The sequence below is a fragment of the Sturnus vulgaris genome, chromosome 27 (genome assembly GCF_052056855.1).
Source record: "Sturnus vulgaris isolate bStuVul1 chromosome 27, bStuVul1.hap1, whole genome shotgun sequence".
Lineage (NCBI taxonomy): Eukaryota > Metazoa > Chordata > Aves > Passeriformes > Sturnidae > Sturnus > Sturnus vulgaris.
Window position 1 is genome coordinate 3524312 of NC_142269.1, and position 226933 is coordinate 3751244.

Sequence of the window (226933 nt, forward strand, 5' to 3'; positions counted from 1 at the left end):
GTTTTTCCCCTCCTCCTCTTTCCCCTCCCCTTTTCCACCTTTTCATCCCTTCCTTCCTTTCCCCTTTTCTGATTTTTCTCTTCTTCTTTTCCCTTTTTTCCCATTTTTCCCCTTTCTCCTGTTTTTTCTCCCCTTTCTGCTTTTCCTCCCCTCCTCCTTTTTTTTCTCCCCTTTTTTCTTCTTTCCCCCCTTTTTTTTCTGCATTTTTCCCCCTCCTCCTTCTTTTTTCCCCCCCTTTTCTCATTTCCCCCCTCTCTTCTTTCCCCCTAATTTTAATTTTAATTTTAATTTTATTTTTAATTTTATATTTATTTTCATTTTCATTTTTATATTTATTTTAATATTTATATTTATATTTATTTTTATTTTTATTTTTATTTTTATGTTAATTTTAATTTTTATTTTTATTTTTATTTTCATTTCTATTTTCATTTTTATATTTATTTTAATTTTTAAAAATTTATTTTAATTTTAATTTTTTATTTTTATATTTATATTTATATTTATATTTATTTTTATTTTCATTTTCATTTTCATTTCTATTTTTATTTTAATTTTCATTTTCATTTTCATTTTCATTTTCATTTTCATTTTCACTATAATTTTTACTATAATTTTAATTCTAATCTTTCTTTTGAATTCTTAATTTCATTTTTAACTTTAATTTTATTTCCCGCCCACACCACTCCAACCGCGTGGCTGCTGCCCCGAGCTCTTCGGGGCTGGAATTCCAGGATTTTCATCCACCCCGATGATTTTTCCTCGATTTATTTGCGCTGCTCCCCTGAACGCGCCGTGACCTCCCCGAGCCGGGAGATTTTTCCCAGGGAATTTTTCCCTCCCCCACTGCCCAATTTCAGCTCGGGAAATTCCTGCGGCTGCAAACTCGGCTTTCCTGGCCGGGCCCGCCCTCCCTCCTTTATCCCTCCTTTATCCCTCCTTTATCCCTCCTTTATCCCTCCTTTATCCCTCCTTTATTCCTCCTTTATTCCTCTTTTATTCCTCCTTTATTCCTCTTTTATCCCTCCTTTATCCCTCCTTTATCCCTTCTTTATTCCTCTTTTTTCCCTCCTTTATTCCTCTTTTATTCCTCTTTTATTCCTCCTTTATCCCTCCTTTATTCCTCCTTTATCCCTCCTTTATCCCTCCTTTATCCCTCCTTTATTCCTCCTTTATTCCTCTTTTATCCCTCCTTTATTCCTCTTTTATTCCTCTTTTATTCCTCTTTTATTCCTCTTTTTTCCCTCCTTTATTCCTCCTTTTTTCCTTTTTTTCCTCCTTTTTCGCCTCTTTTTCCCTCTTTTTCTCCTCTTTTATTCCTCTTTTTTCCTCTTTCTTCCCTCCTTTATTCCTCTTTTTTCCCTCTTTTTTTCCCCTCTTTTTTCCTCTTTTTCCCTCTTTTATTCCTCTTTTTTTTCCTTTTTTTCCTCTTTTTTCCCCTCTTTTTTTCTCATCTTTTTTCCTCTTTATTCCTCTTTTTTCCCCTTTTTTCCCTCCTTTTTTCCTCTTTTTCTCCTCCTTTCCCCCCTTTCTCCCCTTTTTTCTCTTTTTTTCCTTCCCCTCCTTTCCCCCATTTCCCCCTTTCCCCTTTTTTCCCCTTTTTTTCCTTTTCCCTTTCCCCCCATTTTTTAATAACGCACCAAACCGAAATCCCCATTTACCGCCCCCTCCCCAAACTTCCCTCAACACCCAAAAAAAAAAAAAATTAAAAAAACCCCCAAAATTCCCATTTACATCCTTTGACTCCTCCCCAACCTCGGGGTGAATTTGGGAGTAAAATTTCCTTTCCGAGCTGCCCGAGCTCATTTTATTTTTTATTTTTTTTCCTCCTCTCCTAACGTGAAATAAATGAGATTTGGAAGGAGGTTGATAACTTAACCCGTGTTCTGTTACCCTAAATAGCTTTAAAAAAAAAAAATTATTTTGACAGCCGGCGTTGAAAGAAAATCTTGTTGATTTTTTTTTTTTTTATTTATTTTTTTCCTCTTTTTTCTCTGCCTCTTTTTTGATTTATCTCTTTTTAACGCCTCGCCCGATATAAACACGCGCACGTAGAAATATCTATAAAAATAGAAATCTCTCTCTCTCTCGGGCTATATTTATATATTTATACACCCTTCAAATCCAAACAAATCGCAGCGCTGGGATTTGGCCGCCGGCTTTTGTTGATGGAGGAGATTTGGAGAAGGCTCAAAGGGCTAAAAAAAAAAAAAAAAGCGATTTTTTTTTCCCTCTCTTTTTTAATTTCTCCTCTCTTTTTTTTTTTCTTTTTTTTTTTTGTGGGTTTTTTTTGTGGGTTTTTTTTGGATTTTTTTTTGGATTTTTTTTTGGATTTTTTTTTGGATTTTTTTTTGGATTTTTTTTTGTTTTTTTGGGGGAGGGGGGATCCCAGCGAGCCCCGGGCTCGGGGGTTTGGCGACTTGGCTGTAACATCCCCGAGCAGCCAGCAGAGCTCGCCTCGCACCAAGGTCACGGCCAGCACCGACCCCGGAAAAAAAAAACCCAAAACTTGAGGGTGTTGGTGCTGAAACCTTCAAAATTCGGATCCAAAACTCTAAATCCTGCTAAAAAACCCCAAAACCTTGAGGGTGTTGGTGCTGAAACCTTCAAAATTCGGATCCAAAACTCTAAATCCTGCTAAAAAAACCCAAAATCTTGAGGGTGTTGGTGCTGAAACCTTCAAAATCCGGATCCAAAACTCTAAATCCTGCTAAAAAACCCCCAAACCTTGAGGGTGCTGGTGCTGAAACCTTCAAAATCCGGATCCAAAATTTTAATTCCTCTAAAAAACCCCCAAACCTTGAGGGTGCTGGTGCTGAAACCTTAAAAAATCAGATCAGAACCTTAAAAATCCGGATCCAAAATTTTAATTCCTCTAAAAAACCCAAAATCTTGAGGGTGCTGGTGCTGAAACCTTCAAAAATCACCCCCAAAACTCTAAATCCTGCTAAAAAACCCCAAAACCTTGAGGGTGTTGGTGCTGAAACCTTCAAAATTTGGATCCGAACCTTAAAAATCCAGATCCAAAACTCTAAATCCTCCTAAAAAAACCCCCCCCAAAAACCCCAAAACCTTGCGGGTGTTGGCGCTGAAACCTTCAAAATTCAGATCTAAAACTTTGAATTCCCCTAAAAAAACCCAAACGTTGCGGGTGTTGGTGCTGAACCTTTCAAAATCCAACTCCGAACCTTCAAAATTCAGATCCAAATCTTTTTACCCCCTAAAAAAACTCCGGGATCTTAAAAATCCAGCCCCAAACTTCCAAATCCAGATCCAAAACTCCAAATCCCCTAAAAAAAACCCCCAAAACTCCGCTTTATTTATCCTGAACCCCCAAATTCAGCCCCAAAAAACCAAACCGAGCCCCAAAAATCCAAACCCAGCCCCAAAAACCCAAACCCAGCCCCAAAACTCCAAATTCAGCCCCAAAAACCCAAACCCAGCCCCCAAAAACCCAAACCCAGCCCCCAAAACTCCAAATTCAGCCCCAAAATCCCAAACCCAGCTCTAAAATCCAGCTCCCCAAACCCCAAAAAATCCCAAAACCCAAAAATCCAGCCCAAAAATTTTCATCCCCTAAAAAAAAAACCAAACCCAAAACTCTTCATTATTCATCCCGAACCTCCAAATTCAGCCCCAAACCCCAAAATCCCCTAAAAAAACCCCAAAACTCCAAATCCAACCCCAAAAACTCCAAATCCAGCCCCAAAATCCCCAAATCCAGCCCCAAAATCCTCAAATCCAACCCCAAAACCCCAAATCCAGCCCCAAAATCCCCAAATCCAACCCCAAAAACTCCAAATCCAGCCCCAAAATCCCCAAATTCAACCCCAAAATCCCCAAATCCAACCCCAAAAACTCCAAATCCAGCCCCAAAACCCCAAATCCAGCCCCAAAATCCCAAATTCAGCCCCAAAATCCCCAAATCCAGCCCCCAAATCCCCAAATCCAACCCCCAAAACCCCAAATCCAGCCCCAAAAACCCCAAATCCAACCCCAAAACCCCAAATCCAACCCCAAAATTCTTCATTCCCCCTAAAAAAATCCCCCTTGAAAACATCAGCGCGAGGCGAATTCCCGCCAAAGAAAAGGAAATAACGCTTTTAAATGTTAAGGGAATTATTTTATTTTATTTTTTTTTTTGGTTCCTTTTCTTGATATTTCAGATAAAAAAGCTGGAAGGAATTAAAAAAAAAAAAAGCGAAGATCTAAAACAGCGATTTGGAGATAAAACTGATTTATTTTTGTGGTGAAAAAATTGAAAAAACTTGGAGAAATGAAAGTTATTTTCCCTTTTTTTAAATTTTAATTTTAATTTTAATTTTTTGCTTTATTTTTAAACTTTTTTAAAAATTTTTTTTAACTTTTTTTTTAATTTTTTTTTTTTTAATTTTTTGAATTCTTTTTTGAAATCTTTTTTTTTTTTTTTTTAATTCTTTTTATTTTCCCAGACGGTGTGGGCGGTCTTGGGGGGCTTGTTAGGGCAGCATTTATGGCTCGAGGGGTCAAAAAGTTGAGGGTCAAAAGTTTACGGCCGAGAGTGACTCAGCCGGGTGAGCAACCCGGAGAGCGGAAAAAAAATGAGAGAGAGGAAAAAAATGAGAGGGGAAAAAAAAATAAGGGGGAAAAAAAGGAGAGAGGGAGGGAAAAAATGAGAGAGGAAAAAAAATGAGAGAGAGGAAAAAAATGAGAGAGAGGGAAAAAATGAGAGAGAGGAAAAAAATGAGAGAGAGGAAAAAAAAAATAAGGGGGAAAAAAATGAGAGAGGAAAAAAAAATGAGAGAGAGGAAAAAAAATGAGAGCGGAAAAAAATGAGAGAGAAGAAAAAAAATGAGAGGGAAAAAAAAATAAGGGGGAAAAAAAGGAGAGAGAGAAGAAAAAAAATGAGAGAGAGGAAAAAAAAATGAGAGAGAGAGGAAAAAAATGAGAGAGAAGAAAAAGAATGAGAGGGAAAAAAAATAAGGGGAAAAAAAGGAGAGAGAGAAGAAAAAAAATGAGAGAGAGGAAAAAAATGAGAGAGAGGGAAAAAAATGAGAGAGAAAAAAAAAATAAGGGGGAAAAAAAGGAGAGAGAGAGGGAAAAAATGAGAGAAAAAAAATAAGGGGAAAAATGAGAGAGAGAGGAAAAAAAAGGGAAAAAATGAGAGAGAGGAAAAAAATGAGAGAAGAAAAAAAATAAGGGGGAAAAAAGGAGAGAGAGAAGAAAAAAATGAGAGAGGAAAAAAAATGAGAGAGGAAAAAAAATAAGGGGAAAAAAGGAGAGAGAAAAAAAATGAGAGAGAGAAAAAAATAAGGGAAAAAAATGAGAGAGAGAGGAAAAAAAAGGAGAGAAAAAAAAAAGGGGAAAAAAAAGGGGAGAGAGGAAAAAAATTGAGAGAGAGAGGAAAAAAAATAAGGGGGAAAAAATGAGAGGGAGGAAAAAAAGGGGAAAAAATGAGAGAGAAAAAAAAAGTAAGGGGAAAAAATGAGAGAAAAAAATAAGAAAAAAAATGAGAGAGAGAGAGGGAAAAAAAGGGAAAAAATGAGAGAGAAAAAAAATTAAGGAGGAAAAAAAATGAGAGAAAAAAATAAGGGGGAAAAAATGAGAGAGAGAAAAAAAAGGGGAAAAAATGAGAGAGGGGGAAAAAAACAGGAAAAAAAAGAGAGAGAAAAAAAAAAAGGGGGAAAAAAATGAGAGAGAGAGAGAAAAAAATGAGAGAGAGGAAAAAATTAAGGGGAAAAAAGGAGAGAGGGGAAAAAAAAGGGGAAAATGAGAGAGAAAAAAAGGAGAAAAAAAAATGAGAGAAAAAAAATAAGGGGGAAAAAATGAGAAAAAAAGGGGAAAAAATGAGAGGGAAAAAAAATTAAGGAGAAAAAAAATGAGAGAAAAAAAAATAAGGGGGAAAAAATGAGAGAGAGGAAAAAAAACGGGAAAAAATGAGAGGAAACAAAACGGGGAAAAAATGAGAGAGAGAGGAAAAAAAAAGGGGGAAAAAATGAGAGAGAAAAGAAAATAAGGGAAAAAAAGGAGAGAGGAAAAATAAAATGAGAGAGGAAAAAAACGGGGAAAAAATGAGAAAAAAAGGGAAAAAAAGGGGGAGAAAAAGGGGAAAAAAGGGGGGAAAAAGGGGGGAAACAAAGGGGAAAAAAGGAGAGAAGAAAAAAGAGGAGAGAGGAAAAAAAGGGAAAAAAGGAGAAAAAAGGAGAGAGAAAAAACTGGGAAAAAGGAGAAAAAAACGGGAGAAAAGGGGGAAAAGGGAAAAAACAAAAAGGGAAAAAAAGGAGAAAAAAAGGAGAGAAAAAGGAAAAAAAGGAGAGAAAAAGGAAAAAAAGGAGAGAGGATAAAATGGAGAAAAAAGGGAAAAAAAAAGATAAAAAGGGAAAAAAATGGGATTAAAAAGGAAAAAAATGGGATTAAAAAGGAGAAAAAAAAGGAAACTAAAAGGAAAATTAAAAGGGATGTAAAAAAAAAGAAATTAAAAAGAAGAAAAGGAAATTAAAAAGGAAAAAAGGGATTAAAAATAATAAAGAAAAGGAATTAAAAAGGAAAAAAAGGAATAAAAGGGGAAAAAAGGGAATTGCAAAGACAAAAAAAAGGAAATTAGAAAGGGAAAAAATGGGATTGAAAAGGAAAAAAAAAAAAGGAATTACAAGGAAAAAAAAGGAATTAAAAAGAATGGAAAATAAAATTAAAATAAAATTAAAATCCGAATAAAATCCGAATAAAATTCGAATTAAATCCGTATAAAATTCGAATAAAATCCGAATAAAATCCGAATAAAATCCCAATAAAATCCATTTTTTCTCGGGGTATTAAAACCGGCTGGTACCTTTTGGCGGCAATAAAAATGATTTTTCTGTTTTTTTTTTTCCCTGTTATTGTGGGGTTTTTTTGGATTTTTTAAATGTTTTTATTTTATTTTTTTTAATCTCGATTTTCTCCTCCCTTTTCCTCTTTTTTTTTTTTTTTTTTGGTCCTGGTGGCAAAACCCCGGAGCTGAAAAGGAAAATTCCCGCCCGGGAGCCCCAAAAATCCAAAATATTCCTTTTTTTAAAAATTAATTTTTAATTTTTTAATTTCATTTTTAGGTTATGACGGATTTAAATCGGATTTTTTTTTTTTCCCCTCTTTTTGCAAAGCCAAAAGTTCGGTTATGAAAATCAAATGGAAGAAACTCCTCAGTTAAAAATTAAAAATTAAAAATTAAAAATTAGAAAATAAAAATTTAAAATTCAAAATTCAAAATTGGAAATTCAAAAATAAAAAAAATTAAAAATAAAAAAATAAAAAATAAAAAAATAAAAAATAAAAAATAAAAAATAAAAAATAAAAAATAAAAAATAAAAAATAAAAAATAAAAAATAAAAAAAAATAAAAATAAAAAATATCCCACGCAGCAAACTTGGAATTTTGGGATTTTTTTTCCAAATTTTTTTTGTCCTTTTTTATTTTTTTTTTTCCTTTGTTTTATGGGAGGTGTAATAATAATAATAATTAATAATAATAATAATTATAATTGTAATAATAATAAAATTTCTGAATTGAGATTTTGAGATGTTGAGAAGAGGGGGAAGAAAAAAGAATAAAATTTAAAAAATAGATGAAAAATAAATTAAAAAAGGGAAAAAATAAAGGAAAAAAAATGAAAAAAGTGAAGGAAAAAATGAATGAAAAAAATGAATGAAAAAAATGAATGAAAAAATAATAAATGAATGAAAAAATGAATGAAAAATAACAAATAAAAAATTAAAAAAAAAAGAAAAAATAATAAATGAAAAATAAATGAAAAAATAAATTAAAACATACATGAAAAAATAATAAATTTTAAAAATAAAGGAAAAAATAAGAAATGAAAAAATAAATGAAAAATGGAATAAATTAATAATAGATAAAAAATGAAAAACTAATAAATGAAAAAATAAAGGAAAAACAAAAAATATTTTAAAATAGATGGAAAAATAATAAATGAAAAAATAATAAATGAAAAAATAATAAATGAAAAAATAAATAAAAAATGAAAATTGAATGAGAAAATAAATGAAAAATAGAAATGAAAAAATAAGAAATAAAAAATGAACAAATAAAAATTAAATGAAAAAATAAACGAAAAACAGAAATGAAAAAAATAAGAAATAAAAAAAATCAGAAATGAAAAAATAAATTCAAAAATGGAAAAATCATTTAAAAATACGTGAGAAGACAATAAATAAAAAATGAAAAAAAAATTGAATAAAAAATAATTTTTAAAAATTATAAAAAAAAATAGAAATTAAAAAAAAAATAAATTAAAAAAATAGAAATTAAACAAAATTAAATTAAAAAAAATAGAAATTAAAAAAAATAGAAATAAAAAAAATTAAATTAAAAAAAATAGAAATTAAAATAAAATTAAATTAAAAAAATAGAAATTAAAATAAAATTAAATTAAAAAAATAGAAATTAAAAAAAAAATTAAATTTAAAAAAAAAAAAATCAATCTCCATCCTCAAATCCGAGCCAGGAATTAAAAAACTCCTCGGGGCCGTGAAAAAAAAAACCAAAAAAACCCCAAAAAACCCCAAAAACAAAACAAAAAAAACCCCAAAAAACAAAAAAAAAAAAAAAAAAAATTGGGGTTGAGCGTCGGGTCAGAGCCCGGCCACGCCTCGAGCTCCAACAAAGAAACCACCAAAAAAAATCAAAAAAAAACCCCAAAAAAAACCAAAAAACCCAAAAACAAAACAAAAAAACCCAAAAACGGCTCCGATCCAAGGGCGGGATCGTCCTCGGGAAAGGCCGAGAAAATTCCCCCAGAATGGGAGGGAAAAAATGGAAATTATGGCGGATTCATTAAAAAAAATCAATTAAAAAAAATAAATGAGGAGAAAGGGAGGAAAGAGAGGATTGAGGGGTTTGGGTTTTTTTTTTTTTTTAATTAGAAAAAAAATCGGGATTGATCGCGATGGAAAATGGAGCGGGGAGATGTGGAAATTTGATTTTTTTTTATTTTTATTTTTTAAATTTTTAATTTTTTTTAATTTTTTGGTGGATTTTTTTTTAATTTTTTGGTGTTTTTTTTAATTTTTTGGTGGATTTTTAAAAATTTTTTGGTGTTTTTTAAAAAATTTTTCGGTGTTTTTAAAATTTTTTTGGTGTTTTTTTTTCAATTTTTCGGTGTTTTTTTTTAATTTTTTGGTGTTTTTTTTAAATTTTTTAATTTTTTTTAAATTTTTTGGCTTTTTTTTAATGAGTTTTTTTTTTTAGGATTCCGCCTCCCAAATTTTTTTTTTTTTTTTTTATTCAAACCCTCCCTGAGGAGAAGGAGCCGCGTTCGGCCAAGGTAGGAACAGCTCCGAGAATTTTTAATTTTTAATTTTAATTTTTTTTTTTTTATTTCTTTTTTTTTTTTTTTAGAGGGGGGTGGGTGGGGATCGGGTTTTTAAAAAAAAAAATTTTAAAAAAATTAAAAATTTGGATTTTATCGGGAATTAAAGGAAGGGTTTGGGGTGAGGTGAAGGTGCGTGGAATTATAATTAAAAATAAAAGAAAATGAAATGAAAATAAAATAAAATAAAATAAAATAAAATAAAATAAAATAAAATACAAAACAGTGCAATACAATACAATGAAATAAAATGAAATGAAAATAAAATTAAAATAAAATAAAATTAAATACAATGAAAGTAAAATAAAATAAAATAAAATAAAATAAAAAATAAAATAAAATAAATAAAATAAAATAAAATAAAGTAAAATAAAGTAAAATAAAATGAAAATAAAATGAAATAAAATAAAATAAAAATAAAAAAAATAAAATAAAATGAAAATAAAATAAAATAAAATAAAATAAAATAAAATAAAATAAAATGAAAATAAAATAAAATAAAATAAAGTAAAATAAAATGAAAATAAAATAAAATAAAATAAAATAAAATAAAATAAAAATAAAATTTCTGGTGGACTCTAAGGGTTGCTGGTTGGCAAAGATTTTTTTTTTAATTTTAAATTTTAATTTTATTTTTATTTCTTTATTTTTAATTTTTTTTTTAAAAGGATTGTGTGTTTAAAAATAAAAAATAAAATTTTTCCTAACGAGAGAGGGGAGGGGGAAAAAAAAAATCGGAATTTTAGAGAATAAAAGAAATCGGTGAGAAAGGGAAAATCTCGGGAAGGAGAAATAAAATTTAAATTAAAAAAAAAAAAAAGAGAAAAAAGGGGAATAAAAAAATAAAAAATAAACGAATGAAAGGAGCCGGAATGGGAGCGGTTTTTACCCATTTTTATTTTTATTTTTATTTTGATGATTTTTAGAGGAAAAATCGAATTTAGAGCCCGGCTGGGGGTGGGGAAATGAAAAAAAAAAAAAAAATAAAAATATTTTCTGCTGTTTGTGCTGGAAATTTAGAATTTTTTTTTTTTTTAATTTAAAATGGTTTTTAAATGCGCCTAAAAAAAAATAAAAATAAAAAAAATAAAGCGATTTTTTCACCTCAAAACACCTGAAAATAAAAAAAAAAAAAAAGAAAAATCCGTGCGGGGAATGGGAAAACTCGGAGATTTTTTTTTATTTTTATTTTTATTTTTATTTTTATTTTTATTTTATTTCATTTCATTTTGCTTTATTTTATTTTATTTTATTTTGCTTTATTTTATTTTATTTTATTTTGCTTTATTTTATTTTATTTTACTTCATTATTTTATTTTTATTTTCATTTTGTTTAATTTTATTATTTTATTTGAATGTGATTTTATTATTTTATTTCATTTCATTTCATTTTATGTTATTTTATTTCATTTTAATTTCATTTTATTTTACGTTCTTTTATTCTTTTCTTTTCTTTTCTTTTCTTTTCTTTTCTTTTCTTTTCTTTTCTTTTCATTTTATTTTATTTTATTTTATTTTATTTTATTTTATTTTATTTTATTTTATTATTTTATTTCACTTCACTTCACTTTATTTTACATTTTATTTTATTTTTATTTTTTTTTTTAAATTCATTTAAAACCGGAATTTGCTGCCAACAATTCGGAATTTCCCTTTTAACCGCGATGAATTCGGGGCTCGATTTTCCGCCCTTTGAAATACAAAAAAAAAAGAGAAAAAAAAAAAAAGAAAAAAAGGAGAAAAAAATAAAAGAAAAGAAAAAAAAAAAAGGAAAAAGGGAGGGGGCGGCTCCGCTTTTAAATTTAATTTTAAAGGGAATCAAGGCATGAATATTTTATTGCTTTATATCCCTGCTGAAATTGCCTTTTCTCTTTTTTCTTTTTTCTTTTTTCTTTTCTTTTTTCTTTTTTTTATTGTGGGAAATGAAACGCCTTTGATCTTTTTCTCGGGTTGTAAAAAGGAATTGCCTGCAATTAAAAAAAAAAAAAAAAACAAAACTCAAATAAACCCAAATAAACCCAAATAAACCCAAATTAAACTCAAATAAACCCCAAATAAACCCAAATTAAACCCAAATAAACCCAAATAAACCCCAAATAAACCCAAATAAACCCCAAATAAACCCAAATAAACCCAAATAAACCCAAATAAACCCAAATAAACCCCAATAAACCCAAATAAACCCCAAATAAACCCAAATAAACCCCAATAAACCCCAATAAACCCAAATAAACCCCAATAAACCCAAATAAACCCCAAATAAACCCAAATAAACCCAAATAAACCCCAAATAAACCCAAATAAACCCAAATAAACCCAAATAAACCCAAATAAACCCCAAATAAACCCAAATAAACCCAAATAAACCCAAATAAACCCAAATAAACCCAAATAAACCCCAATAAACCCAAATAAACCCCAAATAAACCCAAATAAACCCAAATAAACCCCAATAAACCCCAAATAAACCCAAATAAACCCCAAATAAACCCAAATAAACCCAAATAAACCCCAAATAAACCCAAATAAACCCAAATAAACCCAAATAAACCCAAATAAACCCCAATAAACCCAAATAAACCCAAATAAACCCCAAATAAACCCAAATAAACCCAAATAAACCCAAATAAACCCAAATAAACCCAAATAAACCCCAAATAAACCCAAATAAACCCAAATAAACCCCAAATAAACCCAAATAAACCCAAATAAACCCAAATAAACCCAAATAAACCCCAAATAAACCCAAATAAACCCAAATAAACCCAAATAAACCCAAATAAACCCAAATAAACCCAAATAAACCCCAAATAAACCCAAATAAACCCCAAATAAACCCCAAATAAACCCAAATAAACCCAAATAAACCCAAATAAACCCAAATAAACCCAAATAAACCCAAATAAATCTGTGGTCCCATCTGCCTCGACATTCCGCGTTTCTTTTCATCTCTTACTTTTAATTTTAATTTTTATTTTACTTTTATTTTATTTTATTTTATTGTATTTTATTGTATTTTATTTTATTGTATTTTATTGTATTTTATTGTATTTTTTTATTGTATTTTATTGTATTTTATTTTTATTTTATTGTATTTTTATTTTATTTTATTTTATTTTATTTTATTTTATCTTATTTTACTTTACTTTTATTTCATTTCTATTCTATTCCATTTTATTCTATTCTATTTTACTTTATTTTACCTTATTTTATTTTTATTTTACTTTATTTTATTTTTATTCGACTTTATTTGATTTTTATTATATTCTCTTCCATTTTATTCTATTCTATTTTATTTTACCTTATTTTATTTCTGTTCAATTCCATTTTATTCTATTCAATTCTATTTTATTTTACTTTATTTTAATTTTATTTTACTTTATTTTATTTTTATTTTACTTTATTTTCTTTTCTTTCTATTCTATTCAGTTTTATTCCATTTTATTCCGTTTTATTCCATTCTATTCTATTTTATTCTATTTTATTCTATTTAAAAAAAAAAAAAAAATCCCATTTTTGGCCTCGCCCTCCCCATCCCCTTCACCCCAAAAAATCCGATTTTTTTTTTTTTTTTTGGTTGATTTTCATTTTTCCCATTCCAAATCAACACCCGAACCCCTCGCACCAAATCGAAAAAAAAAATAAGAAAAATAAAAAAAAATAAAAATCTCGATTTTCCTCTTTTCCTCTCCTTCCCTTTAATTCACATTTCCAACGGGTGAAGACCAAAATTCCCCAAAATAAAAAAAAAATTAAAAAAAAAAAATTAAAAAAAATTTAAAAAAAAATTTAAAAAATCCGATTTTCCTCTTTTCCTCTCCTTCCCTTTAATTCACATTTTCCAAAGGGTGAAGACCAAAATTCCCTAAAAAAAAAAAAATTAAAAAAAAAATTAAAAAAAAAATTTAAAAAAAATTTAAAAAAATCCGATTTTCCTCTTTTCCTCTCCTTCCCCTTTAATTCACATTTTCCAACGGGCGAAGACCAAAATTCCCTAAAAAAAAAAAATAAAAAACAAACAAAAAAAAGAATAAAAAATCCGATTTTCCTCTTTTCCTCTCCTCCCCTTTAATTCACATTTTCCAACGGGCGAAGACCAAAATTCCCTAAAAAAAAAAAAAAAAAAAAAAAAAAAAAAAAAAAAAAAAAAAATTAAAAAAAACCCAAAATAAAATAAAATCTATAAAAAAAATCCAAATTTTTGGAAGAGAAGAAGCGAGAGCGAGCGGAGGACGCGCCTGTCTTCTATATGTACCCTGTAGATCCGAATTTGTGTAAAGGATTCGGGGTCACAAATTCGTCTCTAGGGGAATATGTAGTTGACACAAACACTACAAACGCAGGAGTCGTTAAAAAAAAAATCCCCAAAAAATTCAAAAAACAGAAAAAAATTCAAAAAAATGAAGGTTTAAGGAGAAAATCGCGTGAAGGGAGCCAAGGGGGGTTCGGGATTTGATGTCGGCTGAAATTTGAGGGTGAAAATTCAAATATTTGGGGAGGGGGGAATTTCGGAGCTGGCGGGGGGAAAATTCCCGTTCTTATCCGTGGGCGGCTCGGTTATAAAGAGATTAATTGGGAATTTATTATTATTATTATTATTATTATTATTATTATTATTATTATTATTATTATTATTATTATTATTATTATTTTCATTTTCATTTTCATTTTCATTTTCATTTTCATTTTCATTATTTTTATTATTTTCATTATTATTATTTTTATTATCATTATTATTATTACTATTATTATTATTGTTATTATTACTATTATTATTACCATCATTATCATTATTATTATTATTTCTATTCTTCTTATTATTATCATTATTACTATTATTATTATTGTTATTATTACCATTATTAGATTTATTATTACTATTATTATTATCGTTACTATTATTGTTATTATTGCTATTATTATTACCATTATTATCATTATTATCATTATTATTACTATTATTATTGTTATTATTATTATTACCATCAATATAATTATTATTATTATTTCTATTCTTCTTCTTATTATTATTATTATCATCATTATAATTATTATTATTATTATTACTATTATTATTGTTATTATTATTGTTCTATTATTATTCTATTATTATTCTATTATTATTCTATTATTATTATTATTATTATTATTATTATTATTATTATTATTATTATTATTATTATTATTACTATTATTATTATTTTTTCCGGGCGCCTCTCCTTGGCTTTTAAATCGATTTTTAATTCCTTAGGACTGGGTTTAATTCGCTTTTTTTGTTTTTTTTTTTAATTTTTGGATAATTTTCCGTTAATCCTGCGCTGGGAACTCGGAGCCGAGGGGATTTAGGAGCTCGAATTTTTTTGGGATTTGACGAAATTCCGGAAAAATCAACCCCAAAACCATCTGGGGAATTTTGGATTTTTGATTTCCCGATAAAAAATCGGATTTTTGATGGGGTTTTAACGGTTTTGTTGATTTTTATTTTGGGTTTTTTTGGGGTGAGTTTTTCTGGTTTTTTTTTGGTGGCCCCGGGGGGGTCACGGCTCGCCAGGGGCAGGGGGAGGTGGCCGGAAATGATCAAAAATGACCAAAAATGATCAAAAATGATCAGAAATTATCAGAAATGATCAGAAATGACCAGAAACCATCGGAAATTATTTTAAAAAAAATATAGAAAATGATCAGAAATGATCAAAAATGATCAAAAAGGACCAGAAATGATCAGAAAGGACCAGAAATTATTTTAAAAAAATGATAAAGAATGACCAGAAATGATCGGAAATGATAAAAAAATTATCGAAAATGATCAGAAATGTTCGGAAATTATAAAAAAATTATAAAAAACGATCGGAAATTATCAGAAATGATCAAAAAACGACGAGAAATGACCAGAAATTATCAAACGGGATTAGAAATGATCTAAAATTTCCACAAGTGACCCGGAATGATCAGAAATGATTAAAAATGACCCGAAATCATCAGAAATTATCAAAAATGATTTTTAAAATTGACCAGAAGTGACCACAAGTGACCAGAAACGATCAAAAAATGATCAAGAATTGACCACAAATGACCAGAAATGACCAAAAATTTAAAAAAATGATCCAAAAAATTTGACCAGAAACGATCAAAAAATCGACCAGAAACGATCAAAAAACGATCCAAAAATGGACCAGAAATGATCGAAAATGATCCAAATTTGACCGGAAATGACCAGAAACGATTAAAAATTGATCAGAAACGATCAAAAATTGACCAGAAATGACCAGAAATAACCAGAAATGATCAGAAAATGATCCAAAAATTTGACCAGAAATGACCAGAAATGATCAGAAATGATAAAAAAAATTTGACCACAAATGACGACAAATGACCAGAAACGATTAAAAAATGACCCAAAATTGACCAGAAACGATCAAAAATTGACCAGAAATGATTAAAAAATGCCCACAAATGACCACAAGTGACCAGAGACGATTAAAAATTAACCAGAAACGATTAAAAATTAACCAGAAACGATTAAAAATTGACCAGAAACGATCAAAAATTGCTCAGAAATGATAAAAAAATGCCCACAAATGCCCACAAGTGACCAGAAACGACCAAAAATTACCCAGAAATGACCACAAGTGACCAGAAACTGTTAAAAATTGACCAGAAACGATTAAAAATTGACCTGAAACGATCAAAAATTGCCCACAAATGACCACAAGTGACCAGAAACGATTCAAAATTAACCAGAAACGATTAAAAATTGCCCAGAAACGATCAAAAATTGACCTGAAACGATTAAAAATTGCCCAGAAATGACCACAAGTGACCAGAAACGATTAAAAATTAACCAGAAACGATTAAAAATTGACCAGAAACGATCCAAAATTGCCCAGAAACGATCCAAAAACGATGAAAAAACGGACCAGAAACGCCCCGAGGGGAGGGAATTTCTGCCCCGGGGGGTCCCGGGGGGTCCCGGGGGGTCCCGGGGGGTCCCGGGGGGTCCCGGGCTGGGTCGGGGCTCGCGGTCCGGGGCTCGCCCGTGGCCCTCGCCATTGGCCCCGCGCTGTCACATGGACACAACGGCGGTCACCGGGCACGGAGTGGGAGGGGTCGGGCGAGCAGGAAAAGCAGGGAAAAAAAAAAAAAAAGAAAAAAAAAAAAAAAAGAGAAAAAAAGGAAAGGGAAGGGAAGGGAAGGGAAGGGAAGGGAAGGGAAGGGAAGGGAAGGGAGGCGGCGAAAGGAGGGGAGGGGGGTGGGCAGGGGGGGGAGAGGAATAAATTTTTAAGCAGAGAAAGAGAGAGAGAAGCGGAGAGACGCCGAGAGTTACCTTTATTTATATATCTATATATTTATATTTTCATTTATTTATTTTTATTCTGCGCCCGCGCGTGTGCGCGCCGGCGCGCACTCACCCCAAACCTCCTTAAATTAAATTAATTTTTTTTTTTTTAAACCCCAATTAACACCTCAATTAATGGCCATGAGCTCGTTTTTGATCAACTCCAACTACGTGGATCCCAAATTCCCACCGTGCGAGGAATATTCCCAGGGCGATTACTTGCCCCAGCACTCGCCACCGGGATTTTATGGCGAGCAGCAGCAGCAGCGGAGGCCACCGGGGGAGCAGGGCAGTTGTTGCCAGCACGGAGATTTGTTCCCGGACAGGATTTTCCCCGAGGGTCCCCGGGTTGGGCCACCAGACGGCCCCGGTGGCCACCAAAGCGGCAAAGGAGGCTCGGAGCCCGTGGTTTACCCCTGGATGAAAAAAATGCATGTGAGCAGCGGTAAGTGCGGGAGGGAGAGGAGGAAAGAGAGAGAGAGAGAGAAAAAAACACACAGAGAGAAAAAAAAAATTAGAGAGAGAGGAAAAAATACAGAGAGAGAGGAAAAAATACAGAGAGAGAGAGGAAAAAACCACAAAAACACAGAGAGAGAGAGAGAGGAAAAAAAACTCAGATAGAGAGAGGAAAAAAAACAGAGAGAGAGAAAAAAACACAAAACACACAGAGAGAGAAAAAAAAATTAGAGAGAGAGAGAGGAAAAAATACAGAGAGAGAGAGGAAAAAAAGAGGGAGAGAGAGAAAAAAACAAAAACACAGAGAGAGAGAGAGGAAAAAAAACCAGAGAGAGAGAGAAAACCAAAAACACAGAGAGAAAAAAAATTAGGGAGAGAGAGGAAAAAACCCAGATAGAGAGAGGAAAAAGAGAGAGAAAGGAAAAACAAAAAAATACAGAGAGAGAGGAATAATAAGAAACAGAGAGAGAGAGAAAAACTACAGAGAGAGAGAGGGAAAAAAAAACCCCAGAGAGAGAGAGAAAAAACAGAGAAAGAGGAAAAACCAAAAACACAGAGAGAGAGAGAGAGAGAAAATACAGAGAGAGAGAGGAAAAAAATACAGAAAGAGGAAAAAAAACAGAGAGAGAGAGAAAAAAAACCCCAAAAACACAGAGAGAGAGAGAGAGAAATTACAGAGAGAAAAAAAAAAAGAGAGAGGGGGAAAAAAAAACCACATAGAGAGAGGAAAAAATAAAGAGAGAGAGAAAAAAACAAAAACACAGAGAGAGAGAGAAAAAATAATTATAGAAAGAGAGAGAGAGGAAAAAAAAAACAACCCAGATAGAGAGAGGGAAAAAAACAGAGAGAGAGGAAAAAAACCGAAAACACAGAGAGAGAGAGAGAGAAAAACTACAGAGAGAGAGAAAAAAAAAACAGAGAGAGAGGAAAAACAAAAAAAAAAAGAGAGAGAGGAATAAAAAGGAACAGAGAGCGAGAGGAAAAAAAAAACAGAGAGAGAGAAAAAAAACCCAGAGAGAGGGAGAGGAAAAACAAGAAACCACAGAGAGAGAGGAAAAAAAAAGAAACAGAAAGAGAGAGAGAAAAAGAAAACACAGAGAGAGAGGAAAAAAACAAAACACAGAGAGAGAGAAAAAAACCAAAACACAGAGAGAGAGGAAAAAAAAAAACACAGAGAAGAAGGGGGAAAAAAAAGAAAACCACACAGAGAGAGAGAAAAAAGAAAAAAAAACACAGAGAGAGAGAAAAAAACCGAACAAAAAGACACAGAGAGAGAGAAAAAAACCCTAAAACACACAGAGAGCAAAGGGAAAAAAAAAAAAAACAGAGAGAGAGAAAAAAAAGAAAAAATCACAGAGAGAGAGGAAAAAAACAACAAAACACAGAGAGAGGAACGGAAAAAAAGAAACCGAGAGAGAGAAAAAAAACAGAGAGACAGAGAGAGAAAAAAACCCAAGAAAACAACACAGAGAGAGAGAAAAAACCCCCAAAAACACCGAGAGGAAAAAGGAAAAAGAGAAACAGAGAGAGAGAGAAAAAAAAAGAAAAAATCAAAGAGAGGGAGAGAGAGGAAAAAAAAAAAAGCCACAGAGAGGGAAAAAAAAACCCCAAAAACATGGAGAGAAAAAAGGAAAAAGAGAAACAGAGAGAGAGGAAAAAAACCACACAGAGAAAAGGGAAAAAAATTAAAAATCACAGAGAGAGAGAGAAAAAAAGAAAAAAACAAAAACCACAAGAGAGAGAAAAAAAAAGAAAAAAAATCACAGACAGAGAAAAAAAAAAAAACACAGAGAGAGGAAAAAAAAACCCAAAAACACCGAGATAGAAAAGCGGAAAAAAAATTTAAAAAATGACTAAAAAAACGAAAATAAAAATATCTGTGCTCTCCGGGCGCAGGAATCGCGGGGCTGGAGCAGCTCCGGGGGAGATTTAAAAAAAAAAATTTAATTATTTATTTTAATTTATTTTAATTTTTTTTATTTTGCTCCTCTCGGGCCACGCTCCTTTGAAATCTCCGTTCCCATCTCCTGCCGTCCCTTCCAGGCCTCTTTTCTTCTTTTTAAATTTTATTTTATTTCATTTTAATTTTATTTTATGATTGTTTTATGGCTGTTGAATCGCCGTTAAGTGAAGTTTTATGTTTGGGTTAATTTGTATTTAAGTGGAGGGTTGAGTAAACTTTTACTGTTTTCTCCTCCCCTGACCCTCTTTCTTTTTTTTTTTTTTTTTCTTTTTTTTCCCCCCTCTTTTTATTTTTCCTCTCTTTTTTCCTCTTTTTTTTTTCCTCTTTTTTTCTTTTTTCTCTCTTTTTTTTTGCCTCTTCTGTTCTCGTCTTCCTCTTTTCTCCCCTCTTTTTTTTTTTCCTTTCCCACCTCTTTTTTCTCCTTTTTTCCTCTTTTTTTTTCCTCCTTTTTTTCTCTTTTTTCTTCTTCTTTTCCTCTTCTTTTCCTCTTTTTTCCCTTTTCCCCCTCTTTTTTCTCCTCTTTTCTCCCTTTCCCCTCTTTTTTCCCCTTTTCCTCTTTTTTCCTTTTCCCCTCTTTTTTTTCCTCATTTTTCTCTCTTTCTTTTCCTCTTCTTTTTCTCCTTTTTTCTTCTTTTTTTCTCCCTCTTTTTTCCCTTTTCCCCTCTTTATTTTTCCTCCTTTTTTTCTCTTTTTCCCCTCTTCTTTTCCTCTTTTTTTTCCTCTTTCCCCCCTCTTTTTTCCCCTTTTTTCCCCTTTTTCCCCCTTCCCCCCTCTATTTTCCCACCTTTATTTATTTTATTATTATTTTATTTTATTTTATTTTATTTTATTTTATTTTATTTTATTTTATGTTTTAATTGGAAGGAGACATTTCCCAAACGGGAGCTCTCCCGTTCCCAGGCGTGCAGGGAAGAACTTTTGGGGATAATTCCGAATTTCCCAATATTCCCACCCAGAGGGCCCCGAAATCCTTTAGTCAGGAATCCCTGGGTGTAATTTTATCAATTTGGCCTCTTATTTTTAATTATTATTATTTTTTTTTTAATCAAATCCCTCTTTACAAAGAATGTGTGAAGCTTTATTTTTATTTTTTTTTTTTTTTTAAGTGGGGGGGAAGAACCCATTAAAGGAACAGCTCGATAATTCTGTTTTTTCCTTTTTTTTTTTTTTAATTCCTCTTTTTAAAATTTGTTTTCCCTTTCCTTTTTCCTTTTTCTCTGTGTTTCCCCTTCCCCCCCATTTCCGCCCCTTTTTTTTTGTGTTTTCCCCTCATTTTCCCCAATTTTTTTTTTATTTTTTTCCCCTCATTTCCCCCCATTTTTTTAATTTTTTTTTTTTCATTTTCACCTGTTCCCCCCCCTTATTTTTTTTCTGTCTTCACATCATTTTTCCCCTTTTTTTGGGCGTTTTCACGTTCTTTTTTTCCTTTTTTTTTCTTTTTTGGGGGTTGTGTTTTCACATCTTCCCCCCCTTTTCTTTGCCTTTTCACCTCTCCTCCTCCCCCTTTTTTTGGGGGGTTTTCACTTTTTTTTTTTTTTAATTTTTGATGTTTTCACGTTCTTTTTTCCCCTCCCTTTTTTTTTTTTTTTTTGGTGTGTTTTCACATCTTTCCCCCCCTTTTGTTTTTCATGTCCTTCCCTCCCCCTCTTTTTTTTTTTTTCATTTTCTTCTCTCCTCCCGCCTTTTTTTTTTGTCTTTTCACATCTTTTCACCCTTTATTTTTCTGTCTTTCCAAATCCTTCCCCCCCTTTTTTTCCCATTTCCACTTTTTCCATTTCCACTTCCCCCAACTTTTTCCCATTTTTACTTTTGTTTTTCCATCTTCACTTTCCCCCCCATTTTTTTTCCATTTCCACTTTCCCCCTCATTTTTTTCCACTTCCCCCCATTTTTCCCATTTCCACTTTTTCCCATTTCCACTTTTTCCCATTTCCACTTTTTTCCATTTCCACTTCCCTCCATTTTTTCCATTTCCACTTTTTTCCATTTCCACTTCCCTCCATTTTTTCCATTTCCACTTTTTTCCATTTCCACTTTCTCCCATTTCCCCCATTTCCACTTTTCCCCTTTCCACTTTTTTCCATTTCCACTTTCCACCATTTTTTCCCATTTCCACTTTTTCCCATTTCCACTTTTTCCCATTTCCATTTTTCCCATTTCCACTTTTTCCCATTTCCACTTCCCTCCATTATTTTCCACTTTGACTTTTTTCCATTTCCACTTTTTTCCATTTCCACTTCCCTCCATTTTTTCCATTTCCACTTTTTCCCATTTCCACTTTTTCCATTTCCACTTTTTTCCATTTCCACTTCCCCCCATTTTTTTCCATTTCCACTTCCCCCCATTTTTTCCATTTCCACTTCCCCCCTCCATTTTTTTCCCATTTTCACTTCCTCCCATTTCCCCCCTTTTCACTTTTCCCCATTTCTCCCCACTTCCACTTTTCCCATTTCCACTTTGCCCCCCATTTCTCCCCACTTCCACTTTTCCCATTTCCACTCCCCCCAACTTTTCCCCCTTTCCCCATTTTCCCATCTTCACTTCGCCCCCATTTTCCCCCCATTTCCCCACCCCATTTTCCCCTTTTTTTTTTTTTTTTTTTTTTCCCCATTTTCTTTTCTATTTTTTCCCTTTTCCCCGCCCTCCCAGTGAGCCCCGGTTTTCCCGGCTCGGAGCCCAAGCGTTCCCGCACGGCGTACACGCGGCACCAGGTGCTGGAATTGGAGAAGGAATTTCATTTCAATCGGTACCTGACGAGGAGGAGGAGGATCGAGATCGCGCACGGGCTCGGCCTCAGCGAGCGCCAGATCAAAATCTGGTTCCAGAACCGCCGCATGAAATGGAAAAAGGATCACAAATTACCCAACACCAAGGTCAGGGCCGCCTCCTCCTCCTCGTCCTCTTCCTCCTCTTCTTCGTCCTCCTCTGGCGCCCTGCAGGGCCCGACAGGAGGATCCCAAATCCAGAGCCCGCAGGAGACGGGACCCCAAATCCAGACCCTACAAGGGACAGGATCCCAAATCCAGACCCTACAAGGGACAGGATCCCAAATCCAGACCGTACAAGGGACAGGATCCCAAATCCAGAACCTACACGGGACGGGATCCCAAACCCAGAACCTACAAGGGACAGGATCCCAAATCCAGACCCTACACGGGACGGGATCCCAAACCCAGAACCTACAAGGGACAGGATCCCAAATCCAGACCCTACACGGGACGGGATCCCAAACCCAGAACCTACAAGGAGGAGCCCAAATCCAGATCCCAGCAGGAGGATCCCAAATCCAGAACCCACAAGGAACGGGATCCCGAATTCAGACTCTACAAGGATCATCCCAAATCCAGATCCCACAGGGGACAGGATCCCAAATCCAGATCCCACAAGGAGGATCCCAAACCCAGAACCTACAAGGCACAGGATCCCAAATCCAGATCCCAGCAGGACGATCCCAAACCCATAACCCACAAGGAGCAGGATCCCAAAGCCAGAACCTACAAGGACGGGTCCAAAGCCAGATCCCAGCAGGAGGATCCCAAATCCAGACCCTACAAGGGACAGGATCCCAAACCCAGAACCCACAAGGAGGAGGACCCCAAATTCAGACCCTACAAGGACGGACCCAAATCCAGATCCCACAAGGGACAGGATCCCAAAGCCAGACCCTACAAGGAGGATCCCAAATCCAGATCCCAGCAGGAGGATCCCAAACCCAGATCCCAACAGGAGGATCCCAGAGGCAAATGGTACAAGGAGGAAGATCCCAAATTCAGGTCCCGCAAGGAGGATCCCAAACCCAGATCCTACAAGGAGCAGGATCCCAAATTCAGATCCCAGCAGGAGGATCCCAAATCCAGACCCTACAGGGCTCATCCCAAATCCAGATCCCATCGGGATCATCCCAAATCCAGATCCCATCGGGATCATCCCAAATCTAGACCACACAAGGAGGATCCCAATCCAGAACCGACCAGGAGGATCCCAAATAATCCAGACCCTACAAGGATCATCCCAAATAATCCAAATCCCATCGGGATCATCCCAAATAATCCAGATCCCATCGGGCTCATCCCAAATAATCCAAATCCCATCGGGATCATCCCAAATAATCCAGACCCGACAAGGATCATCCCAAATAATCCAGATCCCATCGGGATCATCCCAAATAATCCAGACCCGACAAGGATCATCCCAAATAATCCAGACCCGACAAGGATCATCCCAAATAATCCAGACCCTACAAGGATCATCCCAAATAATCCAGATCCCATCGGGATCATCCCAAATAATCCAGATCCCATCAGGATCATCCCAAATCCAGTCCCTAAAAGGAGGATCCCAAATCCAGACCCCACCGGGATCATCCCAAATAATCCAGAAAGCACAAGGATCACAAGGATTAAAAAAAAAAAAAAATTAATAATTGTGGTGGTGCTGGGCCCTTTTTTTAGATTTTTAAAATTTTAAAAATATTTTTTTAATTTTTAAATTTTTTTAATTTTTGATTTTATTTTATTTTAGGGGGAGTTTTTTAATTTTTTTAAAATTTTCTAATTTTTGCGGTTTTTAAAAAATATTTTCTTTTATTTTATTTTGGGGGAAGTTTTTAAATTTTTTAAATTTTATTTTTTTGGTAATTTTTGGATATTTGGGGGTTTTTAATTTTTTTTTATTTTGGGGGGGATTTTTTTTTTATTTTTTGGGTTTTTTAGGATTTTTTAATTTTATTTTTGGGGGGGGATTTTTTGGAAATTTTTTGGCTTTTGGGGGGATTTTTTTTTTTTTTTTGATTTTTTAAAAAATTTATTTAAAATTATTTTTTAATTTTTTATGTTTTTTAAACCCAGCAGGTTGTTTGTGGGAGGAGGGGAACTGGGATGAACTGGGATGAACTGGGATGAACTGGGATGAACTGGGAGCTCCCCCAGCCCGGATTTGGGGATAAAAATGTGAATTTCGCCTCCTTTTTGTGCTTCGGGATGTCCCGGATTTATCTGTAAAAATATTTAAAAAAAAAAAAAAAAAGAAAATTCCACAAATCTCAAATAAATTTTTCATCCTCGAGCTGCCCCGTGTGGTTTTTTTTTAATTTAATTTTATTTTTTTTGGAGGGGGGATTTATTTTTATTTATTTAAAAAAAAATGGGAAAAATTAAATATTTTTTAAAAAAATGATGAATGAAAGAATTCCAAATAAATGTGTTATACGCAAAGATATATTTTATATAAATAAATATATATATTTATATAAAGAAATAAATATATTTATAGAAATAAATATATTTATAGAAAGAAATATATTTATTTAAAGCTGGGAGTGAAGCAGTTCCATATAAATAAATTTATTTAAAATAGTGAATGATACAATTCCAAACAAAGATATTTCTATTAAATAAATAGAATTATTTAGATTTGTGAGTTCCATATAAATATATTTATTTATTATTTATATAAATCTATTTATGAAACAATTCCAAATAAAGATATTCATTTCCATTTATGAATAGCCGATTGAAAAAATAAATATATTTATTTAAAATAGTGAATGAAACAATTCCAAAAAAAAGGATTTTTATATTAAATTGCGAGTGAAAGAATTCCAAAGAAATACATTTATTTAAATTTGTGAGTTCCATATAAATATATTTATTTATTATTTATATAAATCTATTTATCGAAAATCGTGAATGAAACAATTCCAAATAAATAGATTTCCATTAAATTGAGAGGGAAATAATTCCAAATAAATAGATTTATTTCACATTGTGAATAGCAGAGTTAAAAAATAAACCTATTTATTTAAAATCGTGAATGAAACGATTCCAAATAAATTATTTACTTCAAATCATGAGTGAAATAATTCCAAATAAATTATTTAAAGGCATGAGTGGAATAGCTCCAAATAAATCTATTTATATAAAATAGTGAATGGAACAATTCCAAATAAATCTATTTATTTTAAATCATGACTGAAACACCTCTAAATAAAAATATTTATTCTAAATTATGAAGGAAAACAATTCCAAATAAATCTATTTATTTTAACTGATGAGTGAAATAGTTCCAAATAAATCAATTTATTTCAACCCACGGGTGCAGCAGCTCCAAATAAATAAATTTATTTTATTCCAGCGAATTGAACCATTTATTTCGATTTTTTAAATTGTTTTTTTTTTCTGTCAGAATTGAATCATTTATTTCGTTTTCAGGTGTTAGTTTATTTTTTGTTATTATTTGTTGTTAAAAAATGAGAATAAAAATGAAATTTATCGTTAAAGATGAGAATAAAAATTAAAAAATGAAGATAAAAAGAAATAAAAATTTAAAAATAAAAATAACTATAAAAATAAAAATAAAGATAAAAAGATAAATATAAAAAATAAAGATAAAGATAAAGATAAAGATAAAAATAAAAATAAAAATAAAAAATAAAATTTATTATTGAAAAAATAATAAAAATAAAAATAAAAATAAAAATAAATGTAAATACAAATATAAAAAAAGGAAGAAAGAATAAAAGGGGGGGAGAGAAAAAGGGGGAAAAGAAAAAAAGGGAAAAAAGGGGAAAAAAGGGAAAAATGAGGGGAAAAAAGGGGGAAAAAGGAAAAAAAGGAAAGTGGGGGGAAAAAAGGAAAAAAAAGGGAAAAATGAGGGAAAAAAGGGGAAAAAAAAGAAAAAAGGGAGAGACAAAAAATGGGGGGGAGGGGAAAAAAGGGGGGAAGGAAAAAAATGGGAAAAAGGGAAAAATGGGAAAAAAGGAAAAAAGGGAAAGAGGGCGGAAAAAAGAAAAAAAGGGAAAAATGAGGAGAAAAAAGAGAAAAAAAAAAGAGAAAAAAAAGAAAAAATGGGGAGACAAAAAAGAGGGGGGAAGGGAAATAGAGGAAAAAAGGGGAAAAGGGAAAAAAATTAAAAATGGAGAAAAATGAGGGGAAAAAGAGGGAAAAAAAGAAAAAAAATGGGAGACAAAAAAGAGGGGGAAGGGAAATAAAGGAAAAAAAAGGGTAAAAAAGGGAGGGGAAAAAAGTGGAAAAAAAAAGAGCCAAAAAGGGAGGGGGAAAAGGGGCAAAAAAAGTGAAAAAAAGTGAAAAAAAAAAGTGAAAAAAAGGAACATATGCTGGCAGGAATGCGGGATCTATAGAGGAGAAAAAAAAAATCAAAGTGTGAATGGGATGGAAAGGGGAGAAAAGAAGATTTTTTTTTTTTTTTTTTTTTTTTTTTTTTTTTCTTCTAAAGGACCCAAAAGTTCAGAGCCGTTAGGAGAGGACAGGAGGCAAGAAAAATGCGAGAATTATCCCGAGTTAAAAAAAAAAAAAAAAAAAAAATCATTAATCACTTCTTTTCTTTAAATACTTTCTTTTTTTTTTTCTTTTTTTTTGCCTTTTGTTATTCAACAGCGAAAAGTCCGGAGGTAAAAAAGCTCCCGCAGCTCCTGCGAGAAAATAATCGGAATTTGAAATAAAAATATCGAGATTTCTCGATTCAAAAAAAAAAAAAAAAAAGGGAAAAAATTTAATTTTTTTGGGTTTTTTTTTTTTGGAGGGGGAAAAAAAAGTAAAAAATTCGATGTAATTCCTCCCCACCCCAAGAGTTGCCGGAGTTTGGAAGAAATCGGCTCGAGGATGAGGGAGCTGGAAAATGGATTTGGGAGGAACGCAGGTAACGGGGCACGGATTTGGGGGAAATTTGGGGGAAAATTGGGGGAAAATCGAGGAAAAACGAGGAAAATTTGTGTGAAATTTGTGTGAAAATTGGGTGAAAAATTGGGTGAAAATTGGGTGAAAATTGGGTGAAAAATGGGTGAAATTTAGATGAAAATTGGGGGAAATTTGTGTGAAATTTGTGGAAAATTTGGGTGAAAATTGGGTGAAAATTGGGTGAAAAACGAAGAAAAAATGATTCTTATTTTTTAAAAATCAGAGGTTGAAAGTGAAAAAAAAATTCCTTATTTTGCTTTTTTTTTTTCTTTTTTTTTCTTTTTCGGAGCGGGCACGGAAAGTTTGTGGGTCGGAATTTTGGGGATTTTATTTGGAATTTCTCCTGGATTTCGGGCTGGGTGCGTTTTTTTTTGGGGGGGGGGTCCGGGTGGAGATTTGGGGATTTTTAGGGTTAAAATCAGGGTTTTTTTTTTCTCAGTTTTGATTTTTTTAATTTTTTTTCCTGGGTTAAATCTCGCATTGGTTTGCGGAGGGGTTGGTGGAGGGGCCGGAAAATGGGAATATTCGGGATTAAAATTGACCTGGAAAATGGGAATATTCGGGATTAAAATTGACCCAGGAAATGGGAATATTCGGGATTAAAATTGACCTGGAAAATGGGAATATTCGGGATTAAAACAGACCCGGGAAATGCAAATATTTGGGATTAAAATTGACCCGGAAATGAGAATATTCGGGATTAAAACAGACCCGGGAAATTGGGATATTCGGGATAAAAAATTACCCGGAAAATGGGAATATTCGGAATTAAAACTGTCCTGGGAAATGCGAATATTCCCGATTTAGGCTGTCCCAGGAAAGTCAAACATTCCCAGTTTAAACCAGTCCCAGGAACTGGGAACATTCCCGGTTTAGGCTGTGCCAGGAAATTCCAGAATTCCCAGTTTAAGGCCGGCCCAAGCACTGAGAACATTCCCAGTTTAAACCAGTCCCAGGAAATCCGAATATTCCCAGTTTAAACCAGTCCCAGGAAATCCGAATATTCCCAGTTTAAACCAGTCCCGGGAACCTTCCCAGCATTCCCAGTTTAAACCAGTCCCAGGGACACTCCCGGTTTAGGCCTGTCCCAAGACACTCGAGCATTCCCAGTTTAAACTCATCCCAGGAAATGTGAACATTCCTGGCTTAAAACTATCCCAGCAAAATCGAACATTCCCAGTTTAAACCAGTCCCAGTTTAAGCCTGTCCCAAGAACATTCCCAGTTTAAAACTATCCCATGAAACTTGAACATTCCCAGTTTAAGGCTGTCCCAGTTTAAACCTGCCCCAGTTTAAGGCTCTCCCAGTTTATGCCTGTCCCAGCTTAAACCTGTCCCAGGAAATTCGAACATTCCCACTTTAAGCTGTCCCAGTTAAACCTGTCCCAGTTTAAGCTGTCCCAGTTTAAGCTGTCCCAGTTTAAGGCTGTCCCAGTTTAAGCTGTCCCAGTTTAAGCTGTCCCAGTTTAAGGCTGTCCCAGTTTAAGTCAGTCCCAGTTTAAGCTGTCCCAGTTTAAGCTGTCCCAGTTTAAGCCAGTCCCAGTTTAAGCTGTCCCAGTTTAAGCCAGTCCCAGTTAAACCTATCCCAGTTTAAGCTGTCCCAGTTAAAGCTGTCCCAGTTAAACCTATCCCAGTTTAAGCCAGTCCCAGTTTAAGCTGTCCCAGTTTAAACCTGTCCCAGTTTAAGCTGTCCCAGTTGAAGCCAGTCCCAGTTAAACCTATCCCAGTTTAAGCTGTCCCAGTTAAAGCTGTCCCAGTTAAACCTATCCCAGTTTAAGCTGTCCCAGTTAAACCTGTCCCAGTTTAAGCCAGTCCCAGTTTAAGCCAGTCCCAGTTAAACCTATCCCAGTTTAAGCCAGTCCCAGTTTAAGCTGTCCCAGTTTAAGCCAGCCCCAGTTTAAGCCAGTCCCAGTTAAACCTATCCCAGTTTAAGCCAGTCCCAGTTTAAGCTGTCCCAGTTTAAGCCAGCCCCAGTTAAACCAGTCCCAGTTTAAGCTGTCCCAGTTTAAGCCAGTCCCAGTTGAAGCCAGTCCCAGTTAAACCAGTCCCAGTTTAAGCTGTCCCAGTTGAAGCCCCGAGCGTTCCCGGGGCTGGTTTTAGTCCCGGGATTTTTCTCTCCGCAGCCATTCCGGGAATTTCTCTGGGAAAATCTCGGGAGACAAACGGGGCTGGGCCCGGCTCGGAGTTCACGCAGGGGCCGCATTTTCTGGCCCATTAAGCCGCGGTTTAGAGCCAGGACTGACCCCTCAAACCCCTTGACCTCCCCTAGGCTGGACCCCCAGCCCAGCTAAACCCAGCCTGTCCAACCCTGGAAAAATGGGAATCAACACCGGGACAGGAGGGGGAAAATAGAGGGAAAAAAAGTTTATTTTATTTATTTTATTTATTTTATTTTATTTTATTTTATTTTATTTTATTTTATTTTATTTTATTTTATTTTATTTTATTTTATTATTTTTTTATTTATTTTTATTTTATTGGATTGGATTTTATTTTATTGGATTGGATTGGATTGGATTGGATTTTTTATTCTACTTTTATTTTATTTTACATCATTTTACTTTATTTTACTTTCATTTTATTTTACGTCGTTTTATTTCATTTTACTTCATTTTATTTTATTTTATTTCATTTTATTTTACCTCATTTTATTTTGTTTTACATTATTTTCTATTTCACTTCAGTTTACTTCATTTTATTCCATTTCATTTCGTTTCATTTCATTTCATTTCATTTCATTTCATTTCAATTTTCATTTAATTTCTCTCACAGTTTAATCCGAGTCTAAAAGAATTTCAATTCTCGTTATAAAAAATCTGAATTTTTTTTTATTTTTCACCCGCCTTTCCTTTAGGAGAGGGAATTGGGCTCGGGTTTGGCTCTTCACAAAAATAATCCGGATTTTTTGGGGTAAAAACTCGAGCCCAAGGCCGAGCCTAGGCCTGGTCTTGTCCCCGGGGCTGTTTTCAGAAATTCCTTCGTTTGCTCCCCCCGCTCCTTCTGTGCTCCCGCGGAGCTCTGGGGGCTGCTCCGAGATCCCAAAATTGGGAAAAAAGTCCCAAAATTGGGGAAAAAAAACCCCAACAAAATATCCCTAAAATTGGGGGAAAAAAAACCCCAAAGATCCCCAAAATTGGAAAAAAACCCCCAAAACTGAACAAAATATCCCCAAAATTGGGAAAAAAAACCCCCAAAGATTCCCAAAACTGGGGAAAAAAAAAACCCCAAAGATCCCCAAAATTGGGGGGAAAAAAACCCCAAAGATTCCCAAAATTGGGGAAAAAACCACAACAAAATATCCCCAAAATTTGGTAAAAAAAACACCCCAAAGATCCCCAAAATTGGGTGAAAAAACACAAAAGATGTCCCCAAAATTGGGTAAAAAATACCCTCAAAGATTCCCAAATTGGGGGAAAAAAAACCCCAAAATATTCCCAAATTGGGTAACAAAAACCAAACGCAAAAATTCCCCAAAATTGGATAAAAAAAACCTCTAAAGACTCAAAAATTGGAGCAAAAATTCCCCCCAAAATCCCCAAAATTGGACCAAAGAATCCCCCAAAACTGAACCAAAGATCCCAAAACTGGATACAAAAAATCACCCCAAGATTGCAAAATTGGACCCAAAAGAAACCCAAAAATTCCCAAATTGGATCAAAAATTACCAAAAAATCTCCAAAATTGGACCAAAAAAAACCCCCAAATTCCCAAAACTGGTCCAAAAATCCCCCAAAATCCCAAAATTGGACCCAAAAATCTTCAAAAAATCCCAAAATTGGACCCAAAATCCTCAAAATATCCCAAAAATTGGACCCAAAAAACCCCAAAAAGACCCCAAAATTGGACCAAAAAACCCCAAAATTCAATATATTCTCCATTCTGCCCGGCGATATCGCGATAGAAAAATCCCCCAAAGATCCCAAAATGGAACCAAAACAATTCCCCCAAAAATCCCCAAAATTGGACCAAAAATCCCCCAAAGATCCCAAAATTTGACCCAAAAAATCCCCCAAAAAAATCCCAAGAATTGGACCCAAAAATCCCCCAAAGAGCCCAAAATGGAACAAAAACAATCCGCCCCAAAATCCCCAAAATTCGGGCAAAAAAATGTCCAAAAAATCCCAAAATTAGACCCAAAAATCCCCCAAAATTCTATATATTCTTTTTTCTGCCCGGCGATATCGCAATAGAAGAATCCCCCAAAGATCCCAAAATGGAACCAAAAAAAATCCCCCCAAAATCCCCAAAATTTGAGCAAAAAAATCCCCCAAAAATCCCAAAATTGGACTAAAAATATCCCCCCAAAATCCCCAAAATTGGACCAAAAAACCCCCAAAAATCCCAAAATTAGACCCCAAAATCGCCCAAAATTCGCTTTATTCCCATTTGTTCCCGGCGATCTCGCGATAGAAAAATCCCCCAAAGATCCCAAAATGGAACCCAAAAAAATCCCCCAAAAATCCCCGCAATTGGAGCAAAAATCCCCCAAAAATCCCAAAATGAGACCCAAAAATCCCCCAAAAATCCTCAAAATTGGACCAAAAAAACCCCCAAAATCCCAAAATTAGACCCCAAATCCCCCAAAATTGGACCAAAAAATCCCCCAAAAATCCCCAAAATTGGACCAAAAAAACCCCCAAAAATCCCCAAATTAGACCCCAAAATCGCCCAAAATTCGCTTTATTCCCATTTGTTCCTGGCGATCTCACGATAGAAAAATCCCCCAAAGATCCCAAAATGAGACCCAAAAATCCCCCAAAAATCCTCAAAATTGGCCAAAAAAACCCCCAAAAATCCCAAAATTAGACCCCAAATCCCCCAAAACTGGACCAAAAAATCCCCCAAAAATCCCCAAAATTTGACCAAAAAATCCCCCCAAAATCCCAAAATTAGACCTCAAAATCCCCAAAACTGGACCAAAAAATCCCCCAAAATCCCCAAAATTGGACCAAAAAAACCCCCAAAAATCCCAAAATTAGACCCCAAAATCCCCCAAAAATCCTCAAAATTGGACCAAAAAAACCCCCAAAAATCCCAAAATTACACCCCAAAATTGGAGCAAAAAATCCCCCAAAAATCCCCAAAATTGGACCAAAAAATCCCCCCAAAATCCCCAAAATTGGACCAAAAAATCCCCCAAAAATCCCAAAATTAGACCACAAAATCCCCCAAAATCGGACCAAAAAAACCCCCCAAAATCCCAAAATTAGACCCCAAATCCCCCAAAACTGGACCAAAAAATCCCCCAAAAATCCCCAAAATTTGAGCAAAAAATCCCCCCCAAAATCCCAAAATTAGACCTCAAAATCCCCAAAACTGGACCAAAAAATCCCCAAAAAATCCCCAAAATTTGAGCAAAAAAATCCCCCAAAAATCCCAAAATTAGACCCCAAAATCGCCCAAAATTCGCTTTATTCCCATTTGTTCCCGGCGATCTCGCGATAGAAAAATCCCCCAAAGATCCCAAAATGAGACCCAAAAATCCCCCAAAAATCCTCAAAATTGGACCAAAAAAAACCCCAAAAATCCCAAAATTAGACCCCAAATCCCCCAAAATTGGACCAAAAAATCCCCAAAAAATCCCCAAAATTGGAGCAAAAAATCCCCCCCCAAATCCCAAAATTAGACCTCAAAATCCCCAAAACTGGACCAAAAAATCCCCCAAAATCCCCAAAATTGGACCAAAAAAACCCCCAAAATCCCAAAATTTGACCCCAAATCCCCCAAAATTCGCTTTATTCCCATTTGTTCCCGGCGATCTCGCGATAGAAAAGTCCCCCAAGGATCCCAAAATGGAACCAAAAAAAATCCCCCCAAAATCCCCAAAATTGGACCAAAAAATCCCCCAAAAATCCCAAAATTAGACCCAAAAATCCCCCAAAACTGGACCCAAAAATCCCCCAAAAATCCCAAAATTAGACCCAAAAATCGCCCAAAATTCGCTTTATTCCCATTTGTTCCCGGCGATCTCGCGATAGCCGCGCTCTGTCGGGGCTTTGGGGTCCTTTTTTCCCTTTTTTTCCCTTTTTTCCCTTTTTTTGGGTTTTTTGGGGATTTTTCTCCTCCCCCCTGGCAGATTTACGATCCCCAATCCTCTCCATCCATTCTCATTTTCTCGCCTTTGATGGCGCCACCCCCGACGGGGCCTTTGAAAATTCATTGAGTTTTATTTTGATTTATTTTTTTAACCTCGAAAACGTTAAAAAAAAAAAATTTAAAAAACGAAAATTTGGGGGTTTTTTGGCGTGAAATTAACCCCAAAAATGCCAGCGAGGGGGAAGGTTGAGTTCTCCTCTCTTTTTATTCCATTTTATTTTATTTTATTTTATTTTATTTTATTTTATTTTATTTTATTTTACTTCATTTTCTTTTATTTTACTTCATTTCATTCTATTTTATTTCATTTCATTCTATTTCATTTCAAAAATACCAAATAACTGTAAAATGAATTTTAAAAAACTCTACAATAAATGTCCAGCAAATGTCAAATAAATCTAAAAAAAATATTAAAAAATCTAAAATAAATGTCAAATAAACGTAAAATAAACGCCAAATATATGTAAAATAAATGTAAAATAAATCCAAAAAATATATTTAAAAAATCTCAGATAAATATAAAATAAATGTAAAATAAATGTAAAATAAATCCAAAAAATATATTCAAAAATCTCAGATAAATATAAAATAAATGTAAAATAAATGTAAAATAAATCCAAAAAATATATTTAAAAATCTCAGATAAATATAAAATAAATGTAAAATAAATGTAAAATAAATCCAAAAAATATATTAAAAAATCTCAGATAAATATAAAATAAATGTAAAATAAATCTAAAAGAAATGTAAAAATAAATCTAAAATAAGCCTATAATAAATGTAAAATAAATGTAAAATAAATGTCAAATAAATGTAAAATAAATATAAAATAAATATAAAATGAGGGGAAACTCGAGACTTTCTTTGTCTCCAACAAAACCAACTTCTAGGAAAGGTCCGAGCGTGTGGAAATAAACCCAAAATCGCGGTTTTTGAGCAGAAAAATGTGGATTTTTATTTTTTTAAATAAATAAAAAAAAAAAAAAAAAGAATTGGTTGTTCCGGTGGAAGGTCCGAGCCCGAGGGACCCCATCCCCCCCCCCCGCGGTCACGTGACTCATTAAATAATTAATGCGGAGCTCGCGGGATGGATTTGGGCTCGTCAGGAAAATCGCGGGCACCAACTCCGAGCTCCTGACGTGAAACCCCGAGCCAGAAATTTATATATTTATTTATATTTAAAAAAAAAAAAAAAATTATAGAAGTTAGGGAAAAAAATTGGGAAAAAATTGGGAAAAAATGGGGAAAAATTTGGGAAAAAATTGGAATTAAGTAGAGAGAGGAGAGGGAGAGAGGAGGGAAAAAGAAGAGTGGAAAGGGGGAAAATAAAGGGGAAAAATAAGAGAGAAAGGGGAAAAAAGAGAGAAAGGGGGAAAAGAGGGAAATAAAAAGAGAGAAAAGGGAAAAAAAGGGAAAAATAAGAGAGAAAGGGGGGAAAAAAGGGGAAAAAAAGAAAGGGAAAAAAGGGGAGAAAAGAGAGAAAGGGGGAAAAAATAAAGAAAAAAAAGAGAGAAAGGGGAAAAAATAAAGAAAAAAAGAGAGAAAGCGAAAAAAGGGGAAAAATAAGAGAGAAAGGGGAAAAAGGGAAAAAAGAGAGAAAAGGGAAAAAATAAAGAAAAAAAGAGAGAAAGAGAAAAAAAAGAATAAAAAGAGAGAAAGGGAAAAAAATAAAGGGAAAAAAGGAGAGAAAGGGAGGGAAAAAAGGAATAAAAAAGGGGGAAAAAGCAAAAAAAAAAAAAAAAATTCAAATAAAAAGAGGAAGAGGAGGAGAAAGGATCGGCAAGAAAAGAAATTCCCGAGCACGGAAGGAGCGCCCGAATTTTGGTCTCGTGAGTAGCGGAAGTTCCCGATTGGGAACTGGAATTTATTATTTGTTATTAATGTTATTGTCGGGGAAATAAATAAAAAAAAAAAAAAAAATTAAAAAAAACCCCGCAGTGACAAATCGGCCTCTCCCCGCTCCGGGTGTTTAATTCTGGGGTGTTTTTTTTTAATTTATTTTTAAAGTTGTTCTCGCTCGCTTTTCAATCTTTTATTTATTTATTTTTAATTTTTTTTTTTCTCTCTCTCTCTCTTTTCGTGATTTATTGCGGCATCGGGGCCGCCGTCGAGAGCGTGTTTTGGTGTTTTATTGTATTTTATTTTATTTTATTTTATTTTATTTTATTTTATTTTATTGTATTGTATTTTATTGTATTGTATTGTATTTTATTGTATTTTATTTTATTTTACTCTATTCTATTCTATTCTAGTCTATTCTATTCTATTTTCTTCTATTTCCTTTTATTTCCTTTTATTTTATTTCCTTTTATTTCCATTTCTTTCATTTTATTATTTTATTTTAATTTCGTTTTATTTCCATTTATTTCATTACATTTCATTTTATTTCATTTTATTCTATTTTATTTTACTTTATTTTATTCTATTTAATTCATTTAATTTTATTTCATTTTATTTCATTTTATTCTATTTTATTTTATTTCCTTTTATTATTTTATTTCCTTGTATTTCCTTTTATTATTTTCTTTTATTTTATCCTATTTTATTTTATCCTATTTTATTTTACTTTATTTTATTTTATTCTATTCTATTTTATTCCATTTTATTTCATTCCACGTCATTTCCTTTTATTTCCTTTTATTTTATTTCACCACCGCGTTGTTTATAATCCGAGCTAAATCATTTCTAGGGCTGAAAAAATAAAAATAAATTTATATTTTCCGAGCGCGTTTGGGCGCTGCCGGAGCCGATAATTCCGGGAGCGATAAATCAGCCGCTAATGTGGAATTTTTGTAGCTGGGGTTTTAATTAGGGCTGTAATTAACAATTAAGGCGAGATTTGGATAAATTTTGGGGACCTTCAAATCGAAATTACGGCGGCTCCGCATCCTTTCATCCTTTTTATTTTATTTTTATTTTTATTTTTATTTTTTTCCCCAGATCTCTTGGGCGATTTTATCTCGAAATCCGGAGTTTAAAATGAAAATTAAATTAAAAAATAAATAACTCAAAGAGGGGGTTCCGCTCTTGTCGAGCTCAGAATCCGGATTTTAAAAGTTTAAATTAATTTATTTTTTTTTAAATCAAAGAGGGGGCTCCGCTTTTGTGGCGCTCAGAATTCGGATTTTAAAAATTAAAATTATTAATTTTTTTTTAAACCAAAGAGGGGGCTCCGCTTTTGCCGAGCTCAGAATTCGGATTTTAAAAATTAAAAATAAATTAAAATTTAAAATAATCAAAGAGGGGGCTCTGCCTCAGCCCAGGCTCTGCTTTGCCATGCTCAGAATTAAAAATTAAAAATAAATTAAAATTTAAAATAATCAAAGGGAGGGCTCTGCTCTTGTCGCGCTCGGAATCCGGATTTTAAAAGTTTAAATTAATTTAAAAAAAAAAAATTAAAGAGGAGGCTCTGCTTTTGTGGAGCTCAGAATCAGGATTTTAAAAATTAAGATTAAATTTAAAAAAAAATCAAAGAGGGGGGGTTCTGCTTTGCCGGATTTTAAAAGTTTAAATTAATTTTTTAAAAAAAAATCAAAGAGGGGGCTTTGCTTTGCCACGCTCAGAATCCGGATTCTAAAAAACGAAAATTAAATTAAGAAATCAAATATTTTGGATTTCTTTTTTGTTTTGTTTGTTTTGTTTGCCCCTCCCAGAACAAAGGGTGACCCCGAAATGTCCCCGGGGTCGATTCGCTCCCTCTGAAAAATTCCCGCAGCTTTTCCAGGGATTTTATTCGGGATTTTTAATTTTTTTTTTTTTTTTTTTAATTTCCAGGGATTTTTTTAGGCTGGGGTGGAGGTTGAGGATGTGCAGGGTGGAATTTTTGGGGTTTTCTGTTCTGGGGTTCAGCTCCGGGAAAAAAAAAAAAAAGAACAAAAGAAAAGGAAAAAAAACCAAAAAAAGTCAACAAAGCAAATAAAAAAACTCCAAAAATACAAACAAAAAAACCCCTAAAAAACTCCCCAAAACAGAACTAAACAAAGGAAACAAAAACTCCAAAAAACAAACAATAAAAAAAACAAAAAAACCCTAAAAAAAAACCAAAACAGAACAAAACAAAGCAAAACAACAAAAAAACGCCAGAAAAACAAACAAAAAACCAAAAAAAACCCTAAAGAAACCCAAAACAAAGGAAACAAAAAAACCCAAAAAACCCAAAAAACCCCCAAAAAAACCTTTTAAAAAACCCAAAACAGATCAAAACAAAGCAAACAAAAAAACCAAAAAAAATCCGAAAAACCCTGAAAAACCCCCAAAACAGAACAAAACAAAGCAAACAAAAAAACTCACAAAAACCCACAAAACACCCCCAAAAAACCCTAAAAAAACCCAAAACAGATCAAAACAAAGCAAACAAAAAATCCAAAAAACAAACAAAAAACCCCCCCAAAAAACTAAAAAAAACCCCAAAACAGAACAAAAGAAAGCAAACAAAAAACCCAAAAAACAAACAAACAAAAAAACCTAAAAAACCCCCAAAACAGAACAAAAGAAAGCAAACAAAAAACCCAAAAAACAAAAAAAAAAAACAAAAAAAACCCTAAAAAAACCCCAAAACAGAACAAAACAAAGCAAACAAAAAAAGTCAACCAAGCAAACAAAAAAAAATCCAAAAAACCCAAAAAACCCACAAAAAACCCCAACAAAAACCCCTAAAAAACCCCAAATAAAACAGAACAAAACAAAGCAAACAAACAAAAAAAACCCAAGAATCCGAAAAAGCCCAAGAAACAAACAAACAAAAAAAAACCCACAAAAAAAAAAAAAAAAACAGAATTCCGAGGAGAAACTGTGCGGAAAATGGGTTTAAAAGAAGCAAAATTAGTTTAAAACAAACAAACAAAAAAGGGTTTAAAAGCAGAAAAATGAATTTAAAAGCAGAAAAATGGGTTTAAAACGAAAAAAATATGGGTTTAAATGCAGAAAAATGAGTTTAAAAGAAGCAAAACGGGTTTAAAAGTAGAAAAATGGGGTGAAAATCGGGAAAATTAGTTTAAAACAAAACAAAACAAAAAAGGGGGTTTAAAAGCAGGAAAATGCATTGAAAACGAAAATAAAATGGGTTTTAAAAGCAGAAAAATGAGTTTAAAAGCAGCGAAACTGGGAGGTTTGGGGTTGGGATCTGTGGGATCTGTGGGATTTCTGGGATCTGGGACCTTTGTGAGGTTTCTGGCATTTCTGGGATCTGTGGAATTTGTGGGATTTGTGGGATTTGTGGGATCTGTGGGATTTGTGGGGATTTCTGGGATTTCTGGGATCTGTGGAATTTGTGGGATCTGTGGAATTTGTGGGATTTCTGGGATTTCTGGCATTTGTGGGGATTTGTGGGATTTGTGGGATCTGGGACCTTTGTGAGGTTTCCGGGATTTCTGGGATTTCCGAGGTTTCTGTCCCGCACTGGGTCAGGGCGCACAGATGGGGGGTCAGGAGGCAGCGCTGCCCCCCCGAACCGAACCCGAACCGAGCCCGAACCCAACCCGAACCCAACCCGAACCGAACCTAAACTCAACCCGAACCGAGCCGGAAATGAACCCGAACCGAACCCTAACCAAACTCGAACCGAACCCGAACCCATCCCGATCCAAACCCGAACCAAACCCGAACCGAACCCGATCAAAACCCGAACCAAACCCGAACAGAGCCCGAAATGAACCCGAACCGAGCCCGAACCCAACCCGAACCGAGCCCGAACCCAACCCAAACCGAACCCAAACTCAACCCGAACCGAACCCGAACAAAACCGGAACCCAACCCGAGCCCGACTCGGTTCCGAATTCTGAGCGGGGAGCGTTGAAAAGAACAGGAGGAAATGGGAATTCCCTTTTTTTTTTCCTTTATTTTTTTTTCCTTCATTTCTTTTTTTTTACCTTTTTTTTTCCCTTTTATTACTAATTTTATTTTTTTTTTTAAGATATTTCCCAAGCCCCGACGGGCGGGCGCTCAGGGCAGGTGGCAGCAGGAGCCAGGATTAAACGTTCCAGGATGGGAATTCTCCGTTTTCCTCCTCCCCTCGCTGGGTTTGGCTGCCAGAGCAGAGAATTCCCAGGAAAAATTTCCAGAAATCCAGGGATGGGGGCTGAGCCAGAACCCCTCCCCGTTATTTTATTTTATTTTATTTTATTTTATTTTATTTTATTTTATTTTATTTTATTTTATTTTATTTATTTATTTTATTTTATTTTGCTTTATTTTATTTTATTTTGTTTCGATTTTTTATTTTTATTTTCTGAATGTTATGTCATTTTATGCTACTTTGTTATGTTGGATTGCTTTATGTTATTTTATTTTTTATGTTCTGTTATGTTAACCCCAAAATGTCCCCAAATGACCCCAAAATGACAAAAAAAATGACAAAAAAAGACCCAAAATTGACCCCAAAATGACAAAAAGATGACCCCAAATGACCCAAAATTGACCCAAAACGTCCCCAAATGACCCAAAAACGTCCCCAAAATGACCCCAAATTGACCCAAAATGTCCCCAAATTGCCACAAAATTACCTCAAATTACCCAAAATGGCCCAAAATGGCCCAAAATTGACCCAAAACGTCCCCAAATTACCACAAAATTACCTCAAATTACCCAAAATGGCCCAAATTGACCCAAATTGACCCAAAATGTCCCCAAATGACCCAAAATGGCCCAAATTGCCACTGCCGGCCCCTGGGCTGGCAACTCGGAGCTGGAAGTTGGGAGAGAATCCCGGAATTCCGGCAGGAATTCCGGATTTCCGGTGGGAATACCGGATTTCCGGCGAGAATTCCTGGTTTCCTGCCGGCGGGAATACCGGATTTCCGGCAGGAATTCCGGGTTTCCATTGGGAATATCACATTTCCGGGGTGAATACCGGATTTCCGGCAGGAATTCCTGATTTCCAGCGAGAATTCCGGGTTTCCGGTGGGAATACCGGAGTTCCTGCAGGAATTTCGGGTTTCCAGTGGGAAGATCGGATTTCCCGGGGTGAATGCCGGGTTTCCGGCAGGAATTCCGGGTTTCCGGTGGGAATTCCGGATTTCCAGCGAGAATTCCGAGTTTCCTGCCGGAATGTCACATTTCCGGGAGGAATCCCGGATTTCCGGCGGGATTTCCGGGTTTCCGGCGGGAATACCGGGTTTCCAGTGGGAAGATCGGATTTCCGGGGTGAATGCCGGATTTCCGGCAGGAATTCCGGGTTTCCAGCGAGAATTCCGAGTTTCCGGGGGGAATACCGGATTTCCGGTGGGAATTCCGGGTTTTCAGTGGGATTTCCGGGTTTCCGTCGGGATTTCCGGGTTTCCTGCCGGAATGTCACATTTCCGGCGGGATTTCCGGGTTTCCGACGGGATTTCCGGGTTTCCGGCGGGATTTCCGGGTTTCCAGCGGGAATTCCGGGTTTCCGGCGGGAATTTCACATTTCCAAACGGGAAGCAGGGCCGGGAGGGGACCCCAGAGTGAGGAAAGACCCCAAAAGTCGGGGGAAAAAAAAAATAAAATTGCCAGGAAAAGTCTGGAATCGTGGAGAGACCCCAGACCCAAAACGGCACCCGGAACTGGGACCCCAAACCGAGAACGGGACCCGGAACTGGGAGGGGACCCCAGACCCAAAACTGACCCAGAACTGGGACCCCAAACCCAGAACGGGACCCAGATCTGGGACCCCAGACCCAGAATGGGACCCAAATCTGGGACCCGAGACCCAGAACCAGGGACCCCAGACCCAGAATGGCTTCCAGAACGGGGAGGGGACCCCAGACCCAAAAGGAACTCAGAACAGAGAGGCGACCCCAGACTCAGAATGGGATCCAGAGGCAGGACCCCAGACCCTAAACGGGACCCAGATCCGGGACCCCAGACCCAGAACAGGACCCAGAACCGGGAGGGGACCCCAGACCCAGAACGGGGCCAAGACCAGAGACCCCAGACCTAAAACGGGACCCAAAACCAGGGATCCCAAACCCAGAATGGGTTCCAGAACCGGGAGGAGACCCCAGACCCAACACAGGACCCAGAACCGAGACCCCAGACCCAAAACGGGACCCAAATCTGGGACCCCAGACCCAGAACAGGACCCAGAACCGAGAGGAGACCCCAGACCCAGACTCAGAACCCCCCGGTCCCGCTCCCTCAATCCAGGAATGGCTGGGACGGCCCCAAACCTCCCCACAAGAATTTTATTTTTTCTTTTATTTTCAATTTTTGGGACACTCCGACCTTCAGGGCTCCTAAATCCCAAATTCCCCCCGACAGGGACAGGACTTGGGGATTTATTTGGGGTCAGGGAATTCCGGACAAAAAATCCTCCAAAAACCACCTCCAGGATTAAATTTATTTCTTTTTAATTTAATTTTTTTTTTTTTTCTTTTTGATGAACTCCCCACAATCGAGTTTTTCCCGCGGGCAGCGGATGAAGCTGGGGAGGGGGAGGGGTCGAGGGGAGGATAATTGGATTTTTCGAGCGATTTTTCATCGATTTCTGCCTTTTCTTGTCACCTCCTGCTTCCCTCCCGGCTTTTCCCTTTTTATTTAAAATTTATTTTATTTTTTATTTTTTTTGGTGGTGTTTTTTTTTCCCGGAGAGGAAGCGATTAACGCCGTAAACGCGAGTCAACAGCGCCTTAATTGGGGATTTATTGCGGGCGGCAGGGGAGAGATATTTCACATCAAAGGCTGGCGGAGCCGCGGGGAGAGGAGGAAAAAAAAATAAAAATAATAAAATAAAAAGAGGGTAACGAGGAAATCTGAGGTTTAGGCGCTGTTCCTCACACTTTTCTTTATTTATTTTTTTTAATTTATTTTATTTTTTTATTTTAAATTTTATTTTTATTTTAAATTTTATTTTAAATTTTATTTTTATTTTTGTTTTATTTCTATTTTTATTTTTATTTTTATTTTTATTTTTATTTTTATTTTTATTTTTATTTTTATTTTTATTTTTATTTTTATTATATTTTAATTTTGTTTTTCTTTTATTTTCATTTTCATTTTTATTTTAGTCTTAATTTTTATTTTTATTTTCATTTTTATTGTATTTTTTATTGTCATTTCTATTTTCATTTTCATTGTCATTTTCATTGTCATTTTTATGGTTATTTTTATTTTTATTTTTATTTTTATTTCCATTTTCGTTTCCATTTCCATTTTTATTTATTTTCATTTCCATTTCCATTTCCATTTCTTTTAATTTTCATTTTCGTTGCTTTTTCTGCCTTTCGAGGCTCTCACAGAGGCGCGACCACCCCGGGAAATAAAAAATTTTCATTTTTATCCCAACACGAGCGGGGACAAAAGGGAAAAATTTCGAATTTCGCGGCCAAACGGGGAAACCTCGCGAGCCGCGGCTGCTTCGCTTTGAAGTTTTCTCTTTTTTTTTTTTTTTTTAATTTTATTTTATTTTTTTTGGAGCGGGGAGGAGGGAGAGGAGGGGACACGAAAGAAATAAAAAAAAAAAAACAAAACCAAAACACAAAAGGCCCCGAGCCGTGAAAAACGAGGCAATAAATCAAATAATCAAATAAATAAATCAAATAAATCAAATAAATCAAATAAATCAAATAAACCAGAGCCAGGGTGGCCCTTCGAGGCTTTATTTTCTTTTATTTTTCTCCTTTTTCTTCTCCCTTTCCATTTTTATTTTTATTTTTATTTTTATTTTTATTTTTATTTTTATTTTTATTTTTATTTTTATTTTTATTTTTATTTTTATTTTTATTTTTATTTTTTTATTTTTATTTTTAATTTTTTTTTTTATGTGAAATCCATCCGAGCTTTTTTTTTTTTCTTCTCCTTTTCCTTCTTTATTTTGTATTTTCTTTTTTTTTTTAATAGGCATGAGGGGAAATCCCCGCTGATTTCTCTGCCGTCTCTTCTTTTTCTTTTTTTTTTTTCTTTTTCTATTATTTCTTTTTCTTTTATTTTTAATTTTTTATTAATTTTTGGGGAGGGAGGGGACGAGAACTCCATCAAGGATTTTTTTTTTTTAATTGGCAGCTCCAGCCTGAGAAAAAAACTGGAATTTTTTAGACCCTCCCCCCCGCCAAATCAAATTTCTGGGATTTTTTTTGAATTTTGTTTTTTTTTTTTTTTTTTTTAGGATTTCGGGCAAATTCCGGGCGGGTTTTGGGGAGCAGATCCCAAATCCCTCCCCAGGCTAAAAAAAAAAACCCCGGGTTCTTCTCTGCGCCTCCCTACTCCAAAAATCACAAAAAATCCAAAAAAATTCCCAAAAAATTCCCCCAAAAAATCCCCAAAAAACCAAAAAAATTCCCCAAAATCCCAAAACATCCCCCCAAAAAATCCCCCAAAAATCTCAAAAAATTCCCCCAAAATCCCCCCAAAAATCCCAAAAATCCCCCAAAAAATCCCCCCAAAATCACAAAAAATAAAAAAAAATCCCCCCAAAATCCCCCCAAAATCCCAAAAAATCTCAAAAAAGTCCAAAAAAATTCCCAAAAAAATCCCCCCAAAATCCCCCCAAAATCGGGATTTTAATTTTATTTTTGGGGGATTTTTTGGGATTTTTTTTGAGGATTTTTGGGGGGATTTTTTTATTTTTTTTTTCATTTTTTGGGATTTTTGGGGGGGATTTTTTTCCCCGATTTTTGTGTTTTTTTCCCTCTCCATCATCTCACCCCTCTCACTTCTTGCCACGCTTTGATTTTTTTTTAATTTTTTAATTAATTTCTAATTTTTTCCACCCTCCAGCCCGTTCTGTTTGAACCGATCCAGTAAAAAAACACCAAAAAACCCTAAAAAAAAATTAAAAATTCAAATCATCTTCCAGAAAAAAAATAAAATAAATCCCGAAATTCCCGATCAGGGTTGAAATAAAATTAATTTATTTTTAATTTTTTTAATTTTTCCCGCTCCAGTGGAGAATCCTCAGAGCCCCGATCCCGATTTTCCTTCTTGGAGTCCTGGAATCTCGCAGGTAAGAAATTAAAAAAAAAAAAAATTAAATTAAAAATGAAATAAAATAAATAAAAAAGAAATAAATAAATGAAGCGAGTTGTAATTAATTAATTGCTCCGAAATCTTTGACGAGGATGAAGAATGATGAGTGAAAAGGAGCAAAATAAAATAAAATAAAATAAAAATACATGAAATGAATGAAATAAAAAGGAAAGGAAAGGAAAGAAAAGAAAAGAAAAGAAAAGAAAAGAAAAGAAAAGAAAAGAAAAGAAAAGAAAAAAGAAAAGAAAAGAAAAGGAAAGAAAAGAAAGAAAAAGAAAAGAAATAGAATAAAATAAATAAAGTAAAATAAGATAAAATAAAACAAAATAATAAAATGAAATAAAATGAAATGAATGAAATAAAATAAAAAGAAAAGAAAAGAAATAAAATAAAATAAAATAACAAAATAAAATAAAAATTTTAAAAATGAAATAAAAAGAAATAAAAGAAAAATTTAAAAAAGAAGAATAAATAACAATAAAACGCAATAAAAATAAAAAATATAATAAAATAAAGTAAAATAAAATAAATGAAATTAAAATACAACAAAATAACATAAAAGAAAAAGAAATAAAATAAAATGAAAAGAAATAAAATAAAATAAAATAAAATAAAAAGAAATAAAATAAAATAAAAAGAAATAAAATAAAATAAAATAAAAGCCACATAATATAAAATAAAAATTAAAAAATAAAATGAAAATAAGATTTAAAAAATAACATGAAATAAAAAAATAATATAAAATAAAATAAAATAAAAATAAAAATAAAATAAAATAAAAATAAAATAAAATAAAATAAAATAAAATAAAATAAAATAAAATAAAATAAAATAAAAAATAAATTATCCAAACGCGCTTTTCCCCCCTCCCCTTTTCTGGCCAAAAGTTTCCTCACATTTGTTCTCCATTTCTCCCCTTCTGTGCCGTTTGAAACAGAAACCATCAAAGCCAAAAAATAACAAAAAAAAAAACCCCGAAAAACACCAAAAAAAAAAAAAAAAGGAAAATAAAAGAGCAGAATGTGATTTATGGCCCCGCGGAGTTTTTTGTTTACTCGGAGCAAACCCTAATTACAAAAAAAAAAAAAAAAAAAGGGAGAAAAAGGAAAAAAAAGGATTTAAAAAAAAAAAAAAATTCGCCAGATGTGCGCGAACATCTGGATGCGGGAGGGGCGAGGAGCCTCAAAATTCGGGAATTTCCGCTCGGAAAAAAAAAAAAAAATCAAAATTTGGGGGAAAACGGTCGGGGTTGGGATTTTTTGGGGGGAATTTCGGCTTAAAAATGTCAAATTTTGGGAAATGTTTGGATTTTGGGGTTTTTTTGGGGAATCCTGGTTTAAAAAAGGTCAAGATTTGGGAAAAAAATTGGAGTTTTGGGGACTTTTTTGGAGGAATTTCGGGTTTAAAAAGGTCAGACTTGGAGAAATGTTTGAATTTTGGGGTTTTTTTTTGGGGAATCCTGGTTTTTAAAAGGTCAGGATTTGGGAAAAAATTGTCGGGTTTGGGGTTTTTTGGGGGAATTTTGGCTTTAAAAAGATTTGGGTTTGGGAAATGTTTGAATTTTGGTTTTTTTGGGGATCCTGGTTTAAAAAAGTGAAGATTTGGGAAAAAATTGTCGGGTTTGGGGATTTTTTGGGGGGGAATTTTGGCTTAAAAATGTCAAATTTTGGGAAATGTTTGGATTTTGGAGATTTGGGGGGAATTCTGGTTTAAAAAGGTCAAGATTTGGGAGAAATATTTGAATTTTGAGGGGTTTTTTTGGGGAGAAAATCCTGGCTTTAAAAAGATCAGATTTTGGGAAATGTTTGGGTTTTGGGGAATTGGGGAAATTCTGGTCAAAAAAGGCCAAACTTTGGAGAAATTATTTGGATTTTGGGATTTTTTGGGAGGAATCCTGGTTTTAAAATGATCAGGGGTTGGGAAATATTTGAATTTTGGGATTTTTGGGGGGGATCCTGGCTTTAAAAAAAATCAGAGTTTGGAAAAATTTTTGGTTTTGGGGCTTTTTTGGGGGAGAATCCTGGTTTTTAAAAGGTCAAGATTTGGGAAAAATTGTCGGGTTTGGGATTTTTTTGAGGGAATTTCGGTTTTAAATGATCAGGGTTTGGGAAATGTTTGAATTTTGGGTTTTTTTTTTTTGGTCGGGGAATTCGGGTTTTAAAAAATGTGAAGATTTGGGAGAAATATTTGAATTTTGAGGGTTTTTTTTGGAGGGGATTCTGGCTTAAAAAATGGTCAAGATTTGGGGAAAATTGTCGGGTTTGGGATTTTTTTGAGGGAATTTCCGTTTTAAATGATCAGGGTTTGGGAAATATTTGAATTTTGGGTTTTTTTGGGGGGGGAATCCTGGTTTAAAAAATATCGGATTTGGGGAAATGTTTGAATTTTGGGGTTTTTTGGGGAATCCCGGTTTTAAAAAGGTCAAGATTTGGGAAAAAAATGATCGGGTTTTGGGTTTTTTGGGGAGAATTTTGGCTTTAAAAAGCTCAGATTTTGGGCAGAAATGTCAGAATTTTGGGATTTTGGGGGGGAATTTTGGCTTTAAAAGGTCGGGGTTTGGGAAATCTTTGGATTTTGGGGCTTTTTTGGGAATCTCGGTTTTAAAAGGTCAAGATTTGGGGAAAAATGTTCGGTTTGGGGAATTTTGGGGGAATTTCGGCTTAAAAAAAACCAGGGTTTGAAAAAATATTTGGGGTTTTTTTTGAAATCTTGGGTTTAAAAAGCTCCGACTTTGGAGAAATTTTGGGATTTTTTGGGGTTTTTTGGGGGTTGGGGGAGGGGATGTTAAAAATTCCTGATTTCGGGATTGGGAATTTTCGGATTTTTTACATTTTGGGGTTTTTGTGCGAAAAATTTTCTATTTCGGGGGGGAAAAAAAAAAATTCTCCTTTCCCTCCTCGAATATTTTATTTTATTAATTTTTTCATTTTTTAGTTTTTATTTATTTATTATTATTTTATTTTTCATTTTTAAACTTAATTATATTTTATTTCTATTTATTTCTATTTTATTCATTAATATTTTATTTCTTCATTTGACATTTTGAGTTTTAGTTGTTTTTTTTTTTTTAACATTTATTTCATTTACCTGTTGATTTTTTTTTTTAAATTAAATTTTTTAAAAATTAAATGATTTCATTTTATATTTTGAATTTTGGGTTGCTTTTTTTTTTTTATATGTGTGGGTTTTATTTTTATTTCTTTTTTGGAGACGACTCCAAAGCGCTGCCGCTGATTGATCATTAACCCCGGGAGTTAATTAATCATTAACCCCGGGAGTTAATTAATCATTAACCCGGGGAGTTAATTAATCATTAACCCGCTGAGTTATTGCTGCTCCCGGCAAAGGTCAGGGGGAGAAAAAAGCCAAAAAAAGTTTTAAAAAGTAAAAAAAAAAATTTAAAAAGTTTAAAAAAAGGAAAAAAAAAAAGTTTAAAAAAATCCGATCTTCAAGGCAAACCCTGCGCTCACTTCATTTTGATTTTTGATTTTTTAATTTTTATTTTTATTTTTTATTTTTGGGGGTTTTTTTAATTTTTATTTTTATTTTTAATTTTTTTCTATTTTTTATTTTTACTTTTTAGAATTTTTAAATTTTTTTGGTTTTTTATTTTTACTTTTGATTTTTTAATTTGGATTTTTGATTTATTTCTTTTTTCATTCTTCATTTTTACTTTTGATTTTTTAATTTGGATTTTTGATTTATTTCTTTTTTAATTTTTAATTTTTAATTTTTATTTTTTATTTTTTATTTTGATTTTTTAAAATATTTGATTTTTTTATTTTTATTTGGATTTTTGATTTTTTTATTCCTTATTTTGATTCGTGTTTTTTATTTTTGATTTTTATTTTTGATTTTTAAATTTTGATTTTTTTTTTAATATTCGATTCATTTTTGATTTCTCATTTTGATCTTGATTTTTTGATTTTTTATTTCTTATTTTGATTTTTATCCTGTCCCCAATTTCCCCCTCCTCCTCCTTGTCAGGATGGAAAAAAAATCCAAATTATTCTTTTTTAATAAAATAAATAATTTTAAAAATAGACAAAAATTAATAATAATTTAATTTAATAATAATTAATTTAATTGTAATTTAACAATAATTTAAAAAACCCAACAAAATATTAAAAAAAAAGAAAACAAGGCGGGGAATGGGCGGGGAAATTAATTCCTGAATTAATTAATTCCTGAAATAATTAATTCCTGAATTAATTAATTCCTGAAATAATTTGTTCCTGAAATAATCCCTGAAATAATTCCTGAATTAATTAATTCCTGAATTAATTAATTCTTGAATTAATTACTTCCCGAAACAACCACGCCCAGCAGCTCCGCACCGAATTTTTAATTTTTTTTTTTTTTTTTGAGGTTTAAATGAGAATTTTTTTGCTCTTCAGAGGAAACTCTCGCAGCATCCCAGGAGCTTCTGGCTGTCCAAAAATTCCAATAAAAATGAAAATAAAATAAAAATAATTTTAAAAAGAAAATAAAAATAAAAATAAATTAAAAAAAATTAAAATAAAAATTAAAATTAAAATTAAAATGAAATTGAAAATAAAAATAAATATAAAAATTAAAATTAAAATAAAAATTAAAATTAAAATGAAATTGAAAATAAAAATAAAAATAAAAATAAATATTAAAATAAAAATAAAAATTAAAATTAAAATTAAAATAAGAATAAGAATAAAATAAAAGTAAAGAAAAAATTTAAATAAAAATAAAAAATAAAGACAAAACTAAAAGTAAAAATAAAAATAAAGATAGATAAAGATAAAGATAACAATAAAAATAAAAATTAAAATTAAAATATAAATTAAAATATAAATTAAAAAATAAAAATAAAGATAAAAATAAAGACAAAAATAAAAATGAAAATAAAAATAAAAATAAAAATTAAAATTAAAATTAAAAATGAAAATAATACTAAAGACAAAAATAAAAATAAAAATAAAAATAAAAATGATAATAAAAATAAAAATAAAAATAAAAATTGAAATTAAAAATAAAAATAAAAATAAAGACAAAAATAAAAATGAAAATAAAAATAAAAATTAAAATTAAAATTAAAATTAAAATTAAAATTAAAATTAAAATTAAAATTAAAATTAAAATTATAATAAAGACAAAAATAAAAATAAACATAAAAATAAAAATAAAAATAAAAATTGAAATTAAAAATAAAAATAAAGACAAAAATAAAAATGAAAATAAAAATAAAAATTAAAATTAAAATTAAAAATTAAATGAGTGGAGATGCAGAACTGCGTAGAGAAATTTTGGGATTCTCCGCCGTTGTTTTCCTTCTTTTTTTCTTTTTTTTTCCTCATTTATTTTAAATTTTTTTTTATTTTATTTTATTTTTTTTTTTTTGTCCCTTGGGAATTCCCGGCCGCGTTTCCCAGGCCGGCGCTGTCTCGGAGATTTATGGCGGAGCCGTTCAGAAAAAACTCACAGGAGACAGAGGTGAAAAAAAAAACCCAAAAAAACCCCAAAAAAACCAAAATAAAACCCCGGTAATAAAATCTTATTTATGACCCTCGTGATGGCTTGACCTGAATTAACCGGGGAAACAAATGAAATAAAATTTCAATTAAAAAAAATAAAATAAATCAATAAAAAATAAATTAAAGGCGAACAATGACGATCCCCGCTCCCATCCGCGAGCTCAACAAAAACTGAGAACTCCAAAAAAAAAAAAAAAAAAAAAAAAAATTTCCTCCATCCTACCCAAAAATCCAAATATTTTAATTTTTTAATTTTTGTTTTTTTTAAATTTGCCTCCTACATTTATCAGCCCGAAGTGCAGAAATTAAAGAAATAAGTAATAATAATTAAAAAAAAAAAATTAAATAATTTTGTGGCGCCTCTTTTCCCCTTTTTTTTCCTTTTTTTTTCCTTTTTTTCCCCTTTTTTTTTCCTTTTCCCCTCTTTTTTCCCTTTCTTCCCCTTTTGAAACTTTTCTTCCCTTTTTTCCCTTTTTTCCTCTTTTTTCCTTTTTTTCCCCTTTTTAAACTTTTTCCCGCCTTTTTTTCCCCTTTTTTCCCCCTTTTTTTCCTTTTTTAAACTTTTTTCCCCTTTTTTTTCTTTTTTCCCCCTTTTTTCCCTTCCCCCCCTTTTTTCCCCTTTTTTCCCCTTTTTTTCCTTTTTTCCCCTTTTTATTCCCTTCCCCCCTTTTTCCCTTTTTTCCCTATTTTTCCCCTTTTTTAAACTTTTTTCCCTTTTTTCCCCTTTATTTCCTTTATTTCCCCCCTTTTTCCCCCTTTTTCCCCCTTTTTCCCCCCCTTTTTTTCCCCTTTTTCCCCCCTTTTTTCCTCCTTTTTTCCTCCTTTTTTCCTCCTTTTTTTCCCCCTTTTTTCCCTTTTTTTTCCCCTTTTTTCCCCCCTTTTATTCCCTTTTTTTTCCTCCCGCTCCGTCAGCGCTTTGGGCCGGGCAGGGAGGGGCGAAAATCGCGATGGGAAACAAAAAAAGAAGAAAAAAAAACAAAACAAACAAAAAAAAAAACACAAAAAAAAGAAAAAAAAAGAAGAAAAAAAAAATAAAAGAAGAAGAAAAAATAAAAGCGCAGACACCAAAATTCCTCGCCCCGCCTTCCTCCCACTCGCCAGCTCCTCCTCCTCACAGTTTGAATTTTATTTTATTTTTTTTTAATCCTAAAATCGCTTTTTTTGCCCATTTTTGCCGATTTTTGCCGATTATTTTTAATTTTTTTGGCCGCTGGGAGAGGCGTGAACCGTAAATCCCGCGGCGGTGACAGCGTGGATTATTAATAACAGCGCTAATAATATTAATATTATTATTAATCATCATTAATAATGAGGATTTTTCTCGCCCCACACCCCCCCCCCCCCCGAGGGGAGATCAAAGTTACTCCGAGGTGGAAAAAAAATCCCCAACCCCCTCCAAAAAAAAAGAAAAAAAAAGAAATTTGAATTTTTTTGGTTTTTTTTTTGGGGGGGGATTGAATGAGAAGGAAAATTTGGGGGAGCCCCCAACCCCCTCCAAAAAAAGAAAAAAAAATTTGGATTTTTTTGGGTTTTTTGGGGGGGGGAAATTTGGATTTTTTGGGGGTTTTTTGGGGGAAAAATTTGGATTTTTTCTGTTTTTTTTTATGAAGGGAATTGAGATGAGAAGAAAAATTTGGGGAGACCCTCAAGCCCCTCCAAAAAAAAAAAAAAGAAAGAAATTGAGATTTTTTTGGGGGGTTTTTTTTGTTTTTTTTTGATATTGAGATGAGAAGGAAAATTTGGGGGGACCCCCAAGCCCCTCCAAAAAAAAAAAAAAAAGAAAGAAAGAAATTTGGATTTTTTTTTTTTGTTTTTTTTTGTTTTTTTGATATTGAGATGAGAAGGAAAATTTGTGGGGACCCCCAACACCCCCCCAAAAAAAAGAAAAAAAAATTTGATTTTTTGGGGTGGAAATTTGGATTTTTTTGGTTTTTTGGGGGGTTGAGATGAGAAGGAAAATTTGGGGGGACCCCCAACACCCCCCCAAAAAAAAGAAAAAAAAAATTTGATTTTTTGGGGGGGTTTTTGGGGTGGAAATTTGCTTTTTTTGGGGTTTTTTTTGATATTGAGATGAGAAAGAAAATTTGTGGGGAGCATCCCCAGCTCGGGGAGGGTGCGGGGGATGTGTGGGGGAAGCTCATTTGCATAAATTAGCGGTTAATTATTAATCAAGGCCATCAAAGGGCTCCGTCCCCATCTCCCAGGGCCGCGTCCCCAAATCCCCTTTTTTTTTTTTTTTTTTAATTTATTCTTTATTTTTTTATTTCTTTATTTTTATTTTTTTAATTTTTTTTTTTCCTCCACTCGCGGCGCTGCTCGGGATCCTCCGACCCAACCGAATCTGGATTTTTTTTTTTTTTTTTCATTTTTAATTTTTTTAAAAAATTATTTTGATGAGGGAAAACACCCCCAGCTCTTCATCCCCTCCTCCTCCTCCTCCTCCTCCTCCTCCTCCTCCTCCTCCCCATCACCTCCCAATCCCCCTCCGGCAACCAGGCCCGCCGCTTTTAATTCATTTTAATTCATTTTATTTCATTTTATTTCATTTCATTTCAATTTATTCCTCTTCCAAGCGCGCTTTTCTCTCTTTCCACCTTTCCCCCGCCGAGATTTTTTGTTGTTTTTTTTTTCTCTTTGGGATTTTTTTGTTGTTTGTTTCCTTTCTCTCTCTCTTTTTTTTTTTTTTTTTTTTTTTCCTCCTCTCCCTCCCTTTTCCTTTCCCTTTTTTTTCCCTTTGCCGGGGCCATTGTTTAGCAGAGGCCGAGTGCGAATCTCATCCCAACCCTTCCCTCCTCCTTTTCCTCCTCTCATCCCCTCCCTCCCGATATTTTTTATTTTCATTTCGTTCATTCCCTTTTTTTTTTTACAAATCCCATTTTTTTTAAAATCATCGTTTCAACCGAGCGACGCAACCCCACCCCCTCTTTTTTTTTTTTTTTAATAACATTCTTAATTTTTCCCTTTATTCCCTATCAACCCGCCCACACCTTCAAACCCCTAAACACCCGATTATTTTTCATTTTCATTTCATTTTTTTTTTTTTTTTTAACCCTTCAACTCCCGAAAGGAAAAGCCCTACAGAGACGGGAAAAAAAAAAAAAAAAAAAAAAAAAAAAAACCAAAAAAACCCCCCAAAATCCTGGGGAAAAGGCAGGCAGGGTCTCGGGGAGGGGAAGATCCGCGGATGGCGGAGGAGGGAAGGCAGCGATGCGGCGGCGCTGGGTGAGGTAAGCGCGGCCCCGGGCCCGGCCGGGCTGGCGATGATTTATGAGCGATCCCCGCTCGGTTCACTCAGAGTTCACCCCGCGCTCCGCGGGAACCGCCACGGCCTCGGCGCGCCCGCCCCGCTCCTTCTGTTCTATTTCATTTCATTTTATTTTATTTTATTTTATTTCATTTCACTTCATTTCATTTCTATTTTATTTTATTTCATTTCTATTTTATTTTATTTTATTTCTATTTTATTTTATTTCTATTTTATTTTATTTTTTTTCTATTTTATTTTCTTTCTATTTCTATTTTTAGTTCTATTTCTATTTTTATTTTATTTTCTTTCTATTTATATTTTTAATTCTATTTCTATTTTTAGTTCTATTTCTATTTTTATTTTATTTTCTTCCTACTTTTATTTTTATTTCTATTCCTATTTTTAGTTCCATTTTTATTTTATTTTTATTTTTATTTCTATTTCTACTTCTATTTCTATTTTTATTGCTATTTCCATTTCCATTTCTATTTTTAGTTCTGTTTATTTTTACTTTTATTTTTACTTTTATTTCTATTTTTATTTCTATTTCTATTTCTATTTCTATTTCTATTTCTCTTTCTCTTTCTATTTCTATTTCTATTTCTCTTTCCATTTCTATTTTTACTTCTATTTATTTTTATTTTTAGTCCTATTTTTATTTTTATTTTTATTTTTTTTATTTCTATTTCTATTTTTATTGCTATTTCTATTTCCATTTCTATTTTTAGTTCTATTTATTTTTATTTTTAGTCCTATTTTTATTTTTATTTGTATTTTTATTTCTACTTTTATTCTTATTTTTATTTTTATTTCTATTTCTATTTTTATTACTATTTCTATTTCCATTTCTATTTTTATCTTTATATTTAGTTCTATATTTATTTTTAGTTCTATTTTTATTTCTATTTCTATTTCCATATCCATTTCCATTTCTATTTCTAGTTTTATTTCATTTTCTTTTTATTTTTATTTTTATTTCTGTTTCTATTTTTATTTTTACTTTTATTTCTACTTCTATTTCTATTTCTATTTCCATTTCTATTTTATTTTATTTTTATCTCCATTTTTATTTTTATTTTTAGCAGTATTTTAGCATTATTTTAGCTTTCATTACTATCATTATTATTATTACCATTATCACTATTTTAATTTTTATTATTATCATTATTTTAATTTTCATTTCTATTTCTATTTCTATTTCTATTTTATTTTTATTTTTATAATTGTTATCATTATTATTATCAATATCATTATTACATATTATATTACTGTATTATTCTATTATCTATTATTATTCTATTATTTTTTATTATAATCCTCTTATTATATTATTTTTATTATTTTTACATTATATTAGTATTTATTTTATTATTCCATTCTTATTATTTTTAGTTTTATTATTTATTTATTATTACATTATTTTTATTATTCCATTATATTATTTTAATGATATTATTTTATTTTAATGATATTATTTTATTATTTTATTCTTTTATTATTTTATTATTTTATTATAATATTATATCACTATATTTTTAATTTACCGTCATGATTATTTTTATTTTTCATTTTTTTCCGCCTCTCCCTGCGCTGTTTTTTATTTTTCCGCGGCCGCGGTTGCTCAGGGGGAATCTCTGAGTTATTTCTTTTAAATTTTTCATTTTTAATTTATTTTTCTCGTTGCGTTCGGGATATTTTATTGCGGCGGGGCTGTTTCGGATTAATAATAATCGGAATTTAGCGCGGCTTTGGCTCGGGGAGATGGAGAGGAGGGGAGGGGGAAAAAAACCAAAATAAACAAAAAAAAAATTCAAAAAAAACCCCAAAAAAAACCCCAAAAAACCCCAAAAAAAACCAAAAAAAAAGGGAATTTTCCGGTCGGGAATTCGGCATTTCCAGCGGGATCCTCCTGAATCCTCCTTTGATCTTTTCTTTCCCCCATCCCGATTCCGGAATTTTTTATTTTAAATTTTATTTGGATTTTTTTTTTTTTTTTCCTCGGAGCATCCTCACCTTTCCCCCCATCCCCCCTCCTGCGCCACCAATCCCGATTTTAATTTTTTAATTTTTTAATTTTAATTTTTATTTTTATTTTTTTTTTTTTAATTAAACGGCCCCAAATCCTCACCCTCCAAACTTTCGGGCAAAGAATTTGTGGAGGGGGGTGAAAAAATTAAAAAAAAAAAAAAAAAAAAAAGTGAAACTCGGAGAGGCGCCGGCCTTTAATTGGAATCATTTATTTTATTTTTAATATTTATTTATTTTTTTATTTTTTACATTTTGTATATATTTGAATTTTTCTATTTTTTCTATTTTGTATATTTTTTAAAATTTTTATATTTTTCTCTATTTTTCTATTTCTATTTTTCCTGTTTTTCTATTTTTATATGTTTTCTATTTTTCTATTTTTTATATATTTTAATTCCACATTTTTATATTTTATATATATTTTTAAATTTTTCTATTTTTTCTATTTTCTATTTCTATTTTTTAAATTTTTCTCTATTTTCTATTTTTTCTATTTTTAATCTTTCTCTTTTCATTATCTTTAATATTTTTCTACTTTTAATTTTTCTATTTTTATTATTTTTAATATCTTAATACTTTAAATATTTTTAATATTCCGAACATATTTTTATTTTTATACATATATCATTTAAAATTTTTTTTTTCTTTTTTTTCCCTCTTTATTTTATTTTTTTTTCCTCCTTTTCCTAAGCAATTCCTTGGAGTAAATAATTCGAATTTCTGCCGTCCCGAAGATAAATGAGCGGAATTCGCGAGGTTCAAAAGCGGGGGCAGCTCTGGGGAAAAAGGGAGGTTGTAAATTTATTTTATGGACCTTTAAAAACGACCAAAAAAACCCAAAAAAAAGGAAAAAAAATCGTTATTTTGCCGTTTTTATTTTTATTATTTTGATTTTTGAAAGAAATCTTTACCAGGCTTTGGAGAAATTCTCACCAGGCGGATTTTTATTTTTATTTTTATTTTTATTTTTATTTTTGTTCTTATTTTTGTTTTTATTTTTGTTTTTATTTTTATTTTTATTTTAATTTTTATTTTTGTTTTTATTTTTATTTTTATTTTTGTTTTTGTTTTAATTTTTATTGTTATTTTTATTTTTATTTTTATTTTTATTTTTGTTTTTATTTTTTATTTTTATTTTTGTTTTTATTTTTTATTTTTATTTTTATTTTTTATTTTTTATTTTTATTTTTATTTTTTATTTTTGTTTTTGTTTTTGTTTTTATTTTTTATTTTTATTTTTATTTTTATTTTTATTTTTATTTTTATTTTTATTTTTATTTTTATTTTTATTTTTATTTTTATTCATTCTTATTTTTTATTTTTATTTTTATTTTTATTTTTATTTTTATTTTTATTTTTATTTTTATTCATAATCGAGGCGCCGCTGTTTTGTTAATTAATTAATTCAAGGGGAATTTTTAATGAGAGAAATTTATCATGGCCAGGGAGGAGGAGGAGGAGGAGGAAGAAGAAAAAAAATAAAATCGCTCTCGGAGCACAAAATAAACGAATCCGATGCGGGTTTGGGAATTTAATCAGGATTAAAATAAAAAAAAAAATTTAAAATTGAAAAAAATTTGAAAAAATAAAAAAAATGAAAAAATATTGAAAAATATTGGAAAAAATTGAAAAAATTTTGAAAAAATATTGGAAAAAATGGAAAAAATTGAAAAAAAAGAAAAAATATTGAAAAAATATTGAAAAAATATTGAAAAACAATTGAAAAATATTGAAAAAATATTGAAAAACTATTGAAAAAATACTGAAAAAAAACTGAAAAAAAATGAAAAAAATTGAAAAATTATTGGAAAAATATTTGAAAAAATTTTTAAAAAAAAGGAAAAAAAGGAAAAAAATTAAAAAAAAATTTTAAAAATTTTAAAATTATTTTAAAAAATTAAAACCTAAAATTAAACAATCCCTTCGCGGACCCTCCGAGGTGAAGCCAACGGAATTTTGGCGTGAAATAAAAACAGAGGGGGGGAAAAAAAAAGAAAAAAAAAGGAAAAAAATTAAAAAGTGATTTATCACCGAGCCGCGGCTTCTGTTAAACCCCTTCCAAATCCGGGTTTTATCTGAGCCGGGTTTGGTTTGTTTTGTTTTGTTTTGTTTTCCCGGGATAAAAGGGGCCCGGATAAATTGGAATATCCAGGAGATAAAATTCAAAATACAACGGAGACAATCCCCAAATAAAACTCCAGCCCCGGGCTGCTCGGAGGAGCCGCTGATTTATTTTATTTTATTTAATTTTATTTAATTTTATTTTATTTTATTTTATTTTATTTTATTTTATTTTATTTTATTTTATTTTATTTTATTTTATTTTATTTTTTATATAAATTCTTTCTTCTGGTTATTTCCAAGCTGTTTTATCTTTTTATTTTTAATTTTTTTTGGATGTTTCTGCGCTGTGTTTTGTGCTGGGGGGGAAAGCAAAAAAAAGGGAAAAAAAAAAAAAAGAAAATAAAAATCTGAGAGGGAGAGAGCGGGGAAAAAATTCATTTTTGGGGTTTTTTTGTTGTTTTTTTTAATTTTTTTAAGACTTTTTGAGCTTGGATTGAGGGAGGGAGGAAAATGGAAAAGTGGAAAGTGAGGAGCAAACGGTGAAATGTTTGTTTTCCTAGAGAGTGAGATTAAAAAATTAATAATAATAATAATAATAATATTAATAATATTATTAATAATAACAGCGAATAAAATCCTGCGGGTTTTTGGAACCGGCAGCTTCCCAGTGGAAATTTGGGGTGAGAAATATTTTTTAAAAAAAATGGGATTTATTTTTGGAATTCAACCTGTGCTGGTGGAGACTCAGAGCAGGCCCGGGGGTGGGAAAAAACAAATTTTGGAATCCGTGCTGGAAATCTTCACCCGGAATTCCAGAGGAGCTTTGTGTAAACAACAACAACAACAACAACAAAAACCCCAAAATAAATTGAAATGAAATGAAATGAAATGAAATGAAATAATGAAATAAAATAAAATACTAAAATAGAATAGAATAGAATAAAATACTAAAATAAAATAAAATAAAATACCAAAATAAAATAGAATAGAATAAAATAAAATAATAAAATAGAATAGAATAGAATAGAATAGAATAGAATAAAATAAAATAAAATAAAATAAAATAAAATAAAATAAAATAAAATAAAATAAAATAAAATAAAATAAAATAAAATAATAAAAGGGAGCCAAGTGTGCCAGGACAGCGGTACCTGGAGAAAAAAAAACCCCACAAATCTTCAAATTTTGCAGCTGAAAACCAAAGAGAGCCGGGCCAGGCCTGGAGATAAACCCGGGATTTGTGCCGGGGCCGCTCCGGGGTGGGGAAATGGAAATCCCGAGCCGGGGCCGGGGCCGGGCCGGGGGCGGTTCCGGGCCGGGGGTCTCGGGTTTGGGGTAATTCGGGGTTTGGGGTAAAGGGGGGAGGAGCGGGTTTGTGCTTGGGGGTAAATACAGGAGTCGCAAAAATAATAGAAATCAAAATAGAAATGATAATAGAAATAAAAATTGAAGTGATAATAGAAATCAAAATAGAAATGATAATATTAATAATAATAATATTAAAAATAGAGGTGATAATAATAATGGCAACAATGATAATGATAATACTAATAAGAAGAAGATTAAGAGATTAGGAATAATGATAAGAGTAAGAATAATTATAAGGATAAGACTAAGACTAAGAATAAGAATAAGAGTAAGATTAAGAATAAGATTATTAATAAGAATAAGGAATTAGAATAATAAGAATAATGATAAGAATAAGAATAATTATAAGATTAAGATTAAGAATAATGATAAGATTAAGAATAAGAATGATGACAAGAAAAAGAATAATGATAAGAATAATAAGATTAAAAATAAGGGCAATAATAATAGTAACCAAAACTAATAAATATGTAGCCGCAATCCCACGCAACGGAGCAAAAACCAAGGGGAGAGGGAGGAGAAAAAAAAAAAAAAACAAAAAAACCCGACAAAACCACCCCAAAACTCCCCCAAACCCGAATGTCTGGAGCCTGCAGAGGGTGAAACGCTGCGGCAGCATCTGCTCCCCCCGCGTTCGGCGGGACCCTATTCATGTCACGCCGCTTTTCAGGCCCCAAGATGGATCCCCGCGCCCGCCGCTATTATTTGTGTTTTCTTTCCTAACCTTTCAGGTCAGCTCGCACCCTGCAGCTGCCGAGGGGCCATCCCGTGGCCTCGGGGTGCCAATGTGCTGCCAGAGGGGTGTCAAGACCCCGGTAGCCAAAAAAGAAGATGCAGAAGGCGTCGTACTACGACGGCTCGGCGCTCTTCGGGGCTTACTCCTACGGCAACGGATTCGCCTACGAGGGAGCCCAGCCGCCCTTCCAGGCCGCTCCCCACGAGGATGGCGACTTCCAGAGATCCTCCTGCTCCCTGCAGTCTCTGGGCAACAATTCCAAAAATAAGGAGCTCAACGGGAGCTGCGCCAGGCCCCGTTTGGCGCCGGAGCCGCCGGGATCGCCCGACGACGGCGACGACGACGAGGGGAACGGCGGAGGGGGGAAAAGCGCGGCCGGCAAAGGGAATTTGGGGATTTCCAAGCAGATCTTCCCCTGGATGAAGGAGTCGAGGCAGAATTCCAAGCAGAAGAACGGCTCGCCCGGGGCAGGTAGCTGGACAGGGCTGCGAAACCTCCAAAAAAACCCAAAAAACCAAAAATCGAACAAACAAACAAACAAAAAAATATCAGTGAAAGAGAATTGCCAAGGGTTGGAGGGGTCGGTTTTTAGGGATGGTCCAAATTCTGGGTTTTTGGTGGTTTTTGTTTTTTTTTTTTCACTCGGGAATTCCTAAGAGAGGTCTAAGAAGCGCCCAAGGGTTGGAGGAATGGGTTTAGGGTAGGCTTGAATTCCGCTTTTCCTGCCCAAAATTCCAAAGAATCGCAACAGGTTGGAGAAATCGGTTTAGAGAGGGCCCAAATTCTGCTTTTCCTGCCCAGAATTCCAAAGAGAGGTCTAAGAATCGCAAAGGACTGGGGGGATCAGTTTAGGGAAGGACAAAATTCCACTTTTCCTGCCCAGAATTCCAAAAAGGAGATCTAAAAACTGCAAAGGATTACAGAAATCTGATTAAGGAACACCCAAATTTCGTTTTTCCCTCCTAGAATTCCAGACAATCACAAAAGTTGGAGGAATGGGTTTAGAGAAGGTCCAAATTCCATTTTTCCCGCCCAGAATTCCAAAGAGAGGTCTAAAAAGCGCCAAGGGTTGGAGGAATTGGTTTAGAGAAGGCTCAAATTTCAAATTTTCCCTCCTGGAATTCCAGAGAATCGCGAAGGGTTGGCGGGATCAGTTTAGGGAAGGTCCAAATTCCGGATTTAACCCACAAAATTCCAAAGAAAGGTCTAAAAAGCGCCAAGGGTTTGAGGAATGGGTTTAGGGAAGGTCCGAATTCCACTTTTCCTGCCCAGAATTCCAAAGAATCACCAAGGGTTGGGGAAATTGGTTTAGGGAAGGTCCGAATTCCACTTTTTCCTGCCCAGAATTCAAAGGGGCAAATTCTGAGTTTCCAGGTGGGAACATTTCCCTTCTTCCTGTGCTGAAAGGAAGTCTCAGGAGCGGGGGAGTCCCGGGATTTATTTGAGGGTTTGGGGGATGAGGAGAGGATCTCGTGAAATTCCTGACGGGATCCCGGCACTGGGCACCTTTATTTCCAAGCCAAATTGGGGAAAATGCGTCCCCAGCTGCTCCTAAAATCCTGATTGGTCCCTTCCCACCTCTCAGAGGGAGCAGGTGCAGCACCACCTGTGTCTTCTCCTCAAATCCCAGACAAAAATCCCAAAAATCCCAAAAATCCCAAAATCCCCAAATCCCCAAAATCCCAAAATCCCCAAATCCCAAAACCCCAAAAATCCCAAAATCCCCAAAATCCCCAAAATCCCAAAAATCCCGTTCAGATTTGGGGCGATTTTGGCGTAATTTTTGGCGTTGACCTCTCCAAAAAAAGTGGGTGCACAGGTAAATATTGGAGATGAACCTGCATGCAAAACCCAACCCTGCATTAATCTGCCCCGCATTAATTAACTGGCCCCGCATTAATTAATTGGCCGGGCGTTAATCGGCCGGGCAGCGTCGGCCGCCTCTCCACCCCCCACATCCCTGCCAAACGTTATTTTCTGTGAAATTATGGTCGGGAAATAACGGGCTCCTCAATAAAGGGCCCTACATGACATGATCCAATTTTCATAAAGCGGGGGCAGCTTCGGAGAGCAGAGCTCTTAATAAACGCCACCGTTACGGAGCGCAGGCCGAGGGGAGGAGGAGGAGGAGGAGGAGGAGGAGGATTTATTAAAATCCCAGCCCAGCTCCATTTCTCCCTGTAAGTAATTCCCTTTTTATTTCCATCCCGGCTCTGGGTCACGACAGAAACGTGCGGCGAGAAAAGCCCGCCGGGCTCGTCGGCCTCCAAGAGGGCGCGCACGGCTTACACCAGCGCGCAGCTGGTGGAGCTGGAGAAGGAATTCCACTTCAACCGCTACCTGTGCCGGCCTCGCCGGGTGGAGATGGCCAACCTGCTGAACCTCAGCGAGCGCCAGATCAAGATCTGGTTCCAGAACCGGAGGATGAAATACAAAAAGGATCAGAAATCCAAAGGCGTCGCTTCTTCCTCGGCGGGGCCTTCTCCGGCCGGTAGCCCCCCGCAGGCCGCGCAGGCCTCGGCCGCTTTCCTCAACGCTTTGCACCCCGTGAGCGGCGCCTACGAGGCGCCGTCGCCGCCTTCCTTCGGCAAACCCCACCCCAACGCCTACGCCGTGGCCGCCGGCGGCTACCGGGCCCCGCTCAAAGGTTGCCCGCAAAAATACGGAGGCGCCGCCGACGCCGGCGACTACGAGGCCCAGCACGTCCTGCAGGCCAACGGCGCCGGCTACGACGCCCAGGGCAGCCCCGCTTACGTTGGGGGCAACTTTGTGGATTCTCTGGCGACCTCGGGCCCGGCTCTTTACGGCCTCAACCATTTGGACTACGGAGGGGTCGCGTCGGGCCAGCCCCACGGACCCTGCGACGGCCACGGCGCCTACGGCGAGCTCGCCGCGCAGCACGCGGCTCCTCAGGGCAGGATCCAAGAGGCGCCCAAGCTCACCCATCTGTGAGAGGAGGGGAAAAACAAAAAAAAAAACGATGAAAAAATGACAAAAAACGACAAAAAAACGACAAAAAACGACAAAAAAACGAGTTTTGGGGGTTTTTTTGGCGTTTTGGGGGTGTCGGGGTTGAGTTTTTTGGCGGTTTTTGGGGTGTTAAGCACAAAATCTGAGCGTGTTTTTTTTGGTGGTTTTGGCATTAATTTGTTTCTGGAGTTTGTTTGGGGTGGGTCGGAATGCGTCGTTGCCGAGTCACATCTGGATTGTCACCCGTGGTTTTCCAGATGTTGGGAAGGAGGAGGATCCGCCAGCCGAGGTTTGGGGTTTTTTGGCACCCACAAAACCCCAAAAAGATCCAGCAGGAAATTCCTCCCTGCTCCAGACCCACCCGAATCCTTCCCAGCCTTCAGGGCACGGATTTGTCCTTTTCCCGAAAGGATAAATCCGATTTTTTTCAGGAAAAAGAATAAATAAATAAATAAAAGGATAAATCCGCTTTTCCACTGGGTAATTTCCCACCCAAACCCTCCCCCCCAAAAAAATTCCAAATATCCCAAATATCCAAACCTGCCAAGGCCCAGGAGCCAAAATCGTCCCTGCAGGCCCCGCTCCCCCTCTCCAAAACAACAACACAGGAAAAATAAAATTAAACAAAAAAAAGTTTAAACATCGAGATTAAAGAGGTCTAAGCAAAGGGTGGAGGAAAATTTCGGGAAATCTAAAATTTCCTTTTTTTTTTCCCCCCCACCCAAAATTCCGAAGAGAGGAAGAAAGGGTTGACAGGTCTGAATATTTCCCTTTTAATTTCTCCTTTTGGGGTGGGGTTTTTTTGGTTTTTGGTTTTTGGTTTTTGGGGTTTTTTTGGGGTTTGGTTGATTTGTTTGGGGTTTTTTTTTTTTGGTTGGTTTTTTGGAGGTTTTTTTAATTTGTTTTTTGGGGGGGTTTTGGGGGGTTTTTTTGTTTGTTTTTTGGGATTTTTTTTTCCTCTTAGGGTTCACGAGCAGAAAAAGAAAAAAAAAACAAACAAAAAAAGCAATCCTGAGCTCCTTTCGTCCTCTCCTCTTGATCTTTGGTGAAAACAGGGTATTTTTTGAGCAGAGGGAATGTCCTCCCACCAGAGCAGGAAAACAAAACAAATCCCTGGGATTTGCTGATGATTTCCTGCCAGGACATCTTTTGTTGCACTTAGAGTTTACATATAATTAATAATAATAATAATAATAATAATTAAAAAAAACAAAAAAAAAGCAAAAAAAAAGCGATTTTTGAAGGTCGAGGCGCCCTTCAGTTAGGTGTGTGTTCTGGTGAACATTCAGATATATTTATTGGTTATAGCCAGTTGAAAATATTTTTTTTTTGGTTGTTTTGTTGTTTTTATTTTTTTTTTTGTAATATTTATCCCCCCTCCCCGAGACGATGTATTTATACGAGGGAAAAGCAAGCAAAAAAAAAAAAAAAAAAAAAAAAGAATTTTTTAGCGTTTTCTTCCCAAAAAAAACAACAAAAAAAAATTTAAAAAAAAAGGCAGAAAAAATTTAAAAAATTAATAAAAAAAAATTGTGTTCCCCCATGTCATTGTACCACGAGAGCTTCTTTGAGTTATTGTAATTTAGGGAGAAGCCGTAGTTTTATGTTGCCTTGGTAATTATGATTAATGTAATTAGTTCTACTGGAGGCATGAGAGCAGAACCAGAACTGTAATTGTTTAGTCCTGAATTAGAAGAATTTAATCGCGGATCCCTCCCCTCCCTCCTCCTCCTCCTCCCTTTGTTCTTCCAGGAGTTCTTTTCTTCCAGGGTTGTGAACAATTCCCCAATAAACTTTTCTGTTCTCGCTTTTTTTATTTTTATTTTTTTATTATTATTATTATTATTATTTTTTTAATATGATCTCGTGATATCCTGGTCGGATTTCGAGGTGGAAAATAAAAAATTTAAATTTTTTTCTTTTTTTTTTTTTTTTTTTTTTTTGGAGGGGAAATATTAAAAAAAAAATGGAAAAGGGAAGAGAGGAGAGGGGGTTGAGAGCGGCGTCCCCGTTTTGGGGTGAAATCCTGGGAATTGGGGAATCCACAAAGAGGGATCACGTGGAGGCGAGGCAGGGATGCCATTGGAGAGGGAATGAAAACAAAGGGAAAGGGATTAATCACGGGAGAAAATAATAAAAAAAAATAAAAATTAAAAAATAAATAAATACAAGGAGGGTTTAAAAAAAAAAAAAAAAAAAAAAAAAAAGAAGAAAATGTAAAATTGGAGTTTCCAGCCGGGGCTTTCCTTGCGAAGTGAGGAGGAAGGAAATGGTTTATTTTATTTATTCTAGGCAATAATTTTTTTAAAAAGATTTTATTCTGTTCAAAATCAAACGATTGAATTGAGGCTGAAATAATTGAGTTGTGGCTAAAATCACGGGATGGCTCCAAAAACACTCCCCGGACACCCCAAATTTTAATTAAAAAAAAAATAAAATAAAATAAAACAAAACCAGAAAATCCAAATCGAAAAAAGGGAGAACAACCCCGGGCCAGCAGCGAGAGCGGGGGGGAGAACGCCGTGAAAAATTCGATTTTTATGCTCTAAAACCCTAAAAAAAAATAAATAATAAACTTTTATTACAGCAGCAATAAAAGTTTTATGGGGCTGGGAAGGGATGGGGAGGAGGAGGAGGAGGAGGAGGAGGAGGAGGAAGACGAGGGGAGATTTTTGGATTTTCACTGCGGTGGAGAGAAAAGGGTGGAAAAGCTGAAAAGGTACCCAAAAAAAAAAAAATTTAAAAAATAAATAAAAATTAAAAAGGGGGCGGGTGCTGTAGGAACAGCGGGGTTTTGTGTTTTGTACTTTCTATATTTTCTAATTTTGTATCTATTTTATATTTGATATTTTATAGCCCATATCCGATACTTTATTGAGCATATTTGATATTTTAGAGGTTCTCTTTTATAGCCCATATCCTCTATTTTCTAGAATACATTTTTAAATTATTTTTTTATATTTTATACCCTCTATCCTCTATTTTCTATAATTTTTTATTTTATATCCCATATTCTCTATCCGATATCCCATATCCTACATTTCCTGGAATATATTTTCATATTTTATATCCTTTATCCCATATTTCCTCTATTTTTATATTTTATATTCTATATTTTCAATAGTACGTTATATATATTTTTTTAAAAAATATATTTTAGCTGCCCTACATTTTAAATATTTTACATTTTATTTACTTCACCTGTGTGCACAGCCAGGATAAACCCTGGAGGGATTAAAAAAAACCCCTAAAATTAAAAACTAAAAAAAAAAAAAAAAACTTAAAAAAAAAAGTTTGGAAAAGAAACCCCTCATGAGAAAGGAGCTCTGATAAAGGAAATTCCAGGTTAATAAATTAAATATTCAAATAATTAAAATTGGAGCGCTAATAAATAACGGGAACCATTTCTCGTTGTGAAAAATTCGGATTTTAAACCCTGGCAGGTCCGGACTCAGCTCCCACAAAAATTGCAGCGATTTTTTTTTTTTTCCTCTCCCATTCCCAGATTTTTTTTTCCTCTCCCATTCCCAGATTTTTTTTTTCTTTTTATTTTTTTTATTTTCCTCCGGCGCCATGTTGTGCCAGGGATTCCCAGGAAATGGTTAAAAATCTGGGAAAACAGGGGGAAAAAAAGAGAAAAAAAAAAAAAATCCAATTCCGGGAGTGACGCGTCCTCCGCTTCCTCCCAGCCCCGCTCCGGGCTGGGCCCTCCAAGATTTTGGATTTTTTTTTTAATTTTTTTCTCCTTTTTTTGGAGTTGGAAATTTCCCCCCCCCCCCCCCTTGTGTCTCTGTGCGATGAATGGGGGAAAAAAAAAAATCACAATTATCTCCCAGAGGGTTTTTTCCCTTTTTTCTTTTTCTTCTCTTTATTTTCCCCCCTTATTTTCATTTTTCCATCTTTTTATTTTCCTGCTTTTCCGTTCCCTTCGTTCTCATTCCTCTTTATTTTCATTTTCCCGCCTTTTAATTTTCTCCTCTTTTCATTTCCCCCCTTTTAATTCCCTTTTTAATTTCCCCCCTTTTCATTTTCCCCCCTTTCCATTTCTCCCTCTTTTCATTTCCCCCTCCTTTTTTATTCCCTCTTCTTTTAATTTTCCCCCTTTCCTTTTCCCCCTCTTTTCATTTTTTCCCCTTTTCATTTCCCCCTTCTCGTTTTTCCATCTTTTCATTCCCTTTCTTCTCATTTTTCCCTCTTTTAATTTCCCCTCTTTTAATTTCCCCTCTTTTCATTCCCTCACTTTCCATTTTTTCCCCTTTTCATTTTTCCCCTTTTTATTTCCCCCTCTTCTCATTTCTCCCTTTTCCTTTTTCCCTTTTCATTCCCCCTTTTTAATTTTTCCCACTTTTCATTTTCCCCCCTTTCCTTTTCCCCACTTTCCATTTCCCCCTTTTTCATTTTTTCTTTCCCCTTTTCATTTTTCCCCTTTCCTTTTCCCCCCTTCTCATTTTTCCCTTTTCATTTTTCCCTTTTTTTATTCCCCCTTTTTTCATTTCCCCACTTTTCATTTTTTCTTTCCCCTTTTCATTTCCCCCTTTCCTTTCCCCCACTCTTCATTTTTCCCTTTCAATTCCCCCTTTTTTTATTTTTCCCCCTTTCCATTTCCCCCAACTTTTCATTTTTCCCCTTTTTATTTCCCCCCTCTTCTCATTTCTCCCTTTTCATTTTTCCCTTTTTTCATTCCCTTTTTTTCATTTTTCCCACTTTCCATTTTCCCCTTTTTATTCTTCCCCCTCTCTTCTCATTCCCCCCACTTTTAATTCCTCCCTCTTTTTATTTTTCTTCTCCCCTTCCAACCCCAACCGTGACCAAAAAGCTGAGACAACTCCTGAGGGCTCCTGGGGAAAATTTACATCCCAAATTTTTCCTCTCCATCCCTCAAAAAAAAAATTAAAAAATTAAAAAAAATAATTGGCAACCCTAGACAAAGCAACGCCAATGACCAAACCCCAAATTATTTTATTTTTAATCATTAACCTGACGAGATTAAACCGATTTCCTCCGCGGTTTTCATTGGCACAATTGAATTTTTTTTTTTTTTAATTATTATAATTCTTTTTCTCACCCCCCCCCGGCTAAATGAGCTTTAGATTTATTCCAAACCCTCCCCACCCACGCGGATTCTTGGAGTGACAAAAGTTTCCAGGCTTCTCCCTGCGGGAACGGAGCCTCCCAGTCCCTCCCAAGCTGCGAAATGGGAGAACTGGAACACCAGAAAAAAAAAAAAAAAACCAACCCCAAAAACCCCAAAAATCTCCTTTCCCCAACCCCTCCCTCGCCCATTATTTAATATTTCTATTTTTTTAGAGTTTCTAATTTTTTATTTCGAGTTTCTAGGTGGATTAAAGTTTATAAATCTTCCCAAGGGTTTAAAAAAAAAAAAAAAAAAAAACAAAACTCGGTGGCAAAAGCCAAATTTCTTTGCTGGGCGAGCCAGGGCGAGCTGTCAAAAGTCTTTGGAGGAAAAGATTGATGAATTCTCTCTTCTTTTGGGGTTGTGGGGACCCGGGGCGCTTTAAAGAGACCAAAGAAAGACCCGGAAAAAAAAACCCCAAAAAACAAAACAAAACAAAACAAAAAAAATCCGGGGAAATGACATTTTATTTATTTATTTTGTAAACTCTGGAAGTGAAGGGGGAAAACAAAAAAAAAAAAAAAAAAAAAGAGAAGAAACGCGATTTGGGAATTAAAAACGAGTCGGGCCTTTGAGGAAAGCGCGAGGGTTTCGTTAAGCCGGGCTTGGGAAGGAGAAGGATTAGGTTGAGCTTTAAATTTAATTTAAGCCGGAGAATCGGGCGGGTTTAACTAAATTTGACTTAAAATTTGATTTCCTAAGCGCTGCCAGCCCGGCTCAAAGGCGAGCTCCGGGAAAAGTTGGAAAAGAGGGAAATGTGGGAACAGGAGCCCAGACACAACTGGGAATGGCCGGGAGGGAGAAAATCCCGGAAATTCCGGAAAAATCCCGGAAATTCCGGAAAATCCCGGAAATCCCGGAAAATCCCGAGAATCCCGGAAATTCCGGAGATCCCGGAAATCCCGGAAAATCCCGAGAATCCCGGAAATTCCGGAAAATCCCGGAAATCCCGGAAAATCCCGAGAATCCCGGAAATTCCGGAAAATCCCGGAAATCCCGGAAAATCCCGAGAATCCCGGAAATTCCGGAGATCCCGGAAATCCCGGAAATTCCGAAAACCCCCGGAAATCCCGAAAATCCCGGAAATTCCGAAAATCCCGGAAATTCCGAAAACCCCCGGAAATTCCGGAAATTCCGGAAATCCCGAAAATCCCGGAAATTCCGAAAACCCCCGGAAATTCCGGAAATTCCAAAAACCCCCGGAAATTCCGGAAATTCCGGAAATCCCGAAAATCCCGGAAATTCCGAAAACCCCCGGAAATTCCGAAAATTCCGAAAATTTCGAACATTCCAGAAATTCTGAAAATTCCGGGAATTCCCTTTTCTCGCGGCGGGGCCTGAGCATGGAAGAGCTGGAAATCGGCTGGAGGAGCCTGGAGAGGGCTGGGAACTGGGAATGGGACTGGGAGAACTGGGATGGACTGGGATTGACTGGGAGAACTGGGAATGGGACTGGGATTGACTGGGAGAATTGGGATGGGACTGGGAGAACTGGGAATGGGACTGGGAGAACTGGGATGGACTGGGATGGGACTGGGAGAATTGGGATGGCACTGGGAACACTGGGAAGGGATTGGGAGAATTTGGAATAGACTGGGAGCACTGGGATGGGACTGGGAACACTGGGATGGGACTGGGAGAACTTGGAAGGGACTGGGAGCACTGGGAAGGACTGGGAGAACGGGAATGGACTGGGAGGATTGGGAAAGACTGGGAGAATTGGGATGGGACTGGGAACAATGGGAAGGGACTGGGAGAATTGGGATGGACTGGGAGAACTGGGAATGGGACTGGGATGGACTGGAATGGGACTGGGAGCATCGGGACGGGACAGGGAGCACTGGGATGGACTGGGAGGATTGGGAAGGGACTGGGAACACTGGGAAGGGACTGGGAGAATTGGGATGGACTGGGAGAACTGGGAATGGGACTGGGAACACTGGGAAGGGACTGGGAGGATTGGGAAGGGACTGGGAACACTGGGAAGGGACTGGGAGGATTGGGATGGACTGGGAGCACTGGGAAGGGACAGACAGGACAGGCAGCATCTCCCAGCCCACATCCCCCAGCCAAGGAAGGATTTTCATTTTTCATTTTTCATTTTTGATTTTTAATTTTTAATTGTTGATTGCCGATTCCTGGGCGCTGCCGGGTGATTGCTGGCATTGCTGGGGCTCCTCTCTCTTTCTCTCCTTTTTTTTTTAATTTTCTTTTTTTTTAATCAATTAAACAAAATAACTCTTTCCGTTCGCCGCTAGGCCCCGCCTGCCATTGGCTGGGGCCACTCACGTGACGAGAATTGGCCACAATTTCTGCCCCCGAGCCTCGAATTTACCCGAATTTACCCGAATTTACCCGAATTTATCCCCTCCGCCCGAATCCTCAGCAAAAATAAAAGTTATTAAAAAAAAAAACAACCCGAGCACCGTCACCATCAAAAAAAAGCCTGGTCCGCATTTTTCTCTCTCCCTCCTCCTCCTCTTCTTCCTCCTCCTCCCTCTCCCTCTCCCCCGCCTCCCTCCCTCTTTCCAAACCCTCTGGAAAAAGCCATGAATTTGGAATTTGAGAGGGAGATGGGGTTTATAAACAGCCAGCCTTCTCTCGCCGAGTGCCTGACGCGTCTCCCCGCTGTCCTGGAGACGTTTCAAACTCCATCAATCACGGCCCCGACATTCATTCCTCCTCCTTTCGAGCTTCTCCAAAGCCTCCGTCCTTCTTCCGGCAGCCGGGAGAGAGCCGGGAGCCAAAAAAGAGAATTTCGGGGTCCGGCACCGCAGCCCGGCCCCGGGGCGGCCGAATTTCCTTGGATGAAGGAGAAGAAATCGTCCCGGAGAAGCGGCCAGGCTCCGTTTTCTTCATCTTCATCATCATCATCTTCATCATCTTCATCCTCCTCGCTGCTCGCCGCGGGATTTCCCGCAGGTTGGTATCGCTCCCGGGGGGGTTTTGGTTGGATATTCCTCAAAAAAAAAAAATTTAAAAAAAAATTTTAAAAAATCTCCTTTTCTCGCACCGAAATATTCCTTGAATTTATCCCCTCCTCCTATCCAGAGAGGAGCCCCCCCCCCGAAATTGGGAAATTAGTGGAGTGATTTTTTCCCGAAAAAATCCCCAAATTCTCCTCTTATCGCCTCAAAATATTCCCCGAATCCACCCCCCCCTTTCAGGAGTTCCCCCCAAAATCGTGAAATTCCCGGCGCGATTTTCCCCAAAAAATCCCCCAAATTCTCCTCGACCCCATCCCCCATACCCAGAGAAGCTCTTCCCGAAATTCCGAAATTCCCGGCGCGATTTTCCCAAAAAAAACCCCAAATTTTCCTCATCTCACCCCCAAATATTCCCCGAACTCATCTCCCCTCTACCCAGAGAAGCTCTTCCCGAAATTCCGAAATTCCCGGAGCGATTTCCCCCCCAAAAAAATCCCAAATTCTCCTCGACCCCATCCCCCATACCCAGAGAAGCTCTTCCCGAAATTCCGAAATTCCCGGCGCGATTTTCCCACCGCGCTTCTGCCCCTTCCCCCCGAAAATAAAAAGAACAAACGAACAAATAATTAACAAATTAATTAACAAATTGCCGCAATTTCTGCCGAACCGAGAGCGAGCAGGGGCCGGGGCCGGGGATTTTTGTGGCTCCGTTTGTCGCGATTTCTCTGCGGGTTTTTACAGCCCACGGCCAAAAGGAGGAGGAGAAAAAAAAGGGGAAAAAAGGGAAAAAAAGGGAAAAAAAAGGAAAAAAAAAACAAAGATCAAAAGCTCCGAGAAGCGCGGAGGGAGGGAGGGGAATGGGTGGGGAATGAGGGGGCTGCTGCCTGCAGGGTGGGGAAAATCCCGCCGGGAATTTCGGAATTTTGGGGGGAATTCTTTCTGGGTATGGGGGATGGGATCGAGGAGAATTTGGGGTTTTTTTGGGGGGGAAAATCGCGCCGGGAATTTCGGAATTTTGGGGGAAACATCTCTGGAAAGGGGGGGATGGGGTCGAGGAGAATTTGGGATTCTTTGGAAAATTCGCTCCGGGAATTTCACAATTTCGGGAGATCCTTTCTGGGTAGAAGGGGATGGGTTCGGGGGATGTTTTGGAGCGAGGAGAGGAAAATTTCGGGGTTTTTTTTGGGAAAATCGCGGCGGGAATTTCGGAATTTTGGGGGGAACCTCTCTGGGTATGGGGGGATGGGGGTGGAGGAGAATTTGGGGTTTTTTTGGGAAAATCGCGCCGGGAATTTCGGAGTTTTGGGGGGAACCTCTCTGGAAAGGGGGGATGGGTTAGAGGAGAATTTGGGGTTTTTTTGGGAAAATCGCTCCGGGAATTTCGGAATTTTGGGGGGATCCTTCCCGGGTAGAGGGGGATGGGCTCGAGAATAATTTGTGATTCTTTGGAAAAATCGCTCCAGGAATGTCACGATTTTGGGGGAATTCTTTCTGGAAAGGGGGGGGATGGCTTCGAAGAGAATTTGGGTTTTTTGGGGGGGGGATTCCGGGAATTTCACAATTTCGGGGGGAGCCTCTCTGGATATGGGGGGATGAGCTCGAGGATAATTTGGGGTTTGTTTTTTTGGGAATTTCATAATTTTGGGTTGGACCTCTCTGGGTATGGGGGATGGGTTAGAGGAGAATTTGAGGAAAAATGGTTCCGGGAATTTCGGAATTTTGGGGGGAACTTCTCCGGGTATGGGGGATGGGTTCGAGGAGAATTTGGGATTTTTTTGGGAAAATCGCTCCGGGAATTTCACAATTTCTGGGGATCCTTCCTGGGTGGAGGGGGATGGGTTCGGGGGATATTTTGGGGATTTTTTGGGGAAAATCGCTCCGGGAATTTCGGAATTTCGGGGGGAGCCTCTCTGGGTATGGGGGATGGGTTCGAAAATAATTCGGGAAAAATCGCGCCGGGAATTTCACGATTTTGGGGGAATCCTCTCTGGAAAGGGGGGACGGGGTCGAGGAGAATTTGGGGATTTTTTGGGAAAATCGCTCCGGGAATTTCCCAATTTCGGGGGGAGCCTCTCTGTGTATGGGGGATGGGTTCGTGCAGAATTTGGGATTTTTTTTTGGGAAATCTCTCCGGGAATTTCCCAATTTCGGGGAAGCCCCTCTGGATAGGAGGGGGATGGGTTCGAGGAGCGAGGGTTGATCCCAGAAAATGAAATTATTCCAGCCCCAAAAACCGCCCGGAAAAAGGAGCAGCGCCTGTGCCGGGCGCTTCCCCTCGGGATGAGAGGTCGGAGGAACAATTCCAGGATTTCCATGGAATTTTTTTTCCCCCATGGAATTTTTCCACGGCTCAGGTAAAACCGGGCAGGGCCAGGGCGGACACCGGAGCTCGTTGGACCCCGGGGGAAAAACTGGAATAATGAAATCAAAGAACGGGGGAAGGGTAAAAAAAATAAAATAAAAATAATAAAAAAAAAATAAAATAAAATAAAATAAAATAAAATAAAATAAAATAAAATAAAATAAAATAAAATAAAATAAAATAAAATAAAAATAAAACAAAACAAAATAAAACAAAACAAAACAAAACAAAATAAAACAAAATAAAATAAAACTAAAACTAAATAAAACAAAATAAAATAAAATAAAATAAAATAAAATAAAATAAAATAAAATAAAATAAAATAAAATAAAATAAAATAAAAGGAATGGTTTGGATGGCGGAGAGGGAAAGGATTTAAATGGAGCGAAATCCCAGAGAGGGGAAAATCCTCTCGAGGAGAAAGAATTCTTCATTCCCAATCATCTTCCAGAGAGGGAAAAGTTGAATTAAAGTGAAATTTGGATCGGTTGGACTCCTCCAGCCCCTGGGTCCGGTGCCAATATTCCAATTTTCCCCCTCTCCGTGCGTTCCAGAGGTGAATTAAACAATTTTTCCTCGAAATTTGGATTGCTTGCACTCCTCCAACCCTTCAGTTCGGTGCCAAATTTCCAAATTCCTCCCCCTCAACGCGTTCCAGAGTTGAATTAAACAATTTTCCTCGAGATTTGGACTGGTTACACTCCTCCAATCCCGAGTCCCGGGCCAATTTTCCAATTTTTTTTTTCCCCTGCCGTGTTCCAGAGTTGAATTAAACAATTTTTTTTGCATTCGAGTGATTTTTTTTTTTCCCATTTTCCCTACACACCGTGGGTTCCAGAGTCAAATTAAACATTTTTCCTCGAAATTTGGACTGGTTGGACTTTTCCAACTTCTGAGTCCGGTGCCAAATTTCCAAATTCTTTCCCCCCAATGTGTTCCAGAGTTGAATTAAACAATTTTTTGCATTCCAGTGAAATTTTTTTCCACTTTTTCCACCCCACCGTGTGTTCCAGAGTTGAATTAAACAATTTTCCACAAAACTTGGACTTCGTGGACTCCTCCAACCCTTCAGTCCGGTTCCAATTTTCCAATTTTTTCTCCTCTCCATGTTTTCCAGAGTCGAATTAAACAATTTTTTCGCAAAATTTGCGCTGCTTGCACTCCTCCAACCCCTGAATCCTCTACCAATATTCCGATTTTTTTTCCTTGCCATGTTCCAGAGTCGAATTAAACATTTTTCCTCGAAATTCGCACTGGTTGCACTCCTCCAACCTTTGAGTCCTGTTCCAATTTTCCAATTTTTTTTCCTCTCCGTGTTTTCCAGAGTCGAATTAAACAATTTTCCTCGAAATTCGCGCTGCTTGCACTCCTCCAACCCCTGAATCCTGTACCAATATTCCGAATTTTTTTCCCTGCCATGTTCCAGAGTCAAATTAAACAATTTTCCTCGAAATTTGCGCTGCTTGCTCTCCACCAACCCCTGAATCCGATACCAATACTCCAAATTTTTTTCCCTGCCGTGTTCCAGAATTGAATTAACCGATTTTTCCCTTTTTTTTTTGTTTTTTTTTTTTTTTTTTTTTGTTTTTTTTTTTTTTTGTTTTGGTTTGGTTTGGTTTTTTTTTTGTTTTTTCCCGGTTTTCCAGACCCGAACAGCACCAACAACTCCCGGAGACTCCGCACCTCCTACACCAACACTCAGCTGCTGGAGCTGGAGAAGGAATTCCACTTCAACCAATACCTGTGCCGGCCTCGCCGGGTGGAGATCGCGGCTTTGTTAGACCTGAGCGAGCGCCAGGTCAAGGTTTGGTTCCAGAACCGCCGCATGAAGCGCAAAAAACAAACCCGGCACGCGGTGCTGGATGAGAACGGCGAACCCGAGCGTTTGGCGACCAAACAGAGCCCCGTGGCCAGCGTGGAGAGGCCCGTGGTGGCCACCGGGGAGGGGCGCGGGTCAGGGGAGAGGCCGCGGGGGTTTGGGATCCTCGCCGAGGAGGAGCTGGAATTGTTGGGGAGCGCGATCTGGAGCGCGGAGCTGCGGCTGGAATGGGAAGAGCGGCAGGAGAGAGAGGAAAAGGAGGTTTGGGGGTGCTGGTAGAGCCCCAAAATCTGACCTGGAAAAAAAAAAAAAAGGGGAACCACCCCAAAATCTGAGCTGGAAGAGGGGGAACCACCTCAAAATCTGACCTGGAAAAAAAAAAAAGGGAAACCACCTCAAAATCTGACCTGGAAGAGGGGGAACCACCCCAAAATCTGACCTGGAAAAAAAAAAAAGGGAAACCACCTCAAAATCTGACCTGGAAGAGGGGGAACCACCCCAAAATCTGACTCGGAAAAAGGGGAACCACCCCAAAATCTGAGCTGGAAAAAAGGGGAAGCACCCCAAAATCTGACCTGAAAAAAAGGGGATCCACCCCAAAATCTGACCCGGAAAAAGGGGAACCACCTCAAAATCTGACCTGGAAGAGTGGGAACCACCCCAAAATCTGACCCGGAAAAAAGGGGAACCACCCCAAAATCTGACCTGGAAGAGGGGGACCCCCAAAATCTGCCCTGAAGGAAAGGGAACCCCCAAAATCTGCCCTGAAAGAAGGGGAACCCCCAAAACCTGCCCTGGAAGAAGGTAGAATCCCAAAAATCTGCCCTAAAGAAACGGGGACCACCCCAAAATCTGCCCTGAAAAAAAGGAAAGCGCCCCAAAATCTGCCCTAAAGGAAAGGGAACCCCCCCAAAATCTGCCCTGGAAGAAAAGGGACCCCCAAAATTTGTCCTAAAGGAACGGGGACCACCCCAAAATCTGCCCTGAAGGAAGGGGCTCACCCCAAATCTGCCCTGGAAGAAAAGGGACCCCCAAAATCTGCCCTAAAGGAAAGGGGAACCCCCACTTCCAACCCAGTCAGAGATTTGGGGCTTCCAGGCACTGCCAGCACCCCAAAATCTGCCCTAAAAAATAGAGACTCACTCCAAGATCTGCCCTGAAATAAGGTGAAGCCCCCCAAAATCAGTGCTTTAAAAATGAAATCCACCCCCAAAAATCCGCCCCGAAATGGGAACCCCCAAAATCTACCCAAAAATAAGGTGAACCCCCAAAAATCTGCCCTAAAGAAAGTGGGACTCACCCCAAAATCTGCCCTAAAAGAATGGGAAAACCCCAAAAATCTGCCCTAAAGAAAGTGGGACTCACCCCAAAATCTGCCCTAAAAGAATGGGAAAACCCCAAAATCTGCCCTGAAAAGTGAAACTCACCCCAAAATCTGCCCTAAAATAAGGGAAAAACCCCAAAATCTGCCCTGAGAAAAGTGGGACTCACCCCAAAATCTGCCCTAAAATAAGGGAGAAACCCCAAAATCAACCCTAAAAAAAAATGGAATTCCCCAAAATCTGCCCTAAAATAAGGGAGAAACCCCAAAATCAACCCTAAAAAAAAATGGAATTCCCCAAAATCTGCCCTAAAATAAGGGAGAAACCCCAAAATCAGCCCTAAAATAAAGTGAACCCCTAAAATCTGCCCTAAAAAATGAAACCAACCCCCCAAAAAATCTTCCCCGAAACGGGACCCCCCCGGCCGATTCCCACCCCATCCTCTCCTCCCCAAAATCCAAATTTTCCCGATTTCTCCTCCCTCCCAGAGTTGATTTTTTAATTTTTTTTTTTCACCAGGAGGTGAAAGAGCGGCCGCGGTTTTGTTGAAATTCAGGTATTTAATGATAATTTAATTTATTTTAATTCCCCCCTTAATTTATTTTATTTTATTTTATTTTTGGTAAGAGATGTCAGCCCTTGGGAGAGAGAGAGAAAAATAAAATAAAATAAAATAAAAATAAAATAAAATAATAAAAATTTGTAAATCCTCCCCAGAGATTTTCTCAGGAATCAGAAGGAGACTTTTAGGTTTCGTAATAAAATTAAATTATTAAAATTAAAATTAAAAAAAAAAAAAATCAGAGGAGTTTTCCTTCCTCTCTTTGCGTTTTAGATGTAGATTATTTATTCCAATCCTTTCCTAGCAAAGGGGAAAATTATTTAAATTATTTATTGTATCTTTATTTTCATAGAGTAAATAAAAGAATTTATAAAACCGACAAACGCGTGATTGCTCTGGATTTCACTCCAAAAAATCAAAATTTTTTTTTTTTGTTTTGGTTGTTTTCCTCCATTAATCATCTTTTTTTTTTTTTTTTTTCCTTTGTAATGAGGTTTAAAAATCCAAAGAAATCCCCAAAAAATTCCAGAATCTTCGGGAAATGTTTCCGTGGTTCGGGTCTGGGTTAATTTTTTTTTTATCCAGCTTGGAGTTTGTTTATTTATATATTTTGTTTGTTGGATTAAATCAAAAAGGAGATTTTTTTATTTTTTAATTTGAATGTTTGTGGTGTTTTGGTGATGGGGAAAATCGTTTTCTTAAAGGAAAAAAAAAAGAACAAAAAAATCGAGAACGCAAAATAAAACTGCAAGGACAAAAGAAGAAAAGCATCAAAAAACAACAAAAAAAACGAACAAGAAAACAAAAAAAAAAATAAATCCCAACAATTAAACCATAGAAAAACCCCAAGCAAAAATAATAATTTAAACAAAACAAAAACAAAAAACAAAAACAAAAAAACCACACACACACACAAAAAAAAAAAAAAAGCGGAAAAAACAGAATAAATCAGAAAAAAAATCAGAATTTGGAGTGAAAAAAAAAAAAAAAAAAATTAAAAAGAATCTCCATGAGTTCGGGTGGAAAAGAACGGGGAAAGAAAAAGGGAATTTTATTTTTAATTTTAATTTTTTTAGATTTTTTTTTTTAATTTATTCCTCTTTTTTTTTCCCAGCTGTAAAAAAAAAAAAAACAAAACAAAAATCCCTCCTTGGATTCGCCACCTCCTTCCAAGATTTCTGCTGGAAAAAAATCTGATTTTAATCCCAAAATTCATCCCGGGGGAGTTTTGGGGTCAACCCTAAAAAAAGAAAAAAAAAAAAATCCCCCCAAATCAATCCCAAAAGTTTGTCTTTTGTAATTTTTTGAGATTTTTTTATTTTTAGAGTTTGCGTATTTGCAATTCGTTATTTCCGAGTTTATTTATTTATTTTTTAATTTTATTTTATTTTATTTATGTATTTATTTAAGTTTATTTCTTTATTTGCCATTCATTATTTCGGAGTTTTTATTTGCGATTCATTATTTCCGAATTTATTTTCGAGCCGTTATTTCCGAGTTTTTTTATTTTATTTTATTTTATTTTATTTTATTTTATTTTATTTTATTTTATTTTATTTTATTTTATTTTATTTTATTTTATTTTATTTTATTTCATTCATTTATTATTTTAATTATTTATTTATTTCCATTCTTACACACCCTTCAACTTAAAAACGAGGAAATAAAAAATCCCCAAACAGGAGGATTTTCACATTTACAGACCCTTTAGCCCAAAAATGAGAGAAAATATCCCAAAACGGGCGGATTTCCATTCTCACACATCCTTTAGGCTAAAAATGAAGAAAAAAAAGTCCCAAAAAAGGGGAATTTCAGCATTTCCGGACCCTTTTCCCGTGGGCAAAGGGAGGGGAAAGAATTCCCAAATTTCCCCCAAATTCAACCCTGAGTTCTCGTGGATACAAATCCCTGAGGAGGGAGGGAAAGGGATCCTAAAACCCCAAATCAATTCCCTATCACTGATCGATACAAATCCCAAAATCCCAAATCAATTCCCGATCCCTGATCGATACAAATCCCAAACTCCTCCAATCAATTCCCGATCCCTGATCAATACAAATCCCAAAACCCCAAATCAATTCCCGATCCCTGATCAATACAAATCCCAAACCCCAAATCAATTCCCGATCCCTGATCGATACAAATCCCAAAACCCCAAATCAATTCCCGATCCCTGATCAATACAAATCCCAAAACCCCAAATCAATTCCCGATCCCTGATCGATACAAATCCCAAATCCCCCCAATCCATTCCCGATCCCTGATCGATACAAATCCCAAATCCCCCCAATCAATTCCCGATCCCTGATCGATACAAATCCCAAAATCCCAAATCAATCCCTGATCCCTGATTGATACAAATCCCAAACTCCTCCAATCAATCAATCAATCCCCAATTTCTCATCGATACAAATCCCTGACAAGGGATGGAAATGGAATCCCAAACCCCCCTAATCAATCCCCGATCCCTGATCGATACAATTCCCAACCCCCCCCAATCAATCCCCGATCCCTGATCGATACAAATCCCAAATCCCCCCAATCAATTCCCGATGTCTGATCAATACAAATCCCAAACGAGGTTCCTGTAATGATCCCAAACCCCCCAATCAATCCCTGATCCCTGATCGATAAAAATCCCAAATCCCCCCAATCCATCCCAAATCCCTGATCGATACAAATCCCAAACCCCCCCAATCTATTTTATTTTATTTTATTTTATTTTATTTTATTTTATTTTATTTTATTTTATTTTATTTTATTTTATTTTATTTTATTTTATTTTATTTTATTTTATTTTATTTTATTTTATTTTATTTTATTTTGTTTTGTTTTATTTCATTTCATTTCATTTCATTTCATTTTCATTTCATTTCATTTCATTTTCTTTCATTTAATTTCATTTCATTTCATTAATTTTTATTGTCTTTTATCCCATAAAAATGGGAATTTCGGGATTCCGCCATCCTTTAAACCCCTCCCCAAAAAAATCAAATAAACATCGAAAATGAATTTTCTGCCCCTTCTGTTTCCAGCGCCCCCAGGGCATTAATTAACGCAATTAACGGAATTAAGAGAGCTCAGGCCTCATTAAATCGCCAATATGCAAATGAGCGGGAGGAGGGGCTGGCGGTGATGGCGAGAAAATTTTTATTTATTTTATTTTATTTTATTTTATTTTTGGCGGGCGGATGAAAAAAAATTAAATTTCATCTGATTAATTAATTAATGAATTAATTAAACAAGCAAGCAAACAAAGAAATGTCATAAGTTAAACAACGAACGATAAATAAAGAAATAAAATGAGCTAATAAATGAATACCATAGAAACAACATAACGAAGAAATTAATAAATGAATGAACAAATAAACAAATAAATAAATAAAATTAATTAATAAATCCCAGGGATTTGGGATCTGAGGGAATCCCAAGGGATTTGGGATCTGAAGGATTTGGGATCTGAATGAATCCCAAGGGATTTGGGATCTGAATGAATTCCGGAGGATTTGGGATGGGAATCTCGGGGGATTTGGGATCTGAGGGATTTGGGATCTGAAGGATTTGGGATGGGAATCCCAAGGGATTTAGGAATCTTGAGGGATTTGGGATCTGAGGAAATCCCAAGAGATTTGAGATCTGAGGGATTTGGGATCTGAATGAATCCCAAGGGATTTGGGATCTGAGGGAATTCCCCGGGAATTTGGGATCCAAAAGATTTGGGATGGGAATCCGGGGGGATTTGGGATCTGAGGGATTTGGGATGGGAATCCCCAGGGATCTGGGATCTGAGGGATTTGGGATCTGAGGGATTTGGGAATCCCGAGGGATTTGGGATTTGGGATTTGGAATCTGAGGGATTTGGGATCTCAGGGAATCCCAGGGGATTTGGGATCTGAGGGATTTGGGATCTGAGGGAATTCCCAGGGATTTGGGATCTGAGGGATTTGGGATCTCAGGGAATTCGGGATCCCCAAATCCCGGCCCGAGGGATTTTCTCCATCCCCCTCCCCCGCCCTGGCCCAGTAATTAATATGCAAATGAACCCAATTAATGAATTTTAATTTTTTTTTTTTGCATTTTTTTGTCCCTATTTTATCTAAATTTTCCGGGAATTTTTTTCCAGCTTTTTTTCCTGTTTTATATTAATTTTCTGTGGGATTTTTTCCCGATTTGTTTGGTTTGGGTTTTTGAGTTTTTTTTCCCCTGTTTTATTTGGATTTTTTCCCTGCGGATAATTCGATTTTTGCAACTCATTAAATCCTTCCCGCCCCACCCGACCTTTCCATCCACAAAAAAAAAAAAATTAAATAAATAAAAATAAAAATAAAAATAAAAATAAAAATAAAAATAAAAATAAAAATAAAAATAAAAATAAAAATAAAAATAAAAATAAAAATAAAAATAAAAATAAAAATTTCGCCTCAGTTTTCATTTAAGCTTTGCTGGGAGGGAAAATTTAAAATTAAAATTTAATTTTAAATTTTAAATTTTAAAAATTTTAAATTTTAAATTTTAAATTTCTAATTTTAAATTTTAAATTTTAAATTTTAAATTTTAAATTTTAAATTTTAAATTTTAAATTTTAAATTTTAAATTTTAAATTTTAATTTTAAATTTTCCCTCCCACACCTAAAAATCAGCGATTTCACCCCAATTTTATCGAGCTCCTAAATGCGAGAAAACCAACGCTGGATTCCCGAACTTTTCTCTCTTTTTTTTTTTTTTTTTCCTTTTTTTCTCATTTTTCACCCATAAATCATCCCCGGGACGCTCGGAAATTAAAAAAATTTTAAAAATAAAAGAAAAAAAGGAATTAAAAATCGATTTCTCTTGAGGGAAACGGCGAAGTTTTTATTATTTTTATTGACGCGTGTGAGCTAGAAATATCTAAAAAAATTCAAATTTTAGGATTAAAAGGAGTGGAAAAAAATTGATGGAAGAGCTGGAGGGGTTTTTTTTTATTTTTAATTTTTTACCAAATACTCCCGCAGCCTAAAGGACGATTTTTGATTCTTTTTATCGACAGACATGAGCCAGAAATTTCTAAAAAAATTCAAATTTTAGGATTGAAAAGGAGGGGAAATAAATTGCTGGCAGAGCTGGAGGGGGTCAAAATTTTTAACCAAATATTCCCGTAGCGTAAAGGACGATTTTTGATTCTTTTTATCGACACACATGAGCCAGAAATTTCTAAAAAAATTCAAATTTTAGGATTGAAAAGGAGAGGAAATAAATTGCTGGCAGAGCTGGAGGGGGTCAAAATTTTTAACCAAATATTCCCGTAGCGTAAAGGACGATTTTTGATTCTTTTTATCGACACACATGAGCCAGAAATTTCTAAAAAAATTCAAATTTTAGGTTTAAAAGGAGAGGAAATAAATTGCTGGCAGAGCTGGAGGGGGTCAAAATTTTTTTTAAAATATTCCCGTAGCGTAAAGGACAATTTTTGATTCTTTTTATCGACAGACATGAGCCAGAAATTTCTAAAAAAATTCAAATTTTAGGTTTAAAAGGAGTGGAAATAAATTGCTGGCAGAGCTGGAGGGGGTTAAAATTTTTAACCAAATATTCCCGTAGCGTAAAGGACAATTTTTGATTCTTTTTATCGACACACATGAGCCAGAAATATTAAAAAAAATTCAAATTTCACGCTTAAAAAACGGAATAAAAAAAACAAAAAAAAATGACGATGGGGTTTAACTTCGGGACTGAACTTTTGCCCTGGAGAAAAAAAAAAAAAAAGAAAAAAAAAGAAAAAAAAAGGAAACTAAGAAGGAGCGTGCGGTGCAGACGCGGTGAGAGCGGACGAGTGGCCGTGGGCGGCGGGCGCTGTTGTCGCCCCGCTCCCGACAAGGAAATCGATGTCGGCCACCCCCGCTCCCCTCCTCCGCCCCGCCTGGGCTCGGCCCAGGGCGGTAAAGCCGGGCTTAGAGCCGAGGGGTTGGTCTGGGGGGGGTAGGAAAAAAAAAAAAAAACCAACCCCGAGTTTAGAGCCCACGGAATTGGTTTGGGGGCTGTTAAGTCGAGTTTAGAGCTCCGGAATTGTTTTGGGGGGCTCGTTAAACCGAGTTCAGAGCTCCGGAATTGTTTTGGAACTCGTTAAACTGAGTTTAGAGCTCCGGAATTGTTTTGGAACTCTTTAAATCGAGTTTAGAGCTCCGGAATTGTTTTGGGGGGCTCGTTAAACCGAGTTTAGAGCCCCGGAATTGGTTTGGAACTCTTTAAACCGAGTTCAGAGCTCCGGAATTGTTTTGGGGGGTCGAGAAAAGCGAGTTTAGCCCCCCAGAATTGCTTTGGTACTCGTTAAACCGAGTTTAGAGCTCCGGAATTGTTTTGGGGGGCTCGTTAAACTGAGTTTAGAGCCCCGGAATTGTTTTGGGACTCGTTAAGCTGAGTTCAATGCCCCAGAATTGCTTTGGGGCTCCCTAAGTCGAGTTTAGCTCCCCGGAATTGTTTTGGGTGGTCGTTAAACCGAGTTTAGCTCCCAGGATTTGCTTTGGAACTCTTTAAACCGAGTTCAGAGCTCCGGAATTGTTTTGGGGGGGTCGTTAAGATGAGTTTAGAGCTCCGGAATTGGTTTGGGGGGTCGAGAAAAGCGAGTTTAGCCCCCCAGAATTGCTTTGGTACTCGTTAAACCGAGTTTAGAGCCACGGAATTGGTTTGGGGGTCGAAAAACTGAGTTTAGAGCCCCGGAATTGTTTTGGGACTCGTTAAGCTGAGTTCAATGCCCCAGAATTGTTTTGGGGCTCCCTAAGTCGAGTTTAGCTCCCCGGAATTGTTTAGGGGGCTGCTAAGTCGAGTTCAGAGCCCCGGAATTGTTTTGGGTGGTCGTTAAGCTGAGTTTAGAGCTCCGGAATTGGTTTGGGGGTCGAAAAACTGAGTTTAGAGCCCCAGAATTGGTTTGGAACTCGTTGAACTGAGTTTAGAGCCTCAGGGTTAGTTTGGAACTCGCTAAACTGAGTTTAGAGCCCCAGAATTGCTTTGGGGGCTGGAGAAACTGAGTTTAGCGGCCCCGGAATTGTTTTGGGGCTCGCTAAATCGAGTTTGGACCCCCAGAATTGTTTTGGAACTCGCTAAACTGCGTTTAATTCCCCAGAATTGTTTCAGAGCCCTCTGAAGCCGAGTTTAGAGCCCCAGAATTATTTTGGAACTCGCTAAACTGAGTTTAGAGCCCCAGAACTCTTTCAGAGCCCACTAAAGCCGAATTTAGCGGCCCAGAATTGTTTTGGAAATCCCTAAACTGAGTTTAGCACCCCAGAATTCTTTTGGAACTCACTAAACTGAGTTTAGCGCCCCAAAACTCCTTCAGAGCCCTCTAAAGCCGAGTTTAGCGAGTTTAGAATTGTTTTGGAAATCCCTAAACTGAGTTTAGCTACCCAGAACTGCTTCAGAGCCCGCTAAAGTCGAGTTTTTCACCCCAGAATTGTTTTGGAAATCCCTAAACTGAGTTTTTGGCCCCAGAATTTCCCCCGAGCCTAAGCCCGGTTTTAGCGCGGATGCGCGGCCGGAGCCCAGGTGGGCGCAGGGAGCGGCTCCAGCCCCAGGCCGGGATTAACAAAACCTGCTCAGTCCCTCCTAACTTCATTTGCCTCATTAGAATATTGATCTAATCACGGCGGCTTGACAAAGCGGGTTTTAATTGAATTGAATTTTTATTTTATTTTATTTCATTTCATTTCATTTCATTTTTGTCTCCTGCTCCACATCCCGAAAAAAAAAAAACCAAAAAAAAACCAAAAAAACCCAAACCGCGATTTCGAAACACTTTGTCCCAAAAAAAAAAAAAACCAAAATAAAACAAATAAAACTTTCTAAACGAATTAAAAAATAAAAGAAAAAAAAATTAAAAAAAGAAAAAATCCTTTTATGTCCCCGCGGTCACACCTCCCCATCTCCTCGTCCTCTTTTTATTTTTCCTTTTTCTTTTTTCTCACCTCGAGAAGGAAGGGGGGGAAAGAAAAAAGAAAAAAAAAAAGAATAAATAAATAAATAAATTTTAAAAAAACCCTTTGAAAGTCACAAATTCTGGGCCGGGTTTGGTTCTCTCGCCTCACTCGGGGCCCTTTTTAGCACTTTAAAAGCCTTTGAGGAAAAGGTTTTTGATTTTTATTCTCCTTTTTTTTTTTTTTAGAGCCTTTGAGGAAAAGGTTTTTTGATTTTTATTCTCCTTTTTTTTTTTTAGAGCCTTTGAGGAAAAAGGTTTTGGGTTTTTTTAAAGCTTTTGAGGAAAAGCTTTTTACGTTTTGATTTATTTTTTTTAAGCCTTTGAGGAAAAGGTTTTCGATTTTTTCTTTTTTTTTTTTAAGCCTTTGAGGAAAAGTTTTTTTTAAGGCCTCTGAGGAAAAGCTTTTCAATTTTTAAATCTTTTTCATTTAAAGCCTTTGAGGAAAAGGTTTTTTTAAGGTCTCTGAGGAAAAGCTTTTAGAATTTTTCTTTTTTTTTTAAAGCCTTTGAGGAAAACCTTTTTAGTTTTTTTTTATTTAAAGCCTTTGAGGAAAAGGTTTTCAATTTTTTTTATTCCCTTTTTTATTATTATTTAAACCCTTTGAGGAAAACCTTTTTTTTTAAAGTCCCTGAGGAAAAGCTTTTCGATTTTTTTTCTCTCTTTTTTTTTTTTTTTAATTTAAACCCTTTGAGGAAAACCTTTTTAGTTGGTTTTTTTTTTTTTACTTAAAACCTTTGAGGAAAAAGTTTTGTATTTTTTTTTTTTAAAAGTTTTTTTTCTTTTTTTTTTTTTTTTTTGGGGTTTTGACGCTCCCGTGCGGCGATCAGATTGATGGGCCGGCTTGGACCGAGGCTCCTTTGTCACGCCGATGTCACAGCCCGGTGATGGATGAGCCCCCGGGCAAACTTTGGTCGCCCCTCGCTCATTGGGCTGGCCCCGCTCCTCCCGACCTTCCCCGGCTCTTCCTGGTGGCCCCACGGGGGATTTTACTCGCCTAAAGGGCGAGGCGAGCATCACCCCTTAAAAAAAAAAAAATCCCACCCCAAAAAAAAAAACAAAACCCTCGGTGGCCACTTCTCACCCTTCGGTGGCCACTTCTCACCCCTCGGTGGCCACTTCTCACCCCTCGGTGGCCACCAGCAGGACAATCCCGCCATGAACTTCTTGGAGTTGGCGATTTGGCCCCTGGGCTCCTCTGGTGGCCACCGGCCGGAGCTCAACTCGCCAACTTTCCCCCAGTGCTCGACCAACCCCGACAGGGTCACTCCGAGCTCCGGTGGCGACCATTTCAACTCGGGGGCTACCAACGGCGAGCAAAGCTTCCAGCAGCACGGAGCCTTCAACTCTTCGGGCTACCCAGCTCAGCATTGTGGCTACCAACAGCTCTGCGTGGGCCAGCAGGACGAGGAGGGTTTTTATTTGCAGGGTTTCCCGTCGGGTTCGCTGGCCCATGGCTACTGCGAGCCCTCGGGCCACTTTCTTCCTCCTCCTCCTCCTCCTCCTCCTCCTCCTCTTCCTGAGCAGCCTGGCTACCAACCCGGCCTTTTTGGCGACCAGCCGGGTCCCGGGGCCACTTTCGAGTGGATGAGGGTGAAGAGGAACCCCCCAAAAACTGGTGAGTGTGGGGGAGGGGAAAATTCCTCCCCCCCCCCAAAAAAAAAAAATTAATTAAAAAAAAAAAAAAAAATCACAAAGAATTCCCAAAGATTTGGGATCTTCCCCCCCCCCAATAAATTTGGGGTTGTTTGGGGTTTTTTGGGGTTTGGTTTTTAATGAGTTTTTGTTGGGTTTTGGGGGGGTTTAATCTGGGTTTGGGGGTTTTTTTGGGGTTTTGATTTTGGGTTTTGGGGTTTTGGGGTTTTTTTGTAGGTTTGTTTGGGTTTGGGGGTTTCTATTTCGGTGGGTTTTGATTTTGGGGTTTTTTTTTGTAAGTTTGGTTGGGTTTGGGGTTTTTTTGTGGGTTTGTTTGGGTTTTTGGGGTTTTGTTTGGGGTTTGGGGTTTCTATTCCGGTGGGTTTTGATTTTGGGTTTTTTTGGGTAAGTTTGGTTGGGTTTGGGGGTTTTTTGTTGCTTTTTATGAGTTTTTGTTGGGTTTTGGGGGGGTTTAGTTTGGGTTTGGGGGTTTCTTGGGGTTTTGATTTTGGGTTTTGGGGTTTTGGGGGTTTTTTGTGGGTTTGGGGTTTTTTTGTAGGTTTGTTTGGGTTTTGGGGGGTTTTTGGGAGGTTTCGTTGGGTTTGGGAGTTTTTTATGCGTTTGGTTGGGTTTTGGGGGGTTTAGTTTGGGTTTTCGGGTTTTTTGGGGGGGTTTAATTTTGTTTTTTTGGGTTTTGGGGGTTTTTTGTAGGTTTGTTTGGGTTTTGGGGTTTTTTTGTGCGTTTGGTTGGGTTTTGGGGGTTTAGTTTGGGTTTTGGGGTTTTTTGGGGGGTTTTAATTTTGGTTGTTGGGGTTTTGGGGTTTTTTGTGCGTTTGGGTTGAGTTTTTGGAGTTTGGTTTGGGTCCTGGGGGGGTTTTTGGTGGGTTTTGATTTTTGTGGGATTTTTTGTGGGTTTGTTTGGGTTTTTGGGGTTTTGTTTGGGGTTTGGGGTTTCTATTCCGGTGGGTTTTGATTTTGGGGTTTTTTTTGAGGTTTCGTTGGGTTTGGGGTTTTTTTTGTAGGTTTGTTTGGGTTTTGGGGTTTCTATTTCGGTGGGTTTTGATTTTGGGGGTTTTTTTTAGTAAGTTTGGTTGGGTTTGGGGGGTTTTTGTGGGTTTGGTTGGGTTTTGGGGTTTAGTTTGGGTTTGGGGTTTTTCATTTTGGTGGGTTTTGATTTTGGGGTGGTTTGGTTGGGTTTTGGGGGTTTTTTTAATGAGTTTTTGTTGGGTTTTTAGGGTTTAGTTTGGGTTTTGGGGGGTTTTTCTGGTGGGTTTGGATTTGGGGTTTTTTATTTTGGTGGGTTTTGATTTTGGGGTGGTTTTTTAGGCAGGTTTGGTTGGTTTTTTTTTTTCTAATGAGTTTTTGTTGGGTTTTTCGGGGCTTAGTTTGAATTTTGGGGTTTTTATTTGGTGGGTTTTGATTTTGGGGGTTTTTTTATAGGTTTAGTTGGGTTTGGGGGTTTTTTTTGGTTTTTTTTATGAGTTTTTGTTGGGTTTTGGGGGTTTAGTTTGGGTTTGGGGTTTTTTTTTTTTGGTGGGTTTGGATTTTGGGTTTTTTATTTTGGTGGGTTTTGATTTTGGGGTTTTTTTGGTGGGTTTGGTTGGGTTTTGGGGGCTTTTTTTAGGGAGGATTTCGTTGGGTTTTGGGGGGGTTGGGTATTTTTGTGGGTTTGTCTGGATTTTGGGGTTTTTTGTGGGTTTGGTTGGATTTTGGGGGATTTTGGGGGGTTTGGTTGGGGTTTGGGGGAGTTTTGGTGGGTTTGGGGTTGGTTTTTTTTTTGCTTATTTGGGTTTAGGGTTGTTTTATTTTACTTTTTATTTTTCTGTGTTTTGGGGTCTATTCTTGGGTTTGGGATGGGTTTGTTTGCATTTTGGGGTTTATTTTGGGGTTTTTTGGGTTTTGGGGTCTTTTTCTGGGTCTGAGTTTGATTAGTTTGGATTTTGGGATCTTTTTGGGGGATCTGGCTTGGGTTTGTTTGGGTTTGGGGTTTTTGGGGGGGGAGTTTGGGTTTTGGGGTCTTTTCTTGGGTTTGGGATGGGTTTGTTTTGGTTTGGGGGTTTTTTGGGGTTTTTTGGGGTTGGTTTTTTGGGGGGTTTTGGAGTCTTTTGGAAAGTTTGAGTTGGGTTTCTTTGGGTTTTAGGGTATTTTTCTTTGGGGTAGGTTTTAGGGTATTTTTTAGGGTTGGGTTTTGGGGTTTTTAATTTAAACCCCACTCCGAGATTTCCCATCCCATGGAGCATCCCTGAGCTCGGTTTCCCCCAGGCCCAGTTCTGATTTAAGCCCAGCTCTGATTTAAACCCAGCTCTGATTTAAGCCCAGCTCAGATCTGGAAACACTCGGCGCTTCCTCCTCCTTCTCCAGGCGGGGTTTCCATCCCCTCCTCCATTGTTCCACTTCCTTCCTCCTCCTCCTCCTCCTCCTCCTCCTCCTCCTCCTCATCATCATCATCATCATCCTCATCATCATCATCATCCTCATCATCACCGATCCCTCCCCTTCCAGCCATTCCTGAACAGCCCGGGGATGGATCCTGGGGGGAAAAATGGAACCAAGAGGATCCCGGGAATGGATCCCAGAGGAAAAGCGGATCCTGGAGGATCCCACAGGATCCCGGGAATTGTTTCCAAGGGAAAAGTGGATCCTGGAGGATCCCTGGGATGGATCCCGGGAATGATTCCCAGGGGAAATGAGGGGTCAGGAGGATCCTGGGAATTGTTTCCCAGGGAAAAGAGGATCCTGGAGTATCCCGGGAATGGATCCCGGGGAAAAGAGGATTTGGGAGAATCCTGGGGATTGTTCAGAGGGGGAAAAGAGGATCCTGGAGGATCCCACAGGATCCCGGGAATTGTTTCCAAGGGAAAAGAGGAGTCAGGAGGATCCCGGGAATGGATCCCAGGGGAAAAGTGGAGCCAGGAGGATCCCTGGGATGGATCCCGGGAATGATTCCCAGGGGAAAAACTGAGCCAGGAGGATCCTGGGAATTGTTTCCCAGGGAAAAGAGGATCCTGGAGGATCCCGGGAATGGATCCCAGAGGGAAAGAGGAGCCGGGAGAATCCTGGGAATTGTTCAGAGGGGGAAAAGCGGATCCTGGAGGATCCCACAGGATCCCGGGAATTGTTTCCAGGGGAAAAGAGGATCCTGGAAGATCCCGGGAATGGATCCCAGGGGAAAAGCAGAGCCTGGAGGATCCGGGAATTGTTCCCAGGGGACAAGAGGATCCCGGGAAGGATCCCAGATGAAAAGAGGATCCTGGAGGATCCCTGGGATGGATCCCAGGGGGAAAGCGGAGCCTGGAGGATCAAGGGGATGGATCCTGGGAGTTGTTCCCAGGGAAAAGCAGATCCTGGAGGAGACGGGAATGATTCCCAGGGGAAAAGCGGATTCTGGAGGATTCTGGGAATTGTTCCCAGAGGAAAAGCGATCCTAGAGGATCCCGGGAATGATTCCCAAGGGGGAAAGTAGAGCCAGGAGGGTCCCGGGAATGATTCCGAGTGGAAAAGCGGATCCCAGAGGATCCCGGGAATAATTCCCAGGGGGAAAAGCGGATCCCAGAGGATCCCGGGAATGGCTCCCAGGGGAAAAACGGAGCCAGGAGGATCCTGGGAATTGTTCCCAAGGGAAAAGCGGATTCTGGAGAATCCCAGGAATGGCTCCCAGGGCAAAGCGGAGCGGTGCGAGCCGGGCCTGAGGCCGGGAGGGGCCGGGAGGGGGCGGGAGGAGACCCCGCATTGCCCCGGACCCCTCGGGCCGCTCCTGCCCTGGCGGGTTTTCTTCTTTTTTGTTTGTTTTTGTTTTTGTTTTTTTTTTTCCCTCAGGCAAAACGCCCGAGCTGGGGCTCCTGGGGCAGCCCAGCGCCATCCGCACCAACTTCAGCACCAAGCAGCTGACGGAGCTGGAGAAGGAATTCCACTTCAACAAATACCTGAGCCGGGCCCGCAGGGTGGAGATCGCGGCCACGCTGGAGCTCAACGAGACGCAGGTGAAGATTTGGTTCCAGAACCGGAGGATGAAGCAGAAGAAGAGGGAGAGGGAAGGGCTCGCCCCCGCCACGGCGGCCAAAGCAGCGGCTGAAGCCTCGGATCAATCCTCGCCGGAGGCTTCGCCCAGATCCAGCTCCTCCTGAAACCTCCGGGAACCCCCGGGATGTTCCCCAGGGGAGCCGGGAGCAGCCCCAGATCCCTGCGAGCATCCCAAGGGTCCCCCTGAACCCTCCGGGATGTCCCTGAGGAAATCCAGGAGCATCCCCAGATCCCTGCGAGCATCCCCAGCTCCTCCTAAAACCTCTGGGATGTCCCTGAGGAAATCCAGGATCATCCCCAGATCCCTGCGAGCATCCCCAGCTCCTCCTGGACTCTCCGGGATGTCCCTGAGGAAATCCAGGAGCATCCCCAGCTCCTCCAGGAACCACCGGGATGTCCCCGAGGGGTTCCAGGATCATCCCCAGCTCCCCCCGAGCATCTCCAGCTCCTCCTAAAACCTCTGGGATGTCCCTGAGGAAATCCAGGAGCATCCCCAGATCCCTGCGAGCATCTCCAGCTCCTCCTGAAATCTCCGGGAACCACCGGGATGTTCCTGAGGGGAGCCGGGAGCATCCCCAGATCCCTGCGAACATCTCCAGCTCATCCTGAACTCTCCAAGATATTCCTGAGGGGATCCTGGAGCATCCCCGGCTCCATCCGAGCATCCCCAGCTCCTCCTGAAACCTCCGGGATGTCCCTGAGGAAATCCAGGATCATCTCCAGATCCCTGCGAGCATCTCCAGCTCCTCCTGAAACCTCCGAGAACCTCTGGGATGCCCCTGAGGAAAATCCAGGAGCATCCCCAGATCCCTCTGAACATCCCCAGCTCCTCCTAAAACCTGTGGGATGTCCCCAAGGGTCTCAGGATCATCCCCAGATCCCCCCGAGCATCTCCAGCTCCTCCTGAACTCTCCAAGATGTTCCTGAGGGGATCCTGGAGCATCCCCAGATCCCTGCGAGCATCCCAAGGGTTCTCCTAAAACCTGTGGGATGTCCCCGAGGGGTTCCAGGATCATCCCCAGCTTCCCCAGCTCCTCCTGAACTCTCCAAGATGTTCCTGAGGCGATTCTGGAACATCTCCAGATCCCTCTGAACATCCCCAGCTCCTCCTAAAACCTCTGGGATGTCCGTGAGGAAATCCAGGAGCATCCCCAGATCCCTTTGAGCATCTCCAGCTCCTCCTGAAACCTCCGGGAACCCCCGGGATCTCCCCGAGGAGCTCCAGGATCACCCCCAGATCCCCCCGAGCATCCCCAGATCCCCCCGAGCATCCCCAGCTCCTCCAGAAACCACCGGGATGGTCCCCGAGGGTCTCCAGGTTGTCCCCGAGGGTCTCCGGGATGTCCCCGAGGGTCTCCGGGATGTCCCCGAGGGTCTCCAGGATGTCCCCAAGGGTCTCTGGGATGTCCCCGAGGGTCTCCGGGATGTCCCCGAGGGTCTCCAGGATGTCCCCAAGGGTCTCTGGGATGTCCCCGAGGGTCTCTGGGATGTCCCCGAGGGTCTCCAGGATGGTCCCCGAGGGTCTCCAGGATGTCCCCGAGGGTCTCCGGGATGTCCCCGAGGGACTCCGGGATGTCCCCGAGGGTCTCCAGGATGTCCCCGAGGGTCTCCGGGATGTCCCCGAGGGTCTCCGGGATGGTCCCCGAGGGTCTCCGGGTTGTCCCCGAGGGTCTCCAGGATGGTCCCCGAGGGTCTCCGGGATGGTCCCCGAGGGTCTCCAGGATGGTCCCCAAGGGTCTCCGGGATGTCCCCGAGGGTCTCTGGGATCTTCCCGAGGGTCTCAAGGATGTCCCCGAGGGTCTCCAGGTTGTCCCCGAGGGTCTCCGGGATGTCCCCGAGGGTCTCCGGGATGGTCCCCGAGGGTCTCCAGGATGTCCCCGAGGGTCTCCGGGATGTCCCCGAGGGTCTCCGGGATGTCCCCGAGGGTCTCTGGGATGTCCCCGAGGGTCTCCGGGTTGTCCCCGAGGGTCTCCAGGATGGTCCCCGAGGGTCTCCGGGATCACCCCCGATCCCCCCGGGCCGTCCCCTGCCGTCCCCACGCGCGTGGCACCGCTCTCCTCTCTTCCCTTTTCCCTTTTTCCCATTAATTTATGACCCCAGGACTCCCAAGGAGCGGCCGTGCCCGAGTCTCAGGGACCCTCCCGCGTTTCCCCCTCCCCTTTAGGAACTGCACTTTCAACCCCAGAAAGAAAAAAAAGAAAAAAAAAAAAAAAAAGAAAAAAAAAAAAAAGAAAAAAGAAAAGCCAAAACAACCAAAAAAACCCCCAAGACCTCAACTTTTAAAACTGATTTAGTTCGCTCCCCTTTGGAAATAACGAGAGCAATGATTTTTTTATTATTATTATTATTTTTCCCCATCTTGCCCGATGCGGTTTTCCTTCTGGTGAGATTGTAAGGAAAAAAAAAAAAAAAAAAAAAAAAGGAGGAAAAAATAGAAATTTCGGGCATTTTTGTCCCATTTTTTTCCCTCCTGTTTGTGGATCTTGGAGCGAGACCCGAGAAGCCCAAGAGGCAAAGAGCCAAACCCCGAGAAGAATAAAAAAAGGAAAAACAAAGGAAAAAAAAGGAAAAAAAAAAGAAAAAAAAAGGGAAAAAAAAAGAAAAGAAAAGAAAAAAAGAAGAAAAAAGGGAAAAAAAGAAAAGAAAAGAAAAAAAGAAGAAAAAGAGAAAAGAGAAAAGAGAAGAAAAGAGAAGAAAAGAAAAGAAAAGAAAAGAAAAGAAAAGAAAAGAAAAGAAAAGAAAAGAAAAGAAAAGAAAAGAAAAGAAAAGAAAAGAAAAGAAAAGAAAAGAAAAGAAAAGAAAAGAAAAAAAGAAAAGAAAAGAAAAAGCGATTTTCTGCTCCCATTTTGCACTATTTCTGCTTTACAGGGTTCGGTTTATTTTTTATTTTTAATTTTTTATTTTTTTTTTTGGTGATTTGTGTAATCACGGGAGGTTTGAGGGCGGACGGAGACGGGGCCGCGATTTTTTTTTAATTATTTTTATTTTTGGGAGCTGCCGGCAGCCTCAAAGCCGCACCCCGCAGCCACTCGGGCCGATCTGAGCCCGATAAACTCGCGATTTAAGCTCGGCCTAAACGCCCTCCCTCGGCTGCTCTTTAAAATGGAATTATCCAGAAAATCCGGGCGGAATCTCCTTTTCCTCCCTCCTCCACACGGAACTACCTCAGCTCAATAAAGTTGATTTTTTTTTTTCTCCGTAACTCCGGTCTTTTCAGCCCAACGGGAATCTCTGGGAATTGCGGGATTGGGAGGGAGGAGAAAATAAAATTTTCGGCTGATTTTAACGTTAAAAAAAAAAAAAAAAAAAGGGATTTCCCGGGATTTTCCCTTTTCCTGAAGGCGCATCCCCAGTCCCGCCTTGGAATCGGGCTCAGCTTCCCAAAATCTCTTCCCTCTTGGAATTCTCCATCATTTCCCCGGGAAAAAAAAAAAAAAATCATCCCCCACCCAGTGTGAAAATCCCTGGAGCTGCCTCGGGAACCGGGAAGGGGGGTGCGAATTCCACAGAAGGAATTCCCGATTCATTCAGGAATTGATATAATTTAGAAATCCAGAAATTCCATCATTTACCCCCTCAAGAAAAAAAAACCCCAAAAAACCCTACACAACAAAAAACAAAATAAAACCCCAAACACCAAAAAAAACCCCAAAACAAACAAACAAAAAACCACACACACACAGAAAAAAAAAAAAAGAAGAAATTCCAAATGCGTTTCATCTCCTCCATCTCCCTTAAAAAAAAAGGGGAAATTTTCCACAGAATAAATCGAATTTTTTCCATTTTTTTTTCCCTATTCGCGGAGGGGAGGCAGGAAGAGCCGGGGCCGGTGCGAGCTGTGACCTTTTTACCTCGGAACGCCTCCGGGATTTCTAAACAAGCCAAGAGAGGAGCAGCCAGGAGCATCCATTGTTCGGGCCGGGGCAAATTTGCAAATCTGGACGCGGGATGAGGGATGGAGGATGAAGGATGAAATACCTGCTGAGGTTCCTGCGGGAGGCCCCCGCAGATAAAATCTTTTCCCTCCCCTCTCTCTCTCTCTCTAACGAGCTCCTTTTTCTCCGAAAAACAAAAAAAAAAAAAAAAAAAAGGGTTTTGGAGAGTTCAGTTAGTGATGAGATAAGAGGAGGAAAAAATAGAGGGGAAAAGGTGAAAAGGGGATTTTCTTACGGGCGAGATTGGTGAAAGGTCACGGGGAGAACGCCAAAACAAACCCTAAAAAAAAAAAATTTAAAAAGTTCAGAAATCTCAGAGATTTGGGCTCCTGGCATCCCATGGGGATAAAACCGGGATTTGCTGCCAATAAAAGATTTTAGAGAGTCTAATTAGTGATAAGAGGAGGGAAAAAATAGAGGGGGAAAAGGTGAAAATGGGATTTTCTTACGGGCGAGATTGGTGAAAGGTCACGGGGAAAACGCCAAAAACGAACCCAAAAACCGCGCCCGGGCCCCGCCGTGCAGGGAGCGGGATTTAGGCCCGGGTTTAGGCCGGGGGTCAGGCCCGGTCCCAAGTGAGAAACTGCGAAGGCTCCGGGAGCTGGTTTGAAAATCAAAGGGACCCTCGGGACCGCCCGGAACCGCCCGGGACCACCGGGACCACCGGGACCATCCCCGAACCGCCCGGGACCACCGGGACCACCGGGACCATCCCCGAACCGCCCGGGACCAACGGGACCACCCGGGACCATCCCCGAACCGCCCGGGACCATCCGGGACCACCGGGACCACCGGGACCGCCCGGGAACCACCCGGGACAACCCGGGACCACCCGGGACCATCCCCGGAACTGCCGGGTCCTTCCTGCACCGGAACCACCCGGGACCACCGGGACTGCTCGGGATCAACCCCGGAACCGCCCGGGACCACCCGGGACCATCCCCCGAACCACCCAGGAACATTCCCGGAACCGCCGGGTCCTTCCCGCACCGGAACCGCCCGGAATCACCCGGGACCATCCCCGGAATCACCCGGGACCATCCCCGGGACCATCCCCAGAACCGCCCGGGACCATCCCCAGAACCGCCCGGGATCATCCCCGGCCCGGTCCCGCTGTCCCCGGTGCCACCCCCGGCCCGGTCCCGATCCCCCGGGGCTCCCGGTCCCGCGTGGTTCCCCCAGAGCGCTCCCGGCTCATCCCTGTTTAAATCCCGAGTTTGTCTCCTAAACCCGGGTCGTCCCTTTTCCCCCCATCCTGGGATTTCGGGTTCTGGGATTTCGAGATCCGGGATTTTGGGATCTGGGATTTCGGGATTCGAGCTTTCAGGATCCAGGATTTTGGGATCCAGGCCTTCAGGACCCGGGATTTCGGGATTCAGAGTTTTGGCATCCAGGATTTTGGGATCTGGGATTTTGGGATCCAGGGTTTCGGGGTCCGGGGTTTTGGGATCTGGGGTTTCAGGATCCGGGATTTCGGGATTCAGAGTTTTGGGATACGGGATTTGAAGATCCAGGATCTGGGAATTCAGGGTTTCGGGATCCAGGATTTGGGGCTTCAGGATTTGGGGATTCAGCGTTTTGGGATCTGGGATTTGGGGATTCAGGATTTGGGATTCAGGATTTGGGGATTCAGAGTTTTGGGATCCAGGATTTGGGGATTCAGGGTTTGGGATCCGGGATTTCGGGATTCAGGATTTTGGGATCCAGGATTTCGGGATTCAGGGTTTTGGGATCCAGGATTTAGGATCCAGGATTTGGGGATTCAGAATTTTGGGATCCGGGATTTGGGGATCCGGGATTTCGGGATTCAGGGTTTGGGGATTCAAAGTTTTGGGATCCGGGATTTCGGGATTCAGGGTTTGGGGATCCGGGATTTGGGGATTCAAGGTTTGGGGATCCGGGATTTCGGGATTCAGGGTTTTGGGATTCAGGATTTTGGGATCCGGGATTTCGGGATCAGGTGCATCCGTGTGGGACAGGAACGGTGGGAAATTCGTGGAGAAACTTCAATCATATAATTGAAATATTCCGAATATTCCATGTATATCCGCGTATTCCATATATTCCCTATATCCCATATATGTATAATAAAATACAATTAAAAAAATGAAAAATAATGGAAAAAAACCTAAACAAAAATAAATAAATTTTAAAATAATGTAAAAACCTGGATTCTCCCGGTTTTCCCTCTGGAGTTTAACCAAGGAAATTTAGGAAATTTTACCTCAGGAAAACCTCACCTCACTCTGCCTTTATTTCTTTAATTTCTTTAATTTCTTTAATTTCTTTAATTTCTTTTATTATTTTTTTTAATTTATTTTCTCTCTTTTTTTTCACTACTTCCACCCAAAAAAATCCGATTTCCCAGCCGCTGCTTGGAACCCCCCCAGGAGGTTTTTTGGTCCGAATTTCCCAAATTTTTTTTGGAAAAGCGGGAAGGCAGCGAGGAGCGGCTTTTCCAGGGGGAAACATCCAGGATTTATCCCAAATCCAAAGGGAAAAAAACCAAAAAAAGCTGCAAAAATCCTTCCCTGCCTTCGCCACTTTTATTACAAAATTCACAATTCCCATTTCTTGCCGGGCTGGAAAATCAAAACCGTTCAAAAAAATCCTTTCCTAAAAAATTCCCGTATTCCAGGCAGGGAAAATCCTCCAAAAAATTAAAAATAAATGCATTTAAACCTCGAATTTATTCCCATCCGCCTCGGAAAATGAAGAAAAAAGTTAATTTTAGCAATTTTAGCTATTTTATTTCCGTTATTTCCCCGAATCCCACGTGTCACACCTGAAAATTTTGGAATTCCCGGGGGAAATTTTCCCGGTTTTCCCCCTTTTTTGCCCCAATTCGGGAGTGAAGTCTCCACCTCGTTAATTGCGAAAATCCCATTTTTTTATGAGTTTTTAATTGAGTTTCCCGCGGAAAATTCACATTTAAACCCCGCCTAAGGCAGGGCGGGAAATAAAACTCGCTCCAGGTCCTGGGGGGGTTTTGAAAATCTCCAAATTCCAGGGAAATTTGGGATTTTTTTTGAGGGATGAATAATCCCAAAATGTTTTTGGGGCGGTGCTGATGGAGATGGGGCAGCCCGGAACCCTCATCCAGGTCTGAAAAAATGGGAAAAAATGGGAAAAAATGGGGAAAATAGGGGGAAAATGAGAAAAATGGGGGGGAAATTGGAAAAATGGGAAAAATGGGGGAGGGAATGGGGAAAAATGGGAAAAATGGGAAAAATATGGGGAAATGGGAAAAATGGGAAAAATGGGGAAAATGGGGGGGAATGGAGGGAAAATGGGGGGAAATGGGAAAAAATGGGAAAAAATGGGAAAAAATGGGAAAAATGGGGGAAAATGGGAAAAATAGGGGGAAAAATGGGAAAAATAGGGGGAAAAATTGGAAAAATGGGAAAAATAGGGGGAAAAATTGGAAAAAATGGGGGAAAAATGGGAAATAATGGGAAAAATGGGGGGAAATGGGAAAAAATGGGAAAAATGGGGGAAAATGGGAAAAAATGGGAAAAATGGGAAAAAATGGGAAAAAATGGGAAAAATGGGGGAAATGCCTTAAATTACAACAAACAAAGGAAAAAAAAAAGTTTTAAAACCATCCTTGTGTCCCTAAAAACCTTTTAAATTCGGTTTATACCTCCCTTCACGCAGAGGACACGTGCGTGTGACTTTTTTTAATAAACTTTTTCTTCTTTAAAAGTGCTTAAAAAAAATTTAAAAATTAATAATAACCCTCCACACACCACCAAAATTTTGTCTAATTTCTGTGTGTGTGTGGGCGGGGTTTAAGCTGGGCTTTGCAGCACTCGTTGGTTTGGTTTTAGTTCGGTTCGTTTTCCCTCAGAGCCAGGATTAATTAAACGCGGTCCAGGCGATCCCGGTGCTGGGGTTGGATGTTCATTGTGTCTGATCAGGAATTACAGAGAGTGTGACAGCACCTCCAGATCCTCAAAGCACCCCAAAGATTGGATGGGAATCCACCCCAATCCCCCAAAGATTGGATGGGAATCCACCCCAATCCCCCAAAGATTGGATGGGAATCCACCCCAATCCCAAAGATTGGATGGGAATCCACCCCAATCCCAAAGATTGGATGGGAATCCTCCCCAATCCCAAAGATTGGATGGGAATCCACCCCAATATCCCAAAGATTGGATGGGAATCCACCCCAATCCCAAAGATTGGATGGGAATCCACCCCAATATCCCAAAGATTGGGTGGGAATCCACCCCAATACCAAAGATTGGATGGGAATCCACCCCAATCCCCCAAAGATTGGGTGGGAATCCACCCCCAAACCCCAAAGATTGGATGGGAATCCACCCCAATCCCCCAAAGATTGGGTGGGAATCCACCCCAATCCCAAAGATTGGATGGGAATCCACTCCAATCCCCCAAAGATTGGATGGGAATCCACCCCAATCCCCCAAAGATTGGATGGAAATGCACCCATTCTATTTCTAATTTCTATTTCTATTTCTATTTCTATTTCTATTTCTATTTCTATTTCATTTCTATTTCTATTTCATTTCTATTTCTATTTCTATTTCTATTTCTATTTCTATTTCTATTTCTATTTCTATTTCTATTTCTATTTCTATTTCTATTTCTATTTCTATTTCATTTCATTTCCATTTCTATTTCATTTCTATTTCTATTTCATTTGTATTTGTATTTGTACTTTATATTTATAGTTACAAATTTATATTTACATGTTCATATTTCCCGCTCCCGAGCAGTGTTTTCCAGGGGAGGATTTTTTCCCGGGAGCCCAGAAATCTCCAAAATTCTGGATTTCTGGGCTCCAGGAGCCGAGAGCCGGGCCTGGAGCAGCCCCGGGCGGAGCAGGGGATGTTTACAGGATGTTTACAGGAGCTCGACATCCCCGGATCGGGGTCAAGTGGTTCTTGAGCTGCAGCCCCAGCCCCAGATAACGAACGGGGCGGGATTTGCTCTTTTCCCCCTTTTTTTCCTCTTTTTTTCCCCTTTTTTTCCTCTTTTTTCCCCTTTTTTTCCTCTTTTTTTCCCTTTTTTTTCGCTTTTCTTTCCCCCTTTTTCCTCCCTTTCCCCGCTTTTTTTTCTTTTTTTCTTTTCTTTTCTTTTCTTTTCTTTTCTTTTCTTTTCTTTTCTTTTCTTTTCTTTTCTTTTCTTTTCTTTTCTTTTCTTTTCTTTTCTTTTCTTTTCTTTTCTTTTCTTTTCTTTTCTTTCCCCCCTTCCACCCCTTTTTTTCCCTTTTCCCTTTATTCCCTTCCTCCCTTTTCCCCTTTCCTCCCTTTTTTCTCATTTTCTCTCCCTTTCCCCCCTTTTTTCCCCTTTTCCTCTCTTCTTTTCACCTTTTTCCCCCTTTTCCCCCTTTCCTCCATATTTTCCCCCTTTTCCTCCTGTATTTTCCCCCCTTTCTCCCACTTTTCCTCCTTTTCCCCCTTTTTCCCCTTTCCTTTCCCCTTTTTTCCCCCTTCCCCCCCAATTTTTTCCCTTTTTCCCTTTTTTTCCTCTTTTATTTCCCCTTTTATTTCCCTTCTTTCCCCTCCCATTTTTTTTCTTTATCCTTTATTCCTTTTTTTCTTTTCCTTTTCCCCATTTTTTTGTTTTTTCCTGGCACACCTGACGCTGCAGACACGAGGCTGATAAACGGCAGGAATTTGGGTTTTGAACACCTGAAACCTGCAGACTCTTCTCCATTTCTCTGTTCCCATATTCTTATATTTTTATATTCCTTTATTTCTCCATCTCTGTATTCCTTTATTCCTCCATTTCTGTTATTCAGGAGTTCAGGAATTCAGGAATTATTCAGGAATTATTCAGGAATTGTTCAGGAATTCAGGAGTTCAGGATTTCAGGAATTGTTCAGGAATTCAGGAATTATTCAGGAATTATTCAGGAATTGTTCAGGAATTATTCAGGAATTATTCAGGAATTATTCAGGAATTACTCAGGAAATTCAGGAATTATTCAGGAGTTCAGGAATTCAGGAATTATTCAGGAATTCAGGAATTACTCAGGAATTATTCAGGAATTCAGGAGTTCAGGAATTATTCAGGAATTGTTCAGGAATTGTTCAGGAATTGTTCAGGAATTGTTCAGGAATTGTTCAGGAATTATTCAGGAATTCAGGAGTTCAGGATTTCAGGAATTGTTCAGGAATTCAGGAATTATTCAGGAATTATTCAGGAATTATTCAGGAATTCAGGAATTATTCAGGAATTATTCAGGAATTGTTCAGGAATTCAGGAATTCAGGAATTATTCAGGAATTCCATTGGATGGTTTCCATTATTCCCCCAAAATTCCCTTTTCTCTGATCCCGGCCCTGCTCTGGCAGTTGTTGCATTAATTACTTTTTTTTTTCTTTTTTTTTTTCCTGAGATCAAAGCTCCTGATTTTCCGTCCCCTGTGATATTCGGATTTTACACCTCCCGTGATATCCTGATTTTGATTTTCCATCTCCCGTGATATTTTGATTTCCCATCTTCTGCAATATTTTATTTTTCATTTTCCACCTCCTATGATATTTTGATTTTGGATTTCCATCTCCTGTCATATTTTGATTTTCCATCTCCCGTGATATTTATTTTCATTTTCCATCTCCTGTGATATTTTGATTTTCCATTCCCTGTGATATTTATTTTCATTTTCCATCTCCCGTGATATTTATTTTGATTTTCCACCTCCTATGATATTTTGATTTTCCATCTCCTGCAATATTTTGATTCTGATTTTCCATCTCCTGTGATATTTATTTTTTGATTTTCATTTTCCATCTCCCACAATATTTTATTTTTCATTTTCCACCTCCCATGATATTAATTTTGATTTTCCATCCCTATGATATTAATTTTGATTTTCCATCCCCTATGATATTTATTCTGATTTTCCACCTCCTATGATATTTTGATTTTCCACTTCCCATCATATTAATTTTGATTTTCCACCCCTATGATATTAATTTTGATTTTCCATCCCCTGTGATATTTATTCTGATTTTCCCCCTCCCTCCCGGGGCCCCCTGGGCGTTTCCTGTGCTTTGAGGCCTCAGCATCCGCTGCAAACTCTGCATTTTAGTCCTAAAACCGAGCTCTTGCTGCAGCTTGAGCCGAGCCTAAACGAGGCTGAAAGGGGGAGGGGAATAAAAAAAAATTTTAAAAAAATTAAGCTGAGTTTAAAATGTGAGAAAGCGAGGTCTGAGACGGGGCGGGCAAGGCTGGGTGTGAAACTCCCGGGTTTGGAAATGACGAGGCAGCCGCAGCCCCGAGGATTCTGCTCCCAAATTTGGAAAATCCTCTGGTGCTCAAACACGAATCCTAAAAATCCCCCAAAAAATCACAAAAATCATAAAAATCACAAAAATCATAAAAATCACGAAAATCGCCCAAATCCCCAAAATCCCCAAAAATCCCAAAAATCCCCAAATCCCCAAAAAGCCCAAAAATCCCCAAAATCCCCCAAATCCCAAAAAATCTCAAAAATCTCCAAAATCCCAAAAATCCCAAAAAATCCCCAAAATCCCAAAAATCCCCATTTCCATGTGGAAATTTCAATATTTCCAGGAATATTTCCAGGTGGAAATTTCAATATTTACAGGAATATTTCCATGTGGACATTTCCACATTTCCAGGAATATTTCCATGTGGAAATCTCAATATTTACAGGAATATTTTCATGTGGACATTTCCACATTTCCAGGAATATTCCCCACATTTCCACGGGAAATCCCAATATTTCTAGGAATATTTCCATGTGGAAATCTCAATATTTCCAGGAGCATTTCCATGTCAAAATTTCCATATTTCCAGGAATATTCCCCATATTTCCATCTAGAAATCTCCATATTTCCAGGAATTTTCCCACCTTTTCCCCATCCCAGGCGTGAGACACCCCAGGGCTTTTTTTATTTTTATTTTTATTTTTATTTTTACAACCCAACCCCTCTTCCCTGCAGAAAACGGGAAAAGAGGAAATTTCGCTCCACAACATCCAAGCGCCCCCTTTTCCCTTCTCCCCATCAGGAATTTTGGGGTGAAAAACCTGGAAAAAAAAAAAAAATAAATCCCAATCCCAGGTGCATTTGGGAGGGCAGGAACAACCCCGGGAAGCTCCAGGTGAGGAAATTCCTGCCGGGAAAGCTCCAGGTGCAACTCCTTGCTCTGAGCTCAGCTTTTCCCACTTGGAATTTTGGGAATTTTTTTTTTTTTTTTTTGGAGGAGGGGGACAGCTGGGGATGATTCTGCTGGGATTTAAAAGGAGGAGGAACCCAAACCCCAAAAGTTTCTCCTCCTCTTTTTTTTTTTTCTTTTTTTTTGGGGGGGTGTCCCCGCCCCTCTTCTGCTTCCTTCTCGGTGCCCCACGGCGATCGCGGCAGCCCCGGCTGCGCTGGGCAGGAATCCCATGGATCCCCAAATCCCAGAGGAGATCCGGAGGGTCCTGGAAGGTACCGAGCCCCACTGGGGTCACCCTGCTGTGGGGCTGGGGTGGGGTGGATTTGGGGTCTTGGCTTTTTCTGGGCGCCCGAGGGCTGGCAGAGAGTTTGGGGAGGGAGATGTGAGATCGCCCTGACCCCAAAGAGAATTTGGGGGGGCTGTGGGATCGCCCTGACCCCAAAGAGAATTTGGGGGGGCTGTGGGATCGCCCTGACCCCAAAGAGAATTTGGGGGGGCTGTGGGATCGCCCTGACCCCAAAGAGAATTTGGGGGTGGCTGTGGGATCGCCCTGATCCCGAAGAGAATTTGGGGGTGGCTGTGGGATCGGGGTGACCCCGAAGAGAGTTTGGGGGGGGGATGTGGGATAATCCTGACCCCAAACCGACTTTGGGGGCCCTGTGGGATCACCCTGACCCTCAAAGAGAGTTTGGGGGGCCCTGTGGGATCACCCTGACCCCAAACCGAGTTTGGGGGCCCTGTGGGATCACCCTGACCCCAAACCGAGTTTGGGGGCCCTGTGGGATCACCCTGACCCCAAACCGAGTTTGGGGGCCCTGTGGGATCACCCTGACCCCAAAGAGAGTTCGGGGGTGACCCCCAGGAGAGTTTGGGGGCTGTGGGACCACCCTGACCCCAAAGAGAGTTTGTGGGGGGCTGTGGGATCGGGATGACCCCAAAGAGAGTTCGGGGGGGGATGTGGGATAATCCTGACCCCAAACCGAGTTTGAGGGTGATCCCTGGGAGAATTTGGGGGCTGTGGGATCGGGATGACCCCAAAGAGCGTTTGGGGGTGATCCCCAGGAAAATTTGGGGGCTGTGGGACGGCCCTGACCCCAAACCGAGTTTGGGGGGGCTGTGGGACGGCCCCGACCCCAAAGAGAATTTGGGGGGGGCTGTGGGATCGGGATGACCCCAAAGAGAGTTTGAGGGTGACCCTCAGGAGAATTTGGGGGCTATGGGACCACCCTGACCCCAAAGAGAGTCTGGGGGGCTGTTGGACCTCCCTCACCTTGAGGAGAACTTGGGGTTGACCCTGAGGACAATTTAGGGGGCTGTGGGACTTCCCTGTCCCTGACCCCAAAGAGAATTTTGGGGCTGTTTTTGATATTTTGGGCCTCAAAACTCTGAATTTTGTGGGTTTTTTGGGTTTTTTTGCTGCTTGACATGGGGAGAGACGTTTTGTGGTGCCCACCTGCCCATAAATCCAGAAATCCAATCCCAGCAGGAATCTCAGGCTGGAGCAGGAATTCAATCCATCCCTGCCTGTGGAACCTCTATGTTTTTATGTTTTTAGGGCGGAGTTTTCAGCTTTTTGAGCCTTTGATCCTCCAAAATCCTCATTTTTTTGTGGGGATTTTCTGCTGTGGCGTGGGGAGAGAAGCTCGGTTATTCCCAAAAATCCAGAAATCCAACCCCGGGTGGGATTCAATCCATCCCTGCCGTGGAACCCCCGCATCTGGCGGATGTGAGGAAGCACCTGGGGCTCCTTTTGGTGGTTTTGGGCTATCAGCTCTCATTTCCTGCCACAGCAGCACCGAGCTCGTCCCTCCCCCTCCAAAACCCCACAAAACTCCACCCCTGCGCCTCAAGACCCAACCCAGCCGAGCATTTCCAAAATTCCCGCCGCTTTTTCCCCCGGGTTCGCCGGCATCTGATCCCAAATAACCCGGCGTTTTCCCCGCCGCGGGTTCCGGATCCCGGCGTTTTCCCCGCCGCGGGTTCCGGATCCCGGCGTTTTCCCCGCCGCGGGTTCCGGATCCCGGCGTTTTCCCCGCCGCGGGTTCCGGATCCCGGCGTTTTCCCCGCCGCGGGTTCCGGATCCCGGCGTTTTCCCCGCCGCGGGTTCCGGATCCCGGCGTTTTCCCCCGCCGCGGGTTCCGGATCCCGGCGTTTTCCCCGCCGCGGGTTCCGGATCCCGGCGTTTTCCCCGCCGCGGGTTCCGGATCCCGGCGTTTTCCCCGCCGCGGGTTCCGGATCCCGGCGTTTTCCCCGCCGCGGGTTCCGGATCCCGGCGTTTTCCCCCGCCGCGGGTTCCGGATCCCGGCGTTTTCCCCCGCCGCGGGTTCCGGATCCCGGCGTTTTCCCCGCCGCGGGTTCCGGATCCCGGCGTTTTTCCCCTCCCGGCGTTTTGATCCCGGCGTTTTTCCCGCCGCGGGTTCCCGATCTTGGCGTTCGTTCGGGTCCCGGCGGCGCCGTTCGGGTCCCGGCGGCGCCGTTCGGGTCCCGGCGGCGCCGTTCGGGTCCCGGCGGCGCCGTTCGGGTCCCGGCGGCGCCGTTCGGGTCCCGGCGGCGCCGTTCGGGTCCCGGCGGCGCCGTTCGGGTCCCGGCGGCGCCGTTCGGGTCCCGGCGGCGCCGTTCGGGTCCCGGCGGCGCCGTTCGGGTCCCGGCGGCGCCGTTCGGGTCCCGGCGTTTTCCCCCTGCGGCTCCCGACGCCGCCATTTTGATCCCAGGTTTCCCGGCGTTCTGATCCCGGTTTTTTGATCCCGGATTCCCCCGCGGGCGTTCGTTCCCAGACCGAGTCGGGATTCTCCCCCCTGCTCATCCCCGCTGTTCGTTTCTGACTCTGCCATTTCTGCCGGGGCTCTTTTCCATGCGTTGTTTCCTCGTTATCTCCCGATTTTTAATTGACGGTTTCAGATCTCGTCCCCATTCCCGGGATTTGCCGGCTGACAGGCGGGCAATGGAGATTAATTGTGTGTCACAAAGCTCGGGATCAAACTTAGGCGGGCCTTGTCAATCCCGGGGCTGTGGAGGCTCCAGGCTGGGAATCGAGGAGTTTAAATTGATTTTTTGTTTTTTTAAAATTATTTATTTTATGAGGTTTTTTGGGGTGACCTTGTCCCTGAAAGAACTGACAAAAAAAACGCAGAGAGGGATTTGGGATTAAATTTTGACAATCCCGAGGCCTTCCCGGGGCTCTGGAGGCTCCAGGCTGGGGATGGAGGAGTTTAAATCTTATGTTTTATTATTTATTTTATATTATATTATATTATATAAGGTTTTGGGGTCACCTGGTTGCTGTCCCTAAAGGAGCTGGCAAAAATCATGGAGAGATTTGGGATCAAACTCTGACAATCCTTTGACCCCCCTTTTCCCGGATTTCCCGGGGGTCCCCTCCCCACCCTTTTCCCGGATTTCCCGGATCCAGATTTTCTAAACCCATTCCCATATCCGGGGTTCTTCACCCTTCCCATGCCCACATTTCCTGACCCTTCCCAGGTTTTTATCCCATCCCTGATTTCCTAAACCCTTCCCTGGATCCACGTTTCTTAAACCCCTTCCCAAATTTCCCAAACCCTTTCCCAGTTCCTGATTTCCCTACCCCTTGCCCGAGTCTGGATTTCCCGAACCCCTTCCCGGGTTTCTCCAACCCATGTCCCGATTTCTTGACCCTTCCCAGGTTTCCTGAACCCCTTCCCAGATCCAGATTTCATGATCTTTGCCCAGACCCAGATTTCCCAAATCCCTTTCCCAGATTTCCTGAACCCCTTCCCAGGGTTCTTAAACTTCTTTCCATGTCCAGATTTCCCAACCCTTTCCCACATCCAGATTTCCTGATCCATGTCCAGATTTCCCGAACCCCTTCCCAGATCCAGGTTTCCTGATCCTTCCCAAATTTCCTGAACCTTTTCCCACATCTGTATTTCCTCACCCTTTCCCACAGCCACTTTTCCTGATTTTTCCCGGCCATTCCCTGTTTTCCAGAGGCTGAGGATTTCCTGGGCCAGGCTTTGCAGGAGGAGCTGCTGGGCGCCCGGGCCCGCGAGCAGCGGGACTCGATTCTCTGCCACCTCCAGCGCCTCAAAGCCAGGTCGGTTTTCCTCAATTTCCTGATCCAAATCCTCCGGAATTCTCTTGGATTTGGAGGATTCCTCCCTCTGGTGGGATTCCCCCACGGTTTGGGATTTTAGGGATATTCCCGGCTCGGGATAATGGGGGAATTCTGGGAAATTGGCGCTGTTTTGTTTGGGGTTTTTGTTGTGTTTCGGGATGGGGATTTCTTCCTCTTTTTATTAAAGGAAGGAATTCTGGGATATTCCTGATTTATTCCCTAATTTTAGGATGGGAATCCCCCTCCTCCTTTTATTTTTGATTCCTGATATTCTTGATTTATTCTTCAATCTCAAGATGGCATTCCCAACCCTCTTTTTTTTTTATTTTTTAATTTTTGAGGAATGAATTTATTCCCTAATTTTAGGATGGGGGTTTTCCCCCGCTCCCTTCCCTTTATTTTTGAGGAAGGAATTCTGGGATATTCCTGATTTATTCCCTAATTTTAAGATGGGGATTTTCCCCCCCCCTTTTTATTTTCTTAGGGAAGGAATTCTTGGATATCCCTGATTTATTCTGCAATTTCAGGATGGGATTTTTGCCTCCCTTTATTTTTCTGAGGGAGGAACTCTGGGATATTCCTGATTTATTCCAACGGGGATTTTTTTTTTTTTTTTTTCCCTCTTTCACTTTTTTCTTTTAAGGAAAGAATTTCCCACATTAATCCAAATTAAATTAATCCCATTTTCACCTCCTTTTATCCCTGAGCTGACTCCCACCACTAATTCTGTTTGGAGCTTTCTGGGTCGTTCCTTTCTGGAATTTTCCAGCCTTTCCCAGCCTGGCTGATGGAATTATCCCACTTTTCCCATCCATTTCCTCCCGGATCCATCATTAACCTGAAACCTGAGATCTTCAACCGAGCCGAGAAATTAATTTAAATCCTTTTTTCCCTAATGGAGACTTCCCAATCCCATTTTCCTGGCTCCCAATTTCTTTTTTTTTTTTTCCCCTTGTTGGAAATCTCATCCAGCATCGATTATTATTATTTATTTTAATATTTATTTCCCCACACATTCAAATCCTGGCTCCAAAGATCCCATCCCTTGGGAATATCAGCTCTTAATTAATGAGGAAAAACCAGGAATTTGATTGGAAGCTGCCCGGATTTTATGGATCCGGCTCAGAGCATTTGGATTTTGGGATTTTCCCAGCTGCTCAAATCCCTTTAAACCCAAGTTTGCTCAAATTTTTGCATTTTTTTGGGTGTTGCAGGCCCAAAAAAAACCACCCAAGAACATCCTGGAAAATTGGGAAAATAGGATTTGGGATGAAGTTTTCTGCAGGAATGGCTGAGGGAAACACCAGGTTTAGGGGAAATATTGGGAAAAGAGCAAAATTCCATGGGGGAACTTCCTGGGAATCCGAGCATTCCCAAAATCTGGGATTTGTGGGATTTATCCAGGGTTTCTGCTGGCAGAGGCAGGAAGGAACTCCTGGCTCTTCCACATTCCCTAAAAACTTCTCCTCCCGCCATTCCCAATTCCATTTCATCCCAACTTTTCCTTCCTGGAATAAAAATGATCCAATTAATGGAATTAAAACCAAATTAAATTTAAGAACTAAAATGGAATTAAACCCACATCCTTGACCTGAAATCAGATTTTTTTTTTTTTCCCGATTTTCTTTTTATCCCAAACAATGAAAAAACGCAGGAAAATCCAAGATATTTTTAGCCTTTTTCCTCTGCTTTCCCGGAGCTGCTCCGGGAGGGAAGGGAACTCAATTTTCCCATTTTTTTTTTTAGGCCATTTCCTGGAATTAAAAATGACAGAGGTCGGGAACAAAGCCCCGGCGCTTTCATGGAGCGGGAATTGCGAGTGACAGAAAATCATTCAGGAAATGTTGGCGCTAAAACGTGGCCGGGAAAAGCTCCCGAGGCAAAAATTCCCGGGAAAAAAACAAAAAAAAACAAACAAAAAACATTAAAAAGGGATTTTTTTGCTGCTCTTCTTTGCCCGGGAGGGAAAAATATCCCGGATTTTTTTGGAATGCTGGATTTTTTGGGATTAGGGGAATGCAGGCATCTCTCAGAGCTGATGTTTTCCCGCTTAAATGTTGAATAATTGGAGTTTTCACGTGGAAATGTTGGGATTTAAGGATAAAAAAATATGGGAAATAAATCAGGATTTTTTCGATTTGGGTTTTGTTGGGAACATTTTGCATTTGGGTTTTTGTTTTTTTTTTTTTTGTTTGTTTGTTTGTTTGGTTTTTTTTGTTTCCCATTCTCTGGAATCCCGGATTCTCCCATCCATCCCTAATTTCTTAATTTGGAATAATCCTTGGGGAAAATCCGGGATTTTATGACTCTTTTTTCCTCTTGGTTTTTCAGGTACCACCTGGAATTCCCATCCCGAGGTGAGTCCAGCTGGGAAGGGTTGGACTGGGAGACATTCCCAGAAAAAAAAAATAATTTTTATGGATTTGTGGGGCTGTTCTTGGGGTGGGAAAACTCCACAGCGGGAATCTCATCCCAGAGAGCAAATCCCAAAACTTCTGTGCCTCTGGAATCGATTCCTGGGCTGAGAAGTTTTCCAGAAACTCCAGAAATGTGGAAAAGTTTGGGAAGCTTGGAAAAGGCAGCGCATTCCCACAGAAAATTGATTTGGGAGTGGAAATTCCGGGGTGTCCCTTGGTTTTCCTGAGCTTGGAATGGGAGCAGAGTCCAGGATCAGGATGGGAATTTTCTGGGAATTCCTTGTTAGAAATTCGTGAAATTTCAGCTTTGCTCCTCGTTTCCTCCATCCTGGGAGTGAGGATTTGAAATTCCTGGGATTGCTGAGGGTCTCCAGGAGGGAATTCCGGGTGTCTGGGACAATCTGTGGATGTGGGATCGCTCGGAGCGGGGCTGGAGCTCCTCTGGCTCCGTGGGATCAAGGGATGGAATTCCTGATTTGGAGCCTCGGGAGCGGCACCAGGGATTGGTGGATTTGTCCTTTTTCCTGGAAAAAAAAAAAAAAAAAAAAAAAAAAGGTTGGGATCCATGGGAATCTCCTGGAGTTCCACTGAAGTGGGAGCAACTGGAATAAAATCCCTTCCCAGAATTCCAATTTCTCCAAACCTGCTTTTCCTCCAGAAATTAAACCCTTTCCCAAAATTCCAAGTCTTCCAATATTTTATTCCAGGAATAAAATCCCTTCCCAAAATTCCAGCTCCTCCACTCCTTTATTCCAGGAATAAATCCCTTCCCAGTATTCCAACTGCTCCAAATCTTCCTTTCCTTTGGGAATAAATCCCCTTCCCATAATTCCAACTCTTCCAATTCTTTACTCCAGAACTAAACCCATTCCCAGCATTCCAATTTCTCCAATCCTTTATTCCAGGAATAAATCCCTTCTCGGTATTCCATTTTATCCAATCCTTTTTTCCAGGAATAAATCCCTTCCCGACATTCCAACTCCTCCAATCCTTTTTTTTTCCAGGAATAAATCCCTTCCCGACATTCCAGCTCCTCCAATTTTTCCTTTTTCCCCAGGAACAAATTCCAGCGCGTTCCCTCCTGGCTCAGGGCTCGCTTCCAGCCCGTCCTGGCAATGCCAGGAGCGCGGCAGCTTCGCAATTCCCACCGGGAATTCCCGGCAATTCTCCCGTTTTAAATCGGAGCCTCGGAGCTCGGATTGCTTCCCAAGCTTTGTTTTCCCGATGAATCCAACATCTGGCACCATTTGGAAAAGTCCAGCCGACAGCTGGGCGGAAAATTAAAACAAAAAATGGGAAGGAGGGGAAGATCCGAGCTCCTGGAAAGCTCCAAATGAGGTTCATAAATCGGGAAAAGTTCATGGAATTTCAAGCGTGGAGGAGGAGGAGGAGGGAGGCTTTTGTTCCTTGGAATATTCTTTTTATGGAGTTGGAAGGAAAAAAATTGGAAAACTGGGATGTGGAAACGGGCTGGGATTTGGAAAGGAGCGCCTGGCTCGCTTTGAATTCCAACTGGGAATTCCCGGGCTTTGGGGTCGTTCCCTACTGGGAATTCCCGGGCTTTGGGGTCGTTCCCTACTGGGAATTCCCGGGCTTTTGGGGCGGTTGTTCCCGCCGGGAATTCCCGGGCTTTTGGGGCGGTTGTTCCTACCGGGAATTCCCGGGCTTTTGGGGCGGTTGTTCCCGCCAGGAATTCCCGGGCTTTGGGGCGGTTGTTCCCGCCGGGAATTCCTTGGTCTTCTCCAAATCCCTTGGGAATTAATATTGTAGGGACAAAACATTCCAAGGAAACGGGCGAATTGGAGGCAGAAAAAATTGGATTTTGATGTACAGAGAGGCTCAGCGGGATCCCGGTGGAGAAAGGAGAGGCGGGAATGGGAATTTGGGTGTCCTGGATGGAAAAGAGGCAGGGAATTGTGGAGTTGGGGTTGAATTTATTTTTTTTTTAGGGATAAAATTAAATCCGTGCCTGAACATCTGGATTAGGGGGCTGGGAAATCCTGGGATAAATGAGGATGGATTTAGGGAACAGGTCGGAGTGGCAAAGGAAGAGATTCCTTCCAGGATTTTCCTTGGAATATTCAGGGAATATTTTCTGAAGGATTTAAGCACAGCTTGAGCTGGATCTGATCAGGGCAGAGCTCTCTGGAGAGAGAAATCCCAGGAATTCCAATTATCCCAAGTTATCCCAACCTGTGGCTTCCCAGGATTGGCTGGAATGAAAATCCTCCAAATCAGGAATTTAGGATTTCCTCTGTTTCAGATGGGAATTTTTTTTTCCATCTCCTCTTTTTTTCCTTTTAATTTTTTTTTTTATTTTTTTAATTTAATTTTTTTTTTTTTTTTTTTTTGAGGAAGGAATTCTTGGCTATTCCTGATTTATTCCCTAATTTCAAGATGGGATTTTTTTTTTTTTTTCCCCCCCACCCCACTTTTGAGGAAAATTTGGGATTTAAGGATCCGGAGCAGGAATTGCTGTTCCCAAATCCCTGGCACCAAAGGCTGGAGCTCCGATTTTATTTTTACCTCATTCCATAGGTGCTCTTGGAACAGAGCCCCAGCAGGAGCCGAATTCCCCTTTGGAATTGCCGGGGTGAAGTATTTTAATTCCGTGTGTTTTAATTCCCGATAATCACCTTGGAAAAAGCGAGAGGGAATTTGGGAAGGAAAATCGGGAACCGGAGCCCTTCCCCCACGCTGCTGAGCGCTGTTTTCCAGGGAAAATATTCAATAAAAATCGGGATTTGGGAGGAAGGGAAGGAAGGAACGGTCTGAGGGAGCAGCCAGAGGCCGGTCCGGGAACTGCAGGGGAATTTTTGAGGGAATTTTTAGGGAAAGGGATGGGAATTTGGGGAGAGAAGGGAGAAGGGATAAAGAGGGAAAATGTCTCGGGGGGGGGTGGTGCGGAAATGGGAGCTGCGGGAATTCCGGCATTTCTGGAGTGGGAATTTAGGAGGGGAAAAGGAGAGCTGGAATGTCATTTGGGGAGTGGGAATTTTGAGGGAAAATGGGCATTTCTGGAGTGGGAATTTTGAGGGAAACACGCATTGCTGGAATGGGAATTTTGAGGGGATGAAGGATCCCTGGAATGGGGATGGTGAGGGGAAAAAAGGATCCCTGGAATGGGAATTTTGAGGGGGAAAAAGGATCCCTGGAATGGGAATTTTGAGGGGGAAAAAGGATCCCTGGAATGGGAATTTTGAGGGGATGAAGGATCCCTGGAATGGGAATTTTGAGGGGATGAAGGATCCCTGGAATGGGAATTTTGAAGGAAAAAGATCCCTGGAATGGGAATTTTGAGGGGGAAAAAAGGATCCCTGGAATGGGAATTTTCACTGATGTGACCCCAAACCCGACCCCAAAGGATGTTCAGGTGTAAAAATCCCCTCTGGGGCAGAACTCATCCCAATCCCTCGATGGATTTGGGTTCATTTTCATTCCCTGAAATCTCTCCAGGATTTTTTTCCGTGTCCCAGGCCACGTTTGGGACTTGGAGCACCCCGGGATTTTTTTTTTTTTTTTTTTTTTTTTAATGCTCCTTCCAACTCATTCCGTGATTCCCTGATTTTTTTTTTTTTTTGGCACTCAGGAGCTCGGGTGATTCCCCTTGAAGACCCTCGGAGATGGAAAATTTGGAATTATCCATCCCAAATTCCCACAGGATACCAGGGAATTCCCTGAGCACTCCAAGGATTTATTCCCACTAAAATTCCCGGTGGATGCAGTGGGAAGTGATGAATTTTTTTCCCTTTGTTTTGTAGAAAACGACCCCAAGTCGATGAATAAACCCAGATTTATCTGCACGGAGCTGCTGACAACACTTTTTTTTTTTTTTTTTTTTTTTTTCTTCCCATCCAAAATTCATCCCAAATGGTTTTCCCTGAACTGCTGAGCAGCAGAATTCCTTAAAATATTCATAAATGCTCAAAACATTCAGGAGGAGAGAGGCTGGCTCGTGACTTTTGATGAAAATTTGGAAAAAAAAATTGAGGCTCCAAAAAGGCGCCCCAGGGGGTTGGGTGTGCAATTCCTGCTTGTCCCAGCTCCGTGCCTTAACCCCAGAAAATTCCAAATTCCTGGAGTCAGGATCCCAAAATAAACCAGCAGGAAGGTGGGGAAGGGAGGGATCAATTACGGTTTAAAATCTGGGAGCGTCGTTAATTAAAAGGATTCATTAACGAAGAGAAAAGTCAGAGTAGGCCCTTAGGCCTCACTAGGCCTCACTTCCTGTTTGGGGGATGTTGGGCTCCTTTTTAATGGGGCTCCTTTTTAATGGGGCTCCTTTTTAATGGGGCTCCTTTTTAATGGGGCTCCTTTTTAATGGGGCTCCTTTTTAATCGGGCTCCTTTTTAATGGGGCTCCTTTTTAATGGGGCTCCTTTTTAATGGGGCTCCTTTTTAATGGGGCTCCTTTTTAATGGGGCTCCTTTTTAATGGGGCTCCTTTTTAATGGGGCTCCTTTTTAATGGGGCTCCTTTTTAATGGGGCTCCTTTTTAATGGGGCTCCTTTTTAATGGGGCTCCTTTTTAATGGGGCTCCTTTTTAATCGGGCTCCTTTTTAATCGGGCTCCTTTTTAATCGGGCTCCTTTTTAATCGGGCTCCTTTTTAATCGGGCTCCTTTTTAATCGGGCTCCTTTTTAATCGGGCTCCTTTTTAATCGGGCTCCTTTTTAATCGGGCTCCTTTTTAATCGGGCTCCTTTTTAATCGGGCTCCTTTTTAATCGGGCTCCTTTTTAATCGGGATCCTTTTTAATCGGGATCCTTTTTAATCGGGATCCTTTTTAATCGGGATCCTTTTTAATCGGGATCCTTTTTAATCGGGATCCTTTTTAGGCTTAACTTATTTTTTGGGCTCCTTCATTTTTTTGGGTTCCTTCATTTTTGGGCTCCTTCATTTTTGGGCTCCTTCATTTTTTTTAGGCTCCTTCATTCTTTTTGAACCTTTTTTTCTCCCTTTCCTCCATTTTTCCCTGATCCCTTTTTCCCCTCGAACTCAGAATAAAACTTGGAGTTTTATTTTATTTTATTTTTATTTCCCGGGATCCTTTTGGAGCCCCTGTCCTGTCCATCCTCATCCTCTCCCTTCAGGAACAACACCCCCCAAAAAAACCCTTCAAAACCAGATTTTTGGAACCTTTTTTCCCCTCTAAAACCCCAAATCCAGGCAGCTGGAGCTGGGAGGGAGCCGGAACCTCACAATTCCCCGCTCCTGCATTTTTTGCTCCGTGTAGTTATGACAAGTAGCAAATCATTAAAACGGAAAAAAAAAAAAATTAAAAAAAAAACAACTCCAAAAAAAAATCTCTTTTTGCTGCAAAGATTCCCTTTGAAGCCGAGCTGGAGTGTCCAGGAATTAATGGAGTGCTGGGTGATTTTAGGAAGTTTTATTTATAAAAAAAAAAAAATTCCTTTTTTGGCTCGCGCCGGCTTTGCCCAGCAGAGTTCAGGCGCACGAACCCGGCTGGGATTTATGAAGTGTTTGAAAAATAGCAGGGGAAATAAAAAAAATATTTAAAAAAAAATTAAAAAAAAAAATAAATTTAGGGTTGACAAGATTTGGGAGCCGTTGTTGGAATCTCCGAATTCCCCGTGGCTGCAAACACCAAAACACAAAAAGTAAAAACAAAATAATTTTTTATTCAGAGGCCTCGTTTGGGCGCTGGGAGGAGCAGCAATTAATTAATGAATCCAATTAATGAATGCAATTAATTAGTTCAAAAAAAGCGCCAAGTTTTAACAATTTTATCAGCTCCGAGGTTTTGCTTCCTGCTGCTCCAAACTGGGTGGATTTTGCTTTTTTTTGTGGATTAAATCTTGGAATAAATCCCTCAGGAATTTTTTTTTTTATTTGGAGTTTTGCACGGAGCAGCTGCAAACACAAAACACAGTTTTGGGGTTGTTTTTTGTTTTTTTTTTTCCAATTTATTAATTGTTAATCAGGGGTTTTATCAATAATTCCCAGATTTTGGGGGTGGAAATTCGGGAGGGAAGGAATGATTCCAGGAGAGGACAGAACATTTCTGGTTTGGGGAAAAATCTCCGAGGTTGGAAGGAATTGCCTGGGAAGGGCTGGATTGGGAAAATTGTGAATTTTTACTTCCAAACACACCGAGAAAAATCAACCAAAAAAAATGAATTTTTGGGGATTTCTGCAAGTGTTCGAAAAATCGAACCCCTGCTTATCAGGAACCTCTGAAATCCTTTAAAAAAAAAAAAAAATCTGGGAATTGAGGCAGGAAAAATGGAATATTGGGGTGTGCTGCCATGCAGGGAGCACCAGGAATTCCGGGAATTTTTTTTCTCCATGGAAATTCCTGCTGCTGGGTCAGGATGAATCCCAAAAAGCTTTTCTGCATTTCTGGAAATTTCTGGATTTTTTTCCCCCCCCTTCGTTCTGAGAGGATTCCTTGCACAAACCGAGAGCAAGGGGAAGGGAAAATCCTCCAGGAATATTTATTTTATTTGTTTTAAAGATTTTATGGAATTATTAATGATTTAAATATTTTATTAAATATCTTATCCTGTTCTGTTTCTATTTTGTTCTATTTCTATTTTGTTCTGGTTTTTTCTATTCTGTTTTATTGTGGGTTTTTTATTCTGTTTTTTTAATTAGTTTTTTTCTGGTTTTTTTCTGTTATTTTCTGGTTTTTCTGTTTTTTTCTGGTTTTTTTCTGGGTTTTTTTTCTGTTTTTTTCTGGGTTTTCTGGGTTTTTTTCTGTTCTGTTTTATTCTTTTTTTTCCTGTTCTGTTCTATTCTGTTTTTTTTCTATTTCTATTCTAATTTATTTCATTCTCTTTTATTCTATTCCATTCTATTTGAAATCCAGTCACTAGATTTCAAATAAAAATCATCTCCACCACGATCAATCTTCCCTGAGAGTCAAAAACTTTGGAATTTTTTGAACAGGATCTAAACCCCAGGTAACAGCAAATCCCAATTTATCCCACAACAAAAACCCAAAATTCCCTTTCTGGAAGAGAATTTGGGAGATGAGGAAAAGTTTGGAACTTTTTTTATTTTATTTTTTAAACCAAACTGGAAAGGAAAATTCCCTGCCTTGGATTCCTGGGAGATCTCGGCCTCGTTAATCAAATTTTTTTTTTTTTTTCGGTTCCAGTGAAATCCCATCCCAGGTTGTAACTCCTGGGATCGGTTTTTTTGCCCTTTTTTTGCCCTTTTTGGCCACTTTTGGTCACTTTTGGCACCTTCCCTTGCCCCCCTCCCCGGGGGAGGTCAGAGCTCAGCAGAGCCTCGGGAATTCCAGCCCGGAGGAGGAGGAGGAGGAGGGAAAAACCTCGGGAAAAAAAACCAAAAAATCTCGGGGAAAAAAAAAATCAGGGAAAAAAAAAACTCGAGGAAAAAAACTTCTGGAAAAAAAAACTCGAGGAAAAAAAAACTCGGAAAAAAAAAAAACTCGAGAAAAAAAAAAACTCGGAAAAAAAAAAAGGAATTTTCAGCTCCAGGGGGTTAAATATTAACAATTCCTGCTGGTCTGGCTGTGGGCAGTTAATTAAATATTGTAATTATTAGATGGGTTTAATTGCCAGGGGTGGAAGTGGGAAAATCCTGCAGGGAATTTTTTTTTTTTTTTTTAGGGAAAACCCTCAGGGATTGTTGGGAAATGTTCCAAAAATTCCCCTCCTGGGGCTGGAACAGGGGATGGGTCCCCTCACCTGAGATTATTCCCAACGGGAACAGCAATTCCTGACTCCTAAAAAAACGGGAAAAATGGGAAAATCCTCAGTTTTGGATGCTGGAATTTGGAGTTGGAGGGAAATGGGGGGATGTGCTTCCTGAGAGTCTGGAAAAATTTTGGAATTTGGAGCTCCAGGGGGGTTAAATATTAACAATTCCTGCTGCTCTGGCACTCCAGGTGGAGAATTCCAAGCGGAAAGCTCAAAGTTGGGAATTCCAAGCAGAGAATTCCAAGCTGAGAATTCCGTTGGGAATTCCGAGTTGGGAGTTCCAGGTTGAGAATTCCGAGTGGAGAATTCCAAGCAGAGAATTCCAGGTTGAGAACTCTGAGTGTAGAACTCTGAGTTGAGAATTCCAAGCTGGGAATTCCAAGCTGGGAACTCCAGGATGAGATTTCCAAGTGAGGAACTCCAAGTGGAGAACTCCAAGTGGAGAATTCCAAATGGAGAATTCTGAGTTGGGAATTCCAAATGGAGAACTCCAGCTTGAGAATTCCAAGTGGTGAGCTCAAAGTTGGGAATTCCAGGTGGAGAATTCCAAGAGGAGAATTCTAAGTGGAGAGCTCCAATTTCAGAATTCCAAGCAGAGAATTCCAAGTTGGGAACTCCAGATGGGGAACTCCAAGCGGAGAATTCCAGTGGAGAGCTCAATTTGGAATTCCAAGGTGGAGAATTCCAGGTTGGGAATTCCAGGTGGAGAACTCAATTTGTAATTCCAAGTTGGGAATTCCAGGTGGAGAATTCCAGGTGAAGTATTCCAGGTTGAGAACTCCATTTGAAATTCCAAGCTGGGAATTCCAAGTTGGAACTCCAGTGAAGAATTCCAGATTGAGAACTCCGACTGGAGAATTCCAAGTGGAGAACTCCATTTGGAATTCCAAGTTAGGAATTCCAAGTGGAGGATTCCAAGTGGAGAACGAGTTGGAATTCCAAGCAAAGAGCTCCAGTGAAGAATTCCAGATTGAGAAGTCCGACTGGAGAATTCCAAGTTGGGAATTCCAAGTTGGGAATTCCAAGTTGGGAATTCCAAGTTGGGAATTCCAAGTTGGGAATTCCAGATTGGGAATTCCAGATTGGGAATTCCAGATTAGGAATTCCAAGTTGGGAATTCCAGTAAAGATTTCCGGATTGAGAGCTCCGAGTGGAGAATTCCAAGTGGAGAATTCCAAGCTGGGATCTCCGGGAGTGTCCGAGTTTGGGATTTCTCCTGCTGGGAATTTTCCCCCCCGATTAAAAACCGCCCCGCGCTCACCCGCGGAAGGGAAAACACCGGAATATTTGCACCTCAAATTCGGGATTTTAGGATTAATCAATTCCAAACTCTTCCCTGTTTTTCGTATCCAGGAATTTCCTGGAATAATTTAACCCCTGAGCTGCCGAATTCCCGTAGCCGTTATCCCCAAAATCCCCCAAAATTTCGCTTTTTCCTCTTTTTTCCACCCTAAACTCAAACCCAACGCAGGAATATCGGAATATTTCAAATTATTCCCTCCCCAAACAAAAAAAAAAATATTTTAAAATATTAAATAATACGAAATTAATAATACTTACTTATTAATAATTATAAATAATACTAAATATTGAATATTTTTATCCCTCCCCTCATCCTTTCCCGGGATTCCTCGCTGGGTTTGGATATTCCCAAGAAATTCCATGGATTTTTTTTTTTTTTTTTTTTTTTTCCCCATGCCTGGGGGAGGGGATGGCAGCGAAATTCCAGCTGCCTTGCAGCCCGACCTGCTGGGCGCTGGGAATCACTGCAAGCTCCATCCCGAAGATTTTTATTTTTTTTCCCCCCTTTTTCCCGGCGTTTTAAATTGGATTTATCACGAGGAATTATTAAAAAAAAATAATTAAAAAAAAAAAGATCCGGGAATGAGGGGAGAAAATGAAGCTTGGATAAAAAATGTGGAGATTCTGTATGGGATTTTTTTTTTTTATTTTGGGGAGAGGGGTGGATGGAATAGAAAAACGGGATTTGAAGGCAAAAAGTTTTAAGATTTTAAGGCAGAAAATTAGGACGTAAAAGCAAAAAGTTGTAAGATTTTAAGGTAAAAAAAATTTCAGGATCTGCAGGCAAAACATTGAGATTTTTAAGGTGAAAAATTAGGATTTGAAGGAAAAAAAATTAGGATTTGAAAGCAAAAAGTTGTAAGATTTTCAGGTAAAAAAAAAATCAGGATTTGAAGGTAAAAAATTAGGATTTAAAAGCAAAAAGTTCTACGATTTTCAGGTAATAAATCAGGATTTGAAGGCAAAAAAATTAAGATTTTTCAGGTGAAAAATTAGGATTTGAAGGCAAATTTTTCAGGCACTGGCAGTCTGAGGAAGTCAATAAGCTGAAAAAGTTGGGATTTTAGGGAAATATAAAATTATCCAGACCCTGGAATTCCAGGGAATTCAGTAAATAAAAAATGTGGGATTTTAGGGAAATACAGAATTATCCAGGCCCTGGAATTCCAAGGAAGTCAGTAAATAAAAAATGTGGGATTTTAGGGAAATAATAAATAAAAAATGTGGGATTTTAGGGAAATACAGAATTATCTGGAACTCCAAGGAATTCAGCAATCCCTGTGGAAAAACCAAACCCTCGGCCCTTCCCAGCTTCATCCCAAAAAAATCCAAATTTTGGAGCCTTGAAGGCTCTGGAAAAAAATGGGAATTTCCTCAATTTCCCAACCCGTCCTTGCATTAAAAAAAAAAAAATAATCCTGAATTTATAAAAGCAGCGCTGGCAGAGTTTGGAGCTCCAATCTCCCCCATTCCCACTTTTTTTCTTTTTTTTTTTCTTTTTTTTTCTTTTTTTTTTCTTTTTTTTTTCCTTTTTTTTTCTTTTTTTTTTTTTTTTTTTCCCCGTTTCCATGGAATTTTTCCAATTATCGGGATATTAAACCACGATATCGCCGATCCTTCCCCAGCTTCCTCAGGGATTTGAGGAGAAATTTTGATTTTTTTTTTTTTTTTTTTTCCCAGGATTCGAAAGGGAATTGGGAATTTCACATCCTCTCCTCATAAAATCCCCACCGGAGCTCGCCTGGTATTGATTTTTTTTTTTCCCGGGATTTAAGAGATGTTTAATGAAGCTCTGGGTACCTGAGAAAGCCAAGGAAATTTAATTGCAATTCCCATAAAAAGCTGAGGGAAATTAAGGTTTTTTTCCTGTCATCCATGGAAATTGGTTTTCTTGTTCCCCTGGCTTTGCTGGGATTCATTAATTCCCTTTTTTTTTTTTTTTTTTTTTTTTTTTTTTTCTCTCCCCTCCATGGGAAGCGGCTGCAGCTGAAAGAAAAAATAAAAAAATTCTGTTAAAAGAGGATTTTGGTTTGGGGGATTTATTTGAGGTTTTAAGGAGAGGTTTGGGTTGGAAAAGAGGGGGAATTTTCCCTCTCCTGCTTCTTTTTCTTCCCCAAATCTCGATTTTATTTTCCCCCAAATCCAGATTTCTCCTTCTCTAACTCGGGATCTTTTCCTTTTTCACCTTCGGATCTTTTCCTCCTCCAAATCTGGATTTTTTTCCTCCTCCAAATCCAGATTTTTCCTTCTCCACCTCAGGATCTTTCCCTTCCCTAAATCTGAATCTTTCCCTTCTCCAAATCCAGGGTTTTTTTCTGTTTCTAAATCTGGATTTTTTCCTCCTCCAAATCCAGATCTTTCCCTTCCCCAAATCCAGATTTTCCCCTTCCCCAAATCCGGATTTTTCCCTTCTCCAAATCTGAATCTTTCCCTTCTCCAAATACAGATTTTCCCCTTCCCCAAATCTGGATTTTTTTCCTTCTCCAAATCCAGGTTTTTTTCTGTCTCCAAATCCAGATTCTTCCCTTCCCCAAATCTGGATTTTTTCCCCTTCCCCAAATCTGGATTTTTCCCCTTCCCCAAATCTGGATTTTTTTCCCTTCCCCAAATCTGGATTTTTTCCCTTCTCCAAATCCAGATTTTTCCTTCTCCACCTCAGGATCTTTTCCTCCTCCAAATTCTCCCAGCTTTTAATCAGGGATTAAAATTATCCCGGATTTGTCTTGATGTTTGCCAGGAGAAAATTGGGAATTGGGGCTGGGAAAAGATGAGGGAGCAGCTGGAAATTCCCGTTTGGAGCTGTCTGGTGGATTTTCAGGATTTTCAGGAGAATTTTCAAGATTTTGGATCTTGGAATATCAGCAGTGTTTGGGATTTGGAGCTGATCCGGGGGAGGAAAACCTTTTGGACATTTTATTTTTTATTTTATTCCAGGCTGTTCCTTTGGATGAGAACCTGGAAATTTCCTGGGGAAACATGAGCTGGGATGTGGGAAATTATGGATATGGGGAAATCTGTTTTTTTGGGATAAAGGGAAAATTTGGGCCTTTCCTTGATTAAAACCGAGACTCTCCCGACTTTTAATCAGGGATTAAAATTATCCCGAATTTGTCTTGATGTTTGCCGGGAAAAAATTGGGAATTAGGGCTGGGAAAAGATGAAGGAGCAGCTGGAAATTCCCGTTTGGAAGGCGCTGAGTGAGGAGCAGCTGCTCCGCTCCCCTTATCGGGCCTGGCTTTTATTCCGGATAAATAAATAAACTCCAAATCTTTTATCGCCCCCAAACATTAAATCCCAAATCTTTTATCGCCCCCAAATATTAAATCCCAAATCTTTTATCGCCCCCAAACATTAAATCCCAAATCTTTTATCGCTCCCAAATATTAAATCCCAAATCTTTTATCGCCCCCAAATATTAAATCCCAAATCTTTTATCGCCGCTGGATTTCTCCCTTCCGAGCCGACCTCCACACCTGGCTCCCGGAGGCCTCTCCAGAAAATCCGAGAGGGGAGGGAAAATTTCCCTGGAAAATTCGATGGGAGCTCCGTTGGAGGAGAGGAAAATCTCCTTCCCACGGCCCGGCCTGGGGAATTGTTCGTAGGGAAATCCGGGGGTTTATTCTTTATTCCTGTAAAATTCGTGCAGGGAATTCCGCGTTTTTATCTCAATCCCTGTTAATTTGTGCAGGAAAATCCATGGTTTCATTCCTTATCCCATTAAATTCGTGCAGGGAATTCCATGTTTTTATTCCTTATCCCTGCAAATTTCTGTAGGGAATTCCACGTTTTTATTCCTTATCCCAATAAATTTGTGCAGGAAAATCCATGTCTTTATTCCTTATCCCTGTAAATTTCTGTAAGGAATTCCATGGTTTTATCCCAATCCCTGCAAATTTCTGTAGGGAATTCCATGTTTTCATTCCTTATCCCATTAAATTCGTGCAGGAAAATCCATGTTTTCATTCCTTATCCCATTAAATTCGTGCAGGGAATTCCATGTTTTTATTCCTTATCCCTGCAAATTTCTGTAGGGAATTCCACGTTTTTATTCCTTATCCCTGTTAATTTCTGTAAGGAATTCCATGTTTTTATTCCAATCCTTCTTGATTTCTGTAGGGAATTCCATGTTTTTATTCCTTATCCCAATAAATTTGTGCAGGGAATTCCATGGTTTTATTCCTTATCCCATTAAATTCGTGCAGGGAATCCACGTTTTTATTCCTTATCCCTGTTAATTTGTGCAGGAAAATCCACGTTTTTATTCCTTATCCCAGTAAATTTCTGTAAGGAATTCCATGTTTTTATTCCTGTTAATTTCTGTAGGTAATTCATGTTTTTATCCCAATTCCTGTTAATTCACAATTTATGAAAGGTTTTTATTCCTTGTCCCTGTTAATTTCTGTAAGGAATTCCATGTTTTTATCCCAATCCCTGTAAATTTCTGTAGAGAATCCATGTTTTTATTCCTTATCCCTGTTAATTTATAATTTACGAAAGGTTTTTATTCCTTGTCCCTGTAAATTCGTGCAGGGAATTCCACGGTTTTAATCCCAATCCCTGTTATTTTATGCAGGAATTCCATTTTTTTTTAATCCCAATCCCTGTTAATTTATGATTTATGAAAGGTTTTTATTCCTTGTCCCTGTTAATTTCTGTAGGGAATTCCAAGTTTTTATCCCAATCCCCGTTAATTTATGCAGGAATTCCACGTTTTTATCCTTTTCCCTCTCTCCTGGAGAATTTCCAAACTTTTATTCCCTAAAATCCAGATAAATTTTCCATTTTAGCACAATTCTTTATTTTACCCCTGGATTTATGGACTGAGGGGAGGGACAAGAATTTGGATTTTCCTTTGGAATTTTGACCCTCAGGGATTGACATTCCCAGATTTTTCCGGAAGTTTTTTTTTTTTACCAGGAATTCCCAGAGTGATTTGCCTTAAAACCCCTTAAATCCCACCAAAAAAAAATAAATAAATAAAAATCAAATTTTCCTTGTCTTTCCCACCCAGGGGAGGAAGAGCACGAGGAAAATTCCGATGAAATTCCCGGCTGGAATTTCGGCCCTTCCCGGATTTCTGAGGCCTCGTTCCCAGCAGAATTCCAGCACGAGGGTGAGTCCCTGATTTTTTTTTAATTTTAATTTTTATTGTTTTTATTTTTGGAATTATTTTTTTTTTGAAATTTTATTTTTTGAAAATTTATTTTTGGGGAAATTTTTTTTGGAAAATCTTTTTCGGGGGGAAATTTTTTTCCTTGGAATCCTGGAATGTTTCTGCACTGTCGCTGGTGTTCCTTGGAATTCTTGGAATTTTATCTTCCGGAGAAGGAAAAAAAAAAAAAAATCCAAGATGAACCTGGAATCCTTTGGTTTTTCCATCCATCCCATAATTCAAGAGGGGGTTTTGGATTATTTTAAGTTATTTTTTGGGGTCTATTTGAATTATTTTGGTGTTTTTAGGGTTTATTTGGATTATTTTGGTGTTTTTAGGGTTTGTTTGGATTATTTTGGTGTTTTTAGAGTTTATTTGGAGCTTATTCTGGTGTTTTTAGGGTTTATTTGGATTATTTTTGTATTTTTAGGGTTTGTTTGGATTATTTTAGTATTTTTAGGGTTTATTTGGGGTTATTTTGGTCCCATAATTCAGGAATGGATTTTGGGGTTTTTTTTTTAGTGCCTCTAAACGTGAAAATCGTGGATAATATTCCTGAAATTCCATGGATTTCTTGGTTATCTTGGTGATGCTTTCTTTGGGATGGCTTTTCCCATTTTCCTGAATTCCCAGCTTTATTCAATCCCGTTTTCCTTAGGAACAAATTGGATTTAGGATTAATTATGATGGCTTTTCCCACTTTTCTGAATTCCAAACTTTATTAAATCCCAATTTTCTTGGGAGCAGGTTGGATTTGGGATTGAATTGTGATGGCTTTTCCCATTTTCTTGAATTCCCAGCTTTATTCAATCCAGTTTTTTCTTAGGAACAAATTGGATTTGGGATGAATTGTGATGGCTTTTCCCACTTTTCTGAATTCCAGCCTTTATTAAATCCCAATTTTCTTGGGAGCAGATTGGATTTGGAATGATTGTGATGACTTTTCCCACTTTCCTGAATTCCAAATTTTATTAAACCACACTTTTCTTAGGAACAAATTGTATTTGGGATTGAATTGTGATGTCTTTTCCCATTTTCTGAATTCCAGGCTTTATTCAATCCCACTTTTCTTGGGAACAAATTTGATTTAGGATTGATTGTGATGACTTTTCCCGTTTTCCTGAATTCCCAACTTTATTCAATCCCAGTTCTTTTAGGGACAGATTGCATTTAGGATTAATTATGATGGCTTTTCCCACTTTTCTGAATTCCAAACTTTATTAAATCCCAATTTTCTTGGGAGCAGATTGGATTTGGGATTGAATTGTGATGGCTTTTCCCATTTTCCTGAATTCCAGGCTTTATTCAATCCCACTTTTCTTGGGAGCAGATTGGATTTAGGATTGATTGTGATGACTTTTCCCGTTTTCCTGAATTCCCAGCTTTATTAAATCCTGTTTTTCTTGGAGTAGATTGGATTTGGAATGATTGTGATGGCTTTTCCCACTTTCCTGAATTCCAACCTTTATTAAATCCAGTTTTTTCTTAGGAACAAATTGGATTTGGGATGAATTGTGATGGCATTTCCCACTTTTCTGAATTCCAAACTTTATTAAATCCCAATTTTCATGGGAACAGATTGGATTTGGGATTGAATTGTGATGGCATTTCCCACTTTTCTGAATTCCAAACTTTATTCAATCCCGCTTTTCTTTGGAATAAATTAGATTTGTGACAATACTCACAAAAAAAAAAAAAAAAAAAAAAAAAAAAAAAAGTCGGGGGAGGAATTTTGGAGGTGGATGAGTTTGGATTGGGGAAAATCCACTGGGACAAGTTTTTATCCTGGCTCTGATTCCTCCCGGGAATCCGGGAACATTCTGGAAGGATGGAGAGGGTCGGGAATGACTTTACTCAATGAGCCGTGAGCTCGGCAGGATTTTCCCTACGGAGCCATTCCGGAGGAAATGTTTGCGCAGAGCCGGAGCCTGGGAAGGGCCAGGAAAATCCTGAGGGAATCTTGGAATGCTCAGAATTCCTTGGGACACAATTCCCGAGGGTCCCGAGCTCTGGGTGATTTCTCCGAAATGGTTTTTGGGGTTAAAAATCGGGAGATTCCTGAATTTTGGTGTTCGGCCGTTAGGTTTTAGGGAAGGAGTGAAAGGTTTGGAGGTGGAGATGGAAGTTGGGATTTGGGGAGGGAATTTGGGATTTGGGGGGTGAAAATTGGGATTTTGAGATGGAATTTGGGATTTGGGGGTGAAAATTGGGATTTGGGGATGAAATTTGGGGTCTAAGGGATGGAATTTGGGATTTTGAGGATGGAATTTGGGATTTTTCAGGGCTGGAATTTGGGATTTTGGGATGGAATCCCAAGGGCTGCCCCAGATCCCGGGTTGGAGCAGCGTGGGATAACGGGAATGGGATGGGATTTGGGGTCCCTTCCCAACCCAGACCGTTCCAGGGCTTTATAAATTATAAATTTATAATTTATAAATTTATTTGTGGATTTGGCAGCGCCAGGCATGGCTGTATCCCTTGGGATATCGAATTATCCCTTTGGACATTTATTTATTCCCTTTGGATATTTATTTATTCCCTTTGGATATTGCCCAATCCCTTTGGATATCGATTTATCCATTTGGATATTGGGTTATTTTGGTGGTTTTAGGATCTATTTGGGTTATTTTGGTGTTTTTAGGATCTCTTTGGGTTATTTTGATGTTGTTTGTGTCTCTTTGGATTATTTTTGGTGTTTTTAGGATCTATTTGGGTTATTTTGGTGGGTTTTGTGTCTATTTGGGTTATTTTGATGGTTTTTAGGATCTATTTGGGTTATTTTGGTGTTTTTAGGATCTATTTGAGTTATTTTGGTGTTTTTAGGGTATCTTTGGGTTATTTTTGATGTTTTTAGGATCTATTTGGGTGATTTTGGTTTTTTTAGGGTCTCTTTGGATTATTTTTGGTGTTTTTAGGATCTATTTGGGTTATTTTGGTGTTGTTTGTGTCTCTTTGGATTATTTTTGGTGTCTTTAGGATCTATTTGGGTTATTTTGGTGGGTTTTGTGTCTATTTGGGTTATTTTGATGGTTTTGGGGTCTCTTTGGGTTATTTTTGATGTTTTTAGGATCTATTTGGGTTATTTTGGTGTTTTTAGGATCTATTTGGGTTATTTTGGTGTTTTTAGGGTCTCTTTGGGTTATTTTGATGGTTTTTAGGATCTATTTGGGTGATTTTTGTGGGTTTTGTGTCTCTTTGGGTTATTTTGGTGTTTTCAGGGTCTCTTTGGGTTATTTTGGTATTTTTTGTTTCTCTTTGAATTATTTTTTGTGCTTTCAGGGTCTCTTTGGGTTATTTTTGGTGTTTTCAGGGTCTCTTTGGGTTATTTTTGGTGTTTTTAGGGTCTCGGGGGGGGGTTGGGGTCTCTCGGTCCCTGCGGGATCGGCGGCGGCTCCGGAATTCTGCAGCGCCCCCGTGTGGGGCCGGCCGGGAGCGCGCCCGGGAACGGGGCAGGGAACGCGCGTTGTAATCAGGATTTGGGATCGGGATTTGGGATCGGGATTTGGGATCGGGATTTGGGAATGGGGCCGGGAACGGGGCAAGGAAAGCGCGTTGGGATCGGGATTTGGGATCGGGATTTGGGAATGGGGCCGGGAACGCGCATTGGGGTCAGGATTGATTTGGGGTCAGGATTGACTTGGGCTCGGGATTGATGATTTGGGCTCGGGATTGATGATTTGGGGTCAGGATTGATTTGGGTTTGGGATTTGATGATTTGGGCTCAGAACTGATTTGGGATTGATGATTTGGGGTCGGGATTGATGATTTGGGGTCGGGATAGATGATTTAGGGTCAGGATTGATGATTTGGGGTCGGGATTGATGATCTGGGGTCGGGATTGATGATTTGGGCTCAGAACTGATTTGGGATTAATGATTTGGGGTCAGGATTGATGATTTGGGCTCGGGATTGATTTGGGTTTGGGATTTGATGATTTGGGTTTGGGATTGATGATTTAGGCTCAGAACTGATTTGGGATTGATGATTTGGGGTCGGGATTGATGATTTGGGCTCAGAACTGATTTGGGATTGATGATTTGGGCTCGGGATTGATGATTTGGGCTCGGGATTGATGATTTGGGGTCAGGTTTTCCCCCTCACTGTGGCGCTTTCTCAGCCAGGAAACCGCTGGGTTTGGGCAGAATTTTTGGGGATTTTCCCTCATTTTCCTGGCCTGGATAATCCCAAAGAACTCCTGGCAGGTCCAAGGGGTGCAGGAGGGAAGGACTGACCTGGATTTAAGGAATTTTATCCCTTGGATCCAAGGGATCCTTTGGATGCTGCCGTGGGGACTCCAGGGGTGCAAAAAACCCTAAAAAATCCCCCAATTCCAACCCCGTGCCATGAACAGACCATCCCAAACCCCCCAAACCCCTCCTGGCCAATCATTAATTCAGTTAATTAATCTGGTTAAGGGAGGTGTTCCGCAGAGGATCAAAGCCACTTAAAAAAAAAAAAAAAAAAAATCCTGGAATTTGGGGGAGAAACGGGAAGTTTATTTTAACTGGGAACTGATGGGTTTTGGGATTTTTCCAGCCCCGATTTCAGGGCCAGGAGAGGCACCGGAAATCAGGGAGGACCAAAATGAAGGGAGGGAAGCTCCCGGTGCTCTCTGAACTCCTTCCAAAAAAAAAAAAAAAAAAAAAAAAATCGGGAGGAGCTCCGGAATTCCCGATAAACACCTGATGCATGAGGTGTGGGGGAAAGATGGGATGAGGGAAGGGTTGGAGCAGCCACGGGGGCGGTGTCGTCCTTTAAACCCTTCGAAATCCTTTTAAAAAACCCTTTAAAGTCCTTTAAAATACTTTAAAAATAGTTCAAAACTCTTTAAAATACGTTAAAATAGTTCCAGACTCTTCAAAACCCTTTAAAAGCCTTGAAAATATTTTAAAATAGTTCCAGACTCTTCAAAACCCTTTAAAGCCCTTTAAAATCCTTAAAAATACTTAAAAATAGTTCAAAACCCTTCAAAACTCTTTCAAATCCCTGTAAAATCATTTTAAATCGTTCCAGACTCTCTAAAATCCTTCAAAATCCTTTAAAATAGTTCAGAATCCTTCAAAATAATTCAAAACCCTTTAAAACCCTTTAAAACCTTTTAAAACAGCTCTAAACTCTCTAAAACCCTTCAATACCCTTTAAAATACTTTAAAATATTTTTAAATCCTTTAAAATCCTTCAAAACCTTTCAAAATTCTTTGAAATACTTTAAAATTTTTAAAAAACTTTCAAAAACCCTTTAAAATCCCTTAAAATCATTCCAAACTCTCTAAAATCCTTCAAAACCCTTTCAAACCCTTCAAAATCCTTCAGAAGGCTTTAAAATATTTTAAATCTTTAAAAAATCCTTTAAAATGGTTCAAAACTCTCTAAAATCCCTCAAAATCCTTCAGAACCCTTTAAAATGTTTTAAAATCCTTCAAAAATCCCTTTAAAATCCTTCAAAACCCTTCAAAACCCATTAAAATATTTTCATTTATTTTAAAATCCTTCCAAAACCCCTTTTCGGTTCTTTCCAAACCCTTTCGAATCCAAGTGGGGTTGAACTTCCCATCCCTAAAAGTTGAATCCCTGCTTTTCCCACCTTGAATTCCCCAAAAAAAAAAAAATCCCCAAAGCTCTGAATCCCAAACCCCCAAAGTTCTCCCAAAATCCCAAATCTCCCCCTGACCCCACAGGGAAACTTTTCCCACCCCATTCCTGCCCTGGGGATGCTCCAGGATTTGGGGCCGGGAAATAAAATAAATCCCATTTCTTTTTCCCCTCCCCAATAAAATAAATCCCATTTTTCCCCCTCCGCAGATTAAAAAAAAAATCTGTTTTCCCCCTCCCATATAAAAAAATCCCATTTTTTTCCATCTCATATAAAACAAATCCCATTTTTTCCATCCCATATAAAATAAATCCCATTTTTCCATCCCATATAAAAAATCCCATATAAAACAAATCCCAGGGGTTTTTTCATCCCATATAAAACAAATCCCATCTCCCCCCTTCCACATAAAACAAATCCCATTTTTTTTCCATCCTATATAAAAGAAATCCCGTTTTTTCCATCCCATATAAAAAAAATCCCTTTTTTTCCATCCCATATTAAAAAAATCCCATTTTTTTCCATCCCATATAAAAAAAAACATTTTTCCCATCCCATATTTAAAAATCCCATTTCCCCTCTCCCATATAAAACAAATCCCAGATTTTTCCCATCCCATATAAAAAAAATCCCTTTTTTTCCATCCCATATTAAAAAAAATCCCTTTTTTTCCATCCCATATAAAACAAATCCCATTTTTTTTCCATCCCGTATTTTAAAATCCCATTTCCCCCATCCCATATATAACAAATCCCATTTTTTTTTCCATCCCGGATAAAACAAATCCCATTTTCCCCCCCCTCCTTTCCACCTTTTTTTTTTTTTTTTTTTTTTTAACCTCCCGGTGTCCCCTGCCATTATTTCCTCCCGATATTTGCATTCCCACCTAATTTAGTCTCTGCCGGCTCCCGGGATTAATGGGCTGTTTACCCGGCTTAGATAAAACCGGGACTAAACCCCGGCCTAACCCCAAAGCGGTGACAAACCCCATTTATCACCCTGGCTTTGTCTGGGGCCACTTTGCGGCTCCTCCGAGGGGGGAAATTCATTGGAATTTTTATCCCTGCTCAGGAAAATCCCGGGATATTCCCCGGAGTAGCCAGGGGATGAAAAATAAAATTAAATTTTATTTAATTTTTGATTTTTAAATATTTTTTTTTAAGCTGGGTTTCGTTATTTTTGAATTTTTTTATTTCGCCGATTCCGATTTCGTTCTCTTTGATTTTCGCCCCTCCCCGAGTTTCTTCTCCAGGAAAATCGAGGATTTGGTCAAATTTAGGAATTTCCTGATCGTAATTCTCATAAAATTCCATTTGATTGGTGGAAAATGAATTCCCTGTCCCTCGTCCCACACAAATTGGGAAAAATCTTGGGGAAAAAACCCCACGGCAGGTGGAAAACTTTTTAATTTCGGGATTCGAGTTGGGATAAATGGATCAAAACCGCTTCAGTTTGATTTTTTTGGAGACGGATTTATTTGGGATAAATGGATCAAAACTGCTTCGGTTTGATCGGTTTTTTAAAATTAATTTTTAAAATTTTTTAAAATTGGATTTTCCATGGATCCCAAGTCCTCCCAATCCCCAAATCCATGGATTTTCCAAGGAGGGTTTGTCCCCATTCCAGCTGCCCCCAAATCCCAAAATCCACCCAGACCCCAAATCCCAAAATCCACCCGAATTCCAAAATCCACCAGACCCCGAATCCCAAAATCCACCAGACTCCAACCCCAAAATCCACCAAGACCCCAAATCCCAAAATCCAACTAAACCCCAAATCCCAAATTCCACCCAGACCCCAAATTCCCAAATCCAACTAAACCCCAACCCCAAAATCCACCCAAATCCCAAAATCCACCAAGACTCCAAATCCCCAAATCCAACTAAACCCTAAATCCCAAAATCCACCAGACCCCAAATCCCAAAATTCACCAGACCCCAAATCCCAAAATTCACCTAAACCCCAAAATCCACCCAAATCCCAAAATCCACCAGACCCCAAATCCCAAAATCCACCCAAATCCCAAAATCCACCCAGACCCCAAATCCCAAATTCCACCCAAATCCCAGAATCCACCAGACCCCAAATCCCAAAATCCACCCAAACCCCAAAATCCACCCAGACCCCAAATCCCAAAATCCACCCAGAGCCCAAATCTTTGTGCCCTCGCTCAGGGATTTCAGGGAACAGAATTCCCGTTCCCCGGCAGATTTGAATTCCCAAACTTTCCCTGGGTGTTGGGAATTGGGATTTGGGGGATCCCTGAACTCCCACGGGAGAAAATTCCATTTTATGGAGCTGAATCTCCTCATTCCCAACGGGAATAAAAGCCCAAATGGAAAATAAACCTTAAATGGAAAGTAAAGGCTCAAATGGAAAATAAATCCCAATGGAAAATAAATTCCAAATGGAAAATAAACCCCAAATTGGAAATGAATCCCAAATGGAAAATAAAATCTCCATGGGAAATGAACCTCAATGGAAAATAAAATAAACCCCAAATGGGAAATAAATCCCTAATGGAAAAAAATAATCCCAATGGAAACTAAATCCCTAATGGAAAATAAACCTCAAATGGAAAATAAAATCCCAATGGAAAATAAATCCCAAGTGGAAAATTGAACCCCAATAGGAAATGAACCCTAAATGGAAAATAAAACCCCAATGGAAAATAAATCCCAATGGAAAATGAACCCTAAATGGCAAATAAATGGGAAATAAACCCTAAATGGAAAATAAAATCACATTGGGATAAAAAACCTAACCAAAACAAATGGAAAATAAAATAAATCCCAATGGAAAATGAACCCTAAATGGGAAATAAACCCTAAATGGGAAATAAAACCCCAGTGGGAAAAAACTCAACCAAAACAAATGGAAAATAAAATAAATCCCAATGGAAAATGAACCATAAATGGGAAATAAATGGGAAACAAACCCTAAATGGGAAATATACCCTAAATGGCAAATAGACCCTAAATGGAAGATAAAATCCCAATAGGAAAAAAAAACTAACCAAAACAAATGGAAAATAAAATAAATTCCAAATGGAAAATAAATCCCAAATGGAAGATAGACCCCAAATGGAAATCAGACCCCAATAAAAAACCCAGTAGGAAATAAACCCTAAATGGGAAATAAACCTCAATGGAAAAGAAAATAAATCCTAATGGAAAATGAACCCTAAATGGGAAATAAATGGGAAATAAACCCTAAATGGGAAAGAAAATAAATCCCAGTGGGAAATAAACCCTAAATGGGAAATAAAACCCCAATGGGGGAAAAAACCAACCAAAACAAATGGAAAATAAAATAAATCCCAAATGGAAAATAAATCCCAAATGGAAAATAGACCCCAATAAAAAAAAAACCAATAGGAAAATGAACCCAAAATGGGAAATAAATGGGAAATAAACCCTAAACGGGAAATATACCCTAAATAAAAATAAAATCCCAATGGGAATAAAACCCAACCAAAACAAATGGAAAATAAATCCCAAATGGAAGATAGACCCCAAATGGAAATTAGACCCCAATAAAAAAACCCAATAGGAAAATGAACCCTAAATGGAAAATAAAATCCCAATGGGAAAGAAAATAAATCCCAATGGAAAATGGACCCTAAATGGGAAATAAACCCTAAATGGGAAATAAACCCTAAACAGAAAATAAAATCCCAATGGGAAAAAAAACCCAACCAAAACGAATGGAAAATAAAACAAATCCCAAATGCAAAATAAATCCCAAACGCAAAATAAATCCCAAATGGAAAACAGACCCCAAACAGAAACCAAACCCCAAATCCCTGTCGGGTTTTTTTTTTTTTTTTTTCCCCCCCCCGGGCTGGATTTTCCATCCTCATCTCCGAGCCGGAACGGGGAAGGGGAGGAGGGAGCCCAGGAAGATGGAAAAGCTCGTTTGGGATAATTGGGATAAAATTGGGATGCGGGGTCAGCTCCTGTTCACGCCAATCCCTCTGCACCCCGCGCTGCCCGGCCCGCTCCAGGTAATTAGGTCAAATCCATGATTATCCATCTCGATCCGAGGGGAAGGGACGGTAATTGGGATGAAATTTGTTTGGAAGGGAAAAAAAAAAAAAAAAGAAAAAGGGAAAAAAAAAAAAAGAATTAAAAAAAAAAAAAAAAAAGGGAGGGAGCAGGGAATTGGCTGCGAAGGTAACGAGTTCAAAGGGGAAATGAAGTTCAAGGTTCAGTTCCTGTTCACTCCTCGCAACGGCACCACCACCACCAAAAAAAAAAAAAAAATTAAAAAAAAAACCACAAAAAGCAGCCCATAATTCCATCAGCTCCTTTTGGAGACGGGAATGGCAGCGGATTCCCTGCAGGAAAAACGGGAATTAAGGCGTTGACAGCTCCTTAATGGGATTTTTTTTTTTTTTTAGGGTTTTTTGTTGTTCTTGTTGGCGAAAGGGTAAAACCTCTTGTAATGTGATTTTTTTTTTATTTGAGGTTTTGTTGTTTTTTTTTTCCCCACTTTGTTCTTCCCTCTGGAGCTGTCACCTTGTATGGAAATCAGGGAGCCTGGGAGATGCAAATTCCTGCTTTTTTATTTTTTTTTTTTTTTCACCCCAGGAATTTTGTGAGGGAAAAAGCATCTGGATAATGGGGAATAGGGGAAAATCCTCCATTTTTTTGGGATTTAATAGGATTTTGTTATCCTGGGAGATGGGAGATGAAAATTCCCCCCTTTTTCCCCCCCTCCCCAGGAATTCTGTGAGGGAAAAGGGAAAAAGTGGCTGGGTTATGGGGAATGGGGGAAAAATCCTAATTTTGGGGGGATTTAATAGGATTTTGTTGCCCTGGGAATGTTTTGGGGAAAAGAAATCAGGGAGATGCAAATTCCCACTTTTTTTTTTTCCCCAGGAGTTTTGTGAGGGAAAAGGGAAAAAGCGGCTGGGTTGTGTGGAGTGGGGGAAAATCCCAACGTGACCCCGATCCCAATCCTGATCCCAATCCCAGCCCTGACCCCAATCCTGACCCTGATCCTGGTCCTGATCCCAATCCCAGCCCTGATCCCAATTCCAGCCCTGACCCCAATCCTGACCCTGATCCTGGTCCTGATCCCAGTCCCAGTCCCAACCCGGATCCCGTCCCTGACCCAAACCTGATCCCAATCCTGACCCTGATCCCAATTCCAGCCCTGAACTCAATCCTGGCCCTGATCCCAATCCCAGCCTTGACCTTAATCTCAGCCCTATCCCTCATCTCAGCCCTGATCCGGATCCCAGCCCTGATCCCAATCCCGATCCCAGCCCTGATCCCAATCCCAGCCCCGATCCCAATCCTGATCCCAGCCCTGATCTGGATCCCAGTCCCAATCCTGATCCCAGCCCTGATCCCAATCCCAATCCCAGTCCCAATTCCAATCCCAGCCCTGATCCCAATCCCGATCCCAGCCCCGATCCCAATCCCAGCCCTGATCCCAATCCCGATTCTAGCCCCGATCCCGATCCCAGCCCTTCCCCTGGTCCTGGCAAGGAGCAGCCGAGGCCACTTCGGAGCCCTCCAGCCCATCCTGCTCTGCCCACAGCTGGATCCCAGCTCCCATTTTTAGGAATTTTGCCTTCCCCAAGGCCAGGAACAGCCCCCAGTGCTTTACACCCAAAATCCCAACGAGGGAATCGGGAACGTTCCCGTTTCAGTCCCAAGGAATCGGCTCCAAAGGATCATTCCTGGAGGGATGACGGGAAACTGAGGCACGAGGGAGAGCAGGGATCCAGATCCAGGACTGGGAGAATTTTCCTTCCCCATCCCTCTTTTCCCATCCCCATCCCTCTTTTCCCTTCCTTTTTTTTCCCTTCCCAATCCCTTTTTTCCCAATCCCTCATTTCCCTTTCCCCATCCCTATTTTCCTTCCTCATCCTTCTTTTCCCAATCCCTCTTTTCCCATCCCTCCTTTCCTTCCCCATCCCTCTTTTCCTTCCCAATCCCATTTTCCTCCCCAATCCCATTTTCCTCCCCAATCCCATTTTTCCATCCCCATCCCTCTTTTCCCAATCCCATTTTCCTCCCCAATCTCATTTTTCCATCCCCATCCCTCTTTTCCCAATCCCATTTTCCTTGCAATCCCATTTTCCATCCCCATCCCTCTTTTCCCACCCCTCTTTTCCTTCCCAATCCCATTTTCCTCCCCAATCCCATTTTCCTCCCCAATCCCATTTTTCCATCCCCATCCCTCTTTTCCCAATCCCATTTTCCTCCCCAATCCCATTTTTCCTTCCCCATCCCTCTTTCCCTCGCGCTTCCATTCCCATTTCCGAACCCAGCCGCGATTTTTCCCTCAAAAAAAAAACCACAACAAAAAAACCCCAAAAACCCGGAAAAATCCATCAGGAACTCCCCCTGCAATTTCCCATTTCGATTTATTCCTTCCCGAATTTCCTTCCCCATTGATTCCACCCCAAATTCCCAATTTTTTCCACTCTTTTTCTCCCGCCAAACATGAATTTTCTAATTTTGAAAACCGGAGGAAAATTAAAAAAAAAAAAAGAGAATTTGCTGCTGGAGGTGCAGGATCCAAAATAAATCTTGGGATTTAAATTGTGACCGTTCCTTAGACCCGAGATCCCAACAGCTGGAATTTGTCACCCTCAGGAAAAAAACGGGAGCAGGTTCTCGATGAGGAGCCTGGAATTTGATGGGATTTGATGAGATTTTATGGGATTTCATGACATTTTATGGGATTTTATGAGATTTTATGGGATTTTATGGGATTTTATGGGATTTTTATGGAATTTTATGAGATTTGATGGGATTTGATGACATTTTATGACATTTTATAAGATTTGATGGGATTTGATGGGATTTGATGGGTTTTCATGGGATTTTATGGGATTTTAATGAGAATTTATGGAATTTTTATGGGATTTTTCCCCACTTTTCCATTCTTCTCCCCCTGCAAATCAGCGCCGTTGGCGATTCCCAGCTTTCTGATGATTCCTTGGATTTCTCCTTCCATTTGATTCCCCAAATTCCAGCTGGGGGCGATTCCGTGGTTTTGCTCTTCCAGGGATACTGGGAATGGCTGGAAAAAAGTCCAAATCCAGTGCAAAAAAAAAAAAAAAATTCCATAAATCCCCATTTTCTTGGGAGAGGAAGAGGGGATTAAGAGAAAAAAAATTTAATTTTATTTATCCATGATTTTATTTTTGGAATGTCCCCATTTATCCAAGCAGAGCCCTGAAAAGCAGGAACTGGAAAAAATTGGGAATCTCCCTATCCTGGCTTTTTTATTTTTTTTTTATTTTTTTTTTTAGGATTTATCATTTCCTTTGGTGGGAAAAAAATAATTAAAAAAAAAATTGAAAAGCGACCCCAAAAAATGGGAATCGAGGATGGAATTTTGGATTTTTAGCCCTTTAGGCAGCTGAAATCATGGAATGGGCGGGATTGGAGCCGGGATTTTTTTGGGATGAATTTGTGGGAATTTGTGACAGAAATGAAATTCCTGGAATGGTTTTATTCCCTTTTTTTTTTTTTTTTTTTTTACTCCTTGGGAAGTGAGGAACTCGTGAATCTTTGGGAATATCGGGATCATCCCAACCCCGAGGATCAATAATCCCCATTAATATCCCCCAATAAATTCAATAATTGACTTTTATCCCAAAAATTTTCCTTTTCACGTTCCCGGTTTTTATGAAATCATCATTTCAACATTCCCTGGGGGGGGAAAAAAAAAAATTTAAAAAAAATTTAAAAATTTAATTGGATTTATGTCCTGACCCACGGAATTTCACCCGGGTCCCTCCAGCTCCAGTTTAGGGCGTTCATTTGGGAATTAAATTTGGGAATTTGGGAAAGAATTTTAATTTTTTTTTTTTTTTTTTTTTTTTTTTTGCCCCCCACTTTTTCCCGGAAGAAGGAAAGCCGAGGGCGATGATTGGAAAATTATTCATCCAACCATGGGAATTTTGGCTGCGGAAAGAGGCTCCAAAACAGCCAAAAAAAAAAAAAAAAAAAAAAAAGGGAAAAAAATCAAATTAATTCCAATTTTATTCCTTGATGTTTTATTTTTTCTTTTGGAAAACCAGAAAATCTGGGAATTTGGAGGGGTTTTCTGCTTTTCCCTTCTATCATCCCTTTTTCCGGGGAATTTTGGGCATTGTGTTGTTTTTATTGTTTTTTAAATAATATCCCAGATTTTCTGCTTTTCCCTTCTATAATCCCCTTTTCCAGGGAATTTTGGACACCAAAATTATTTATTTACTTATTTATAATTTATTTATATATATGTATAATTTTTTAAAAAATATTTTAATATAATATTCCAGGTTTTTCTGCTTTTCCCCTTCATCATTCCTTAAAAACAACCACAAAAATCCCATTTTCCAGGGAATTCTGGGCTTTTTAATTTTTTTTTGGTAAATATTTTTAATGTACTATCCCAGATTTTCTGCTTTTCCTCTCCTTCATCACTTTTCCCAGGGAATTTTGGCTCCCAGGTTTTTTAAAATATTTTAAAATAATATCCCAGATTTTCTGCTTTTCCCTCCCCTCATCCTTTAAAAAGCAGCCAGAAAAAAAAAAAAAAAAAAAACATTTTCCAGGGAATTTGGGGCACTTTTATTTTTTTTTTTTAATTCTCTAAATAATATCCTGGATTTTCTGCTTTTCCCTTCCATCATCCTTGATCTTCCAAAGAAATTTTGGCTCCCAGGCTTTTAAAAATATTTTTAAATATTAAAAAAATATTTTTAAATATTTAAATAAATATTTAAAATGTTATTTAAATTTTTATTTAAAAAAAAATTATTATTAAAACCAACATCCCAGATTTTCTGCTTTTCCCTTCCATCATCCTTTATTTTCCAAAGAAATTTTGGCTCCTGGATTTTTTTAATATTTTAAAATAATATCCCAGATTTTCTGCTTTTCCCTTCCATCCTCCTTTATCTTCCAAAGAAATTTTGGCTCCCAGGCTTTTAAAAATATTTTTAAATATAAGAAAAATATTTTTAAATATTAAAAAATAATTTAAATGCTATTTAAATTTTTATTTTAAAATTTTATTATTAAAAACAACATCCCAGATTTTCTGCTTTTCCCTTCCATCATCCTTTATTTTCCAAAGAAATTTTGGCTCCCAGGTCCCAGGCTTTTAAAAATAGTTTTAAATATTAAAAAAATATTTTAAATGTTATTTAAATTTTTATTTAAAAATTTTATTTTTAAAAACAACATCCCAGGTTTTCTCCTTTTCCCTTCCATCATCCTTTATCTTCCAAAGAATTTTTGGCTCCCAGGCTTTTTAAAACGTTTTAAAATATTTTTTTTTAAATTTACATTTTATGTAAATTTTTATTTTAAATTTCTTTTTATTAAAAACAACCTCCCAGATTTTCTGCTTTTCCCCACGGGGAAAAAAAAAAAAAAAAAAAAGATAAATTTAAAAAAGGAGAAATTTTGGTTGTAAATCACGGATCCAGCTGGGCAATTCCCGTTATCCCTTCGGAACATTCCGGACTTTCCTGCTCCGGCTCAAGGAGTCCAGGAGCCACCTCGTGGCCACCTCGTGGCAACGTGGGACCCTCAAGGAGAAACGAGGGGGGGAAGTTAAAAAAAAAAAAAAAAATTAAAAAAAAAAAAAAAAAAATCCTGGGATATAAATCGGATCCATCCGTCAGCCGGAATCCGGGGAAAAGCATTCGGGAAATAAATCGGGGGCGCTAACGGCGCTGACAAGCGGGGCCGCGGCCGTAAATACTCATTATCTCCCCTAATTTGACACCAGATTGGAAAAGAATAAAAAAAAAAAAAAAAAAAAAGAAAAAACCCCCAAAAAATAAAAAAAAAATCCAGAGGGAGGGCGAGGAATTAAAAGCGAGTTGTGAATGAAAAGCGAGGGGTTTTTAAAAACAACAAAAGGGAAATTTTATTTAATTTTTCTTTTTTTTTTCCCCGCCGCGTACGGCGGGATTGATATAAATTATTAACAAATATCAAACCCTTCTCCCGCCCCCGTCGTTCCCTGCGGACATCTGCTTGCATCCATCGGGTGTCGGATCCCGAATGGGATTTATCTGGATTTTCTATGCATGGCTTGCTGGGAATGGAAATAAATCGGGAAGCGGCTCCGGCGGGGCCGTGTTGGTTTTTCCGGGGCTGCCTGAACTTTTCACCCCGGGGGTCGCGGCGGTCGCGCGTTGACCCCGCTGGCCCCGGCTGGTGCGGCCGTGGCTCCCAGGGGTCACCTCGCAGCCATGGCAACGCCCATGGATCCATCCCTGGAGCATCCCGGCCTGCGCTTCCCGCTTTGCCGACCGCGGGGTTTCGGGTTTTCAATGGATGGAGTTGGGGTTTTTTGGGGTTTTTTGGGGTTTTTTGGGGGTGTTGGCGGTTGTTCCGAGGGAAGTTTTGGGGTTTGGAGGGGGTTGTTCCGAGGGTTGGGAGGGATGGGGTGAAAAAGTTTGGGGAAGGAAAAGAGGGATTGGGAAAAGAGGGAAGGAAAAGAGGGATTGGGAAAAGAGGGATGGGGAAGGAAAAGAGGGATTGGGAAAAGAGGGATGGGGAAGGAAAAGAGGGATTGGGAAAAGAGGGATGGGGAAAGAGGGATTGGAAAAAGAAGGATGGGGAAGGAAAAGAGGGATTGGGAAAAAAGGGAAGGAAAAGAGGGATTGGGGAAGGAAAAGAGGGATGGGGAAAAAAAGAGGGAAGGGAAAGGAAAATAGGGATGGGAAAAGGAAATAAGGGATGGGAAAAAAGTGTGGGGAAGGAAAAGAAGAATTGGGCAAAGAGGGATGGGAAAAGGGAGATGGGGAAGGAAAAGAGGGATAGCAAAGGAAAATCGGGATGGGAAAAGGAACTGAGGGATGGGAAAAGAGGGATGGGGAAGGAAAATTCTCCCAGTCCTGGATCTGGATCCCTGCTCTCCCTCGTGCCTCAGTTTCCCGTCATCCCTCCAGGAATGATCCTTTGGAGCCGATTCCTTGGGACTGAAACGGGAACGTTCCCGATTCCCTCGTTGGGATTTGGGGTGTAAAGCACCGGGGGCTGTTCCTGGCCTTGGGGAAGGCAAAATTCCTAAAAATGGGAGCTGGGATCCAGCTGTGGGCAGAGCAGGATGGGCTGGAGGGCTCCGAAGTGGGAGATTTGGGGGTTGGGAATTCCGGATTCCGGGGAATTTCAGAGCCTGGCATCCAACTGCAGGGATCCATTCCCATCCCGAGATTCCTTATGGGAATCTGGAGGTTTGGGATGAATTTGGGTGAGGAATCTCTGCCTCAGAAGCACCAGGAGAGGTCTGGGAAAGGCCAATTCCCGGCGGGAATTGGGATTTCTGTCATCCTTGGGCTGGAGCTGGTTTTGCTATGAAAATCCAAGGAAAATCATGGAATTATGGGATGGTTTGGGTGGGAAGGACCTTAAATCCCATCCAGCTCCATCCAGGGACACCTCCCACTGTCCCAGCGCGCTCCAAACTGTCCTGGGATACTTTCAGGGATCTCTGGGAATTCCATCCCAGCCTCTCCCCACCCTCCCAGGGAGGAATTTCGGGATGTGCTCCTGAAATGTGTTCCTTTCCCTTTTCCCTTTCTGCTTTCCCTTTTCCATTCTCTCTTTCCCTTTTCCCTTTCCCTTTCCCTTTTCCATTTCCTTTTCCCTTTTCAATTTCCCTTTTCCCTCTCCTTTTCCTTCTTCCTTTCCCTTTTCCCTTTTCCATTTCCTTTTCCCTCTCCCTTTCCTTCTTCCTTTCCCTTTTCCCTTTCCCTTTTTCCCTTTTCCCTCTCCCTTTCTGGTGTCCCACAGCTCTCCCTGTATCCCAGTGCTGGCCTCAATCCACGGTTTTGAACTTGGGAAATTCCCAGGATTGCTGCTGCAGTTATTTTGGGAAGGACGCCGCGCCCTGCCCCGCTCCAAAGGGATTTCCCCTCAGTCCCACACCTGCTTCATTGTTTTCCCAAACTTTTTTGGAGTCCAAAGGACCTGGATGGAAATTCCAGCGGCCTCGGAGCAGCTGTGGAAGTGCTCAGCTCGATCCGAACAATGGGAACACAAATGCGGGCTCGGCCAAAGGGCTCGGGATGGATTGATCCCCATCCCATCCCATCCCATCCCATCCCAGTCTGGGGCTCAAACTGGGACCCCTGGGCTTGTGGTGGTGCCTTTGGAGATGGGAGGAGGAGGAAGAGGAGGATGAGGATGAGGATGAGGATCAGGATCAGGATCAGGATCAGGATCAGGATCAGGAGGAAAAGGAGGAGGATGAAGATCGGGATCGGGGTGAGGACCAGGATGAGGATGAGGATGAGGATGAGGAAGATCAGGATGAGGATGAGGATGAGGATGAGGATGAGGAGGAGGAGGAGGAGGCCGAAGCTGGGCTCCATCCCCAGCATCCACCACCCTTCCCTTAACCCTGCCGGGATCCGCATCCCTCCCCTCTCCCCGGACATTTCTCCCAACCCTTTCCCTATTTCCCACCAAATCCTGCCTTACCCAAACCTGGAAATCCAGAATTCCCCAAAACCCCCTCCCTGCTCAAAACCCCGCAGCGAAACCAGCGCGGATCCGCCGATTCCCGCCTTGTTTTCCATGTGGGAATGGGGGTAGGGAGCGGGAGCCGAGCCGCGCTTCCCGAGCTGTTTGCAGAGCCCTCGGAAAAAAGGGAAAACAATGCGATTAATTTTCTGCAGCGCAATCATGCAGAGATTTAATAAGCAGCCAAAGGTAGGATCCATCTGTAAGGAACGCGCCGCCTGCTCCATTACTCCTCTCCTGCCATTTTTTTTTTTTCCTTCCCAAACCTTAATTAATTGAGGGGAAAAAAAAAAAAAAAAAAAAAAAGAAAAAAAAAAAAAAAAAAAGAGGGAATTGTTTATTAAAGTGGGAACAGGCTCTCGGCTCTGTCTCTCCGCAGCTCTGGTTCAAAAGTTCACCCAATTCCCCCAAGGCTCATCCGTGTGTGTTTGGAATCGGGGCCGTGCGTGCCGCGTCTCCCTCGTTCCCAGATTTCCTCGCTTCCCTGCTCCCGCACGGATTGCCAAAAAGGTGCAGCTCTTTAAAAGAAAAATTGGGGTTTTAAATTTTTTTTTTTTTTTTAATCCCGTCTGGAATATTCTGTGGAAGAGCTTTCATTTCTCTCCCGGCTCGTCCTTTATCCCGGTTGGCTCGGGAAGGGAGCGGCAATTCCGGAGCGGGGCTGGGATGGACGGGAAGGGATGGGAGCGGATTCCGCAGGTGGAGCCGTGTGGGGTCGGGAATTTGGGATACCCGTGGCCCGGCTGGAAATTTGGGATATCCATGGTCAGCGTGGGAATGTCAGATACCCCTGGCCAGTCCCGGCAGGGTCACTCTGTCCTGGCCATGTCCGTTTGTCCATCAAGGTCACTCTGTCTGGCCAAGGTCACTCTGTCCTGGCCGTGTCCCTGTGTCCAGCAGGGTCACTCTGTCCTGGCCGTGTCCTTGTGTCCAGCAGGGTCACTCTGTCCTGGCCAAGGTCACTCTGTCCTGCCAGGGTCATTGTCCTGGCTGTGTCCGTTTGTCCTGGCCAGGTCACTCTGTCCTGGCCATGTCCTTGTGTCCATCAAGGTCACTCTGTCCTGCCAGGGTCATTGTCCTGGCTGTGTCCATTTGTCCTGGCCAGGTCACTCTGTCCTGGCTGTGTTCTTGTGTCCAGCAGGGTCACTCTGTCCTGGCCATGTCCTTGTATCCAGGTCACTCTTTCCTGGCCGTGTCCGTTTGTCCAGCAGGGTCACTCTGTCCTGGCCAGGTCACTCTGTCCTGGCCGTGTCCTTGTGTCCAGCAGGGTCACTCTGTCCTGGCCAGGTCACTCTGTCCTGGCAGTGTCCATTTGTCCAGCAGGGTCACTCTGTCCTGGCCATGTCCGTTTGTCCAGCAGGGTCACTCTGTCCTGGCTGTCACGGCCACCCCGCTGCCCTCCCACTCCTCCTTCCCTCCATCCATGATAACTTTTTTTCCCATTTTTCCTGCTTCTTTTCCATCGGATCCTTTGCAGTCAGGCAGGATCGTGGCCCGGGACACCCTGAGCTGGGAGGAGGGACTTGGGATGGGTCCTGGAATGGTTTGGGATGGAAGGGACATTAAATCCCATCCAGGGACAATTCCCATTGTCCTGGCCTGGGACAATTCCAGTGATGGGGTGGCCACGGATCCCCTGGGAATTCCATCCCGAGGGAATTCCCACCACGGGGTGCAGCTCATTCGAGCACACGAATCCAGGTGCCTGTGGGGTGGGAGAAGGAGAGGACATTTTCCATGGAATCCCCAATCCCATTTTTCCCAGGACAAGGAGGATTTGTCCCTCTCCACCCGCCACAGGCAGAGCTGGAGAAAGCTTGGAAGCCAAAGGGTTGGAGGAGGAAAAACTTTGGAGGACAGGAAGGAGAGGAGGGAAAAATACAAAAAATGACCCCAGGATGTCCTGGGGAGGATCTGGATCTTCTGTGTCCCCTCGGTGCCACCTCGGTGCCACTTCTGTGGGGACAAACTGGGACCCGTCACCGTGACCCCACCAGGGCCATTAAATGGATTTAATGGGGATTTTCCAGGTTTGATTTCCTGGATTTCTGTGGGATGGGAGGCTCCTTTAATTGGGAATGAAGGCAGGATTTGGGGTTGTGGCCAAGGCCTCGGCACCGCGCGCCACAGCTGGCGCTGCCTGGGGTTATCCCAAATAAAAATTGCAGCTGGATTTTATCCGCCACCTGGATTTTGGAGCTGGGGAACGGACGATTTCATTTTCCCAATAAATTTGGCAGAAATTTGTGGGATAACTGCCGCTGCTGGAGCGGAATTGGATTGTGCAGATGTCTGCGCTCGGCCTCATAACCATTCACTCGAATTCCTGGAGTTTTCCAAAAATTCCTGCCCTTCCCGCGGTGCCAGGCATTGAGGAACCCGTGAGATTTCCCCCTTTTTTTTTAACGACCTCGGATTCAAGTTTCCTGCTCTTTCCCACAGCCAGAAGGACGAGGAATTTGCCAGGAGCGTGAACTGAAAGTTGAGAGTCTCCTGTGGCTGTGTTACTCCAGTTGTTGGGATTCCTGGAATATTCGGAATATAACATCCCCGAAAATCTTCCCGGGAGCTGCCGGGAAGGTCACGCATCCGGCAGCGGGAGGAACACGGAGCTTTCCAAGAGAAAACCCCAATTTTCCCTTGGAAAAACCTCCTCGAAATCCATGAGGGTTTCAAGAAGTTGAGGATTGGAGTGGATGGGGAAGAGAAGGAAGTTTGGGATTTTCAGTTGGAGGGAGGAAATGGGGATATCCCAAAAAAACGACACCCCCGGTTTCCCGCCGGAGGGATTTAATGGGGACGTGGCACTTTGGGGAGTGGGGACATGGAGGGGTGGCACGGATTCCCAGAGGAGCTGTGGCTGTCCCTGAATCCCTGGAAGTGTCCCAGGACGGTGGGGACAATGGGAGGTGTCCCTGGATGGGCTTTGAGGTCTCTCCCCACCCAAACCATTCCAGGATTCCGTGGCAGAGCTGAGTGGAAGTCTGGGCTTGACCTTGGAAGTTTTCTCCCACCTCTGCAAATCTGGGATTCCGTGAGGGACATCTGGGAGGGGCACGTCCAGTTCCAGAACCGAGCCCGTGGTGGTTTTAGACCCAAACCCCTGGTGCAGTTCTACAAAAAAGTCCATGGTGGTTCCAGACCCAAACCCAAGATGATTTTAGACCCAAACCCCTGATAATTTTAGACCTGAACCCAAGATAATTTTAGACCCAAACCCCTGATAATTTTAGACCTGAATCTAAGATAATTTTGGACCCAACCCCATCCCAGTCCCAGCTGTGACCCCACTGCTCTTCCAGACCCAAACCCCTGATGATTTTGCACCTGACCCTGTCCCAGTCCCAGCTGTGACCCCGCCATGGTTCCAGACCCAAACCCCTGATGATTTTAGACCTGAACCCAAGATTATTTTGGACACCACCCCATCCCAGTCCCAGCCGTGACCCCACTGCTGTTCCCGACCCAAACCCCTGACGATTTTAGACCCAAACCCCTGACGATTTTGCACCTGACCCCTGTCCCAGTCCCAGCCGTGACCCCACTGCTGTTGATTTTAGACCCAAACCCCTGACGATTTTAGACCCAAACCCCTGACGATTTTGCACCTGACCCCTGTCCCAGTCCCAGCCGTGACCCCGCCGTGGTTCCAGACCCGACCCCCTGCTGGTTTTAGACCCGACCCCGTCCCAGTCCCAGCCGTGACCCCGCCGCGGTGGCAGCGCGTGCCCGGCGGCGCCGCTCGGCCCGGGGGGCCAGGGCCCGGTTTCGGGGGGGCGGCAGCGGCAGCACAAGAAGGATCTGCGGCCGGTGGCTGCAATCATCCCGCTGCTGTCTGCTCCCAGACTGATGGCAGAGCCCGCCGAGGCGGGGAGTTCAACCAGAGGTTATCTTTCCCAGGTACCATCTCGCCCAACGAGAATTTGATTTTTTTTTTTTTTTTTTCCCCTTCTCTTCTTCTTTTTTTTTTTTTTTTTTTTTTTTTTTTTTCTCCAGGACTTTACTCCATTAGATTAATGAAATTTCAATGAGAGCCCGGCGCCCCCTGAAGCTTTGTTAACAAAACAAATGGGGGTTCGGGAGGTGTGACAGCTCGCGAGGAGAGTTACGAGAAGGTGAATACATCCTCGCAATCCACTCAGCCCGCCGCACATTGATCTCTATTTAAAGCCCCAATCGGATTTTTGTTAATTATAAATGATTGATCTGCAGCTCTCTCCCCTACTCCCAGCGCCGCCCGCCCTTCTCGTCTTCCATGTGGGTTTTTTTTTTTTTCTCCTTTTTTTTTTTTTTTTTTTCTTTCCCACCCCCTCCCCTCTTTCCCCGAGCCCCCTCAACGCACTCGGAACTTCTTTGCATGCTGCGTGTGGAGCTTTTTTTGTTTTCGGAGACAGCCCTGGAAGGCAAATTGCAGCTGGCCCCGACGGCAGAGCCGCGGCTCCGCTGGCGCTGTCAGCGCTTCCATTGCCGGATCCGTGTTTTTTTCATGGCTTATCAGCGCCGCGGCCAAATGAACTCCGAGCCCGGCGCCTTTTTTTTACAGGTTTAGCACAAAACAAAAAAAAAAAAAAAAAAAAAAGAAAAGAAAAAAAGAAAAGGGGAAAAAAATAAATGGTGAAGAAAAGGAGAGAAAGGCAAAGAAAGGGCTTTGAGACAAAGCGAGGCGATGAAAGCAGGGAAATTGGGTTTGGTTTTCAGGAGGGTTGGGGATCTGGGAAATTGAGGAGCTGTGCTTAAATCATCCGTTAAATGTGGGGTTTTGGCGGGGTCAGGGTGGCCGTGGTCCTACACACTCCGGGAATGGGATCCAGGGAAAGGTGAAGTTCCAGAGCCTCTGGTTCTTCCCTGGATTTTTTTTTATTTTATTTTTTGGCTCTGGTTTTATCCCAGGTTGGAACCGGGATCTGGTGGAGCTGGGAAATGGAGCCGCCCTTAAATCCCCTCCTAAATGTGGGGTTTTATCGGGGTCGGGGTTCACGCTGGGAGTGTGATCCAGGGAAAAATGAGGATCCAGAGCCTCTGGTCCTTCCCTGGAGTCGATCCTGAACTCTTCCCTTGGCTCTGGCTTTATCCCAGGGAAGCTCTCCAGGGTTGGAACCGGGATCTGGTGGAGCTGGGAAATGGAGCCGCCCTTAAACCAAGGCCTTAAACCTGGGATTTTATCGGGGTCGAGGCGGTCGTGGTCCTACACACTCTGGGAATGGGATCCAGGGAAAAACGAGGATCCAGGGATAAACGAGGATCCAGAGCCTTTGATTTCCTCCTGGGATTGATCCTGAACTTTTCCCTTGGCTCTGGTTTTATCCCGGTGAAGTCGCTCCAGATTTGGGCAAATCCCAGTGGATCATCTCCAGCTCTGATCCCTTTAAAATAAATTTATTGATGCTTTTGGAGACCTCAGAGGGGCCTGGTTTGCCCAATCTGGTGGCCACCAGTGGCCCAAGAGTGGTCTGGTCCTTTCCGGTGCCTCCACGGAACTTCTGGAGCTCCACAAATCCAGCAATTCCCGGTTCCGCTTCCAAGGCGCGACAAAAACGGGATATTCCCGTCTCCCAATCTTTAATTATTTGAATTTTTGAATTTCTGGAGCTGCTTGGGTTGGGAGCAGGAGGGGTTGGTTGGTTCTCCTTGGTTCTTCCGAGATCTTTGGCTGATCCCGGCGAATCCCATCCCACTTGGAAAGTAGCGAGAAAATCGGAGAATTCCAGATAATTCAGGATTTCTTCCCAAATTCCCGAGTCATCCCTTGGGTCAGTTGGGTCAATTTTGGGGGTCCTTTGATTCTTCTCCACTGATTTAAAACCACCCCCAAAATCCCCAAACCAACCAAAAAAAGCCCCAATGAGGAGAGGGCAGACGATGCTTTTTTGGCCTTTTTTCACCCCAAATCCCTTTGTTTTTCCTCAATCCTTCCCAAAATTTCTCACTGCTCTTCCTGTGTGGAGCTTCGCCAACCCTGTACACCAAAAAATGAGTGAAAAACCCCTTTTCACCAAAAAAAAAAAAGGACAAAAAATTCCAAATAATGGAATTTATGGGGCAATGTCTCCCATCAGAGGGATCTGGATCCTAAAAGTGTCCCCATGAGGGGGGAGAGTTTAAATTCAATTTATTTGGTTGATTAAATAAGAAAATAGATCAGAACTTGAAGCTAAACTCCCGAATTTTGCTTTTCCCCCTTTTTTCTGTGGCCTGGGCAGAGCCTGGGTTGGGTTTTTAATCCAATTTTTGGGGTTGAGCTCCATCCCTTCCCATTTCTGTCTCTGGATCCCACCCATTTCCATGGATCAGAATTCCAGAATTTGGGAAAGCCACAAAAAGTGCTGGATGTTTCTTTCTGGAATTAGGAACTAAACTCTGCCAAATTCAGCTAAAAAAAAAATGGAGTTCAAGACTCAAAAAAATCCAGGAAAAATCAGATACCCCACAAAAAATAAGTTTTGGGATCAGCGCCGAGGTGGGGAAAAAAAAAAAGAAAAAGGTTTTTGGTGAATTATCAAATCTGTCGGATTCCAAGGACAAAACAAAATAAAAAAAGGAGTTGATTTTCCGAGATATTCTAATCCCTTTTCCCGTTGTCTTGGGGAACGGCCCTAACGGATGATTTTCATTAGCGGGGCCGGAATTTATGGGGTCCCAGCGGGTTCTCCCAAGGTTAAATAATTTAAAGGAATAAACCCCTTATCCCATGTAATCGAGCTAATGAAGGATATCGGATATTTCCACGCCGAGGGAGCCGAGGAGAAAAAAAATAAAAATTTAAAAAAAAAAAAATCTTAAAAAAAAAAAAAAAAAAAAAAAAAATAAAGGGGGGATTTGGGAGGCAACGCCGGGAACACAAATCTCGCCGTAAACATCGGATTTCCAAAGGCGCTCCATAAAGGCGGAATTACGGCGGCCATAAATAAAAAATCAATTCTTTAATGATGAGGGCGCCTTGTTCGGGAGCATTCCCGGGGTTAAACGGGAGCAGGGAAAGGAACGGGAAGAGCGGGAAAGGTTTGGGGAGGGGAGTCGAGGGGGGGGGGGGGGAGGTAATTTGATTTACGGGGGATGCGATTCCTCAGCGGAATCTCCACGGAATAATTGTTATTATATCTCTGCTGCCAGATGGCTCCCGGTGTAAACAGCCATCGACAACTCCGGCCTTGTCCCCCCTCTTCCCGCCCCTCATCCCTGGAAAAATTCCCTTTCTCCCCCAGAAATTGATTTTTCCCGCTTATCTTCGTTTTCTGTTTAAAACTCCTCGTTTTGTTTCTTTTTTAATCAATTTTTTTTTTTTTTTTTTTTTTTTAATGATTAAAAAAAAAAAAAAAAAGGAATCCAAGCTGGGGAAGCGCTTCCGAGGAAAAGTTAAGGAGTGGGAATTTCAGAGCAGGGAATAAAAAAAGGGATTCGCTGCTGCTTGGGGTGGTTTTGAAGTTTTACGGTGACAGATGTTCCCAAAAAAAAAAAAAAAAAAGGGGAAATGTTCTCCCTTTCAGCCCCGGAGCTTCCGAGGTTTTTCCCTTTTTTTTTTTTTTTTCTTTTTCTTTCAAAAGGTCGGCATTTAAAAAGTGGGATTTGAAAAAAATCCGGTGAAATTATTGGGAAGTTCAGGGATGCTGAATTTAAAGCAGGATTTGGATGTCGTTGAATATTCCTGGATGGTTTTAAAACATCCTGGGATTTATGAAAGGAAATGTGAAGGAGTTGGTTTATTTTATTTTATTTTATTTTATTTTATTTTATTTTATTTTATTTTATTTTATTTTATTTTGTTTTGTTTTGTTTTGTTTTATTTTATTTTATTTTATTTTACTTTATTTTATTTTATTTTATTTTATTTTATTTTATTTTATTTTATTTCCCCTTATTTTATTTTCCTTCATTTTGTCTTTCTTTATTTTGGTTTTTTTTACTTCCTTTTGGTTTATTTTATTCTATTTTCTCTTTATTTTGTTTTACTTTATTTTATTTTTACTTCATTTAAATTTTTAAACTTTCTTTTGTTTTGCTTTATTTTATTTTGTTTTCTTTTCTTTTCTTTTCCTTCATTTTGTTTTTCCTTATTTTATTTTTACTTCATTTAAATTTTTAAACTTTATTTTGTTTTATTTTGTTTTATTTTATTTTATTTTATTTTATTTTATTTTATTTTATTTTATTTTATTTTATTTTATTTTATTTTGTTGTATTTTCATTTGATTTCATCCTTTGCTCTTCCCATCTTTCTTCCCAAAACATTTCCTCCTCTCTTGGAACAAATTCCCTTTTTTTCCCCCACCTCAGGTATCCGGAATAATTCCCATCCCTGTCTCCCCTTGCACATTCCCTACTCCAGGAATAAATTAATTGAAAATTCCCGGAGCAGTTCTGCTCCAAGGGAGGGAATTCTGGGAGAGCTGGAAAACTTCTCCTTATTCCAAGTGGGACACCTGTGGCTGGGAATGGGGGAAGGACGGGCATGGAATATTTGATTTTCATGGAATGTTTGATTTTCATGGAATGTTTGATTTTCATGGAATATTTGAATTTTTTTTTTAGGACAGTTGATTTTTTTATAGAATATTTGAATCTTTTACAGAATATTTGATTTTTTAATAGAATATTTGAATCTTTTACAGAACATTTGATTTTCATGGAATACTTAATTTTCATGGAATATTTGATTCTCGTGGAATGGGAATTCCGAGGATCCATGGAGGATCCCGATGTTCCCGTCCCTTTTTTTCCTGGACTCTGTGGATATTCCGAAGGGTTTGGAGTTGGAGAAAGGCAGGAAGGGGCTCGGGATGGAAATGGAATTTTGGGAAGTTCCGGGGCGGGTCTGACCCTGGGCAGGGCCTTTGTTCCCCGATTGTTTTGGGATTTTTCCAGGATTGTTCTGGGATTGTTCTGGGATTGTTCCCAAGATTGTTTTGGGATTGTTCCCAAGATTGTTCCAGGATTTTTCCGGGATTGCTTTGGGATTGTTCTGGGATTGTTCCTGGATTGTTCCAGGATTGCTCCTGGATTGTTTTGGGATTGTCCCAGGATTGTTCCTGGGATTGTTTTGGGATTGTCCCAGGATTGTTCCCAGGATTGCTTTGGGATTGTTGCAGGATTGTTCCGGGATTGTTCCGGGATTGTTCTGGGATTGTTCTGGGATTGTTGCAGGATTGTTTTGGGATTGTTCCTTTATGATCCCATTCCCATCTCTGCCTTGTTTTGGAGTGGCTTTGGTTGATTTTTTTTTTTAATCCCATTTTTTCAATCCCAATTTTTGGATCTGAATTTTTGAATCCCATTTTGCTGAATCCCATTTTACTGAATCCCCTCTTTTTCAATCCCATTTTACTGAATCCTGGCGGGTTTTTTTAATCCCATTTTTCTGAATCACATTTTACTGAATCCTGTTTTTAAAAATCCCAATGTTTTTGAATCTGGACCCTCCCTGTTTTCCCCTAAGATGTTTTGAGAGGCTGCAGAATCCAGGGATTCAGGGATTCCAGGGATTCAGGAAATCCAGGGATTCAGGGATTTCAGGGATTCATGGGACTCAGGGATTCAGGGATTCCTGGCATTTAAGGATTCCAGGGATTCAGGGATTCCAGGGATTCAGGAAATCCAGGGATTCAGGGATTCCTGGGATTTAAGGATTCCAGGGATTCAGGAAATCCAGGGATTCAGGGATTTCAGGGATTCCAGGGATTACTGGGACTCAGGGATTCAGGGATTCCTGGGATTTAAGGATTCCAGGGATTCAGGGATTCCAGGGATTCAGGAAATCCAGGGATTCAGAGATTCCTGGGATTTAAGGATTCCAGGGACTCAGGGATTTCAGGGATTCCTGGGACTCAGGGATTCAGGGATTCCTGGGATTTAAGGATTCCAGGGATTCAGGCTGATGGAATTCCTGGTGAGGCCGAGGCCACTTCCCCATCCCCACACAAAATCCGGGGTCCTTTTTCCGATTTTCCTCCTTTTCCCACCAAATCCCACAATTCCAGGGACCTCCCAAGCCGCTCTCCTGGAACTTCATCCCTTTATTCTCCCATTTTTCCGAGTCCTGCTGACCTTGGAGCTGCCAGTTCCGGCCGGAGCCGTGGAATTCCGGCTCCTTCCCTTCCCGGCAGCGCCAACCCCAACTCCCAAACAAAACCGGGAACAGCTCCTGGGAATTTTCCGAGGCTTCCAGGGGGGTCTGGTTAAAGATTAATCCACCCCCCCCCGCATTCCTGAGCTCCGGAATTTTGATGGATTTCTCCAGGTGTGCCGCGCCAGCCCAGGTGGAACCGGGAGCGCCGGGCCGTGGCGACATTCCTGGCCCTCTCCGGGGGTCATTCCATGGCCTCCATCCCGATTTTCCGTGCTCCTTGAGCCGCTGGAATTTGTTTATCCCCGTGGGGATCCGGGCAGGAGAAATGTGGGCTTGGATTCCTGCCCGGAATTCCGGGATTTTGGCTTTTATCCGGGTTTTTGGAGGGTTTCGGTGCCGTCGTCGGCTTTGAGTTTTTCCGCCCCTTGGCCGATTTGGGATAAATGCCATGGAATTTGTTTTCCACGATGGAATTTTCTTGGATTTCTGTGCAATTCCAAGAGAAAAGGGAAGGGATAAATCCCTTGGATCCTGTAGGAGCTCAAATATCCCAGCGCTGGGAAAACTTGGGATTGGGATCCATCCATGGACATCCGATCCCACCTTGGACTTTCAAACTTTTGGGATTTGGGAATGCTCCAGTTCCTGGGAAAACCCCTGTGGATTGGTTTTTTTCCCTAAAAATCCTCTTTCCAGCAAAAATATCCAGGTTTTTCCTTTCAGAATTCAACCAAAAATAGCTTTTCCCAAGGAATCATTGGGATGATCCCAGGTTTTAATTTTTGATCCGGGCTCATTGTAGGAATTTTGTAGGAATTTTGATTTATTGATGAATTTTATTTAAAATCCCAAGACTTTTAATTAAAATCAAAATTCCCAACTGTAATTTTTTTTTCTTCCTTTTGCCAGAAAATTCACTTCTCCTTTTTTTTTTAAAAAAAAAAAAAAAAAAAAAAAAAAGGAAAATGGATTTTCCCAGCATGGATTAATGTCAGGAATAAAAGCCAGGATGTTTCATTTCCCACCAGGTCACAGTGCAGGAGCTGGGAATTCCTTCATGTGGAATATGCTTGGATCAATGGGAAAAGTCGCTTTTTTTGGGACCTCTGCCTTGATTAACTCTGGAATTGCTTTTCCGGACAAATCCCAGGATTTTATTGCCCATTTTTTTCTCACCTGGGTGGGGACCTTTGGCATTCCCGGGGCATTCCCACATTTTTCTCCTTTTCCTCAGGGATTCCTGGGGTTTTCCAGGGAATTCCAGACCTAACCCAGCTCCAAATCCCATCCTGGGAACGGATTCCTGGGAATGGGGTTCAGGGAAAATTTTGGGTTGGGAGAAAAGAGATTTTAGGCTGGAAGAGAGGGAATTGGATTGGGAATTAGGGAAAAATGGGAATTCGAGAAAAATCCCTTCCCTCGGAGCAAAGCCCAGGAATGGGGTTCAAGGAAAATTTAGGGATGGGAGAAAAGAGGAATTTGGGTTGGGAATTTGGGAAAAATCCCTTCCCTTGGAGCAGAGCCTGGGAATGGGGTTCAAGGAAAATTTTGGGATGGGAAAAGAGGTTTGAGGTTGGATTTCGATTGGGAATTTGGGAGGAATTCCTCCCTGGGACGGTGGGGAGGGGCTGGAATGGATTTCCCAGGGAAATTCCGGGATTCCACATCCCTGGAAATGTCCAAGGTCGGGATCATGGGAGGAGCTGGGAATGGGATGAGCTTTGAGGTTCCTTCATCCCAAATCATTCCCGGGTTTTCTGAGGAGATTTTTCAGGAAGATCCTGAAACTTCCCAGTTCTCTTCCCTGGAGTTGGGAGGGTGGGATTGGAGCTTTTTCCATGGAAAAATTCCTGCACAGTTCGGTGCCTCCTCAGCCTCCAAATCCCGAATTAATTCCCCTCTTCCCTCATCCCATAGAATTCCCGCTCTTCCCCCATTCCTAGGGAAGAATCTGAGGAAGCCCTTCCCAGATTTCAGGCTTTTCCATGGAATATTCCAAGAGTTTCTTGGGAGCTGGATGGGGACAAGGTTAACGATTCCGAAGTGCTCTGGCAGCTCCAGCAGGAATGGAAAAATCATGGAAAAACCATGGAGAGAGCCCCAAAATGGGATCCCGGCCATTAAGGATCCCCACGGAGCAATTCCCAGGAATCCAGGGGGAGGGAATGGGGCATGGTATCCTTGGAAACGGCAATTCCCAAAATTCCAAACCGAGGCTGGGTGCAGAATTCACCCAGGGGGATTGTCCCGCTGATCCTAAAGGGCAGCATCCCAAAATTCCCGGATTTTTGTGGCTCATCCGTGGTTTGAATGTTGGAGGGGATGGAGGAGCCGCTGGAATTCTGGGATGAGCTCATCCTGGCTGGGCTGGGATCAAGTAGGTCCGGCTTAAACGCAGCCTGTGTTATTCCCATCAGGGAAAATTTGGGAATTCAGATCCTCCCTCAGATCCAGGAGGTTGAGGCTTAAATCCAGCCCATGGAATTCCAGTCAGGGAAAATTTGGGAATGGAATTCCGGGAATGGAATTCATCCCTCAGATCCCAGAGGTTGGAACTTGAACCCAGCCTGCGGAATTCCCATCAGGGAAAATCTGGGAATGGAATTCTGGGGATGAAATTCTGGGAATGGAATTCATCCCTCCCATCCAAGAGGTCGGAGCTTAAATCCAGCCCATGGAATTCCTGTCAGGGAAAATTTGGGAATGGAATTCTGGGAATGGAATTCTGGGAATGGAATTCATCCCTCAGATCCCGGAGGTCGGAGAGGGACCCCTGATCAATTCCTGCACTCTGGAATTTCAGTGTTTGGTTTTTCCCTGGGTTTTCCATCCTGGGAAAAGGAGGGGAAAAAAACCAAGGAAAGACAGATCTGGGAAAAGCTGCTCGTGGAATGGGGGTTCAATCCCGGGAATTTCCTGGGCTGGAATTGTGGGAATGTGAGGATGGAGACTCTGGAATTTGGGAATTGAAGATCCCAGAGCTGGGAAGCTCCTGGATTTTCTGGGAGAGGGGATTGGGGCTTCAATTCCATCGCTGAGCTGGGAAATTTGGGAATGGGAGTGGGAGACTCCCTGGATTTGGAGATTCCTTGGAGCTGAATTCCTCTGGGAATGTGGGGAAATTCTGGGAATATTTGGATTTTAGTTCCTCTGAGAATGTGGGGAAATTTTGGGAATATTTGGAGCCAAATTTCTTTGGGATTGGAGGGAAATTTGGGGATGCTTTGGAGCTGAGTTCCTCTGGGAATGTGGGGAAATTTCAGGAAGGCTTTGGAGCCAAATTTCTTTGGGAATGTGGGGAAATTTTGGTTTTTTGGGGGAATAATTTGGAGTTGAATTCCTTTGGGAGTGTGGGGAACATCCAGGGATGTTCTTTGGGAGAGGACAGAGGAGGGAATGGGAATCTTCATTCCCATTTTTCAGCCAGGAAAATTGAGGCAGCAGCAATCCCTAAAATGCCAGGAAAATGAGAGCTATTCCCAAAATTCCGCTTTTCCTGGAGAAAAATGCCTCTGGATCATTCCAGAGTTTGGATTGTGTCAGAATTTCCTGGTTTAAATTCCATTAAAAAAAAACAGGAAAAGCAGGAAAACTCTGGTTTTGGGTTTAGGCCATTAAAATGTCAGGAAAATGAGAGACACTCCCAAAATTCCACTTTTCCCTGGGAAAAACACCTCTGGATTATTCCAGAATTTGGATTCCCATGTAATTTCCTGGTCTAAATTCCATAAAAAGCAGGAAAACTCGGATTTCAGGCTGAGGCCGAGATGGAAAAGCAGGAAGCTCCCAGGTTTTTTTTTCCCTAATTTTCCTCGGGATGAATGGATCGTTCTGCTCCATTACGGCTCCAGCCTCGTTTTCCTTGGAATAATCGGATCCGGAATTCTGACCTGGGAAAGGAGGGAGGGAGAGGGGGAGGAAAAGGAGCCGGGATTTCATCCCTGGAAAAAAATAAAATAAAATAAAATAAAAAAAAACAACGGAGCAGCCGATGGGATCGGGAGGGAGATTTAGGGATACTGAAATTGGGATATTTGGGAATGTTTAGGGATATTTGGGAATATTTAAATCGGGAGATTTAGGGATATTTAAATTGGGATATTTGGGAATATTTATAGCGGGATATTTAGGGATATTTAGGGATATTTAGGGATATTTAGGGATATTGAAATTGGGATATTTGGGAATATTTAAATCGGGAGATTTAGGGATATTGAAATTGGGATATTTGGGAATATTTATAACGGGATATTTAGGGATATTTAGGGATATTGAAATTGGGATATTCGGGAATGTTTAGGGATATTTGGGAATATTTAAATCAGGATATTTAGGGATATTTAGGGATATTGAAATTGGGATATTTGGGAATATTTATAGCGGGATATTTAGGGATATTTAGGGATATTGAAATTGGGATATTCGGGAATGTTTTGGGATATTTGGGAATATTTAAATCGGGATATTTAGGGATATTGAAATTGGGATATTTAGGAATATTTACAACGGGATATTTAGGGATATTTAGGGATATTTAGGGATATTGAAATTGGGATATTCGGGAATGTTTAGGGATATTTGGGAATATTTAAATCGGGATATTTAGGGATATTGAAATTGGGATATTTAGGGATATTTACAACGGGATATTTAGGGATATTTAAATTGGGAAATTTAGGAATATGTAGGGATATTTGGGAATATTTAAATCGGGATATTTAGGGATATTTAGGGATATTTAAGGATATTTAATTTGGGATACTTAGGGATAATTTGGGGTATTTGGGAATATTTAAATAGGGATACCTGCAGATATTTGGGATATTTACGAATATTTAAATTGTGATATTTAGGAATATTTGGGGGATATTTCAATCAGGATATTTGGGGATATTTGGGAATATTTGGGAATATTTAAATTGGGATATTTAAACAGGGATGTTTAGAGATATTTAGGAATATTTAAATTGGGATACTTAGGAATATTTAGGGATACTCAGGGATATTTTTAAAGGGATATTTAAGGATATTTAATTAAGGATATTTAAGGATATATAAGAATATTTAAATCGGGATGTTGGGGAATATTTAAATCTGGATATTTAGGAATATTTGGGGATATTTAAATACAGATATTTAGGGATATTTAAGGGCATTTATATAGGGATATTTGGGAATATTTAAATCAGGATTTTCAGCATTTATTTTGGAAAATCCCAAATCCCAGCAGTGGGAAACACGAGGAGATCCGAGATTCCTCTCTTCCCTTTTTTGCTGCATTCTGCATCCTCTTTTCCCATATATTTTTTCCAGGATTTTCCTGGGATTCGGGTGGGGGGGGGGCTTTGTGAAAGAGGAGCCGTCACTTTTCCCCAGGATGAATTCCCGGGGCAGGGTCAGGGATGTTTTAGGGATCGGTTTTCCAAGGGGAAAGAAAAAAAAAAAAAAAAAAAAAAAGAAAAGGAATGTTGTAAAAAAAAAGGACGGATCGGGCCGGGAATGCCGAGGTCAAATCCAGGCCATTCCCGCCTCTCCGCACGGATCGGCCGCCTGGAGTTCACGGCCTCGGCTTTTCTCGGGAATTCTAGGAAGGATTGGGAATTTTCCCTTGGCAACTGTGCCCAGCTGGAGCTCCCAGCGCTGTTTTTGGTGTAAACTGGGAATGTTGGAAAAGGTTTGAAGGGAAAATCCTTAAAATCCGTGGAATTCTGGGGGGGAAATGGGAATGGAACAGCAAAATGTGGTGGGTTTGGGAAAAGGAGAGGGGAATTTCCAGGGCTGATCCCACAGGAATGATTCATTCCTGCTAAAAATAATAAAGGAATAAATCCATTTAAAAAATCAGGAAAATCCAGGTTTTCCTCTCCTTTTCCAGAGGAAGTTTTAAGGGAAAGGGTTTTTATGGGAAAGGTGAACACACAGAGAATTCCCACCCTGGATTTGGGAAAGGAATTTGGGGGGGGGATTGGGGTGGGGAAAAATCTTGGATTTCATTTTCTGGGAAGGGCTGGAGTGAGGTTTCCCTGGAATTCTTTTACCTTCAGGATTTGGGATTCTACAGGTGCCAGGATCCTTGGGAATTCTTGAACCTTTGAGATTCTGGAGTTCCCGAGACCCTCAGGAATTCTTGAACCTTCAGGATCTGGGATTTTCAAAGTCCTAAGATTCTTGGGAATTCTTGAACTCTCAGGATTTGGGATTCCCTCCCTAAAAATTCCATGGATTTGTTACAGTTCTGCTGCAGGATCCTGAATTCTCTGCTTGTTTTCCCTCTTCCCAATCCCTGAATCCCTTGATCCTGGTGCTATTCCTGTTTTTCCCAAGGCCTATCCCAGAAATTTTGGTGCTGTTGGATCCCACTTGGGAATTCTCCCGGAAACCCCAAGCTCTGGATTCCCCTCCTGGCAATTCCCGGGATTAGGAATAACCAATCCTTGAATTGGGATTGGGAATAACCAATCCTTGGTCTGGCCTGAGTCCTTGGACATGGTTTTCCTGGGGTTTTTTTCCCTGGAAATGGGAATTACAGCTCAACATCCTGGCATTCCCACTTTTTTCCATGGAAAAAATGGAATTTTTCCACCTTTCCCTGCCATAAATCCCAGGAAATTTGCCCACCAAGGTCAGTGGGAGGGGGAGAGGAGCAGGAATGAAATCCCAGTTTTCCAGCTAAGGAGAGAAAAGGGTCAGGGAATCCGGGAATTCCGGGCTCGGATCCGACACCTGGAAAAGCACTCGGAAAAGGGGGGAAGAGGCATCACAGATCCCAAAACCATGGTGGGAGCAGGGAATGCCAAATTCCTGGGAATTCCAATTCCTGGGAATGAGGGTCCGAGAAGGGATAACGGAGTCATTCCAAAGAATATTCGTTTCCTTGGAATATCGGAGCGGGAAAGGTTTTTCCAATGGGATTTCACCCCATGGATCCGTGGGGCCTTTGGAAAAACAGAGGAATACTTGGAATGGGAGGGAATTGGGGGCTCCTCTTGGAATTTTTTGGGGCACCATCCCCTGATCCATCATTTTCTGGGAATGGGATAAAACCCCGGCACATCCAATTCCCATTCCCGGATTTTAGCAGGGATTGGCTCCATCCCTGCCCCACAGAGGGAATTTCTGGGATCTGCGGATCCGTGCAGGGACAGAATTCCCGGTGTTTCTTGGGGGGTTCATTCCCGGTCCTTCTCCCCCCTCCTCTTCCCGATTTGGAGATTTCCAGCTGGGAATGTTCTCCGGGAAATGGCGCCACTGCCCCCTGCCTGCAGAGCGGGGAGGGACACGGGATTTGGGATACGGGATACGGGATAAGGGGTTTGGGATGGGGGATTTGGGATAAGGAATTTGGGATAAGAGATTTGGGATGAGGGATTTGGGATAAGAGATTTGGGATAAGGGATTCGGGATGAGGGATTTGGGATACGGGATTTAAGGGTTTTAGAAAAGAGATGTGGGATTTGGGATAAGGGGTTTGGGATGAGGGATTTGGGATAAGAGATTTGGGATGAGGGATTTGGGATAAGGAATTTGGGATAAGGGATTTGGGGTGAGGCATTTGGGATAAGGGGTTTGGGATAAGAGATTTGGGATAAGGGATTTGGGATAAGGGGTTTGGGATGAGGGATTTGGGATAAGGGATTTGAGACTTCGGATGAGGGATTTGGAATGCAGGATTTGGGATTTGGGGTTTGCGATGAGAAATCTGGGATGCAGGATCAATATTTTCATTTTGGAATATCCGGGATGAGGCTGCAATCCCTGGGAGCGTCGGATCCCGGGAATTTTGGGGATGAGGATGGGCTGGGGGTGAAGATCCCGTTTTTCCTTGGAATAAATCGGGATATGCCGGAGAACAGCAGCTCCTGTTGCCAGAAAATAATTAGGGAATAATGGAAAAAAACAGGATTTGAAGTTGGAAAACCATCCCGGAACGCTGATTGATTGATTGATTGATTGATTAATTAATTAATTAATTAGGAGCTCTACTTCCAGTTAACACCTCCGGAATTAATGGAGTCGCATGGGAATGGGAATCACTGGAATAATTTTATTAGGAATAACCGGCAGTCCATAACATTTTTAATTCCCTATCAACTTTCCCAATTTTTCCAACAACATCTCCCATTCTGCACCCGAACACGGCAACAACTCCCAGATTTTTCCCATTATTTTCCCAGTATTTTTCCATTATTTTCCCAGTATTTTTCCATTATTTTCCCATCATTTCTCCAGGTGGAAAAAGCTGCTATTCCCCAAAAAACTGGCATTGTTTTTCCAGGCAGGGGAAGGTTTCCATGGAGCAGGAATCGCCGGGATAATTTTATCAGAAATAACCGGAGATCCGTAACATTTTTAATTCCCAACTTTCAATCCGCAATTCCCACTCCTCAACATTTTTAATTCCCCATTTTTCTGACGACACCTCCCGTTCTACACGGCAACAACTCCCGGGATTTTTCCACGATTTTTTTCCCCCCCACTTTTTATTTTTTTTTTTTTCCCAGGTGGGAAAAAAGCCGCCGTTCCCAAAAAATCCGGCCTTGTTTTTCCGGGCGGGGGAGGATTTCCACGGAGCCGGGATCGTCGGAGCTAATTAGCGGAATGGCCCCATTATTTATCCAGGGACACGGAGTCCAATAATTGCTATTGCAGCTCGGAAGCGGCTCCGGGATATTAATTCCCGATTTTTCCTGTCAGCTCCGTACAGTAAAACTTCCAAATGGGCCCCCGAAGGTGCAGAAGCTCATTTTAATCCTCCTTTTTCTTTGGAATTGGCAGAATCTCCTTCCATAAAAGCCGGAAAAAAAGCGGGAGAACGGATAATATTTTGCTCCGAAGGAAGCCGTTAGAAAATCTTATTATTTTTCCCGCTCCCTGACCTTTTCCCGGCTTTCCGCTGGAGGAAAAGTTCCCTTGGATCTGGGGGTTTGTGTCGGTGCTGAGGATTTTTTGGGAGAATCCAAGGAAGGGGTTGGGTCCCTTCCCTCTGGAAGTGGGGAAAGGATGGATTGGTGTCCCCATGGAAGGAGTTTTTTTGGGGTTTGGGTCATTCCCTGGGATTTGCTTTTCCCAGGATTTCTCAGGGGTCGTCCCATTTCGTGTCCCATCCCTTGACGTCGTTCCCATGGTGTGGAAGATTTTGGGATTTGCTTTTCCTGGGATTTCTTGGGAGTTGTCCCATTTCATTTCCCATCCCTGGGTGTCATTCCCAGGGCATGGAAGAATTTGGGATTTGCTTTTCCTGGGATTTCTGAGGGGTTGTCCGGTTTCACCTCCCATCCCTGCATCCTGGCATTCCAGGAAGATTCCCAAGGAATTCTCTGCTCTTTGGGGCCGGATTTTGGGTGGGAATGGGCAATTTTTCCCAGCCTGATTCCCAAAGGATTCCCTACTGGCTGTGAGAGGATTTTGGGTGGGAATGAGGAGTTTTTCCCAAAGGATTCTCCACTGGTTGTCACCGGATTTCCGGTGGGAATGAGGATAGGAATGAAGAGTTTTTCCCACCCAGATTCCCAAGGAATTGTCCCCTCTCTGTATCCAAACTTTGGATGGGAATGAGCGATTTTCCCAACCAGGATTTTCCAGAGGCTGCTCCTAAAATTCAAACCCAGGGAACGGCACCGCAATTCCCTTAAATTCTCCTGATTTAAACCCATCCCAAATCCCCAAACTCCCACAGTTCCCACCGGGAAAAAAAAAAAAAAAATTAAAAAAAGTGGGAAAAAGGTGATTCCCATCCATGTCCCCAATCCGGAGCATTTCTCCGTGGGCAGGGGAGGCTCTGACGGAAGAAATAAAGCCGGGAAGATCCCGTTTTCTCGGGAAAACTCGTAAAGACAGTCGGAATCCGACATAAACAACAATTTACACCCGGCATTTATCCTGGAAATTGCGGTTCCGTGCGGCTCACGCAGGCGGATAAATCATCTTTTATGGGATTCTGCGGAGTTCTTCCAGGGAAACGGAAATTTAGTGGAATTTGAAGGCTTGGGAAAACAGAGAGCTCCGGCTCGGGCCGTTCATCCTGGAAAACATCGGCTCCCGCATGGAAAAGGATAAAAAATCCATCCCTGGGGATTGGAGCTTTTCCTTTAAAAAATGGTTTGGTTAAATAAGCGAGGGGTGAGCCTGGAAAAATTCCAGAGGTTTTTTTTTTTGGGGGGGTGTTCCTGGTTTGTAGTGGGAAAACTGGGCCTCGGTTCCCTAAAAAAAATGGATTTAGGGATGATTCCCACATTTTTTTCTGGTGGGAAAATCGTGCCTCAATCCTTGAAAAAAAGAGATTTAGGGATGATTTCCAAATTCCCGTGTTCCTGAAATCTGGGAAGGAGCTGGAGCATCCCAAATCCCGGATTTCATCTCAATCCCTCCTCCAAATTCCCCGTTTTTATCCCAAATCCCAGCTCAAAACATTCCAGGCCATCCATTCCCTGGCCAGGACGGGAATAACCTTTGCAAAACTTATCCTAATTAACGCCAGCCTGTCATTAATTAATTGCTATTAACTCGGGGGTTTAATTAATCCCAGGATTTTGAGATCGCTGCTACAAATATTCCAAAGGTTTTCCTGGGGTGGATCCAGGGGCTGCTCCAGCTTTTCCTGTTTTTTTGAGGGCAGGAATGCTGTTTTTAGGGAAGGGGCTGCTCCCATTCCTGATAAAAACAAGGACGGAGCCAAAGCTCCGTCGGAATTTGCTCAGGGAAGGAGGAAACGTTCCGGGCTCCGGAATTTCCATGGGATGGGCCTGGATTTACGGCCGGAGCCTCCGGTGCCGCTTCCTTTGCTTTGGGATGGGATTCCAGGCCGTTCCCAGGGAAGGAAGGAAGGAAGGGAGGGGATCCCGCTGGGATCCGTGGGCACCGGGAACGCCCCCGGATCCGGGATGGCGAGGCCTGGAAAAATCGGCTCCAGGATATTTGTGTGGGAATTATTTTTTACCACCTCTATTTTTCCCAGTTTTCCATGGTTTTATCCATGGGTCAGTGATCCCGGCCTGGTTTGGGGAGAGGGGATTGGAATGAGATCCCTGAGGATTCACAATTCCTGGAATTCTGGAGTTCTGAGCTTTGAGGTCGCTCCCATCCCGATCCCATTCTGTGATTCCGTGGATCCTCAGGGATCAGGGATCTCTCCAAAGGAATCCTCCCATGGAGCTGCCCCTGGAGGAGCTGAAAATATTCCTGCTCCTTTTTCCCCAAGGAAAAGAGTTGGATCCAGCTGATCGAGGATCATTCACATCCTAACTCCTGGAATAACAGGGAATAATTCCTGCCATTTTCATTCCCATTTTAATTCTGGTGTTATCCCAGTTTTCCAGAAAGTCAAAATTGGTTATTGGAGAGGGAAAATGAGATTTTCCAGCTTTTCCTGGGACCTGGCACCCAGCAGGGACATTCCCAATCCTTTGGGGTGGCATCCCGGATATTTCCATCAGGAATTGGGATGACAGGACACAGGGAATGCGTTCCAAGTGGAACAGGGGAAAATCAGGTGGGATTTTGGGAAGGAATTCCCAGAGAAGCTGGGATTCAGATTCCCTGAATCCCTGGAATTCTCCCAGGCCCCATTGGAGCACCCCGGGATAAGGGGAATTGGAATGGGAATGGGAATGGGATTTCTGCCCCTTCCATCCCAAACCTTTCCACGATTCCATATTTGGGATTTTCCCTGTTTTTCCAGCAAAAAAAAAAAAAAAAACAAAAAAAAACAAAAAAACAACTCCCGGAGAAAAACACGGCGGATTTCTGGGAGCAGGTGGAGCTCTCCCCCTTCCCCCATCCCTCAGCTCCAGGACAATATTCCATCAATATTTGCTCTGGGAAATGAGGAGGTGCAGAAAGAGCCCCGGAGAGGGCGGAAAATTTCCGGGAGGAACAATCCAAACACACCTGGAACGGGGTTTTGTTCCCGCCCGTCGCCATGGCAATAATCTGGGGAGAATTTGGGATGGCTGGGAGCTTTTCCAAAGTGGAAAAAAAGGATAAATCCTGCTGGATGCTGAGATCCAGGCTGGCTTTAGGACTGGTTTTGGGGTTTGGGGGATCCTGGGATAATTTGGGATCGCTGGGAGCTTTTCCAAAGTGGAAAAAAAGGATAAATCCTGCTGGATGCTGAGATCCAGGCTGGTTTTGGGATTTGGGGAATCTTTGGGTTCCTGGAAGTTTTTCCGAAGTGGAAAAAGGATAAATCCTGCTGGATGCTGAGATCCAAGGGAGTTTTAGGGCTGGTTTTAGGACTTTGACACCTTGGGATCACTGGGAAGTTTTCCAAAGTGGGAAGTGGATAAATCCTGCTGGATACTGAGCAGGTCCGGGGTGATTTTTAGGCCTGGTTTTAGGGCTGGTTTTGGGGCTGGTTTGGGGGCTGTTTTGGGGGTTTTTGACACCTTGGGATCACTGGGAACTTTTCCAAAGCGGGAAGTGGATAAATCCTGCTGGATACTGAGCAGGTCCGGGGTGATTTTAGGCCTGGTTTTAGGGCTGGTTTTAGGGCTGGTTTTGGGGCTGGTTTTGGGGTTTTTGACACCTTGGGATCACTGGGAACTTTTCCAAAGCGGGAAGTGGATAAATCCTGCTGGATACTGAGCAGGTGCAGGGTGATTTTAAGCCCGGTTTTAAGATTCCAACCCCATCCCCTCCACCCGGCCGCACTCCCCGGCAGCCGCGAATCCTCGGAACAAACTCGGAGGCGCCGGGAATAAAAAATGGGAAGTGTTTAAATGGTGAATGGGTTTCATGTTCCTGTCAGCGCCGAGGGTTTGTTCCCGTTTATAAACTCATCCGTTTGGAATGACATCGGTTTTATGGGAGCCATCAGCCCTGGGTGACGGCGTTCCCGTGTTCCACCATTACTGCCCGATTGGATTTGCAGTAAAGAACGGGAATGGGAATCGTAAATCTCCCGCCGGGAGATTTAGGGCTCCTGGAAGGGGGAATGGAGCTGTTCCCAGCGCTCCTGCAAGGAGGGATGGAGCCGTTCCCGGTGTTCCCCCGGGATGGAGCCGATCCCGGTGTTCCCCCGGGATGGAGCTGAGCCCCAGGGCTGGGAAGGGGTGGGAGGTGGGTGGAGGGCAGGGAGAGGTTTGATCCTGCTCCTTGAAATTCCATAAAAAAGGGGGAAATGGCAAAGAAAACATGGTTTGATCCCGCTCCCTGAAATTCCATAAGAAAGGGGAGGAAAAGGGGGAAATGGGGAAGAAAACACGGTTTGATCCCGCTCCTTGAAATTCCATGAAAAAAGGGGGAATGGGGAAGAGAAGAACTTGGATTAATTCTGCTCCTTCAGATTCTGTAAGAAATAGGGAAGGTGGGGAAGTTAATTCTGCTCAGTTTCCCCCATGAAATTCCATAAAAAAATGGGGAAAGTGGGAAGAGAAGAACATTCCAGGAGGGCAGATCCTGCCCTGGCTCGGGTGGGGTTGGGATGAGTCAATCCCAAACTTTGGACCCGTCTGCAAAGGTATGGGGGAGTTGGATTCCCACTGGGATGGTCCAGGCAGGAGCCTGGAATGGGCCTGGAATGAGCCTGGAATGGGCCTGGAATGGGCTGGGAATAGCCCTGGAATGGGCTGGGAATAGCCCTGGAATATCCTTGAAATGGGCCTGGAATGGGCCTGGAATAGCCCTGGAATATCCCTGAAATATCCCTGAAATATCCCTGGAATGGGCCTGAAATGGGCCTGGAATATCCCTGGAATGTCCCTGAAATATCCCTGGAACAGCCCTGGAATGTCCCTGAAATATCCCCAATAGCCCTGTGACCATCCCAGCTTTTCCCTCTCCAGGTTTCCAGTGGAATTTTAGGAATTCTCCGTGGTAAATTGGTCCTGGAGTACTCCTGGAAAACTCGGGATGGGTCTCCAGGTGCTTCCAAGTGCTGCTCTTGCCCACCAATCCAGGAATTCCAGCTGTGTATTCCCAAAGATTTTCCATGCCTCGGGAATGCTGTCCCAGTCCCGGGAAAATCATGGATTCATTCCCACCCTCCCTCTCCCTTTATTGTCCCTCCCACCCAGATCCCCTCGTGTTTTCCAAGGATTTTTTTTCGGTTCTTTGGCAGCACTTTGCTGATTCCCCGCTCCCAGAGATCCCTCAATCCATGCAGGAGTCTCCCGGTGTGGAATTCCAGCCCCTCTGGAAGCAAATCCAGCATTTTTTAATCCCCGAACAGCACAAAGACTCCTCTCTCCGGCTCCCCCAGCTCCGTGGATTTTTCCCTCTTCTTTTTTTTTTCCTTAATTCACTGCCCGGAGAGTTCCTGATTGACTCCGAGACCAATTAAAGGAAAATTTAATGGGAGAATGGATGAACTCCCGGAGCTTTCCCGGCCATCCATCACTTTTTTATAGCGGGAGCCGGGAAGGAGCTCAGAACTTCCCGCTGGGAATGGGATAATGAAGAGGGCACGGAGAGGATTCCCGGGGATTGCCGGGATGTTGCTCCAGGCTGGGATTTGCCACCCCGATCCCGGCATTCCGGGCACTGGAGTGACCCCCATGGAGGCTGGAAAAAGATGGGATAATGGGATGGATCCCAAGGAATCAGCCCGGATCCATTCCTGGCTCCTGAGTGAGGTGGAGGTGTTGGCTCCATGTTCCCCCATCCCATAAATCCCGGGAATCCACGTGTGCTGGGATGTCCCTGGGATTGGGAAGGAGGCCACGGGATCCATCCCTGAGAGCTGGAATGGGAGGTGGGATAATGGGATGGATCCTAAGGAACCATCCCTGCTCCGTCCCACTCCTGCTTCCGAAGGGGGATTGAGGATTTGGCTCTCCTTGTGTTCCCCCATTCCATAAATCCCAGGACTTCCCAGATGTGCTGGTGTGCTCCAGGCTGGGATTTCCTGTCCCAATCCCAGCCTCCCAGCAGCTGGAATGGGAGGCGAGATAACGGGATGCATCCCAGGAACCAAAACCCCATCTTTGAGCTTTGGGACTCCCAAAATCCCATCCCGGAAAATTGGGGATCTCTGGGATTCCCAAAATTCCCATCCTGGAGCTTTAGAGCTCCCAGGAACCAAAACCCCATCTTTGAGGTTTGGGCTCCCAAAATCCCATCCCGGAAAATTGGGGATCTCTGGAATTCCCAAAACTCCCATCCCAGAACTCTGGGACTCCCAAAATCCCATCCTCGAGCTTTGGGGCTCCCAAAATCCCAACCCGGAGCAGAACCAGCCCCTTCCCATCCCCACCCAAATCCCACTTCCCATCCGGGTGGGATTTGATCCCGAGGCAGCAGAGGAGGAAATGGAAACTGCCCCCAGCTCCCATTTTTCAGCCATAACTCCATAATAAAAATAACGGGATAATGATTTTTTTTTGTTGTTTTCTGGGATATTAAAGGCTGGGATATCGATCCCATGGTTCCCGGGCCTCGCATGGAGCTGCAGTTTTTGACGGAGAGAGCAATAAAATCCTCACTTTCCCAATTTCCCATAAATGTCAGCTCAGCACGCAGGGTTACAAATTCCCGGTGATGTTCCTGTCCCTCCCTTCCCAGGGAATGAGGGAACGGCCCCGAGGAGAAAGTTTGGGATCGTCCCGGCTCAGATCCGGGCTAGGAAGAGGCTGCATTCCCATGGGAGAACAGTCCGGGGGTTCTGTTTAATCCCAAATCTCTGGATTTTAGGAAAAGGCTTCAGTGTTCCCCCTGCATCCCTAAACCCTGATCCCGCCTGGATTTTGAGTCCTGGAGCTCTGATCCTGCCTGGATTTAGGGTTCTGGATTTTGGGAAAAGGCTCCAGTGCCCCCCTGGATCCAAACTGGATTTCGGCTCCTGGAGCTCTGCTCCAGCCAGGATTTTGGGATGGGGGCTGAATATTCCCCCAGGATCCCGAGCCCTGATCCCACCTGGATTTTGGGGTCCTGAAGCCCTGATCCCACCTGGATTTTGGGGTCGCGGAGCCCTGATCCCACCTGGATTTCTACCCGAAGCTCCCCCAAACCCACCCCACTTGGAGCTTCTCCCAACCAGCTCCCGATCCATAACATCCTGGATTTATGACTTTGTGGGAATCCGAGCTGCCATAAAAAGCTGCTCCCTGTTTTTCCGGCCCTCCATCCTTTATCCGCTGTCACTTCCCAGCGTTTCCAGAGGCGGATGCGGCCCCAGCGATCGATGTTTTGTTTTATCTCCCTTTTTTTCCCAATAATTTTTTTAATCATTTCTCCCGCTGATAAATAATTCCCGGGAAAGGCGCGGTCAGCACTTTTGGAGAGTGGGGGGGGAAAAGTGATGAGGTCAGGAGAGGGGAAAGGAGGGAAATGGAGCTGGAGCTGCCATGGGAATTCCCAGCGGGAATGGGGCACGGAGCTGGCACCCCTAAAATGGGAGGGGAGGGGTTTGGAGGGACAGGGACGGGGATGGGAAAAGGGACAGGGACGGGAAAATAGATGGGAACAGGGATGGGGACAAGGACAAGGACAGGGACAGGGACAGGGACAGGGACAGGGACAGGGACAGGGACAGGGACGGGATGGGAAAAGGGACAGGGACAAGGACAGGGATGGGGATGGGATGGGATGGGATGGGATGGGATGGGATGGGATGGGATGGGATGGGATGGGATGGGATGGGAAAAGGGACAGGCATGGGGACAAGGAAAGGGACAGGGACCTTCCCTTGGAATTCCCAGTGGGAATGGGGCACAGAGCGGACATCCTAAAATGAGGGGGAAAGGGTTTTGAGGGACAGGGACGGGAAAAGGGACAGGGACAGGAACAAGGACAGGGACAAGGACAGGGACAGGAACAGGGACCTGCCAGCCCCCATCTGCTTCCCTCGGAATTCCCAGTGGGAATGAGGCACGGAGCTGCCACCCCAAAAATGGAGGAAAGGGGTTTGGAGGGACAGGGATAGGAAAAAGGACAGGGATGGGGACAGGGACCTGACCTCTCTTCCCTTGGAATTCCCAGCAGGAGCCAGAATGGGGACACAGAGCTGCCACCCTAAAATCTGGGAAAAGGAGAGTCAGGGACAGGGACAGGCATGGGGACAGGGGATTTTAGGGATCAGTCCCTTTTTAGGGTGGGAAATTTGGGAATTGGGACCCCAGCTGGTGTTCCCAGTCCCTTTTTGGGACGGGAAATTGGGGAATTGGGACCCCAGCTGGTGTTCCCAGTCCTTTTTTGGGATGGGAAATTTGGGAATTGGGACCCCAGCTGGTGTTCCCAGTCCCTTTTTCGGATGGGAAATTGGGGAATTGGGACCCCAGCTGGTGTTCCCAGTCTCTTTTTCGGATGGGAAATTTGGGAATTGGGATCCCAGCCCCCTGCTGCCGCTGCCGCCAGGGCCGCTCCCGCTCCCGACTCCAATCCTGAGCTTCTGCTGCTTCCTTGTGGCAAAATCTTGGAATGACACGGCCCTTGCCTGAATTCCTGCCCCGGAACGCGACCCCAAACCCCTTGGAAAATCCCTTGGGAGCAGCTCCAGGGTTGGGATGTCCCGGCCTTGGAATCTCGGGAGGGAAATCCTTCACCCGAGTCCATCCCTGCGCTGACCTTTGCCGGCTCCTTGATAATTCCAAGTGGGAATTCTGCTTGCGAGCCCTTCCCAGAGGCCGTAAATATTCCCGGGAAGGTGATGGAAGTGCTTGATTTTCTTGGGATGTGTTTTTAAAGAGCTGGGATGTAACCCCGGAGTCTGGGTGGCAATTCCCGGGATATTTATGGCGGGGAGGTTCTTTAATTCCTTTCCTTTTATTCCTGAATTTCAGCGCCGTCACCACTCGGGATTAAACGTGGAATTCCCACTCTGTGACACCCTCAGCTCCCCAAAAATTAGGGTTTTCCCTGGGATTGCTTCTCCTGTCGGGAATAAGGAAACGGGTGGGAGGATCCCACCGGGATTTGGGATTTGCTGCCATGGCTCAGCATCCCAAATCCTGATTATCCATGGCCGGGGGAGCTTCATCCCTCTGGGATTGATTCCTGACCATGGAGCCCAAAAAAAGGGAAGGGATGGATGAGGGGTGTCCGGATGGGCTCAGGACCCTCTGGAAAAACGGGAATGAGGGGCTCCGATTTGATCTCCAGGTGCCCCACGTCAGCTTTTCCATGGGGAGATTGGGAATAAATCCCGGCAGGAATGGGGCTCATCCCTCCCATTCCCTCTCTCCCTCCTCCACTCTCTGCTTTTGGGGCCGTGGGGTCCCTGAAGGGGCTCAGGACCCTCTGGAAAACTGGGAATGAGTGGGACCAGTTTGATCTCCGTGTACCCCTCTGGAAAACTGGGAATGAGTGGGACCAGTTTGATCTCCGTGTACCCCATAGCAGCTTTTCCATGGGGAAATTTAGGAACAAATCCCGGCAGGAATTGGGGTCACTCCTCCTTTGGGGCCAAGAAATCCTTGGAGGGGCTCAGGACCCTCTGGAAAACTGGGAATGGGCTGGAAGAGTGGGACCAGTTTGATCTCCAGGTGCCCCATAGCAGCTTTTCCAAGGGGAAATTCGGGAATTGGGGTCACTCCCCACTCCCCCCTCCTTTGGGGTCAAGAGTTCCTTGGAGGGGTTTGGGACCCTCTGGAAAACCGGGAATGCTGGGAGGAAAAGCAGCACCGAGACTTTGATCTCCAGGTGCCCCATATCAGCTTTTCCAAGGAGAAATTAGGGAACAAATTCCGGCAGGAATGAGGGGGGAGTTCTCCCTCTCTCCCTCCCTCCGGAGCCGCGGGGTGAAAGCTGAAAGTTGAAGAGTCCAAAGCCGTCAATCCCGACTTTCAGCCGGCGCTGGGAAAGGGAAATATTTGGATAAGGCGCGATCCGGAGCTGCCGCTGTTTACAAATCCCGATCCCACATCAAACGCGGCTCCCTTTGGGAAGCGCTTCCCGCTCTCCCGGCTCCTTTTGGGAGCTGTCACGGGAATTATTTGATGTTTCCCTCTCTCCTTTGTTTGTTTACGTTCATTAAAGCCGGGGGAAATCCATCAAACCCTTGGCTCCGGTCATCCCGGAGCGCGCGCGGCCGCAGGTGCGGAGCGGCCGGGAATGATGGAGGATCCATTTATCCCGCGGGGCGTGTGGACGGAATGACACATTCCCGATAAATCCAACCCCCTTCCCGCCCTTTTCCCTTCCCCCCGGCCCTGATGGATGAGTTCCTTATCAGGAACATGGAAAAGCCGCGGGCGAGCTCCGGCCGCGCTTCCCGGCCGGATGCGGGGGCAGAGAGGTGATCCCGGAGTTCTGCGGATTCCCGGGATGAGCCGGGATTTATGGAAGTTGTTCCCCAGCTCTGCCAAATGTCGTCTTGGATTGAATTCCAACAAATGCTGGATCCCCCTTGGATTTGCCCCATTGTGGGGAGTTATCCCAAGTTTGCCATCTTGGAATTCCCAAGTTTTTTGCCTCCAGAATTCCCGAATTTGTTGCCTCCGGAATTCCCTAAATTTGTTGCCTCTGGAATTCCCAAATTTCCTGCCTCTGGAATTCCCGAGTTTGCCACCTCCAGAATTCCCGAGTTTGCCATCTCTAGAATTCTCAAATTTATTGCCTCTGGAATTCCTGAGTTTGCAACCTCCAGAATTCCCGAGTTTGCCATCTCTAGAATTCCCAAATTTATTGCCTCTGGAATTCCTGAGTTTGCAGCCTCTGGAATTCCTGAATTTGCTGCCTCTGGAATCCCCAAATTTGCCACTTGCAAAATTCCCAAATCTGCCACCTGTGGAATTTCCGAGTTTGCTGCCTCAGGAACGGGGCCTCCAAGACCTCTCAATTCCCGGGAAAATGAGGCCTCCAAGGCCATTCCCAGGAAAATGGGGCCTCCAGGGCCTCACCATTCCCAGAAAACGAGGCCTCCAAGGCCATTCCTGGGAAAATGAGGCCGTCGGGCTAACGAGGAATGGTCGGGGCACACCTGAACGCTCCGCTGGAGCCGGAGCAAAAGTCGGGATTTACGGAGTCCCCGCGCGGACAGGAAAGGACGGGAAGTTTATCATGGATTAGGGAATTAATGGGGATGAATTCCCGCCCGCTGATGGATGGGATGGACGCTCCATTAGGGAATGATTTAGGATTTTCCGGCTCATTGTGGATCAGGGAGGGCTCGGCTGGGCAGGGCTGGGGTCGGAATGTTGGGATTGGGGAAGAGAGGGAACAGGGGAGCAATTCCAGGGATTTTTCAAGTTATGGATATATATTTTTATATTTTTATTTCCGTATTTTTTTTATTTTTATATGGATTTCTTATGGGATAATTGGGATGGAAGGGATCCTAAAGCTCATCCAGGGTCACCTCCCGCTATCCCAGGATTCCCAGCTTTTTGGGATGAGCTGGGAATGGCAGAGCCCTTCCAGGCTACGGGATGAGATCCCATGGGAAGAGCCATGATCCAGGCCAGACATGGAATCATGGGAATTGGGTTTTCCATGGGAATTGGGTTTTCCATGGAAATTGGGTTTTCCATGTCCATAACTCAACCAGATTCCAGGGAAAAGGGCAGCTCCAGCCTCATCCTGCTGAATCCTGGAACTCCAAGACCTTATTCCCTATTCCAAATCCTGGGATTTCCACCCCTGGTGCTGCTTCCCCAAAGAAGGGGCTGGAAACCTTGGAATGTGGGAATAGCAAATTCCAAGATTTTCCTTTGCTTTGCTCCCCACAGGCCTGGAGGAGATCCCACGGCCTGTCCCGTATTCCGGGAATATTCTGAAGCAAGGATACCTGGAGAAGAGATCCCGAGGTAAAACCTGGAATTCCAGGACAACATCTGGGGCTGCCACCTCAAAATTTGGGAAAATCCCAAATTTACAGCCAAAAAAACCACAGGAAATCCACAGATTTCCACTGGCAGGAGCTTCCAGGTTTTTCCGATGCCTTGCTGGGCTCATTTCGTTTTCCAGAGCGTCCAAATTAAATCCTGGAATTAAATTAAACCCGGCCCAGGCCTGGAGGGCAAAACTAATGAGGAGAAAAAGCCGGGAAAAGCTCCAGGGATTCGGGATCATCCCACATTTAATGTGGAGATAAGAGCCGGGCTCGGAATCAGCCTCGGCCTTATCTCCCCTTTCCCGTGAAAGCCACAAATTATTCCCTTCCCTAATGGGATTTTCTCGGGAATTATTTATGGGAAGAGGCACAAACAGCTCCTGGCTTCTCCCCGAGCCGAGCTCGGAGTTAGGCCTGGCTTAACTCCCGCTAATCTACGATTTAACGACATTTTCCGGAGATTTAACCCCAAACGTGTTCCCTGGCCGCATCGAATCCATGAGAAACGCATCCCAAAGGAATAAAAAAAAGGAGTATTTTCTGCTTTTCCTGATTTTTCCAGGTTTTTCCTGATTATTCCCGTTTTTTCCCCCATTTTCCAGAGCCCAGCTTTTTCGGCTCCGAGTGGCACAAGCGCTGGTGCGTCCTCACCCAACGGAATTTCCTCTACTACGCCAACGAGAGAAGTGAGTGGGGAAAGAATTCCCGACTTTTGGCTGGAAAAGAGGGATCTGACCATGGAAAACCACAATTCCCAGCTCCTGGAAAGAGAAATCCCGGCTGGATCTGGGTTTTCTTCCACTGGGGCAAAGGGAATTTTCTGGCCATTCCTCTTTCCCAGATTTTTCCTGGCATTTCCCTTTCCTGGAATTTTGCAGCCATTTTTCCTTTCCCAGAACTTCCTGGTCATTTCCCTTTCCCAGAATTTTCCAGCCATTTTCCCTTTCCCAGAATTTTCAGGCCATTCCCCTTTTCCCAGAATTTTCCAGCCATTTCCCATTCCCAGCATTTCCCGTCCATTTCAGTTTCCCAGAATTTTCTGGACATTCCCCTTTCCCGGAATTTTCCAGCATTGTGCCTCAGTTTCCCTCTGTGGATAAACCCCCCTGCTCCGCGTCCAGGGGTGGAAAAAAAGCTGGAAAATCCCAATTTTTGCCCAATTCCCTTTTCCCAGGCAAGCAGCCCAAAGGCTCCTTTCCCATCGAGCGCTACCAGGCTCGTCTGGATTCCCAGCTCCGGAAAGATTCCCGGAAAAAATGCTGCTTCCAGCTGGTCTGTCCCGGAAAACGCTCCTACGAGGTGGGAAATGGCGAGAAAATGTGAATTTTGGAGGGGAAAATGGGAATTTCAGGCTGGAAAAAGATGGGAATTTGGGGGACGAAAATGGGAATTTTGGGGGGAAAATGGGAATGGATTTCCATGGGCTTCCATGGATTTCCATGGATTAGGCCCTTCAGCTTTCCTGGGATAGCGTTTCCATTGATTTCCATGGATTTCCATGGATTTTCATGGATTTTCCCGGGATATCCTGGCTGTGCTCTGCTCCCACTCAGAGCCAGGAGATAAATCCCGGGAATGGCTTTTCCCAGTGTCCCAGGGTTGGGAACAGTGGATCCCTGTCCCCTCACCCCGAATCCCAAATCCCGGGATAACGGATTCTCCCGACAGTTCACAGCTCCGAGCCTGGCCGAGGCCCAGGATTGGGTGGAGCAGATCCAGTTCCTCCTCAAGGGTGAGTCTGGAGCAGCTCCTGGTTTTTTGGGATCTTTGGGAAGCGTTTTCCATCCACCCACACGGAATTTGGGGTCATTCCCTGGGATTTTCCCGCTTTGCTTGGGTTTTTTCCCTGTTTTTTTTCCCAGTTTTCTGTTGTCTGGTTAGGTGATCAATCCCACCCTTCTGGAATTGGGAGAATTCCCAATTTTCATCCCCTTTTCCCTCTCTCCCAGCTAGGTTTGTATGGAATTGCTCCAGTTTGAGACAGAGAAAATTCCAGAAACCCTCTGGAACTTCCCAGAACCTCTGGAACCCCGGGCTCTATCCCTTCAAATCTCTGAATTTGGGGTTATTTCCTGGGATTTCCCATCTTTCCTTGGGTTTTTCCTTGGTTTTTTGCCTGTTCGGGGTCGTTTCCAGGGATTTTCCATCTTTCCTTGGGGTTCTTCCTTGGAGTTTTGCTCATTCTCAGGCACAGGATTTGGATCTCAATCCCACCCCACTGGAATCTGGAGAATTCCCACTTTCCCATCCCGTTTTCCCATTTTCCCGGCAGACCTGAGCTCCCTGACCATTCCTTGTGATGAGGATGAGGAAGAGGAGGAGGAGCTCTCCAAGGACCGGGACAGCTCCGATTCCATGAACAATTCCCAAAATTCCACCCTGAATCTGGAAGAGACGGAGCTGGAAGGTGACGACATCTATGAGGTGCTGCCAGGTGAGCTCCCAGATTCCCAACTTTTCCTTGGAAAAACTGGAGGAAACCTCGGCCATTCCCACATCTCCGCTTTTAACCCACCAGAATTCCAAGGTTTTATCCCGTTCGTTTATTCCGAGATTTTGATGGATCTCCCAAATCCAAACCTTGTTTTTCTGGGAATTTCAGATCCAGGAATTCTGCTGGAGCAGCTCTCAGAGTTTTCATGGGTTTTCATAGATTTCCATGGAATTCCATGGGTTTCCACAGGCTTCCATTGATTTCTGTGGATTTCCATGAGTTTTCATGAGGTTTTAGTTAATATCCATAGGTTTTCCATAAGTTTTAATGGATTTCCATGGATTTTCGTGGGTTTTCACGGATTTCCATGGATTTCCATGTATTACCCTTTCCAGCTTTCCCGGGATAACCCAACTCATGGATCTTCCTTCATCCCAAACCCCGAAAAAAACCTCAGGAAAAATCCCAACCCAACTCTCCCTCCTCTCCCTTCTCCCTCCTTCTACCTCCTGACCAAAAATCACGGAAAAAAACCCAGGAGACGGGAATAGAAAAAAAAACCGGGAAAAGCCACGGAGAGATAATTTCCTCGGCGTTAATGAAGTTTTACAAAAACAGACGCGGCCGAGGCCAAATAAAATTTCACAGGTGATAAATTTTTCCAATTTCCCGGGAAGGATTCGATGGGAATGTTAAATCAGGAGTGAAGGTGTCCGTTCGGAAGCGCGGAGCGCTGCCGGGGAATTTTATCGACTGGAAAATTGAATCAAATTGCTCCATTAAAAACTTGGCTCCTCTGAGATTCCGAAGCTTCCCGGGATGCGCCGGCGGCTCCGGAGCCACCCGGGATGAGGATCCCAAAAGTGGGGTGGGAGGGAGAAGCTGAATTTTCCAAAGTTTTCCAGCTTTTTCCTTTGATTCAGTCCTGGGAAATCCAAGTGTTGGGTGGGATGGGGAAGGCAGAGCTTCACTTCCAGGCCCGATTCCAGGAAAACATTCGGATCCATCAGATTTGATTCCAGGGAAACCCCTGGATCCATCAGATTTGGTTCCAGGAAAAACCTCTGGATAGTGGAGAGGGGCTGGTCCTGTCCCCATGGATCCCATTCCTGGATTTTCCAGCTTTTTCCTTGGATTCAAACCTGGAAAATCCAAGTGCTGGGTGGGATTGGGAAGTCAGAGCTTTACTCCCAGGCCTGATTCCAGGAAAACCTCTGGATCCATCGGATTTGATGCCGGGAAAACCCGTGGATGGTGGAGAGGGGCTGGTCCTGTCCCCATGAATCCCATTCCTGGATTTTCCAGCTCCAGATTTACTGGGGATGTGCCTGGGAATGGGCAGGGATGGGAAGGGGTTTTCCCTGGATGGGAAATGGGTTTTCCATGGACAAGGATTCTCCTTTTCCCCAGGCACCTCTCTTCCCACGGGAACACCCAGAATTCACAGATTTGGTTTGTTCCTGGTGTCCACAACAATTCCTGTTTTCCATGAAAATCTTCTCCGATACTTCCTCTCTCCACAGTCAAGCTGGGAATTTTTTATTCCCAGGATTCTCTTGGAGCCCTGGGCCTGCTGGACCTGCAACATTCCTGGATTTTCCCTGATTTTTCCACTATTTTTCCCTGATTTTTCCTGCTGTTTTTCCCTCCCCAGATGAGGAGATGGAGGTGCCACTTCCAGAGGACGAGGAGAATTCTGGGAGCGGGGAAGGTAAGATCCCAATCCAAAGGATTTCCAGGAAATGAATGCAGGGGGGGATATTTTGGGATTTTGGCCACTTTGGAGCAACTTGGGCAGTGGAAAATGTGGAGAACAGGAGAATTCCCGGGATTTGATGAGGGAGACTCTTGGCAATCATGGAATTCCAGTCGGGAAGACTCTTCCCGATGGGATAAGGAAGCATCTCCCAAAATTCCTGGGAAAAAGGATGGGTTTGGGATTTTTAAATGGAATTTTTAATCCCTAAAAGGCCAGGGTGGGAATTTTGGGACGGCTTGTCCAGATCCCACTGGATATTCCCGGGATTCTTCCAATGCCCTCCTGTCCCTCTGGGAGGGAAAATTCTCGGGAAAGGAGAGAAAACTGGGACAAAACTCTTTGGGAGGCGCAGATTCCTCGGTCAGAGAGTCCATGATGAAATTCCACTAAATTCCTGGAATTTTCCAACCTCAATATTCAACATTCCCGATAGATTTGGAGCCTTTCCCATCCGGGAGGAGCTCCAGGAGAACTTCCAGCTCCAGAATCACCTCCAGGAAGATTTTTCCATTTCCCTGCAGATTTTCCATGGTTTCCTTGAATTCCCTTGGCCGTGGTGGTGTCCCATGGAATTCCTGGAATTGTCCAACCTCAATGTTCAACATTCCCAATGGATTTGGAGCCTTTCCCATCCCGGAGGAGCTCCAGGATAACTTCTGGCTCTGGAATCACCTTTCTGATCCCGTACCCGTGAATTCCTCACCACCCTGACCCTTCTGTTCCCTTTTTTTCCCAGAAAATTCCGACGAGGATTATTCCAGTTATTACCAGGGATTGTGGGATTGCCGCGGGGACAATCCCGACGAGCTCTCCTTCCAGCGGGGCGACCTCATCCGCATCCTCAGCAAGGTAGGAGCCGGAATTTTCCGGGAATTTTGGGGGAAATTTGCCTCGTTTTCCATTTGATTTCCCATTTCCAACGGGGCGACCTCATCCACATCCTCAGAGAGGTAGGAGCGGGAATTTTTCGGGATTCAGGCTCATTTTCAAGGCCAAAAGGTGCCAAAATAGCTCGAAATTAAGATTTAAAATTAAATTAATGGTGGGGAGGGGGTTTTACTGGTTTTTGCTGGGTTTTACTGGTTTTTACAGGGGTTTTTTGGGTTTCACTGGGTTTTTACTGGATTTTACTGGGCTTTGCTGGTTTTTATTGAGTTTTCAATAGTTTTACTGGGTTTCACTGAGTTTCACTGGATTTCACTGGTTTTTACTGGGTTTCACTGGTTTTTACTGGGTTTCACTGGTTTTTACTGGGTTTTACTAGGTTTTACTGGTTTTTATTGGGTTTTACTTTTTTTTTCCTGGGTTTCACTGGGTTTCACTGGTTTTTACTGGGTTTTCACTGGGTTTTATTGGTCTTTATTCATTTTCACTGGTCTTTACTGGTTTGTACTGGGTTTTCACTGTTTTTCACTGAGTTTCACTGATTTTTACTGGGTTTTACTGGGCTTTACTGGTTTTTATTGGGTTTTCACTAGTTTTTACTGGGTTTTACTGGTATTTACTGGGTTTTACAGGTTTTTGTTGGATTTTACTGGTATTTACTGGTTTTTACTGGTTTTGCTGTGTTTGGAGCCACTCTGGGTCATAATTTGGGGCTGGAAGCGCAGCTCCCACTCCTGGTGCTACATCCCGCCCTGGAAAGCTGCGGATTCCTCATTTTTGGTGCCCGATTTAGGAATTTCGTGCCCCATCCCCTGCCCTGGGATTTCCCCCAGTCCATGTTTATCCAGGGGGTTCCACATCCCGAGATTCCAGTGGGAATTCTAGAGGTCCTGAAGGCTTTTCCGGCATAAATTTGGGATGCAGGAAGCGAAGGGAGAGGCAGCGATGGGAAGAGGAGGAGGAGGAGGAGGAGGGGGAGGAGGAGGGAAAAGGTTGGGAATGTTCACTCAGCTGCGCCTTAATTCCCTTTTCAATCTTGTCCCAATTAATTTCGCGGAATTAATCTCGCGGCGGCCGCTGGCTCCGACCACGGAATAGCAGCTCCTGTAAAATCCCATCTGGCGCCTTCCCGGCCTGACATTCCCGGGAAAACTGGACACTGGGAGCGGAATGAGCTCAGGGAATCATGGAATTGTCTGGAAACCGGTCCCATCCCAGCATTCCTTGGGCACTTCCAGGGAAATTGGGCCTTGTTTTATCCCAGGAATCCCGGGAATGTTGCTCCCAAGGGATCTTGGTCCCCCTGGATCTGGGAGGTGACAAGCCCAGGGGTGCCAACAGCACATTCCCAGAGGGAGAAAACACTGGGAGTTCTTTTGGGAAATGGGAAGAGTCATTCCCACCCCTAATTCCCGTCCCTCATTCCCATCCCTGGAAGTGTCCAAGGCCAGGCTGGGCTGGGATAGCAGCCCAGATTTGAGCTCCTTCCCACCCATCTGATCCTGGAATTCCATAATCCCAATAAAAACCCGTTCCCGTGTCCCTGCTCCCAGTTCTGCTCTCGTTTTCCCATCTGGGATAATTGTGGGAAAGCAGAACCACTTCCCACTTGGAGTGGGCTTAGCTGGAAGTGACACAGTGCTCATAAAACTGGGATCTGTTCATTCCCTCAATCCCTTCCCATAAACCTGGGATCCGTTCATTCCTCTATCCCATAAAACCGGGATCTGTTCATTCCTCTATCCCATAAAACCAGGATCTGTTCATTCCTGTGTCCCATAAAACTGAGATCTGTTAATTCCCTCAATCCTTTCCCATAAAACCGAGATCTGTTCATTCCTCTATCCCATAAAACCAGGATCCGTTCATTCCCTCAATCCTTTCCCATAAAACCGGGATCTGTTCATTCCTCTATCCCATAAAACTGGGATCCGTTCATTCCCTCAATTCCTTCCCAATAAAACTGGGATACTTTCCTTCCTGTGTCCCATAAAACCGGGATCTGTTCATTCCCTCAATCCTTTTCCATAAAACCGGGATCTGTTCATTCCTCTATCCCATAAAACTGGGATCCGTTCATTCCCTCAATTCCTTCCCAATAAAACTGGGATACTTTCCTTCCTGCGTCCCATAAAACCGGCATCTGTTCATTCCTCTATCCCATAAAACCAGGATCCGTTCATTCCCTCAATCCTTTCCCATAAAACCGGGATCTGTTCATTCCTCTATCCCATAAAACCGGGATCCGTTCATTCCCTCAATCCTTTCCCATAAAACCGGGATCCGTTCATTCCCGTAAAATCGAGATCCGTTCATTCCCTCAATTCCTTCCCATAAAACCGGCAGAGGGGAGGGGCGGGAGAGAATTCCCACGTCCTGCCTGGCAGCCGAAGGCGCGGGGTGACACCTAGCGGCATTTTCCATGGATTTGGGGACCGGGACAAGCCCTGACCCCGCTCCCGTCCCCTCCATGCCCGGAGGCGGCTCGGGATGAGCCCGGGCCGGGCTCAGCTGCGCTCGGATCCCGGGAATGATCCCACTGGGAATGGCGGCAGCGCCGGGATGGGGGCAGCTGGAAGGCAGCGGTCACCCCTCGGTCACTGCCTGGTCACCCTCTGGTCACCCCCCGGTCACTGCCTGGTCGCCCCTCAGTCACTGTCTGGTCACCCTCTGGTCACCCCCTGGTCACTCCTGGTCACCCTCTGGTCACTCTTGGTCACCCCTCGGTCACTCCCAATCACCCCCTGATCACTCCTGGTCACTCCGGATCACTCCTGGTCACCCCTGGTCACTCCTGGTCACCCCCCGGTCACCTCTGGTCACTCTCAATCACCCCTGGTCACTCCTGGTCACCCCTCTGTCACTGCCTGGTCACCCCTGGTTACCCCCCAGTCACTCTTGGTCACTCCCTGGTCACTCCCTGGTCAGTCCTGGTCACCCCTGGTCACCCCCTGGTCACCCCCTGGTCACCCCTGGTCACTCCTGGTCATTCCCAGTCACTCCTGGTCACTCCCTGGTCACTCCCTGGTCACCCCTGGTCACTCTCAATCCCCCCTGGTCATTCCTGGTCACTTCTGGTCACTTTTGGTCACTCCTGGTCACCCCCCAGGACAGGGAAAGGGTTGAGTCTGATCCCAAATTTTCCCCATCCACGGGAACTCACCTGCGCGTTCCCGATCCCGAATCCCAAATTTTCCCCCCATCCACAAGGCCTCAAGTTCCAATCCCTGATCTTGAATCCCAAATTTTGGTGCTTCATCCCAAATTTTCCCCACCCATATTCACCTACAAATCCAGGATGCTTCATCCCAAATTTTGGTGTTTGCTTCATCCCAAATTTTGGTGCTTCATCCCAAATTTTCCTCCATCCAGAGGGATTCACCTGCACATTCCTGGGATAAAACCTACCCGGGAAAAGCGGGAATTCCGTCCTTACTTCCAGGAATTCCAGGGATAAACCCTCTCCATTCCTTATCCCATAAATCCCGGGAATGTGGAGGCTGCCAGGGCCAGAATTCCCGGGATTTCTGGGATATTCCAGAGTTTCCTTTGGAATTCCTCACCAGGAACATCGGCGGCCCAGGGTGGGACAATTCCAAAGGATCCGGGAAAACCGAGAGGGAATTTGGGATCAGAGCCTTGGGAATTTCCTGGGATGGGCCATGGGTGGGAAAATTAATTAATTTAATCAATGTAATAAAATGAATTCATTTATTAATGGAATAAAGCAATTAATAAATAAGGAAATTCCTCAATTCTAAATTAATTCTAAATTAATTCTGAATTGTTAAATCAAGAGGTGGATTAGTGATAAATTAATAAATCAGGGGAAGAAATTAATTATCTATTAATAAATTAACATATATATATTTTATATATATATTTTATATTTTATATTTTAAAATAGAAATTTAAAATTCTTGTGGTTTTGTATTTTACATTTTACATTTTGCATTCTGCATTTTAATTTTAAATTTTACTCTTTTTACTTTCTCTTTTATATTTTAATTTTTGTATTATTATATTTCACATTTTACATTTTGCATTTTGCACTTTAAACTTTACATTTTTTACTTCGCATTTTTAATTTTAATTTTTGTATTTTATACTTTACATTTTACGTTTTAATTTTTATATTTTGTATTTTGTACTTTATATTTTTTTTCATTTTTTAAGTTATATTTTAATTTTTATAATTTACTTTTTACATTTTATATTTTTATTTTTTCATTCTCTATCCTACCTCGATTCCATCCACCCACACCCACCCCTGCCGGTAGATTCGGGAATTTTTACATGGAAAAAGCGGGAAAAACAGAGAAACTGCGGGAATGAAACCAATCCCAATTATCCAAAACATCCCCGGAAAGGCTGAAATCCCAGAAATCCCAGAAATCCCGGAAATCCCAGAAATCCCAAAAATCCCCAACATCCCGGAAATCCTGGAAATCCCGGAAATCCCGGAAATCCTGGAAATCCCAGAAATCCCAAACATCCCGGAAATCCCAGAAACCCCGGAAATCCTGGAAATCCCGGAAATCCTGGAAATTCCGGAAATCCCAAAAATCCCCAACATCCCGGAAATCCTGGAAATCCCGGAAATCCCGGAAACCCCAGAAATCCCAGAAATCCCCGAAATCCCGGAAATCCTGGAAATCCCGGAAATCCTGGAAATTCCGGAAATCCCAAAAATCCCCAACATCCCGGAAATCCTGGAAATCCCAGAAATCCCAGAAATCCCCGAAATCCCGGAAATCCCCGGGCTCCTTTTCCCTGTGCTGATCCCAAATCCCGGCGGGAATTCTGCCCCTTGGGAATCCACAGAATTCCCAACCCCTTCCCACAGATCCCAAACAAATCCCGAGTTTAAAACGATCCCAAAAAAACCCTAAAATCCGGGATGGGAGGAGCTGAGGGGAGCCTGGATTTGGGAGAAATATGGGAATTCTCCAGTCCCAAATCCCTCTGATCCCGTCCTTTATTCCCATTTTTTAAAAATCCCATTTCCAAGCTGTAAATAAAGGAAGATCCCGGTTTTATGGACAGGGAAAATGGAATTGGGAATCCCTAAATAAGTCTGGAATTCCAGATTCTTCCCAGGAATTGTCTCCAATTAATGCGGGAATTCATCCCAAGGATTCCCGGGATGGGGGAATTCAAGGATGAGATTCCCGTCCTTTTCCTGCTTTTCCCACTGGATTTGGGATTCTGGGATGCGGGATTGGGGTCCCGGCTCTGGGTTGGGATTTGGGAATGGGATCCTTGGGATTCCCCGTGCAAAGGATGAGGGGAAAGATTCCCAGTGATCCCAATCCCGGGAAAAGGGGGAGCCCCATCCCAGTGACCTCCAGTTTGGGATTAGAGGGGAAAACCCGATCCCAGTGACTCCCAGTTTGGGATGAGAGTGGGGAACACATTCCCAGTGATCCCAATCCCAGTTCTCCCAGTTCCCCCAATCCCAGTCCTGCCCCCATGGAACAATCCCGGTGACATTTTTAGGGGGGAGGCGACCCCCAGGAATTCTCTGGAAAGGGATTTTTGGTGGGATTTTAAATGGGATTTTTAATGGGAATTTTTATCTAATTTTTGATGGGATTTTTAATCGGAATTTTTAAGTCGGATTTTGGATCAGATTTTTGATCGGATTTTTGGGTGGGATTTTTGATGGGATCTTCGATTGGATTTTCAATGGGATTTTTGGATGGGATTTTTAATGAGATTTTTTAATGGGATTTTCCATGGGGTTTTTGATCGGATCCATCCCAGAACTGACACTTGCTGCTCCCAAATCCTCACCCCACTGCCTTATCCAGAGATTCAGGATTTGGGATAAAATTATTATTATTTTTATTATTTTATTTATTTTTATTTTTATTTTTATTTTTATTTTTATTTTTATTTTTATTTTTATTTTTATTTTTATTTTTGTTTTTATTTTTAATTATTATCCCCGCAGCTCCGAACTCCTCCAGCCTCTCCTCTCCATCACGCAAAAACATTCGGCTGCAGAGCAAATTTGGGAAAACGGAGCTTGCGATAAACCGAATTAAAAAAAAAAAAAAAAATCACTCCCGCTCTTTTATTTTATTTCATTTTCTTTTCCTCCCGCTGGGATAGGTGGGAAAGATTAATTTTTTATTTTTTTTTTTCCTCTCTCCCTCACAATTTTACCATTAACTCGAGCCGAGAAGTTTTGCCGGTGAAAAACGGCCAAATCTTGATTTTTTTTTTTTTTTGTTGTTGTTGTTCTTCTTCTTCCCCCGCTCCGCAGCGACGTTATTAAAATGCTAATTTAAACAGAATAAAAAAAAAAAAAAAAAAAAAAAAAGAGTTAAATATCTGGCGGTGCCTAATTGCAACCCATAATGAGCTCTGGAAATGCGAGTGGCCCCCGACACACGGAGAGCATCAAGAGCCGCCCGACACCTCATTAGCGGCCGCCTTCATTAATTCTGCCGGCCCCGCGCTGACCCCGGCGAGCGCAGGTGGAGCCGAGGTGGCCCCGGGGAGGCGGCAGCGAGCCCGGCTCCGGTTACCGCGGCAACGCGGGGGATGCGCCCGAGCCCCGGCGGCTCCTCGGGGGTCCCCGAGCTGCGCTGGAGAGCCCCGAGTTCATCGCCGGTGGTCTGGGGTGGGGTGGAGGGGGATGTGGAGGTGTGAGACCCCCTAATTCTGGAATATTCATTCCCTAATTCTGGCAATTAACGCCCCAATTAGGGCAATTTACTCCCCAATTCAGGAATATTAACCCCCCTCGATTCCGGAATATTTCCCCCCAGTTCATCGCCGGTGGTCTGGGGGGGATGGAGGTGTGAGACCCCTAATTCTGGAATATTTATCCCCTAATTCTGGAATATTCATTCCCTAATTCTGGCAATTAACCCCCGAGTTCATCGCCGGTGGTCTGGGGGGGATGGAGGTGTGAGACCCCCAATTCTGGAATATTTATTCCCTAATTCAGGAATATTTCCCCCCAGTTCATTGCCGGTGGTCTGGGGGATGTGGAGATGTGAGCCCCCCTAACTCTGGAATATTTATCCCCTAATTCTGGAATATTAACCCCCCCAATTCGGGCAATTTACCCCCCAGTTCCACAATATTAACCCTCCCCAATTCAGGAATATTTCCCCCCTGTTCATCGCCGGTGGTCTGGGGGGGATGGAGCTGTGAGCCCCCCTAATTCTGGAAGATTTATTCCCTAATTCTGGCAATTAACCCTCCAATTCCGGCAATTTACCCCCTAATTCCGGAATATTAACCCCCCGAATTCATCGCCGGTGGTCTGGGAGGTGTGGAGGTGTGAGCCCCCCTAATTCTGGCATATTTATTCCCTAATTCTGGAATATTAACCCCCGAGTTCATCGCCGGTGGTCTGGGGGATGTGGAGATGTGAGACCCCCCAATTCTGGAATATTTATTCCCTAATTCTGGCAATTAACCCCCGAGTTCATCGCCGGTGGTCTGGGGGGTGTGGAGATGTGAGCCCCCTAATTCTGGAATATTTATCCCCTAATTCTGGCAATTTATCCCCCCAATTCCACAATATTAACCCTCCCCAATTCCGGAATATTAAACCCTCCCCCTCCCCAATTCCGGAATATTAACCCCCCTCGATTCAGGAATATTTCCCCCCACTTCATCGCCGGTGGTCTGGGGGGTGTGGAGGTGTGAGCCCCCCGAATTCTGGAATATTTATCCCCTAATTCTGGCAATTAACCCCCCAGTTCCAGAATATTAACCCCCTCGATTCCGGAATATTTCCCCCCGAGCTCATCCCCGGTGGTCTGGGGGGTGATGGAGGTGTGAGCCCCCCTAATTCCGGCAATTTACCCCCCCAGTTCTTGCACATTTACCCCTAATTTTGGGGTATTTATCCCCCCAGTTCCGGCATATTTACCTCCCCATTTCCGGAATATTTCCCCCCGATTTCGGCAAATTTACACCCCCAATTCGGGAATGTTTGCCCCCAATTCTGGTGTATTTTACCCCCGTCCCAATTGCGGAATATTTCCCACCCACCCACCCCAATTCCAGCACATTTCCCCCCCAAATTCCATAATATTTCTTCCCTCCAATTCCAACATCCCTGAAACTCCAAATCCCCGAGTTCATCCCTGGTGGTTTTGGGGAGTCCTGAACCCCCCCCCAATTCCGGCAATTTACCCCAAATTCTGGAATATTTTCCCTCAATTCCATCATATTCCTCTCCCCCCCCCCCCCCCCCCCCCCAGATCCAGCACATTTTATTTTTATTCTTATTTTCTTTTTATTTTTGCACCTCCTCTTCCTCCCCCCTAACTCGAGCAACTCAAGACCCCAAATCCCTGGGAATTCCTGCCGAATCCCCCTGCCCTCCCTGCACCCCCAGATCCTCCTGAGCCCCAAACATTCCAGGATCCCCAATCCCTGCACTCCTGAACCTCCAAATCCAACATTCCCGCACCCCCAAACCCTCTCAGCGACTTCCCACACATTTATTTTTAAATTCTTATTCTTACTCTTACTTATTATTTTTTTATTATTATTTTAATCTTCGTTTTTATTTTTAATTCTTTTAAAATTTTTTTCTTATTTTTGCACCTCCTCTTCGTCCCCCCCTAACCCGAGCAACTCAAGACCCCAAATCCCTGGGAATTCCTGCCGAATCCCAGCCCGTGCCCTCCCCCTGCCCTCCCTGCACCCCCAGATCCTCCTGAGCCCCAAACATTCCAGGATCCCCAATCCCTGCACTCCTGAATCTCCAAATCCAACATTCCTGCACCCCCAAACCCTCTCAGCGACTTCCCACACATTTATTTTTAAATTCTTATTCTTACTCTTATTCTTATTTTTTTTTTATTTTTAATTTTTTTTAAATTACTTTTTATTTTTGCAACTCCTCTTCCTCCCCCCCTTAACCCGAGCAACTCAAGACCCCAAATCCCTGGGAATTCCTGCCGAATCCCAGCCCGTGCCCTCCCCCTGCCCTCCCTGTACCCCCAGATCCTCCTGAACCCCAGACATTGCAGGGTCCCGAGCATCCCCCCTGCCCTCCCTGCACCCCCGAATCTCCAAATCCAACATTCCTGCACCCCCAAACCCTCTCAGCGACTTCCCACAGATTTATTTTTAAATTCTTATTCTTACTCTTACTCTTACTCTTATTTTTATTTTTATCTTCATTTTTATTTTTAATTTTTTTTAAATTACTTTTTATTTTTGCACCTCCTCTTCCTCCCCCCCTTAACCCGAGCAACTCAAGACCCCAAATCCCTGGGAATTCCTGCCGAATCCCAGCCCGTGCCCTCCCCCTGCTCTCCCTGTACCCCCAGATCCTCCTGAGCCCCAGACATTGCAGGGTCCCGAGCATCCCCCCAATCCCTGCACCCCCGAATCTCCAAATCCAACATTCCTGCACCCCCAAACCCTCCCAGCGACTTCCCACAGATTTATTTTTTAATTCTTATTCTTACTCTTACTCTTATTCTTATTTTTTTCTTCATTTTTATTTTTAATTTTTTTTAAATTACTTTTTATTTTTGCACCTCCTCTTCCTCCCCCCCTTAACCCGAGCAACTCAAGACCCCAAATCCCTGGGAATTCCTGCCGAATCCCAGCCCGTGCCCTCCCCCTGCCCTCGCCGTGCCCCCCGTTCCGCCGTGCACTCCAGATGAACCGGCGCCGTGGCGGCAATGGCCCTTGAAGCGCCGCCGAGGTGATTTAGGAGAATATTAAAGGCGATGCGGAGCTTCGGCGGCGCCTCTCTCGGGGCGAGCGGCACGAACGGCGGCACAGATGGGCCCAGCAGATGAAACATTTCCGTCACATCGTCCCCCAGCCGCGCTCGCCGCCTCGGGCGTGGAATAAAGATGGAGCCGCGGCTTCCCGGGCCTTGGCGGGGGTTTGGGCTGGCCCCCGGTGTCACCTCGGTGTCACCTCGGTGTCACCAGGTTGGGTGTTTTTATTGGGGAATTGCTGAGTGGATAAATCCTGGATCTTTGGGATGTGTGGGCTGTGATGGGATGGGGCATGGAGACCCCGGTGGAATGGGACAGCTGGACCCTCCTAGGATGGGACATGGAGACCCCAATAGGATGGGACAGATCCTGGTGGGAGGGGACACCTGGACCCTCCTAGGATGGGACATCTGGATCTCCTGGGATGGGACACCTGGATCCTGATGGGACCTGGACCCTCCTAGGATGGGACATGGAGACCCCAGTGGGATGGGCTGGATCCTGGTGGGATGGGACACCTGGACCCGTCAGGGATGGGACAGATCCTGTTCAGACAGGACACTTGGATCATCCTGGGATGGGACACCTGGATCCTGGTGGGACCTGGACTCTCTTAGGATGGGTCATGGAGACCCTGGTGGGATGGGACAGATACTGGTGGGATGAGACACATGGATCCTGATGGGATTGGACATGGAGACCCCAATGGGATGGGATGGATCCTGGTGGGAGGGGACACCAGGACCCTCCTAGGATGGGACATCTGGATCTCCTGGGATGGGACACCTGGATCTCCTGGGATGGGACATGGAGACCCCAATAGGATGGGATGGATCCTGGTGGGATGGGACACGTGGATCCTGATGGGACCTGGACTCTCCTAGGATTGGACATGGAGACCCCAATGGGATGGGACAGATCCTGGTGGGATGGGACACCTGGACCCTCCTGGAATGGGACACACAGATCCTGATGGGACCTGTACCCTTCTAGGATGGGACATGGAGACCCCAATGGCATGAGATGGATCCTGGTGGGAGGGGACACCAGGACCCTCCTAGGATGGGACACCTGGATCTCCTGGGATGGGACACGTGGATCCTAATGGGATGGGGCATGGAGACCCCAATGGGATGGGATGGATCCTGGTGGGATGGGACACGTGGATCCTGGTGGGATAGGATTCCCAGTTTGGGGATTCCTGGGAATGGGGAGGATGGGGTTGGGGTGACCTTAAATCCAGTTCCCAGCTTTGAAATTTGAAATCTTTGGAAAGATTCCAAATTTCCTGATTCCTGCTGATTTCTGGGAATGGGGATGATGCTCTGCTTCCCAGCTCATTCCCAGGGATGGAGAGAGTGGGGTTGGGGTGACCCCTAAATCCAATTCCCAGCAACCCTAAATCCATTCCCAGCCTCGGAAAGGAGTCAGATTCCCAATTTCCCGATTCCTGCTGATCGCCGGGAACGGGGATGACGCTGCTCCGCTTCCCAGTGCTCCCAGTTCCCCCCTGTCCCCCCCTCCAATCCCATCCCCTTTTCCTCCCGGGAATCTCTTTCCCCACCCACCCGCTCCTTTCCAGCCCTTTCCATAAAACCTCTCGAAATTCCCTCCTTCCCCAGCCTAATTAACGCCTAATTAACGAAATTCCAACAAAACCCCATCCTCACCCTCCTCCTCCTCCTCCTCTCCCGCTTTCCCAAAAAAAAAAAAAAAAAAAAAACCTCAAAAAACAAAACCAAAAAAACAAAACCCAGGAATTCCAGCGAGCTGGGAAGGAGCGGGAGCAGAGTTCACGCAGCTCAGCCGTGCCAGGGCTCGGCGCTAATGATTTAATAAAAATTAGCATAATTAACGAACATCTGCACGAGGCAGCGCGGGGCAATTTGGCAGCGCGAGACGAGGACTCGAGCGTTATTGCCGCGAGTTTAATGCGCTTTTAATTCGTCCTGGCCCCGCGCGGGGGGAGGAAACGACGGCTGGGCTGCCGAGAGTTTGGGGGGTTTTTTTCCATCCCTTCGGAGGATGAAAATTCCCGGGATTTATCCCGGGATCCATTGGAGCAGAAATGGTTTTAAAAATTCGAGTTGCGAAAGCGGCGTTGAGGTTGCGGAGTGGCCGAGGAGCGGCTCAGCCCGCGGGGTTTTAGGGATAAATTCGGGGGTTTAGGGATAAATTTGGGTTTTTTTCCATCCCTTTGGATGCTGAAAAATCCCGAGATTTATCCCGAGATTCGGCAGAGAAGGAATTTTAAAATTTTTTTAAATTGGGGTTGCAAAAGTGGGATTGGGATTGCAGAGTGGGCGCGGGGCGGCTCAGCCCGCGGGGTTTTAGGGGATAAATTCGAGGTTTTAGGGATAAATTCGGGGTTTTAGGGATAAATTCGGGGTTTTTTCCATCCCTTCGGAGGATGAAAAATCCCAGGATTTATCCCAGGATTCATTCCAGCAGAAATGGTTTTAAAAATTCGGGTTGCGAATGCGGCGTTGAGGTTGCGGAGTGGCCGAGGAGCGGCTCAGCCCGCGGGGTTTTAGGGATAAAATCGGGGTTTTTAGGGATAAATTTGGGTTTTTTTTCCATCCCTTCAGAGGGTGAAAAATCCCGAGATTCAGTTAAAAAAAGGAATTTTTAAAAAATTGGGGTTGCAAAAGTGGGGATTGGGGTTGCGGAGTGGCCGAGGAGCGGCTCAGCCCGCGGGGTTTTCGGAGTAAATTCGGATTTTAGGGATAAATTCGGATTTTAGGAATAAATTCGAATTTTAGGGATAAATTTGTGGGTTTTTTTCCATCCCTTTGATGCTGAAAAATCCCGAGATTTATCCTGAGATTTATCCGAGAAGGAATTTTTTTTTTTTTAATTGGGATTGCGGGGCGGCTCAGCCCGCGGGGTTTTAGGAGTAAATTCGGATTTTAGGGATAAATTCGGATTTTTCCTTAAATCCCACGGAAATCCGGGAAAAGGGAAAGTTTCCCAGGAAAATCCCGCTGGAGACGCTCCCAGAATTCCAGGCTGGGAGCTGGAATTTGGGATTAAACCCCAAAAACATCAGGATATGAATTAAACCTTGAATTCCCGAGCAAACCCCAAACCACGACCCAGAGGATTTGGAATATTTTTGTGGGATTTGGGATATTTTTTGTGAGGTTCAAGGCATTTTTTTTTGTGGATTTGGAATACATCTGTGAGGTTCGGGGTATTTCTGTGGGGTTTGTGGTATTTTTTCGGAATTTGGGTTATTTTTGTGGGATTTGGGGTATTTCTGTGGGGTTTGGGGTATTTTTGCGGGATTTGGGGTATTTCTGCAGAATTTGGGTTATTTTTGTGGGATTTGGGGTGTTTCTCTGGGATTTGGGGTATTTCTTATGGGGTTTGGAGTATTTTTTGTGGAGTTTGAGGTATTTCTGCGGGATTTTGGGGTCGGAGCCCCAAAGGAAGGGTCTGACCCCAATCCCGGCCCCACAGGAATATCACAGGTACGGCTGGTGGGTCGGGGAGCTCGGTCAGGAAATTGGGATCGTCCCGAGGGAATTCCTGGAACCCGCCTTCGACCTGGAGGAGTGACCGGGACAGGTGAGGGCTGTGGGGTCGGGTTTGGGGTGCGGGGTCGGGTTTATGGGGTCTGGGGTGTGGGATTTGGAGTTTTGGGGTCAGGTTTGGGGTGCGTGTTTTGGGTCTGGGGTTTGGGATTTGAAGTTTGGGGTCAGGTTTGGGGTGCGGGGTTTGGAGTTTGGGATGTGGGGTTTGGGGTTTTGGGTTTTGGGTCTGGGCTTTGGGGTTTGGGGTCAGGCTTTGGGTTTGGGGTGTGGGCTGTGAGGTTGGGGTTTGGGGTCAGGTTTGGGGTCCGGGGTTTGGGGTCAGGCTTTGGGTTTGGGGTGTGGGGTTGGGGTTTGGGGTCAGGTTTGGGGTCCGGGGTTTGGGGTCAGGTTTTGAGTTTGAGGTGCAGAATTTGGGGTTTTGGATCCGGGGTTTGGGATTTGGGGTTTGGGCTGCGGTGCCTGAGGTCAGGTTTGGGGTTTGGGGTGCGGGTTTGGGGTTTGGGATTTGGGGTCACGGTGTCTTTGTCTCCATCCCCGGTTTTCCCGAACCAGGAACGGCAGCGGCAGCGCGGGGACGGCACCAGCCCGGTCCACAGCATTCCCTGGATCCCAAATCCCACAAATCCCAAAAATCCCATGGGATTCCTCAGCAGGACCCAGCGCTGGCACCGAGCGGATTTATCCCAAAAATCCCCCCCGGAGCCATTCCATGGGGAAACTGAGGCACGCATCCCTCTTATCCCAAAAATCCCAATTCCCCGGAGATCTATCCCGCTTTTCCGGGGTCAATCCCAAATTTCCTGGAGATCCGAAATCCAGGTGTTCCCCCATCCCAAATCCAGGTGTTCCCCCATCCCAAATCCAGGTGTTCTCCCGTCCCAAATCCAGGTGTTCTCCCTCAATAAATTCCTTTTTCCTCTCCAAGTTTGGCTGCTCCGGGAACGGCCGGGAATTACCGGGAATTATCGGGAATTATCGGGTATTACCGGGAATTACCGGGAATTATCGGGAATGGCCCCTTTGCTGTGAGGGTGAATCCAGCGCATCCTCCTCCTGCTTTCCCTGCTTTTCCTGCTTTTTTCCCCCCCTCCTTTTCCTGCTTTTCCTGCTTTTCCTGGTTTCCCTTCCCTCCCGCACTTGGCTGCGGGGCCGCTAGATGGTGGTAGGGCCCTGCCGGCTCTGGAATTCCCGAACTGGGCTCCGATCCCTCTGGAATTCCCGAACTGGGCTCCGATCCCTCTGGAGCAGATCCTTGGGCTGGGATCAGATCCATGGATTCAGAGTGGATCCCTGAATTCACATCAGATCCCTGGGTTCGGGTTGGATCCATAGATTTGGATTGGATCCCTGGATTCGGGTTGGATCCATAGATTTGGATTGGATCCCTGGTTTCAGGCTGGATCCATAGATTCTGGGTGGATTCATGGATTCTGAGAGGATCCCTAACCCTGTGCCTCCAAAGGATTCCCAACAGGGATTCCCAACATTCCCGAGCTCTCCCCGGACCCAAAACCTCCCCCAACTCCGCCCCAAGCTTTGAGAATTCCCAAATTCCCGAAATCCTGAAATTCCCCGCACTTCCCCCACCCCCGAGCCCGGCAGAACCCGGAAAAGTCTCCTCCACTTCCGTTTTATTTATTTATTTTTATTTATTTTTAAATTTTTATTTATTTTTATTTCCTGCTCACACCAAGTGCTGAGGGAGGGGAGGACCCCAAATCCCCCCCGAGCTGCTCCTGCTTTCCCAAAAATCCCTGGAACAGCCCCAGCGGGAAGGGGACACAAATTCCAGCCCCATCCCTCCCTTTTCCCGGCGGGAAACTCAGCTCTGATTGGCCCAGTCTGGGAATTCCAGAGGGATCAGAGCCCAGTTTGGGAATTCCAGAGGATTTGAGCCAGGAGCAGAGTGAGGAAAACACTGCTGGGAATATCAGGGAATATTGGGAATCTGCTGGGAAAGAGCTCGGACAGGGCTGGGGCCGCATTCCCAGTGCTCCCAGTCCATCCCAGTGGCTCCGCACTGATCCCTCTCCCAGCGAGGGCGGTGGGGCCTGGGGGTGTCCAGAGGGGTCACTCCGTGTCCAGCTGGACATTCCAGGGTGTCCTGAGGGGTCACTCAGTGTCCAGCTGGACACTCGGGGCTGTCCAGAGGGGTCACTCAGTGTCCGGCCGGACATTCCAGGGTGTCCTGAGGGGTCACTCCGTGTCCAGCTGGACATTCCAGGGTGTCCTGAGGGGTCACTCTGTGTCCAGCTGGACACTCTGGGGCTCCTCAGGGCTCTCCAGAGGGGTCACTCTGTGTCCAGCTGGACACTCTGGGGCTCCTCAGGGCTCTCCAGAGGGGTCACTCTGTGTCCAGCTGGACACTCTGGGGCTCCTCAGGGCTCTCCAGAGGGGTCACTTCGTGTCCAGCTGGACACTCGGGGCTGTCCAGAGGGGTCACTCCGTGTCCAGCTGGACTCTCTGGGCTGTCCAGAGGGGTCACTCCGTGTCCAGCTGGACACTCGGGGCTGTCCAGAGGGGTCACTCGCTGTCCGGCCGGGCTCTCCGGCCGTGCCTCGTCCATGCCGAAGTCACTCCAGTAGGGGAAGCTCTCCAGGCTGGCACAGCTGGAAAAGAGCAGGAAAAGGGATCCAGGGAACGTCGGGATTTCATGGGAGCACCGAGCTCGGAGCTGGAAAAGGGGGAACATTCCCATAATTCCTCTTGGAATCACAGGGAAGAGCCAGGAATGCCCCGGCATCCATAAAAAGGAGCTGGGAATGTCCCAAGATCCCCAAAAAGGAGCTGGGAGTGCCCTGAAATTTTTCCTGCTGCACAGATCCCACCCTGGGATGGACAATGAGGAACCGGGGCTGTCCTGGGATCCCCAAAAAGGAGCTGGGACTGCGCTGGGATCCACAGGGACGAGCTGAGAGGGTGCTGGGATTCCCAAAAAGGAGCTGGAACTGCCCTGGGATCCACAGGGACGAGCTGAGAGGGTGCTGGGATTCCCAAAAAGGAGCTGGAACTGCCCTGGGATCCACAGGGAGGAGCTGGGAGGGTGCTGGGATTCCCAAAAAGGAGCTGGGAATGCCCCAGGATCCCCAGCCAAGATCCAGGACTTCCCTGGCATCCCCAAAAAGGAGCCAGGACTACCCTGGGATCCCCAAAAAGGACCTGGGACTTCCCTGGGATCCCTAGGAATGATCTGGGACTTCCCTGGGATCCCTAGGGACGATCCGGGTCTGCCCCAGGCTGCTCCTCCTCTTCCCTGCCCGTTTCCCGCCGCTCAATCCCATCCCGGGATGCCCGGTGCCGGTGCCGGTGCCGGTCCCTCCCCTCGGAATTACCTGGCTGTGGGCGGGGCCTGGCCGTCCCCGCGCTGTCCCCAGGGCAGGGCCGGGCTGTCCCCGCGCTGTCCCCAGGCACAGCCGGCCATGGCGTAGTGCAGGATGGCCTCGGTGACCGAGTGCGGGCCCCGGCCCTGCACGCACGCCTCGATGGCAGCCACGGGCAGCTGGCTCTGCAGGAACAGGTGCAGGCGGCTGTCGGAGAGCAGCACGGCGCTCTGCACCACCCTGGGGACACGGACACGGACACGTCACCTCTGCTGGCACCTGCTGGCACCCTGACACCTCTGCGGTCACCCTGACACCTGCCATCACCTGCTGTCACCTCTGCTGTCACCTCCCACCCCGCAGGGACAGGTGGGCAGCAGCACGGCGCTCTGCACCACCCTGGGGACAGGGACATGGGCACGTCACCTGCTGGCACCTCCCACCCCGCAGGGACAGGTGCAGGCGGCTGTCGGAGAGCAGCACAGCGCTCTGCACCACCCTGGGGACAGGGACACACACAGGGTCACCTCTGCTGTCACCTCTGCTGCCACCCTGTCACCTCTGCTGTCACTCTGACACCTCTGCGGTCACCCTGACACCTGCCATCACCTGCTGTCACCTCTGCTGGCACCTCCCACCCTGCAGGGACAGGTGGGCAGCAGCACAGTGCTCTGCACCACCCTGGGGACAGGGACATGGGCACGTCACCTGCTGGCACCCTGACACCTGCTGGCACCTCCCACCCCGCAGGGACAGGTGCAGGCGGCTGTCAGAGAGCAGCACAGCGCTCTGCACCACCCTGGGGACACGGACACACACAGGGTCACCTCTGCTGTGACCGTGACACCCTGTCACCTCTGCTGTCACTCTGACACCTCTGCGGTCACCCTGTCACCTGCCATCACCTGCTGTCACCTCTGCTGTCACCTCCCACCCTGCAGGGACAGGTGGGCAGCAGCACGGCGCTCTGCACCACCCTGGGGACACGGACACGGACAGGGTCACCTGCTGGCACCTCTGCTGCCACCCTGTCACCTCTGTTGTCACCTGCTGTCACCCTGACCCCTGCCATCACCTGCTGTCACCTCTGCTGTCACCTCCCACCCTGCAGGGACAGGTGGGCAGCAGCACAGCGCTCTGCACCACCCTGGGGACACGGACACGGACAGGGTCACCTGCTGGCACCTCTGCTGTCAGCCTGACACCTGCTGTCACCCTGTCACCTGCCATCACCTGCTGTCACCTGCTGACACCCTGTCACCTCTGCTGGCACTTCCCACTCTGCGGGGAGTGACACTGTCACCTCTGCTGTCAACTTGTCACCTCCCACCCTGGGCACACAGGGACAGGGTCACCTCTGCTGTCACCTCTGCTGTCACCTCCCACCCTGAGGGGACACAGACAGCAGGGACAGGTCACCAGGGTCACCCAGGGTCACCCAGCCCTCCCTGCTGTCACCTCCTGGCCACCTCTAGGCACTGTCCCCTCCCCTCAGCCATTCCCAAACTCCAAATCCCAGATAACCCCAAACCATCCCAAATCCCAAATCCCAAACCTCAAATAGTTCTAAATCCCAAACCATCCCAAACTCTTAAACCATCCCAAACCCCAAACCATCCCAAACCCCAAATCATTCCAAACCAACCTAAACCCCAAATCCAAACCCCTAAACAATCCCAAATCCCAGATAGCCCCAAATCCCAAACCCCAAACAATCCCAAATCCCAGATAACTCCAAATCCCAAACCATCCCAAACCCCAAACCATCCCAAACCCCAAACCAACCGAAACCCCAAATCCAAAGCCCCAAATCCCAAACCCCAAACAATCCCAAATCCCAGATAACCCCAAACCATCCCAAACAACCCCAGACCCCGCTCCCACCTCTCCAGGAACTGCTGCAGCCCCTGGCGCCGCCTCTCGATGAACTCATCGGAGCTGCCCACGAAAAACGCGGATTTTCCCGGCAGCTCCGGCACCGGCCTGGAAAAACCGGGGGGAAAAATCGGGATTGGCACGGCCAGGAGCTCAAATCCCAGCAGTTTTGGGGCTGTATCCCGGGAATTCTTACACCAATCCAGCGTTTTTCTGGAGCTGCCTCCTCAGCCAGACGAATTCCCGGTAGCGGCGCCGCACGCACGAGGTCTTGGCGGTGAAAGCCTTGCTGTTGGTCTGGGAAAAAACCCCCGGAATGGGAATTATCCTGGGAATTCTCCACGGGAATTACCCACGGGATCGAGGGCTGAGGGATCCAGGATGGGAATTATCCATGGGAATTATCCCTGAGATCAAGGGCTGAGGGATCCAGGATGGGAATTATCCCTGGGAACTGTCCGTGGGAATTATCCATGGGAATTATCCCTGGGATTGAGGGCTGGATCTGAGTGAGTGAGGGATCCAGGATAGGAATTATCCATGGGAATTATCCCTGGGAATTATCCCTGAGATCAAGGGCTGAGGGATTCAGGATGGAAATTATCCATGGGAATTATCCCTGGGAATCGTCCCTGGGAATTACTACTGCGAATTACCCCTGGGAATTATCCCTGGGAATGATCCTTGGGAATTCTCCCTGGGAATTCTCCCTAGGAATTACTACTCGGAATTATCCCTGGGAATTATCTCTGGGATCGAGGGCTGAGGGATCCAGGATGGGAATTATCCCTGGGAATTATCCATGGGATCAAGGGGCTGGATCCGAGGGATCCAAGATGGGATTTATCCATGAGAATTCTCCATGAGAATTATCAGTAGGATGGAGGGTTGGATCTCAGTCACTGCGAGATCCAGGATGGGAATTCTCCACGGGAATTCTCCATGGGATCAAGGGGCAGGATCTCAGTCACAGCAGGATCCAAGATGGGAATTATCTGTGGGAATTTTCCATGGGCTCGAGGGCTGGATCTGGCCTGGACAGAGGATCCAGGATGGGAATTACCCATGGGAATTCTCCATGGGATCGAGGATCAGCATCTCAGTCACTGTGGGATCCCCTCAGTGCTGGATCCAGGACGTGATCCCGAGGATTCCCCTCCATGTCCAGGGCTCATCCCGATCCCAGCTCTCCCTCCCCGTGTCCTGGGATCATCCCAATCCCAAGCCTTTCCCAGGGCTCATCCCGATCCCAGCTCTCCCTCCCCGTGTCCCGCTCCTGGCTCACGTGCAGGAAGATCTTGTAATCCACGTAGGAATTCCAGGAGCCCTCGTTGTGCACGCGGGGATCCTGCACCCGCACCGTGGTCAGCTCCTGCGGGATTCCGGGAATGGCATTCCGGGAATGGCATTCCGGGAACGGGGACCCACCCCAGCCCCGCCTTCCCAGATTCCCGGGAATGGAATCCGGGGGACTCCAAAAACCGGGATCCACCCCAGCCCCGCCTTCCCAGATTCCCGGGAATGGGATCAGAGCGCTCCAAAAACCGGGATCCACCCCAGCCCTGCTTTCCCAGATTCCCGGGAATGGGATCAGGGAGATCAAGAAACCGGGATCCACCCCAGCCCCGCCTTCCCAGATTCCCGGGAATGGGATCAGAGAGCTCCAAAAACCGGGATCCACCCCAGCCCCGCCTTCCCAGATTCCCGGGAATGGGATCAGAGCGCTCCAAAAACCGGGATCCACCCCATCCCTGCTTTCCCAGACATTCCCATTCCCAGCTGCTCTTGCACTCAGCCCCGTGGATTATTCCAAGGAGATGGAATTCCCAAGAATTCAACTCGCCCAAATTCCAGAATCTGGGAATAAACCAGGAATGCTCCTCACTTCCTCTCGGTTCTCCAACATCCTAGAGCCCAGTGGGGAACATCTGGAAAAAAAAAAAAAAAAAAAAAAAAAGGGGATTTAGAAAGGGAAATCCCCCCAGATTCCTGGGATCCTGCAGATTTTGGGAATGCTGGAAATCCCTGGAATCTGGGAAAAGCCTCATTTTGAGGGGCTCCGGGATTCCCGCTTTGGGGTTATTTCGCTCAAATTCGGGATTTTCCAAGGCTCTGGTGCCCGGGATTGATGTTCCAAGAGAGGATTCCAGGTGGAATTCCTGCCAGGCTCCTTATCTTTTATCCATCCCTAAAACCCTTCCCCAGCCCTCTGGAACAGCGGGAATCCTCATTCCCATCCATGCAAAACCCTCCAGAGGCAGAAAAAAGCGGGAATGAATCCCACTTATTCCTGATTTTCCCTGGCGCGGGTGAATTCCTGAGGATGTTAATAAATCAATCCCATTTGTTCGCTATTTTCCTTGGACACAGCCGCCCCTCTAAAACATTGGAATTCATTTTTTCAGGACTTTTTGCCTTCCAGGACTCCTGATCCCAGTTCTAGTGATGTCCTGCACCTCCTCGAGTCCCAAAAACGCAGGGAAAAGCAGGAAAAACGGGAATGAATCCCATTCATTCCTTTCCCACGCCGCCTGTAAAACACCGCGGGGGGAATTCCAGGGAATTTTGCCTTCTAGGGAGGGAAAAAATTCCTCAGGACAGGGATCGGAGCCGCGGCCCGAGCCCAGCCGAGCTCTGAGGGCGAGCCCCGGCCCGGCCCTGCCGGGAGAGGCTTTTTTGGGTTTTTTTCTGTTCGTTTGTTTGGGTTTGGGTTTTGGGAGGGGGGGGTGGGGTTTTTTTTTTGTTTGGGGACACCGGGAACCCCCGAGGGGACCCAGCCGGGATCCCCCAAATCTGCCCCCTCCCCTCAGGGCCCCCTCACCTCGCACAGCCCGCGGCCCCTTTAAGCAGCGGCGGCAGCGCGCGCGGTTATAGCGCGGGTGTGGCCGGAACTTCCGGTGCGAGGCATGCTGGGAGTTGTAGTTCGGATGTCGCTGTGGTCCAGGGGGCCACCGCCGCTCAGGGACAATGAGGGGCTGGAGATCCAGGAGCGGTTGAGGGAGTGGGAATGTTTATCCCAGGGAAAAGGGGGATCAGGAGGGACCTTCTGGATCTGCTCAACTCCCTGACAGGAGGGGACAGCCAGGGGGGTCAGGCTCTGCTCCCAGGGAACAGGGACAGGAGGAGAGGGAACAGGCTCAGGCTGGACATCAGCAGGAATTTCTCTACGGAAAGGGAGATCTAACACTGGCACCGCTGCCCACGCTGGTGCTGGAGCCCCCATCCCCAAAACCACGTGGATGTGGCACCTGGGGACAGGAGTTGGCTGTGCCATGGCAGTGCTGGGGCAATGGTTGGACGTGGCAATCCAGCCTGAACGACTCCAAGATTCCCTAAATACGATTATTTATGGATGCCATGAACGAGACCCTTCCCTGGGCACTGGCATAGGCCACAGGAGGTGGCACTCGGGCTCTGACCTGATGGACAAGGCGATTTTGGGTCACGGCTTGGACTCGAAGACCAGCGAGGACTTTCCCACGGTTAATGATTAAATTAATTTAATTTAATTAGTATTTAACTTAATTTAATTAGTATTTAATTATATAGTTACGAGCAGAACAGAGGGGCCTGACCATCCCGGACTACATCTCCCATCAAGCCCCGCGAGCACGGCGGACTACACCTCCCATCACACCCCTCGCGCACGCAGAGCCGCCGTTCTCCACGGACTACACCTCCCATCACCCCCCGCGCGCCCCCAACGGAACGCACTGCGGCTGGCGGCGCGGCCGGACTACACCTCCCGGCGCACCCCGCGCGGGCGCGGCGCAGGCGCGGTGCGCGCGGCGGGCAGCGGCGCTGGCCGGGCTCTTTTGTTCAGGGCGGCGGACGGAGCGCGGCCAGGCCCGGGCCCCCCCGACCCCCGAGCGCGCCCCCGCGGCCCTTCCCTCGGACACCGGCGGCGGGGCTGTGCACGGTCAGCGGGGAACGCGCACCGGTCGCGGCGGCGGCCGCGGCGATGGGGGCGCGGGGGGGGGTCGGGGCTGAGGGGGGTGAAGGGGGGCGGGGCGGCCATTGGGGGAGGGGAGGTGCTGAGGGGGTGGGGGGGGAGGGGGAAAAGGGGGGGGGGGATGGGGGATGGGGGGGAGAAGATTTAGGGGGGTTTGGGGGGGCGGGTGAGGGGAAAGGGGGATGGGGGCAGGTTAGGGAGGGGTTTGGGGTGATGGGGAGGGGTCAGGGCACGGATTTGGGGTGCTGGGGATGGGGTCAGTGCAGGGATTTGGGGTGCTGGGAAGGGGATCATCAGTGAGGGGATTTGGGGATGGGGCAATGTAAGGATGGATTTGGGGTTGGGGTCAGTACAGGGATGGATTTGGGGATTTAGGGATGTGGTCAGTGTAAGGATGGATTTGGGGTTGGGGTCAGTGCAGGGATTTAGGGATGGGGTCAGTGTAGGGATGGATTTGGGGTTTGGGGATGGGGTCAGTGCAGGGATTTAGGGATGGAGTTAGTGTAAAGATGGATTTGGGGTTGGGTTCAGTACAGGGATGGATTTGGGGATGGGGTCAGTGCAGAGATTTAGGGATGGGATCAGTGCAGGGATTTAGGGATGTGGTCAGTGTAAGGATGGGTTTGGGGTCAGTGTAGGAATTTAGGGATGGGGTTAGTGTAGGGATTTGGGGATGGGGTCAGTGCAGGGATGGATTTGGGGTACTGGAAAAGGGGGATCAGTGGGTTTGGATGTCAGGAATGTTGGGAGAGGGGCTCTGGGGGTGCCCCCCAAAAAGAGCTGTACTGGGGAAAGGGGAATTTTGGGATCCAGGAATTTTTGGGTCCAGGAATTTTGGGGTCCAGGAGTTTTGGGGTTCTGGATATTTGGAGTTGGGGAGATCCCATGGAGAGAGAGAGAGGCGTTGGGAATCTGGGAAAATGGGAAACTGCAGGGTGGAAGTGTGTTTGGAGGGGGAAAAAAAAAAGTGGAATTTGCGAGGGAGAAAAGGAGATTTGGGGGCGAGAAGAAGGGGTTTTGTGAGGGGAAAATGTGATTTGGGGGGAAGGAAAAGTGGGATTTGCGAGAGAAAAATGTGGAATTTTGGGGGATTCAAAACCCCATTGGAATGAGGGGAAGGGGATCTCCCTGGAAAAGCGGGAATCCGGGAAAGGATCGGGATCGGGGAGGGACAAGCGACAACTTTTGGCGGGAAACGGGAAAAATCCCGGGAATGCGGATTTGGGAGGGGAATTCGGGAATTTGGGGCGGAGCTGGGATCGGGAATGTGCCGGGAAAGGGAAAGAGGAGCTGCAGCAGGAGCAGCTCTGCGGGAATTTCGCTGGAATTTTGGGAGCCAAAACTCTGGGAATGGGAGCTGGAAAAGGTTTTTGGAAATGTTTTTCCTGGGAAAGTTTTTTTTTTCCCCCAGGAAAAAGTGGATTTGGAGCTGGGAATGGATTTGGGTTATCTCAGGAATCTTCCCTGTGTGTCCCATGGGGGAATTTTGGCTGGAAAATCCCTGGAATGTGGATGGGGTTTGGAAGCAGCTCCGTGTGTTCCTATAAAACTGAGGGATCCCAGGAGAAAAAAAAAAAAAAAGTGGGAATTTGGCAGGATAATTCCAGGATATTCTGTGAAAGAGGCTGGAAATGTGGGGGGAGAAAAATTAGGGATAAATCCCAAAATTCCTCTGGAAATTGAGAGGGGAGGGTCAGGCTCCGAATCTTGGAATCCGTGGAATTCACCTGGGGCTGCTCCAGCTCTGGGAAATGCCCAAAAAAAAACTGGGAATGGGCTTGGAATGCGGCCCCTCCATCCCTTGGGAATTCCTTGTGGGAATCTGGGAAAAATGGATCCCAAAAATGAACCCCAAAAGGCTCTGAATCCAGGGTTTTCCCATCTCTGGATCCAGAGTTTTTCCAGCTTGGAATCCAGGGATTTCCTGGTTCTGAATCTGGAATATTCCCGGCTCGGAATCCAAGGTTTTTCCCAGCTCTTAATCCAGGTTTTTGAATGGGAATGATCATGGAGAGGTGGGAGGATCTGGGAATGTGACCTGGATTTAATTGGGAATAACAGCTGATGGAATTTAAATTCATATAAACCCCTGGAGTTCATAGAAATCCCACTTTTCCCGAGGATTTCCCATCCCAAGCCAGACAGGGAGAGAAAACCCTGGGAAAATGAGAAAATCACAGGGGAAATCCCAGTTTTCCTGAATTTTTCCCATCCCAGACAAGGCAAGGAGAGAAAATCCTGGGAAAATGAGAAAATCACAGGGGAAATCCCAGTTTTCCTGAATTTTTCCCATCCCAGGCAAGACAGGGAGAGAAAATCCTGGAAAAATCCCAATGTTTCTGTGGTTTTTCCATCCCAGGGAAGGCAGGGAGAAAAAATCCTGGAAAAACGGGAAAATCCCACTTTTCCCTAGCGCTGAAGGGCAGCTCTGAGGGAGCTCAGGAATGGGGCTGGAAAAATTTGGGAAAAGCTGGAAAAAAATTGAGAAAGGCTGAAAAAAAAACCCCACCTGGAATAACTTTTAGGGGAAAAAAAAATAAAAATCTCCTGAAATTGCTGCAATTAAAGAGTAAAAAATCCAAATCTTTGTGTCCAAACCGTGGCGTAAATCCAGCGGGATTTTTTCTCCGGGAATTCCCAGGATGTTCCCACCTGATCCCAGATTTTTTTTTTTTTTTTTTTTTTTTTTTTTCCCCTCTGCAGCAGCCCGGGAAAGCGTTGAAGCTGGCCAGCACAATGGGAAAAAAGCAGAACAAGAAAAAGGTGGAAGAGGTGCTGGAGGAGGAGGAGGAGGAATACGTGGTGGAAAAAGTCCTGGATCGGCGCGTGGTGAAGGGAAAAGTGGAATATCTGCTCAAGTGGAAGGGCTTCTCCGAGTGAGTCGTTCCTGCCTGGATCTGGGGCTTTTCCAGCAGGGAAATGGGAGTGGGGGGGGGGGGGGGGGGAAATCCCGGGGTTCCTGAGGGGTTCTGGTCCTGGGGAGGGAGGGGAAAATGGGAAAAATCGTGGTGTTCCTAAGGAAAATGACAGTGTTCCTAAGGAAAATCCCAGTGTTCCTAAGGAAATCTCAGTATTCCTAAGGAAAATCCCAGTGTTCCCAAGGAAAATGACAGTGTTCCTAAGGAAATCTCAGTGTTCCTAAGGAGTTCCTCCATCAGGGAAGGGAAAGAAAAATGGGAAAATCCCAGTGTTCCCAAGGAAATCTCAGTGTTCCTAAGGAAAATCCCAGTGTTCCTAAGGAAAATCCCAGTGTTCCCAAGGAAATCCCAGTGTTCCTAAGGAAATCCCAGTGTTCCTAAGGAAATCTCAGTGTTCCTAAGGAAATCCCAGTGTTCCTAAGGAAATCCCAGTGTTCCTAAGGAACTCCATCAGGGAAGGGAAAGAAAAATGGGAAAATCCCAGTGTTTCCAAGGAAATCTCAGTGTTCCTAAGGAAAATCCTGGTGTTCCTAAGGAAATCTCAGTGTTCCTAAGGAAAATCCCAGTGTTCCTAAGGAAAATCCCAGTGTTCCCAAGGGAATCCCAGTGTTCCTAAGGAAATCCCAGTGTTCCTAAGGAAATCCCAGTGTTCCCAAGGAAAATCCCAGTGTTCCTAAGGAACTCCATTAGGGAAGAGAAAGAAAAATGGGAAAATCCCAGCGTTCCTAAGGAAAATCCTGGTGTTCTCAAGGAAGATCCCGGTGTTCCTAAGGAAAATCCCAGTGTTCCTAAGGAAATCTCAGTGTTCCTAAGGAACTCCATCAGGGAAGGGAAAGAAAAACGGGAAAATCCCAGTGTTCCCAAGGAAAATCCTGGTGTTCCCAAGGAAAATCCCAGTGTTCCTAAGGAGCTCCATTAGGGAAGGGAAAGAAAAGTGGGAAAATCCCAGTGTTCCTAAGGAAAATCCCAGTGTTCCTAAGGATTTCCCATCCCAGGCAGGGAAGGAGGGAAAATCCTGGAAAATCCCAGTGGTGCAAAGGAAAATCCCACTATTCCCAAAGAACTCCAGCAGAACAGGGAGAGTAGAACCTGGATGGGAAAATCCCACTTTTCCCAAAGAAAATCCCACTTTTCCCAAAGAAAATCCCACTTTTCCCAAGGAAAATCCCACTTTTCCCAAGGATTTCCATCCCAAGCAGGGAGGGAGAGAAAATCCTGGAAAGTCCCAGTATTCCAGGAAACAGATCCTGGAGGGATTTCCCCTCTTAAACCCAATGTGGGATCCAGGGAATTCTCTGCTGTGAAGGGAATTTCCTCCAGAGTTCTCCCAGCTCTGAATCCAGAGTTTTCCCAGCCAGCACTGGATGGATTTTCAGGAATTTCTTGATTCCCTAAACAGCTTTGGAAGCTGAGGAAAAACTCTGGGATGAGGAGCTGGATAAAACATCCCATGATCCAGCAAGGGAATGAGCATGGAGTGGTCGGGATCTGGGAATGGCATCTGGGAATCTCCCAACATTCCCACCCGGATCATCCCAAAAATCCCAAATTCTGCGTCCCCAGCATCCCGGTGATGTCACATCCGGTTTTTTGGGGTTTTTTTTGAGAGGGGAGGGGGTTGGAATTTTGGGGAAAAAAAAAAACAACGAGGGATTTGTGTTTGCTGGCAGCGAGGACAACACCTGGGAGCCTGAGGAGAACCTGGACTGCCCGGATCTGATCGCGGAATTCCTGCAATCCCAAAAAACCGCCCACGAGAGCGAGAAATCCGAGGGCAGCAAGCGCAAGGCAGAGTCAGACACGGAGGACAAGGGGGAGGAGAGCAAGCCAAAGAAAAAGAAGGAAGAGGTGAGGCTGGGATGCAGGGATCCCTGTCCCTGGAAAAGCCATTCCCAGGGTTTTTTTGTTTTTTTTTTCCGAGGAATGGGAAAGAGGATGGAGGTGCTGGCTGAGCTCAGCTTGCCAGGGAGAGAAAAGTGGGAAAATCCCGGTGTTCCCAAGGAATTGCAGCAGGGCAGGGAGAGAATATCCTGGAAAATCCCAGTGTTCCCAAGGAATTCCCATCCCAGGGAAAATCCCGGTGTTCCCAAGGAATTCCCGTCCCAGGGAAAATCCTGGTGTTCCCAAGGAATTCCCATCCCAGGGAAAATCCCGGTGTTCCCAAGGAATTGCAGCAGGGTAGGGAGAGAAAACACTGGGTGGGAAAATCCCAGTGTTCCCAAGGATTTCCCAACCCAGGCAGGGCAATGGGAGAGAATATCCTGGATGGGAAAAATCCATGTTCCCAGTTTGATTCCCAGTCTGTTTCCAGTCTGGTTTTCCAGTCTGGCTCCTGGTCTGGTTCCAGTCTGTTTTCCATTTCCTAGTCCAGTTCCCAGTCTGCTCCCAGTTTGATCCCAGTCTGGTTTCCCAATCCATTCCCAGTCTGTTCCCAATCCATTCCCAGTCTGCTCCCAGTTTGATCCCAGTCTGGTTTCCCAATCCATTCCCAGTCTGTTCCCAATCCATTCCCAGTCTGTTCCCAGTTTGATCCCAGTCTGGTTTCCCAGTCTGTTCCCAATCCATTCCCAGTCTGTTCCCAGTTTGATCCCAGTCTGATTTCCCAGTCTGGTTTCCCAGTCTGTTCCCAATCCATTCCCAGTCTGTTCCCAGTCTGTTCCCAGTTTGATCCCAGTCTGATTTCCCAGTCTGGTTTCCCAATCTGTTCCCTGCCCTATCCCAGTTTAACCAATTCCCTGTCCCTCCACCCCTTATCCCAATCCCTCGCCAGCTCTCCCAGATCCCTCACAGCATCCCCACATCCCTGCAAATCCAGCCTGACGATCCTCCCTGTCCCTCCCAGAGCCGGGAATGTCACTTTGGGAATTCACAGATGGAATTTTCCCCTTTTTTTATTTTTTTTTTTATTTTTTTTTTTCTTTTTTCCCCCCCTTTTTCCCAGTCGGAGAAACCGCGCGGCTTCGCCCGAGGCTTCGAGCCGGAGCGAATCATCGGAGCCACGGACTCCAGCGGGGAGCTGATGTTCCTCATGAAGTGGTGAGGATCCCAGGGCATTCCCAGGCAATGAGATCATTCCATGGGATCCATCGGATCGGGAATTGTGTGGGATCAGGGATCGTCCCTCTGTGCCACGGCCACTCCAAGGAAGGGCTGGAGCGTGACCAGGGAAAGGGTTCGGAGCTCCAGGAGCGGCTGAGGGAGTGGGAATGTTGATCCTGGAGAAAAGAGGGATCAGGAGGGACCTTCTGGGTCTGCACAAGAGACAGGGAAAGGTTTGGAGCTCCAGGAGCTGGGAATGCTGATTCTGGAAAAAAAAAATGGGGATCAGGAGGGACCTTCTGGGTCTGCACAAGAGACAGGGAAGGGTTTGGAGTGCCAGGAGCTGGGAATGTTGATCCTGGAAAAAGAAAGGGATCTTCTCAAGTCCATGACAAGAAGGGATATCAGGCTCTGATCCCAAGGGACAGGGAAAGGTTTGGAGCTCCTGGAGTGGCTGAGGGAGTGGGAATGTTGATCCTGGAGGAAAGAGGGATCAGGAAGGACCTTCTGAGGTCCCTGACAGGAGGGGACAGCAGGGAGAGGAGGGGGTCAGGCTCTGCTCCCAGGGAACAGTCAGGGGTTTGGGGTTGGGGTCGGGGTTAGGGCCAGGGGTCAGGGTTCCCTGGAACATCTCCTGGAACATTTGGAACATCTCCTGCTGCTCTTCCATTCCTCCTTTTCCCCTCTTCCCTGACTCCCTCTCCTCTCCCCACAGGAAGAACTCTGACAAGGCCGACCTGGTGCCTGCCAAAGGCCAGGGTCAGGGGTCAGGGTCAGGGGTCAGGGTTAGGGTTTAGGGTTTAGGGTCAGGGTTCTTTGGGACATCCAGATCCTCTCAGAAACTCCATTCTCCTGTTCCCTCATTCCTCCTTTCCCTCTCCCTGACTCCTTTCCCCTCTCCCCACAGGAACAACTCTGACAAGGCCGACCTGGTGCCTGCCAAAGGCCAGGGTCAGGGGTCAAGGTTAGGGTCAGGGTTCTTTGGAACATCCAGATCCACTCAGAAATTCCATTCTTCTGTTACTCCCATTCGTCCTTTTCTCCTCTCCCTGACTCCCTCTCCTCTCCCCACAGGAACAACTCTGACGAGGCCGACCTGGTGCCTGCCAAAGGTCAGGGTTTAGGCTCAGGGTTTAGGCTCAGGGTTAGGCTCAGGGTTTAGGCTCAGGGTTACAGTTAGGGTCAGGGTTCTTTGGGACATCCAGATCCTCTCAGAAACTCCATTCTCCTGTTCCCTCATTCCTCCTTTCCTGACTCCCTCTCCTCTCCCTACAGGAAGAACTCTGACGAGGCCGACCTGGTGCCTGCCAAAGATCAGAGTTTAGGCTCAGGGTTAGGCTCAGGGTTTAGGGTCAGGGTTCTTTGGGACATCCAGATCCTCTCAGAAATTCCATTCTCCTGTTCCCTCATTCCTCCTTTCCTGACTCCCTGTCCTCTTCCCACAGGAAGAACTCTGACGAGGCCGACCTGGTGCCCGCCAAGGAAGCCAACATCAAGTGCCCGCAGGTGGTGATCTCGTTCTACGAGGAGAGGTTGACATGGCACTCCTACCCCTCAGAGGACGATGACAAGAAAGAGGACAAGAACTAAAAAAAAAGAAAAAACCCTGCTGGCCCCTGCTCCGGGCAGCCTTCGGGGTTTTTTGGTGTTTTTTTGGTTTTTTTTTTTTTTTTTTCGGGAAAACGATCCAGAACTTTCGTGGGGTGTGAGCAAAGGAGGGGTTTGGAGGTGCCCTTGGAAGAGCCCCCTCCCCGCCCCCCCAGCCCGGTTTCTGTGCCCTGCAGCCGCTCTGCTCCTCTGCCGTGTCCAGATTCCAACCAGAGAATCCCCATGGAATTCCAGATTCCAACCAGAGAATCCCCATGGAATTCCAGATTCCAACAGAAAGAGGGGTGGGAGGGAGAGGGAGAGCCGGGGAGGGAGGGGGGGGTGTGGGGGGGATATGGCAAAGTTTGGGATCGGGTGGGAATTTTGGGGTGGGGAGGGGTCTCGGAGCAATGGGAGCAGTGGAAGCAAAGCCCCTTCCATGAAGGACTCGCCGGGATGGCCGGGCTGGGGATTGGGATTGGGATTGGGATTGGGATTGGGATTGGGATTGGGATTGGGAATGCAGATGGATCCTGCTTCCCCTCCACAGCCCATCCCAGCAGCCCCCAGCCCTGTTCCCAATAGTGTTAATTCTGCATTTTTAAGGCGTAGCATGTGTGTAGGTCTTTTGATTTGGATTTTTATTTTCCTTTTCCTTTTTTTTTTTTTTTTTGGTTTGTTTGTTTCCTTTTTTTTTTTTTTTTTTTTTCCTTCTTTTGCTATTTCCTGGTGTTATCCTTTGGGAGGGGAGGGAGGGATTTTAGGGGGAATTCAATCTCTTTTAATCCGGGAGGGAATTGAGGTCTGGTGATGACATTCCCAGATCATTTCCAGATTTTTTTTGTTGTTTATTTTTTTTAAAAAGAACCTGAATTCAGTTTTTTTTTTTTTTTTTTTAAAAAAAAAACACAACCTGAATTCAGGAAAGAAATTTTAATTGATTTAAAAAAAAAAAAAAAAAAAAGGGAGAAAGGGAGAAGATCCCAGAGCTGGGGACAGAGACACTAAAACTGTGAATGTCCGAAATCTCCAGAGCTGATCCTCGAGCGATTTTTAGGGGGAATTTTTGGGGGAAAAAGGGGAGGGAATTTTTGGGGTGGGAGGGGCCGAAGGGGAGACTTTGTGAAAATGCAACTTTGTGATTATGTATCGTCCTGCAGCAGAACTGCCACTCCTGACACGTGCATTGTACTGGGGGGTGGGTTGGGGGATGGATTTTAACCCTTTTATTGCCTTTTTAACCCATTTTTGTTTTCCATTCTAAGGTGCTATTTCTCCAAATTTGGGGGGGGGGTGGGGAGGGAAATGGAAAAAAAAAAAAGAAAAAAAAAAAAAAAAAAAGAGAGATTTCCTGAATTTCTGACCACTCATTCCTTTTCCCACCCTGGATTTTCCTGCCCAGCCAGCAGGGAGGGAATGTGGCAGGGAGAGGAACCAACAGCAGCACAAGGAAAAATCCAATCAATCCCAATTTGTTCCCAAAGTGAGGCTGGGAGCTGCCTTCCCAGAACCTCAGGAGGGTTTTTTTGGGGTTTTTGAAATCAGATTTATTTCCCAAATCCTGAACTATTTAAGTGACTCCAGGGGTGGGGATCTCGACGTGCATTGTACAAATCTTTTTTATGAGCATGTGTTTGGGTTCCTGTGCAAAATTCCGTGTGCAAATGTAAAAGTTCGTGTTTGGATTTTAACTTCATACCGAGCTCTGTCCAGTTTTTATTTTGGTTTTTTTGTTTCGTTTTGATTTTTTTTTTTTTTGTCTCAATAAAATTTTAGATTTATAATCCTGATTTTTTAAAAAATTTTTTAAATTTTTTTTTTTTGTTGTTCTTATTTTTTTTAACCTTTTCTTTACCTTGCTCCCTTTCCTCCAGTGATGAGTGACCAGGTAGAGCAGGACACGGAGGGAAGGTGAGCCCTGAGCCAGGTTAGAGCTTTGGAGAAGGTGGCAGCAGCAGGTTCTGGAGCAGGTTCTGGGTTTATTTTGGCCTCCAGCTGCAGAAGAGAGGCTCAGCCAGAGCCCTGAGGCCTGGCCTGGGAGCCTGGAGGGAGTTGCCAGCACCTCAGGTGGGTAAGTGACCTTTGGTTCCCTTCTGGGCCCAGCCTGGGGCGGTTCGGGTGGGGCCTGGAGGATGTGGCAGAGCTTTGGGGCTGCAGGGGGAGGGCTCCTGTTAGCCCAGAGAGCAGGTGGGGTCCTGGGCAGGGAGAGAGGGGTCACCTCTGGGCCTGGAGGAGGAGGAGGAGGAGGGTTCCAGGGGGAGGAAGAGGAGGGTTCCTGGAGGAGGATGGTGGTTCTTGGAGGGAGGAAGAAGAGGAGGGTTCTTGGAGGAGGATGGTGGCTCCTGGAGGAGAAAGATGATGGCTCCTGGAGGAGGATGATGGTTCCTGGAGGAGGATGATGGCTCCTGGAGGAGGATGATGGTTCCTGGAGGAGGATGATGGTTCCTGGAGGAATTTGGTTCCTGGAGGAAGATGATGATTCCTGGGGGAGGATGATGATTCCTGGAGGAGGATGATGGCTCCTGGAGGAATTTGGTTCCTGGAGGAGGATGAAGGCTCCCGGAGGAGGATGATGGCTCCTGGAGGAAGAGGATGGAAACCAGAGCTTCCAAAGGCTCTGGGCTCACCTGGAGCTTCCCGATGGATTTGGGCACTGGGAAGGAGCTGTGAGAGCACAGGAGGGAGAGAGATCCCAGGAGGGGCAGTGGATCCCCAGATCACTGGATCCCTTCCCTGCGAGCAGAGATCCCAGGAAGATCAGTGGATCCCAGAAGAGTGGTAGATCCCAGGAGGATCAGAGATCCTGGGAAGAGCAGTGGATCCAATCCCAGGAGGAGCAGAGGATCCCCAGAAGAGCAGTGGATTCCTTTGGTGGATCCCTTCCCTGTGAGCTCCCTGGGGAATATCTGCAATAATCCCCCAGGAGGAGAGCAGGAAGCACCTGGGATCTACTGTGGATCCAGTGTGGATTGATGGTGGATCCAGTGTGGATTCATGGTGGAGTCAATGGGGATTCAAAATGGATTCAGTGTGGATTTAATGTGCATTTATAATGGATCTAAAGTGGATCCAGTGTGGATCTAATGTGGATTCAGTGCAGATTTATTGTGGATTTATGCTGGATTCAATGTGGATTCAAAGTGGATCCAGTGTGGATTTAATGTGGATTTATAATGGATCTAAAGTGGATCCATTGTGAATCTAATGTAGATTCAATGTGGATCTAAAGTGGATTCACTGTGGATCCAATGTGGATTGATTGTTGATTCAATGTGAATCTAATGTGGATTTGTTATGGATCTAATGTGGATTCCATGTGGATTTATTATGGATCTAGTGTGGATCCGAAGTGGATCTAAAGTGGATTAAATGTGAATTTATTATGGATCTAATGTGGATCCAGTGTGGATTTAGTGCCCCACATCCCCTTGGCTGAGCTCGGATCCGGATCCAACACCGGGAATGGGACTCGGACCCTTCCCATCCCAAAGGGATTTGGTTGGGGGCTGGAAGGGGGATTTTGGTTGGATTTTCCCATTGGGTTTGGCTGAGGGAAGTGGGGATGAAATCCCTGGAGAAGGGGCTCTGAAAGGACAAAATCGTGGAAATAACAGGGATTGGATCCACAAAATTCCATCCCTGCCTTGTTCATCCAGGGACCCCCAAAGAAGGGCTCGGTGCTGCCTTTCCAGGGGAAATCCAGGCAGGATTGAGGCGCTGGAAACGCTCCCAGTGAAGGATTTGGTGATGGATTTATCCCTCAGGAACGGGGCAGGATTTGGGATATTCCACCCTCGGCATGGAATCAACGCCAGCTCTGGGGATCCGTGGGACAGGAGGGTCCCAGGCCATTCCCAGCAGGAAAACCAGACCTTGGGAGTGAAAATTCCAAAGAGAGGGATCTGGGCCTGCAGCACCTCGGGGGGCTCGGCCCCAGGACCCCACAGAGCTGGGGATTCACCCAAGAACTCACTTTTCCTTGGATCTGAGAAGGAAAAAAGGAAAAAAAGCTGAAGTTGGTCGTTTCCATGGAGGAGTTTTTGCTTTTCCATTCTCTTCATTCTCCATTTCCTTCTCCTTTTCTTTTTTCCTTCTCCTTTCTCCTTTTCCTTTTCTGTTTTTCCTTCTCCTTTCTCATTTTCCTTTTCTGTTTTTCCTTCTCCTTTTCTGTTTTTCCTTCTCCTTTTCTCTTTTTCCTTCTCCTTTCTCCATTTCCTTTTCCTTCTCCATCTCCTTTTGTTTCTCCATTTATTTTTTCTTCTCCTTTCTCCTTCTCCTTTTCCATCCCCTGCAGGGTTGGACCAACTCCATCCCATCCAATCTGGATCTGGAGCTGCTGTGATGGCAGAAAATTCCCGAACTCCCATAATTTCATCCCCTCAAACCCTCTCAAATCCCAAATAAAACCCCCTGGAGCCGAGGCTGGTACAGTGAATAAGCCGTTTTTATTTTTTGTCCTGTGCTCACAACAATCTCTCTTCTCTCCCTGACAGGTCACAGATCATTCAAATCAAAAAAAGTTTCTAAGAGGAAAAAAAAAATAATAATTTAAAACACACGCACAGGGCTCTCTCTCCATTCCAACCTCCCCACATCCCAACTTGTGCTTCATTCCCGGGAAGCTGGAGGGAGCTCAGGGGTCCCATCCAGCCAATCCCAGCTCCAAACATTCCCAAAAAAACCTGGAAAACATTCCCACAAACCCACACACATCTTGCCAGCGGGCCTTCCCTGCTGCTTTCCCAGGTGGAACAACCACCCTGGAATCCTCCTTGGATCCCATGCACAGGACTGGCTCGGAAAAGCCGTTATTTTATTTTATTTATTTTTTAAGCTTTTTTTTTTCTTTTTTTTTTCTTTTTTTTTTTTTTTTTTTCATTTCTATATATTTTTTTTTTCGTTTCTATTTTTTTTTTTTTTTCTGGTTGCTGGTAAAGTCAGAACACTCCCAGCTGTGCTATATGGAAATACAGCTCTAGGATGGTCTCCGAGGTGTGGAGACCTGACAGTGATCAAGGCACTACCCCCACCCCCCTCCTGAAAAACAAAGGAAGTCAGACCAACACCTCTAGGGACAGAAGAGAATCCTATAATGTGATCACACGGTTACACGGAATCTTTATGGCAAAGAGAACATTGAGCAGCTTTGAACGTTTGGGCTTCTCCCTTTTTTTTTTTTTTTTTTTAAGGTTTTTTTTTTTTATAGACTTTTTTTTTTTTTTTTTTTTTTTTAACTCAACACAAGCACTTCTAGACCCTAAAAGGTTGGGGGGAAGGGGGGAAATCAAGGCTGGAACCCCCCCAAAAACCCCAAAGCGTGGTTTACGGGACGGGGACCTGCAGGTGTTGAATGCTCGAGGTGACACCCCGAGGATGGCATCGGGGTCCCAGCGCTCCCCCTTGTGCTGTTCCTGACCCAAAAATTCCTCCCCAAACATTTCCCAGGAGAAGCAGGCGGGGCCTGAGCGCTCAGGAAACGGATCCTGCTGCTCCTCCAGCCCCGCTCCTCCCTCCCTTCCCCATCCCACCCTGGCCCTTCTTCCTCCCGGGATGGTTTTCCTGCCCTTTCCCCACGAAGCTCTGAGCTTCCCCGGGCAGGGAAGGGTTAATGGGAGTCTCCCCCCCGACCCCTCCCCGGCTCTGAGGTTCCTCGGGCGGGAAAGGGTTAATGGAAGTCACGCCACTTTTTTGTGTCTCCGCACGTGTGCCCTGGTCTGATCTCTGATCATCGAGGAAGGAGGAATCTGGAATATCTCACACACACCGATGGCAAAAAACGGGGTTGGGATAAAAGGAAGAAACTTGGGGGAAAACAAAACAAAACAAAAAAGAACCAAAAAAATAAAATAAGGAAAGGGGGAAAAAAAATAAAAACAACCAACTACCTGAAATCACAGAACTTTGGAAGTTCAGAAAAACGTCTCTCCTATAACTTGGTTTGAAGTCCATTCGCTTAAATCTTTTTTTTTCCTTGTTTTTTGTGTTTTTTTTTTTCTCTTATTTAAAGCCAGTTCCTAACAGTAGTTTGTTTTTTTTTCTTTTTTTTTTTTTTCTGTTTTCTTTTATCCACCTCGTGCCAACCTCCCCAGCAACGATGCCAGCTCGTCCCTGCTCTTCCCCATCATCTCGGGGAGCTGGGCGGTGGCAGCTGGGACTTGTTTTTTTATTTTCGTGTGTTTGTTTGTTTGTGTGTGTGTGTGTGTGTGTATATGGGGTGAGCTCCGTCCCCCTCCCCACTTTTTTTTTTTTTTTTAAATTCTATTTTTTTCCTTTTGGGACGGCCACTCCCGCAGCAGAGTCCCCGGCGCTCGCTCGCGCCCGCGTGCGGTTCGAGAAGACAAGAATCGGATAAGAAGGCATCAAAAGTTCCCCTCCGCAAGCAAACTTCCAGGCTCGGCCCCTCGTTTCCCCTCATCCCTTTCCTCCTTCAGCCTTTTTCACTTCCTCCTGTCCTTCTGCTTGCGCTCCTGGCGCCGCGGCTGCGGCTCGGCGGGCGCGGGCGCGCGGGGGATGAGCAGCACGCTGCCGTCGCTGCCGTACTGCAGCGCGTACCGGCTGGGCGAGTAAGGCCGGCCCTGCTCGTCCCTCAGCCGCCCGAAAACCTCCTGGTACAAACTCTGCACTTTCTGCTTCATCTGCCGGATGGATTTGAGGAATTCCACCTTCTCCCTGAGCAGTTTGGATTTGTCGCGTTGCAGCTCCTCCACGTCGCGCTCCAGGTTGAGGATGGTGTCCAGTTTTCTCTTGCGGCAGTTCTGGGCGGCCATCTTGTTCTTGCCGCGCCGGCGGATGTCGCGGATGAGGCTGAGCTGGGCCTCGCTCAGCTGGTACTTGGACAGGAGCTCGTTGAACTCCTCCACGGGCAGGTTGATGATCTTGTCGTTGGTGAAGGGGATCTTCATGGCCCTGGCGCGGTGCTCGTCGCGGCTCAGCTGTTTGTCCAGCAGCTCCGACGGTTTCTCCTTGCCGCTCTTCTTGCCGGCGCCGGGCGCTTTGGGCTCCTCGGGATCCAGGGCGCCCGGGGCCATGTTGTAGGTGTGGTTGTGGCCAACGTGCTCCAGGTAAGGCAGGTAATGGAGCTGAGCCGGGTCCTGGTAGCTCATGCGGCAGAACTTGCTGTACTCTGGCTGGTAGCCAACCGCCCCTTCCGCTTCCTCAAAGTCCACGTTCTCCGAGTCCGAGCTGTAGCCCACGGCGCCTTCCTCGGAAAACGAGGAGGAGGAAGAGGAGGAAGAGGAAGAGGACGATGAGGACGAGGCTTCGGAGCTGCTCAGGGAAGCGGGGCTGTGGCCGGAATCCAGGGAAAGACCTGAGTCGGAATCGAACTCCTCTTCCAGCTGCGAGGCCTGCACGGGGTTGAAGCCCTCCTCGATGGCCAAGTCCATCAGGCTGATCTCATCCAGCATGGCCTCGTCCAGGAGCCCTCCCAGGGGGTCGGGCAGCTCGGGCCCGGCCGTCTCGTTGCCCGTGCTGTTCATCTGGGGCGGGAAGAAGATCCCGCTCAGGTTGGTGGAGCCGAAGGTGCTGTTGAGGCCGGTGGAGTTGTCGGGCGCCAGCTGCAGCAGGGCCGAGCCGCCCGCCATGGAGGAGGGGCTCTCGATGTCCGAGCTGAAGAGGGAGAAGTCCTGGGAGCAGCTGCCCAGCGAGGCCTGATGCAGGCTGACGTTCTGGTTGATGGGCGTGCCGGGGGCCAGGCTGTAGTTGGACGCCAGGAGGTCGCCGCCGGTGCCGCCGTAGAGGCTCTCGGCGCTCGTGCTGTTCACCTCCATGGCCTGCAAGAGACGCGGGCACAGCTCGGTGGAGGAGCTCCGGTGCCAAGGACGCTTCCAGATCCCGTGGAAGGAGCTCACAGACACCACGGGAACAGCGTGGTGCCGCCGCAGCGTCACCGCACCGGCCTGGACCCGAAACCGCGGCCGCACCTGGAGGGACAAAGCCCTTCCCGCCCCTCCCGGAGCTCACCTGCATCTCCATGATGGACATCAGGTCCTGCCACTGCTGCTCCAGGTCGAAGGGCGACTCGGTCTCGGCCAGGAGAGGGGACAGCAGGTTTGGGGGGCCGCCTGGGGCCCGGCTCTGCCCGGGCACGGCTTCGTTCAGGGCGGAGACATCCGCAGCTGGGAACTGAGCACGTCAGGGAATCAGGGCTGGGAGCTCGGGGACGCTCAGGGACATTCAGGGATGTTCAGGGAGGCTCAGGGACGTTCAGGAACGCTCAGGGATGTTCAGGGACACTCGGGGATGCTCAGGGACGCACAGAGATGTTCCAGGAGGCTCAGGGATGTTCGGGAAGGCTCAGGGCTTCTCAGGGACATTCAGGGTTGTACAGGGATGGACTCTCAGGGATGCACAGGGATGTTCAAGGATGCTCAGGGATGTTCGGGAAGGCTCAGGGATGGACACTCCGGGATTCTCAGGGACATTCAGGGATGGAAACTCAGGGATGCTCAGGATTGCACAGGGATGGACACTCAGGGATGCAGCCACCCCCCAGCCCAGCGCCCTTCCCGCCCACTTTGCCACGAACTGACGAGCAGCAAAGGCAGGAGGCTTTAATTAATCACAGCCCCCCCTCGCCGGGTGGTTTCGCAGGATGCCTGGAGCCTCCTGGAGCAGCCAAACCCAATTTGCTGCTGCAGGAGAAGCGAGCGAGGCGGGGAGAGCCTCGGGATGGACCCTGTGGGCTCACCTCGGAATTGTCCCCAAAAGGGAAGGTGGCCTCCAGCAGCCTAAGGCACTCCTCCAGGGACAGGGCTGTCTGATCCTCCGCACCGGGCACCTGCGGGGAGAGGAGACACAGGGAATGGGAGCCGCGGGCTCGGGGAGGTGCTGCTGAGGAATCAGCTCCCTTCCAGCAGGGCTCGATCACAGCGCATCCAAAAAAGAGCCAGAGCCCCACCCAGTGCTCCTTCGCTGGCTCCATCCTCCCGCTCTGGGCTACGGGAAAGCGCCAACGCTGCCGCTCCCGGCCAGCCTGCTGTCCCCTCCTGTCCCCTCCGGCCACGCAGGCCAGGGGGACTCTGCGGCTGCTCACAGGGACACGGCCTGGCCCTGCCCAAATCCTGCTGCCCACCTGGGCAAACCCTGCTGCTGCTGCTGCTGCTGCTGCTGCTGCTGGAACAGCCCCCGCACAGGCACCGGCCCCGGCACCGGCACAGCCGGAGGGCCCCGGGAGCGCAGCCCCCAGCCCGGCCGGCCCAGGGGTGTTACCTGCGCAGGGAAACTCTCCCCGGTCTCTCCATCAACTAGCGGGATTCTATCCAAGACCTCATTCCCTGCACTCCTCCAGCTGTCCCCGCGCTCCCTCCCATCGCTCAGCTCTTTGTCCACTTCGCTCTCTTTCTGACGGTGGCTGTAGTCAAAAATCTCTCGCCCAGCGCCGAGATCAATATCCTGTCTCCACAGGATGTCAATCAAATCGATGTCCTGCAAGACAGACCACATTTCCTTCAGCCCCCTGGCCTAGAGGAGGAGGGAGGGGATCCCCACCCAGCGGCCCCTCCCCAGGGACCCCCCGCCCGGCCCGCAGCCCACCCGCCGGGTCCCCCTCCTCCACCGCCGCTGCCGGGGCTCCGGAGCCCCTCGGGCCGGCCGGGAGCGGCTCTGCGGGCTCCGCATGGCCGGTGCTGCCCTGCCCGCCGCCCATGGCCGCCCGCCCGCCGCCGGGGGAGGCGGCGGGGGCCGCCCGGGCCCGCGTCGCGGCGGCGGTGGCTGCGCCGTGCCCGCCTTGCATCAGCCCGTGGTGCCATCCCGGCCATTTGCATAAGGGGTGGGGTGGCAGGAAAATCCCCGCATTCCCACCCACCTGATGCAACTTGAGCCGCCGCCGCTGCTCCGCCGGGCCCCTGCCCGTTCCCCGCCGGTACCGGGCTGCCCGCAGACCCTCCCGGGCACCCCCCCGCAGCTCCCCGCTCCTTGGGGCGGACCCGGTACCTTTCTCATGTCCCCAGCTGCCGCCCGGGCCGCGGCGCACGCCGATCATGGTCCCCGGGGGAGGAAGAGGAGGAGGAGGAGGAGGAGGAGGCGGCGGGGCGGGTTGGCCGGGGCGCGGCGCCGCGCACGCATCGCCGGCCGGGGCGGCGGCGGCAGCGGCGGCGGGGGGAGCCGCGCTCCGCTCCGCCCCACCGGCCACAGGTGCCCGCGCGGCCCCGCTGCGGCGGCAGCAGCCGCCCCCGCCCCCGGTGCGGCGGATGCTGCTGTGGCTGCGGCGGCGGCCCCCGGGCGGGCGGCGGGGCCGGGATGGGCTCGGCGGGGCCGGGAGGGGCTCGGGAGGGACCGGGAGGGGCTCGGCGGGGCCGCCCCCCCCACCCTCCCCCCGCCGTTCCCGGCTGCGGCGGCCGCCAAGCCCCGCCCCCTCCGCCGGGCCACGCCCCCTCCCTGCCGGGATGCGGCGCACCCGGGCCACGCCCCCTCCGCCGATGGCCCCGCCCCGCCCCGGGCGGTGGCCTCGACCAATCAGCGCCAACGGGGGCCGCCGCCCTGACCAATCAGCGCCGGCGGGGGCAGCCCGCTCAGCCAATCAGCGCCCGCGCGGCGCCCACCGGGCCGCGCCCCCGCCCTGGCGCAGCGGGGCCGCCCCCCCTCCACCCCCCCCCCCCGGCCCCGCCCGCACCGCACCGGGAATGGGGAACGGGGAGGGGGCGGGGAACACCGGGACCCCCGGCCCGGGCACGGACACAGCCCGGGGTCACCTTGGCCACGTCCCCCGGGACACCCCGGCCCGGAGTGCGCGACCCCCGGGGAGCCCCCTCTCCGCCACCCCCGGTGCTCCTGGCCCCGGGCACGCCCCGGGCCCGGTAACCGCGGCCAAGTGTAAGGAGATCCCCCCGCCGGGACGGGGGGGGTGACGGCGCTGAGCCCCCGCAGCTCATCACATGCCCCACGTATTTTTATCCTCGTGTTGTGGAAACGGCCCCGGGCACGGAGCCTCCGCCGCCCTCCCCACCCCCAATGCTGCAGAGGGAAGCGTTGGGATTTAATCCCAGCTTTGTCTTTAACCCCGGCTCAAAATGGGCATTTTTTTTTATCCGTGGGATAAAAATCAAGTGGATTTCATAATTCCCTTGAACATCCCCCACCCGCCCCGCCCCGCTCTCCGGGTGCTGCAACGCCCAAAAAAAAAAAAAAAAAAAAAAAAAAAAAAAATCCCCGCACAGCATTCCCGGAGCGAGTTCCAGCTTCCCAAAATTATTTATATCGCCCGTATTCCCCCGGCAAGGTCGCGCCTGGGCCGCGCACAACCCACCGGGAGTCGCAATGTGCCAGGAAAAGTCATGGAAAAATTTCCAGCCCGGCCCCTGGAGCCATCTGCAGCTCCATCCCCGCCCGGCCCGGGAGCGGAGAGCCCTGCGGAGCTGCCGGGATATTCCCGGTGGGAAGATTTGCGGATTGCTCCGCGTTTTCCAGGGAGTCAGGGCGAAAAAAAAAAAAAAAAAATCCCACCCTAAATAAAAAAAAAAAAAACCCCAAAGTGAAAATGTGGGAGTTGGGGGAGGGAGGGCGGCGGGATGGGGTGAGGGAGTGACGTGGGAGCCAGACGGGATTTCCTGGAGCGACAGCGGCCTCTCCTCCTGTCCGGCACGGCTTTGGGGAGAAATCGTGGAAAACACAGCCCGGAGAGCGAGGAGGGATGGGGGGAGAGCCGGGATTGGGGAGAAATGTGGGAAACAGCCCTGAGAGGGAGCAGGGATGCGGGAAAAGCCGGGATTGGGGAGAAATGTGGGAATCAGAGCCTTGAGAGAGAGAAGGGATGCGGGAAGAGCCGGGATTGAAGGGAAATGTGGGAAACTGCTCTGAGAACGGGAAAGGATGCGGGAAGAGCCGGGAACAGGGGGGAAATCACGGAAAACAGCCCTGAGAATGAAAAGGGATGAGGGGAGAGCCGGGAATGGGGAGAAATCATGGAAAACTGCTCTGAGAGGGAGCAGGGATGCGGGGAGAGCCGGGATCCGGAGAAAATCATGGAAAACAGCCCCGAGAGGGAGCAGGGATGCGGGGAGAGCCGGGATCCAGGGAAGGTGCGGCCGCAGATCTCCCGCACCCACCCCCTCCCTGATTCCCAGCCCGGGTTCCACTCCCAGCACATCCAGGCCCGTGGAGGCCTCTGGAAAACGGCAGCTCCCGGCTCCTCTCCTCCTGAATCCCCCCAAAATCGGATCCCTGATTCCCAATCCCTGATTGCCGGAAGCTCCTCAGAGCCAGGAATCCCAAATTCAGGAAAGGCGGCGGAGCCTTCCCCGAGTGACCTTGCACAAGGCGAGGATCCAGCCGATCCCTCGCCATTCCCGAGGCTGGGAATCGCCTCCCTGGGAATCACCCGGGATCAGCACAGGGTGGGGACGTGCCCGTGTCCCGTCACCCTCCGGCACCTCCAAGGTCGCCGCTGCCAGCCCAGAGCGGGATTCTCCCTCTGGAAATCCCTGGAAACGCGCAGGGAAAAGCGGGATGACATTCCCAGGGCCTCCGGAAGCACCTCCAGCCCCGGAAGCATCTCCAGCTCTGTCTCTGCGGCGCTGCCCACACCCCGATCCCAATCCTGATCCCGATCCCAATCCCGATCCCGATCCCTGCTGCAGCAGCACACGGCAGCGGCTCCCCGCGCACATCCCGGCAGGGCTGGGCATGGCAGAGCCGTGCTGCAAGGACCTGAGCACGTGGATCAGCACTGACAGCCTCTCTCCACGGCCCTGGAAGGACCTGAGAACACGAATCAGCACCGACCAGTCCCATTCCATAGACCTGAAAGGACCCAAGGCCATGGATCAGCATTGGCACCCCCATTGCACAGCCCTGCAAGGACCTGAGCACGTGGATCAGCACTGACAGCCTCTCTCCACGGCCCTGGAAGGACCTGAGAACACGGATCAGCACTGACAGCCTCTCTCCATGGCCCTGCAAGGACCTGAGAACACGGATCAGCACTGACAGCCTCTCTCCATGGCCCTGCAAGGACCTGAGAACACGGATCAGCACTGACAGCCTCTCTCCATGGCCCTGCAAGGACCTGAGAACACGGATCAGCACTGACAGCCTCTCTCCATGGCCCTGGCAGGACCTGAGAACACGGATCAGCACTGACAGCCTCTCTCCATGGCCCTGCAAGGACCTGAGAACACGGATCAGCACTGACAGCCCTGTTCCTTCACCCTGGAAGGACCCAAGGCCATGGATCACCACTGACAGCCCCATTCCCTGACCCTGAAAAGTCTTTAGGTTGGGAATCACCACTGACCACTCCAATTCCTTAACCCTGGAAGGACCCAAGGCCATGGATCAGCACTGACAGCCCCATTCCCTGACCCGGCAAGGACCCGAGGCTGGGAATCACCCCTGACACCCCCTCTACAACCCTGGAAGGACCCGAGGCCATGGATCACCACTGACAGCCCCATTCCTTGACCCTGCAAGGACCCAAGGCTGGGAATCACCACTGACCATCCCCATTCCCTGACCCTGCAAGGACCCAAGGCCATGGATCACCACTGACCATTCCACAGCTCTGGAAGGACCTGAGAACATGGATCACCACCGATGACCCCCGTTCCACAACCCTGCAAGGACCCCAGGCCATGGATCAGCACTGACATCCCCATTCCTTGACCCTGCAAGGACCCCAGGCCACGGATCAGCCCCCGAGGTCCCACGGCCCCCGGGATGTGCTGTGCCAAAGGCAGCTCTGCCAGAAACACAGCAGAGCTCCCAGGGCCTGGAATTGCATCCCAGCCTTCCCAAAGGTCCTGGCTGAAACAGGAAAACCAAAACTCCCTCCCAGTCCAGCTAGGCAGGAAAACTGAGAGACAAGCTGGATTATGGGGAAGAAAACTGAGAGAGGAGCTGGATCATGGGGAGGAAAACTGAGAGAGGAGCAGGATCTAGGGAGGAAAACCAAGTGAGGAGCAGAATCTAGGGAGGAAAACTGAGTGAGAATTGGCTCCAGGCGAGGAAAACTGAGAGAAGAGCCAGATCTGGGGAGGAAAACTGAGCAGGAACTAGAACATGGGGAGGAAAACTGAGAGAGGAGCAGGATCTGGGGAGGAAAACTGAGCAGGAATTGGATCATGGGGAGGAAAACAGAGAGGAGCAGGATCTGGGGAAGAAAACTGAGAGAGGAGCCGGGTCCTGGCTGGGCTCCAGCCCAGCAACCCAACCACCTGCTCCACACCTGGGCCAGGGCTCTTTCCCAACACTCCTGTTTATTTCCCAGCTGGATTGATCGCTTTCCCAATCCCGAGAGTCACGAGGGCCCCGCAGCTCCTTCCCCCTCCTTTCACTGCTCCTCTGGAGCCAGAAGGGAGCAGACAAAAAGGGAAAATCGCCCTGGAATTACCCCCGGAGCACTGAAACCCAGCCGTGATTCAGGATTGCGACATTCCCAAGTGCCAAACACAGCAACATCCAAAGCGGAGGCCAAAACCCTCCCTCTTAAAACAACCAAAAAAAAAACCAAAACAAAAACCAAACAACCAAAAAACTTTCTTTCCTACCTCCTTGGTGAGATCTCCATTGACAGGCGCTGCCACAGCTCCCAAATCCTCCAGCTCTTCCCCAAATCCCTGCTCAGCTCCGCTCTCCCTCACTCCGCCGTCGCCGGCGCTGCCATCCTGCACAGCTCCGGGCTGCCCTCCGGACACGGATCCTTCGGGATCTCTGTGCACCAACCAGGCACTGACCTCGGTGCTGGGCACCTGGAACCTGTCCAGAGCCCTCACCTGGCTGAGCAGGCGGCGGGCAGTGAAGTAATAGTCCAGCTCGACGCTTTTTGGGTGGATGCCATATCCGTCCAAGGTGTTGCGCAGGTTGTGGAACTGGGTCTGGGTGTAGGCTGAGCTCTGGCCCAGGATGATCTCCCGCAGAGGTGGGAGCTGGGAATTCAGGTAGGTGTCCACGTCCACACGCACGCCGATGAGGCTCAGCAGGATGGTGAACTGGATGAGGCCCTCGGTGAAGTATTTCTTCAGAGAGAGCATTTCTGGGGGAGTGGAAAAGAAAAAAAAAATAAAAAAGAGGAAAAACAAAGGTTGAGGTTGGGAGGTGGTGGCGGAGGAGGGTGAAGCCTCCACACAACAGGTTGGGTGGGTTTGGCTTTGCTCTGCCCCACTTTCAAACAGAATCGTCTCTGCCTGCTAAAAACCAGGAGAACCTGAGGTTTTCCCACGGTTTTCCAGGCTGTTTGTGCCCCTCAAAGCCTGGAGAGATCCAGGGAGACAAGGGAAAGTGTTTGGGAGGCTGGAAGTGCTGGGATCCCGGAGATTTTGGGTCATGCCCTCCCCATACCAATCCAGGGATGAGTCCAGGAGAAAAGTTTAAAGAATGCTCCAAAAGTTTTTTTACGAGGCTTGGTTTTTCCTCTGAAAAGCCAGGAAATTGGTGCGTGGAGAACTGGAGAAAAATCAAAGTTCAGACATGGGAACTCTCCCCAGCGGCTCCACCCTCGCCTTCCCTTTTGTTTTTATCACGCGGGGACGCGGAATTCCATGCTCCATGTGACTTACTGTCCGAAAACTCCACATGCAGCGACTTCCTCTGTCCCCCCCGCTGCTCCCCACGCTCCGGGACGGGGCTCTGCTCCTTCCAGCAGCTCCTCCTTCCCTTCTCCGGCTCCTCTTCCTTTCCCTCTTCTGCTCCCGACGCTTTTTTGAAGGAGCCTTTTATGAGTCAAAGGTCCCGAACATGGGAAGGTCCAAAGACTCCAACGCTCCCGGCTGCGATTTCATCAGCAGCTGAAATGTAACCAGAGAGCAAACACGGTAACACCGGGCCACCACCCTGCCCACGGCCCCGCTCGCACACCGCCTTCCCCCGCCCAAAAAAAAAAAAAACGAGGGAATTCCGATGGAAATCCCGATTTTCCTCGGCCTCGGCCGAGTTACCTTCGAGGACAACACTGTCCACGCTTCCCCTGCCCGCGCTATTCTTAGGCTGGTGCGTCAACTTCCCGCTGGCTGAAGGAATCCGGCTCCTTTTGCTTTGCTTAGCCCGGTTTCCAGCCGGGCCGGGGCTTTTCCATAAAATACCGGGAACGCTCCCGGGCCCGCCCTGCTCCCACCTCCCGCAGCGCGTTCGGGGCGGCTCCCGCTGTGCGGGGAGAACCGCCCGAGCCCGGAGCTGGGGGGAAACCCCGAGGAGGTTTTGGGGGGATCCCCGATTTTGGGAGGGGTCCCCGATTTTTTTTTTTTTTTTTTTTGGGGGGAGGGGGGGGTTCCCCCAATGGGGGCCACGTGCGCTCCCCGTTCTCCTTTAGCGGGGGCCCTTTAAGACCCCACGTGACCTCAACAACCACCCCCCCCCCCCCCAACCCGCGCGCTCGCGCGCGGCCCCACGTGACCCCGCCCCACCCGCGCGCGCGCTCCCGCCGGCCTCGCCGTCCCCCCTGAGCGCCTCCCGCCCCGCCCCGCCCCGTGCACGCAGCTGTCTCCGCCGCCACCCCCGTGCCTTCCGCACGCCACCCCCGCACTCTGCACCACGGATCCGCCCCCGCCGGTACCCGCCGGGCTCCGCCGCCGCTCCGGCCCCGCCGCCGCCGCCGCCGCTCCCGCTCCCCGCCCCGGCCCAACCGCCCCCCCCCCCCCCGCCCGCCTCGCTCGGCGCCGCCGCCAATCACCGCCCGCCGAGGGGAGGAGGGAGCGAGGCGAGGACCAATGGGAAGAAAGCCGCCGAGAGTTGGTCCCGCCTCCCCGGCGCCTCTTTGATTGACAGGGAAACTGACAAATGGGCGTGCGAGGAGGCACGGGCGGCCCTCGCGCTTGGCGCTGCTGAGCCAATGGGAAATGAGAAGCAGAGTAGCGCGGCTTTCCCCGCTGTGCGGTTGATTGACAGCACTTCTGACCAATGGAGCGCAAAGTCTTCACTGAGTGACAGCGACATTAACCAATGAGAGGACACACAGGGTCCGAGCGCTTGAGTGGCAGCAGCACGAACCAATCGCTGCAGGGCGACGACTCCGCCCCTTCGCAATGCAGCCGTTGCCATGGCAACGGGCGCCCCGGGCCCTCAGCGGGGTGAGGCCGCCATGGCGGGGCCGCCACCGCCCCGCGCGTCCCCGGCGACCCGGGGGAGGCCACACGGCGGCCGGGAGGTGCTTCTGAGGTGGCTCCTCAGCCTTGTTTCCCTCTGGAACACCCCCGAGCCCACCCAGGGCCTCCACAGGCCTTGGGGATGGTGCTGCTGGTGAACGTCCCCCATCCCCGCGGCGCCCCTTAGCCACCTGGGGAGGGAGATCTGAGGGTGCTGATTACCCCAGGAGGGAGATTTGAGGGTGCTGCCCACCCCAGGTACCCCTCAGGAGGGAGATTTGGGGGTGCTGCCCATGCTGGGGGGAAGATTTGGGGTGCTGGCACCGCGATGGCCCCGCGGGGGACACAGGGACAGCCCCAGCCTCGGCCAGGATCGATGTTTGGTGATTTTTGGGATGCTCAAAAGGTGAGGGACAGGCTGTGGCTCTTCACAACCACCTCAGCTACCCCAGGATCTGCTCCAGGCCAGGATCTCCCGCTGGATCTGTAAGAAATAAAGTGGAAAAACGCTGCTGGCACCAGGCCCTGTCCGTCCCCTTCCCTTCCAGGGTCATCAACCCTGATCCACCCTAAAACCCCATAACCTAATTAAACAATCAGGGGGCAGGGTTCAAACCTGCCGCAGTTCGTTCACCCCTTCCCACATGGATTCACACGGGATTCCTGCCTGTCCCTGCTCCCGGTGGGATTCCTGCCCCTTCACTCCTTCCCACATGGATCCATGTGGGATTCCTGCCCATTCCTGCTCCACACAAGATTCCTGCCCACTCTCCCCCTCCCACGTCAATCCCTGTGTGATTCCTGCACATCCTCCTCATCCCACATGGATCCATGCGAGATTCCTGCCCCTTCTCCTCTTCCAAAATCGATCTGTGCGGGATTCCTGCCCCTTCACCCATTCCTACATGGATCCACACGAGATTCCTGCCCATCCCTGCTTCCTGTGGGATTCCTGCCCCTTCACTCCTTCCCACATTGATCCACCCAAGATTCCTGCCCATCCTCCCCTTCCCAGATCAATCCCTGTTGGATTCCTGCCCGTCCTCCCCTTCCCACCTCGATCCCTGTGAGATTCCTGCCCATCCCTGCTCCCAATTCCTGCCCAAATCCGTGCCAGCAGGTGGGAGGCCCGGGGCAGCACCACCCAACTCCTGCCATTCCTGCCCCTGCCCATCCCAGACATCTCTTCCCTGCCCCAGAAAACCGCCAGGACAAACAGGATGCCACAGACCGTGGTTCATCCAAGGAAAAAAAAAAAAAAAAACAACAAACATGGAAAAACCTGCGTGGGATCCGACGCCTCGCAGCAGGGTGAGGTTGGTCAGGTTTTTCCCAGGGTTTTCCAGGCTGTTTGTGACCCCCCCAAAACCTGGAGGGATCCAGGGATGAGTCCAGGGAGTCAAGGGAAAGTGTTTGGGAGGCTGGAAGTGCTGGGATCCCAGAGATTTTGGGTCATGCCCTCCCCAAACCCTCCCTGGGATGGATTTTGGGGGTGATGCCCACCCTAAACCTCCCTGGGATGGATTTTGGGGGTGTTTTCCACCCTAAACCTCCCTTGGTTCGATTTTGGGGATGTTTTCCGCCCTTAACCCATCCTGGGATAGAGATTTAGGGGTTGTTTTCCATTTTAAACCCATCCTAGGTTGGATTTTGGGGCGTGTTTTCCACTCTAAACCCCCCCCCGGGTTGGATTTTTGGGTCCAGCAAGACAGGGATAAATCCAGGGATGGTTTTTGGGCATCTGGAAGTGCCCGGATCCCGGAGATTTTTGAATCACGGGTTTGCTCTGCTCCAGCTGCTGCCTGTCCCTAATCTCAGCTGGAAATCAGCCCAGAGAACGCCTCTGGAGCGGGGAGTGCCCGGCCCACGCCCGGGAACGGCCACGGGCACGGCCCCCCCCAAATCAGAGCTGCCCCTGTGGGCAGCTGGTGTGGGAGATTTGGGGGGGCTGCCCACCCTAAACCCACCCTGGGTTGGATTTTGGGGGTGTTTCTTACCCTAAACCCTCCCTGGGTTGGATTTTGGGGCTGTTTCTTACCCTAAAACCACCTTGAATTGGATTTTGGGGCTGTTTCCCACCCTAAACCCACCCTGGGTTGGATTTTGGGGCTGCTTCTTACCCTAAACCCTCTCTGGGTTGGATTTTGGGGCTGTTTCTTACCCTAAACCCACCTTGAATTGGATTTTGGGGCTGTTTCTTACCCTAAACCCACCCTGGGTTGGATTTTGGGGCTGTTTCCCACCCTAAACACCCCTGGGTTGGATTTTGGGGCTGTTTCCCACCCTAAACCCTCTCTGAGTTGGATTTTGGGGGTATTTTCCACCCTAAACCCTCATTGGTTTGGAGATTTGGGAGTGATACCTCCCCTAAACTCTCCCTGGGTTGGATTTTGGGGGTGTTGCCCACCCTAAACCCACCTCGTGTTGGATTTTGGGGGTGTTTTCCACCCTAAACCATCCTGGATTGGATTTTGGGGCTCTTTCCCACCCAGGTAAGGATTTGGAGGTGTTGCCCACCCTAAACCCCCCCCGGGTTGGATTTTGGGGGTGTTTTCCACCCCGAAGCCCCTCCCCCAGGGAAAAGGGGGTGTCTGGCAGCCCCCCCAAACCCCTCCCGTGACTCCCCAGGGCCCTGGGCAGTTTCCAGCCGGGAATCCGAGCCGGGCTGTCCCTCCCGGGTTATTTTTAGTGTCCCCCAGGACTATTTGGGGACAGCTGGCCCTGTCCCCGTGCCCACCTCGTGCCACTGAGGGGGGCACGGAGCCCCTTCCCCACTTTTTTCCTCCCAGGAAAACTCTGCAGCTCCCAAAGATTAAAGAGAAGATTTTCCCAAACGAGGTAAAATTTGGGTGAGTCACCAGAAAATTCCAGGCTGGGAAAGGTCAGGGAATGGGAGCAGGGACTGGAATTATTTGGGATTAATCCAGAAGCCCCCTCCCCAGATTTTCCCCCCCCCCCCCCCCAAGGAAAACGCTCCAACCCCAAAAATTAAAGCAAAGAAGAGAAGATTTGGGTGAGTCACTGGAAAATTCCAGGCTGGGAAAGGTCACGGAATGACCTGGGATGCCCTGGGAGCAGGGAATGGAGGGGTTGGGATTATCTGGGATAAATTCAGGAGCCCCTTCCCAAGTCTGGGATCCGCTCCCAGCGTTGATAATATCCAGGGATTAATTAGGCACTAATGAAGTTTGTCCTTCCCGCTCATTCCCAGCCACAATTAAAGATTTTCCTGCCCAATCCAGTGTGGGGGTGGACCTGGCTCTTTCCCTCCTTGCTGTGGGATTTTTTTTGGATATTTATGGTTTGGGGTTTTTTTGTTAAATCCCAATCTTTATGGAGTAATCACTTCCATGGAAACACCCCACTCCCTATGGATGTTCCCTCCAGAGACCCCAACCTTGGGACAATCAGCACGGGGACACCCCAAACTTTGGGATCAGTGCCTTCCTGGGAAACCCCAGCCCTACAGACCCCACCCCAAACTGGCATCACCCCCTTTTTGGGAACCCTCAACCCTATAGACCCCACCCCACTTTGGGATCACCCCCTTTTTGGGAACCCCCACCCATTTGAGTTTTTCCCCTTTCCCGGGCATCCCCAGCCCTGCGGAGCCCCCCCAGGCCTGTCCAGGGTCCCCCCACACCCCCATGGGACCCCAAAATCCGCCCCTGGTTCCCCCCTAACGCCGCGGCCCCAGCTCGCCCCTTTCCCGACGCGCCTTGCGGCACCGGGATTTTATTTTGCATGGCCCCGCCCCTTAATCTGCATATTATCCTTATAAGGTCTCTGACCACGCCCATTCCCCCACCTTAGCTCCGCCCCTCGGGCCCCGCCCCTGCACC

The 226933-nt window shown here is 43.9% G+C and overlaps 8 protein-coding genes across 14 annotated transcripts; 6 read left to right on the forward strand and 2 right to left on the reverse strand.

Annotated features, from left to right (window-relative positions):
- Window positions 1-16700: 16700 nt before the first annotated feature.
- On the forward strand, window positions 16701-23174 carry HOXB4 (homeobox B4). The gene is made up of 3 exons (XM_088179509.1): window positions 16701-17124; window positions 21747-22025; window positions 22740-23174. Exons 1-3 carry the CDS (start codon window positions 16815-16817, stop codon window positions 23033-23035), a joined length of 885 nt encoding a protein of 294 aa, XP_088035635.1. The 5' UTR covers window positions 16701-16814; the 3' UTR covers window positions 23036-23174.
- A 35604-nt stretch (window positions 23175-58778) lies between these two features.
- Window positions 58779-63604, forward strand: HOXB3 (homeobox B3). Its single transcript, XM_014892969.2, has 2 exons — window positions 58779-59236; window positions 60993-63604. Exons 1-2 carry the CDS (start codon window positions 58861-58863, stop codon window positions 61715-61717), a joined length of 1101 nt encoding a protein of 366 aa, XP_014748455.2. The 5' UTR covers window positions 58779-58860; the 3' UTR covers window positions 61718-63604.
- A 5809-nt stretch (window positions 63605-69413) lies between these two features.
- HOXB2 (homeobox B2) lies at window positions 69414-76257 on the forward strand. The gene is made up of 2 exons (XM_014892962.2): window positions 69414-69791; window positions 73805-76257. Exons 1-2 carry the CDS (start codon window positions 69419-69421, stop codon window positions 74254-74256), a joined length of 825 nt encoding a protein of 274 aa, XP_014748448.2. The 5' UTR covers window positions 69414-69418; the 3' UTR covers window positions 74257-76257.
- A 12746-nt stretch (window positions 76258-89003) lies between these two features.
- On the forward strand, window positions 89004-89562 carry HOXB1 (homeobox B1). Its single transcript, XM_088179479.1, has 2 exons — window positions 89004-89097; window positions 89255-89562. The coding sequence occupies exons 1-2, from the start codon at window positions 89004-89006 to the stop codon at window positions 89560-89562; spliced, it is 402 nt and encodes a 133-aa protein (XP_088035605.1).
- A 12154-nt stretch (window positions 89563-101716) lies between these two features.
- SKAP1 (src kinase associated phosphoprotein 1) lies at window positions 101717-190306 on the forward strand. 2 transcript variants are annotated; one of them, XM_088179661.1, is made up of 13 exons: window positions 101717-101826; window positions 105521-105626; window positions 107979-108004; window positions 122064-122165; window positions 170955-171032; window positions 171661-171744; window positions 172233-172357; window positions 172727-172790; window positions 173331-173492; window positions 175147-175203; window positions 175988-176100; window positions 189315-189422; window positions 189941-190306. In XM_088179661.1, the coding sequence occupies exons 1-12, from the start codon at window positions 101784-101786 to the stop codon at window positions 189411-189413; spliced, it is 1059 nt and encodes a 352-aa protein (XP_088035787.1). In that variant the 5' UTR covers window positions 101717-101783; the 3' UTR covers window positions 189414-189422; window positions 189941-190306. The 2 variants fall into 2 exon arrangements, with proteins under 2 accessions (XP_088035787.1, XP_088035788.1); XM_088179662.1 differs by lacking the exons at window positions 175988-176100; window positions 189315-189422; window positions 189941-190306 and adding an exon at window positions 175773-175979.
- A 711-nt stretch (window positions 190307-191017) lies between these two features.
- SNX11 (sorting nexin 11) lies at window positions 191018-197482 on the reverse strand. Its single transcript, XM_088179579.1, has 7 exons — window positions 197405-197482; window positions 196469-196511; window positions 195869-195955; window positions 194780-194880; window positions 194593-194691; window positions 192721-192948; window positions 191018-191997 (listed from the first exon to the last, which is right to left on the reverse strand). Exons 2-7 carry the CDS (start codon window positions 196487-196489, stop codon window positions 191733-191735), a joined length of 801 nt encoding a protein of 266 aa, XP_088035705.1. The 5' UTR covers window positions 196490-196511; window positions 197405-197482; the 3' UTR covers window positions 191018-191732.
- An 891-nt stretch (window positions 197483-198373) lies between these two features.
- On the forward strand, window positions 198374-206142 carry CBX1 (chromobox 1). Of its 2 annotated transcripts, none has more exons than XM_088179659.1 (5): window positions 198374-198502; window positions 201239-201411; window positions 203124-203301; window positions 204395-204489; window positions 205938-206142. In XM_088179659.1, the coding sequence occupies exons 2-5, from the start codon at window positions 201272-201274 to the stop codon at window positions 206080-206082; spliced, it is 558 nt and encodes a 185-aa protein (XP_088035785.1). In that variant the 5' UTR covers window positions 198374-198502; window positions 201239-201271; the 3' UTR covers window positions 206083-206142. The 2 variants fall into 2 exon arrangements, with proteins under 2 accessions (XP_088035785.1, XP_088035786.1); XM_088179660.1 differs by having other exon boundaries at window positions 198403-198502; window positions 201242-201411.
- A 4363-nt stretch (window positions 206143-210505) lies between these two features.
- Window positions 210506-222638, reverse strand: NFE2L1 (NFE2 like bZIP transcription factor 1). 5 transcript variants are annotated; one of them, XM_088179407.1, is made up of 7 exons: window positions 222563-222638; window positions 221571-221798; window positions 220563-221047; window positions 215290-215505; window positions 214769-214858; window positions 214042-214203; window positions 210506-213851 (listed from the first exon to the last, which is right to left on the reverse strand). In XM_088179407.1, the coding sequence occupies exons 3-7, from the start codon at window positions 221043-221045 to the stop codon at window positions 212517-212519; spliced, it is 2286 nt and encodes a 761-aa protein (XP_088035533.1). In that variant the 5' UTR covers window positions 221046-221047; window positions 221571-221798; window positions 222563-222638; the 3' UTR covers window positions 210506-212516. The 5 variants fall into 5 exon arrangements, with proteins under 5 accessions (XP_088035533.1, XP_088035534.1, XP_014748456.1 ...); XM_088179408.1 differs by lacking the exon at window positions 222563-222638 and adding an exon at window positions 222533-222552; XM_014892970.2 differs by lacking the exon at window positions 222563-222638 and adding an exon at window positions 221949-222144.
- Window positions 222639-226933: the final 4295 nt, after the last annotated feature.

Coding starts and splice junctions, on each gene's coding strand:
- CBX1 (XM_088179659.1), top strand. CDS start 201,272: ATGGGAAAAAAGCAGAACAAGAAAAAGGTGGAAGAGGTGCTGGAGGAG. Junction 203,302..204,394: donor CAAAGAAAAAGAAGGAAGAG/GTGAGGCTGGGA, acceptor CCTTTTTCCCAG/TCGGAGAAACCGCGCGGCTT. Junction 204,490..205,937: donor CTGATGTTCCTCATGAAGTG/GTGAGGATCCCA, acceptor CTCTTCCCACAG/GAAGAACTCTGACGAGGCCG.
- HOXB3 (XM_014892969.2), top strand. CDS start 58,861: ATGCAGAAGGCGTCGTACTACGACGGCTCGGCGCTCTTCGGGGCTTAC. Junction 59,237..60,992: donor GAACGGCTCGCCCGGGGCAG/GTAGCTGGACAG, acceptor GGGTCACGACAG/AAACGTGCGGCGAGAAAAGC.
- HOXB2 (XM_014892962.2), top strand. CDS start 69,419: ATGAATTTGGAATTTGAGAGGGAGATGGGGTTTATAAACAGCCAGCCT. Junction 69,792..73,804: donor CGCCGCGGGATTTCCCGCAG/GTTGGTATCGCT, acceptor CCGGTTTTCCAG/ACCCGAACAGCACCAACAAC.
- HOXB1 (XM_088179479.1), top strand. CDS start 89,004: ATGGCTCCCAGGGGAAAAACGGAGCCAGGAGGATCCTGGGAATTGTTC. Junction 89,098..89,254: donor TCCCAGGAATGGCTCCCAGG/GCAAAGCGGAGC, acceptor TTTTTCCCTCAG/GCAAAACGCCCGAGCTGGGG.
- HOXB4 (XM_088179509.1), top strand. CDS start 16,815: ATGGCCATGAGCTCGTTTTTGATCAACTCCAACTACGTGGATCCCAAA. Junction 17,125..21,746: donor AAAAATGCATGTGAGCAGCG/GTAAGTGCGGGA, acceptor CCGCCCTCCCAG/TGAGCCCCGGTTTTCCCGGC. Junction 22,026..22,739: donor CTCTTCTTCGTCCTCCTCTG/GCGCCCTGCAGG, acceptor AGATCCCACAAG/GGACAGGATCCCAAAGCCAG.
- NFE2L1 (XM_088179407.1), bottom strand. CDS start 221,045: ATGCTCTCTCTGAAGAAATACTTCACCGAGGGCCTCATCCAGTTCACC. Junction 215,506..220,562: donor ATGGAGATCTCACCAAGGAG/GTAGGAAAGAAA, acceptor TCTGTCTTGCAG/GACATCGATTTGATTGACAT. Junction 214,204..214,768: donor CTTTTGGGGACAATTCCGAG/GTGAGCCCACAG, acceptor TGACGTGCTCAG/TTCCCAGCTGCGGATGTCTC.
- SKAP1 (XM_088179661.1), top strand. CDS start 101,784: ATGGATCCCCAAATCCCAGAGGAGATCCGGAGGGTCCTGGAAG. Junction 175,204..175,987: donor GAATTCTGGGAGCGGGGAAG/GTAAGATCCCAA, acceptor TTTTTTTCCCAG/AAAATTCCGACGAGGATTAT. Junction 176,101..189,314: donor TCATCCGCATCCTCAGCAAG/GTAGGAGCCGGA, acceptor CCGGCCCCACAG/GAATATCACAGGTACGGCTG.
- SNX11 (XM_088179579.1), bottom strand. CDS start 196,489: ATGTTGGAGAACCGAGAGGAA. Junction 195,956..196,468: donor TGTTGGAGAACCGAGAGGAA/GTGAGGAGCATT, acceptor GGAATCCCGCAG/GAGCTGACCACGGTGCGGGT. Junction 192,949..194,592: donor CTGCAGCAGTTCCTGGAGAG/GTGGGAGCGGGG, acceptor CCGTGTCCCCAG/GGTGGTGCAGAGCGCCGTGC.